Consider the following 287273-nt stretch of genomic DNA (forward strand, 5'->3'; position numbering starts at 1 on the left):
TCCCAGACTTTCGAACCAAGAAGACCCAGAGGGGGAGCCATCCAGTCCTGCTCTCTGCCTCCAGCCTGGACATCTGGCAGCCTGGGCCACAGGGATCCCTGTGTTGGGAATATTTGCAAAGAATATGCGGGAGGAAGAGGGGAAGGAGGGGAACCTTGATGACATGATGACTGTGACAGCAGCAGGTTTTGCGCACCTACTGGGTGCCAGGCCCTGAGCTCAGAGCTCTCCATGCACCATCCCATTGAATGTGGACACTCCCATGCAGTTGGTACCACTCCTGTGCTCACTTTATAGGTGAGGAGACTCAGGCACTGTTGAAATAACATCCAGGTAGAAAGCGGTGAAACTGAAATTCACATCCAGATCAGCCCAATTCCAAAGCCCTCGTTCTTGACCGCCGAGGAAGGAGAAAGAAAACTGGGTGGAGAGGAAGAGAAAGAGCACAACCCTGCCTTTTTAATCAATAAGGATGCCCGCCCAGGAAGGACAAAGAACCTTCCTGGGGTCTCGAAGCTGGTGGTACAGACTTGAAGGGAAGGTGGTCAGTAGGGAGCCTGGGTGCAGGGTCCTCTCCCGAAGGCTGCAGAGCTGGACCAGGGGCCAAACAGGAAAAGATGCAGGAGGGAAGGAGGGCCCCAGGCCTGGCTGGTCTCCACCCCCCAGCAAGTGTGTGTCCTCAGGTTCCAGAGAAGGGCTCTTGCTAAAACCTCCCACCTGACAGCCCTGGCATGGTACCTGCTGCGTGCTGCTTCTCTTGGACTTCTCCTTGAAGTTCAACCACCCCAGGGAAGCATGGCACACGGAAGTCCAGCTCAGACGCCTTCACTAGGGTGCGTCTACCTGGTAATTTGTAACAAACATCTCTGGTACCTGGAGGCGAAAAAAACTTAGCCCAACTTCAAGCTACTCCTTGAGCATAGGTTTAGGCATAAGTCTGAAGACAACCCACAGAGAGGGCAGCCTGGGGAGAAGGGGAAGGAGGAGGAAGGGGCTGCTACAGGCACAGGGAGGTACCCCCCAGGCTCCTCAGATGAGCACTTCCTAAACTGAAGGCCGTCTTCCTTCCCCAGATTCTCATCCTCCTCCACCTTGACCCATGCGCTGCGATTCGGGCAGTCACCCCGGACTCGCTCTTTCGCTCACCCATCCCGTCGCAACTGTGTCCTGTCAATTCTGCTTCCTAGACAGATCTTGCATCCTCCTACTCGTCCCTCCACCCCTACCACCTGGTCCAAGCCATTACTTCTCACCTGGGCTAACGTGACCACCTCCTACCTGGTCCCCCTGCTTCCCCGGTTGCCTCGCAACCATCCATTTTCACTCAGCAGCCCAAGTCATCCCTTTTCAACAAAGATCGGGTCAGGTCCATGCCTCCGAAAACCCTTACCGGGGCGTTGCACTGCCTGCAAAAGGAAGCCCAGACTGCTCAGCAGCACATCCTAGGTCCTCTAAAGCTGAGAGCTACCTGCTTCCCAGATCTACCTCTCCCCACTGTCCGGGACTCCCTCCACTCCAGCCTTCTGGAGGTTCTAAGCTCCTTCAGGCTCCCTCTCCTGAGAACTGCTCCCCCACATGGGTTGTTCGAGCACCCTAAATGTCTCCCTCTTTCCCGCCCCCCGTGCCCTTTTGTGGAGCCCATCCTTTGAGAGGGAAGCCAGGTAAGCCAAGATCGCTTTCTGGGACATCTTCCCGGATCTCCCCCCTCCCCCGCCCCAGGCAGATGGCCCAGCCTCTCAGCATTCAGGGCAGCCTGCACCCTCCTCCACCCTGTGTTTTAATTATGCATTGACTTGTCTGTCTCAGCTAGACTGCGAGCAAGTGAGCTCTTTAAGTAACACAGGGATGTATCTTCCTCATCACCAGTGACTCGCTCTGGGTCTGCCACGTAATTAGAGCTCAGCGAACATCTTCAGAAAGAAAGCAGGTGTATAAGCAGCCTGAATGCCTGGTAGAAGGTGGTAAGAGATGAGGTTGGGATGATGGGTCTAAGGGAGAAAGAGGGGATGGATGCTAAGTCCTTCTGGAAGTGAGGGCGTTGGACAGGGGTCCCAAAGCCTGGGCAGGGTTTCAACAGAGATGGGATGACAAGTGGCAGCTGGGGCCTTGCCAACCATTTGTATAAACACACTGCAGATGCTGGCATTGCTGGCTCAGAGGCGGGACTGGGACCCGACCTTAGCATCCAGCCCACTGGGGTCTCTGACCTTGCCCTTCCAACCATGATACTAGGGGACCCAGATCCCAAGGGCAGGCTGCTTTTCCTTGGGGCCACTGGAAGAAGCAAGAAATTTGGAGCTTTAAACACGTTGGCCAGATTCTCCATTGTCCTGATTAGCCTCTATGCACCATGCCGCTTGCTTCCACGATGCCACTCTTTCCTATTTCTCATTTTATCCTCTGTGAGCTCAAGGCCTGTAAGTAGCTGGAAGGAACCCAGAGTCTTGGGGGAGTCGGGGCTCAGGAGGACCCAGGGGCTGAGTGGTTCCTGTTGCTTCTTGAGACCCTCTGCTCTTCGGGACTATGCAGAGACGGGTGCTAAATTTCTGTGTCAAGAGGAATATTTGGATGTCTTGACAAGGTTTCTATATTAGCCAGGAAATTGAATGAGTGTTGCCAGAAACCCACAAACACGAAGGCATATTTTCTCCCAATTTGGTTGTTTGTATTCAGGAAGCTGGCCATAGGCTGGGGGTTGAGCACGCATGCGTGCAATCAGAAACCAGACAATTGCACCCCTTGGCTGACTGGCAGTGGGAGCTTAGCTGAGCGCAGAGGCTCACCTGGTGCCCAGGAGCACAGGATCAAGAGATTTGCTTTGCTGGCAATTCAGCTGTGCTTTTGATTAAGGAACCAAAAAAAATGTAAAAAGCAAAACCAATAGCAAAACAGAAAAAAATGATTCAAGGTGAAATGGTCAGGTCAGTTGGATTTCTGGTGTCTGAGAAACCACAGTGCACTGCTTCTGGAACCCACTCACTCCTGGGAGCATGAAGAGGGAGGTGAGGAAGAAAGGAAAAGGAGAGGGAGGGAGGGGTGGGCCTTTCTGGAGCAACTATGTGCTAAGTCCTGGGCTTTGCCTCAACTGAAAGGCCAAGGGGCAGAGTCGTTAATTGTGCGGATGCCAGAGCTGGTCTACCTGGGCTCCAAATCTGGCACTGTCCTCTCCTTGGGATCTGCTTAACCAGTTGGCATCTTTTTTTCTCAGCAGTGAAATACAAGATGCTATGAAGATGAAGTGAACAAATACATAGCAAGAGTTGAGAACCCAACCTGGCCCATAGTACCTGTTCCCTACTTACTGGCTGTTATCATTATTATATTAATTTTTTCAATCTTCATAATTACCTATGAGGTATGTCCTTTTATTTTCCTTGGTTCTCAGATCTGAAACCAGGCTCAGAGAGAGCAGTTCCCTGCCCAGCTCATACTGCTGGTAAGAGGCAGAGATGGGATTGACTCTGAGATGAACAATTTCCTTACACCTTGATGCTTGTGGGTGGAGCCTGCTCCACTTCTGACTCTGGTTGATGACAGGACAGGTCTTGGCTCCTGAGAGCTCCTCCCACAATGGAGGCCCCATTGACCCCCAACATATGACCCCCACATGATGGGGCTCATGCCCCAGGGTGGGTCTCCCTTGGTGAACCCCTCCCTCTCTTCTGCTCACAATCATGGACCAGAAGGGATCAAGACAGCCACCCACAGAACTTCCTTCTCACCTAGGATGACAGAGCAGTGCACTGGGAGTCAGCAGATATGGGTTCCAGCCCCAGCTCTGTCACTAACCCAATGGGTGACCTTGAGTAAGCCATTTTCCCCATCTCTAAAACGAAGCAGTTGGATTCAACCATCCTGAGCCCTCTGAGGCTCTATGTTTACAATTCTGAGGATCAATGTCACATCTCACATAGTAAGATGAAAAAGTGAGTGTTTCAGCCAATTGACCACAATGAGAAATAATAACCCATCCGTTAAGTGTCCCCTTGGAAGCATATCCATTTAGCACATAGCATAAATGCAATGGACTTTGAAAAGGGTTGGGAGAGCTAGGAGAGAACCACTATTTACACCCCCACACACACCTTGATGCTTCCTCACAGAAGAATTCATTTAAAACCCACCTCCGGCCCACACCCAGCCCTGTGACCTGGGGGCTTTTGGTTTTACAAAGGAGGCAACTAAGACTCAGAGTCATCAGGTCAAACCAGAAAAGATGACATTTGAACCCAGAGATTTCTGGCTCCGAATCTATGCTCCTGTGACCTGGAGATGGGCACTTGCCACCCGCCTCTACGCGGACTGAATCATGAGCCACTGCAGCGACTGACCCTCAGCACCCGGGGAAGGCGCTCAGGGTGGAGCGAGGAGCGAGGCACTCTGTGCTCTGGGAAAACCGGAAGAACAGGTCCGCAGAGAGTTAGATATTTTCAGGAGAAGATTTTATGAGCCCAATTCGTGCATCTCCTCCTAGCTAGAAAAGCCCTAGAATCCTTCCTGGTGACGTCTGCTCCTCGTGACCAGCACTAACCTTCACGAGATGAGCAGCAGCCTTCTGGAAAATGTGTGCTTGACGCAGGCACCTGCCCGTTCACCGCGATCGCATGTGTACTGACCTCTGCCCCGCCTCTTTGGAGTTGTATTTCAGAGCTCTCTGAAATGCTGCCTCCCGGGCTATAGTCCTCATTTCGCCCCAAATAAAACTGGACTCCCAACTTTTAAGTTGTGCATATTTTTTGGTGGACACTCCTTACAAGGTTCTAAGTGAATAAAAAATACCAAGCAAATAAACGACTCCCTTTTTGGTTCTTTTTAAAGCATCTTGCTCTTCTTCCACAATCTCCCCTCCATTTGCAAAGGAGGAACCAAGATCCAGTTCATATTTTACAGCCCCAAACCCTGGCTGCCCTGGAACAGAACAATCTGATGCAAGCCTGAAAAGCTTGAGTCTGAATGTCTAGCATATGGCCAGTGGTGTCTGGTGAAGTCAGCCAAGCTGGAGCCTGCCCGGGGGCCGGAATGATCATTTTCCTGGCGGCACAGAACCCACTCCCCATGTGTTTGCCATCTTCCACAGCTCTCCTGTCCTGTCTGGTTTCCTTCTTTGAAGGCAATTTACCAGAGAACCAGCATCAATCCCATTCTGTGTATCTGGCCTGGTCCTCCATCCAGCAGGGGGAGCTACAGCCCACTTCTGGCCCCTTAGGAAGCAGAGCACCTACTGCTTTTCATGCAGAGTTGAGGGTCTTGGAGTCAGGCATGCCTGGGCCCACAGACTGGCTCTCAGCCTTTTATTCATCAAGTGATCCTGGCAAATCACCTCACTTCTCTGGGCTTCAGCTTTTATATTTGAAAACCAGGATGACTATGTCCTCTTAAAAGTTATATACAGATTCATGAGCCAAGTGCTTTAGATCCAGCTTTGGTAGAAGCACCAGAGGGGCCACGGAGAGGGAGAGAAGGAGGGAGGGGTTGGGGAGGGGAGGGCAGGGCCTTTGGTCCCCAGACCTGTCCCACTGGAGCAGCTCCCCTGGTGTCTGGTTTAAGTGGCAGATTCAGCCAGTGATTTTGATTGGAGGAAAGGGTGATGCAGCTGAAAGAAAGGGTAAAACTGGTGGCTCTGGTTATCGTGTGGAGGTGCTGGGCACCCAGCAGGCACTTCATAAATGCTAGCACTGTCCTCTTGCCTTCTTCTTGCCCCCATCACCCGCTCCCCCCCAGATTCACTATTCGGTGGCCTAGCTAAAAACCCAACCCAGATGAATGGAGAGAAGGCAGCAGTGGGAAGAGTCTGGAGTGCTTTCAAAATATCATCACCCAGGTGGCGTCCACTGTGGGTGGTCAGGGTGGGGGGTCACAGAGACTGTGACCTAAACACAACAGATCATGACACAGACCCCACAGCAGCTCCACACAGAGGATCCCATGCCTGCGATGAGCACCAGAAAATATCAGCCAAACCCCTGCTCCACCCACATGCCACTAACAGGCTTTCCTCCTCCTCTTCCAAAGTGAGGGCCCATAGGGAAACAGAGAGCTTTGTAGAAGGGGCCCAGGAGGTGGGGGAGAGGGGGTAGGAGCCCAGAATGGGCTGGCCTGGCTGCTTCTTGCAAATGAAGAGGGTCTGCTGGCCTGTGAAGGCCCCGAGAAAGAAGAGAACCTGCCACCATCAAAGCTGCCCAGTTTCCACCGATGCTCTGAAAACACAGATCTGCTGCAGAGAGCAGCTCCGCAACTGGAGCCACAGCGCCACCTTCAGGCTTACATTCACCTTGCAGTTTCCCTGCCAAACTGCTTCTGGGCTGCTGGGAATACGCTGGGGGCTCAAATCAAATCCATTAATCCTGCAAGATGTTGTGCTGCTGATGTGCTGAGACAGATGAGCTTGGAGTGGGGAGATAGGTCATTGCTAACAAGTGTATTGTAGCCAGGGTGTTGGGGCCGTGCTCCCGGCAGAAACTGGCAGAGCAGGAAGCCAATCTTCCATCTTAGTGATGGGGAAACTGAGGGCGAGACCTGCCCACAATTACCTAGTGAGTTGCGGGCAGAGCTAGGACCTGAACATGGGCTCTTAAGCATCCTGCACCTCTCAACTCTGTTACCTGTTAATTCCACAATAACTTTGCTATGTAAGAGAGCCCCCAAGAGCCTGCAATACACACTACAGAGTGCTTTCTTTTCATAAGGACCAGAAGATGAGACCGAGAATGTGGCTGCAGATGTACATCAGATCATAGGCTCCATGGAGCCAAAGAGAAGCCTCTGCTGTCACCATGGATCTGACAAGGTTTCATTCACAGGACTCGCCCACCTTCCTACACACCCTCACTCCCAGACTCTCCATCCAGCAAGTACCTACTCCCTTTAGAGTCTACTCATGAATCGTCATCTTAGGATGCCTTCTTTGACCCTTTCTCCATTCCAGTGGAGTCCATCATTCCTACCTGGGCCACCCCTGTTCCTCATTGAGACATCACTCATTGGCTGCGTCACCCTATTCTGGATGCCTTGTGTCTGTTTATCTAGATAAGGAATTTGGCCAGGAACCCGATTTTATTCTTCCCTGTGTTCCCAAAGCCCAGTCAGAGCAGGTAGGTACTCAGGAAATGATGGATGAATGGATGGATGGATGATGGATGGATGGGTAGGTGGAGAGATGGATGGAATGGAAATGGGCTAAGTCTAAGGGATGGAGTATCACTCTTTTATATCCTGGAACAGCGATGGCATCTGTTCTAAGGAGACATACATCGAAGAACATCTGTTTCTAAGCCAATGTCAAAAAAAGCATAACTGCAGATGTACGTGGGAAGAAGCATGTGTGTTGACATCACTCATTAGCCCCTCCTTCTAACTACTTTTTTTTTTTTTTTTTTTTTTTTAGGGCCACACTCTTGGTGTATGGAGGTTCCCAGGCTAGGGGTTGAATTGGAGCTACAGCTGCCGGCCTACGCCACAGCCACAGCAATGCCAGATCCGAGCCGCGTCTGCGACCTACACCACAGCTGATGGCAACACCAGATCCTTAACCCACTGAGCAAAGCCAGGGATCGAATCCACAACTTCATGGTGCCTAGTTGAACTCATTTCTGCTGTGCCACAACGGGAACTCCTAACCACTTCTTTCTCTTGGTTCTCCAGGGAACGTGTTGGAATTCGGACAGTGATTCGGACAGAGGTTTCCTGGAATACCTGTACCAGACTCACCTGGAGAGTTCACTCAAATGCAGGTTCCTGGGTGCTGCCCCCAGAGATTCTGACTCCATGAGTCAGGGGCAGGGCCCAGCTATCTGAATGTTTAATTAGCCCCACCCAGGGGATGCTGATGCCTAGGTTAAGTCTGACGACCACTCACTAAAGAGGAATGGCTTACAGGGACAGGCCAGGAATTGTCTTTGCTGACCGGCCCGTGCAGAAAGGTTGAAAAACCAAGCTGAAATCCCACCCATATTACATGGCAGGAAGTGCCTGGAAAGTCCTCAAACACTTAGAGGCCAAGAGACAAGGAAGGGCCCCAACTCCCTCCGTGTCCCCAGCACCCCACCCCCACCCCCCGCAACCCTGGCCCCAGCCAGAGGAGGCCGGCACACTTGCTAAAAAGATGGCCTGCCCCTACCCCCAGAAGCCACAGCGAGCAGAGCTGGCCTTGTGCTCGCTGTCCCCTCGCAGAGCCCAAAGTGGCAGGGTTTCCTCTGCGTTCACAAAGGCAGAGAAGCCAGCAGATGTCTTCAGTGTCTGTTTCTACCTAAACAGAGCTGTCGCTCCCAAACACAAACTCTGCCAGCAAACATTACCAGACCTGGAACACTAGCCCCAGTTGTGCTCAGGCTGGAAAGAACTCAAGGCTGATGACAGAGCCAGAAGATCATTCTGGACCCAGGCATGGCCAAACATCCTGGCAACGATGCGTGGGCAAGCAGCCCTCCCAGGCCAGCTGGTGAGCTCCTGGAAGGAGGGGGAGAGAGCCCATTGGAAGGCAAAAGAAAACATACGGCATCACCCAAACCCCTGCTTGTCCCTGGGTTCCGACGGGACCCATGCTCCGGCCATCCTGGGCCTTTTGTTGAGCACCTACTATGTGCCAGGCCCTATGTTTGGTGCCCTCCTCGCCGTAATACTCAGGAGACAGATAATATCATTATGCCTGCTTCACAAAAGAAATCTAAGATCTGGAAAGATAAAGTGACTGGGCCAGATCCCGAGCGGGTCAGACGAGTTGTAGAGTCAGAACCTGAATTCAGGGTCCTCTGCTTTTTCCCGACTCCCTCACGGCCAGCTGGGCTGTTCCCCAAGTGCCTCCCAGGCTGCCTGGCCTCCCTACCTCTGCTCCTTCCGTCCAGAAACCTGACATCTTCCGTCTGGTTCTTCAGACCCACGTTACAGGTCAGTTCTCCCCCAAAGCCCTCCTGGATCCCTCTCCCATCAGAGTAGAGATATCAGTTGTTACGTTCCCATAACACATTGCCGAGACGGCTATTTGGCCCCATTTTCATCTGCCCTATAGTCTCTGATTTCTCTGATGATCTCCCTAAATCTCAGTGTCCACCCCTTCTCCCTCACCCATCTCAGTCCTGCCCCAGTGCCTAACTCAGTCTTGCCCCCCTCACCAGGCCGTCCCTCTGGTGAGCCACACAGGTCCAAGTGCAGGTGAGTACAGTGCCCCATCCCATCCCCACCGCCCTGGCTGGTGGCCGCTGGTCACTATTGAGGGCGATACCGTAATTGGTCTAATGGAGGAGCACTGAATTCGAAGCTAAAAGACCTTAGCTCTGGAATCGATTCACTGTGTGACCTTGACTAGGTCACTGAGCTTCTCTGGGCCTCAAGTTCCATCTGTAGAATGGGTGGGTGAGTGGAATAGATGCTCTCTCTGTGCCATGGCTCTGTCCAGCACTGACTGTGCACTGAATGGCAGCTCCTCTCAGGGTGTTTGCATCCTTATCAAGGATCTAATCTGCTGAGCCCTCAGAGGGACCGTGGGGTGCCTGCCTGATGGAGGGAGTTCTGATGGTGAGTGAGAAGAGACGGATTTGGGTGGGTCAGCTGAAGGGCCTTGAATGCCAGGAAAGGGAGGTGGTACTGACGCAGTGGCTGCCGATCCCTCCCGGGGAAGGTCAGAAAAGTGGGAGTTGGGACCCTCACCTGGCTTCACCATGGGGAGTGGGGGAAAGAGAGCTTTGACCTCCCTCGGACACCACTCAGGAGCCCCGCTGTCATGAGATGAGGTTCTGGGCCGGCATGAGTGGCAGCAGGATTAAGAAGGGAGAAGTTCTAAAGACAACGCAAAAGAAGACCCTTGAGGATTCAGTGAGGCTGCTACTTGGCAGGAAGGAGAAAGGGGAGCAAGATGGCCCAGAGGTTTGATCCCACGATGGTGAGGTCTGGAGAGTGATGGGCGCACGGAGCCACTGAGGGACAGGCTGAGGACCTGTGAGCCTGGTGTGAGGGGAGAGGGACGAGAGGGAGGGACCCAGGACAGGAGACTTGGCTTCCGGGCCCCTCTACGACCCTTCACCTCAAGCAGGTGTCACTGCGCCACTGAACCTGTTTGGTCATCAGCGAAAAGCGGGGTTGGGGGGGAGGATGCTTCTTCCCCGATAGGGATGTCGTGAGGCTTTCAGGCACTAAGGTATGTATGGTGCCAGTGCTGATAAGCCTCATAACCGTTGATTATTATAACAGCAATGTGTTTGCCATCCATTTTTATTCCACCCTGTAATAATAATAGCTACCATTTATTGATTACCTGCCACATGCCAGGCGGGCGATGTGAGAAGTCATTTGTTTATACTCGTGATTCGAACCCTTCTTCCCCCAAATTCTATAAGACCCCCTGCATTTTGTGCAGGGTGAGGATGAAAGTCAGAGAAATGAGACAATTTCCCCCAAATCTCAAAGCTGAAAAGGGGCAGCCACCTCCACCAAACATTCATGGGCACCTGAACGGTCCCCGGCACTGGCTGGAACCCAGAGGGGTAAAACCTGGCTTCGGTCTTCCAGGCACCATGGCAGCCACCAGCCTACAGCGGAACAGGTCTCTCCGAGATGTTTGTTCTGGAATTCTGTTGTCTCTGCTGTGAATGTTGATAGGCAGGAGACGAATAGCTCCTGGCTCGAGTCTCTGTGAGCTGGGCATCCAGAAAGGATGTCAAGCCCTGAGACCATTGTTCGTGATCCGAGGCTGCACCCGCCCGCCTGCCTTTTATCCAACTTCGCTGGGTGCTATTATTCAGCTCTGAGCCATCACCAGGGGCTGCAAATCAGTTAATTACAGAAGTATAATCCCCTTCTTCACAAGAAGCTGATCTTCCAGGGTTGCAAGAAGATAAGATTTATGCCTCTTTCAATTCCTTTATTCTCTCATCAACATAGATTCATATTTCAGTTTCCGCGCATCGGAAACAAAAAGGAAACCCAGCTCAGCCCACTGCTGCTGGAGATAAATTAGGCTCCACAAAGAGCCAGTCCTATAAACTCAATCTCTTTCCCTTCCTTTCATGTTTGTGATTATAAACAGAGTCAAGGGCAGTTGAAATATATCCTTCTGCCTGCCTGCCTGCCGTGTCCTACTCAGAGACAGGAGACAAGCACGCAGTCACAATCCAAGCGGGACCAGGAATCGAATACAGCCCCTGCCCCGCCCCCGCCCCCCCCATCCAATGCTGGCCTGGTGAGCAGATCAGATGGAAAGACCTTTGCCTCCTGCCATTCCCTGGTCATAAAATTCTTTCCAAAGGCCACAGAGAGAAGCCGGACGCTGTGCCACCGTGAAGGCTTTCATCTTCTTCATGGAAACGTGTGCGCTGCTATTTGCTCCAAAGAAAGGGCCTTGCGATTTGGCGGCCCACGCGGCGCGATAGTGCCAGGGCCCTGGGCCAGTTTTAGTAATGCGGACATAGGTTGTCAGCAGATCAGACCACGGAACAAGGCCAGTTTTAGCAGCCTGGAGGAACAGATTCCAGGCTCTTCAGAGGAAAAAAGACCCACTTACTGAGAGCGGTTCCCAGTGAAATGATATTACGCTTCTACAGAGGCTTCGGGGTGGGTTATTTTGATCACTGGCGTTGCTGTTCCCCGGCTGGTGTTGCTTTTTTGGGCTTCACTGGAGTTGTTAACTGCGGAGAGCTCCCCTGGCATAGGAGGAACAAGGGGACCCCAGAAATGGACTCATCTGCCCAAGGAAACAGAGCAAGTTCGGTTCTGAGGACAGCAATCGACCAGGCACTTACTGCAGAGTGCCAGCCGGTGCTAAGCATCACCTTACGTCTCCATAACAACCAAGGAGAAAACATCCTGGCTTTACCAGGGAGGAGACCAGGGCTTAGAGGAGGTGAGATACTTGCCAGAGGTCGCACAGTTAGTGGCCAACTCCCAGGGTCCCCGCACTGGACTGCCACTCAGTGCCCACCCCCTCCCCCACCAGTCGTTCCTTTCAGGCATCCCTGAAGGCTTAAAAAAAAAAAGAAAAAAAAAAAAAAAAACCTTCTGGGAGTTCCCATGGTGGCTCAGCGCGTTAAGAACCCAGCTATTATCCATGAGGAGGGGGGTTTGATCCCTGGCCTGGTTCCGTGGGTTAAGGATCCAGCATTGCTGTGAGCTGCAGTGTAGGTTGCAGATGCAGCTCGGATCCCCCGTTGCTGTGGCTGTGGTGTAGGCTGGCCGCTGCAGCTCCGAATAGACCCCTAGCCTGGGAACCTCCATAGGGCGCAGGTGCCACCCAAACAAGAAAAGCAAATACATCAATAAAATTAAAAAAAAAAAAAACACTTCTGATTGGGAGGAGGGCAAATCTAATCTTTGAACGATAAAGAGAGAAAGGGAAGACAGGAAACGGAATACAAGAGCCAAGCTGGCCTCAGTAATACAATGTCATCCCACAAGATGTAAGACAATAGGCTTTAATAGACTCGGAGATTCAATTATCCCGGTATATTTCCGGCAGACTCATCATCTCCTAAATCATTCTTTCACAGTAAACACACCCTAATTCACAAATAGAATATAAAACAAATCGTGTTTGAAAGTCATGTCGCTTCTGAGCCATCACTCTTCAAAGACACACACCTCGGTGTTTGCTCCTGAGGGAAGGAGGTTAATAAAACCCCGGGGCCGTCTCGCAGACGGCTGAGAAGATGCTCCATGTGGAGGCCGCCTCAGTCTTTTCCATCCTGGAGTCTTTAAAGGCTGTTCTCTCCACTCCCGGCCACTTTCGTCCAGCCCTTGGAGGAAGAATAGCAACTCCTGTCTCTGTCTGGATCGTCCCAATTCTTTTTTTCCCAGAAGCCTTTCCAAGTGTGAGACTGCAGGTGAATGCCAACGCACTGGGTTTCCCGACCCACTGCTGGGGGAAGGACACGCCGGCCCAGCCCCACTCTCCTGGGAAGTGGGGCGGGCGGGGGCTCCCTGTGGAAGATGCACCTGCCTCGCCAACCTAAGAGGGGACCCCAACCCAGCACAGGGCCTACCTGTCAACTCGATCCCAAACATTCCTCTCATTCCATTCTTCGCCAGTTCTTTTTTTCCTTTTTTTTTTTTTTTTTAGGTTTCATCATATTTTTTAAGTTACAAAAGTAATACCTGCTTCTTGTAATGCTATTCAACTGAGTTCTTTTATAAAGCAGAGGTTTCCTCATTCTCCTGTGACTCAATTCCACCCTTCTGAGTAGCCAGTTACCAACAATCTGATGTGTGTCCCTCCCTGCCAATGGGCCAATACCTTCTTTTGGCTCATGAAGGCATTGAAGAGCTCCCTGAACTCAAATGATGCCTTTTTTTTTTTTCTTTTATAAATATGGGGTCAAACCACACATGTTTCTCTACAACTTGCTGTTTGGAATTAGCAAAAGAGCATGGACATCTTTTCAGGTCAATACAGAGATGCTGGGTTCATTCTGTTTGAGCAAGTTGCGTACATGAAATTATGCAACGTGGCTGTAGCACAGCCTTCCAAACCATCCTATAACCCTTGGCTCTTCCGGGTGTGACATCTCCTGGATATCATATTATATCATGCCCAACCCATTGTATCCACAAAAACCATGGTTTTCCTCTGTTTATAAACTCTTTTTGGCAAGGCCCTTTTCAAGCGAGCCCAGGCTTAAAGACACAACTGCTTATTCATAGGATGGTTCCCCAAAGCAGTCCCTGCCAAGCGAGTCCTGGCTTTTCAGGCTGGACTCAGACAGCTTTTTAAAAGCAGGTTTCACTGCCATGAAATCTGGACTTCCTTTTGGTGATGAGAAAAACAGAAAGCATGACTAAATCCTTAAGACGCCATAAGCAGGCATGCAAAAATACTACATGTTAATTCTAGGCATAAGCCCCATACCTACCAGAAGGCCTTCAGCAAACAATCCTTGAGAACACAAAAAGAGGCTGTTTACCAAAGCATGATTTTTATAATGCTGTCGCTGCATTTTATTAGAGTGGGAAGAGGCCTAAAGTGGAGACAGGCTACAGAAGCTTTCAGTGCTCATTTAAACTGAATGCTAAAACAGCCTGGGTCTGAAACATTTCAAAACTGGAAGTAAATTCTTGGAGGCAATTTGCTTTTCTAGAGCTTTTTTATGGAAGCCACATTTGAACAGTTTTAGAAATCAAATGAAATCTCACAAAATGTATTCAGAGTTTGTATCTCTTAGAACTAGTTATTCCTTTTCTGTGACTCTCTCCTAAAGAAATAATTGGCAATGCCAGCAAAGATACGCATTAAAGGAGGGATCCTTATAATTCTGAAGAATAGAAACAAGCTAAATGGCCTACACCCGGGAAATGTAATATTGCACAGCTACTGAAGAAGATATGCACGAAGGGTTGAAGATTAAGGATAAATGCTTAAAATAAATGCTTATGTTATGATGCTAAGTAAAAAAAGATAAATTGTAGATTAAAACAATGCAAAAATATACACAGAAAGCACTGGAGGGAAATACATCAACATATTAACAGCGGTTATCCCTAGATGGCAAAATGATGTTATTATCTTTTTCTTTCTCTTCTCTTTCATTTTTCTGATATTTATAAATTTTCTAAAACGAGCCTGCATTATTTTTATAACGAAGTAAATTAAATAGTTCTAAATCACACACAAAAAATAGAACTGACCACGATTGGGAGATCCCAGGTGGTATGTATGCGAAGGGATGGGCATGGATAAGGTTAAGGGTTTTCGGGGATGGGGGGCAGGGATGGAGAAGGTCCCCCCACTTTTTGGCATCTTTAAGAATGTGCATCATAAAATGCAATACCTTCTTCAGACCAATTGGCACATCAGGAAACATCAAAGGGACGACTCTGTCAACTCACTCAACACACAGCATGCACCTAAGATGTGCCAAGCACTTGGGGAAATGACAAAAGTTGCCTTCTAGTTTATTAAAAGACAAGACTACACTTTGTCCCCACCCTCATACAGGATGTGCGGTGCATTGATTATCTTGATTTTCCCTCGGGTTCAGAAAGGCAAACAGAAAGAAAAAATGAACAAGTTGTGATTTGCAATGGATTCAAGAAGGAACATACTGGGGAGTTCCCGTCGTGGCTCAGTGGTTAACGAATCCGACTAGGAACCATGAGGTTGTGGGTTCAATCCCTGGACATGCTCAGTGGATTAAGGATCCGGTGTTGCTGTGAGCTGTGGTGTAGATTGCAGATGCGGCTGGGATCTGGCGTTGCTGTGACTGTGGTGTAGGCCGGCAGCTACAGCTCCGATTGGACCCCTAACCTGGGAATCTCCATATGCCATGGGAGCGGCCCTAGAAAAGGGAAAAAGACAAAAAAAAAAAAGAAGGAACATATTGAAAGTAGCCCCAGGACCTTCAACTGGTTCTGCTAAAGAGTGTGTGTTTTTCATTAGAGCCAGCTCAGGGGAAACTTTCAGGCTGACAATTTTCACACTAAGGTTTGCAATTTCTGCTGTCTGTTCTGAAAGTTCTTGACTGATGAGTGATCTCAGCAGGACCAGTAAACAGTTATTAATCCATTCACTCAGCAAATATTTCTTGAATACCTACCATGTGTGGATGCTATTCCGGGAGCTGGGGTTGTGTCGCAAGTCAGACTCCCTCACTGATAGCACTTACATTCTAGTTCAGGAATAGGCAATAAATAAAAACATAAACTAAAGTCAGCCAGGTCATGATAATGGCTAAGGAAAAATAAATGAATAAAACCAAGTTACGAAGATAGAGTGACAAAAAGATATTTTCTAGATAGAGTATTTAAAAAAAAAAAAAAAAAGGATCCTCCCTACAGAGGTGGCTTGTGAGCAGCAACATGAATAAAGTGACTGAGTGACATGAACATCCAGAGGAGTATCCTACGTTGAAAGAACCAGTGCAAATGCCCTGAGGTAGGAATGCAGCCAGAAAACCATCCGGCTGGAGCATTGAGTGAGGAGGAGAGTAGGTAGGAAGTGAAGGCAGGGATGGACTCGGGAGCCAGATCTTGCAGAAGAGGTATGGACTTCAGATTTTACTCTGAGCAAAAAGGTTTGGGGATGGGGAGTAAAATGATCTGATTTAGGTTTAAAAAGATTACTCTGGCTACTCCCATGTAGGGGATGCTAATTAAATAAAAATTCAGACTAGGCAGCTATGGCAGAAATCTAGTGAAAGATGATGATGGAGATGGTGAGAAGTAGAATTCAAGATGTATTTTGAAGATGGAATTTGCAGGACGTGGGGATAGACCGAATGTGTGGTAAGAGCAAACAAACAAAAAACACGTCAAGGAAAATGGTAAGGTCTTTGGCATGAGGAACTGAGCAAATGGCAGTACATTTAAGGATATGGGGACACTGGGGGAAGACTGGCTATTTTGTTTCAAGAGAACATAGTGGATTTTGCTGGTACCCAGCCCATCCCTAAACTTTTTCGCTTCAGTGCATAGCGGTTGACTTCCAACTGCAGCATTTGCATCTCTGCCCGAGCGCTTTCTCCCAAGCTGCAGAATCTGCTCTGTGTGCCCAGCACACCTCATGGGAGCAGCCCTCAATCACTGACACTCAGAAACTGGTGAATAAATATCCCTGCTTCCTCTCCTGGGTGGGATAGGGGAACACTGAATAATTCTGACACATGTGCTATGGCCACTGCTTCCAGGGGGTTCACCAGCAAGATTAAGGGTGGTCCCCACATTATCAGCAATGCTTGATAATGTATCCCTTTATTGGTCTCTTCTTCCCCCTTCCAGCTCATTCCTCCCAATTCTCTATCAATGGTTCCTGCGCCTTCCAAATAAATTACTTACACTTGAATCCTTGACTCTGGTTCTGGTCTCAGGGGCAGGAGCGGGAGGTGGGGGGGTCCAACCTAAGACGGGAAACGACAAGAACGTCAGAGTTCCCGTTGTGGCTCAGAGGGTTAGAAACCTGACTAGTATCCACGAAGAGGCGGGTTCGATCCCTAACCTTGCTCAGTGGTTGTGTGGGCTGTGGGGGTAGATCACAGACCCGGCTTGGATCCTGCGGTCCTGTGGCATAGGCCAGCAGCTATAACCTGGGAACTTCCATATGCTGCAGATGAGGCCCTAAAAAATTTAAAAAAATTTTAAAAACCCAAACAAGACCATCTTCCAATTCCTTGCCCCTGTTCTTCTTTCCAGCCACTGACCATCTCATCATGCGGTCATCATTTCTCACCACCTCTATCAGGACAGAAGAAGTAGCAGAGTCAAGATAATCTATGAACCGTATGTGGCAGAGACCACGTGGTGTAACGGTAATAAACCAGGCTGCCAGCTCCTTTCCCCATCCTGATCCCTGGCCCTGCAAATATTCAGTTCTCCTTTCCTCTTCCCACCACCACGTGTAGCTACTCCACCTTGCTTTTTCATGGTCAAAATCAGTAAGAAATAGAAAGACCAACACTTCTGAGAGCTTCTAGGGAGATGTCAAAATGGAAGAGGCTTAGGCAGCATTAATATAAGAAGAATGTACAAAGGGGTAATGGTAGTCAAATTTATTTCTTCTAAACCTCAGGAGACTGGAATGAATGTATGCTGGGTTGGCATACCATGCCTGGAGCATTATAGTTTATTCTAGAAGTATACTCCACCTTGACACCAAAGAGCCTGACTAGAGGCACATGGTCAGTATAGTGAGGGACTTGTAATTACATGTACTGGATCTAGAAAAGAAGGCCGATAAAGCTACTAATTTACTGGAGATGCAAAACAAAATGAATGTAGGGCATCCGAATACTGAATGAATAAACTTTTGGCAACACACACACACACACACACACACAAAAAAAAAAAAAAAAAAAAAAAAAAAAAAAAAAAAAAACGGAAGAGGCAGGAGAGCGACAGACCTTTTCTGTCCCCTCCTTCACTGGACAAATGCCACACGAAGGCCACAAATCATTAGCGGTAGCAGCAAATGCTATTTATTAAGCACTGACGCTGTGAGGAGCTAAACTCTCATCCACAGCCAGGGGGGCAGGGAGACCTGACTTGCCACGGGCCATACCTCTTGAGCAAGCATGCCTGTTGGCACAGGAGCATTTTTTATGTCGTGAATGTTTCAGATTCATCACTTTCCATTTTCCCTTCTGCTGACAGAGATCGACTGTGGGAGGAGGTGGTTAAAAAAAGCAAAAGCTATACAAAGCTCCTTTAGCTTGAGCAAAAAAATGCTTGTTACAAATGCACTGCTGGCAGCGGCCATCAGTGACAGTTCACGATCCAAGGTGAACACAACGGTCCTTTACAAACAAGAAGACAATGGCGCATGGCCCCATCAGCAGGGACCATGCTGGAAGTCCGGACCCCCTGGTGGATCAAGGGGTCCTGAAAACCTTGGAATCAGGCAGATCTAGGATCAAAATTAAGTTTGGCCACTTACTAGCTGATGACTTTGGGAATGTTATTTAGCCCCTTTGAGCCTCAGTTTCTTCATGAGCTAAGCGGAAAATATACGCACGTCATAGGGCGGCTGAGATAAGTAACAGCCAGCAACAAGCCGAGCAAGCCCGCCATCGATGTTAACTCCTTTCTCTGGTTAACACTTTGTGCTGAAGGCCGCCTGGCAATGCTACCCCGCCTCAGTGAAGACCTGAGAAAAACCAGCTCAGTGAGTTTCAGAGAAAAAGAGGACACCCATGAGCAACTGCTCTTCCCCGGGCCTTCTGTGCTTCTTCCAAAGGCCTCTGGCACTGTGGCATGAGCCCTTCTGGGACATGTGTCTTATGCTTTAGTATTCTCAGCACTGATCAGAGTGCTTGGCACAGAGGAGGGCACCACGCTTATTATCATAGAAATAGCGCACTTTTGAATTAGACAGGCCTGGGTTCAAGTCTCAGTTCTGCCACATGCCTTTGAGCAACTTAACTTCCTTAAACTCAGGATCCTCATCTATAAAGTGGGTATAGGGTCTTATAGGGCTGAGCAATTAGCGTGAGAAGACAATAGGTGGTTCTAGATAGAGGCATTATAGACTCTAAGACATGATTTAAACAAATATTACTGGCTGTTTTGCAGAGAATGGACTGGGAGCCGGGTAGTGTTGGAGGAAATGACATGAGATTAGAAGCCGGGAGACCAGATCAGGAGGGGTTGCCGTTAACCGAATAAAGGATGATGGTGCTGGGATTCGGATGGTGAGATGTGAACACTGGGTGGATTTTGCACGTTTTGGAAGAAAAGCTGACAGATCTTGTTGATGGACAAGCTGTGGAGAATGAAAGGGGGATTCAAGACTACTCCTGAGTTTTTGCCTTGAGCACACTGATGTGTGTGTGGTATTACCCCTGGTTAAAATAAAGAACCCTTGGAAGGGAAGAGGTTGGGAAATGGAAATGGAGAGTTTTATGGTAAACATATTAAGTTTTAGATATGTATTAATGAAATAACTGAGGCTCCCACCTCATACTTTATATGATTCACCAGACAAAGCACTACGAGATCCCGGACACTGCTTTCCTTTTCAATTCCATGTTAAGCAGGAATAAAGAGAAAGATAAGTGAATAAAATATGCAGTCTTTTGTAAAACACTTTTATGTTCAGAGGTTGGGTAGTAGAGCCACATCCTTCCTGGGCAGGCGTAAGTAGCCAATCAATCACCGTGTCACACCAAGCAATTGTTCAGGGGGCAAACTAATTAAAAATTTAATCCCATGATTTTCATCTTAATCTCTTTTTCCCATTAGCTTTGATCAATGCCCACAAATACAATTTAGCAGAACTTTTCATTTAGATAAATGACTGAGTGGGGTACCTAATTAGTCTGTTTGTTATGAACCAACTGATAACTAAAATTATATGCTAATTACTAAAAATCACACACTAATTTTTAAAGCACTTTATTCGCACAAAAGCTATGTTTCTTGTTATCAGATGAAACGTCCTTTCTATGTGAAACTCACCAATTGTTCAAACATATTTCTCTTGACTTTCTGAAATCAAGTCACAATGTGCTGGGTATGTGAACAGTGTGCTTGAGAAATGCCTGGTCACTTTTACCCCACACTATAATACAAGCAGTAGTGAAAGTTGTATCAATAAGAAAATTCCATGAACTTCTCAGCTACTTGGGAGTTTCTGCTGCACCCTGACAAAAAAACAATCAGGCCAGGAACCACAGAAAACAACTTAGCAAAACTGAATGCGGGAATGTGAGAGTGACTGAGAAACGGTGAATTGTGCAGTCTGTTCCAGTGCCAAGGTCATTGCTGAGGACGGGTCATGGCTGTGCTCACTGGTCTCCAATTCAGGAGACAGTCATTTGGTGATCATCTTTCTTAGTATCCACAGCAAAAATGTCTACTGCTTTCAAGTCCCATGGCACTTCTTGGGATGCTAAAATTGATATGTTTCTCAGAGGAACAGAGATTATTTTAAAAATAAAAGCCAATGGCTCTGGTCTCCTGCAGTCTTTTCAGCCCTCTTTGCAGAGCATTCTTGCCTTGGGTTTTCACTGTCTTTTCAACAAAGGGTGAGAAGAGTAAAGACAATGCCTGTCATTAATGAAAACCAATACAGACCTCCCCCCCCCAACTGCTGGATGTGACCCCACTAACAGAAACAAAGGGTACTAGCAGTTGTGAGTGGTGGCTGGGCCCATTTCATGAAAATAATCTTCAAGAAGAAAAAGGTTTTCAGGCTGCCAAGCCTTGCGTGCACACACATTTTATGGAGATGAGTCCTGGCTACTAAGCATTATAGTTTCTGCCACATATTGCATTTGCCACTTTCAACAGCTCCATTATAACTCCTTCTGGGGTCAGTTTTCAACTTGAACTCACTTGACCTGCCTCCCGGTCACCTCCCCGGCCCGTACCTCCCCTCTAGGCCCCGCCCCCTCACCCCCCCCACCCCCCTCCACCTCACCAACAGGCCACTGGCCGCTGCAATAGTCTGAGCTGGGGCGGAGACTGGAAGAGAAAAGGAGCAGAGACTTCTCAAATTATTAGCTTCCAAGGGGCTTCCAAGGGACCCTCGTGAAACCGGGGAGGAAGTAGTACAGGCTCAATACCGGAAACGGTAGTCGAAAGCGGGGGTGGGGTCGCTGCCATGTTGTGTGTGGCAGATGGGCTTGCTCCCTGAGATCTCACCCCCTGCTGCCACGCAGAGAGAGTGAATGCTGCCTCTGTCTCTTATTCTCTCTTTCAGATGAGTATTTACTGACCTCACTGGGTGCTAGGCACTGTGTTGTTTGCCAGCTCTCAGTAAACAGGACCCACAGGACTCTGGTGCTCCTGATGGTCAAATCTCCTAAAACCAACATGCAGGTCCTAACCACTAGGAGCCCTGGGAGAGTTTGAAGTAGGAGGCTCAGAGGCCCACAGGCTGCATGGTGCCAAATGTCCAGGGACATCTTTGGAGGCTCTTTGGACTTTGGTTACTTGAGCTAGAGCCTTGGCATGGTGAATAAAGAGAGGAAGTTTGAGAGAGGTTGTTGGGGTGTGTGCAGTGGTGGATTGGATGTATGGAATGTGTACAGCTGGGTGACTGCCAGGCCTCTGGGCTGAAAGCTGAGTGAATATTGGGGTCTACTTAATGGAAAGGAACACAGACGGGGAAGCAGTTTTGTGGGAATAGCTTGAACTTAGACATGTTGAGTCTGTGGGACCCTCTAGTGCAGAAGCTTAGTAGTTGTGGGATGTGCCTGTTTGGATCTTCTAGACAAGAGGCTTGAGCTGGAAATCTCTGTCTTAGATTCGTACATGGGGATAGGGCTGGAGCAGGAGTGTTGCCAAAACTCAGCCTCTGTCCACCATTGCTGAATAGAAATGCAGAGTTTTGGGTAAAGGAGAAAAAGATGGCTTTGTTGCTTTGCCAGGCAAAGGGGGCCACAACAGGTTAATGCCTTAAAGACTGTGCCCCCTTTGGAAGGGATTAGGAGGTGGTTTCCTACTTTGGAGAGTGGAAAATAGGGCCACAGATAAGGATCAGGGTAGAGGCAAGCTAGCATTGTCTTCCAAAGCTGGTGTTTAGTGGCCCCAAGACTGGTTCTCAGGGTCCTCCTTCCAGGGAATGAAGAATGCTGCTTCAAGTAGTTCTTCCATTTGTCGTGGGTTTTAGTTCTGCAGAAAGCTTCAGAGATATTGTTATGTATATTCCTTGAGGAGGAACCAGGACCCAGCCCTAAGGCTGCAATATTGTCTCTTGATTGCTCCTCCTTGGTCTCTGCATCCCCTCCCTTCCCTGATTAGCAACTGCCTTTTGGAACTCAGGGAAGGTCATGGAGGCTGAGGTTTATTCCCTAAAAACAAGAAATGGAGGACACAGAAAGGCTTGTGTTCTTAGGAGCCCTACAGGGCACTAGCTTAGTTATAGGAGTGATGCTGGAAAGATGTTACTAGAATCCAGGTTCTTGTTCACACAGTTGAAGAACAAACTCTGCAAACAAACAGGAAGCAAGAAAGCAAAGTCTTTATTACAGGAAAGCAAATAGCTCCCAGGGCTGCTGGGAGGGGGGAGAATAGTGCCCCCCCCCCCCCGCATTGTCCTATAGGGGTTTTTAATCCCTTAAAGGTGGGAGGTTACCAATGTGGGGTCCAGAAAAGATATGGTTTTCTCCCATTGGCCTTAACCAGTTACCTATATCAGTCCTTGTCCAATAGAGGTCTCAGGGGTGGAAATGTCCCATAAGTTTTATGATTTCTTTGTCCTCTTCCCTTAGACTAAGTCACCATTCCTCTCATTCCTTTTCTATCAATTGAGTGGATTAGAGATTAAGGTCCATGTAAGGGAAGGCACACTTCCTATAGTAAAGAAAGCTTGTGGGGAATTACTCTCTGGAGCCCTTAAACCACAAATGTTCATCAATACCCATAACAAAGAATGCATCAAAGCCCAGGCTCCTACACTGACTACCTGAGTTAGTATTCTGCCTCGGGAGCATGAAAGAGATTGCCTGGTGGCACAAATACTATTTGGGAAAGAAGCCCAGCACTTGCCCCCCACCCCCAAGGAGCTTTTCTATGGAAGGGAAAAGTGGAGAAGGATTAGGTGGCTTTAGGAGAAAAACCAGGAGAATATGGCTTTGCCACAGGCAAGAGAAGAGCACTTCAAAGAAGTGTAGTAGACTGAGTCGGTTTTCTTGAGAAATTAGTGAGATGAAGCTTGAGAGCTGTGATGACTAAATAGGCATTGCCATTGCCTAGCAAGTTCATCTGAATGATGGGAGCGAGTGGAGGAGTACATGAGTATGATGGTGAGAAAATGCAGATGAATTGCATAGATAGGCCATCCAAGAAGTTGCCTGCGAAGAAGTGAGAGGAAAGCTGGAAAGAGGATGTTCATGGTTTCCTTCTCGCTCTCCCCCCTCCCTTCTCCTCTCTTCATGGTTAGGGAGACATAAGTGTGTTTAAATATTGATGATTATGAAATAAAATTCATATTTTAGGGTGAGACAAGAAAAATGTGATTTTTTTTCCTGCCCTCTTGGGTCTCCTTCCTCCCTGCTAGTGTACATTGCGCATCTGCATTATGCATTAACCAACCCTCCCCAATGGCAGGGATGCTTGCCCAGCAATAAAGATCCATTTTTCTTCTAGGGCCAGCCATGGACCTCCTTTAAGGATAACATCACTTACTTATGACTTTATTAATGTCACTAGGTATAGTACTTGTATTCAACCTGTTTTACAAGGTTAGTATTTCATGCCCTGCTAAATAAGTGACTGATACAAATTATGATGACTAGGCTACTTGAAACAATTGGCCAAATATATAGTCCTACAAAGTCAATTTTTGTAATGTGTAACTAGATATAGGAAGAAGCAACAGGAGGGACCCATTTCCTGAACCATGACAAACTAGTAAGACAGGTGGTCTAGAGGCTTGTCCAGTCACAGCACAGTGAATGGCCTATCAATGAAATCCTTTCCTGACCTGGGAGTAAGCAGTCCTAGTGCTATGGGACAAATTGGTCATGAAACGCCTCCCAAACCTTGGTTGAAATTAAGACTAGAAGGACGGGGTAGTAAAATAGAGTGTTGCCCACAACCAAGTTCTGTAAGAATCAAGGCATTAGCCTCTGCAGTCTCTGCACTACACTGTGAAAGGAATTCAGGGCTAAGATCAGAAGGAAGCATTCTGTGCTCTGGGAAAACTGGCAGAATTGGCCTCAGGCAATTTTTTTCTTATTTCTTTTTCTTTTTTTAATGGCCTCACCTGCAGCATACAGAATTTCCCAGGACTGGGGTTGAGTCAGAACTGCCCCTGAGGCCCATCCAAGCCACACCTGCAACCTACGCTGCAGCTTGTGGCAATGCCAGATCCTTAACCCACTGAGCAAAGCCAGGAATCGAATCCACATCCTCACAGAGACTACGTTGTGTCCTTAACCGGCTGAGCCACAACAGGAACTCCCTCAGATAGATATTTTCACAAGAAAATTTTATGAACACAGCTACTTGTATCTTCCTATACTGAGAAAGCACCAAAACCATTAACTATGATACCTGTTCCTTACAAATAGCAGTAACTTTCTACTCAGCTGTGTGCTTGATCGCTTGAACTCCTTCTCCAAAATCACATGTATATACTGCCTGCCCACTTACCTCTTTGGAACAGTCCTCAGAGCTTTCTGAGAGGCTGTCTTCTGGGGCTGTACTCCTCAGGTTGGCTCAAATAGATGTTTCCATTTCTTCCTTAGATGGACTATTAATTAAATTCTCTGCTGATAAAGAGAAGAAGCCAATGACTTTTGGTGTTGATTATCCCATGACTAAGTTGACTCATTCCCAAGAATAGTTTAATGAGGGTGATTCTTGATAAGGCAGGAAGGGCATAAGTGCAGGGGCCGACCTCAAGTGATACCGCTGGGAAAGAAAGATGGAAGGGGGGCAGACACAGGTAGATTTGTGGGATCTGTGCTGTTGAGCAGGTTATGCATTTCACAAATCCAGAGGATACTGTAGACTGCAAGGTCTTCCTAATTGTGAATGGTAACTATGATTATTAAGGAAAGAGTGCTTTTTCTCTAATTTGTACAAAGGGGCCATAGCAGCCATGGGTAGTGGAAGTTTGGTGCTGAAAGCTGAGGTACTTCTGGTCTCATGGTCTGTACTCCACCTGAGAAAAGGAGGTGAGATCACTGGAGGAAGAGAATGGAGACTTTGAGAGGTTTGAGGACAGTGGAGAAGGTATGCATATTATTGGAGTCGGGGGAAGGCAGAGAAAAACAAAAATATTTTAGTCATACAGATGTCAGATAAGTGAGGCCTGGGCAGGCAATGGATGAAAGCACGGATGTTCACATTATCTCATTTTCTCGAGGCATTTCTAGCAGAGGTAGCTTTTTGCTACAGTGTAATGCCTTGGCAGGCTGATTGGGATGGGCTCAACTTTTCTAATCATCTTGTCTCCGACTGCAAGCTCACTTTCAATTTCTTTTGAAGGACACTGGGATGCTGCCCCTGTTTCACAGGGAAACGTTTTTTTGTGAAAGTGGAACCATAGGCCAGCTTTTTAAGACGGCATCGGGACTTCTGCTTCAAGGAAGATGGGGTAGATATACTTTCCCCTCTCTGTCGCCCAAAGTGCAACTAATAACCCTGGACATTATATATAAAACAAATAGAAGACTCTGAAAAGTGGAGGGAAGATACCATGGCTAGGAAAACCTTGAAAACCAAGGAGCAGCATGGTGACAAATTACCTGGGCTTTCTTTTTGCATCCCATATCCTAGAATTGGAGCTGAAGAAGCCAGTGGCCCAGAAATGCTGAGAGGTACAGATCTAGCAGGGCAGTCCAACAAAAGTCTACATAAAGGACCAAAAAAGGGACAGCCTGGCAAGACAGAAAAATTTTTGACAGTGACTACTCTACTCCAACCAAACACCACACGTAAAACAAACACACAAAAAACAATGCCCCCTCACTCATGCCTGCTTACCCAGGCATACTTTTGTGATAGTGCCAGTTTCATTCCAGATTATCATAATAAAGTTCGTATTGCAATAAAACAAGTGACACAAATTTTTTCGCTTCCCAGTGCATAGAAACGTTATGTTTACACTGTAGTCTATTGTGTTCGATAGACGTCTTAAAAAAACAATGTACATACCTTAATTTAAAAATTCTTTATTAAAAAAAATTCTTTATTGCTAAAAATTGCTAACCATCATCTGACAACACAGAGTTGCTATAAACTTTCAACTTTAAAAAAAAATGCAGTATGTGTGAAGTGCAATAAAACAAGTTATGCCTGTATCTAAATGTGTGAATAGGAAATACATACGACAATTATATTATAAACGAGACAAGTTAAAGGAAAGCAAAGAATGATAAGGTTTCTCCTCTTAAACAGATAAAACCAGTTGACACTATGTATCTATAAAATTTCATACCTAAAGCAACCATTTAAAAGGCTACACAAAAATACTATAGGTAAATCGAAATGAAATTATTCTTAAAAGTTCAGGTAACTCACTGAAAAGCACGAAAAAGAAAATGGAGAAATTAAAAACAGAGAACAATGCATTGTGAAAATTGAGGTAATGAAACGTTCATTGCTAATCTGCAAGATTTTGGTTTTTGGTATTTATACAAAGCCTTCTGTTTGTTTAAGGTATAATATTCTTTGTACAGTTCAAATACAATTTTTTCTTAATAAAAAAAAACAGAAAAAAACAAAAACCAGCAAATAAAATGATATGGCAAACCCTATCATATCAATAATTACACTGAATGTAAATGGTCTAAATTTACATTTAAATTTACCAACTAAAACATAGATTGCAGTGTGTATTAAAACCCATGACCTAACTATATGCTGTCTGTAAGAAAATTAATTTAGATATAACAATATAGGCAGATTGAAGTATAATGACAGAAAAATATATATCATGCAAACAATCAAAAGGAGGCAGGGGAGGCTATATTAACATTAGATAAAGTAGATTGCAGAGCAAAAACAAAATTACCAGAGATAGAGAGGAATAAATATGTCAACAGTTCAATCCTCAAAGAAAACACTGCAATCCTAAATGTGTATGCACCAAACAACAGAACTGCAAAATATGTTACACAAAAGCTGAAATGAGAAATAGACAAACACCAGAAAGAAAAATAGACAAATCCATAATTAAAGACTTCAGCTTCTCTCTCAACAATTAATCGGACAGCTAGACTCTTCTCAGCATTTATAGAACACTCCACCTAACACTAGCAGAATGTACTTTTTTTTTTTCTCAAATGCCCATTGGAAACATATCAAAATAGACAATATCATTGCGGTAAAACACACCTCAACCATTTTTCTTTAAATTAAAAGGCACACAGAGTATGTTCTCTGACCACAGAGGAATTAAACTAGAGATCAGTAACTAAAAGATGACAGCAAAAATCTCTGAACACTTCAAAACTAAGCAATACACGTCTGAATAATCCATGGGTCAAAGAGGAAGTCTCAAGGGAAACAAGAGGGTACATTTAATTAAGCGAAATTAAAGTACATGTTTCAAAATATGTGGGACACAGTTAAGCACTGTTGAAAGAAATCTATGGCACTAAATGCAGACATTAGAAAGGAGAAGAACCTACCAATCAGTATTCTAAGCTCTCCCCTCAAGGACCTAGAAAAGAGAAAAATAAGCCAATCATAAGCAGAAGGAAGGAAATAATAAAGAGCAAAAATCAATGAAATCGAAACTAGAAAAACAATAGAGAAAAATAACCTGTTCTTTGAGAAGATTTTTTAAATGAACAACCTCTGGTAAGACTTATGTGGGAAAGGGGAGAGGAGATACAGATTACCAATATCATAAACAAGCCAGGATAGTACTATAGCTTCTGCAGACATAAAAAATATAATAAGGGAATAGCACAAACAACTTTACACACAAAAATTTGACAACTTAAATGAAATGGACCAATTTCTAGAAAAAAAAAAAACCCAACAAATCACAACTCATGCAATATGAAATAGATCATTCGAATGCCCTATAACTATTAAGGAAATTGAATCTGTAATTTTAAATCTCCCAAAAATGAAATCTCCAGGCCCAAGTGATTTCATTGGAGAGCTCTATCAGATACTTAAATAACAATTCTATACAACCTTTTCTAGAAAATGGAAGAGGAGGGAATACTTCTCACTTCATTTTATGAATCTATTATTATTCAAAATGCAAAAATTATAGAAATAAAAAAGAAACCACAGACCAGGAGTTCCCACTGTGGCTCAGTAGGTTAAAAATATGACTAGTATCCATGAGGATGAGGGTTTGATCCCTGGCCCTGCTCAGTGGGTTAAGGATCTGGCATTGCCGTGAGCTGTGGTGTACGTCACAGAGGAGGCTTGGATCCCATGTTGCTATGGCTGTGGTGTAGGCCAGCACCTGTGGCTCCAATTTGACCTCTAGCCCGAAACTTCCATATGCCATGGGTGCAGCCCTAAAAAGACAAAAAAAAAAAAAAAAAAATTTAACCTTTATCGTGTGTATTTATTTCAAATCCCCCCTCCACCATAAATCTGTATGCTTTCCAAGCGGATTTCCCACCACTCCCCAGACATAACCACTAGGAAATGGACTTGGGTGTTTCTCATTCTCACACTAGATTTTCTACTTTACGGCAGAAGCCTTTGTCTAGAAACATCTATAGCATTGCTTTGCCTCACTTAACATTTTTCATAAACAGAGTATCGTTCTGTAATTTTCTTTTTTCATGAAAAAAAGAAACCTTTGCTTTTGTTCGGAAAATTCCAGTCGAATGAATTTGGCACTATTAATCAGAGGAACAAATTTCACGATTAAAGAATTTTCAGCGTCTGTAGTTCTTTGCAGCTTCAGGTTTGAATGTCTTAATTGGTCCGAGGTGCCGAGAGAATGCGGCGTGGAAGCTTTAGCGAGGCACGTCACAGGATCCCGTAATCAGATTCCTCTCACTACCTGCCTCCGTTCTTGCAAGCGTTCCAAGTCTTCTCTGCTTAAGGCCACCTGCACCTCCGTGATGGCATCCATCTCTCTCCTTTTTGCATCGAAGGCAAGAGGACACTGGTTTTCTTTGTTCAACATTTTATTTATGAATAAAGTGTTTAACGAGCAACATGTTGGGGTGAGTGTTATTCTTACCATTTTACAGATGGAGAAACTGAGGCTTGCCCGGATGAGGCAGGTTGGCCAAGGTGGGCAATGAAGGCAGGATTGGACCAGGTCTGACCCAAGTCAAAGTCAACCACAGGTCCTCTGCTGAAGGGCGGGGGACTTTCCCTCTGAGCTCCCTTGGTTGTGCTTCCTGGCGCTGCCAAGAGCACCGCTTTTCCTGGACTCTGTCTGGCACCTGGATTGGATCAGATCTCTCCTTGCCATATCCAACTCTGCCTGTACCAGGGCCGAAGCCCAGCTCCTGCGCCCTGCCTTGCTCCTTTGACTTGGTGCTCCCTGCCCTAACTAATCTCGTCTCATCTTGTCCTGATGGGGGTTCTTAACCTCTGTCCTGCCAGCAAACACTCTGGTTGTCTCAAGAAGCCCATTGGCACTGCAGAAGCACACTTTTAAATGCTTTTGATAACTAAGATTACAGCTATACCAAAATACTATTACCCAAATCTTTTTTGAGGAGTTCCCACTGCGGCTCAGTAGGTTAAGAACTTGACATCATGTCCATGAGGATGCCGGTTCAATCCCTGGCCTTGCTCAGTGGGTTAAGGATCCCGCATTGCTGCAAGCTGCGACGTAGGTCACAGATTCGGCTCGGATCTGGTGTTTTTGTGGCTTTGGTGGAGGCTGGCAGCTGCAGCTCCAATTTGACCTCTAGCCTGGGAACTTCCATTTGCCATGGGTGGGGCCGAAATCTTTTTTAAAATTTGTGATCCCGTCAAATGTATGCTGCTTTATTAATATCTCACATGAGTTTTAGCAATAGGTTCTCTAACCAGTTTTAAAGTGCTGAGAAGCATAGACTTCATTTTAACATTTCTGCAACAACTATAACATGATATGAAAATATCTGTGACTTCTAGGGATGACAATGGGGACGGGTCATATAACTAGGATTTGTTGCCTACTTTGCAAATGAAAGTGCCAAATTTCAGTTGGAAATCAGTGAAGAGAACTATATATCCAAGTTTGCAGGCCCCTTGAGTTCCCCCCCGCCAACCAGGGTAAGAGTCCCTGAGAGCAGAACCGTGGGCCAGGGGCTCGGAAGCAGGAAGTTTTGCAGGCAGTCAGAAAGCTGATCCCAGAGCCCCAGTTTCAAGTTCATGAGCATCATCCCTCTCTTTCCCTGATCAAGAGCTCCAGCGGGGCCTCACGCACTGCCTCACATTCCGAGGAACTTCAAAAACAGCTGCCTGGCAAGAATAACTCTTAACTTTCAGATTTAGGGCAGAGCATGATATCAAAGCCCAGAGCAAAGCTTTGCAAATTTCCAATTTTCAGAGCTCTGGTCTAATTCTGTGGGGTATTTGTTACAGACACATTTTTTTCCAAAGAAAATTATTTTACGGCTTAATGGGAAAGCAACCGCCCAGCCCACTCCCCCCTGCTTCCACCAAAGCCCCTGGGAGGGCCCCTCTCTTTCCTGGCCTCAAAGAACGCCCTGCAGTTTGCGGGGAACCCACAGGGTCTGCTTTAAACAGATCAGGCACCCGTGTGGCTCAATTAACTACTGACAATTTTTTCCAGCGCACCAGGGCCCAAGGCTCTCTTCTCTCTGCCTCATTATTTTATATATTTTGAAATGCTGTCTTTTTAAGTTAAAGATCAATTTTATGGCTTTTTTGGTGGGGTCAGGGGCAGCATACTTGCTCTTGGTAGGAAAATTGGAAAACACAGATTAAAGGGGGAAAAAAAATCCTCCAACACAGTTATATCCATTTAGAGCCCATCAGCAGCAGGTGAGAATTTTAGTTTCACATTTTTGTCATTATTTGGTGTCTTCTGTCACTTTCATTTTAGCCATTATGCTGACATTTGCATTTCAGGTGTTAATTGGTCATTTGGCATCCTCTTTTTAAATGCCTGTTCAAATCTCTCACACATTTTTCTCTTAGTAATTTACAGGAATTGGTTATAAATCCTGGATTTATAACAATATGATAATTGTCCACCACCAAGTATATGAATTGCAAATATCTTCCAAATGTTTGCCTTTTCGTTCCATTAAGGGTGTCTCTCTCTCTCTCTCTTTTTTTTTTTGGTCATGCCCATGGCATGTAGAAGTTCCCAGGCCAGGGATGGAACCCAAACCATAGCAGCAACCAGAGCCATAGTAGTGATGACGCTGGATCCTTAACCCGCTGAGCCACCAGAGAACTCCCTTTAATAGTGTCTTTTAATGAACAAATGAACTTAATTGAAATAAAGTCCAGGGTTTTTTTTCCTTTGTGGTTTTTGCTGCTGTTGCAAATTTTAAAGAAAGACTTTGAGCAGGCTCACTGAAATTAAGACGCATTGGTGCAGTGTTTGGTCTGCTTAGCTCGTTCTTTGTAGGACGGAGATACACAGGAGAGGCTTTCATTGCTAGGAAAGCATGATCTTTAGAAGAGCATTGCCCAATAAAATTATACTGCAAGCCACATGGGGTCATTTAAAATTTTCCAATAGTCACATTAAAGAAAGGTGAAAAAGCAAATAAAATTACCTTTGTGTTGGTGGACTATTCTATTTAATCCAATATATTCCGGAACCCAGGTCATTTCAACTTTTAAGAGCATTCCCTGGTTTAGTTCTTCAGTTTAAATGTTAGTCCCACCAGCCACATTATACACTAGCTACGTTATAAGGGTTTGGCAACCACATCGGTCTGGTGGCCGTCACAGCAGACCACACAGGTTGAGAGCTTGACCATGAGCTCTGGAAGCAAATGACCGAGGTTCCGATATGGCTCTATCACTTCATAACAGCAGTTGACATCTATGAACTTCCTGCATGGCCAGGCTCTGTCCTTAAGAACCAAAGACCCTGCGGCCTTAGAGTATGCTGGTGCTAGACAGGCATTAGCTCATGTGATGCCTCCAAACTTGGTGAGGGAGGTAGTATCCTTATCATCGGGGGTGGTTAATTTGATGTAGGAGTTTAGCTAGACTCTAATGCCTAGTTCCTTGGTCCAACACCAGTCTAGATGCTGCTGCGAAGGTATTTTTTAGACCTGATTAATATTTAAAGCAGCAGAATAATTAGAACAGATTATCCTCCTTCAGGTGGGTGGAGTCCCCCAAAGGGGAAGGAATTCTGCCTCCAGAAGGGCTTTTTTTTTTTGGCCGCAGCAGCATGTGGACGTTTCCCGGGCAGGGAGCCAACTCACACCGCAGCCATGACCTGAGCCACTGCAGGGACAGTGTTAGATCCTTAACCTGGTAGGCCGTCAGGGAACTCCAAGAATGCCTTTTGACTTGAGACTGAAACATCAACCCCTGATGGTATTTCCAGCCTGCCAGCCAGGCTGCAAATTTTGCATTTTTCAGCCCCCACAGTCACATGAGGCAATTCCTTAAAATAAAATCTCTCTCCATATATAGACACACATGTATGCACATATATGTATATATACACACACACGTATACAATTTATATTTAGGATGTATATCTTATTGGTTTTGTCTCTTTGGAGAACCCCGATGAACCCAACTCTCTAATTCCCCTTATTAGGAAAACTGAAGCAGCCTGGCTCTGGATCCCGTACTCTTAATACTTCTGCTTCTTCCAGTCATTTGGAAAACTGCTAAACTTCTGTAAATCTCATTTTTTTTTTCCATTGGCATACATAGTACCTGTATGTAGGGTCTAATGAAGATTATTCAAGATAATATAAAGCACCTAGCATGTGGTAATTGTTCAATAAATATTATTATTATTTGTTGATGTCTTCCATCTTAAAGCACTCTGAGCAAACTTTCTTACTGGTTGCACTGGAGACACTGAAGAAGTAAAAGCAATTTTAGAAAAGCATATTAGATCTATTGATTTTTTTTTTCTTTTTTTGCAGCTGCACCTGCCACATATGGCAGTTCCCTGTCCAGGGGTTGAATTGGAGTGGCAACTGTGACCTATGCCACAGCCACTGCAACACCAGACTGAACAGCATCTGTGAACTACAGCTTATGGCAATGCCGGATCCTTAACCCACTGAGCGAGGCCATTGGATGGAACCTGCATCCTCACAGAGACAATGTCAGGTTCTTAACCCAGTGAGCCACAATGGGAACTCCTATTGAGTCTCTTTCTTACTGGCACTTTGAAAATAAATTTTTGCTAGGCTCATGTCAATAAAAATCAGCATTTTTCCAGGAGTGCCCACTGTGGGCCTAGCCCTTGCATTTTATCATCTATTGAAATCCTCTCATTAACCCTACCAGGGCGACTGCTTGGTCATTGCCCAGTTTACAGATGAGAAGCAGAGGCTCTGAGTGACTGTGAAGCTCACCCAGCTTCTCAGCGACAATCCCTTAGGGAAATAACTTCCCTCTACCTTCCTATCATCAAACCACAGGGTTATTTGTTTTCTTTAATAATCGTTTACAAAGCGGCACAAAAGTGAATTGAAATTAACATTAAATCCTTGTAGGGAAATTGAAAACAACGTAATCATTCCCTCCTTCTTCCTTGTTTATATCCGCTGCGAGGGGCACACATTTGTCATTCAGTTTTGAAACTGTCGTATGATCTTATAATTTTTTTCTCTGCAATTTTGTGCAGGTAATCCTAAAGAGGATTTTTCGTATTATTGTGGATGATCAAAATTGAATGCAGCTTGTAAAAAGAGATGAATAGTTAATAACGGAGGGAGCCTTGTGTTCTTTGAAAATATTTATTGTGAAATGAAAAGAGACTTCGAAATGTCAATACCCTTCATTTTGTTTGCTTCCCCCCTCTTTTCAGCCTTGTCTTCGTTCCATGCATTTCAAATTGCTGTGATCCACAGATTAATTTTAAGATATTTCTGTGAGTTATGTTCATACATGTCAGGTTTTATAGAAAGATTATTTTTGCATGTTTTAATACATTCTTCTCCTTCATTCTCCTCCCTTTGATGTCAGGGTTTGTAGAAATCCAGTTTAATATGACTTTCATTTGTGAGGCTTAACATAGAAACCATTGTAAGGCTGAACCCAAACCCCCTCCTGTTTTTCAATGATTATCTTTTTCTGTCAAAATGAACCAAGCCCTCTCATCAGGGGATTTGTTAAAAAAAAAAAATAAGTCTAAAAAATAGAAATCAAAGCTTCAAGGGTAAGCTCAGATTGTGTCTAAGTGGTCCTTTATCTTTGCACCCAGTCTTCTGTGAAGTGCTTTCCGCAGGCTGGTTATGTTGGCAAATGAAAGGAGAGTGTATTCTCGAGTAGAAATTCTATGATGTTTATTCCAAGGTTGGGTATTGCCAGAGATCTTTAACCTCTGAGTCCGGTACTTTTGTGTACCTGATTTTTGCCTGGCATCGTTACATTAGGCAGTTTTAAATAACTTAGACCCTAATTGATGGTGGAGCAGATACGTTCCTAACTGGACCACTGACATCCGTATTTCAATGAAAGTGCTGTGTAATGACCTAGGGCGTCACTAAACGGCATACTCTCCTGTGATATTGTCCATCTTTCTCCTCATGACCTCTTCTTTTTCTCTCATTTTTATGAGCAGATCTTTGCTCCGTCTCTGGGAGCTAACAGAATATAGCAGCAGAACCGCAGGGAGGTGCTCAGAAGAGTCTGAATTGATTATGCTCAAATTACAATCCATGCATATTTATTAAGCTCCCGCTATGTGCAAAGCTTTGTTTTAGATCCTGCGTATGAAGATCTGCTTGGCCCCCTTAAAAATCCCTCCCTGAGGCATAATTTACCACTACTTTTCTTGGGGTTAGTTAAGCACTGTACATCAAAGCCCTAAAAACATGCATATCCTTTGAGTAACTCCATCTTTAGAAACGGAACTTGGGTAAATAAATGAGAATGTCTGTAAATACTTCGCCAAAAGGATGTTCATAGCATTTGTTGAGAACAACGAAAAGTGGGAAACAACCTAAATATTCACTAGTAAGGGATTAATAATTAAGGTAACCATAGGCGCTGTTGAAAGAAAACACACAGAGAGACCATACTTGACAACTCCCTGGGCAGACAAAAGCAGTTTAGTCGTACAAGCAAAGCTGAATTTAGCTTATTTTGCAAGACAAATGAGACTCACTTGACCTGGGTCATTTCTTGCTTATGCCTCTGAAAATCCTAAGTGAAACGGAAATTGTTCCCCCAAATTGAAATGAGGCAACCACTAACCAATTCTCTTTCACTCAAGAAAACTCTAATATGGTAACCCGTCACTGTGAAGAGGGCACAGTCTCTGCCTCCACTCTCTGAAAGCCTCATTTCACATTTTGGTTTGAGTGCTCCCCGTTTGCACACTGTCTGAGAGGAGTGGGCACACTGAACTTTTACCAAGAACTACTTCAGCGAGTCACTGGTTTTCCTTCTGTTTTAGCTAGACTTTTGACCATCCATGAAATGGAATATTATATAGCCATTAAGAATGAGACTGTAGGAGTTCCTGTTGTGACACAGCGGAAACGATGATCTGACTAGTATCCATGAGGACGTAGGTTTGATCCCTGGCCTCATTCAGTGGATGTAAAGAGGTAATGTGACTTGGTTGGACAAAACATCATAAACTTTTAGGTGGGACTCCACTGAGAAAGATTATTTTACTGAAAGATATTGCATTTGATGAACATTTTGGTGGCTCATGGGGAAAATGCAACCAAATTTTGAAGCTGGTATAGCCACCAATTATCCACAAGGCTTTTAATGGTAGACTCTGGATAATGGTAGACCAATTATCCAGAAGTCTTTTTAATGGATTATCTGTACTCCAAGAGATCCTAAGGATTATACAGTCAAATACTATTCCATAAGAAGAGTAGATAATGTGTGACTTCTCCGGATCACACAGAAGTCACTGTCAGATCCAGGATGACCAGAACGATTCCTAGGAGAGGTCCACTCCACCCACAGGCTTTCCACCCGAGATCTTCGACTGCTACTAGAGGACAGAACACAGGTGGCCCAGAAGACAGTTACAAAAGTAAAGGGTTTTCTGTGTCTGAAATTCTTACTGAGATTTATTTATGTGAAATAGATCTGATGGCTATGCCAAGGGCCACCTTTGTGGGAAAGTCACCTCTGCCCCTGCGCAGATCCCCACATCAAAAAGGACCTTGTACTTGGTTTATTGCTCTCCTATTGTCATCTTTTTTTTTTAAACCTTTTTATGAATTTTACTATCTTTATAGTTGTACACTGATCATCACAATCCAATTTTATAGCATTTCTGAATAGCTTTTATTTTTTACCTATTTATTTTTTTGTCTTTTCTAGGGCTGCACCCGTGGCATCTGGAGGTTCCCAGGCCAGGGGTCTAATTGGAGCTGTAGCCACAGGCCTACACCAGAGCCACCGCAACGAGGAGGGATCCGAGCCACGTCTTCGGCCTACACCACAGCTTACAGCAAAGCCAAATCCTTAACCCACTGAGCGAGGTCAGGAATCGAACCCTCAACCTCTTGACTCCTAGTCGGATTCATTAACCACTGAGCCACGACGGGAACTCTGGCTTTATTTATTTATTTATTTTACCAGTGCTAAATTTATAGAAAAATTGAGCCGTTTCCACACACCCCCCCTTACCACCACCATTCCAGTTTCTCTTCTTATGATCGCCTTGGATTAGTGGAACACATTTGTTACAGTGGCTCAGCCAATATTGATACGTTATAATGAGCTAAAAGGCATATTTTACATTAGCATTGACTCCTGGCCATGTACATTGCATGGATTTTGGCAAATACATAATGACATGTATCCATCATTACGGGGTCATGCAGCATACGGCATGTCACTGCCTTACAAATCATCTGCACGTGTGCACAGCCTCCACTTACTCGCCCTCCCCCCTTCCCCCCAGATCCCTGGCATCCACTGATCTTCTGTCTCCATAATTTTGTTTTTGCCTTTTCTGGAAAGGGATGTAGTTGGAATTATGCAGTATGTCGCCTTTTCAGATGGGTGTCTTTCACTTAGGAATATGCATTTGGAGTTCCTTTGTGTATTTTCATGGCTTATTAGCCCATCTCTTTTTCTTGCTCAGTGATGTTCTATGGTCTGGAGAGACCACGGCTTGTTTATCCATTCACCTACTGAAAGACATCTTGGTCATTTCCAAGTTTGGGCAAATATAAATAAGGTTGTTATAACCATTCCTGTGCAAGTTTTGTGTGGACATAAATTCAACCCATTTCAATAAACACCAAGGCGTCTGATTGCTGGATTGTACGGTAATTGGATAGTTGATTTCATTAGAAACTTCCAAAGTGGCTGTATCATTTTGCATTCCCACTAGCAATGTAGGAGAGTTCCTGTGGCTCCACATCTTCACCAGAATTTGGTGTTATTGCTGTTCTTTTTGTTTGTTTGTTTGTTTTCTGTTTGTTTTTTTTGTTTTGTTTTGTTTTGTTTGTCTTTTTTAGGGCCACTTCCCTTGGCATATGGAGGTTCCCAGGCTAGGGGTCCATTCGGAGCTGTAGCGACCAGCCTACGCCAGAGCCACAGCAATGCCAGATCTGAGCCGCATCTGCGACCTACACCACAGCTCACGGCAACGCCAGATCCCTAACCCACTGAGCAAAGCCAGGGATCGAACCCACAACCTCGTGGTTCCTAGTCGGATTTGTTAACCACGGCACCATGACAGGAACTCCGTCGCCGTTTTGGATTTTGGACTTTCTACTAGATGTATAGTGGGACCTCATTGTTTTAATTTGCATTCTCTAATGACCTAGTGTTGAGCATCTCTTCATATGCTTTCCTGCCATCTGCATATCTTCTTTGGGAAGGTATCTGTCTAGATCTTTTGCTCATTTTCATTTTTTAAATTTTTAAATTTTTTTGGCCACCCCGAGGCATTTGGCGATCCTGGGCCGGGGATCAGATCCAAGCCATGCTCATTTTTAATTGTGTTGTTTCTTTTCTTATTATTGAGTTTTAAGAGCTCTTTGTACATCTTGGGTATCAGCCGCTCCACCCGATGTATTTTGCAAATATTTTTCTCCCAGGCTGTGGCTTGTCTTTTCATTCTCTTTGACAGTGAATCCAAATTTCAGTGTCCATAAAAAATGTATTGGAACACAGACGTGTCATCCATTTCCTCGTGGTCTATGGCTAATCTCACGCTCTATCTGTGCCGCTGTGACAGAGCCCAGTGTCCCACAAAGCCTAAACTATTTACCAGCTGTCCCTTGACAGAAAAGTTTGTTGACCTCTGATTTACGGCATCGTCTCCATTTCCTCCTTAATGAGCTCGTCTTTCCCAGAAAAGCAATTCTCCTGGGCAACCGGTGCTGACCACAAACTCCCTTCTGGGATGGCTGAGCTGGAGTGGGTGGCTCCCTTCTGCCCAACTGGCCACTTTCTTTTGCTTCTGTACAGTTATTCTTTCGTCGTTTGGTTTTAATTCCAGAAGGCCTTGCTCAATTCCCTTCTGAATGGGGGAGAGCACTGCTGGGACAGCCGGAGCTCTCCTGCCTTTCGGGTGACTGATCTGTTCTCTCTCCGGTGTGGGACCGACCAGTGTCTCCGACTTTCCCAAGCCTGCCCCGGTAGACAGAGCTTTCCCTGCAGGGAGTTGATCGCCCCCCGGAGGCGAATCCGTGTTACTACAGGGACATCGACCCTAAAGGCAGGCGCTCTGGTCAGCTCACTTCCCAAGAGGATTCCCACATTTTCCACCTCCCAGCCCAACTCACAGGCTCACTTTTATGTTTTGGGTTGAATTTCCTTCCAATGTTTTGAGGAGCTCACTTGCAAAATTCTCTCGTCCCATTTTGTCCTCCCAACAGCAGTAATCAATTCCAGCACGGGGGTGTCAGATGATTGAAACAAGCTCCATGTCATTTGCATTTTTCAATTTCCACTTAGCCGCCAGTCAGATTTTTTTCCCCCTTTATATTTCTTGCCTTTTGATTTTTTTCATGCCTTTAACATTTGGTCTTATTTTTTTTTCTTTTCCAATAAGTGAAAAGGATGTAAATCTAGACAAATGTGGGCAGATGTATGCTCTTTTTCTTGCTAAATTTCCTCTTTCTATAATAGTGTGATAACAAATAAAGAGAAACAGAGAGACGTATACATTCTGTCTGATCTCTCCTCTCCTGCCAGTTATCTTTGACAGCCTGGCATCTGATGTAAATCCATTTCCCCCTGCCCCAGTTTGCGTCTTCTGCCTCTTACAGAACATGGGAGATCAGGAGGACCAGGGTCTGCTTAGTTGCTGGATGTTAATAACAATAACAATTATTATATGTTATTGAGCACTTACTATGTGCCAGCACTTTGCTAAGTGCCTTTACTTTTAGAGACACTGAAAGGAAGACGAGCTACTCAGCTCTCTGCCCTGTCCTGCTTTTCCTTATCATGGCAGGAAGGGGTGCTTGATAAAACTAGACTCTCAAGACCCATGGCCTGAGTTCAAATCCTGGCTTTGCCCCCCACCAGTTGTGTTACCTTGGGTATGTCACCTCACTTTTCTGAGCCGCAGATTTCCCCATCTGTAAAATGAGGATGGATAATGGCACTGATCTCACAGGGCTTTGCACTGTGTGTGGCTTGTGGCGAGCACGCTGTGAGGGCTGGTTTTAGCAAGCGCTGCAGTGGGCAAGCCTGTGCCAACCCCCTGGTGCTGAGCACTACCCAACCCCTCTGCTCCCTGCCTACCCTGCTGGGGACGGGAGAGGAGGAGGTCTGCCAGCTAAAACACACACACACACACACACACACACACACCCCCCTCATATAAGCACTGAATTAGTTCCTAAGTGTTACCTTTTCTATAAAACTTGTCCATGAGCTACCCAGGGGTTTAGGCCAAGTATGTGGGCACCACCCTTGGTTCCCCCTTTCTCTGCATTCCTCCCCCACCCAATCAGCCCAGCAGCAACTCCCCAGAGTGTATCCAGAATTTGTACACATCTCGCCATCTTCATCTTCTGAGTTCAAGCCACACCCATCACTCACTTGGGCTCTTGCTGTTACTGCCTCTCTGTTCCTTCCTCCCACGCTCTCACCCTCTTATAATCAAACTGTAGGGCCTCTGGGAATTTCTTTTTCTGGAATAAAAGTGCCATGGCAGGAGAAAGTCTTTTCTCCCTGCTCCTTGCTTCCTGTCTTGAATAGACTGGGATTCATGGAACTGAGTCTGCCACCTTGTGCCTGGGGGGAAAGGCGAGAGAACTATGGGCCTGTGACCCGGAGCTCTGTCATGTTGAACTTCTTGTGTTAGATAATTAAATAGCTTTCTTGGTTAAGCCTGGGAGCTGGCAAACTTTTTGTTGATGACCAGATATTTTCAGCTTTCTGAGCCACTAGCAGGAAAGGAGCCCCAGGCAGTATATAGAAGGAGCATGGCTGGTCTCCAGTACAACCCCATCCACAGACACCGGTATTTGAATTTCATGTATGTTTCACATGGATTTCTTCTTTTGATCTGTTTTGGTCATTTACACTGTAAACATCATTTTTAGCTAATGGGTGGCAGGAAAACAAGCAACAAGCCAGATTTGGCCACTGGGTGAAATCACTGTCTGTAGGTTTTCAGTTACTGGAAGCTGAGTGCCTTCTAGATGATTCTATAATCCAATCTTCCATCTCACAAGTGACAAAGCCGAGTCCTGGAGAAATGATATAGAGCTAATGTGTGTCAGAGCTGATACATTTAAGTCCCCAAGCTCTTGGAAAGTCCAGGACTTTCCCCAGGATACAGCCCTGCTTTCTGCTCATTCACACACCATTTATGGTTCACACACCATTTATGGCTCTCTTTCCTCTAGACTACGTAGGTGATGGCATTTCATTCACACAAAATACATGCTGTATCAACCTTTGGTAAGGACCTACCACACGCCAGGCACTTCACATTATTTAACCTTAGAATTTCACAGATGAGGAATTGAAGGCTCTGAGAGCGCTGCAGCATGCCTAGGTTCACCCAGGAATAGAGGAAGCACCTGTCCTGCCCAGCCCTTCCTGCCACATCTTACTTCCTCTCATGCTTTGGGGCTCAGTGCTGGGTGTGCTCTACTGAAGTAGATAGGACTCCTCTTCCTCAGTCAGTGAATATGTACAAGGGAACCCTGGAAGAGCATACAAAGACTTTTTTTTTTTTTTATCTTTTCGAGGGCTGCACCTGTAGCATGTGGAGATTCCCAGGCAAGGGGTCTAATCGGAGCTGCAGCCGCAAGCCTACTCCACAGCCACAGCAACAGCAACGTGGGATTCGAGCCGCGTCTTCGACCCACACCACAGCTCAAGGCAACGCAGGATCCTCAACCCAGTAAGTGAGGCCAGGGGATTGAACCTACAACCTCATGATTCCTAGTCAGATTGGCTAACCACTAACCACTGAGCCACGATGGGAACTCCCAACCTTTTTTTTTTTTTTTTTTTTTTTTTTTTTTTTGCCTTTTCTAGGGCCGCTTCTGTGGCATATGGAGGTTCCCAGGTTAGGGGTCTAATCTGAGCTGTAGCCGCCAGCCTGCGCCAGAGCCACAGCAATGTGGGATCCGAGTCGCATGTACCACAGCTCAGGGCAAAGCCGGATCCTCAACCTAATGAGCGAGGCCAGGGATCGAACCCGCAACCTCATGGTTCCTAGTCGGATTCGCTAACCATTGAGCCACGGTGGGAACTCCCGACATTTCTTTTCTGAAGTTTTATTCTGCTAAACTGGGCTGACTTTTACTGGTTCTAGGTGGAGCTATTACCAACAGGAGAACCAGGGGAAGTGATACAGTGGCATTCCTCACCTTGGCCATTAGAGGGCAGCAAGAAGCCACGTTGCTGCAGATTTTTTTCCCAGGTTCCACGGAATTCACTACAAATTCAGAGGCAACTTAGGGGAGGAAAGTGTTTCAGCCTTTTATTCCAACACCTTCATTTTTCTGATGGAAAGAAAGGAATCCCACTGGGGTCAGGTTGCTTCCCTGGGATCAGACATTGGTAATCATGACGTCAACAAATAATGGCATATTCATTCATCCAGTGGCACATGTTATACACAATTACTACCTGAGCAGTGGAGACACACAGTGGGCAGGAAAGGAGCTTGCAGTCTCGTGGAACATGTGGACAATGAGAAGTAATCAATCAACTACATTATCAGAGATTGTGCGGGAGGGGCCGAGAAAGAGAGGGTTGGGATGAGGTGTCCTGCGGAAGTGGCACGTTCCCCAGCTTTCAAGGTGCATAGTAGTCAAGCCAAAGGACAAGTATTCTAGGAATAAGGAACCAAAGAGGAAGAGGACTTGTACTGGAACCTGGTAGAGCAGCCACGTGGCTGGGTCTAGTCCGGGAAGTAAGGAGAGGAGGAGAGTCAATGGTGTATAATGACCTTGGACTGAACATTCACTAGGTACCAAGCACTGGGCTGGGCGCGCATCTCACTGCATCACCACCACAAATCTATGGCTTGCATATAATTATTATCTCCCTTTTACCTCCTCTGAGGGATTAAGCCACGTGGCCAAGGCCACATAGCCTGGAAAGGACATAGATGGGCTTTGAACCGGACTCCAGCACAAAACTCACCCTCACTATCCCAGAGAGAGGCAGAACAAAGACTAGAACCCTGAAATCCTGTGTCCTGGCCAGGGCTCCCCCTATGCCCTCTTTCTCCCGTTGCATCCTTTCACTGTCAGTTCCTGGGTGTCGGGGACAGGGATTGTAGGCAGAAGGTAAACAATAGAAAGGAAAAGCCTTTCTGGAAAGAAAGAGAGAGATTATCAAAAGGCAGGAAGAGGATTCCCCATCAAAAATTGTGCCCTTTGAAAAACAGTGCTCGTAAGAACCCAGCTCTCTGACTATAAAAACAGATTCACCAGAACCAGAGGAAGTGGCCTTAGGCTCCTGAACAGGGCCTCGAAGACTAGAAAAGTCACGTGGCCAGGTTTTGCAACTGAGCTGACATTCCCAGGCTCCTGGGAAATATACAAAACTGGACTCACCTGACCCACCGCTTCTGACTTTAGATGAATAAAGGTGGTCCTGAAACTGTCTCTGATGGCTCAAGCCTGTGGTGCTGTCAATGGGGAGGGGGGTGAAGGGGGGTGGAGGTGGGGGGCTTCAGGAGGAGGGGGGCTGTCAAGCAGATCTGGGTCTCCTTGCTGCCCTCCCCACTCCCGCCGCCCTTGCAGCATCACTCAGAGTTGGGGGGGGGGGTAGAGTTCATCTCTCTTGCCTTGTCCCCACCTGTCTAAACACATCCAGTCCTTAAGGCACAGTGTCATCATCCCAAAGCTGCCAACACCCATCCAGAGCTCACAGTGTCTCCCTGCCGTCTGCTCATTCCCTCTCAATCTGCCCAAGAGAGTTTAGCTTTGTTTAGCCAGACAAAAGCAGCCCTTAAAGTTAAAAAACCTAGACTTGGAGTTCCCGTTGTGGCTCAGTGGTTAATCCATCTGACTAGCATCCATGAGGATGCAGGTTCGATCCCTGGCCTTGTTCAGTGGGTTAAGGATCCAGTGTTGCCATGAGTTCTGGTGTAGGTCACAGATGTGGCTCGGATCCTGTGTTGCTGTGGCTATGGTGTAAGCCAGCAGCTACAGCTGAGATTCAACCCCTAATCTGGGAACCTCCATATGCTGTGGGTGTGGCCCTGAAAAGCAAAACAAAAACAAAAACAAAACAGAACAAAAAAACCTAGGCTTGAGTCCCTGGCCTGACACTGGAAGGCTGTGACCTTGGGCATGTCACTATACCTCCTTCAGTGGCTCTCAGCCAGGCCCGGGGGAGCTCAGGACAGCAATGGTAAACAGTCACTCCGCTCCAGTGTCTGCATCTGGAAAATGCGCAACATAACAGCTGGCTGGTGAGTGTGCCGCAAAATAACATACGCGCTTGTGCATTTGAATGTATCATCCAAGTTCCCCCCAAGGCCCAACAATTCCTCTGTGGTAGCCTCCTTTTCCCCATCTGCAAAATGGGGGTATGAATGCCTTCTTTTTCAGGCATCTTCTAGCAGTCTGGCAGAGCAGGAGGCTGGGCAGACAGTGGCCAGAAGCCTGGTCTGTGGGGTCATTCTGTCTCATTTGCATTTTGCTGCTGTCTTTTTCCTCTTTGGGGACCCTGGGCAAGTTATCCAAGCTCTGCGTCTCTGTTTCCTCATGTCTAAAATGGGACAGGGTACCAGCGCCCGTTTCCCAGGGCTGTTGAGGGGGTCATTCTTTTCCCAGACCTGCCCTAACGAACCCCCCGAAGTAAGGTAGCTTACAAGAGAAATGTACTCTTTCTCTGACAGTTCTGGAAGCCAGAAGTCCAAAATCAAAGCATCCGCAGGGCCTCGCTCCTTCCAGAAAATCTAGAAGAGAATCCTTCCTTGCCTCTTCTGGCTCCCGTTTGGTCCAGGCATCTCTGGCTTGTGGCTGCCTCACTCCAACCTCTGCTCCATTTTCACAGGGGCCTCCTCGTGTGTCTGTCTAAGTGCCTTAATTTATAAGGACCTTGGCGTTGGCTTCAGGGCCCACCTGGATAGTCCAGGATGCTCTTGAGATCTCCTGCTTTATTATGTCTAGAAAGGCCTTTTCCCCAAATACTGTCATATTCCCAGGCTCCGGGGGGTCAGGATGGGGACTCATCTCTTGGGGGCGGCACCCTTCACCCCACCACAACCAAACCACCGCTGCTTGTTACAAACTCAACGCAGAGTCAGGAACCTTGGAAGGCAGCACGCAGCTGCCAGGAATGATGACTGCTGCGCCTCCAGAGATTGTGCCTGAGGTTTAAACTGTGCTAATGTGTCCAGCCTCAGAACAGAAACCCAAGTATAGAAAGAGCCGTCACCCTCTCCCTCAGGCCTCAAGGGCTGGAGGCCGACTTGCCACGCTGCATTTCCCAACGTGACCAAACTTGTTTCAGCTTTTCGAATTTCCCCAGGTCTCTCTGTTATAAACAGGCTCTCTGCAGAAGCCACCAAGGATTGCAGAGTCGGCACTTGGCTTCATTAATCAGGCTTGAGGTGAAGGCCGCCGGTCAGATCAGAAAACAGCCCACCTGCTGGAAGCGGAGAAACAGCCACATAGGCCGTTTGGATGTTGCCTCATCTGGTTTGGTTTCAGGCCCAAGCAAGTCTGGTCTCGTTAGGTAGTGCCAGGCGTCAGGCTGAAGGTAGTTTTTCACTGAAAAGACAGGAGACTGGTGTCACCCTGAGAATCAGTTCAATGGCTGAGCCAGGTGGGGTGTGTACAAGTGTCAGGGGTACGTCTGATTGAAGGAAAAATAGAGCAGAAAAAAAAGGGGGGGGGGGCCTGGCCTGAGGAAGGCGGCGAGATCCTTGAAGATGGAAAGAGAAAGGAGAGCTGCACTGGTTCCAACCCTGATGGGCCCTGTGACTGCTAGAGCCTCAGTGTTCCCAGCTGACAAATGGGGGTCACAGCAGGACACACCCCTTCGGGACTCGGTGTTGTGCAGACACACAGCTAGTGCTAAATGGTACCGATTGTTATTCCCACCACTCCTGGAACAAAGAATTAGGGATGACAGGGCACTTTGGGGGTGCTTGGAAGTTCCAGGACAGTAAAAGGACCTGAGCTCTGAGCTAGACAGACCTGGGCCTGGGCTGGAAAGGAAGCAGGAGGGGGACCCTTGCAGTATGTGGAAAGCTCGAGGGAGGCCTCTGTGCGAGCGGAGAGGGTTAATTCCTGAGCCCACAAAGCACCTTCTGGTGGTAACATTACAATAATAATATTCATAACTGTGGCCTGACCCCTCACTCTAGGAGTGAGGCCCCCCAGGATAACCAGTGGTTGAGGTCTCTGTAGGCAGCACTGTTCAGGTAGGGATGGGGTCACTCCGTGTTGACTCCCTCATCCCTACCTGATAATGACCTCATGGTCATTATCCCTGGGATGATGGAACATGTCTACCCAGTGTCCCCAGCCCCGCACAAAACTGAACAACCAACAGGAAAGTCCCCACCGCCCCCCTGACCACACCAGCTTCTGGGACCCTCGCCCCCAGAGGCCAACCTCGGGTGATGTGGGCTTTACTCATTTTTATTTTTTTAATGTTTTACTAATTTTGTTTGTCTTTTTTGGGGGGAGGAGCACACTCATGGCATATGGAAGTTCCCAGACTACGGGTTGGATCAGAGTTGTAACTGCCTGGCTACACCAGAGCCACAGCAACACAGGATCCAAGTGGCATCTTTGACCTACACCCCAGCTCATGGCAACGCCGGATCCTTAACCCACTGATCGAGGCCAGGGATCCAACCCACATCCTCATGGATACTAATCAGGTTCATTACTGCTGAGCCACTATAGGAATTCTGTGTGGCCTTTATTTTAGAAGAAATTGTTTGCTCACCTGGGTGAAGGGAGAATCTTGAATTCAGAGGCAAATATAATGTAAGCAAATTTTTCTTGTGTCCATGGGTTCCAAATGACTGTGAGTTTCTCTTTTCTGGAAAACCGCCCTCCTGCCCCCATGTAATTATTTTCTTTTAAGGTTGAGAAGCACAGATCACCCTCACAGCCACCGCTTAGATCTAGGGCAGTGAACTGCAGGACACTAAACACTGAGAGAGCATCTTAAAGCAACCAGGGAGAAGAGATTGTTACACAGGAAAAACAATTATACCCACAAGGGACCTCGCTACAACCCTAACGGAAGCCAGAAGAAAGAAGGATATTGTCTGCAAAATGCTGAAACTGTCAACCTAGGGCTGTACAACCAGTGAGATGATCTTTGCATCACAAAAGCAACACACAAAACAGAGCACTTGCTACTAACAGACCTCCCTCCAAAGAATACCAAATGCTTTTAGTAACGCTCCCCTTCCAATTTGGGTGCCTTTTATTTATTTTTCTTGCCCAATTGCTCTGGCTAGAGTTTCCAGTACTGTATTGACTAACGGTGATGAAAGAGGGCATCCTTGTCTTGTACCTGATCTTGGGGGAAAAGTTTCAGTCTTTCATTATTGAAGATGAGGTCGGATGTGGATTTTTCATAAATGACTTTAATTAGGTGAGGAGTTCCATTTCTCCTTGTTGGGTATTTTATTATGAAATATGTCGGATTGTGTCAAATGCTTTTTGGCATTAATTCATGTAGTTTTTCTTCATTCTATTAACATGATGTATTATATTGATTTTAATATGCTAATCATCCTTGCAATGCTGGGATAAATCTCATTTGGTCATGGTGTGTGGTCCTTTTTATATGCTATTGGATTTGGTTTGCTATTTTGTTGAGAATTTTACATCTATATTCATAAGAGATATTGATCTGTAGTTTCTTGTGATGTCTTTGACTGGCTTTGATATCAGGCTAATGTTGGCCTCATGTTAAAAGGATCCCTCCTATTTTTCAGGAAGACTCCTACACAAACATGAAAAATGCTGAAAGACATTAAAGGAGATCTAAATAAATGGAAAGACAGTCTGTATTCACGGACTGGAAGACTCAATATTGTTGAAATGGCAATAATCCCAAGTGATCTACAGATTCAGTAAAAGTTCCTATCAAAATCCTAGGTGCATTTTTGGCAGAAATGGAAAAGTTTATCCTAAAATTCATATGGAATTACAAGATCTCCCAAATAGTCAAAAAAATATCTTTAAGAACACAGAGGGGAGTTCCCGTCGTGGCGCAGTGGTTAACGAATCCGACTAGGAACCATGAGGTTGCGGGTTCGGTCCCTGCCCTTGCTCAGTGGGTTAACGATCCGGCGTTGCCGTGAGCTGTGGTGTAGGTTGCAGACACGGCTCGGATCCTGCGTTGCTGTGGCTCTGGTGTAGGCCAGTGGCTACAGCTCCAATTCGACCCCTAGCCTGGGAACCTCCATATGCCGCGGGAGCGGCCCAAAGAAATAGCAAAAAGACAAAAAAAAACAAAAAACAAAAAACAAAAAACAAAAAACCACAGAGGATTCATACATACTTCCTGGTTTTAAAAATTACTGCATGGGAGTTCCAATCATGGCCCAGCAGAAACAAATTCGACTAGTATCCATGAGGATGCTGGTTTAATCCCTCGCCTTGCTTGGTAGGTTGGGGATCCAGCATTGCTGTGAGCTGTGGTGTAGGTTGCAGATGCCACTGGGATCCTGCATTGCTATGGCTGTGGCGTAGGCCAGCAGCTGTAGCTCTGATTCAACCCCTAGCCTCAGAACTTCCACATGCCACAGGTGTGGCCTTAAAAAGAAAAGAAAAAAGAAAAAAAAAAGGAAAAAAATTGCTACAGAGCTACCAATAATAAAAGCAGCATGGGGGAGTTCTCTGGTGGTCAAGTGGTTATGATTTGGCACTTTCACTGCTACAGCCCCCCATTCAATCCCTGGTCTGGGAGCTGAGATCCCTCATTAAGCTGCTGCACACTGTGGCAAAAAAAAAAAAAAAAAAAGATAACGTGGAACTTATATAAGAATAGATATATAGATTAATGGGATAGGATTGAAAGTCGAGAATGAAACAAATATATATGTGGTAAATTGATTTTCCGCAAGAATAGCAAGACTATTCAATGGGAAATAGTTCAAACAAAAATGTGTATACAAATTCCATAGGGGCACAATTCACAATAGGAAATAGGTGGAAACAACCAAAATATCCACTAAATGATGAATGAGTCAAAAGGTAGGCTATCCAAATAATGGAAAATTATTCACCCATAAAAAGGAATGAAGCACCGATACAGGCTACCATGTAGATCAACATTGAGAGCATCATGCTGGAGTTCTCGCTGTGGTGCAGTGGGTTAAGAACCTGACTACAGTGTTCCAGTCACCATGGAGGCATGGATTGGATCCTTGTCCCAGGGCAATGGGTTAAAAGATCTGGCATTGCTGCAGTTGTGGTGCAGGTCGCAGCTGTGGCTGGAATTCAGTCCCTGGCCCAGGAACTTCTGTATGCCGTTGGGTGCCACCTTAAGAAAAAACAAAACAAAACAAACAAACAAACAAAAAGGCATCATGATAAGTGAAAGAAGCCAAACACAAAAGATCACATAATTTATAATTCCATTTATGTGAAATATCCAGAACAGGGAAATCCATAGAGCCAGGAAGCAGATGAGTACGTGTCAGACGCCAGGTTGCAGGGAAGGGAGGGATGGAATTGCTTAATGGGTATGAGGTTTCCTTCGTTATGAGGGAAAATAAAAATTTCTGGAACTGGGCAGACACGAAGGCTGTACAACATTGTGAATGAACTTAATGCGAAGGAACTGTATACTTTCTAAATGGTTAAAATGGTCAATTTTGTTACATTTATTTCACCACCAAATTTTTTTTTTCAATAACTAAAACTAGTACTTAATTTTCCTTTATTATATGCATCCATGTTGACACAACTGGTTTATGTTTTTTAGAGGAATGATATATGGCTTTGAAACAAAAGCATATCGGTTTCAAAACCATGGCCAAGTTAAGTAAGTTTGCTAACTCTTGGGTCAACGTGATATTATTAACACTGAATTCCAAGAAGTATTGCATACTCTAAATTTCTCACTATCAACAAACTGTTCTTCATATTTTTCTTGTGCAACCCTACCCAGCCCTTCAGCTGTACAAAGTTTCCGAGAGGACGAATTGGGTAAGCCAGTCTTGGGGTTGAGTCTACTGGATCCTCTCACTTTGACAAGCCCGTGAGTGTTTTTAAATTAGTTTTCTCTCTTGTCTTCTTTTTCAATGACTCTATTGTTGGAAAGTAGCCGCAGTGGAAGAGGAAGCCCAGTAGTAGCAGGTGGAAGAGGAAGCCCAGCCCTTATACAGGAAGGAAGAACCAGCCCACATGTCCCCAGTTCCTTTCCTGGGATCCTGGCCCTCAGCAATGTCCTCTTAGCAGGCGGGAGTCTGGACAAGGTAATGAGAGAAAGAGCTGCCTTTGTTTCTGCCCCTTGCCCCAAACCGTCCCCTCTTTCCTTGTTCATGAGATTGTTGTTATAAAAGCCCCTCCTTTATTTCAAAGATGATTTTACAGAACTGATCTCAGTTGGCTGTGTTCCTAATTGGGCTTCGTTTTCCAATTGAGAGAATTGTTGGACATTGATGTAAAAGAGACCCCTGCTGGGAGTTCCCATCGTGGCTCGGTGGACACGAATCTGACTAGGAACCATGAGGTTGTGGGTTTGATCCCTGGCCTCGCTCAGTGGGTTAAGGATCCAGCATTGCTGTGAGCTGTGGTGTAGGTCGCAGATGCAGGTCGGATCTGGCGTTGCTGTGGCTCTGGCGTAGGCCGGCGGCTACAGCTCCAATTCAACCCCTAGCCTGGGACCCTCCGTAGGCCATGGTTACGGCCCTTAAAAAAAATTTAATTAATTAACTAAATAAATAAAATACCCCTTTCAGCATGCTCCCCACTCTCAGGAGCTTCTACACCCTTCTCTGAGTGTGCTTTTTGCTTCTAAACTGCTTCTCTGTGTGGGCTGTCCCACATGTGCTGTGCTTATAATAATAAACTCTGTGTCTGTTTTATAAAAAAGAAAAACAAAAAAATTTAAAAAAAACTAAAAAGAGAAGGGCATGGAAGGAAAAATGCTTCCCAAATTAACGTAAAATATAATAATATAATTCTTTGGAACAGGAAAAATAATTGAAAAGTTCAGCTGGAAGAATAAATAATCAAGAATTGCCAAGAAAAATTGTGAAAAGTAATAGTGAGAAGGAAATGGCCCTGGGAGATATTAAAACCTAGATCTAAAAATGCTATAGGGAGTTCTCCTTGTGGCTCAGTGGTAATGAACCTGCCTAGTGTCCATGAGGACATGGACGGGTTTGATCCCTGGCCCCACTCAGTGGATTAAGGATCTGGCATTGCCATGAGCTTGATGTAGGTTGCCGACGCGGGTGGGATCCCAGCGTTGCTGTGGCTGTGGTGCAGGCCGGCAGCTGCAGCTCTGATTCGACCCCCAGGCCAGAAACTTCCATATGCCACAGGAATTGGCTGTAAAAAGAAAAAAAAATAAATAAAAATGAAAACTAGAACTAGCCTACGAATTAGCAATCCCACCTCTGGGTATAAATCCATCAGAATTGAAGTCAGCATCTCAAAGACACACTTTCATGTTCACTGCAGCATCGCCAAGGCATGGAAGCAACCTGAACATCCATCGACAGATGGATGCAGAAAATGTGGTGTGTACATAGAATGGAATACTATTCAGCCGTAAAAAAGAGGGAAACCCTGCCATTTCTGACGACATGGATAAACCTGGAGGAAGGACATTATACTAAGTGAAATAAGACAGAGAAGGTCAAAAATGATATGATACCACTTAGGCAGACAGTCTAAGAGTCAAACTCATGGAAACAGAGAGTAGAATGGTGGTTGCCAGGGGCTGGGGTGGGTTGGGGACAGGAGGTGGTCAAGGGGTACAAAGTTTCAGTTATGCAAGATGAGTGAGCCCTAGACATCTATTATACCTCAAAATGCCTAAAGACAACAATGCTGTACTGGATACTTAAAAGGTTGCACACCTCATGTTATGTTCTGATCACAAAGAAATAATAATAATAATTGAGAGGGTGGCAGGGAACTTTCGGAGGTGATGGATATGTTTATGGCATCCATCGTGGTGCTGGTTTCACAGATGTATACTTATTTCCAAATTCATCAAGTTGTATATACGAAATCAGTGCAGCTTTTCAAATGTCAATTATACCTCAATTAAGTGATTTTAAAATAAAATCAACTTCTTGGGAGTTCCCATCACGGCATGGCAGAAGTGAATCCGACTAGAAACCATGAGATGTGGGTTCAATCCCTGGCCTCGCTTGGTAGGTTAAGGATCTGGCATTGCCCTGAGCTGTAGGGTATGTTGCAGATGGGCCTCGAATCCTGCATTGCTGTGGCCGTGGCATAGACCAGGCAGCTGTAGCTCTGATTTGACCCCTAGCGGGAAACTCCATGTGCCACAAGCATGGCCCTAAAATGCAAAAATAACAATAAATAAATAAATAAATAAAATTTCTTAAAATACATCTTTCTTTTCCTGATGACTAAAGTCTGATTTTAACAGACCAGGAGGTGCCAAGAACAGGACACAGAACCTGGGACCTAAGCAGAAAGGAAGACACATACAGACCCCCCCTCATATGAAGGAAAAATTCCGAAAGACAGTGTGTGAATTAGAAGATATTTTAAACATAAAGGACAAAGGTTTTTTTGTTTTGTTTTATTTTTTGTCTTTTTTTAGGGCTGCAGGCATATGGATTTAACCCCCCCGCCCCCGGGGTTAAATCTGAGCTTTAGCTGCTGGCCTATGCCACAGCCACAGCAGCAGTGGATCCAAGCCGCGTCTCCAAACCACACCACAGCTCACAGCAACAACTGGATCCTTAACCCACTGACTGAGGCCAAGGATGGAACATGCATCCTCTTGGATGCTAGTCAGATTCGCTTCCGCTGAGCTGCAATGGGAACTCCAAAAGAGACAAAGTTGAATTGAAAAGAATGGAAAATTACACAATATGAACATTTGAACCAGATAAAAACTGATGCAAGTACTTCAAATACTGTATGTCAAAGAAAGTAACTTTACAACAAGAAGCATTTCCAGAAAGAGGGACACTCTGTAAGGATGAGGATAAATATACCAGGAAGTTATTACAGCCTAAATCTGTGTGTCCTCAATAGCTTCACTCTAAATGTAGAAACAATAAATTGATAGAACTTTAAAGATAACAGGAAGAAACAAATGCACTATCATAGCAGGAGACTTTTTGGCAGTGCCTGCAACATGAAGAAATTCCTCCAGGGCCAGGAATTGAACCCATGCCACAACATTGACTGGAGCCAGAGCAGTAACAGTGTCAGATTTCTAACTCACTGAGGCACCAGGGAACTCCTCATAGCAGAAGATTTTGGTGTACCTTGCTCAGTTCCTGCTAAAAACTAGACCAAAAAAGAAAAAATTAGGAATATAAAAAATCTGAAAAATACACTTAACGAACTTGACCCAGTTACTAATTTATAGAACACTGCAACTGACAGTGGCCAAATCTGCATATTTTTCAAATGTACATGGTATATTTATCAAAATTTACCATATGCTGGGCCATTTTAAAAAGCCTTATTTTTTTCAAGGGATTGGTAGCATTCAAGGTATATACTCTGATAACTGTAGAATTGAGCTAGCAATCAATAACAAAAAGATAACTGGAAATTTGCCAACTGCATGGTAATTAAACCATGTTTAATTTAAAAATAAATCATTTTTTATAATCCACAGGTCAAAAAAGAAATTGCAAAAGAAATTAGAACATATTTCAAATGAATGATGTGATGGTTAACTTTATGTGTCGGCTTGGCTGGGCCATAGTGCCCAGATATTTGGTCAAACATTATTCTGGCTGTTTCTGTGAGGGTTTTGGGGGATGAGATTCCCATTTAACTTGGTGGATTCTGAGTAAAGCAGATTATTCTCCACACTGGGGTGGGCCTCCATCAATCCGTTGAAGGCCTGCATAGAACAAAAGCTAACCTCCCTCAAGCAAGAGAAAGTTCTGCTATCAAACAGCCCTTGGACTTGAACTGCAGCATCAGCTCTCTCCTAGGTCTTCATGATCACGTGAAGCAATTCTTTAAAATAAATCTCTTTATGTACAGACACATATCCTGCTGGTTCTGTTTCTACAAAGAACTCTGACTAAAATGATAATGATAAGGCATATAAAATATGTAAGATAAAGTCAAAGAAAAGCTCATATTAAACCTAAGCGTGAAATCAAAGGTCTAAACTCCTATCTCAATAAGATGGAAAAAAAAAAAACCCAGCTAATTAAACCTAGTGATAGTAGGAAGGAAATAATAAACACAAAATCAGAAACCAATGCATACACAAAATAGAGACGAAGCAGTTAAGACTAAACTTGTTTCTTTGCAACTATACATAAAATGTATAAACCTCTAGCAAAATTGAGCAAAAACAAAGAGAAAACACATAGTCACTGATGCAGTCGACTCTTGAACAACATGGGTTTGAACTTATATGTGGATTTTTTTTTCAATAAATATGTACTATAGGACTACGTCATCCTGGGTTGGTTGAATCTGAACCTCAGACACAGGGCCAACTGTAAGGCTGTAAGTAGATTTTCAACTATGCCGGGGATTGGTGCCCCCAAACTCCTCGTTGTTCAAGGGTCAGCTGTATAAGACAGAAAAAGGAGGACATCATTGCAGATTTTACAAACCTTAAAACTATATAAAGGATATATTATATACAATTTTATTTGAGTCCATTTTTAAAATTTTGGTGAAATAGACAAATGTCCTTTTTGGGGGCAAGGCCTACAGCATGAGGAAATTCCCCGGGCAGGAACTGAACCTGAGCCACAGCAGTGACAACACCAAGTGCTCAACCACTAAATCACCAGGGAACTCCTAGACAAATGTCTTTATTAAAAAACAAAACAAAACAAAACAAAAAACTCGCTAAAAGAGCAAAAGAAAAAATAATTTGAATTTTTCTGTATTTAAGTTATTTGAATCTGTTCATAAAAATCTTGCCAGAAAGAAAACCTTAGGCCAGAGTGGCTTGATGGGAGAATTATTTCATATGTTTAAGGCAGAAATAACACCAATCTCACATAAATTCTTCTAGAGAATAGAAAAATAGAAAACTCATTTTATAAAGTCATCAGAACTTAGACACCCAAACCTGAAAAGGATGTTAAAAAAACTATAGATAATACTTAGTATAAACATACATAAAAAAATCTTAAAATAGTAAATCAAATACAGGAGTATATAAAAAGGACAACACATCATAGACAAGAGAGGTTGATCCCATGTATGCAAGGTTGCTTTAAAATCTAAAAATTGATCAATGTAATTCACCACATTGATAGATGAAGGAGAAAAAGAAATATGACCACCTTGATAGATACATCAAAAATCATTTGAGTCACATGATGAAGTAGGATAATGTGAGAAAAAAAGAATGTATACATGTATGTGTTACTAGGTCACCATGCTGTACAGTAGAAAATTGACAGAACACTGTAAACCGGCTACAATAGAAAAAAATAAAAATCATTTGAGGAGTTTCCCTTGTGGTACAGTAAAAATGAATCCGACTAGTATCCATGAAGATGCAGGTTCGATCCCTGGCCTCACTCAGTGGTTCAGGTAGCCATTGCTGCAATGAACTGTGGTGTAGGTGGCGGATGTGGCCAGGACGCCCCATTGCTGTGGCTGTGCTGTAGGCTGGCAGCTATAGCTCCGATTCGATCCCTCGTCTGGGAACTTCCATATGCCAGTGTGTGGCCCTAAAAAGCAAAAATAAATGAATAAATAATCATTTGATAACTACCCAATCATTATTAAAAAACAAAACTCCTAGCAATCTAGGAATAGAAAGGAACTTCTAATTTGATAAAGGGTAGCTACAAAAAATCTACAGAGAATATAGTACTTAATGGTGAATGAAGGAGCATGGAGGGAATAAAAAGTGCCCACTGAACTGAGAAGGCATCTTGAGACAGAGGACCGAGGTAGGCAGCTCCATCCAGGCAATGCATCAGTGGATTATGAGTAACTTACAAGCAGGGTAGGATCTAGATCAGACCAACGATGATCTGGAAGCACTGGCAGCTGCACTCCATACCACTGAGGGGCCACCAGGGCAATTTTATAGTTAATCTAGGGTATGGGGTAGGTGCCTGGAAACGGGATGTGCATTCCTAAGTCAAGATTTACAAATGGGTAACTAGTCTTATGATTTACAAATGGGTAACTAGTCTTGTGTGTGCTGGGAATACATCGGGAAAAGTTTTCATCATTGTCTGGGGACTAACAGAGCATAGAGGCCACCTGGTCCTAATGATTATTAAGCAAAATCTATTAACGACAAAGCCCTTGACTATAGACAAAGAAGCGATTCACTGCACAGTACAGTCCTGGGCAGCGTCAGTGGAAGGACAGGAGGAACTGTAAGGGCCCAAGATGGCATCGGTTATGCCAACAGTGAACTATTGAAATCTTTCCATCTGAATCAAATGGAAGTGAAGGATGCAAGCTATAATCACTTTTATTCAACACTGTATTGTATTCAAAACAAGGCTAATGATGTAAGGCAAGTAAATGAAACAAATGATGTAAATACTGGAAAAGAAGAAATCAAACTCATTATTTGTAGAGGATATGATGGCATATGCAGATAATCTAAATCTATAGATAAACTATTTAAATGAATTAGTTTAGCAAGGTTACTGGATTCAAAATCAATATGAAAACTCAATTTTATATCTACATACCATCAACAAGACTCAGAAAACAAAAAGTGAAATCTTTTACAGTAAATCACAGAACATTAAATATCTGAGGATAAACTTAATAAAATGCATGCAAGAGCTTTTCACTGAAAACCATGAAAAATTATTGAAATAAATTAAAGACATAAATGTTGCAATGACATCAATTTTTCCCAAATTGATCCACAGACATGTGAAAAAGTGCTCTACTCTGTTATGCAAAATAAAACCCAATCGGAAACTATATCTCACCTACAACCAAAATTAAGAAGATAGACAGTACCGATTGGAGTGAACAGAACATTTATCCATTGCTAGCTGGAGAATAAATTGGTGGAACTACTTTGGAAAACTGTTTGGCAGTATCAGCTGAAGTTGGACACACGCCCATCCAAAGACCCCCAATCCCTTCCTGGGCAGAGGTGCATGCTCACCAAGAGACATGTACACACAGATTGTCAGCAATACCATTAACAGGCGCAAAATACTGGGAACTACTCAAATGACCACCGTTTAAATAGGTAAATACATCGTGGAGGATTCACCCACCACGGAATATCACACGGCAATAAGACGAAATGAACTCTGGCTACGTGCAGTAGCATGGATGAAATTCACAGCAGGATGATCGTTGAGACAAGTCAAATCAGGAGTTCCTAGTGGAAGCGAATCCAACTAGGAACCATGAGGTTGCAGGTTCGATCCCTGGCCTTGCTTAGTGGGTTAAGGATTCGGCATTGCTGTGAACTGTGGCGTAGGTTGCAGACTCGGCTGGGATCCCGCATTGCTGTGACTCTGGCGAAGGCCGGCAGCAACAGCCCTGATTCGACTCCTAGCCTGGGAGCCTCCATATGCCATGGGAGTGGCCCTAAAAAAAGAAAAAAGACAAAAAGACAAAAAAAAAAAAAAAGAGAGAGAGAGAAGTCAAATTGGAACAAAGGAAGACAGGAAAACAGTTCTAGATTTGGGGAGACTAGAGAGACATAATAGCCAAATGCAATGGGTATAATTTGATTGTAATTCCAGATTTTTTTTTAAAAGCTATCTTAATACACTTTGAGGATAACTGGAGAAATTTAAATATAGACTACATGTTGGATGAAGTTATTGATACAATACTGATGTTCTTAGGTGTGCTAACAGTGAGGAAGTCACTTAGGATGATATCCTATTCTTGGAAGATGCACTCTGAAGTGTTGGGGTGAATACCATGATGTTTGCAGCTCACTTTTGAATGGCTTGCTAAAAGGGAAAATTTTGTGTGTGTGTGTGTGTGTGTATTTACACACAGAGAGATGGAGCCCAGCGTGGCAAAGTGTTAACAGGTGGTGAATCTCGGTGAGAGGTATGTAGGTACCCTTCGAATGATTCTTCTAACTTTTCTAGAAGCTGGGATTTTTTTCAAAAGAAAATGAAAGGAAAATGAGTGTAATGCCTACCAATTATAGAAAATGTGTAGATGAAAACACAAAGATGGAAAAAAAAACACAAAGATGGAATAGAAAATCCAAATAGACTTTTTTACGGTTATAACCTGAAAAGAAATTGCATCAGTAGAGCAGAATATCTGCTACTCTTGTCTATATTTAATACTGAATTGGAGGTTCTAGTCACAAAGTAATAAAACAAAAAAGAAATGAAATAAAGATAGAAGGGAAGAAACAAAATTATCTACATAGAAAACCCAAGAGACTCCGCAGACAAATTATTCGAACTAAAGGAGTTTGGTTATGACTGCTGCGAAGAAGATCGATCCGCAAAAAGAAAATGCATTTCTATATCTTAGCACCATGGAGCTACAGAAAGTAATTTAAAAAAGATTCCATTTATAATGGGAACAAAAATAAGTAAGCGAAAAATAAATCCAGCAAAGGATTTACAGGTTGTTTTATGTAACAACCAGTGAGACTTTATTAAAAAACAAATAGAAGCATTAAAAAAGACCACAATAATGGAGAGAGATGCTGTGTTCAGAGACGGTACGAGTCAACATTATAAATATGTCAATTGCCTCCAAATTAACTTCTAAATTCAATTCAATACGCATCAAAGTCTCCCAAAGGTTTTTCATGGTGTTGGAAAAATGGTTTCTAAAAATAGACACGGACGAGCAAAAATAGCCAAGACGATTTTGAAGTTAGTGGAGTTCGTCCTGGCAGGTGTTACGAAAATATAAAGCCAGTGTCATTAAGACAGTGTGGACTCCATACAAGGATGGACACGGGAACCAGGGAAACTGAGTAGTGAACCTAGAAACATATGCGGCAACATCACATTTCCACATGAGTGGAAATGGCAGAGGTGGCATTACAAATCCATATGAAAAGAATGGAGTAGTCAATGAATCAATTATCTTCATGGAAAGAGTAAAATTAGATCCGCCTCCAACCAAGCACATAAGTAAACCTGGTGAATTAATGATTTAAATGTTGGGAGAGGTTAAAACTTCTAGAACAAAAAATAAGAGAATATATTGCTTCGGAATAGGAAAGTTTGTCTTAAACAGTAACCAATACATAAGCCATAAAATAAAAAAAAAAAAATTGACCCTCTTTCCATTAAAAATGTTTGTGTACCTTAAGTCACCACAAAGTGAAAAAAGGACCACTGTTTGGGAGAGGGAATCTGCAGCATAAAAGACAGACACAGAATGAGGATCAGGGACACATGAGAAACTTCTGCGAAGCAGAAAAAAAAAAAAAAAACAAAAAGATAAACCACTCAACAGTCAAATGGGTAAAATCCACAAAAAGTCGTTTCATTTTCAAGCTCATCCCAGCTGTCAGGGAATCTCACCAGTCATTGATTCGTAATTATGACAAATATTTATAGACGACTCAGTATGTGACCAAGAAAGTGAGAAGCAGTGGACACAGTTCCTGCCATCAAGATGACAGGCTAGAGGCCAAGATGGGCCTTCATCTTATGATCATAGAAATCAACATGTGTTTCCAGATCGTGACAAGTGCTGTGATGGAGAAATCTCAAGATACTATAAGAAAGCCTGTGAGGTCACCCACATATAGTTTGGGAGTCAGGAGTTTGTGAGAGGAGGACGTTGGAGCTGGGATGTGAAGGTTGAGGAGGCATTAACCCAACAAAAAGCAGGGTAAAGGAACTGAGGCCGAGGGGTCTAGGCAGGCGGAAGCACCTGGAGATGCTGGGGGAAGGGCAGTGGGCTCAAGGCCCCAGACACAGAGGGGCAAAGGCCAGAGGAACCAGGAGAGGAGACAGAGCAAGGCCATGCAAGGTCTCCTGGACACATAAGGGTCTTTAGCCTAAAACCAATAAAAAGACACAAACTCACGTAATCAGATTTACATCTTGAGATGTTTACTCTGTTGACAGTACCAAGTGCTGGCCTGGATCCTGAGCATCTGGAACCTTCCTCCATAGATGGCAGGAATGCAAAATGGTACAGCCACCCTGGAAAACAGCTTAGCAGTTTCTCATACAGCTCAGCATACATTTGCCGTATGACCCAAGAGAAATGAAAGCTTATGTTCACACACACACACAAATCTGTACGTGGAGGTTTTGTTCTGCCTGGCTAAATACTGGAAACCGTTCAAGGGTCCTTCAACAGGGGAATGGATGAACAGTCAAACAATGTGTGGGACAGATGTACAGTAAATAAAATTGAAGGAACAAATTACTGCTACACAACAACATAGACACATTGCAAATGGATTTTGCTAAGTGAAAGAAGCTACATGCAAAAGGCTTCATTCTGTATGATTCTATTCATAGGATATCCTGGGAAAGCCAATCTGTAGGGAAAGAAAATAGACCAGCAGCTCTCTTATGTTGGGGTTGGCTGGGAGGTTGTTGATTACAAAGGGGCGGGGGAGCTGGAATATTTGGGGCGAAGGAGATATTCTCTAGCTTGCCTATGAGACGGTCTATACAATTGGGTGCCTTTATCTGAGTGTATAGAACTGGACACTAAAAGGAGGGTGGATCCTACTGCATATAAATTATGCTTCAATGAAAAGAAGGAAGGAGGAAAGAAGGAAGGGAGGAAGCAAGGGGAAAAACCCCACCTGCCTGCCTCTGGGGAAGGCATTATAGAGACTTCCGGTCAATATGGCACCTGAACTTCCATTGGAGGTCCCCTCTCCCATCCGAACACAATGCTGGATGCCCACCTCCAGGGGACGCAGAGCTCGACTCGAGAGCAAGAGAGAAAGTGCCAGGTGCCAGAGTCGAAGGAAGTCCCAGAAATGTGGGAAGTTAGCCAGAGCTAAGGCTGAGGATCCTACAGGACACTCACCACCACCCAGCCCTTCTCACGTCCTGCTCCCAGCTGTGCTCTTCGTGCTGTCTGAGGCCACTGGAGGGGCAGAGATTTAGAATCTGGGACCTACACTTGAGGAAAGAGCATGTGCGGGGAAAAAAAAAATTCTGCCCAACCAGTTTACTATCCTGCTGGGAGAAAGCTGTACCAGCTCCTTGGTGAGGTGCCATGAGGTACCCTCCACCCCCATCACAACCAACTGAAAAGGGCAGTCACGTGTCAGTTCCCAGGACTCACAGATGCAGCTTAGCGATTTGGACGCATGACATGGTCTTTTTGATGAAGACAGAGGAATGCGTCCTGGGATGAGCCCTGCCTGTCTGTATATGTTAACTGCCCAGCTACCCACATCAACCTCATAAAAACTCATCCACTTGCCAGCATACAGGAGGGAGGGCCAGAAAAAGAGTTCATTTAATTTGTTATTGTTGGCTTTCGACTACAAGGAGGACTGGCAGGGCCCCACAGGAGTCACCTTGGGTGGCCTTGAGAATGAAACCAAAAGGCTGGGGCGCTACTGAACAGGGCTGATGCGGAGAGGGGCGCAGGCTCTGAATCTGAACACCTCAAGGTGGGTGGTGTCCTGCATCCATAGGCATTTCTGCTTCTGCAAAGTGACTATCAGAGTCCAAGGTCGCTGCTCCTTGGGACTGGGTGGGTCACCAAGGCAGGGACACACCTCTGAGGACCTCTCCAGACTTACTGCTGTGAAAACTCTTGAGAATTTCACAGGGAAGAGCATTCTGATCATCTATCCACGAGCATAACCCAGTCCCCGCGTTGCCTTCACAGTCTATGGAGTCACCGAGAGGAGGACAGCGTGCCTAAGGGCAGAGCATGAAACGTGGCATCCTTAGAGTGACTTACACTAGGGGCTCACAGTATGTGAAGGCCAATTTGCCCCAGCAGAGATTCCCTCTCAGCATCCTCCAGAAGTACTTAGAGCACTTGCCTAGGGCTGTGCCCCTCTTGTCTTGCAAGGGCATGCAGACTTTCCTTTGAGCCAGGCTCTGTCACCACTCAGTGTGTTTCTCAAAAGGAGACTGACTCCTACACCCTCCTTCTCTCAGGCCCTGTGACTGGTCCAAGGGGCGGGAGCACCACCTAAGCTGGGCCAATCAGGCATCTTCCCTAGGATTTTACATACGGTTGTTGGGAAAGAGAAGGAAGTTCTCCCCCGTTAAAACACAAGCTTCAGGACGGGCCTCCAGACCTCCTGGAGGATTTTGAAGGAATGGAGGTCAGTATGAAATGCAGAAAAAGAAAACAAAGGATCTTGATCCTACCTATATCCTTGGATCCCACAGATCCTGGGGGGCTGTCCCTTATCCCTTACAATGACAGGGGACTCATTGCTCGCAAGGCAGACTCACCTATTGGATGGTGTTCAGATCGTGGGAAGTTTATCCTTGGCTGGAATGATCCAGAATCAGCCTCTCCATCACTTCCTCCCAAACTTTCTGGAGGAAATTGGAGCAAATATTCGTACTCTCAGCAGAGCTCTAAAGACATCTGCATGGAGCCGTCCTGGTAGATGGTGCCCTGGAAGGTGCCTCTGGCTCTCGCCGTCTGGACCTCTAGCCCACCCCAGCCATCCCTCCTCGGGTCCTCACAGACTGTGGCTTCCACTGCCCACCTGCGCATCACTGTCAGAACACTGCCTGGTGTCACATATGCAAAAAGACATCGCTGGCAGGTCTCTGAGGGCCTGCAGGGAAGTCAGAGACTCTTCACTCCTCTCAGTTGCCCCCTTTAAAAGGATTCACAGGATAATCACACATCTCCTGCCCCACTCCAACGCCACCGCTGTCACGTCTGGTTACCGCCACTAGTAGTATTGCTGGCTACCGTTTTTTGACTCCTAACCAGGTTGCCAGGTGATGCACTAAGAACTTGTCATACACTGTCTCCTTTGAGCCTGAAAACACATTGGCGAAGTCAGTATTGTTAATCCATTCTACAGATGGGAAAATGGAGGCTCAGAGACAAGCCTGTCCTGGGGGGTGGGGGTGGCGAGGCTGCCATTCCAGCCACTGATCAGTGGGAAAACCAGGCCTGTTGAGGCCACAACTGGGGAGCAAGTCAGAGGCGTCAGCAAGGGAGAACGGAGGGGCGGAAGAGCTGTCAGCCGGCCTTTGCAGGATGTTTGTTAACCAGCCCCACAGGCGCCAGAATTGGGGCCTGCTGACCACGGGGTGTTTACAGGCTGCTGTAAACTGTTATTTTATGGCTGGGGTGCAGGCAGGAAATTGAGTTTTATGGCTCACTAGGCATCAATAACAAACGCCACTCCATAGGCTCAGAGCACTAAACAAACATTAAGTGAGAAAGCCATCCGGTTCCAGTGCCCTCCTGGAGAAGGGTCTCTGCCAAATACTCCAGCCCAAGCCTCCTTCCCTACAGTGGGAGTGGGAAGGCCAAAGTCACTTAGTTGGGTTTCGTTTGTTTTAGTTTCCCAAAGAAACAAAGATTTAGCAATTCTTTTGGCTAGGAAAAAAAGAAAAAGAAAAGCCTGCCCCACCAAAGGGACTAAGTAAAAAGATAAATCACTGATATCAACTGCTTGCCTTTCATAGCGTTTTTTAGAGTTCTTAAAGGGCGATCCCGCGCAACCACTCACTCGGCCCTCGTGGAGGGAGGCAGGAATCCTCACCCTCATTTTACACATGAGGAAATTGCGTTTTAAAAGGGGGAAGGACTTGCCAAAAGTCAGTAGGTAACTGGTTAGATATATCATTTGGGACTCTTTTGGTTGCAAGTAATAGATTTTTTTCTCAACCTGGATAAGACAAGGAAAAGGAAATGTAGCTACTCATGTACCCAAAGGCTGGGCTGACTTCAGGCATAGCTGAATCCAGGAATTCCTGTTTCTCCTCACCTCTGTTCTTCCTCCTCCTTCTCCACCACATTCTCAACATTTAGAAGTTCCTGGGCCAGCACCCAAACTTGCGCCACAACTGAAAACTGAGACACAGCTGCAGCAATGCCAGGTCCTTACTCTTGGCCACAAGGGAAATTTCCTCCTCCTCTCCTTCTTCTTTTTTTACTTAGAAATGTTATTGGAGTCCAGTTGACTTTAAAAATAAAAATTATTTTCAGGTTTCCTTTGTGGGCTTGTGTCTAAAGCAGACCCACATCTAGGTGGCATCTAGCAAGGATAGATTTGCATTATTCTTACAGCCACAAATCTCAGTAGAAAGAGCTTGTTTTTTTCCTTTGGTCCCAATAGAAGTCCCAAAATTGAGTCTCATTGGACCAAGTGCCTACTTTGAACCCATCCCTGTGGCTATGGGGATGGGATATGCTGGCTTCCCAGGTCTGTGCTGTGGCCACTTAAGAAGAAGTCATTGGGCTCTGCAATGTGGCATTTTGGAGTCTCCCAGGAAAAGGACTACCTCCTTGCCCCTTGACACTGAGACCAAGTTCACCAGTCAGTGAGTTAGGTAAACAACTTCCCCATCAGCTTCTTACTGCTTCATCCTAAAACTGAGCGATCCCCTAGGGGGGAAAGACAAAAAAACTCACAACATGAAAGAAAAAGCATTGCCAAATGGAGGGGAAAGAAGTACCCACCAAACTGAGAAGGCATTTGAGACTGAAAACTGAGGCAGGCAGTTCCATATAATCAATGAGTCAGTTTATTACAGGGTAACTTACTCACAGGAGGCTATGAGAATCAGGCAGACAATGACCTGGAAACGTCTGCAGCTGCACTCACATAGCTGAGGGGCCCCTGGGACAATTCTATAGTTAGTCTAGGGTATGTGGTAGGTGCTTGGAAACAAGACATGCAGTTCTAGGTTAAGGTTTATGAATGGGTAACCAGTCGTGTGGGTGCCCAGAATACATTAGGGAAGGTTTTCATCATTGTTTGGGGACTAATGGAGCATAGAGGTCGCCTGTTTCTAATGACGATTAAACAATATTTATTGACTACAAAGCCTTTTGCTGACAGTGAAGTGATTCAGTGCACAGTACAATGCTGGGTAGGGTCAGTGGAAGGATAGGAGAAAGTATAAGGGCCCAAGATGGAGTCAGTTATGCTAACAGCCATACAGAAATCATAAGATAAATAAATAGTAAAACTGACTCGAAAGGAAATTGAGCTAGTGTGGGTAATAGGCAGTCATTCTCAAAATGTCTGCAGGGAGCTTGGAGAAGCTGTTGCCACCAAGAAAATCACGAGTGGCTGTAAAGATAAAACAACAAAGAGCTCTTGAAAAGTGAGAAGATGACCACCAAAATTAAAAGTTAATTAAAAGGTTGATTTATAAAATCTCACCGACAGTAGACGAAATAAACAAGGGGATAGAAGATATAAGAAAAATGAGACACATGAGAGACTTATCCAGAAAGCATAACATCTGACAGACTGGATTACTAGAAAAAGAACTGGGAAAATGAAGAGAACAAAAGCATTCTCAAGGGCTAAGCATCATATGTTTATTTATTTATTTTTATTTATTTCTATATTTTTGTCTTTTTTGCCATTTCTTGGGCCGCTCCCATGGCATATGAAGGTTCCCAGGCTAGGGGTGGAATCAGAGCTGTAGCCACCCAGCCTACTCCACAGCCACAGCAACGTGGGATCCGAGTCACATCTGCAACGTACACCACAGCTCAGGGCAACGCCAGATCCTTAACCCATTGAGTGAGGCCAGGGGTCGAACCCACAACCTCATGGTTCCTAGTCGGATTCTTTAACCCCTGAGACACGATGGGAACTCTTAGAGATTTCTAAGAAAATGCACATTACTGCTATCCTTTCAGGCCCTTCTGGGTTTTACCAGGGACCATGGGAAAGTTAGAGAAGCTCTGATAAATAATAATGGCAATAATAAGTAACAGCTAATATTCCCGAGCCCCTTCATGTGCAATGATTGCTGTTCCAAGCCCTTTGCTTGTGTTAAGTCATTCAATCCTCACAAATGCCTGTTAAATATGTGCAGTTTTAAAATACCAATTATACCCTAAAAAAGCTATTTTGGAAAAAAAAGAAATAAAATGAAGATTAAGAAATTGGGCAGTGTGAACAGAAGCACATTTCTCGTTACTGAGTAATTGTAGTTACTTAAGTATAAAATGAATATTATTTTTCTTTTTAAAAAAGCCCTATGAGGTTGATTAAGGCCATCAGGGACCAGGAGAGGGAAATGACTTTGCCCAAGGTCCTGCAGTGAGACCCACAGAGATGGTGACGGCTCAGACCCATGCTGGGTACCCCTCGGCCTCTGAGGTCAACAGATGGAACCCCTGAGGAGCAGGTGCCTGTGGATGGAGGGCATGGTGAGATCCCCAGAACAGAGCCGAGGGCAATAGGGCAGAGGAGGGCAGGTGAAACTTTCTGGACAAAGTGTGCTGTGGGGCCTCCTGGATAGCAGAGAGGATCTGTTATTGATTCTCTCCTGAATCCAGGTGACTTTCCTTAGGGGCAGATAGCAAAAGGCTAGAGACAGATGCAGGCAGGTATAGGAGTGGTATGCAAAGATGGAGCTAGAAGGTTGGTGGGGTGTAAGGAGACAACGACATCCAAGAACCCAGGCCCCTGCTCTGCCCTCCAGGCACAACCAATGTACTGATGCTTCTCAAATTATGGTCCATGGGCCACCCCCATCATCGCCACTCAAGGAGTTCATTGTAAATTGTGTATCTCCCATGTTAACTTAAATGACAAAGACTATTTATTTATTAAATAAGAAATCTAAGAGAATCATGGGCTTGAATTTTTTTCCCATTACATAAATGGCAGAAGAAGAAAGTCCAACAGTTCTGTCCTGATTCAATGGAGCATCTTACAAGTATTTATGCTCTTTACAAATATAGAAATGTCCTTTGCAACAGTATCATCAGGGAAATGGTCCAAGTTGTGGGTTTCTCTTTATTTTCACAGGACACAGTAAAATCTCAGAAGTTTTACAAGATCTTTTTGTTCAAATTCTTCTTCTGCAGGAAGATTTATATCAACGGGAAACAGAATAACCTGGCAATAGGTTCACAAATATTGGTATGTTCTCGTTATCTATTTCATGTAACAAACAGCCCCAAATCTCATTGGCTTAAAATGATACTTTGTAATGATCTCCCCTGTCTTTGTAGCTTGATTGGACTCAGTCAGGCAGATCTCCCATGGAGTCTCTCAGACAGTTGCATTCAGATAGTGGCAGGTGCTGGTGTTATCTGAAGGCTTGACCGAGCTGAACGTCCCACATGGCTTACTCACAAAGCAGTCTGTGTGGGCTGTTGGCTGGGAGCTCAGCTGGGCTGTTGACTAGAGCTTCTGTGCATGGCCTCTCCTTGTACTTGGCCTTTCCAGAAATTGGAAGCTGGGCTCCTAGAGGGGGCCTCTCCAGTGAGCATTGCAAGAGGTCCAGGCAGAAGCTGGGAGGTTTCCTACAGCTTAGTCTTGGAAGTCTTAGAACATCACGTCTATGTATTCTGTTGTCCAGCAGATCACCAAGGCCAGCCCACACCAAAGGCGGCGGAAACAGAATCCACCTCTCCATGGAGGGGGGTGGGCAGCATGCAATTACAGGGAGGGAGGGAATTGATGGTCATCTGGAGATTATCAGTCACATCCACTCGTCTCCATGATGCCTGGAAACCAAGGCTGATATTCTCATGAATGATCTCAATTTTAATTTGTATCAAGTCAGATTATTTGCAAAAGAAAGACCTCACTTCCACTGCAGTTACAGAAGAGGGAGGATATCATCCTCACTCATGTCTTAGGTCCTTTTGTTAATTATGATCACTTGGCATTTTGAAAGTAAGACCTAGAATGTAATTAGTGTTATAAGCAGTCAGTAAATAACTCTCATTCTGTGACAGAACTGGAGCAAAATATCATGAGGAATTTCCCTGAGGAGCAGTGGTTTAAGGCACGGATCTCATTAATCTTCAACACTGGGCCCACCAGTGACCCCAAATCAGCTTCTCTAGAGGTGGGGCCCAGACATTGACATCTTTGTCATTTTTATTCATGGTGTTTCGTTCGTAGCATTAATTCTTCTCCTAATTGGAATCCCTTCCAGGCTTGTTGATTAACACAAAGTATTGAGATGACACTGATGACAATAAACATCTTGTCATTTGTTTAGCACTTAGCCACCTTCAAAGTACCTTTCACTGATTATTCACAAGAATTACCCAAACTTCCTCTAGCGTCTTTGTTCTGTGACATCCAGATTGACCCTGGCTTTGCCTACAGAGCGCCTCAAATCCACCAACTTGATTTTCCCTCTGAGATCTCTTCTCTAATATGGCATGACGTCTCCTCCAAAACACCTCCCCAATTCTTCCTGTTCCACCTCCCACTGGAAGCCCACTGTGATTCGAATGAGGGGAAACGAGATCACTCCTCATGAGGGATCCCTTAGGTCTTTCGCTGATCCGCCAGGAAATAAACCTGTGAAAGGTTTGGGGAGCAGCATAGAGCTTGGGGGAAGCCTGGATGTGGAGGCACAAGGTCTGGAAGCTCAGCCTGGCTCAGCTACATTGTCTCAACAAGGCCCTTTTCCTCTCTGGACCTTGGTATCCCCAGCGGTGAAATGAGGGTGTCGACCATCATCAGTGGCTTCACGAGTGCTTAGGAGAGTCTGGGGAGCTCCTTAGAGGTGCTGCTATGTAATGTGGGGAGGGGGACCCCACGCCCCCCCTCACCCGTCCACCAGAACAGGTTATCTTTTGTCTACAGGAGGAATTTCCGCATAAAACCATGGGGGGGATTGTTTTTCAATAACAGCAATAAATGATGCTTCTCCTGGACCATGCGACCTCTAGTTTTCCTTTCAGCCCTAACAGTTCAACGTAAGGGTAATAATTCCCAACAGTCCAGGGCTAACCATGGGCCAGCCATCGGGCCAAGCACTTCCCACCCAGTACATGACTTAATTCTCTCCATTGATACGTGCCAAAACCTGAGCCTCCCTAAGATAAAGCACTTTGCCAGGGGCCACCCAGCTGGTTCCCTGGTGGGGCCGGATTCACTCTGGGGTAGCTGGTGCCACCTTCTGGTTGACCACTACATGGTACTACTTTCCAGCCTGACCACTGGCCTAGACTGACATGGACCAGGTGTCCAGGGTCTCCAGCCCTGCTCCTCCTGCTTTCCTTGGCCCCCTGGAGCAGTTTAAACAGTGGCAGGGGTTCCAGGGCCTCCCATGGGTGGGAAGAGGGCCAGGAGTTGAATAGTGGAGGGACCATGGAAAGGGCTATACCTGAGGGGGTAACAAAGCCTCAGGGCTGGGTGAAAACCCACAAGGCAGGGCTGTAGAGCAGGATCAAAGCTCTTCTCTGTCCACTCGCCATCCTTACTGAGGTGCTATTGTGTGCCAGGCACTGCTATAGGGCTGGGGATACTTCAGCGGATAACACGGCCACATGCCCCTGCTTTCCTAGGCCTATATTCCAAAAGGGAGTCTCAGGCCATCAAGACAAATGACAGAGTTCACGCTGTGGTGCGCGGGGATGGGCTGTGTCTTGGGAGCGCTGGGACGCAGGTTCCATCCCTGGCCCAGCAGAGTGTATTAAGGATCTGGTGTTGCCACAGCTGTGGCTTAGGTAGTATCTGTGGCTCAGATCTGATCCCTGGCCCAAGAATTCCATAACTGCAGGAAAGCCAGATTAGAAAAAAAATTAATAAGTAAGACAGGTGAGGACAATTATATGAGCTATTAAATAATGTTAAAAAGGAAGGCATAAAAGGTGAACAGGGAATGGTGGGGCAAAGGGCAAAGGGCAAAGGGCTGGTAGTTTTCGATAAGGTGGAAAAAAAGGCCTGGGAGGGAAAGAAGATTGATGCAGGGAGCCACCTGGAGGGGCGTGTCAATGCCCCATGTATCCTCTAGGTGGCAGCATTCCCCCATCTGTCCACGCAGGCGGGGCTTCTCCCAGCCCCAGGCAGTATCCTTAGGGAAGCTTAAGTCTGACACTGCAGGAAAGAGGGCTGCCGGCCCCTTTTAGAAATGCCAGCTGAAATAGGGAACCTTGGAAAACAACGCATGAAGAAATCCTGGGGTGTATTATGTTTCTTGATCTGGGTGCTACATAGAACAGGTGTGTTCATTTTGTAAAAAAATCCACTAAGTCAAGTCATACTTATGATCTGTGTACTTATTGCCCATAGGTGATACTTCAATAAAAAGTTAAAAATGGGAGTTCCCGTCGTGGCGCAGTGGTTAACGAATCCGACTAGGAACCATGAGGTCGCGGGTTCGGTCCCTGCCCTTGCTCAGTGGGTTAACGATCCGGCGTTGCTGTGAGCTGTGGTGTAGGTTGCAGACGCGGCTCAGATCCCGCGTTGCTGTGGCTCTGGCCTAGGCCGGTGGCTACAGCTCCGATTCAACCCCTAGCCTGGGTACCTCCACATGCCGCAGGAGCGGCCCAAGGAATAGCAACAACAACAAAGACAAAAGACAAAAAAAAAAAAAAAAAAAAAAAAAAAAAGTTAAAAATGTCACATACGTCTTAAGGATTTTATTTGAATGTAAATCACAGTTATTATCTTTCCTATCTTTTGATGATTAGAGCTCTGTGCCATCTTTCTTCAAGTTTATTAAGTGCATATTAGCACAGATAAAATGCTCAGAGCCTCTCCTGACACGTAGGAAGCATTCCATAAATGCTAACACCGTTTCCTTTTGTACACAACACACTGCGTCACCTGTAATATCCAGTCTCACTTTCTTTGCAGTGGAGGAAGAGCTTAGATATATCTACCTTGCAATCTGATGGCAGAATCCTAGAATTTTATAATTTCCCCCAACCATTTGCAGCTATCTCGCTCTTTTTTTTTTTTTTTTTTTTTGCTTTTTAGGGCCGCATTTGTGGCACATGGAAGTTCCCAGATGAGGAGTTGAATCGGAGCTGCAGCTGCCGGCCTATGCCACAGCCACAGCAATGCCAGGTCTGAGCCACGTCTGCAACACCACAGCTCACAGCGATGCCAGATCCTTAACCCACCAAGCGAGGCCAGGGATCGAACCCACATCTTCATGGATACTAGTTGGGCTCATTACCGCTGAGCCACAGCAGGATCTTCCTACCTTGCTATTTTAATAGACGTTCTACAAGCCACTTACCTTTATGGGTCTTTCCAAAGTATTCACCTTAGTTTTTATAGAACCAATACTCTTTCACGCTTCTGTCTCATTAGCTATCAGGCTATCAGCCAAATGAAGTCGCAAGGCCAGCCAAGGTTAAGGAGTAAAGTAGGAGACCCCAGTTTTTCCAAAGTCATAATGTTGCAAAGAATTATGGGCACAGGAAGGGGAATAGTTACAACCATCTTTGCAAATATACCGCACTTGTTGTATCAATGAAGAAACTAAAGCTTAAGCAGGTTAATCTGACTAACCTATCCAGGAACGCTCAGCTCATAAGCAAGAGATAGATAGACTAACACATACCTGTGGGACTTTCAGAGCTAAGCTGTTTTGTTGGGAAATTAAAGGGTCTGGAGCACATGGGATCATTTTAATTCTTAACATTCACTGAGTAGCCTCTATTATTTGTACAGCACGATGCCTTAGATCCTCATGTCTTTATGAAGTGGAGCTAATTGTCCTCCTTTTACAGATAAAGAAATCGTGGCTCAGAAGACTTAATTTTATCTGCTGATGGATCACACAGTCTTGTGTCCACAAGGACAAAGAAATTGAACCTCTTTCTTCCAATTTATTTTTGGCTGCATCCACAACATGCGGAAGTTCCCAGGCCAAGGATTGAGCTCTTGCCACAGCGGCAACTGGAACCCCAATGTATGCTATTCTTTCGGTCATGCTAAAGATTCCTCTGGGGTTCTTGGGTCCATGAGCTTCGAGAAGGTGGCACATGGTCCTTGAGCAACTGAGAGTTCCATGTGAAATTTCATATATATTGCCTTCGAGCATCATTCTGAAGAATGAAATAGGTTTTGGTAGATGCTGAAAAGGATCTACGTCCCCCTGCCAGGTAAAGCACCATATTTCAGCACACGTGCTGATCTTCCTTCCAACCAGGCAGGAGAAACCCTCCACACAAAGCCCCATAATCTTCACATATTGGAGAAATCTAGAGAGAAGGGGAGCTTTTAGGGAAGCTCCGTGAAAAAATGGATGGATGGAGTTCATAGTGCAGCAGAGAGGAGTCCAACTGGGAACCATGAGGTTGCGGGTCCCATTCCTGGCCTTGTTCAGTGGGTTGATGATCTGGCATTGCCATGAGCTGTGGTGTAGGCTGCAGACGCGGCTTGGATCTGGCGTGGCAGTGGCTGCGGTGCGGACTGGCAGCTGTGGCTCCGACTGGACCCCTGGCCTGGGAATCTCCACATGGAGTCAAGGAGCTCTACCTCTGAGAGCTGGAATGTGTTGCTTTTGTATTGTGCTGAGATGGAATGGGGGAGGGGGTTGAAAGAACAACCCGGGTTGTTGAAGGTGACCTGCCAGGGCACCTGGCATCAGCAGTGGTCAACAGGTGATGCTGTGATTTACTCAACTCCAGAACATTCATCCACCTTTTGCCAACTTGGATTTCTGTATCAGAGGCCCCCCCTTTCTTCTCTCTACACTATGATGTGGCCCAAGAATTGCTCAGAGCCAGGGGCAGGAGTCCTGAGAGTGGGCCTCATTCTTGGGCTTCTTTATTTATTTTTGGCTGCATCCATGTGGAAATTCCTGAGCCAGGATTGAACTCTTGCCAGAGCAGCAACTGGAACCCCAGCAGTGACCACACCCAATCTTTAATCCACTGCACCCCAAGGGAACACCCAGTCACTCCCGGGCTTTGATGGAACTCCCTACCTCCTTGCCCCTCTGTTCAAAGGTCTCAGCCCTCCAAGGTCTGCACCACCCTGCTGGGGACCCAGGATCTCCCTTCATCCCAGGCAGCTTCCTTCTGTACATCCTGCCTTCAGCAGAGCCCAGGGCTTGGGAAACTTCTGTTAGCAGTTGTCCCACTTGGAGAAGCACAAAGTCACCAAATGGATGGATAACAACGTGCCAAGCTGAAGAGTGGGGGCCAGCAGGCAGGGAAAAATGACCAATGGCCAACCCCTCCTCATGCTGTTGATAATGCCAGCCCATCATAAGACTATGCTGGTCTTTTTTTTTTTTTTTGGCTTCTCAGGGCCACACCCATGGCATATGGAGGTTCCCAGGCTAGGGGTTGAATTGGAGCTACAGCTGCTGGCCTATGCCATAGTCACAGCAACTTAGGATCTGAGTCACATCTGTGACCTATACCATAGCTCATGGCAACGCCCGATCCTTCACCCACTGAGTGAGGTCAGGGATCGAACCTGCATCCTCATGGATCCTATTCAGGTTCGTTAACTGCTAAGCCACCTGTCTTGACGGGAGCTTGACAGCCGTCTCCTGGATGCCTGCTGTGACCTCCTCTCTAGCCCAACAGTGTCCGCTTTGTCCATCTCCAATCTATTCTCCATGCTGCAGCCATAGGCGTCTTCTCAAAACACAGATCTGATCGCATCCTGCTCCCCTGCCTAAAAGCACTGAGTGCCCTTTCATCACGGCCCACAAGGCCTGTCATCCGGCCCCCACCTCTCCCTTCAAGCTCATCTCACACGAAGCATCTCCCAGTTGCATGCTGGAGCTGCTCCTACCAGCTCACAGAGCCGACTGGCAAATACTCAGGAATTTGTTAGCAGCTGGAAATTGACCATAGTGGGAGTATTTACACCAGAGAAATCAACAAATACTAAAAATCTGAAGTTTTCATTGTGGCTCAGCAGGTTAAGAACCCAACAAGTATCCATGAGGATGAGGCCTCGCTCAGTGGATTAAGGAGCCGCTGTTGCCACAAGAGTGGCATAAATTGCAGATGCGGCTCAGATCCCATGTTGCCGTGGCTGTGGCATAATTTGGCAGCTGCAGCTCCGATTCGACCCCTGGCCTGGGAACTTCCATAAGCTGCAGGTGCAGCCCTTACCTAAAAAGACAAAACAAAACAAACAAATAAAAAGAAATGCTGGAGTTCCCGTCGTGGCGCAGTGGTTAACGAATCCAACTAGGAACCATGAGGTTGCGGGTTCGGTCCCTGCCCTTGCTCAGTGGGTTAACGATCCGGCGTTGCCGTGAGCTGTGGTGTAGGTTGCAGACGCGGCTCGGATCCCGCATTGCTGCGGCTCTGGCGTAGGCTGGTGGCTACAGCTCCGATTCAACCCCTAGCCTGGGAACCTCCATATGCCGCGGGAGCGGCCCAAGAAATAGCAACAATAACAACAAAAAATAAACTTGGTTCAGATTAAAAAAAAAAAAAAAAAAAAGAAATGCTAAAATCCCCCCCCCCCAATCCCCACCTACTGTGTGATCCCACCACAGGGTCTTTGCACATACTGCTTCTCTTGCCTGGAACACTCCTCCTTTTTTGATGGAGTAACTTTACTCCTTTAGACCTCAGCCCAAGTCCTGCTTCCTCTGGGAAGCCTTCATCAGTGTCTTGGAATAAGTCAAATATCAAATATCTCCTTAGTTTGTACCATGTTTGGAATTTCACGTGTATTCGTGTGATGAATGCTTACTGCCCGTCTTCCTTGTGGGAGCATAAACCCGTGGTGAGAGGGACCACACCCTCTTGCACATGAGCTGTGCTCCGTCACTGAGCGCACTGCCTGGCACCTGGTGGGAACTCAAACAAACCTGTCGAGTGAATGAATGAGTGAGAGCAATAGGCACTAGACAAGAAGTCGTAAGCTCTGGCTTCTGTGGCCAAGACTACTTTTGCTTATGCTTCTCCTCCGTATTTCGCAGGCTCCCTGGTTGCTATGTTTTGCGATGTCATGCTCTCAGATTCTGACCAATCAGTGGGGTGAAAGCCATGCACAGTTTCCATCCCTGGCCTCTGAAATGTCACAAGTGGACTTCAGTTCTTTCTCTGTTCTTCATCTGCATGGATGGAAGCGAAGGGGTCAAAGGACAGAAAAACCCAGTTTTTCCAAGTCACTGAATGGGGATGAGCTTCCCACACGGGGGTCCCCTGACCCCCTTGAATGTGATAAGAAAAAGATATATTTTCTCCCTCTCTCTCCTTTTTTTTTTTTTTTTTTTTTTTGCTTTTTAGGGCCACACCGGCAGCATTTGGAGGTTCCTGGGCTAGGGGTCAAATCAGAGCTGTAGCTGCCGGACTACACCACAGCCACAGCAATGAAGGATCTGAGCTGTGTCTGTGACCTACATCACAGCTCACTGCAATGCCAGATCCTTAACCCACTGAGCGAGGCCAGGGATCGAACCTGCGTCCTCATGGATGCTAGTCAGATTCATCAACCACTGAGCCACAATTGGAATTCCAAGAAAGATATACTTTTTTTTTTTTTTTTGTCTCTTTGCCATTTTCTTGGGCTGCTCTCGCGGCATATGGAGGTTCCCAGGCTAGGGGTTGAATCGGAGCTGCAGCCACCAGCCTATGCCAGAGCCACAGCAACGCTGGATCCGAGTCGCATCTGCAATCTACACCACAGCTCACGGCAACGCCGGATCGTTAACCCACTGAGCAAGGCCAGGGATCGAACCCGCCACCTCATGGTTCCTAGTCGGGTTCGTTAACCACTGTGCCACGACGGGAACTCCGAAAGATATACTTTTATTGTGGCACAGAGGGTTAAGGATCTGGCATTGTTACTGCAGGGGCCCAGATCACTGCTGTGGGCACGAGTTTCATCCCTGGCCTGGGAATTTCCACAAGCTGCAAAGAACGGAAAAAAAATATGGACACACATGTTATACACACACACACACACACACACAAATAGATATATACACACTTACATGTATATGTAATACATTATATATACTTTATTATTATTATTATTATTATTAAGTTAACCCATGAGGTTTGAAGTTATTTGTTTCTGCAGCAGAACCTAATCTACCCTCACCGAAAATATCCTGCCAGATCTGCCATTAACTCCTTCTACCCTTGGGCCAACCACAATCCTCCTGGGCCCCAAGTTCCCTCTCGGTAAAATGAAAGGATTCTGCATTCTGATCTTCGAGAATCTTCTGATGTCAAAATTCGGTTGTTCTGCTTGTGTCCTCCCTCCTTCCTGGCGCTATGGGCAGACACCATAAAGGTTGGCAAACGAACCCTGTCTCCTATAGTTGAAATCCTTCCCCCCAGATAAAAGCATTTTAATGCCTTAGAAATTCAAAGGGGTTACTCAGAATATTTAAACAACTTCCAGCATCTAACAAGTAATATAGCCATCCAAATGACAATGGTGGCTTTTCATCAAGAGGCTGGGGAACCTTCAGAGATCTGTTCCCCAGCCTTCCAGAAGCTCCCCCAAGCATCCCACTCCATCTCCCCTTGGCAGCATTCCAATTATTTGCAAGTCTCATCCTCAGACTGTCTCAATGTTCCACTCAGCCGACTCTGTCAACTGCCTTTCTCAATAGAGGTGGTCTCATTTTTCAAAAGATTCCACTAATGCCTTTTCTTAGAGAGTTGACACTAAAGGCTGCTGCCTGGATATCAGTATCCAAGAAGCAAAAGCCACAGCTTTTTTGCGTTGTAGTCAAGGTGACCCAGAGTCTTAATGACTTAACTGGGTTTCACATCTCCCGAGGTCTATTCTAGCTCTGCCATGGGTTCACTGGATATAAAAGAGGCGAAAGGCAAGCTCTTCTTCTTGGGCTGGAGTCCCTCTTCCTGCTAAAAATGAAGGTCACTGCAGCTGCTAACATCTCAGTAACCATAGTAACAGTGGACCACATGACAGATGTCTGATCGCCATCAGAAAATGCCTGATATCAAGTGTTCTTCATCCTTCCCCTCACCCCCCACCCCAGATCTTGTTAGCTGGCGTTGAGGGTCTCCCAAGGGAGAAGCTCAGGCAGGGGAAATCTGGAGTGACAGCCTTAATTAAATCTCTTATTCCCCCAGAACATTTTGCAATGCCAGGCCCGGGCGCCAAGAAACCTGCCAGGGAAGCTCCTAGGAGAGAGAATGCTAAGTCTACCATTGGGAATGAGGCCCTTGGGCTCCACAGTTGGCAGCAAATGACATTCAGTAGGAAAGTGTGCCTGGCATACAGCAGGCACAAAATTAGTACTTGCAGAAGAGTCAGTTTAATCAAATGGAGCACATTTAGCAAACGGGACTCATCTCCAGGAACTGGAAGTCCTGCATGAGATGATGATGTGAACCATTCATCTTTTCAGCAATTATTAAGAGACTGCTGTATGCACCCATGGGTGATAGGATGGAGGATCTAAAGATATTCATTTGCTGAATGAATCCCATGTCCCTGGGAGTATCTGGGGCTCAAGGGCATTTTGGGAAGTGTGTTGGGGGCAGGGATTGCATCATAAAGGACTTTGGATTCAACTGAAGATCTCCTGGGTTTACTTATTTTATTTATTTTTTATTACCCAATGAATCTATTACATTTATAGTTGTGCAATGATCATCACAATCCAATTTTATAGCATTTCCATCCCACAACCCCAGCTCATCCCCCTACTCCCCGAACTGTCTCCTTTGGAAACCGTAAGTTTTTCAAAGTCTGTGAGTCAGTATCTGTTCCTGCAAAGAAGTTCATTGTCATTTTTTTCAGATTCCACATGTAAGTGATAGCATTTGATGCTGGTGCCTCATTGTCTGACTGACTTCACTTAGTGTGATAATTTCTAGGTCCATCCATGTTGCTAAAAATGCTGGTATTTTGTTCCTTTTAATGACTGAGTAATATTCCACTGTGTATATGTACCACATCTTCTTGATCCAGTCCTCTGTCAATGGACATTTAGGTTGTTTCCATGTCTTGGCTATTGCAAATAGCGCTGCAATGAACATCAGAGTACATGTGTCCTTGCGAGTCGTGGTTTTCTCTGGATAGATGCCCAGGAGTGGAATCTCTGGATCAAATGGTAGTTCTACTTTTAGTTTTTTGAGGAATTTCCATACTGTTTTCCACAGTGGCTGCACCAAATTACAATCCCGCCAACAGTGTAATAGGGTTCCTTTTTCTCCACACCCTCTCCAGCACTTACTGTTTGTAGATTTTTTTGATGATGGCCATTCTGGCTGGTATAAGGTGGTACCTCATAGTGGTTTTGGTTTGCATTTCTGAAGTGTCCTGGGTTTACGGCTGGGTTTGAAAGCTTTTATACACATGAGTGATAGGATCAGCTTTGCATTTCAGAAACATCCTTTTGGATGCCCTGTAGGGAAAGGATTAGAGGGGGGCTCTTGCTTTAGCCAAAGAAAAGATGTTCTAAGATGCTGAAGCCAGGCCTTAAGAGAACTGGTAGCTTCTGCTTCCTTCTTCTTGGGAACTGGCTGCCATACTGTGAGATGCTCCAGCCACATGGAGGAACCCAGGTGCTCAGTACACACAGCCCAGTCGTGGTCTGAGCAGTGGCCAGTACCCACCGCTTGCCATGGGGTATGCCATCTTGGATGTTCCAGCCCAGCTGACTATAGTCCCAGAAGATACCATGTTGAGCAGGAAAAACCTCCCAGCCGAGCCCAGTCCACTCACAAACCAAATGCAAAGCCACAAAGGAATTTTTCTAAGCTATGAAGTCACAGGTAGTTTATTACGTATGAGTAGGTAACAAACACTGGGAGGCAGCAGGGGATGATCATGTCTGGAGCTCAGCAGGAAAGGTCTGGCTGGAATAATCATACATTTGGGAGTCATCAGCTTCACGGGATGGCGAAAGCCCCGTTTTGAAGGGAATCACCTCCGCTCCTTCTCACACATGACCAGCATGCCTAGACTACAGCCAACTCACAGCAAATGCTTGCTGAATTAAATTAAACACCCTGCGTAATGGAAGACACTGGAAATCCCTATTTGGGGATCTAAGACATCCTCTTCATGCCTGCAATTCGAATTTCCCTTCACTCTAAGCACACTTCTTTTACTTCCTCCCTCTCTGAATCAAAGTGCTAGGGAGTTCCCATCGCGGCTCAGCGGTAACAAACCCAACTAGTGTCCCTGAGGACTGGTTCAATCCTTGGCCTTGCTCAGTGGGTTAAGGATCCAGCGTTGCAATGAGCTGTGGTGTAGGTCGCAGATGGGGCTTGGATCCCACACTGCCGTGGCTGTGGCGTAGGCCAGCAGCTTCAGCTTTGATTCAGCCCCTCGCTTGGGAATTTCATATGCCTTGGGTACAGCTCTAAAAAGCCAAAAAAATAAAAATAAAGTGCAGACTCCTAGCTGCTGCACTGGACACTCTTTATCCTCCTAAGATAAGTCTTTTCCTTAAGGGTAGCATGCAGACTTGGAGTCTTGCAAACCTGAGTTTGGGTTCAGGATGACTGGATTTTTCTGGCTGCCCCACATCCCTTCTGAACTTTGGAGCTTCCTCAGCTGTAAATGGAGCTGAGAACACCTGCCAATCTGATTAGGTAGTAAAGGCAGACTACCGAGTCAAGGCTGAAGGAGGTGCAGATGGGAATAGCATCACGACTGCTCCTCCTCTGCCAGGACGCTGCACAGTCTCAACCCCAGCCTCCATCCGCATCAGTTCCCTCTCCCTGGTCGCCTGCCCCTCTCCCTGGTAGCAAATACCGGGCAAGATGGGGAGATGGTTAAGCTCCAGCTCTGTGTGTTTGAAAGGACTCCTGGAGGAAGGTGTTTTCCAGCCCGCTTGGCCAGAGAGAGTGAACAAAGGGTTAGCTATCCGGTAGAATGAACCCTACACGATCAGAGCAGAGCGACAGGCCTGGGTTTGAGCCCGGGTTTGCCCTCTAACGCACAGTGTGACCTCAGCGAGATCCTGCCCTCCCGGGACCCAAATGTCCTCCTACGTAAAGCGCGACGAATGGCCCGAGGCGACCCTCAGGTTCCTTCCACCTGAACAGCTCCGTCTCCGGGGTGGGGGTGGGGGTGGGGGGGGTGTCTGGTCACGTGGCTGGCGGGGAGGGATGCTGCTTGACGCGGTGCCCAGTGCGGACCTACCAGCCGGCTCCGGGTCCAGCCTCCTGCTCTGACGTCCTCGAGCCGTCTTCCATCCCCGCCTCTCCGGCGGCGGGAGAGCGGCTGGCTCGCCCGGATCCCAGGCCGGGGAGGTGCACAGCGGCGGGACCGAGCCCCGCGCGCGGAGCGGCCACCATGGTGCTGTCGGTGCCGGTGATCGCGCTGGGCGCCACGCTGGGGACGGCCACCAGCATCCTCGCGCTGTGCGGGGTCACCTGCCTGTGCCGGCACATGCACCCCAAGAAGGGGGTGCTGCAGCGGGACCAGGACCCCGATCCGGAGAAGGCGAGGCCCGGCGTGCTCGGGTCCGCCCAACAGGTGAGCGCGGGCGGCGCCTCGGCCTCCCCCCGGCCGGGCCGGGCCGAGTCGGGCCAGGTGGGTCTCCCGGGCGGCGGCGGGGAAGTGGGTGGGAGGGAACGGAACGGTCCGTCGGCCTTCTTCCTTGCGCGACAGGCACGGCGGGGAGTGGGGACGGCAAACGTGCTCCCTGACGGCTGAGGGGTCCTGAAGGCCTGGGGGTGGGGGAGGGGGAGGGGAAATAACGAAGGTTGGGGAGGTGGGGGGGCGGGGGGGAGCGGGAAAGGAATGCGGACGGTGAGCGCTAGAGGGGCGGGCATGGGAGGGAACGGGAAAGGGGATCTGGTTGGGAATGGGGCTGGGAGGGGGGTTGAGGGGGGCTGGGAGGAGGAATGAGGCAGGAAGGCTCCGAAGGGGCTGGGAGAGGGCTGGTGAGGTTGAGGGGAGATGAGAGGAATGATGGAGAATTGGGGAGAAGACGAAGGGGGCTCTGGGAGGGAAGAAAGGGGGCCATTGTGGGCTGGTGCAGGGAGCGCACTGACAGAGCTGAGGGGAAAAGCCACCCACACCCAGAGAGGAGGTTGGCCGCTGTCGGGGCTGGGGAGGGGGCAGTGGGGCTGCGCATGCCTGGGGGCTGGAGAGGCAGGTGCAGACGGAGGGGCCTGCAGGACCCCCCACCCCCCACCCCTTCCAGCAGCCAGCAGCTCCAGCCAGCCTGAGGGGGTTGCTGTCTGGAGATGCCCCTGGAGACAGGAAGGTTTTTTATTCCGTGCATTAGTTTGTCCCCATTGTAAGCGCCGTAGAAGGGGTCTGGGAGAGGTTTGGAAGGACCGTCCTCCATAGACTGTGAACTCCAGGACACGTCCCCAAGGTGGCCAGTGCCAAACGACCTCTGGAGACCTGGGAGGAAGAGCCTGGAGAGACTGATGGAGGAAGGCTGGCCCCGGGGGCAGAGGGTGACTTAATGACTTCCCAAGGCCCTCTGGGTTCCTTACAGAGCTCCTGATTCCAGGAGAAGCAGCAGGGCGCAGTGATCCCACCTTCTGTTTGCCAATTCATCATTCAAAAGCTCCGAGACCCAGTTGCTTGGGGCCTGTGTCAGTCACTGAACAGTGCGAGTGAAAGGAGATGGTTGCTGCCCTTGAGACATTACAATCCGAGAAGAGTGACATTGACACTGGCAGGAACCCTGGGAGCTAGCTGGGCAGCAGGATGTGGGACCCAGAACCATCTGGAATGGGAGTAGTGGGCTCCCCACGGGTGGGCATGGGTGGGGGAGGAGGGACGTTGGATGAGCCATTTTCCAGAATTTGGGGCCTGCTGCCCGCTCAACCTCCTCTTCCACCCGGCATACTTAAGGGACAGTCATTCTTCCGCCTTTCACGGCAGTGGCTCTTCAGGCACAGTCCCCTCCTCTTCCCGAGGAAAACCACTGGGGAAGATGTTTGGGTAAATGACCTCCAGGATCTCTTCCAACTCTTTGTCTTATTGATGACCGGTCACCCAACACAGGGGCCAATAATCTGTTAAAGACAAACTAGATCTGGCCTCTCCCTGACTTAAAATCCTCCCCAGCTTCTTTGGAATAAATCACAGCAAACCTTAGCGCGCCGCATACTCTGTGCTTTGCGCAGAATGTGTTTAGCAACTCAGTTGAAGAACATATATGATGAGCCCAACTGAAAGATGAAGAAGCTCAAGCTCAGAGAGGGTGAGTGACCTGGCCAAGGCCACACAGCTCGAGAAGTTTTAGAGCCGGATTCTAGCTGAGTAGGTCTGGTGTTAGAGTCCATGCTGTAGGCTAGCTACTCTACTCCACTCTCACTTTCCTTATGTGGCAGGTGTTTACCTCTGCCGCCCAGCTCGTGCCAGTTGCCGGTTTCATGGGCTGTCTCAGCTTCCCTGGATTTTTGATGCCGCTTAAAGACATCAGTGCCTCCCATTTCCTCTGGCTTTTCACAGATGATCCCCTCTCATTCTTTGGGCTTTTTCCTGCTTGAATTTCACCTCCTTGGGGAGGATTTTGTCTCAGGCCACATATAACAAAGCCTCCCTCCCCCACTGCCTTCTCTAAACCATTCCTCCCCAATTCTTTCTGTAGCACTTATGACAGTTGGATGTGATTTTTATATCTGCTTACTTGCAAAATATTTATTCCCAGGACCTACTCAGTGTCTGGAACCTAGCAGGTGCCCAATAGGAAATAGGTGACAAATAAAGGCATCCCAGTGTCCAGCTGTTGGCAATTATTGTCTGAGGTATTCCTTCAAGTGCAGGTGCATATACCATGCCTTTGCAACCCAGGGCTGGCACAGTAGGGGCACAGTAGGCGTTTGTTGATAAGGGAGACCCATTTACATCCCTCACTTGAGTCCCTCAGTGACAAGGATTTGGGCACCTGGGGTGGAATCTATAGGCGTGAAGGTGACAAAGCCGAGATCTCACAATGTTGGCGTGACTGCTGTTGTGCTCAGACTGCTTCAGCCACTGACCCAGATAAAGTCCACAGAGAGAAGACAATACCATCGACGTTTCAAATCAAGTAAAGGAGGCGGTGTTGGTGGTGGCAGGTGGCCACAGGGTGATGGGCGTGGCACGTGTTGACAAAGAGGAGGAGAGTCCTGAACGGAAGGCTCTCTGAAGATGTTCCTTCAACAGAGAGGGCATGGGGGCTGGGCAAGAGGGTTCTAGATTCCTGTAGCTGCTGAGAACCGGCATGTCTGTGGGACACAGAATGACTGTCCATGACTCTGGAAGTCGCTGGTTGTGGTTGCTGGAAAGACTCCTGGATGTGCAGGCCATGCCTGGGAATCTGATTTCTGGCCATGAGTGGTTGGCTGACGTTGAAGCTTGTAGTGATTTTGAAAAGGGCTTTGGAGTTTTTCCCTGGAGGTTCTTAACCCGAGGCCCACAGACCCCAAGGGGTCTGTAGGTAATATTTAAGGGATTTGTGGTCTTAGAGAGGAAAGAAAGGCTATCTTTATTTTCACGACCCTCTACCCAAAACTTAGCATTTCTCTGTAGGTGGGGATATAAACTACACCCTGCAGGAATATTAACAGTATCGATGACTTCGGCCCCAAGGGAAATCACAGGCAGTTTCAGAGCATTGCACGGCTGTTACAGATGCCTCACGATAGCATCTATGCTCGCCTCTAATTCTAAATTATGGTACTTATTAAATCTCCCGCTAGATCCTATTATTTAATGAATGAATGAAGAAGCACAAGTATAGCCATTCTCCCAACTGATTTTATTAGATGTGCTGCTGTCATCCTCTGTTTTCTTTCTGCTGCTTTTTCAAACATTCTGAGGACGTACCCACAGGCATCTCTGCTGAGTGGGAGGTGGGAAAAGGTGCAAGTCCTCACTCATCCATCGCCCCTGATCCCTCCAGCTGTCATCGGTTCATAATCCTTCTTGGCTTTTCCGAACTGCACACTGTGGACCCTTCATCCTGCCGTCCTCTGCAGAGCCGCCCCCCGCCCCGGCTCCCCCGTGCACGCGGTCCTTTGGGGGAAGCGAGACATTCAGTCTCACCACGCTGCCCTTGTGACCTGGCAGCATCATCTGGGACCTCCCTCCCTGTTGTCAGCCCAGCTTTGAAGCTTGGTTCTTATGCAGGGACAATTGGGCCCTTGAGTAAACAGACAGCGCAGAGGCAGAATAGGGTGTGTGTGTGTGTGTGTGTGTGTGTGTGGTCATCTTCGCTTCACCACTGCTGCTGAATCTATTAATGAGAGGCAGCCAGACCCACTGGTTCCTTCCCCCAAATTATCCTTTTCATGCTTTCTGCACAGGCTGCCACTCACCACAGTTCTGGGTCCTTTCAGAGGAAGCCCTCCTTTTGGCTAACCTAAAGGACAAGGGGATACAGCAGTAAAAGGCAGGCGTCTGCTCTTCTTTGGAAGTGGGAAGGCGGACAATGAAGTCAGCTGTTGCCACGAAGCATGTTGCCGTGCTTCCATGGCAGGGGAGGTACGGGGAGGGGGGAGGCCCTGGGAAACCCTTAGAAGGGTCTCCCCGCCTTCAGCTCAGAGTAGAACTTTCTCCAGGTCTCACCGGCTGCTCTGCTGCTGTCTCCTCTGTACTTTCGTGATCACAGGAAGTCATCAGCTGCCATTCCTGGAGCTGATCTGACTCTGGGCTGCTCTAAGGTCTGACCTCCTTGGATGCTCAGTCCTCTTAAAGAATTGATTTCTCAGCTGATCTCCTGGCTGATAAACTCTCCTCTTCATATAAACAAAGAATAGATCCATTTCCACAGAGTAATAAATAACAGAGATAGTATAGCTAACGTTTATTGAGTTCTTTATGTGTGCCAGGCGCTATTAAGCTCTTTAACCATATTAATTGTATCCTCACAATGGCCCTATGAAATATGCATGATTATTATTTCTGCCTTACACATGGGAAAAGTAAAACAGAACGCTGAAATAATTTACCCAGTGGCAGAGCTGGGAATCACATTTTGGAAATCTGGCTCCAGAGCCCACACTTTTGTCCATTAGGCTGGAGATTAGCAGAAAAACTCATCAAAATTTTACTTGAGCCACTGTGTTTCCCCGGATAGGGCATGAAATTGTCTATAATATATGCATCTTTGCAGGTCAGCTTCAGAAAACTTGTCCAAAGCTTCGGATGTTTTCAGCGCCTCTTGCATCCATCACATTTCAAGCATTGGGTGCAGACATGGACCCTCCAGAGAAATTTACACAGTAAACATGTTTGGGTTGGTCGCTTAGCAACAGGAGGACAGTATGAATTTTGCATCAAGAAATTAGCATATATTATTTCAGGGAGATGAGCGCATACCCACTGGAGATACTAGGTCCTTTGAAACATAATGGGGACCTTTGGTCTGTGCGCACCCATCCCTTCCCAGTGGCAGATCCTAGATCTGTCACATCTTCTTCCCTTTCTAGTTTCTCCTCCGGTACCACATGTAGATAATTCAGGTGCAAGGCTCTTCTCAGGCGATGGGTGGTTCACCCGCACCTTTTGTTAATTCCAGCAGAAAATGGTCCTACATCTTTGACCTTTTTAGATTTTCAGATACTGGCCCAAGTCTCCGCCAAGTACGTGGGGTGCAGAGGAGGAATAGAGAGGCCATCAGATCACAATGGAAGGAGCACCTGAATGAGAAATCAAAAGGGCTTGGATTTCCCTTGTGGTGCAGCAGGTTAAGGATCTGGTGTTGTCACTGCAGCCGCTTGGGTCGCTGCTGTGGTGTGGCTTCGATCCCAGGCCTGGGAAATTTCATATGCCATGAGCACAGCACCCGCTCCCCCCCAAAAAAAAAGAGAGAGAGAAAGAAATCAGAGGGGCTTAAAGTGAAGGCAGAAGGAAGGGGAGAGTCCAGCAGGATGGGGGTGCAGCAGACCTAGAAGACAAAGAAGAGGAGACAAGCTCTAGAGTGATTGACCCCCAAGTCGGAGACAAGTGGGAGAAATCAAAATGTGGTGTAGACAATCCCTGTGCTGTCCATGCTGTTTGACCTACAATCCTGCCCAAACCAGTAAGAGTTCATCTCTCACTTTGTCTGTGGTGTCATTGCATTCAGTGCCTCTGGAGCTTATTTCTGCTAACAAATACTGGGAAACCCTGCTTCATAAGAGACTAACTTCACAGAGACAGGCTTTAAGAAAGAAGGGATTTTGTGTGTGCGCATGTCTGAATCAGCACACCTGCACACAAAGGACCCCCATAACCAACTGGTTAAGAAATGACGAGTTGATGGTTTTCTAAAGGAGATCAGAGGAGAAAGAAAGACCTGTTGCTTCTCCCACCTCTCTCCCTCCCCCAGTTGTTTGTTGAGCACAGAGCTGCGCCAGGTTCTATGTTGGGGATGGGGAGGCAGGAACCACCCCGTCAATGACACAGTGACCCTTTTTCAGCCCTCGTGAAATGTACATTATAATGGAGGAGACCAGAGGTGGCAGAAGAGCACAAAGACGTAGAAATGTGTGATGATGGCAAGTGACCTAAAGAGAAAGTTCTGGTGCTCTGAGAGTGCAAGCTGGAAGGGACTCAGGTGACCCAGGTAATTCAGGTGATAGGCTTTCCTGGAGAGATTGATGGCCAAGCTGAGTTGAGGGAAAGTGAGCCAGGGCCATGGTTTGAGGGGCTTCAGACGGGAAAGAGGCCATGCAAAGGTCCTGGGACAGGAGGCAGCCCAGCACTCAGGGGGGCCCAGGGAAACTTTGGTATGTCTGGGGCACAGAGAGAAGGGGCGCCTGGGGAGGTGGGGAGGAGCCTGGGCAAGCAGGGCACCGAGGACCAGGGGCAGGTTCATCTGTTCATTTGTTCATTCGTGTATCAAACATTCCTTAACACCTACACGAGGGCCACTGATCTGTGCACTGACAATATGAAGGTTATGATTTTTTTTTCAAAGCTTTTTTAAAAAATAGAGGTGAAACTCACATAAAATTAAGTACTTTAAAGTGTAAAAACCACTGGCTTTTTGTACATTCACAATGGTGGACAATCACTACCTCCGTCTAGTTCTCGTTCGAGTTTTTAATCCCCCTTGAAGAAAACTCTGTCCACACTGGGCAGACTCTCAGTTCCTCTCTCCACCTCCAGTCCTTGGGAACCACAATCTGTTTTCTATCTTTATGGATTCACCTATTCTGGACATTTCATATATTTAGAATTTCAAAATATGTGACCTTTTGAGTCTGGGTTCTTTCACTTAACACAGTGTTTTCAAGGTTCATCTATGTTGCAGCATGTATCTGTACTTTATTTCTTTTTGTGGATGAATAATAGCCCATTATATGTATATGCCTCACTTTGTTTTTCCATTCATGGGTTGATGGACATTTGGGTTGAGTCTACCTTTCCGTTGTTGGAATAGTGCTGCGACGTACATTCCTGTACAGGTATTTGTTTGCGTACCAGTTTTCAGTGCTTTCAAGTGTATCTTTAGGAATGGAATTGCTGGGTCCTATGCTAATTCTGTTTTACTTTTTGAGGAGCCTCCAAATGGCTTCCCACAAAGGCGGCACCATTTTTGTTCCCACCAGCAAGGTCTGAGCATTCCAATTTCCTCACATCCTTGCCAGCAGTTGTTCTTTTACTTTTCTGTTGTTGTTTTAGTGTTTTATTCTAGATATCCAAAAGGGTCTGAAGTGTTATCTATCTAGTGGTATTTTCTAGACTTTTCATTAAAAAAAGCAAACTCTCATTTAGAAAATATTCATTAGGAGTTTCCATTGTGGCTCAGTGGGTTACAAACCGACTAGTATCCACGAAGATATGGCCTCGTTCAGTGGGTTAAGGATCTGCCATTTCCATGAGCTGTGGTGTAGGTCACAGATGAGGCTTGGATCCTGAGTTGCTATGGGGTGGTAACTGCAGCTCCGATTCAACCCCTCACCCATATGCTGCAGGTGCGGCCCTAAAAAGAAAACAAAAAATATTCATCAGTATCTGGCAGGTTTTTAACAAACATTTTCTCCTTGTATTGAATGCCCATTACAGGGAATCCATACGGGCACACCCATAAAAACATTTCATAGCTCCTGGGTCTCTCAAGAGGAGTGGCGTGTGTGGCAGTCCTGGCTCTTCTCTTCCGCCAGCAAATTTGCACCTGCTGCTATGTCCTTTAAGTATGTTTCATGTTATCACTGTCACCTTCCTCACACTTTTGCCCCCAGCTTTATCCCCTCCTGGGTGACAATCTGCTTCACCCAGTTTCCTGGGGGCTTTAAAAACCCAGGTCCAGTCGAAGTGGTGTTTCCTACATTTCAACTTCACTCTCCCTTGTTGGCATCTCTAGGCCAGTGCGATGCCAAGAGGAGGAGCTTTGAACCCTCACGGTGTCAGTTCGTTGCACACACCCAAACCTTCCCACTGAGGATTCCTTAAGTGCTAATTAACCAAGGGGTGTTTTAATTGATTCATATTATAAAACATTCCTGGGAGAGTTTTGCATGGTGTTTAAAAGTGCTACAGTGACATACAGGGATATTTTGGGAACTGATTGAGACTTGGGATGGTCTGGGACTGCATTATAATTTTTCTCATTTAAAATAATAGAAGACAAGTGACTACTCTCTGAAATGCACTAGCCCGTGTGTTTTCATGAACAGATTCGAGTCAAATAAGAGGGGTGGTTGCATAGGTGAATATATGGCTGTGAATCTATACATATGCATATATGAATAAGAGAAAAGAGGAAGAGCATCTGGGCGGGGGGGGGGCGGAAATTCTGTGAAATTGAGTCTTAGTCCATTTGACAGAGACCCTGGGGTACTTTGATGTAATCCATGGACTCCTCCCCGCCCTCCACTCATTAAGTCAAGACGGACTTTTCCTTCATAGAAAAACCGAGCAGGTTTGGCAGAGAGCAAGAGAAGTGAGAAGAAATGTTGAATGACTGCATGAGTCATTGGATGGATGGGTAGATGAATGGGGAGGAGGAGAGTCATGGGGCTGCCGCCTCTGCTTGCAGCCAAAATAAAAACCACAAGCGTAGGATGGAGGGCAAGGTGCTGAGCTTGCGGATGAACCTCTGGGCTCATCTTTGGGGAGGCAGCAAGGAATCAGAACAGGCCTAGAGGCCATGGTGGCTTCACTTCTTTTTGATTTCCCTCCCTTCAAGCCTCCTTTCATTTGGCTGATATTGGAGAGAGTTTAAAAAACCTCCTGCTGCAAAGGCCAATGAGGAAGGACCCTGGGAGACCACGTTTTACTTGGAAAATCATCAACTACACAGTTTTGGACTTGCTGCTAAGAGTGGCCTGAGGAGAGGGATGCAAGTTACTGATGCAGGACAGTGAAGACTTTGCTTCTCAAGGAGATGCTTTGGAGAGGACCGTGTCTGAAGATGGAAGGAATTTGGGGAAGTGCAGTTTAGTTGGGCAGTTAGAAGACTCATTGGAAACAGTTGCAGAAGGAAGCCTAGAATAACTTCAGTGAGCTCTAAGCTCATTCCATGGTTCAGATACCCCCAACCCCCAAGCATCTTAGAATGTGTTTTTATTTCCAGCTCAGTCTCTTCACAAAGAAGGGGCTGGGAGTTCCCACTGTGGCTCAGCAAGTTAAGAACCTGATGTAAAGTCCATGAGGATGCAGGTTCGATCCCTAGCCTTGCTCAGTGAGTTAAGGATCCGGCTTTGCCATGAGCTGTGGCGTAGGTTGCAGACACAGCTCAGATCCGGTGATGCTGTGGCTGTGGTGTAGGCTGGCAGCTGAAGCTTTGATTTCACTCCTAGCCTGGGAACTTCCATATGCCAAAGTGGGGTCCTAAAGAAAGAAAGGAAGGAAGGAAGAAGGAGAGAAAGAAAGAAAGAAAGAAAGAAAGAAAGAAAGAAAGAAAGAAAGAAAGAAAGAAAGAAAGAAAGAAAGAAAGAAAGAAAGGAAGGAAGGAAGGAAGGAAGGAAGAAAGGAAGAAAGAAAAAGAAAGGAAGGAAGAAAGAAAGAAGAGAGCTAGGGAAGGAGGGAAGGAAGGACGGAAGAAAGAAAGAAAGAAAAGAAAAGGCAAGGCTACTAGAGAGACACACAGTGGAGGCAGTGATGATCCAGTGAGAGATGAAAGTCCAGAGGAAAATATTGTCATGGTCTCAGGGCTTTTTGGCACTTTCCCTTCAAATGTGTCACTTAATAGCCCATCTCTTACCACGCAAGTGGGATACATCCTTTAAGTAGCAATGAGACTGTCATTCTTTGTGCAACAGCCTCATTGCAAAACTCTCAGAGACAATGGACAGAAAGGAATGAACTAGAGCTTAGATATGGGGCTGGTAACCACTACACGAGAGACTTGCTTTGATTTTGGATTTTTTTTTTTTCCCTGTGCACATGGCATGTGGACGTTCCCAGGCTAGGGATCAAACCCAAGCTATAGTTTTAGGTAAGAACAGTCTAGTTTTTGGAGACCACTCAAAAGAGGAAATTGCCTCTTTGAATGAAATATTCACTTCCTGATCAAACTGCTAAGATATAACAGGAAGCAAACTAGACTCAGACCCCAAAATTGAATTTGAATTCAGCTTCCACGATTTTCCAGCTAAATGATCTTGACCTTTCTGAGTCCTACTTTCCTCATCAACATGACGGAGATGATAATAACAAGATTCTCCATGGTAATAGTAAAGACTAAATGAGATAACACCTTTGAAAGCACCCAGAAATTTCACAATTAGAATGTGTGTGTGTATGCATATATATTTACATATATATACATATATGCATATACATGTGTGTGTATATATATATATATATATTTTTTTTTTTTTTCCCTGTGCACACGGCATGTGGACGTTCCCAGGCTAGGGATCAAACCCAAGCTATAGCAGTGACAATGCCGAATCTTTAACCTCTAGGCCACCAGGAAACTTCTGAGTTTATTTTATGTATCTCTGAATCTTTTTCTTTCTTTTTTTTTAAGGTTTTAATCTTATTTATTTATTTTTTGTCTTTTGTCTTTTCAGGGCCACACCGGTGGCACATGGAGGTTCCCAGGCTAGGGGTCCAATCGGAGCTGTAGCCGCTGGCCTACACCAGAGCCACAGCGACACCAGATCCGAGCCACATCTGCGACCTATGCCACAGCTCACGGTAACACCGGATCCTTAACCCACTGAGCGAGGCCAGAGATCGAACCCTCAACCTCATGGTTCCTAGTCGAATTCATTTCCGCTGCACCACGACGGGAACTCCTGAATCTTTTTCCTATTTATCCTTTACCAAAGCAATGACTTGTCCATATGTTCATTGCGGAGGAAAGAGAGAGTTCATTCAATGTATTCCAAATGGGAAAAATGAAAGCCTTCTCTTAGGATGGGAAGGGGGCGTGAACAGTACACTTCTAGGATATCCATTCCCTCAAAAAACATGTCTTGATCGCCTGTTATGTGCACGACACTGAGTTCGCACTAGGGACACCGAAGTGACTGGGCAGACGACACCCCTGACCTCTTGCAGTCCGTGTTCTAGGGGTATAGAGATCATTTCACAGTCCTACTGATGAATATAAATCTAATCGTATTAGGTGCGGTGAGCGAGGGGAGAGTTCTCACGGGAAGTGGTAACTCAAGCTCGTGCTCTGACTTTCTCGGAGACTCCTTTTGGGAAAAACATTTTGTACCCCTCCTACATATATATTTAATTCTTTGCAAAGTATATGTATAGTTATGTTATATATATGGATTGCTCTACTAATACATCGTGTCCATACTTTTTAAAATGCACAAAAATGGACCGTTTCAAACCATAATGTAAACATTATTATGAAACGAAGTTCCCATTGTGGTTCAGTGGGTTAAGAACCTGACTAGTCCCATGAGGATTCGGATGCGATCTCTGGCCTCGCTCAGTGGGTTAAGGATCCAAGGATGCAGCTCGGATCTGGCATTGCTGTGGCTGTGGTGTAGGCCAGCAGGTGCAGCCTGGACTCAACCCCTAGCCTGGGAACTTCCACATGCTGAAGGTGCAGCCCTGAAGAGAAAAAAAAAATTCTGAAATGAAATTATTTCATTTTCTTCCCATAGTCCAAATGGACTGCCTTGCACACCCCTGTGGCATACAGGTACTGCCATTTACTAGGTAATGGTCTTGGGGATGAGGGATTGAAGTCTTCCAGGCATAGGGCATGTGCAAAGGCCCTGTGGAAAGAAAAAAATATCACTTAGGAGGGACTGAAAGAGGGTCAAATTGGGTAGAGGCAGAAGGCACAGAGAGAAGTGATGTGTATTGGTGAGTTGAAACCACAGCAATGAGCATGGCTGAGACCTCCTGGGAAGAAAGCAGAAGGAGAGGGAAGGGGGCCTAAGAGCGAGTCCTGAGGGACACTCGCATTTCATGAGACAAGGAGGGGCGGCCAGAGAGGAAGGAGGAGAAACCTGGAGAATGTGATATCAAAGTAATAATAATAAGAGAAAAACATTTTAAGAAGAAGGGAGTCACTGAAAATTCAACTAAGATGAGACTGAAAAAACCCATAGGACATGAGGATCAGGAGTTCCTGTTGCAGGTCCAAAAGTTAAGAATGCTACATAGTATCCATGGGGATGTGGGTTCAATCCCTGGCCCTGCTCAGTGGGTTAAGGGTCCGGCATTGTTGCAAGCTGCAGCATAGGTCACAGATGCGGCTTGAATCTGGCTTTGCTGTGGATGTGGTGTCGGCTGGCAGCTGCAGCTCTGATTGGACCTTTAGCCCAGGAGCTTTCATATACCGCAAGAGCGATTTAAAAAAAAAAAAAAAAAAGGAATCGAAGGTTCATCAGTGACCTTGGAGACCAACACTGGGCTGAGGGGGCCTTTGGAAAAGGGTTGCAAGATGGGGAGAAAGTGAGAGATGACGGCAGCACCAAGAACAGGCAGTTCTTTTGAGATGCATGGCTGCATAGGGAAGGAGGGGGCCAGGGCCATAAGCAGGGGACAAGAAGTCAAAGGAATACTGAACACAGTTAAAAGCCAATGAGAGGAAGCCAGTTGAAAGAGAAGGATGGACATTCCAAAAAGAGGGGGAGAGATCAAAAATAGTAGGGAGAGGCTCCCGCATGTGGGCATGGGACACAGGCTTAGATGGAGGGGCTGGTCCTGGAGGAAGGGAGAGAGGGAGATGCGTCTTGCAGGGTCACCAGACAGGGACTGGCCACATCATCTGTCCAGAGAAGAAGGGCAGATGGACGTGTCTGTTAGCAGGACGTTAAGGGCTTCCATTCTCTTGGATTCCTTTTTTTTCTATGAAGGAAATCAGAGGATATAGAGAAATTCCAACATGTGGGCTTGAGGGGGGGAGTTGGGGAAACAGTAGGATTTCTGGGCAGGACTGAGGTTGAGGTTGGCGACCATGAATTTATCATGGAACCACCCTCCCTGTCGAACGACTCTCCCATGGTATAGGCCTGGTGGATGCAGGCATCACAGTGTGGCAGGGCTCATCCAATGCTGGGGTTTCCTCACGTGGCATCAGGACCAGGGTGGGGAGGCGAGGGAGGTCTTTAGACTTTAAAAGGGCGTTGTTGAAATAATAGACTATGGAACTGAATTGGGAACGTAGCCAAGTGAGGATAGGGGACAGAGAGTAGAGGGCTCCACGGGTCTGAAGGTTCCTTGGGGTTGAAAGAGCAGCTGTGGAGGGCTCAGTCCACAGCTGGAAGAAAGGGGTGCAGCCGTGGATGCCCTGAGGGCAATACGCTCACCAGGGTCAAAGGTGCCAGAAGCATCCTTTCCCTCCCTCACGAGGCAGGTAGGGGATGGGACAAGGGCACAGAGTTAGAGTGAATAATGAATGGATTTAAAGTGATTTCCTCGGCTGTCCACATCCATGGATCTGGAAGCCCCTCTTCTAGGAAGACCAGGTGAGTCAGCAGCTGGTTAAGTCAGCAGTCACATGCCATGTGTTGTTTCTGGAATTCTTTATTTTAGGAAAACACGAGACTCTAAATAAAGAAGGAGCACCTTGAATCTGTAACGTCTGAAGGCCACAGGAGGATCAGGCAGGACACTTGCTCCCATGAGCTGCAAGCCTAGCTGTCCCAGTGGCTTAGAGTCTGGAAAGTAGGGTCGACACCAGTGGTGTGTTTCCAGTTGTCTGGGCCTGAGAGCCAGGCAACGTCCTATGTGACAGTGGGCTAGTAGCAACTTAACTTGTCTGTGCCTCAGTGTGTGCATCGGTTAACTGAGTCATTGTCCCTGGATTTTTGTGAGGAGTCCATCAGGTAATCCGGGTAGGAGGGCGCCCAGACTATGAGTTCTGAACTGGAAATCGTTCCTTTGCATCCAGAACCACTCTCCACATCCTCCTCCCCTCCTCCTCCCCCCTCCCACCCAAACCCCACCCCATTTCCATCCCCCATGCCCTGGCCCCAGAAGGCCAGGTCTAGGAGTGTGAACAGTGCTCAGCTACTCCTGGCCCCAGGGTAGTTCCCATTATATGTTCGTTTCCTTAACCCTCCACACGGTTGTAAACATCTGCTTTATGAAACTCCTGTCAATGATCCACTTTGAAGGTGCCATCTGCTCCTGCCACAACCGTTAGTTATGATTATAAACCCTAATAATCAATAATAATAAAGGGAGAGCCAGCCAGTCAGAGAGTGTGTTTAGAAACTGGCAAAGGTCAGGCCATGTGATAAAGCCTTCTGTTTGCACAAGGCTTGATTGTTTAGAAACCACTTTCGTTTTCTCGTTTGATCCAGCATCTAGTACGCTGTTTTTAATACATGCTTGCCAAACAGACACACCTGTGGGTCAGAAGGTTTGAGGCAGCTATTCTCATTTTGAAAAGTTTGAAGTGAGCTGAGGGAAATTTTTAACATTTTTAGTAACTTGGAGCCAAATATTTTGATATTTCTAGACCTTCCATGGTCAAATCATGTTTTGTGACAACATGGTGTAGATGGGTTGAATGTTGGCCCATGTGATGCAGAGGGAAATCCAATAGATTTGGATCCCATTTAAAAGAAGGAACAGCTGCATCTATGGATGCTCCTCACTAGTTCGAGTCTGCCAAAGTGACAGCTAGGAGGAGAATATTAGCAGAGGCCCCTTAGTGGCGGTCCCTTGAAATCTCCTTGCTGACAACGCATGGAAGTCACATGGAAGAACCAATCTGTTGCCCAAACCTTGCTGTGGCTATAGATGTGCACTGATGCTCAGGGCTTATGTTCTCTGGAAAAGAAGACCTGAGGGGTGAGAGTGGACAGGAGTACTTTTCCCTGATGCAGTTCCCTTGGATGCCTCCCTCTCCCTACACATCACTCCACCCCAAACACTGTCAATTCCACTTCCTGGGAGAAGTCTCAGGCACTCTAGGACGTTCACAGCCTGGCCTCACCATTCCTTGGTTGGGTTGAAGCCCCTCCTCCAGGAAGCCTTCTCTGATCTCACTGATTTTAAGGACGTTCTCGTTGGGTCTTCCAGAGCATGTAAGTTGAGACCTTCAGCCTTTTAATTCTACCTTCTTAGTTATCTTTTTATAAATATGCATCAAGAAGAGTCAATGGCTTTCATTTTGCCTATCAGTTCTTACTAATTGGAGTGGCTCCCTGGACCTCTGAGCTGAGCGGACTGTGTCTGATCCTGGCAGGCAAGAATGCTTGGATTGATTAGTCATGTCTGCCATCAGCAGCCGGTAGGAAAGTTGTAGCATCATACTTCATGTTTCCCATTTATGGCGTAGCTCACCTCCACCATTGGATGGTAAACTTGCTGAGGGCGCAGAATTATTCATCTGTCTTCCACAGTACGTGGGGTGGGTGACTGCATAGTTAGCAGGCAACAAGTGTGTACTGATTTCTGTTTGGGCAGAAATCTGAGGATTGATTAATTGGGGGGTTTTGGCTTAAAAGCTAAATATAAGGATAATCTAGTAAACAATTACCATCCTGTTTTGAAGCCTCACTGAACAACTTGGCTGTTTCTTACACCCACTGGGTTAGAAATGGATGTGCTTTCCAAGTGTCTGCCTACAAGTGGAAGTCTTCAATTAGTGGTTCTCCGCACTTCTTTTCTGAGCTGCATCACCTTTGATGGGTGCTATTCACAGACTCGACAGATTCTGCAGAATTCACCTCCTTCCTCTCCCACTCAGAAAATCTTATCAGAATGCAAATGTATGAAAGAGGTATTGTTATAAGAAAAACCTTGCTCTAATCAATTTTTTAAATGGATAAAAAATTATCAAATTTCAGTACTCTAGTTATCATTTGTAATACACTGGTATAATAACAAGGTTGGAAATTGTTGCCTTCGACAATGGTTTCATCAACTATTCGAGCATCATAGAATCAAAAAATTCTCTAACACTTCTGGAGCAAGATCTTGAATTCATTGTCAAGGAAAAGGGTACATACCCAGACATTTCAATGTTTAATACCAAAATGACTGTCTTTCATGAAGAACATAGCTTCCACAAGTCAGAAACAGAGAAAAAAATCTAAAGTATCCAAATGGACGTTGTTGCATAAGGCCACCAAGACCAACGTTCCCATGTTATCAAAGTTAATGGTGATGCTGGGCTGAGATCCTGCTCCTACACATGGGCTCAGTTGAAAGAAGGACTTTAAAGTCTCCAGTCGGCCAATACAGTGGAGGGAGCAGTAGAATTTTAAAAGTTGAAGACTGGCTGAGGGACTTGGCTCAGAGACAAAACACATTGCCATCAGCCACACTGTGGTGGCTGAAGATGGGAGGATAAGGAAGGATGGGTGGGTGGATGGAGGGGGAAGGCTGTGTTTAAATCCCAGTTTACCTGCCGGGGAGTTTTCATGACCTTTTCAAAACAGCCTACCTTTGAAACTGTACCTCTGAGGTGTGTTGATGAGGTTGTTACATAGTCTTGGCATGGTCTTGGCTCAGGTCACAAGGGAAACATTTTTTCCACTCAAGGAATATCAAACCCAGATTCAGAGCTGAGAGCCGTAAGAAAGCTGATGCCCAGATACCCAAGCAGGTCATTTTAAGAGCCACACAACCGGGTGGGGGAGGGGCATGGAGTCATCAACTTAATGATGCGGCATCTGCCAGCAAATCAAAAGCAATGATCTGGACATTTCCATTTTTACCTCTTTATGGTTGGTGTCCAGAGACCTAGTCCCCAAGGAACCGTGTCACACAGTGTCATTTAGCAGCACCAGCTTTGGGGTGGATGCATGGTCCAAGCCTGGAGCTATCATGCATTACCTGTGGGATCCTGGACAGGTTTCTATGTCTCTGAGCCTCAGTTTCCTCCTTTGCAGAGCAGAGAAAAGAATGAAATTATTTTTATTAATTAATATTACAGAATGGAAAAGAGAAAGCCATAGGCACTATCTATAGGGTTATGTGAGGATTAGATAGATACACACGGTCAAGTCTGCTGCGCTTTGCAGGGCGTCTGGTACAGAGGAAGTGGTTGAGAGATGGCGGCCATGGTGCCCTTTCAGGCATTGTGGTGGGCCTGACCGAGTCAACGCAGGCACCACCTACGAGGCTCTCTAGGCAGGATCTTGCCATTGTGTGGCTGTCAGCCTCATGGAATTGTTATTCTGAAAATTTGTTTTTGAATTCTGTGTCCTCCAGAAGAGTTGGGATAATGGTAACTCTCATTGTCCCGCCTCTTCTCACAGGGCTTTCAGCTTTGGTGGTACCCACTGTTCTCTGAACGCACTGCAGACTTTCATGCTGCCGCCTTGGCCCAGCAAGCCCTTCTCCCACTTCTCCGCCTGTTACACTGCTGCCAGGGCTTCAGGGCAGGGAACACCAACCAAAAGTCAGAATCTCTGAATCTTCATGAAATTCTCCTCCCACTCTCCCACATCCCACCCTGCGCCCTCCTCAGGGGAAGGAAGTTTCATGTGCTCCTACATACTCTGTCCCATATTTTGCTGTTCACCATCATTACACCAGTATTATTATACTAATGTATTATTAGTATACTGATCCCTCCACTGCCCACTCCTCCCCGCACACAGTGTGTATGAGGGCAGGGACCAGTGTCTGCCATGGCCTCCATCACATAAAAGGTTCTCAGTGTCAAGCAATGATTGATGGAATCTATTCATGGATGGCTAGGGTAGGAGGGAGGAAGTGGGACATCTTCTCCCAGCCCTGCAGGCTTCTGAGAACTATCCATCCAAGACCTCAGAAGGATAACAGACCATTGCGTCTCTCCCACGCAGGGAAACTCATGGCCAAGCTGTAAAGCCTGCAGGCTCCACAGTCACCAGCATCTAATTAACTATGTGACTTTAGACTTAAATCCTCTGTGCCTCAGTGATCCCATGTAAAAGAGGGTAACAGTAACGCCTCCATCATGAGTCCATGAGGTTGAAATACAGCCTTGTGTGTAAATTGCTCATGTCTGTATCTGACACATGATTAATGCTAGCTATGATTTTTCCCTTCCCCCAAATTTTAGCTCAAGAAACCTTTCCTGACCCTCAAATCCTCAGTGGACACAGCTTTCCCTTCCACTCATCTCATTACTACATGTCCCTATCTTGATAGGATCTGTTCCTGAGTTTGCTTTTTTGCCTCTGTTGGTTTCTTGCTCCCTACCCCACTGGAAATGCCCACTCCACGAGAGAAATGATAGGATAGTGTTGTTCCTGAAGCTGATAAGCATCTGGAGATTTAATACATGTTAAACAAATGATTGAATGGATCACCACCAGCAGAGAAAGGGTTTGCATTGGAGCTAGCTATTTTCAGCTGTGGCGCTTTCCTGCTGGTATGGGTGAAGTGCACTTACCTGGCTGACAGGTAGCCTAGCTGGCAAAGCTAACCTACTAATAAACCTCCTAGTCTGTTGCATTAGATGCCAGCTAGGGGGCAGGGAGTGTGCTGGGTCAACCACAAACTGGTCTTTTAGAATTTAAAATAACTATGGAGGGGAGAGAGACTAGCAGGAGATGCATCTCAAGGGAAGGGGATTGGAAAAGGGATTAGGGGCACAGACAAGTAATAAACAGAAGAGGAGGTATTGGAAGGGATAACAAAAGATGTGCAGTGGCTGGGTTACCATGGAAACACTGCGTGGTGCCTGGACCGGAAGACAAGCTGCTTCTTCAAAGTGAATTTCAACTTTGTAGCTTGAAATACGCCCTCCCCCCATGACCTGACCTTGTAGATTTGCCCATAAGCAGCGAGAAGTAGAGCTCCTGGTACCAGCATCTCCCCAGGAGCTGGACATTAATCAGACAAATAACTGTTTGTGGGGAGCCAAGGGGACTTGACTGAGAGGGAGGTCGTTGCTGTGAGCAGCTCACCACACCAGAGGACATTTCTCCACCTGCCCTGCCTGGAGTTCTGGGACCTCCCCCAAACCTTGGCATTTCCATGTGAGCCTCAGGGACCACCTGCATCAGTTACCCTGGGGAGTTTCTTAGACATGCAGATTCTCTAGGATCCACCTAAGACAGACCTCTGAGTCAAGGTAGGGGAGGCATTTGGAAATCTGAATTTTACATTTCCCCAGGTGAAATTTCTACACATCAAAGTGTGACAACCAGTGCCTCAACCCTGTTCCTCTGACTAAAGGGCATGGAAGGGCAGAATAATTGGGGAGGTGGGCAGGCAGTGGCTCAGGCATCAGTCTAAGTGGAACAAAAATAAAGGATGCTAGGAATATGAAGAGGTGGTAAAGGGCTGGAAGCCCAGCAGAGCCAATAAACAGAAGGCTCTGGAGGGAGCTAGCCTGGGTTTGAATCTTTCTTCTACCACTTATTAGCTGACTATGCATCCTCATCTGTAAACTGGGATCGACCATAGCAGGTCTTCCTGATAGGGTTATTATGAGGATTCAGTGAGCTCATATCTAAACAGTGCAAGTCACATGTGGACAGAACCAGAAAATCAAAGAGGCTGGGAGGACTCTGTGTTTGGAGAAGAGCCAGAAGATTCTTTAAGACTAGAGAAATCAGTGTGTTTAAATTTATTGTGTTCAACCACTGAGGTTGGGGATTGTTTGTTACATAGCAAATAGCCTTCCCTGACTAATACAAGGCCCTTAACAGGTGGCCTGCTAGCCATGAAGGTTCAACCAGCTGTCGGTATGAGTGAGGATGCTCTATAGAGGGAGTGAACAGAGGACAACAAACCTTTGAGTTGGTTAAGAGCTTCTACAACTACACCCCAAATTCTCTTTAGGGGAGTTGTCTGTGTGTTTGGAAGGAAAACTTGGACAGAGAGCCATTCACACAGACTAAGCTCTAGGAGCTGGTCCTTCCCTGGAGGCAAAATGACTGTTTTTTTCACTTAACTTCTAGCTTGACTCATTGCATGTTGTCCAACAATAGGGAGAAAGAGTCCTGCTTCTCCACGAGGGTGTGTGTGTGTGTGTGTGTGTGTGTGTATCACTATCTAAATTTTTATTGAGGTATAGTTGATATACAATGAAGTATATCCTAAATCAATAGTTTGGTCAATTTTGACAAATATCTATCCTCTATACTGTAACCCATACTTCCATCTTGCCTCTTAACACTGAGTTCTCCCAGAAGCGACTACTATTCTGATTTCTATCACCATTGGTAAGCTTCACCTGTTCTAGAACTTCACTGATGTAGACGAAGACGACCCTGAGAAACAGCCCTGGCACTATTTACATTTGGGGTTGAATAATTCATTATTGTAGGGAATTGCCCTTTGTAGGATGATGGCTGGCAGCATTCTGGCCTCTACTTGGTAACAGCCTCCCCTCCAAGTTGTGACAACCAACAATGTCTCCAGACATTGCAAATGTCCCCTGAGTTGAGAACAACGGATATAAATGGAATCACCCAGTATAGATGCTTTCATATTATGCCTTCTTTTGCTCACCATGTTTTTTTGTGATTTTTCCCCTATTTTGAGTGTACTCCTAATTCATTTCTTACTGTTGAGGAGTACTCCATTGTAAGAATATGCCATAAGTTACCTCCCCGTTCTCCTGTTGCTGGACACTTGGGGTGCTTTCTGTTTTTGGCAAGTATGAGTAAAGTTACTTCAGTATTCAGGTATAAATCTTTTGTCAGCATATATTTTCATCTTCTTTGGAAAAATACCTAGGAGTGGAATTACTGGTTTATAGGGTAGTTACATGTTTAACTTTGAAGAAACTACCAGTTGTTATTTACAATAGCCAAGACATGGAAGCAACCTAAATGAGTGGATATATATATATACATACACAGTGGAATATTACTCAGCCATAAAAGGAATAAAATGTCATTTGCAGCAATATGGATGGACCTAGAGATCATTATACTAAGTGATGTAACTTAGAAAGAGAAAGAGAAATACTATATAATATCATTTATTAACAAGGTCTAAAATATGATGCAAATGAACTTATTTACAAAACAGAAACAGACTCACGGGCATAGAAAATAAACTTATGCTTAGAAAAGAGGACAGGCAGTGAGTTTGGGATCAGCAGAGGCAAACAATTATATAGCGGATGACAAATGACAAGGCCTACTGTATAGCACAGGGAACTATATTCAATATCCTGTAATAAACCATGATGGAAAAGAATATGAAAAAGAATACATATCGATATGTCTATATCTCTAGATATAAATAACTGAATCCCTTTGCTGTACACCAGAAACTAAGACATTGTAAATCGACTAGACTTCAATTGTGGAGTTCCCGTCATGGTGCAGCAGAAATGAATCCGACTAGGAACCATGAGTTTACAGGTTTGATCCCTGGCCTCGCTTAGTAGGTTAAGGATCTGGCACTGCTGTGAGCTGTGGTGTAGGTCGAAGATGTGTCTTGGATCTGGCATGGCTGTGGCATAGGCTGGCAGCAACATCTCTGATTAGACCCCTAGCCTGGGAACCTCCGTGTGCCGCGGATGTGGCCCTAAAAAGACAAAAGACAAAAAACAAAAAACAAAACCCTATACTTCAATTTTTAAAAAAAGAGGGAGTTCCCACTGTGTTATAGTGGGTTAGTGATCCAGCTTGTGTTTGTGGAGGTGCTGGTTTGATCCCTGGCCTGCCACAGTGGGTTAAGGATCTGGCATTGCTGCAGCTGTGGTGTAGGTTGCAGCTCCAGCTCAGATTCGATCCCTGGGCTGGGAATTTCCTTACGCCATGGCTGAGGACCAAAAAGGAAAAAAAAAGGAATTGCCAGTTGTCCAAAGTGGCTGACGATTTTCCCTTCCTCCCGCAATGTGTGAGCATTCCTATTGTTTCCTATCCTCGCCAACACTTAGCGTTGTCATTCTTTTTCATTTTAGCCATCCAAAGGGAGGTGCGGCTATGTCCGTAATTCTTACACTTTCTTGGATAATTCTCATGAATAGATAGATGTATTAGTTATCCAGTGCTGCATAACAAATGATCTCAAAACTTTGTGGTTTTAAATAGCAACACTCACTAGCTCAGTTTCTGAGGGTTGAGACTCTGGTCATGGCAGAGCTGGTCCTCTGGCTCAGGGTCTCCCACAGGCTGCCATCCTGGTGCAGGATGTAGCTCCCCAGGCATCCCTTGGTTCTTTGCCACCCAGGCCTCCCTATAGGGTAGCAATGAGCATTTTTGTTTCACCAGCAAGCTCAGGTGAGATGGAATCAGACTTTTTGTAACCGAATATCAGAAAAGACAGCCATCCTGTTGGCAAAATTTACTCATCATAAACACTCACAAGGTCCAGCCCTCAGGGGCACAGGAAGACACAAAGTTGTGAACACCACCAGGTGAGGCACCTGGGTGCCATTGTAGAAACACCTGTCCCAGCAGCTCTGGTGTGAGAAGCTTCACCTAGACCAGAGCTTCTGAAACCATCTATCAGGAATGGGACCTGTCTTGCTTCGTTGTAAGACCTACTTGGCTCATCACTAATGAATAAAAAAAGAGTTGATGGACTGGCCACAATGCATGAATCCACTTTGCATAGATGCTGGGGTCAAACAAGTATTGCCAGCATTTGCCAAGGACCGGCCGCGTCAGCTCTGTGCTAAGAGCGCTACACCCAGTAGTCTTTTCTCCTCCTCAGTCTAACCTCGGGAGGGAGGTGCTATTGTTCTCATCCCCATTTTACAGATGAAGCCACAGAAGGGGCACAGAGAGGTTAATTAATCAGACCTGAGATCACACAGCAAGTAATTGGCTAAGTCTGGACTCCAACCAAGTGGTCTGTTTTAGATCTTGAACTCTGACCACCAAGCTATATTTCAAACTCTTATACACATGTTAGTATGCAGAATTACCAGGATTAGAGCCCAGAGTGACAGAAGCAGGCAGCCCGTGGCCTCTGACCCAGCTTCTCTCTGAGAGGGGCTCGCTGTGCCGAGCTGCAGACTCTAGCCTTTTTGGCCCCTGTTTGGCCTCATCTGAATAATCCATGTTCAACTCTCTCCTCTCTGCCATCTCTTTTTTTTAAGTTCAAGTACGAAGGGCAAAGCCATCTGTTTCCATTTCCAGCTGCCTCTGTCTCCCCTACCCCCTCCACCTCCTGGATGCTGTGATGCTTTAAGATGGATGTCCCAGTGTGAAAACCCAAATTAATAAACAGTGTCTAGGTGAAAAAGTGAATCATGTCACAAAAGAGGTCACCTAACATCTCTAGTGAGGTTCGATGTTTGTTTACAGATCATTAACTACGTAATTAATTTCTTTTTCCAGTGCAAGCCCCGTAGGAAAGGACAGCATCTGTCTTGTTCACTTCTGTGTGTTCCTAACACTTAGCACAGGACCTGGCCTGTCGTCAGGGATCAATAAATATTTGTTCATGAAATGAAGCTTCCCTCCTTCCCTCCGCCCCGGCCCTGTACCATCTGTCTTAGCCTGGATGACGGGAAAGCTGAGCCTGCCAGGGGCCTCTGTGCAGCTCTTCATCAGGTTGTGCCATCCAGGGATGCAGGAGGTTGAGCGTGCCCAGAGAGCGTTACTGAGCCAGTCTCCAGTTGTTGCCAAGGGCAACTGCTGGATCTCCAGGCATCATCTTCCAAGAGGCCACTGAACTCTGTTGGGACGGGTGGTAAGGAGAAACACGCAGGGGTCAAGATCATGCCACATGGAGTTTTAGCTCTTGACACATCTGGGTTGCCCTTGAGTGGACCGAGAGTGTCTCGGGGTGTCTCCTGCCTCAGCAGCCATGGAGAAGCCAAGGGCATGTGGCAAGGGGGTTGTGGAGGAGGCATGGGCATGACAGAGGGCATTTTAGGGCTGTGCCCATGTGCAACTGACCAGAGTTCAGACAGAGCTGGCCATTCGCAGAGGAGCCAGTGGCCCACCGCCCCGGAGACAGGTGAGGCAGGGAGAAGCCAAGGATACACATCAAAAGGGGCTGATGCACCAGTGAGGGTGTTTCTTCCATCTTTACCTGCAATGCTGAGCACAGCTGGACATCTCCTAAGAATTTAACCCCTGCCTCCACTGGAAACCTGATTCGTCCTTCAGCCTTATTTCCAGACCCTCTTCCATGAGTTCAGGGGAGCATTTAGAGAGGGGATCCCACTTCCAAATTTCCCCCTCCTGCATCCATGGTGTGAGGCTTGAGCTCAGGTCCTTCTCCGAGGGCTTCTCGCCGGAGCACCTCCTTCCTCCCAAGCATTCTCACGATCCGCCAATCATCCTTTCCTCCCTCAACTTCCAAATCTCTTTTTGCTTTGTCTGGACACTGAAGTTTAAGCTATTTAAGTGGAGACCTGCATGCATTTGAAAGATGTGGTGGAACCGGGCTTTTGAAATGCAATTAAAGATTGTACGAAGCGAATGAGAAAGCAGCTGCTGCTTCTGATTCTTGGAGAGGCTTATGTAGTGGTCACCTGACACTGCTCTCCACCGGGTCGAGGGCTAGAAATGATTCTCCGCTAAAGGCAGCCACTAGCGCACAGAACCTTACCAAGGCAGGGCAGGATGTAACTGTGGATGCCATTGGCTGGATGCAGAGGGGCTGGGGTGGGGGCGTGTCTTAGCCTAGGCAGAGTTTCTCTACAACAGGCCATATCTCTTGTGATACGCAATAAAAATGCATTGTGTCAGTTCAGGGTGCTCTTGGCTGCAACTCACCAAGACCCCAATCCACACAGGCTTGACAATAAAAACAACATTGAGAGTTCCCGCTGTGGTACAGCGGGTTAAGGATCTGGATGTCTCTGTGGCGGCTTGGGTTGCTGTGAGATGTGGGTTCCATCCTTGGCCCAGTGCAGTGAGTTAAGGATCCAGTATTCCCACAGCTGTGATGTAGGTCGCACTGTGGCTGGGATTCAATTTCTAGCCCAGGAATTTCCATATGTCCCCCCCCCCAAAAAAAAAAAAAACCAGAACAGCATTGCTTGTGTAACCGAAGTGCAGAGGTGGGAGAACATTCAGCCTTGGCTGAGTCAATAGCTTAATGACACTGTCATCAGAGACACAGCTTTCTTCTGTCTCTCCATTCTGCAGTCCCCCTTGTGGGCTCTGTCCTAAGACTGACTCACCTTGCAGAAGTGAGACAGGGCCACGTCCTCCCTGTCCAGCAGTGGGGAGGGTCTCTTCTTAGTGCCTTGGAAAGCAAGTCCTTTCATTCTATCTGGAGTGGCTTCCCCAGGGCAGAAACAGTTCCCAAGATGATGCCAAGAATGGATAGAATCAGACCAAACAGAACGCCCCCCTTCCCACTCCCTCCCCAGAGCTGAGGTGAAACCCAAAAGCCTGGGACCTGGAGGGTGGGGAGGGGCTGGACGTTGACAGACACCAAGCAAAGCCCCGCCCACTGCGGGCTTTCTAGGTTCTCAGGACTCCGGAGGACTGTGGCTCCAGGCTGTGCGGAGACTCAAGGTGACCCAAATTGAACCTCACTCAGAATGGAGCCCAGTGATTTTTTTCCCCATTAAAAATGCAAAGTCGATGAAATTTCATCAAACTAGGAATTAATCAACAGAGCCCTTTTCTAAACTGATTGAACTGGGAGGAGGCCAAATGTAAAGTCCAAAGTGCTACCCAGCCCAGCCCAACAGCCTCAGTTCTGCCCCAAGTGACAGAACAGGATGACTCTGAGAAGAGGAGGTGGCCCAGCGGCCCGTGGGAAGCTGAGGGCTTCTATGCTATTGAAGAGGAGGGAGTCTCAGCCACCCGAACCTCAGGCTGCTGCAATTGCCACTTAGAATCCAGCATCCAAAACAAAGAGGGATTTTTTTCTTTTCTTTTTTCTTTTCTTTTCTTTCTTTTTTAGAAGCGGCTGCAGGGCAGTGGAGATAATAGAGATTTGAAGTGAAAATATCTAGATGCTTGATAACATACACCCTGTCAGTTGTATAGCCTTGAACTTCCTCCATTCCCTATGTCCTTGGTGTGAAATAGTGTAACTGGCCTATTTCAGACTTAGATGAAATATTGGAGGTGGACACCACTTTGTGGAGGACAAAAGGGCATAAGGACATCAGGCACTGCTGTGTGTGTCACCTTCCCAGGGCCCAGATCTTCCTCCCTGCCTCCTCATTCCTGCATCCTCATCCCTGCATCCTCCCTCCGCTTTCCAGACCCCCTTTCCTTCTAGGTCCTGCTCAAGCCCTGGCTCCTCCCTGGCCTTGGGACGCCTCTGTTGCCCCCTCGCATGTGTCATCTGCTTCCCCCCCCATCTGTAATTTTCGCAGGCCGTCTGCTGCCTACGGCTGAAATGTGGTCCCCAGCTGCCAAATACACTGCTATTCACCTCCTGTTTGTGATGGTTTCCCCAACTCACCTGGCCCTGCAAACGAAGAACTGTGTCTCCCACCTCCCATCACTGTGTGGGGTGAAGCAAGCCTTGAAATCACCTGTGGCTTGAAGTGACAACTCAGAGAAGTGAAATGACCTGCCCAAAGTTACTCAGCTTGGACAGCTGGGTCAGTTCCAGAAGCCAAGCCCCCGGATGGCCAGTGACACTTTCGATGGGGTGGAGGTGCAAAGGGGACCTGACCTGGCACATCATACAACTCTGCCAGGGTGCTAGGCGAACGAAATGCATAATCATGACAAGCATCTCTGATGGGTGGGTGCTGCCTGGCAAAGGCTTAAAGGCAGAAAGAAGGTTGGGAGCCACTGGGGCAGTGGGCTTTGGGGCCAGGCTGGTCTAGCTCGATCCTGTCACCGCCCTCACTGTCTGGTCCCTGGTAACCTCAGTCCGTTGAAGTCAGAAGTGTCTTTTGAGCTCATTCATGCCAGATGCACTCAGCAAAGGTCAGGATAGAGGCGTCCCTTCTTGGCTGTGTGATAGCCTAGGGGGCAGTGTTTCGAGGGAGCTGTGAAATGTTTTACCCCTGCTAAGCCCCTTAGGGGCATCTGAAGGACACAGGAGTCAATGCAGGGGCAGCAGCCCTCAGGGTACCCACAGGAAGGGGGTGTTCAGGTGAGGCTGGCTCCTGCTTCTCACTTCTTTTTAACCCCTTCTTGTGGAATCTCCCCCTGTTGTCCAGTCAAGGGGGACAATTAGGAAGGTCCCTGTCATCAAGTTCCAGGCTCCCTCGGGAAGAGCTGGGGGCAAACTCTCAACAAAGACAGAATATCCAGGAGATGTCCTGGGGTTGTGAAATGTACAGATGCAAACACTAAACATGAACTTCAAAGCAGTGCAATCACTGCCCTCCCACAGGACAGCACCCACCCCCAACGCCACACTTCCCAGGCCCCGGGTCACTCCTGACCCTGGGTAGAGCAGCCTTGACCCCTGGCCAGCCCCTCAGGCAGCCACAGAGAGGGGAGGGGCAAGAGGAGAGCATGGAGGGCAGACAACTTTTGGGGGGCTCTGCTGCGGGCTGGTACCTGCCTCAATGTGAGGGCCATCTGGGGGGCTGCCCACCCAGGGTGCCAGCCCCTCAAGCTCTAGATCTGGTCATCCATCCTGATTTCCTGGGGACTGCGCAGTAGTGCTGACTGTTATACAACTTTGAGTCCCTCACATAGGAGAAATCTCGGTCCCCAAGGAAGGCAGAGGTAAAAGATTTCACTCTTGTGTGGGGCAGCCTTGCTTACTTTTTTTTTTAAGGGCTGTGCCTGTGACACATGAAAGTTCCCAGGCTAGGGGTCCAGTCGGAGCTACAGCTGCCAGCCTACGCCACAGCCACAGCAATGTGGGATCTGAGCCATGTCTTCGACCTACACCACGGCTCACTGGCAACGCTGGATCTTGAACCCACTGAGTGAGCCCAGGGATGGAACCCGCATCCTCATGGATACTAGTTTGATTTGTTTCTACTGAGCCATGATGGGAGCTTCCCAGCCTTGCTTATCTTAAGGCTTGCCAAGCAGGTGGATCTGTGTAAAAAAGATGCCCTTTCCTCTAAGTGGACTAAGCCCTACCCCAGGACACAGAGCTGGGCAAGTGGTGTGCAAATTATATTTCAGCCCCCACTTACCCTTCATCTTTCTGCAGTGCACAAACCCCACAACTGAACATGGTGGCCCTAGCCGCGAGTATGCACTATATGCTCCCTGTGAACAGATGCTGGGCTAGGCACCAAGGCTACAGCAGGAGCAAGATAAGACAAAACTCCAGTACTTACAGAGCTCACACACTAGTGGAAGAGACTGACCACAAACAGGCCAAACTATGATGAAAACCATAGAGGATGAGAGCAATGCCATCAGACACAATAGAGCCTGGTGACAGGAAGGGGCGGGAGAAGGGACCTAACTCAGAGTAGGTGGAGGTGGGATGGGTGGTGTGCGGGGAGGGGTGGAGGCTAGAAGCCAACTCAGAAAGCTTTCAGCCTGTTTGAGAAGAAGCAGGGAGCTTGGTGCTAGAGAGGGGTTTGGGTCCAGGTCAGAAAGGTGGGCAGGGCCAGTGATGCCTGAAGGTCATGGCAAGGAGTTTGGATTTTGTTCTATATGCAGTGGGATCAAGGGCATGTATGAGCCTTTGGGTGGAGAAGGGACGTGGGAGAAGGAATAAGAGAAGAAGACAATGAGAGAAAACAAAGAAGCAGATGGCACAGATGAGAGTGGGTGTGTGTGTTGGGGGGTGGATGATGGCGACAGGCCCAGGGAACCCCTGTAGGCACCGCGGCAGGGTGCTTGGGGGATGGATGGACGGGGCTGACATCTCAGGGGACCCAGCATGACTCGTGATGTTGTACATTCTGTGGGGCTTGGAGAGGACATTTGGCCTCCCCAGGTCGTGTTCCCCAGAGCAGAAAGGACCCGTAGCCCTCCCTCTGTCTCCATGAAAGCTCGGTCATCTATTCTTGCTTCTGTAGGTGGAAATAGGCAAGAAGTCCTCTCGTGGCCTAATTGGAGTGATTTGTGTTTGCAGTTCAATGTCAAAAAGTCCACGGAGCCCGTCCAGCCCCGAGCACTCCTCAAGTTCCCAGACATCTACGGACCCAGGCCGGCTGTGACGGCCCCGGAGGTCATCAACTACGCAGACTATACGCTGAGGACCACGGCGGAGCCCGCTGCACCTGCCAGCCCCCAGGCCCCAAATGACAGCCGCCTCAAGAGGCAGGTCACAGAGGAGCTGTTCGTCCTTCCTCAGAATGGTAGGGTTCTCCTGCCCGCACTTCTGTGGGCAACACTCAGCAGGATTTGAAAGCAGCTCTGCACACAGTGGGCGCGGCCAGCCCCAGTTTCCCTGGCATGTGACCCTGGGCGAGCCGAGGGCTCAGGGCCTTGGAATGACAGTCCTCTCTTCCCTCCGTGTTTCAAATTCCTTCTCCCCAAGGCCTCCAGCTTTTCCCTGGGAAATGGAGAGTCCCTTTCAAGCCAGGTAGCAACCTATAGAAAGGGGATAAAAAGTCGTGGTTAAACTATGGGCTTCAGAGTCATGGTTAAATTCTCTCCTCCCACCCACATCTTTTTTTTTTTTTTTTTTTTGCCTTTTTTATTTATTTATTTTTTATTTTTTATTTTTGCCTTTTAGGGCTGCACCTGTGGCATATGGAAGTTCCCAGGCTAGGGGTCAAATAGGAGCTACAGCTGCCAGCCACAGCCACAGCAGAGCCAGATCCTTAACCCACTGAGCGAGGCTAGGGATCGAACCCACATCGATCGTGGATCCCAGTTGGGTTCATACTGCCGAGCCATGATGGGCTCTCCCTTTTTTTTTTTTGTCTTTTTTAAGGCTGCATCCATGGCATATGAATTTCCCAGGCTTAGGTTCGAATCAGATCTTGAGCTGCTGGCCTACATCACAGCAACACAGGATCTGAGCCACACCTTCAACCTACACCACAGCTCATGGCAATACTGGATCCTTAACCCACCGAGGGAGGCCAGGGATTGAACTCTGGTCCTCATGGACGCTAGTTGGGTTCGTTGCCCCTGAGCTGCAACAGGAACTCCTAATTCTCTCCCCTTTGATATACCCACTGTATGACGTCAGTTATGTGGCTCATCTTTTGGGTCGTCAGTTTCCTCATATATAAAATGGGATCACCTGTCCCGTAGGGTCGTTGTAAAGTGTGAATACAATAATGCATATGAAGTGCTTAACTCAGGGCCTGGTCCGAGGATGTCATTGAAACCTTGTTACTGTCATTGTTGTTTCTATTCTCCTCCTCAGCAGCATCAACATCAAGAGTGTAATACCTTTCGGTGTATAACACCCATGCTGGGCACTGGGGCAGATATGGAAGCAAAGACAGTCCTACGGAGACAAAAAATACAGCCAGGAGAACAGATTGTGACATGGTTTGGGGTGTTGTTTGGTGTGGTTGGAAAGGAAGTGGAAGCAGAAGCAGCATAACCAGTTCCGACGCTGACCCCACTCCTAAGGCATCTCCTGGCCTGGGTCCAGTACCCACGTTGGCCAATGCATAAATGCCCCGCCTTGCCCCCAACCCAGCTCCAAACCACAGTGATTACACTGGCATTTCTTCAACACAAACTCATGCAGCGCCTGTGTCAGGAACGAATCCTGGTTGGCTTCTAGCCTCCAGGTTTGCCAGCCTACATTTTAAATTGGAAAATATTTGCAAATGAGACAACCGACAAGGGATTAATCTCCAAAATATACAAACAGCTCATGCAGCTCAATATATATATATATATATAAACAACCCAATCAAAAAATTGGCAGAAGATCTAAATAGACATTTCTCCAAGGAAAATACACAGGTGGCCAAAAATCACATGAAAAGATGCTCAACAGCACTCATTATCAGAAAAATGCCAATCAAAACTACAATGAGGTATCCCCTCACGCTGGTCAGAATGGCCGTCATCAAAAAGTCTACAAACAATAAATGTGGGAGAGGGCGTGGAGAAAAGAGAAGCCTCTACATTGTTGGTGGGAATGTCATTGGTACAACGACGGTGGAAAACAGTTTCAGAAGTTCCTTAAAAAACTAAAACTGGAACTACCATATGATGCAGCACTCCTGGGCACATATCTGGAGAAAACCATAATTCAGAAAGATACATGCACCCCCAACGTTCATTGCAGCATTGTCTACAGTAGCCAAGATGTGGAAGCACCTAAGTGTTTATCACAGATGAATGGATAAAGATGTGGTACATATATGCAAGAGGATATTACTCAGCCATAAAAAGAAATGAAATATTGCCTTTTGCAACAACATGGATGGACCTAGAGATATCATACTGAGTGAAGTGAGTCAGGCAGAGAAAGATAAATAACTTTGATATCACTTATATGTGGAATCTAACAAAGATACAAATAATGTATTTACAAAATGGAAACAGACCCACAAACTCTGCAAACAAACTTACAGCCTCCAAATAGGAATGTGGAGGGAAGGAATAAATTAGGAGTTTGGAATTAACATATACACACAACTGTATATAAACTAGATAAGCAACAAGGACCTACTGTATAGCACAGGGAACTCTATCTTCTGTAATAACATATATGGGGAAAGAATCTGAAAAAGAGTGGATAAATATATATGAATAACTGAATCACTTTGCTGAACACATGAAACTAACACAACATTGTAAATCAACTATATTCCAAGAGAAAATAAAAATTAAATAAAATATAAATTAAATTAAAATAGACCTATTGATAACTTTTTTGGGGGAGAGGAGCTGCACCCAATTTGGCACGTGGTAGTTCGTGGGCCAGGGATTGAACCCACACCATGGCAGTGACCCAAGCTGCTGCAGTGACAACGCCAGATCCTTAACCTACTGTGCCGCGAGAGAACTCCCTATTGAGGACTTCAGAGCTTAAGCTTGGAGGATGCAGAACCACTTAAATGAGGACCTGGGAGGGGCCCTCGTAATCATCACCAGTCTGGGAGCCCGGATTCCCCAAAGCTGAGACGAAGCCGGACCCGCTCCACCAAGGACCACAGCAGAGCCCTTCAGAGTCTGAAACTGTGAAGAATTCAGAACACATTCATTTAGAGTTCCCGTCGTGGCGCAGTGGTTAACAAATCCGACTAGGAACCATGAGGTTGCAGGTTCGATCCCTGCCCTTGCTCAGTGGGTTAAGATCCGGCGTTGCCGTGAGCTGTGGTGTAGGTTGCAGATGCGGCTCAGATCCCACGTTGCTATGGCTCTGGCGTAGGCCGGCCGCTGCAGCTCCTCCAATTAGACCCCTAGCCTGGGAACCTCCATATGCTGCGGGATTTCTTTTCCTCTGTTCTTCATTCCTTTCCCCACTACGGAAGGTAACCAAGTTCTCATGCCACTGAAATCTAGCAGGAGCTGACTGGTTCAGGAGATATTGACCACAGGTGAGGGAGCGAGGGGGAGGAGGCTGCCAGATTTGTCAGATACTGTGCCCGCTGTGGGTCCACCTTGGTCCACCTCCACCGGCAAAGATCCTCACCAGCCCCTTGTAGAACTTGGAGTCCCGATTCTTGAAGCTGAATCTGCTGCTGCATTTCCCAGTGGTGCTGGTTTGGTTTGGCTTTGATTTTGAAGGTGGAGGCAGTCTGAGAGCTGAAGGCTCCCTCTGGCACTGACCCTGCTGGAGCCATCCATAGGGTGCCCTTGGAAGCCACCTGCATCGTGGGTGCAGGCATGTCACGCTTTACACATTGCGGCTCACATCCTGGTCAGTCCGTTCCCCACCTAGTTGCACCAGGGAGAGTCTTCAACTACCTGCAGGAACCCAATGATGAATCTTTTTAGACATGAGATTCTCTTTTGTGTTCCTGCTCTTTAAATTCATTCTGAAAATCAAAAAATTTAATTCCAATTTGTTTCAAGTGGAGTCTGTTGCAGCTGCTGAATCCTTTAACTCTCATATTAGGTTTGACTAATGGGAATCTTCCGGATGTTTGGCTCCTGTCCAAGTGAGGGGAAACGTGAGCAATATGTGTGGTTTTAGGAGCTTCTGAATTGAAGATAAGGTCATTCATTCATTCAGCAAGTATTTATTGAACATGCTCTAAAGTCAAGCCCACTATCCTGACCTTGCCCGCCAGCATCTATTCCTGACAGTCTTTGACCTTTATCTCCAACCTTGAACTCCTGGGCATCAGGAGTTCAAGGCTCCTGGGCATCTGTGGGAGAGGCAGAGCTGGAGAAGGGCTGGGGCTTGATTTGCCTAAAACAGGGTGACCAGAACCACACAGGCTCTGATGGTTTCCCTTCCTGAAAGCTCACCCAAGGCCAGGCCCTGGGCTAAGTACTTTTCTCACTTCATTTCCTTTAATACTCACAGTTACTCTAGCAAGAAGGAGTTGTTATCATTTTCATGGTAAAGATGGGGAAACTCAGCTTCAAAGAAGTCGAGTAATTTGTGCAAGGTCACATCATAACCCTTATGCAACAGCCCACGTCTGACACCCAAGCCCATGCCTCACCCACTGGGCTGTGATGCTCCCTTGAGAGGGAATACCCAGGACCACAGGTGTTGCCCAGGTGCAGCCATCATGATTTCGCATCCAGTTAGGAAACTGTGGCTTCGAATTTGCAGCGCAGGTGGCAGAGATTGCCAAGGGTGGCAGCCGGGATCCTGGTGTGGGTGGTAGTAATGGCTTTACCTCCTTGACAGGTGTAGTGGAGGATGTTTGTGTCATGGAAACCTGGAACCCAGAGAAGGCTGCCAGTTGGAACCAAGCCCCCAAACTTCACTACTGTCTGGACTATGACCGGCAAAAGGCTGAACTGTTTGTGACTCGCCTGGAAGGTATGCTCGTAGCTGACTTTCACTGACTTCTGTGGGTGTTCCTGTCTCCCCTGTGGCTAGAGCGAGCACTGGGTGGCAGATTAACGCTCTGTAGCAAACAAGACCCGGAGGCATGTGATACTCAGACACACGGGGTTTTTCTGTCCCTCATATACCAGCCCAAAGTGGAGACTCCTGGTTGGCAGATATCTTTCCTCCAAACAGTGATTCAGGGACCAGGCTCCTTCCATCTGAGATCTTTTTTTTGGGGGGGGGTCATTTCAAGGCCCCACCTGTGACATATGGAGGTTCTCAGGCTAGGGGTCAAATTGGAGCTTTAGCTGCCAGCCACAACCACAGCAAAATGGGATCTGAGCCACGTCTGCGACCTATAGCACAGCTCATGGCAACCGGATCCTAAACCCACTAAGCAAGGCCAGGGATCAAATCCATGTCCCCGTGAATACTAGTCGGATTCATTACCCCTGAGTGACAGGTATTCCCCAATCTGAGATCTTGTGATCTATATCGGCAGGTAGAAGGATTAGAGAACAAGAAGCGGGCACAACCCTTCCGTAAAAGCTGTAACCTACAAATGGCATGCATCACTCTTGCTCACTTCCCATTGGCTGGAACTCAGTCACATGACCACTGACTTCAAAGGAGGCTGGGAAGTGTGGCCTAGTAGGTGCCCAGTTAAAACAAGGAATGAATTTTGGGAGTTCCCTTGTGGTGCAGTGGGTTAAGGATCTGATGTGGTCACTGAGTGGCTCAAGTTGCTGCTGTGGCACAGGTTCAATCCCTGGCCCTGGGAATTTCCACTTGTCGCGGGTGCAGCCAAAATTTTAAAAAGGAGTGAGTTTTGGTGAACAGCTCATCATCTTGCCACAGGGCCTTTGACCCTGGACAGAGCTTTGTGCTGGACCCAGAGGGAGTTCTGAATGTTCCGAAAAGCATCTATAGTGCTAGAACCAGGTAGTCTTTCCTGCAGGGTCAGGATGTCCCTACTCTTCCTACCCTGACAATTCACTTTATCATCAGCAAGGTAAGCTCAGATTTTGCAAAGAATTTAGGGCTAAAAATGGGCTTCTCCATGGCTCCTAGACACTAGAACCTGGGGACAGGATAAATTGGATGTCTAATTTAATTTAATTTTTTGAGGGAGTGTTTTTCCCTTTTACTTTCTTTCAAGATTTTTTTTTAACATTTTCATATACTTTCTTGGAGTTCCCATCATGGTGCAGTGGTTAACGGATCTGACTAGGAACGTGAGGTTGCAGGTTCGATCCCTGGCCTTGCTCAGTGGGCTAGGGATCCGGCATTGCCATGAGCTGTGGTGTAGGTCGCAGACGCGGCTCAGATCCCGCGTTGCTGTGGCTCTGGTGTAGGCCGGCGGCTACAGCTCTGATTAGACCCCTAGCCTGGGAACCTCCATATGCCGCAGGAGTGTCCCAAGAAATGGCAAAAAGACAAAAACAATAAAATAAAATAAAATAAAATAAAATAAAATAACATAACATAACATAACATAACATAACATAAAATAACATAACATAACATAACATAAAATAAAATAAAATAAAATAAAATACAGAACAAATTATGGAGTCAGCAGCAAGACTAATAAAAATCACCAGCAGCTTTCAGGCCCTCGTGCCCTGGGGAAATCTTAGAGTCCTGAGGAGTATCTCCTATTTCTCTTGTTGTTTTTGATAGGTGAGAAATAGATTTATTAGGATAGGACACTTGTGAGAGATGCAAGCAGACAGGCACGGAAGCTCCGCCATATCTCCTATTTCTGAATGTCTCATTGGGAGTTCCCATTGTGGCTCAGAGGGTTAAGAACCTGACATAGTGTCCACGAGGATGTGAGTTTGATCCCCGGCCTTGCTCAGTGAGTTAGGGATCCGGAGTTGCCACAAGCTGTGGCGTAGGCGGCAGATGCAGGTCAGATCTGGCATTGCTGCGGCTGTGGCATAGACTAGGGGCTGCAGCTCTGATTTGACACCTAGTCCAGGAACTTCCATCAGTCATAGGTGTGGCCCTAAAAAGGAATTGTCCCATTGAAAGGAGATTCCATGTAGCCAGAGTGGTCAGCCGTCGGGTCTTTCGGACATCCAAAGTCATGCATGACCTCTAAGCCAGCATCTGCAGCTCACAGGAGAGCCACGCTTCTCTCCTCTCCTTGTCCTTGGCACGCCCCCATCTGTGCTGCTTTCTCCCTGGCTGCAGCTGTGACCAGTGACCAGGACGGAGGCTGTGACTGCTATGTCCAGGGCAGCGTGGCCAACAGGCTGGGCTCCGTGGAGGCCCAGACGGCCCTGAAGAAGCGGCAGCTGCACACCGTGTGGGAGGAAGGCCTCGCGCTCCCCCTGGCGGAGGAGGAGCTCCGCACAGCGACCCTGACACTGACCCTGAGGACCTGTGACCGCTTCTCCCGCCACAGTGTGGCTGGGGAGCTGTGCCTGGGACTGGATGGGGTGTCGGTGCCCCTGGGGGTCGCCCAGTGGGGAGAGCTGAAGACTTCAGTTAAGGTAGGGTTGTCTCTCTTCCGTTGGTGGAGCATGAGATGGCAGGGCTTGAGCCAGTGCTCATGGAACAAGCTTCAGAGAGCCTCCCAGCCCGGGGGTGGGGGTGGTCTGGGGAGGGAGGCAGGGTGTAAGAGGAAGGTGGACTCTTGAATAGGGTGGAGGGCTGGAGTGGACCTCTATCCCAGGATCTGGGATCCCTAGTGTCTAGTTTTGCTTCTAGCCTGCCGTGCAAAGACACCCCAACCAACCCCCTGCCTGGCTGTCACGAAAAACATCACCTAATGAGTTTGTTTGCTCTGGTGCTGATGACATTATCCCCATTTAATGTACCCCCCTGTGCATCCACTGTGTGCCGGACCCCACAGGGAGATGAGCCCCAGGCGGAGCCTCTCTACTCATAGACAGTACAGGCCAGAGGGAGCAGTCGGAACAAGTGACAATGACAGTGATGGTGGCTGTGATGAAGGTGGTATCTGACATAAGACATCCAACCAGGACCTAACCAAAGTGATCTGACAGAAAGTTCTAGAAGGCCTGGAGTGTTGTGGTGTTTGTGCTGGGCTTGGAAGGAGTGACTGGGCCTCGGGGCTGGCTCTAGCCAGGGCTGGTGCTCCCCACCCCTCTGGTGCTGCAGAAGCCATGCGTAGGAAGGAAGTATCTGCTGAGATGCCACACTGTTGGGAGAGGGGTTCCTTGGAGAGCAAACCATTATTCCCCAGGGCCAGGGCAGGGAGGGGGTCAAGGGAGATCAGGGCTGCAGGACACTGTGTGGCTATTTAGGCCCTAGGGTCAAGGCCTCATCCAAGGCCTGCTGGGATGGTGCCTAGAGGGAAACTTCTGGATGACCAGTCTCTCAACCAGCTGGTCAGTGGCTCATCTGGAGACCATATCACCTACAAAGCCTAAAAGAGTTATACTATCTGGCTCTTTACAGAAAATTTTGCCCCCCCCATGCTAGAGTAATAAAAACACTACATGGGGGCTCATTTTTGAGCATCTCTCAGTTACTGTGCTAAGCCCTGTCCCGAGTCAAGCAAGCGGGAGAGATGCCGGGACTATGGCATTTATAGGCAAGAGAACTGAGGCTTAGTGCAGCTGAGTAACCTGCGCAGGGTCGCCCAGCTGGGACCTGGACGTTCGGCCCGAGGCCAGGTTGGTCTGGTTGTAAATCCTGCCTTGTCCTCCTGCCCCCGTGAGAGGTAAGTGCCCGACAGGGTATGAGGCGCCGTCAGCAGGTGCCTTTCCTGCCGCCGTGGGACTGGGGGACAGGGTGGGGGGAGAGTGCAATTTTACTTCCCACCTGCTCCGCTTTTCACCGTGATCTCTTCTTCGCCTTATTTTCCTTTCTTTCCCAGGCTCAGAAAATTGCTAAACATTGACAGCCCCTCACAGCTGGAACCAGGCTGTTCCGCAGCACGCTGTCTAATTAGCGTGTGACCTGGGACTTGCGTGGAATCACAGCCAGGGCCCCTGGGAAGAGGAGCCTATCACTTCAGTTTATTCAGCTGGCAAACCAGCTTTCTCCAGAGATGGAGGGGCTCCCCGCAGGGCCTGGGGGAGTTTGGTGCTGCCCCCGCAGGGTGGAAATCCAGCATATCTAGGCCGAAGGCTCAGGCACCTCGCCTGCTTCTATTCTCTTCCCTAGAACAAACATTGTTCCTTCATTCTGCAAATACCTTACCCGGTTTCCACCCTGTGCCAGGAGCTGGGTTCACCACAATAATTAAGACAAAGCCCTTGGAGTTCCCGTTGTGGCTCAGCGGGTTAAGAACCCGTCGTAGTGTCCGTGAGGATGTGGGTTTGATCCCTGGCCCCACGCAGTGGGTTAAGCATCCAGCCTTGCTGTGAGCTGTGGTGTAGGTTGCAGACGCGGCTTGGATCTGGCTGTGGTGTAGGTCAGCAGCTGCAGCTCCGAATCCATCCCTTGCCTGGGAACCTCCCTATGCCTCAGGGGTGGCTCTAAAAAGGCAATAGATAAATAGAGAAATAAATAAATTTTTAAAGATTGGACAATCAAAGCCCTGCCCTCACGGCTCATCCATCCTAATAATCATCCCGCTCGTGGCCGTCACCGTCCCGCAAATACACCTTCACAGCCTCTTAGACCACGGACCTGCTTTCCATGAAGGTGACTAATCTCAGGCAGGAGCGTGGAGTCGGAAGTCGGAGATGGCACTCTGTGTGATGGGACAGGAGGGAGCTCCGGGGCCAGGCAAGGGAGCCCCTCGCCCCAGCTGGAGGGAGCAGGTGGTTTTGAGCGAAGTGGTGGGGCCAGTGGTCCCTACGGCCCACCTGATTTTCTTCTGTTGGTCAGAACAGGTTAAAGCAGGTGCCAGCAATGTCCCCGTTCTCCCCGGAAGACACTCAGCCAAAAGTGGCATGTGCGTCACCAGGAACCACAGAGTGACCCACACCAAGGGCGGCTTGAATGATTCATTGAGAGCTCAAGAGAAAAACTGGGGGCGGGGAAAAAAAAAAAAAACAGGAAAAGGATGGAGAAAGAAAAAGCATTATTTCTATCAGCAGGTACATTAAACAGCAGAACCGATGGGGCAGATGCTGTTAACATCCTCTGGCTGTGGTGCAGCCCGCTGGGCTTTGGGGGGCTCTTGGCACCCTCCATGGAGGAACTGAGCCCTTTATGTGGTCGGGTCGGGGGCAGAGGGCTCAAGCCTTGCCTCCCTGTGGCCACGACCCAGTTCGGCCGTGGGCCTCCAATAAGTGTCCTTAAATCAGGAGGCTGGCGTCTGTCCCAGCTCAGCTGGCACCCCTCCGGGGCCCTGGACACAGGGCCTCAGCTCACTCCCTGTCTGAAACGAGAGGGCTGTCCACCTTGGATGCTGGAGGACCACGGGTTTAGGACATGGGCTTTGTCATCAGACCAGACCCCCCATTCAAGGCTTCGTTTTGCTACTGACTGGCTATGTGACCACAGGCAATGCAGCACCCTCTCTAAGCATCTGGGTCCTACACTTAAAATGGGAGTGAGGTCAGCATCCTTCTTATTCTTGGGGTCACGTTGAAACGAGATATCTCACCCTGCCTTCATAAGTATTTCTCGCGGGTCACCTGTGTGCTGGGTGCCAGGGATGGCTCTGTGGAGATGACAGCCTTGAAGGATGGGTAATGTCCTCACACATAGCGCAGAGCGTGTCATGCTACCTGCCACCCTGCACACCATGGCCAAAGTTCCTGGTAACTCCCAGAATCGTTCCACCACCCGAGTGGCCACTGAGGGCTAGTTGAATTGCTGTGGTCAGATTGTAGACCCTGCCTGGTGGGAGCCGGGCAGAGGGCTGGCCAGCGTCACTCCCCAAACCCAGACTGGACTAGCGGTCCCACTTAATGATCTCAAGAAGTGGTGATTGTCTTTTCTGAATAACGAAGGGCAATAATCAAACCGAGGAGGCAGAGGCTGTAGTGTGTGCCAGGGACGGTCCTGAGCCATTAAATAATGCCTCATTTCATTTGCGCACTCCCGTTGGGTGGAGATAATATTGTTTCCATTTTCCGGAAGAGGAAAGGGAGGTCTGGGCAAGTGAAATAACTTGCCCGAGGTCACACAGCTAGTAAACGGTGAGATCGGAACCGAGACCCCGATAGTCAAGTTCTAGGGTCTGTGCTCTTGAAACCACCCTTGGACTGTGACCGCCTCCTGCGGGGACTCTTGGTCATTTTTTGTCCCTCAGTGGATTTGGTGAAATTCTAAACAAAGTCTTGTAGCAGTCTCCGTGACACTCTGTGAAGCTGCAGGTGGGGGACAGACATGCTGGATGCTTCTCAGAGGCATCAGCATCTCCTGCAAAGCGCAGCGACTGCCAGCATCTCTCATCATGTACCTGGCCTTGTAAAGGAGGTTCCCCCTGTATCCCCTCTTCTGTTCCAGGAGCCGTCCGCAGGGACTGGGGAGGTCCTTCTATCCATCAGCTACCTCCCGGCTGCCAACCGCCTCCTCGTAGTACTGATTAAAGCCAAGAACCTCCACTCTAACCAGTCCAAGGAGCTCCTGGGGAAGGGTGAGTGAGGTGTGAGAGGCGAGCCAGGGGGCCTCCCGCCTCGAGGACTGGGCTGTGGGAGGCAGTGCAGACTGGTGAGCAGGGCGGAGCATGAGTACATGTGTGGAGTCAGCCTCAGCTGTGTCCACCTCAAACTCATCATCCAATTTCGAAGGATATGCTCACTTCTCTAAATCCACATTCATTGACTCCTGGGCCAATCCCATCCGTTAGGGCCCAGATTTTTGAGCTACCTGGGGGTCCCTATCTTGCAGATCCACCATGAAAAACGTTATCCAGGGGTCATAGGAAGCCAAAGATCAGACAGTAGCCATGAAATGGAGTATCTGGGCTGTAGGGGAAACTTGACCCAGCCCTTGTGCCTTAAACCTGGCTGGGCCCCCCTTACGGTCAGGTGTGTCCGGGAGCTGGGCTTCTCCTTCTCTGGTCTCGTCTAGCCACCACCCTGCTCCCTGCACCCAGTCTAGGCTGCTCTCCCTTCCCAGCCTCTGCCAACCTGCCCTCCCCATACAAGCCTGAGCGTGGGTTGCGGCAGACGGTGTGTGGGTGCGTGGGCTGAAGCAGCGCCTGTGCCCCATCTACCCAAATAAACATGCCTGCAACATTCTGGAAGCCTCAGTTTTTCTTTCTGGATACCCCTGCACAGGCCCCAAGTCTTAGGGACCAAATAGGCTCTCTTGTCAGGGCAACGTGGGTCACCTCTATGATGCCTGGATCCAGAGCCAAGTGCTCCTAGCAAGATATAAATAAATAGCTATTTACAGCAGGAGACAAAGAATTGCTCTGCATTCAGAACCTTCGAGCAAGAGATTTGGGGCGAATGAAATCAGGAGGGTTAGTCTGGCTGACAGATTCCTGAACCGAAGGTCAGAATTGAATGCTTTTTTCCTCACCCCCTATAGCTAATTCTTTGCCTCCTGCTTTATTTTATTTTATTTTGCTTTATTTTATTTTATTTTTTGTCTTTTTAGGGCCGCACCTGTGGCATAAGGAAGTTCCCAGGCTCGGCGTCGAATGGGAGCTGCAGCTGCTGGTCTACACCACAGCCACAGCAATGCCAGATCTGAGCCATGTCTACAAGCTACGCCACTGCTCACGACAAGGACGATCCTTAACCCACGAGTGGGGCCAAGGATCGAACCCACGTCCTCATGGATACTAGTTGGCTTCGTTTCCACTGAACCGCAAGGGGAACTCTTCTTTTTTAAAAAATTTTTATAGCTCCTATCAAGACAATTACAGCTCAGCACTTTTTCTCTCAAATATCTCTGCTGAAATAACAAACTAACCACCTGGGGGTGATAATTATAGCAATAAATTCAGAGTAACAATTATTCTCGCATTAGCTTCGGAAGCCTTGACTAATGAAAATACAATCTGGGTCCTGAACCTCATGATATGACATGAAGAGGTTTGTCTGACCTGTTGGCCAGTTTCCTGGGGTGGGGGGGTGGGGGGGCAGCTGTATTAGGGGTCAAGCCAGGCTGCCCTCACCCTCTGCATGAGGCCAGGATCCTCAAGTAAAAGCTAAAAAAGAACAGATGAAAACTCAACCAACCAACAGGAGACCTGCCATCTTAGTAAGAGACAAAAATGCTTGGATGCAGAATCAAGGGGATGAAGGCATAGGGACGGCTTCATTTTCTGGTCTGAGTTTAAAATCAAGCTGCAGGGAGTTTCTGTTGTGGCTCAGCAATAACGAACCTGACTAGTATCCATGAAGATGCGGGTTCGATCCCTGGCCCTGCTCAGTGGGTTAAGGATCTGGTGTTGCTGTGGCTGAGGTATAGGCCGGCAGCTGCAGCTCCTATTTGACCTCTAGCCTGGGAATTTCCATGTGCCTCGGGTGCAGCCCCCCCCCCCAAAAAAAAGACAAGTTGTAGGGCATCTAACTCACCATCCTAGATCTGATTTGATGTGGGACATGAAGCACACAGAAGGACTCATGACAATGATTTCTTGGTCATATGGCAGCATGACCCTTCTCTTGGGAGCTACCCACTGACCAGCCATATATATTGTGCTATGGTCTGTTTTCCACACTTGAGGTCGGAGCTTTTGCTGAATGCCCATGTCTAGACCAGTGTCTGCCATATGGAGGGCATTTCATAACTGCCGAATGAATACATGGCCCATGAGGCTGGGGGAGGGCGGGGGAATGTGGTAAGAGGGAGCCTCAGTGCAGATCTTGAGCCAGAGACCCTGTCCCTCCATCCCCAAGAGGGTGCATCATCTGAGCCCCCCCCTCCCCCTGCCCCGGCCCAGAGCCTCACTCTTGATCCTCCGCTCTGTCTCTTTCTGCTCTGTCCCTCCCCAGATGTCTCGGTCAAGGTGACCTTAAAGCACCAGGCTCGGAAGCTGAAGAAGAAGCAGACGAAACGAGCCAAGCACAAGATCAACCCCGTGTGGAACGAGATGATCATGTTTGAGCTGCCGGATGACCTGCTGCGGGCCTCCAGCGTGGAGCTGGACGTGCTGGGCCAGAGCGCTGACGGGCAGAGCTGTGCGCTTGGGCACTGCAGCCTGGGCCTGCACGCCTCGGGCTCCGAGCGCAGCCACTGGGAGGAGATGCTTAAGAACCCGCGCCGGCAGATCGCCATGTGGCACCAGCTGCACCTGTAGCCCAGGCCACCGCCCTCCTCCGGCACAGCCCGCCACTCCCTCCACCCCCGTCAGCCCCAGCTGTCCTCTGCACCCTCCTCTTGTGCCCCATCCACGGTCTGACACCCGAAGACAGACTTATGTGCAAAGACCAGGACCCTCCTCTTCCTCTCCCATCACGCTCCCGTTTCTTAAAAACGAGCAGGGCAGGGCAGGATGGAGAGGGGACATTTGGGTCACTGAAGAATATATTTGTCTCATCTGGTTGTCGAAGAGACTCATCAAATACAGCCTGTGACATGTTTTGGCAGTGGGCATCAGGCTGGATGCAGAGAAAGCCAAATGTAGGGAATTAATGGATGCAAAGATGGTGGCTTTGTAAAAATAAGCAGCTCAAATGATGACGGGAGTTGCCGTTGTGGCTCAGTGGAAGTGAATCTGACTAGTATCCACGAGGACACAGGCACTCCCTGGCCTCACTCAGTGGGTTAAGGATCCGGTGAGCTGCGGTGCAGGTCGGCAGCTACAGCCTGGAACCTCCATATGCTGCAGGGGCGGCCCTAAAAACAACAACAATGGTGACAGAAATAAAGTATCCTGGATCCTAAGAATTAGAGATTGTCAGGGCAGGATGGAGTCTCCACCAGCATCAAATCATGCTGCTGATCCAAGGCACGAACCCAGCAGTTCTTAAACCTTAGTGTGTGAAGAATCACCAGCAGATTCCTAGGCCCTGCTTGAGAGGTTCCAAATCCATCTTCCTGGTTGAACCCCAGGAGCCTGATTTTTAATAAGCACTGAGTGGCTTGGATGCTGAGGTTGAAGTACTGCGCTTGGAGAAATCCCTTTTCCAACATTCCAGGCAGGGTCCCTCGTCCTCCTCGGGCCAAACACCCTGGGGTGGCCAGTGGCCACGCTGGACATCTCAGCCGTCAGTGTGAAATACGGGAGCCTGTGTTCGTTATTTAATGATTTGAATTCCTAACATCTTTCTTTGCGCTTCTCAGATCCTGCTCTTGGACTGAACGTTGTGCTTCCTATTGAATAATTGTACTGTTTCATCTCAAAATCCGTTTTTGCCATTTGAAGGCCCTCCTTCACCAGGGAGAGGTAGGCTCCACCGTGAACTAATTGAGCGCTAGTTGTCACACCCACCAGCATCACCAAAGTGACCCTCTGAGTCAGACCCATCCCTTCTCAGCACACCAGCCACTTGAGGTGGAATTTGATTTGGAGCACATATGAATTTAGTCTGGCCCCGTGGAGGTGGAGAAGGAAACGAAGTCTTTTGCAAATGTGCCCTCTCTTTTTAGGGCCTATCACTTTCATCAGTAAATAACCAGCTGCTAGGTTTCAGAACACGACCTTATCATTCCAAGAGCTGGTCATATCACGAATAATATCATGAGCCTTGCTGAGTGGCTGTAATATCTGCCTGGGAACCGGGGTTCCTGGGTTCTCTTGTTGACCATCCGTAAAATAGGACTAATGACACTAATGCAGGTGGCACCTTCTCTGAACGATTCTGCAGATGAACTCGTACTCAAGAGCTGTAGATGCCCCCTGGCTAGGAACAAACTCCGAGGCCACCAGCTTGATCTTTAAGCTTCATACTGGCAGTTGACCATGCCTGGAAGTGCCAGAACGATCCCAGGCATTTCCAGAACCATCGGTTCGGCATTTGGACCCTTCATGACCGACATCTAAACTCTGGGCCTTCAGGTGTCCCCCCCGCCCCTGGACCTAAAAAAAGAATTTCTTTCCTTCAGTCAAGTCATTCTTGGCCTCGCCCTGAGAATCTGAGCAAGGACGTATCACCTCTTGTCATTATTTTCCCATTCTGGACAAAAGTAGAAAAGCATTTAGAGATAACTTCCACTCATCCCCTGAAGAAACAGAAAAAAAATAGTGACTCCCTCTTAAATGGGAAAATCATTCAGATAATTGGAAATCTCACCCGTTAAGGCTGCCCACTTCCTGCCAAGTTTTATTTTTTAGGCAAGGCCTTCATTAGTGGTTTCCTACAAGAGGTTTTGGCATTTCCCCCTTTAGCACTCTGGCCCCCCTGTTTTGGGGGTCGGCGTGCTCAAACAGAGCAAAACTCTCCCTATGGAAGCTGACTGCTACTCGTGCTTGCTGACATCTCACACTCCAATCTAGAAAAGTCTGGATTCCAGATTTAAAGTCAGGAAACGTGGGTTCCGCTTCCTTCTAAGTCCATGTACCTGCCTTACTGTCCACCAAAGGATGCTTGAGGTGAGCTGATTGCACCCCTGGTTCCAGAATATCAACTCTACCCACGGTCATTCTATCTGAGGCATTCATTTCTTTGGATCTCAAAGGTTTCCTTTTCCAGAATCCAAACTAAAGGTGGCCCCTAAAGGTATCGCCGCTTAACATCCTAGGTGCCTGCCATCACCTCGGCAAGCTTGTACTGAAATGAAACAGGTTTTGCAAGGGGTCTGCCTGTTGTGTTACTGGTATATTCGAGTGCCTAGAACAAAGCTGGTTCATGGGCCCTCTGTATATATTTGTTGGATGAATTAAAATGAAGGACAGACAGGAGAGCAGGCAGAAGAAGACCTATTTTTATGTAAGTGGCATAAGAACCAGAGTCCTAGCTGAGTTCTCAATGGTCAAGTCATCAGACATCTCAGCAGTCAGTCTAGAAATTCATGAGACTGTGTGTGACCATTCACCTGATGGCAATTTATAGCTCGCTGTTAAGTGTAATTAATGATAGACAGGAACATAAAAGCTGTGCTTTTCCACCAAAACTCCATCTCAGTGAATTTTAAATCACCCAGAGGTATCAGACTGCCAGATGAAAAACCTTCAGTCATCTTTGCATCAGCTTACTTTGTACCAGATGCATTTGCAAATTACTGCCAAATTAGAGTAATTGAGTCTATGTGAATGCATCAGTTTTTTTTTTTTTTTTGAAAGGAACACTTTGTCCTTTGCCAGGGGGCATTTTCTAAGAAGGGCATGAAGCAGAGGTGAAAATAAAATGGGAAACGATCTCAGACTGGGCTGTTGCCCACAGCGTTGACCTGGCTCTGTCTCGCGATATGATGATGGGAGAGAGTCTGATCTCATTTATCTGTGACTCACTTCTTGTGTCAAACTAATAAATCATCGTTGAGCGCCTATTGGTGAAGATCTTGCACACGTCTGTCCATTTCAACCTGAGCTATGACTCTTATCCAGACTGAGTGGCAAATCGCCCTAAAGGATGCTGTGTAGAGAGAGCAAGATGGGAGAGCAGCTCTTTCAGGGCAATTCCTTCAGGCTTTAAAGGAGTCTTGGACAGCTGGGGGCTGCAGCTTACGTCGAATGGAGGTGAGGACCACCCAGAAGAGAGAGTTAGTCCTTGTGATTTGTTTTTGCTGCCCGTGTTTCCTGTTGTCCATGCCAAGTGTGTGTCTGTTTTACAATCATGAACCGAAGCACAAAAAGACGCATGAGACATTGTAGTCATATGTCTGGTGTCACACTCTGGAAATCTTGCAGTGGTAAATAAATAATTTCCAACAGGGTCACCTGCCTGGTGTTTTTTGTTGTTTTTTTTCCCCCTTTTTACTTAATATTTTACACATATAAAATGCAGAAAAAAATCATTTGAAAATACTCATGAACACCTTCCAAGTTTTATAAAACTCAGCAAATAGAAATCTCCTCATCCTTCATGCAGGAGATAACCACCCTGAATTTGGGGTTTCTCACCCCCAGCCTTTATCTTCTTACTCCATGTATATGTAAACCCCGGTGCTGTGGAATAGTTCATGTTTTAATTTTAAATGGTATCACACTGTTTGCTCCACATTAAAATATTGAGCTTTATCCATGCAGATGTATGTAGTTCTCGTACATTCATTTTCACTGCTGTATTATATTCCATCGCATGACTATACCACATCCCTTTCTCCTGTCACTGTATGTTTAAATATTTCTTATTTTTCTCTTAGAGGAAATGCTGCTGTGCATGTTCTTGGGCAAGGCCTTTTGGGGCTTTAACATCAATAAGATCAAAACTAAAGACATCTCTTTCTCTAACATCCCCCAAAGAAGTACACTCATCACCGCAAGAGCCAGCGCAGTGGCCCAGGGTTCACCTGTGTTCCAGGTGGCAGGCAGGGGACTTCCAACGTTCTGTCATCTCAGGCCTTCCTGGTGGCTGTTGCAGCCCTGGCTTCTGGAGGAAGAGGCTCAGGCATAAGTAGGGGCAGGGCCTAAATGCTCAGGTCAGTAGGAAATCACGTGGTCATGTGGCATTAAAACCAGAGGCTCTCAAAAAGGCTGAATGAGCCACAAGGATAAACTTCGCTTTCCAAGTCTGTGCTTGTAATTCCTTATTTTATATTATATGTATATTTGCTATACTGACTGCTAGGATCTTTTTTTTACTTTTTTAAAAGTTTTTATTTTATTTTTTAAAGTTTTTTATTTCTTCTATTATAGTTGATTTACATTGTTTTGTCGATTTCTGCTGTGCAGCGAAGTGACCAGTTTTATATATATATTATAAAATATTATATATATATATATATATTCCAGGATTTTTATTTCCCTAATAAAATAGGAAAAGTGGGTCTTGTCCCACATAGCCAAATATTGAGTACACTGTGTCTCACAGGTAACTATGAAGGTGGCCCCTGGAGCCCCAAACTAATATTTGAGAGTCTAGATTTATATAAAAGAGAAATAGAAGAGGCAAGAAGGTTTGCTGATCACTCTATTCTGGGTTTTCCACTGAATCGCTCTAAATAGCAAATTCTGCTCTCTACCCATAAAGAACTCAATCTAGAGCATTGCATTTAGGAGCTGAGAACCTGCAACCCAGCTAGGCTTTGTCACTGCCACCTCCATGGCCCTGGCCCTGCTCTCTACCCATAAAGAACTCAAGTCTAGAGCATTGCATTTAGGAGCTGAGAACCTGCAACCCAGCTAAGCTTTGTCACTGCCACCTCCTTGCCTCTGGGCTTGTTCCCACATCTGTAAAATAAATTTGGACCAAATTTAGCTTTAACATTTTGTGATTCTGAAGTCCAAACTTTTCACACATATCTTGCACAATGTCATGGACAAAACAAATTAAACCCAATACATGTGTACCTGCCCTCCTGCCCCAAGCCTGGTAATGCCCCCCTGGCATCTTCTGACAGTCCCTTCTGACAGCCACCTGCTCTTCCAAACAGCATGTGATGTTACCTGAGGCTCTGAGTCAGCCTCTTCTCATTTCCTTAATTTCTAATGGAGCCGGTGGCAATTTTCCACCCAGGAGTTTCTATTTTTTTAGAGCCAGCTGGAAGCACCGCCATTTCAAGGGCTCAGAATTCAAGCATCTGTTCTGTCTCCCTCCCTGGGCAGATGCTGGACAAGGATAGAGCCATGGGCTGTGGCTGCGGATGGATTTAGGGGGTTGGGCCTTTTCTCGGAATCAGCCTTGGAGAACTGCCCCCGCTCCCCTCCCTCATCTCCTGCAGGTGATCCAGCACAGACGGCCCTGGCAGGAACCCCAGCAGCTTCCCCAAGCCAGAGATGGAGGCAGACACCTACCTGGGAGGAGGTGGGAGGAAGCCAGTCTTAGGACTGGAAGCCAGACGTTGCCATAGAAACCGGTCTGGTGGTAGCTTGTCCTTAACTGGCTGAGGTCTCTTTTCAAGGTGGACTTGGCTAGAGCCTGGTTTCACATCTCAATTCCTGACACTCTTTCTTGGTGGCTCCGGGCAGCGGTTGGCAAGTTCATGATGGCAGAAATCCTGTTTCAGAAACTCGGGGATTCAAATCAGGGACCAGCAAGGAGAAACCTGTTTCTTCAGCACCAGACAAACCAAAACTTGTTCCAGTCTTTTCTCCCCAGAGCCAGGTAAGATGAGCCATTGAGCAGAGGAAGATGCCCTGAGTCTGTCTCTCCAGGCTGAGAAGGAAGAGGGGATTGAGGCAGAGGTTCCACACCAGCTTTGGCATAGGTGTTGGTGGCTCCGTATTAAAAGGCAAACCCTCTGGGAGCTCCCATTGTGGCTCAGTGGAAACAAATCCGACTAGTATCCATGAGGATGCAGGTTCTATCCCTGACCTTGCTCCGTGGGTCAGGGATCCAGTGTTGCCGCGAGCTGTGGTGTAGGTTGCAGACATGGTTTGGATCCGGCGTTGCTGTGGCTGTGGCGTAGGCTGGCAGCTGTAGCCTGGATTTGATCCCTAACCTGGGAACTTCCATATGCCGCAGGTGCGGCCCTAAAAAGCAAAAAATAAAAAAGGTAAAGGGCAACCCCTCACCCAGGGTAGGTCCAGGAATTCCAGGTGAAAGAAGGGAATCCCATACTTCCTAGCATCTACTAGGCGTAGTATGTTACATCCTAGCATCCTGATGTAAGAGATTAACAAGAATGATGATAATGACAGTTGCCATGCTGTAAGTCACTGCTCTGTTCTGACCCCTGAAGACATAGACTCACATAAGTGACTCATCAAGGGCTCACAGCTTGTAAGAGGCAGAGGGGGATTTGAATCTGGTATAGCTCTACCCTGAAAGTCCAGGCTCTGATGTATAGCCAGTGGCCAAGCGTCTTTATTGGAAAGGAAACAGATGCAAAGACAGCAGTTTCAAAATGCAACCTGGACCCATGGACTCTGAAAAGCACCACGCTGGAAAATTCACTTCCCTGGGGGAAATTGAGGTGCACCTTCCTGGATAGGGTGGGACATTGTCCAAAGGACAAGAGCAAGCTGGAGTGAAGGGGAGCTCAAGTAAGCACCTCAGGGGCCACCTCCCAGCTTGGTAGAGAAGGGGCTGGGTCAAGGCTGGATGTAGCCAGGGGTCAGATGCAGGGGTATCATAGTGGAACAAGGAACCTGAGACAGAGATGGGCAAGGTGGAAGAATCTGGGCTTTCCACGGTGACCAGCACAGCGTGGCTGGGACTGCACTTGCATCACGTGCCGCTTCAATTTGCTCATTCACTCATTCTTTCAATGAGCATTGATTAGATTCCGATTATGTGATAAGAACTGTACACAGTGGTATTAAAGAGCCTCTACTTTTCCCTTGTGGGCATTACGATCTAGAGGAGGAAGACCAGACACGGAACACACACACACACACACACACACACACACACACACACATCATATAATTGCAAACTGAGATAAGTGTTATGAAGGAAAAAATCAGGAGGAACTGTGTCTCAAGGGGAGCTATTTCGGCCGTGTGGTCAGGAAAGACCTCTCTGAGAAGGAGGCGTTTTCGCTGATAGGTAAAAATGAGAAGAGCTCAGCCAGGCAGCCCTCCTGGGGAAAACCACCCCAGGCAGAGGGCACAGCGTGCTGGGACGTCCTGCAGTGGAAAAGAGCTGCGTGAGCTGAGGAACAGAGCAGAGGCCAAGGAGCTTGGGCCAAGGAAGACACAGGAGGCCGAGTGGTAGCAGAGGCTGGGTCATGCAAGGCTGATGGATCATGATCAAGACTTTGGATTGAACTCTAAAACCAATGGGAAACCTTTAGAGGGTTTTAAGCAGAGAGGCTACCCCGACTGGAGCTTTTCAAAAGAGCACTGAAAAATTGTCAAAGAGCAGCCATTTGGGTCTTTAGGCAGCTGGCCGGTCTCCTGAGTCTTCTCTCTGGGATGAACTCAGCTTGTCTTTGAACCCTGGAGAGGAAAGCTGGGGGCAGCTGGGGAGAAGACTAGACCTCCTCCCTTACCACATCCTCCAAGCCCTGCTTTGGGGAGACCGAACTCATGGCCAAGTGCAGATGGGAGATATTCTTTTACTTGCTTCCCAGCGATGAATTCATCAGCAAGTTCCCGATGTGGTTGCAAATGTTCCGATGGCCAGCAGAAGGCGGGGCTGACCCTGGTTCACCTGGCTGGTGAGACACGGACAGCTATGCCCCTTTGCTCTTTCTCCCCACACCACCTCCGCTGGGGAAAGAAAAGAACCAGAACATTCCGTGGGGACTGCGTTGCAGCAGGAAGCCTCCAAGTGACCGAGGGGCCTAGAGGGACACAGGCTGGGAGGAAGATGGTGGACCCTGAGTGGCAGAGGTTCAGAAAAGGAGAGAGGGAAGGCCGGGGCTGAAGCTGGGCTGAGGTGAGCAGGAGCTGAGAGGAGAGGCTAGCATCCTGAGAGGAAACCACACAACCGTGTCTTTGTGTTTACTGAATGTATGCCTATCTGCTTTCTAAAACAAATTGGGCAAAACATCACTTATCACCCACCCCACACCAGTACCATTAGCAAACTACGGCTAAGGTCTCCTCCCGGGGCCCTGGCCGGCCAGTGGAGAATCATGTGAGGCCATAGGAGGGCGAATGCAAAGAACAGGTACCCGCAGTAGCTCTGCGTTTCCTCAAAGATTTTTGTGGGATAAACGCATGCGGGGCAAAGAGATTCATTTTAAGTGATCTCAGATCTCTTTTGGCCTGAAGGGTGGATGAGGCGTGTGGGTTACCTCCCGGAAGGGGACTTGAACGGGGCGGGGGACCTCGACCAGCAAGAAGGGACTCTTCCAGTTCCTTCAGACCCAGCAGCAGACAGGCATCTAACCGTGACCCCCAAGCATGGGCCTCATTCTGAATCAACCCTGAGCACAGGCTGGGCTAGAGGGCAGAGAAGAAGGCAGAGACTCCACCTCGGTGAGGAAATTTAAATGCTTTTATTAACAATCTCCTTACATTACAAGGATAATATGACAAAAGGAAAGTTTCTGCGTACATATTATGATAAACCAACATAGCTCTATTTGTATCCAGTGTTCTAGGTCCCATCACACAGGTACTATAAAGCGTAGTCTGCAAAATAATAACATCAAGAGTTTTTTTTTTAAGAAAGAAAGTATTAACATATTAATATGTATGTGATAATAGACTCCTAGGTATTTCCCCCACCCCCACTTTATTTTTCCTTTGTGATCGAAATGAAACGGTTCAGCAGCGTGGGGGTGGAGAGAAGGAGAGAGACGGGGCTGAAAAAGACGGAATCAGACTGCTGGCTCTTCCGGAGAGACAAAAGTGAAGACTGAGGGTGCCCCGAGGGCAGCCTGGCCCTTGTCTTTTGCGAGCAGTGTGGTGAGCGGCCGGCCTCCTGGCACGGAGGGCGGCGCCCGTGCTGCCCCGTGGGAAGCGCTCTCTCTGAGGTACAGTGCATTGTGGGATTGCTACCCGGGGGTGCCCAGCCTCTGGCCACGGGTCTGGTCCACCGCGGCAAGAGGAAGCTCGGACCGGGCCTGGTCTCTCTTGAGCCAGGCACTGGAGGGTGTTTGGAGACCCGGTTGGCAGCTAGCTGTGGCTCAAGGAGACCCAGGTGGACGTGGACGGGGTAGGAGGTGGGCATTGGCAGAACAGACCCGCCCCGGACTGTAGGTATGGGGGGGTCTGCTGGAGACTGAGGTACGTTGGTAAAATGGTAGGAGAGAGTACGACAGAGGTCAGAGGAGGCTCGGAGATGGGCGATGGGCGCCTCTGGAGAGCCACGAGGCAGAGGCGGGTCTAGAGAGCAGGAGAGGCAGCTGCCCTCTCTCTCCCTCCCTTCCGCTGTGGCCCCATCGGCCCCTCCTCCCCTAACTTCCGGGGAAAGAAACAATCGAGAGAAACCTGGAAGTGAAACGGATTTCTGATTCTGTCAGGGCTGCACGAGCCCTTCGTCATGCTGCCAGTGGCACTGGTGCCCCCCTGGCCCCCAGACATTCCCACCATCTGGGGGTGGGAGCAGGGACAAGCGGAGGAAGGTGCCCTCCCCAGCGGAAGTGGATGAGCTTGGGGCATGCGGCTCAGCCTCTGCCTCGAGTCACAGAATCAGAACAGTGTACGTGAACTAAACTTGCCTGCTATGGTGCCGGTGGGGTGACGGGGTCACTGGGCCTCCGTGCAGGAGAGGGAAGAACGTTATCCTGAGTTCAGCCAGCAGCAGCAGCTGTGCAAAGTGGGCTGGGCCAAAGCCCTGCTTCTGAACTGGAGTTGCTACTGAATGTATGAGTGTGCGGATATGTCTCTCTCACCCCTCCCCATTAGCTGATGCCCCCTGCCCTGGCCAGAAAGCCTCTGGATGGTGGGCAGCCCTGGCTGGCCATGCTGTCCTGGTAGACAGTGATGGAGTCGGCGAGGGAGGCCAGGACGGCGGTACCGCAAAGGTTTGGCCTCTAGGGGGCAGCAGAAAGTATCTAAAGGGGAGGGGGTGGCATCTTTCCTAGACCTCGCTGGGTCCCATCTGCATCTTTCCTATTGCCACCAACGCTGCTCATTCCTGTGGAGGGGAGGTTATTGGGGGGAAATTGTGCGGTGGTCCCTTCACCATGGGTCAGAGACCACATCCCACTGCCAAGCAGTGACCACCCAAGCGTATAGGCTGGGGGCGGGGACGAGAGGGGCACTTGAGGGGGAGCTCAAAGGGTGAGCATCTCCTCCGGACCTCAGACCAAGCCTGTGGGGAAGGAGAGAAAGTGCACGGAGAGGGCCGGGACTGGCTGCTCTCCTCTCCAACCCTCTGGGTAGGAGGCCCCGTTCCCAGCAAACCCTGCCTGCTCAGCTCCCCGGCTCCTCCACAAAGGCTCTGCCTCCTCCCTCTTCTCACAACACAGCGACAGGCTTTCCCGCTGCTCTCCCAGCTCTCTATAGACTCTATTTTTATATCTATTTAAAACATAGAAATGTATAAATATATAGGATATTATTTATAGATATATAGACGTGATTTAATCTCTTACTCTGTGTGTATACGTACTGCATATGTCCATATATACAATATATATGCTGTAGCATCTGTTTTATATACTGCACATACCCCTGCTTCCATGCACTCTCCTGGGGAGACTGGATTGCATAGGTATTTCCAGGGCGATACCACTTGAAGGGATGGGGGGGAGCCAGATGGAAGAGGAGGGACGTACCATTTTCCTCCCCAAAGGGCACTTTTTCTCCCTCTGGCTAACACAGAAGATCACCTCAAAGGCTTCTTAAAATATCACAGCTCCATCCACTCAGCTAAAGCACCTTGTCAACGGAGAGCAGAGAGACACCTTCCTCCGAGCAGGAGAAGAGCCCTGTGTGTCTCTGGACATATCCTTTCCTCCTGGAGATTGGAGCAGAAAGCTAGCCTAAGACCCAGGACCCAGCACCACCTCCCCAGGAGGCCAGCATCCGGAATGGGACTGTCTCCGGATCACCTGCCCTCCAAACATGCCTTTCTTGCCTAAGGAGGCCTGGCCTCCCCGCTTTGGCTGTGCCAGGCTGGCCTGGCTGGGCCTGCTGCTTGCAGAGGCGAGGGGGTACGAGGTCCGGAGCCTTCTGGCCATGCTTGGTGTAGGGACCAAGAAAGAACACGAATTCTACTTGGAAATCCACCTAGACCGGAAGCCAAAACCAGATCTAGATACAGAATTCCTCTTCCTACAGGGGGGTGGGGGAAAAAACAAAGGGGGTGGGAGCTACAAGTTCTATTTCCACCCCCAAGCCACTTCTGGACCCCACGAGGCTCCAGGTGAACAGCTAAAAAGAGGCCCAGCCCACAGCCCAGGCTGGGCCACATCTAGTCCATTTCAGTGTCTCCGCGGTCCTTTTCAGCATTCTACATGCTTGCACTGGTTTTCTCCTTCTTGGTATCACTTCCAAACAAATGGCAAATACTTAAACACCACCTTACATCATGACAAAGTCCTTCCTCTGAATTGAAGGGTCAACCCAAGCAAGTCAAGGAGAGAGGGGCTCAGCTAGACCATTCGACATAGAAACACGTCACTTGGACAGGGGTGGAGACCCCCTACTGCCCTAGATTCGTGGCCCAGCGCCAAATGCTGCCATCCAGAGATCCAGGAGTTGAAGCCTGGTCTCCTCCTCAAAGGAGGGTGAGGAAATGAGGGTCTGCCTGGAACTAGAGGATGTCACCCCCAGCCATCCAAAAAAAAAAAAAAAAAATCTGGTGTCGTAAATGCCCAGACGCTCATGTTTGATATGGCAAGAGTTGCAGACACGGCTAAGCTGTCCTCAGGCTTCGCAAATGGATACGAGATGGCAGTGGGTCTTTTTTTCCCTTCCATTGAAGAAAAGCAGACCATTTTAATCATAAGGCCTTACGGCGCCCTAGCTCTGCCTTATCTTTGCTTAGCACCATGGACCACAAGCCCGATATCACTTCCCACCCCTTCCGTGAACCAAAGAAAGTCACTCATCAGCCAACCCAGTGATAACAAGTCTCGACGCCAGAGACATAATCCTTTCATTCGAAGCCAGTTGGATGTCCCTTCTAAGCCAGGGGCTGAGTTTAAAAGCTCTGTCTTGTCCGAAGGAACCATATTCGCGATGCAAGGACTGCCTGGCCACAGCTTTTTATACCTGGCAAAGGGGGGAGGGGACTACCCAGGCGTGTGGTTTCCTGGGCCAGATCCTGAGGATCCCCTCAACCCAAGAATCCTTTTCAAGGAGGCAGGAGAGGAGAGGCGCCTGGGCTGGAAATCATGGGTAATGGCAGGCAGCATTCACAGGATAGACGCACTGGAGCCTCCGTAAAGACTCTGTGTAAATTGCAGTGGTGTGTCACCCCAATTGCTCCCTGTCAAGGCCAAGTGGCCTTCAGAGTGTCATGAGCGCCTGGAGTTTTAGAGGTGCCTTCTCAAACTTCAGGACCTACCAGAGAGCTCACCCTCTCCGAGGTCTGGAGCCTGGCTGGCAGGCGATGGCCTGCAGCCCCGTGCTGCTAGCCGCCACTCATGCTTCTGGTTCAGAGGCAGGTGGCTAGCTCCCAGCTTTTTCCAGAATGACAGAGTAGATGCTGGCACCAGCCCAAAGGATTCCCCACCCCCCGCCCCCCCGGCTCTGGATAAAAATTTGAGCTAATTTTGGCCATGGCCAACTGAGAGGCAACAGTTGCTGCCCTGATACAGTGCTCAGCCAGCCATCAGTGACCCTCTCCTGCTGGTTTTCAAATGAGTGGTCTAGGGGATGACTGCCTATCTCCTGGCGGGCTGGGTGGGGAGGTGCTGGGGGGGGGTGGGGCTGGAGAAGGCGTAAGGCAATTGTTGGCTAGAAGAAAAGATCCCAAGCTCACCTACTGTTTCTGGCCCACCTTGCCAGCCGTCTCTGCCTTCAACCCATCTTAGTCTGTGCAATGGTCAAGGAAAGGTCCTGCAGACGTGGTGGTTTGGGTGTGCGATGGACAGGAAGTCAAGGAGGGAAAAGTGGGCCCTTGTGCTTTGCACTTGACCAGTCACTGACCCTGATGGGAGGAGGAGCGGGAGGAGAAGACAGAGGCTTCAAGTGGAAAGATGGACGAGGCTGGGCATTTCCTAGCATAAGAAAGGGTTTGGGGTCTTTCCTTGCTACTTCTTGCTAACTCCTTGTTCAGAGGATGGTGGGGAAAATATGTGCAACTGGGGGGGGGGGGTGGAGTGAAGGTCACCAGGCAAGGGGTGCATTGATTTGTTGAAAAAGGCAGCATATGAGGCCTGGCAGTGGGACAGTCGGAGAAAACCAGTTGGTTTTATGTTGTTGTTGTTGTTTTTAACATGCTACATCACTGTCGAAAACAAACAGAAAAGTTTCAAAAATAATATATAATATATATAATATATTTATATAATGAAAAGCTATTGACTAGCAGCAATGATTCTAAAGTTATCTTAGCACCAAGACCATGGGGGTAGGGGGAAGGGACCTGTGGGGGTGGGGGGTGAAGGTCTGGCAGGACAAGGAAGGGGGAGGTGACATGTTCAGTGTTGATGACAGTTCCACTACGGTTCTCAACGGTGGCATGAGGCCTCGGGGACAAGATACACCAAGAAGGAAGGAAGCCACCACAGTTTTCTAATGTCTGAGCCGAGCAGGTTGGGGACACTGGGGCCATGCCTGTGGCCAGATCACACCATCCTTCGCCCACTGAGAGGGGTGGTACCCGACGGACCACAGGAAATGCAGATCTTCCTCCCTCCCCCCAGATAAACCTGCATCCAGGATGCAGGATCTCTGCATATCAAATATGCATCCATCACATGTGAAAACACAAACAGAAGATTTTAACAGCTCACGCACATCTAAAAAAAAAAAAAAAAAAAAAAAACTCCCTTGCGAGGTATACTGGTAATTAAATGAACAAAAGAGCATTGATCAAGACTCCTCTAGCTTAGACCACTATTTGCCTCAGGGAGCAGGCAAGTGGCTATTTCTAAAGCTTATATCGCGGTTGTGTGTGTATGTGTGTGTGTCTGAGTGTCTGTGTGTGTGTCTGTGTGTAGGCTGATGCCTTGAGAGTCCTGTCTTAGCTCCTGTTTATTCCTTTCTTTTAGGACGTCTCTACCCTGTTCAACAAAAGGAAGCGTCTGCAGACATAGATGCATTATCCACTTTCCCACGACCTTCCCGCCAGGCGGCAGGCCTTGTCATCAGCCTTATTGCAAAAGACGGACCCCATCTCTAGCGACTCTCATCGGAGTTATGCATAACCCAGGGCACAACTTGCATTGACATCTCCTGCCACTGGACTCTAGCAGGAATTTTCTGATTATTAAAGGGAAAAAAATAGCCCCCAATACATTATATGATTATAAAGACAGAATATAAATAATTCATGTAAATGGAATACATACTTTTCATTTGACCTGTTTTTAGCCAAAAATCGCTGCCCTACTGGGGTCTGGACTTCTTGGCTCTTCATTTCTCCACAGCCCTGGATCGGAACGGAATTAGATCATGTTATCCCACACCAGGTAAAAACAGGAATGGCAAGTGCTCACGCCCCGCTCTTCCCCTAGATTTCAAGCGCAGTGAGAAGGCGCTTTTGCCTTCAGTATAACAGGTAACATGTTCAGGATCCCAGGGGCTGGAAGGAGGGGGTCAACCGCCCAGGGACAGGAGGGGCGACAGAGGTGGGGAGCGGGCTGGTATCACCGTCTGACCGACCCGTTTGTTTCTCAGACCGTGGAAGGAACACTTGTCAGGAAATGAAGAAAAATCTCTCCAGCTGAAGTCGGGTGGGAGGGGGGAAAAAGTCAAACTTCCCGACCCCGATCCACAGCGCACCGTATCCCAAAATCAGAGCTCTTGATTCGGCGGGACCAGCGTGGCAATGAAGAGGCCAAGCGACTCCCCTCGTGAGACCGAACGAGAAAAGAAAAGGCGAGAACACACACCCAAACCCAAACCCCTCCACCCCCGAACGAGAACGTCAACGGGACAAGCTACCCAAAGGTGGTGACAGACCTGTCATCATAGCTTATGCGGTTGGTTGACTGTTAGGTGGGAACACGCGTGGCCCCAGCACATGCTTCTGTGAGTGAAAAGGAGTTTCCACGTGTGTTGCAGCTGCCAAGTTTTGTAGACGAGAGTCAGTTTCCGACGTTATTCCTTTCTGAAAGCTCCCAGTAGCTTCTGGTGGACGTGTCACCTTAGTTTTTAAAATTTTTCAGTGTGGGTTTATATATATATATATATAATATAATATAATATATATTTATATAATATATCAAAGCTTATGAGTATAGATTAAAAAAATATTCAACAGCTTAGTGAACTCTGTGACGCCAGCTCCCTAAATATCCGGATAAAACTCTGACCCGTGGTCCACGGTCTGCAGCACCGGCTTCTGCTCCAGCGCAGACATCCTGCTGAGGACCTCGGCCGACAGTGTGTAACTGTTGCCAGACTTCTCCTCGAACCAGCTGTCCAGGGCTCGCTTGGCATCAAAGTTGGCAATGGGAGGGCCGTTGACAGCGATGGTCAACAGGTCGCTGAGCTGCTCCAGAGTCAGCCGGGAGCGGTGGTTTTTGCGGACTCGCTGCAGGGCGTTGCGGCCTTTCTCGCAGCAAGCGGTGGACGTGGGGAGGACTTTGAGGACCTGGATGATCTTGTTCAAGAGCGGAAACCTCTGCTTGTACTTGCAAATGTGGCCGATCAGGTCTTTGAAGCCATTTTTGGTATAGTAATCGGCCTTGAGTTCCCGCCACTCCATCAGCAGGCTCCCCCGGGGGTCCAGCCCCTCCCGACAGACATCGCGGGAGAAGGTGGGGATGGCTTCCAGGTGATCAAAGATCTGAACCATGTCCTCCTTGCCATAGCTCATGAGCTCCTCGCTGTTCCGGGGCCAGGCGGTCAGGTCGAACACCTGGCAGGCCTTCACGAAGATCCGGCTGCGGGAATCGAACCTCTGAGCGAGGATCACTTGGGTCTTCTGGCAGATCTTCTCCCGGATGGACTGGAACTTGGCCTCGGCCACCCTGAGGTTCTTCATGGCGATCCCGTTGAAGCTCTCCCGGAAGTTCTCTTCGAACTCCTGCAGGTACTCCCCCGGGGAGTCGGCCAGCCGGCTGATCTCCTGGATGGCCTCCTCGATCTTGTCATCCACCTGGGACACCAGGAGGTACTCGCCCTGGAAGACATAGGCCAGGCGTGAGAGCACGGCGATCACGTCCAGGAGGAAGTAGATGAGCTTGATGGACTGGTAGTCCATGAGGAACTGCAGCAGGGCCAGCGCGATGGCCGAGGCGTCCGCCCGCTGGGTCTGGCTGCTGACGTCCTTGAGGTGGGCCACCACCTCCAGGTAGTCCTTGATGAGCGCATTGAGGACGTTCTGCTCCCCGATGATCCACCTCACGGCCCGGATGTCCCCCAGGAACTCCGTCTCCTCGCAGAGGGTGGAGGCCGTGGACCGCAACTCGCACATGAGGCGTGGCGAGTAACGGTAGAAACTCAGCAGCTGCTTCAGGTTGTTCTCCAGCTCCTCCAGGCAGGGCAGCTCCTTCCCACTGATGGCATCCAGGATCTCCAGGTGGGGCCGGTGCACCATGAAGGGCAGGCACAGCAGCCAGGGCAGCGTCTTGCGGATGGTCATGAACATGCTGGCCCGCAGGCTGGCCGTGACGTTGGCCCCGTCGATGCCCAAGCCGACGGTGGGCTTCTCATCCTGCAGCCGGATGCCCAGGCCCGAAAAGGCCCGGTCAAGCGCCTGGAGATAGCTCTCTGTGCTGGAGAACCCCAGTTCCTGCAGGGACAGGAACTCCGTGGCCGGGGGCCCGTCGCTGCTGGTGTATTGGACGTAGACGGCCACCGTGTCGGCCAGCAGGTCGTCGCTCTGCCCGTCCAGGATGATGCTGAGGCACGGCGACTGGCGGATGCGCTCCACCAGGTCCTCGCGCAGCGCCCGGGCGATGTGATGGATGAGGATCTGGCAGTCTCCCTCGTTCATGTACTGGTCCACCACCTTGAGCTCACACTTCCGCAGCAGCTCGGCCAGGGGCCGGAAGTCCAGGTAGGGCCTGCCCTCCAGGGCCAGGTGGTAGGCGGTGTTGAAGAGCAGCGTCATGTTGCGACACATCTCCTCCGTCTTCTCGGGGTGCATGCGGAGCTTGTAGAGCTGCAGGCACTTCTTGTGCAGGTTGCTCTGGCTGTGCAGTTTGATGGTGTGGATCTTGAACTGCTTGGAGCCGATGATGAAGGCCGAGGTCCGGGAGGACTGCACCGTGTACTGGCGGCAGACGTGGCACCACATCTCATTGAGGGTCGGGGAGTACCGCAGGAACCAGAACTTCTTCAGCCACTCCTGCTTGAAGCGCCGGATTCGGCGCCCGGTGGCCGACGACATCTTGGAAGGCTCGTCGGTGGCCGTCATCATGTCGTTGGAGACGGATTCGTCTGCCGAATCGACTTCCTGGTCATCGTCCTCCATGATGGCGGGGCCGGAGACCAGGCTCTCGGAGGCTGGAAGACAAACGGGAAAGAAACAGTTACACCCACCCGGGGGGCAGGGCGGGGGTGGGGAAGCACAGAGGTTCCCAAACTGAAAGCAAGACTGTCCCAAAGGGAGGGGTCACATTCCGTGAAACAGATGCCGATTCCTACCACAAACTGAATCCCAGCCTGGAATTCCTCAATAAGCCCTCGTGTTATCCACGCGTGTCTCACCCTCTTCGTGGACGCGCCACGGTGGCCCCCGTGCACCAGGCTGCCTGCCCTCACCCTCCACACGGAGGCGCTCAAGAGACTTAAAGTTCTGTGTCAACTGAGCCGCGCAGGCAGGAGAGCAGAGCTGATGGAGGAACGAGGGTCTCGTCCACCCCACCACGGACGTGGTCAGTGGAAGCTAGCTGCCCCTCCTGCGAAGGCAGCTTGGGCCCCAGGGATTTCAGGATCAGAATGCACTTTAGCTAAGAGATGTGCTTGGAATATCCGAAAGAGCTCATTCTGAGCTAAGGGATGCGGTTAAGATAGGAAGTGCTGTGTACATCTCGAGCTCAGCTGCAGATGTGGACTGAACAGGCTTCCTCAAGGATGACCCACTCCAAAAGGTCCAGGCAGCCCACAGGGAAGGCAGCTGAATGCCCTGTATCCCCATCGGGAAGGCCGAGGCTCTCCCCCACGGGACAGCCTCTTGGGACTGGGGAGAGAGAGAGAGAGAGATGGGGTTTAGAAGCTGGGCTTTGGGGAAAGACACAGAGAAAGGTAAGGGGTCAAGAACACAGCACACACCCCTCCTGCAGCGGAAGTTCCTTTATTGAGGAGGAGGATACAAGAGCGAGTCGCAGAGCCCCCACCGGCGCTGTAAGGCGGACCATCGGAGGCCCCCCGAGGCCGTGGCCGGTGCCCGCCTCCCAGGTACAGGTCCCAGGTGTCCCCAGAGGTGGCCCCACCGGGAGCACCAGGCCCCCCCTCTGCACTGCCCACCGCGAGCTCTTCCCTCCGACAACCGTCTCATCCACACCAACTTACCTGCGGGGTCTGAGAACTCTGGGAGCTCCAGTACCTGTGCGGGCAAGGTGGGGGGCTCAGGAAGTGTGCCAGACTTAAGCATGTCTAGTTCGGCCTGCAGTTCCCGGACCTTCTTCTTTAGGCGAATACAGTTAGGACAAAAAGAGGTGGTGGGAAGCTCGTGAGGGTCGGAGGCAAGGGAGGCCTCGGCGGGACTGTCGGCCTTGAACGACGACGGCTCCTCTTCTTCATCCTCCAAGGGGCCTGCCTCCTTGGGAGCCCCCTGGGGGATCTTCCAGTCCCCCTCCCCCTGGGTCCGGCTGACATTCTGCACGCCATGCGACACGGTCATTGCACACTGACTGTAGCCGTCGTCCTGGTACTTGGGGACCTTCCTGATGACCAGCGAGGTGCTCAGAGCCAGCTGGTGGGCTTCTACCTTTGCAGATTCCAGGGAGGCCTCCAACACGTCCTTGAAAATGAGGTCAATTTTCTTCTTCTTGGCCTGAGGGTGCACGTCCCCCTCATCAAAGCCACGCTTGTAGGGACTTTTGCCCTGTCTCAACACAGGGAGCGGAAGGGGGCCCCTCAGGTCTTCTGGGTTATCCAGAGCCTGCTCAGACTTCTCCCTCTGCAACCTCTTCTCTCCTAGGAAGGAAAACCAGGGTGTGAGGAAGTGGGGAAAAGCCCCAAAGAGCAGAAAGCAACAGAAAACAAAGCGCTCCTGTTAGGAAGTCCATTGACACGTCCCCCTGGGGCTGGCCTTGTGCGGCAGGTGTGGCAAAAGGGAGGCAGGTGACTCCATGGCTCGCGGGGTCTTGAGTCCAAAGACCCGGAAAAAAGTGGGAAGAACTCTTTTTAAAGAAACCATTTCAATGGAGCCCTATGTATAGAAGCTCTATGTTTATAAATTGAGCAGATGCTAGGGAGGAGGGGAGCTGGAAGTTAAGGAACTTGCCATCCCATCATCCTAGAAGATGCCCTCCCACCTGATTGGGCAGGGTGGGTGGTAGCAATCTCAGCTAAGTGCGATGGCTTCCCCATCGGTCTAGGCTTCTCCTCCGGTCCCAGCAATTGGAAGAAAGATTGGCTGCTTCGACTTGGTAAAAGGTACACATGAAACACGGAGTCCCATTCCTTCCTCCTCCCTGACTCTTGGGAGACGGCTGCTGCGGGCAAAGTCTGCCCTAGAGCAACGGTCCTTTCTGATTCTCCCAGTAATCAGAAGCCTGGGAGCAATGTGAGGAAGCACGGCCTGAACCTCTGTGGTTCTCACGGAGGCCCGAGGCAGGAAGAAAAGGGAACGTGGGGACACTGACAGCTGCCGTGGGCTCCAAGCTGGCAGCCTCCAACAAGATAAAACACAGCGCGCCCACACTGACCCAACGCATTCTCAAAATGCAGTAGCTGTGTGTCCTTATCTGACAATTCTAAGGACGCTTCCTTTTCTAGTTTTTTTCTATCATGTAAATGACGTCAAAGACTTGGTGAGCTCCCCAGCAGTAAATTATGTTAGCCTGATTCTTCAAAATGGCCAAGAGAGTTTCAAAAATTACTACAGATATGCCAATGCTGCCTGGAGGGACGGATGTTAAGAGGGGCCCTCAGAAGATTCTGGCAGCTGCCTCTGGAGCTGGGAAGCTTCAGAGGCTTCCTGGGATCTGGGACGGGGCTCTGGGAGATGTGACTCTGACCAACGACCTGACCTGAATGTACGTTGTATTTCTGCTTCCAAGAGCGGCATTTGCTAAAGGCCTCTGAGTGAAGACCAAGGGCTCTCCATGTGCAATCCAGATGTTCCAGGCTGTGACCAAGCCTTGGCATCCCATGGCCGCCATGGGGTGCTGTGCCCCAGCCTTTGTGTGACTCCAGGTTTCCCACACGTAACAGCACAGAAGGGAGCAACCTATTCAGGAGGCCCCTTTCTGTCCTCCCAGGAACGCTTAAGGAACCACCTTATCTCCACTGCTCTTGAAACTCAGGTGGCTCCCTGCAGCCTAATTTCTATAACAGCTGAGGGGCGGCAAGGGTGGAGATGAAGAGAATTGTTAAAATAGTCAACACTATGAATGCAACATTCGTGTTACGGAGTAGACACTTGCCCATCAGAATCTGGGAAAGTCAAGGGTCACTCTTTCACTTTCTCATGGACCCATCAGGCAGCAAACAGCTGAGGCTGTTGGGAGGTCAAGGCTACCCATCCCTGGGGATTCGTCATCCTCCAGGACAATGTTATTCAAATTTTCTAGGATGAGCAGGAGAACTCTTTGGGCTCAAGGTTCCCAGAAAAATCCATGGCTCAAAAAAAAAGACCTTTAAGCATTACAGACTTGATTCTAAAGCCTCCATAAAACATGAGGGAAACCCCACAAAGTAAATCAATAACTGAAAGTAGATAAAGAACATAAATTATTTGAATATATGCATTAGATACAGCCTATTCTCAACAGAAAACCACAAAGGAATCATTTATACTCTTCAGGAAGCCGTTTGGGGCTCTAACTAATGTCCCTACTTAATGAGGACTAGTCGATCTTGCTCTGGCCTTTATCCGGGCTCCAGCCTCCAGTTACAAAGAAGCCTCCTTCCAGGTAAGACCTTATGTGATTGAGCATGTGGAGGGCGGGGTCCCTCCTCCACAGCAGGACTGGCACGCAAATCTAAGACATCACTAAGCACATCCAGAGTCTGCCAAAGCTACACGTCTAAAGGCCGGTGAGCTCCATGGCTGCTCCCAAGGGCTTTAGGGCCAAGCCCACCTTCTCCTCTGGCCCTGCCCCATGGTGGCTTTCGGTTTCCCTTCTGTTTCCTACTTCTCAGCCTGGCCAGGAACAGACACTCCTTCCTCCTGTGTCTTCAGCTGTCTTGGTTTATCTCAGGTCACGTCTGTCTGCCACGATCCTTTGAACCACTCCTGAAAGCTCATGCCCTTCTCTGAGCATTCCCCTTGGGTCTTGGGGCTCTCTGAGGATGACGCAGCTTGAGGTGCTTTGGCGAAGACAAGGGGGAAAAACGACATTAGAGGTCCAGAAGAATTCAAGAAGATCATGGCCAGGGGATGGAAAGCATGTCTTCAGATATGACGTGTGGTTGTCTCTTCTTCTCGTGATATGATTTCTTTTTTGAGACCTCCTGGTGGTCTTCATTCATTTCTTCTTTTATCCATTCAACAGAGATTTACTGAGCACCTACTATGTATCAGGCACTTTTCTACAAGGCATTTCCAGAGGTCAAATGTCAACCATTGCAATCACGTCGGGTAAACATGCCTTCCTGAGTGTAATCGGCATGTGTGTGCCCAGCTCCCAGCTCCAAAGAAGACAAAGAGATGAATGTATCTATTGGGTCTCCTCTCATTGCCCATCCAATCACCAGATACCTTTTACCAAGTCAGGCAGCATCTGTGCACTCAAAGTCCACAGTTTGCTTTGTTCCATTTGGGTTTCAAAGATAGCTTAATTTCAATGGGTCATTCTCATCCCTCTTTTCATCTTTCCCCCTCATATTCCAACGGAAGCTTTATCTCCAGCAATTAGGTTGGTCAGGAACATGATACGGTAGGGTTTGGGGATGGCCTTGGTTCCCGAGACCAGATGGACTCTGGTTTTAGTGCAAGATCCCACTGGAAAAAGGACCTGGACTCACCTGTTTGCCCTGGCACAGCTGAGGATGGAGTAAAGGGGCAAAGGGCTAGGAGCTGGGGAGTATTTTAAACCACTTTCAAATGACTCATTTAAATGGAGCCTGTGTGGACACTCACCCACCAGGCCACGACCCACATGGCAAGTCACCTTCCCTCCTCCCTCTAACCTTCTTCTATAGTGATTGTTCTTTCATAGCATGGCAATAGGAATGCCAGGAATGAGACCAGGAGGAAGCCAGGAAGAAACTCGTTTTGTCTGGGAGGCCCCGTAACACTGTAGGTAAAAAGCTTAGACCTCGGACTCAGACAGATGTGAGTTAGGAGGCTAGCTCTGCCCCTGCCGTATCCCAGGGCTTCTGGGTGAGTCACTGTATTTACTGATGCTCAGTTTCTACATTTGTAAGATGGGGTTAATAATCCACATGATATCATCAGTATTGAAAGTTTAGAACTGAGGGCTTTCAAGGGTGAAGCAGACATTGTTCGAAATCTTCTCACCGGTGGGGCAGGGGCTACTGTGATGACGACATGGGACCCGGTAGAAAACCTTCGTGGTACATATTAAGTACTCAGTAAATGCTACCTCGTATCGCTGCAGTTACTGAGGCAATGGCAATGGATGACATCCTTCCATCAATTCGAGTTGGAGAAACAGTCAATTCTGATTAAGCTTATATGCTTGGCTTTGGGGACGTGCCTCTCTCCCTGATACTCTGAAATGTCTATAGTAGGGCTTCTGACTGTTTTTGAGCAGGGAGAACACACAGGGTGGCCACAGCCCAGCCTCCAGCGGCTTCTCAGATCCAGCCCATCAGTTCCCCCAAGTCCCTCGGGGTCTCCCCACATCTGGGGTACTGCATGGCCCATCAGTTTGCCTGGAGAGCTCCTAGAGAAGCATTTCTGGCCTCCCCAGGGCTAGGTGGTGGGCGTGGCCCTCCCCTGGGGCGCGGGCACTCACCTCTGGCCAGGTTGCGGTGGATGGTTTCCTGGGACATGCTGTGCAGGCGCTTCATGTAGTCCTCGCTGTACCAGACCCGCAGCCACTCCCCGGGCCGGATGTCCCGGCAGGCCCGGAAGTAGATACGCTCGCTGTGCTGGAATGCCAGCAGGTTCTGCTCCCTCTCCTCCCGGGAGATGACCACGTACCTGGGGGCGAGGGGGACAGGTGAGAATGCATGGACCATTCTAGGGTGAGTGCCTGCCAGTGCCAGGCACGGTGCCCGTGTGGCTGGACAGCCACCAGCCTGTGGGCATCTGCAGAATCCACAGAGCAGCTGCCCTGCTGAGGAAAGGAACACCAGCTGGAGTCGGTCCCTTGTCTCACTGTTTTGTGTGACTTCAAGCAAACCTCTGAACCTCTCAGGATCTCTGTTTCCTGAAACTGGAAATGACACCTGCCCTGCCTACCTCCTAGGTCCTGGTAAGTACAAGATTCAACAGCAGGTATACAGGTGACAGAAAACTGAAAGAGCATCTGGCCCACTCTTCATTAACTTTTAACCGTAGGGGTTCCCAGATACCCACAGGCCTCTGACACTGGTAAGGGTGAGATCCTTGAACTGTTTCAGTATGTCACAAAATCTAGCAGAAACAAGCCATGTGACAAGCGTGCCCACGAGATCAATTAAATGCTCGAGATCAAAAATCTTTAAAAATAGGGGATCTGATGGGAACGGGGAGAGGGGTAAATAAGAGGCCAGGAAAGGTTAGCAACCACTGGTTAATCTAAGTCATTTTAGGGTAAGGAAACTGAGGCTCAGAGAGGCTAAGTGACTTGCCTAAGGTCACACAGCTAGTAAACAAGACATGGAGCACTGAGGAATGTTCCCACTAGAACATTCAAATCTTATGTGGGCATGTCAAGCACCAACTTAGCAATGCCCAAATAACCTTAAAAGTTCTGTCAAACCCTCACAATCTATGGCCCTCACTCATTCTCCCTGAAACAACATTTCCAACATCCAACCTGCCACCTCACTCACCTCCAAAAGGTGAGAAGATGCAACATCTGAAAAGTGGAGATGTACAAATCAAATGGGCAAGAGGACATTATTTAGAGTTTTAGGGTTCTGTGCCATGCCTAGGAAATTCGTAGTCAAAAAAACTTTTTGGGAGTTCCCTTCATGGTTCTGCAGTTAACAAACCCGACTATCATCCATGAGGATGCAAGTTCGATCCCTGGCCTCGCTCAGTGGGTTAAGGATCTGGCGTTGCAGTGAGTTGTGGTGTAGGTCGCAGACGCAGCTCGAATCTGGCGTGGCTGTGGCTGTGGTGCAGACCAGCAGCTACAGCTCTGATTAGACCCCTAGCCTGGGAACCTCCATATGCCATGGGAGTGGCCCTAAAAAGACAAACAATAACCAAAAAAACCAAACTTCTTTTCCTTATGCTATGATTTGTCTCAAAAGCCAGGGAAGAAATCAAAGTCTGCCTGACTGGTACAGTCCAAAGAATTGCACTTGGAGCAGACCAGGGGAAATTAGTTCACAGAAAAAAATTCAAATGGACAAAGAACAAATCAAAGTGTTCAGCATCACTAGTAACAAAGGAGCGCAAAGTAGCACATTGTCTCATTGGCAGAGATCAATTTTTTAAATGATGAGCTCTGTATTGGTAGAAGTGTCAAGACTAGTGTCTCCCATACTGGTGGTGGAGAAGAAACTGGTACAGCCCTTTGGGAAACAAATCGGCAACACAGACTTGAATGAGGATTTCATGTTCACAGAAGCACTACTCACAATGGTCAAAAGCAGGAAGCAACCCAAGTGTTCATTGATGGATGAAGGGATAAACAAGATGTGGTATATCCACCCAATGGAATATTAGTCAGCCATAAAAAAGGAAGGGACTTCTTGCAGGACATTACACCCAAAAAAATCAGAATATACATTCTTCTCAAGTGCATGTGGAACATTCTCAAAGACTGATCACATCCTGGGGCACAAACCTAACCTCAACAAATTTAAGAGTACAGAAATTATTTCAAGTGTCTTCTCTGACCACAATGGCGTGAAACTAGAAATCAACCACAGGAAAAGAAATGAGAAAAAACTAGCTACATGGAGACTAAACAACATGCTACTAAAAAACCAATGGGTCAACGAGAAAATCAAAAAGGAAATTAAAAGGAAGGGAATTCTGACCCAGGCTACTACATGGAGTATCCTTGAAGACATGTACTAAGTGAAATAAGCCAGTCACCAAACAAATACTATACAAGTCCACTCATACAAAGTAGTCAAATTCACAGAGACAGAATGCAGAATTGTGACGGCCACGGGTTAGGGGAGGGGTAAATAGGGAGTTAGTGTTTAATGAGTACTGAGTCACGGCTGGGGAAAATGTGAAGCGTTCAGGAGAGGGAGGGCAGTGATGGTGGCCCAACAATGTGAATGTACTTAATACCACTGAACTTTACACTTTAAAAATGGTTAAAATGGCAACTTTTATGTTATGTGGATTTTTTCAAAACTTTTGAAAAAGTTTGAAAAAATTAGAATGTTAAGATGCAGACCAAAAACACAAACCCCGTGTGCTACCAGGCTGACTGTTCCACTGTTTGAAATAGTGCAGAAGCAAAACCATCTAAACGTCCAATACTAGATAAATGATTTAATAAACCATGCTATCTTGGTACAATGGAATGTTACTCATCTACAGAAAAATGTTTTCACAGAATATTTCATGACATGGAAAAACGGTCCTGATGGAATGCAAAGTGGGCACAAGAGGACTGAAAGCTATTATATTAGGATTCTAATCATGCTTTCAACACAAGCCTGGGTCAACCACTTGAAGGAAATAGACCAGTGTTTTCGCAGTGATTATCCATTATAGAAGGGTCTGCCTTGTAATTTTCTGTACTTTCCAAGTCTTCCTTAATAAGAAATTAATACAGTTACTACTCCCTCTTTCCCATACCCCCAAAGAAAGAAAAGACATATCCAAACACCCACTCTGCTGCAGGATGGCAGTGGCGACAGTCATGGCAGCCAGGAGCTTTGGGAATCTACTTCTGTGGTACCCCACGCAGAGAGCCCCTCGCATACAATCTGAACTCTCCCACCGCAGGAGTCTGCCTTTCCTTCACACGTGTGATTTCTTCTGACTGTGCAAACTATTTTCCCATCCCCAACTTAGCAAGAGCCCGGGACGTGACATCCACAATTGATCAGCCCAGTGGTTAGCAGAGAACAGAACCGAGGTAGCTCCAAACCCTCCTACTCCCAGACACAGAAGGCAAACCCATCCATTCACGTTTTGTTTTGTTTCTTTCTCACAAGAATCACTTGAATCAGAAAGCACAAGGAAAGAATACAGTCCTCTCTGTTTTTTTCGTTTCTAAACAGCTGTCAGGCTCTAAAAGCTAGAATTACTTTCTCTGGCACTCAACGTTAAGAGAAAAAGATAGACGAGGAACACATAACTCCCAGGGAGGTATTCCAAAGAGAGTACGTCAGAAGGTTTAGAAAGATTCAAGTCAATTTCCCTTTCCACCTCCTGGTGTTTTCCTACAAGAATCAATATTTAGGACGAGCACTCCAAATCTTTGCATGGATCACAGAGTATCTTCAAAGATCAAAATTTGTTCAGCATCTGGTTGTATGCAGTGGTTCTACAAGTTGGCATTTGAAATAGGCAAGTCTCAGTGCATTCTAACAACCCATTTCCCTGAGAAACTGTTTACGCTATATAATGGGGGGGGTGGTTAAAATGAAATGGAGCCAGCTAAGTCCCACACTCGTCCCTTCTAAGCAGGTCTCCCCCTTGTAAGTATTTTGCGGTAAGGCCCAATGACTTGATCCACTCCCAGAATCCTTCTGTCCCCACGCAACAATCCCTGGATGAAGAACCAGGCTTGACCCAGTACATGACTACAGGTGAGCAAGAGCCCTTTCTGGAACAGAAGGCTTTCAGGGATTGAAAGCCTTTCTATCTGTTGAGTTTCCGTGTCGCTGCCTCATTGGAGGGCAAGCACAGAGTAGGTGAGAAGGACGGTGGAAAAGGCCTAGCGCCGGCAGCTCTGCAAACATTAGCGCTCATCTGATAGCGTTTCAAATCAAACTCACTGAGTTGATGCCCTTGGAAGCAATCAAGACGGTGGGTGGTGGGGGCGGAGCGGGGGGGACTGAAACTTTCACGATGATAATGGATTGTTTTTCTTCCAGACTCTTCGCTGACTTGGGGTATGGGCTCGATAGCACTGAGACAACACTCTCCAGGCCTCACCCACTGTGTCTTATCAAGCGCACCACGTTTTCTAGCTGGGTCAGGAAATGACCATCAGTTTCAACTCAAGAGAGAAAAGAGCGCACGGAGCATCTGTTTCGCTGGAGGGGCAAGACAAAAGCTAGATCAGACACTCCTGCTCAGTGGCTTTGTCTCTGGTGGAAAGGAAGCTGCCCCGGGCACAGAGGCAGAGATGGGAAAAGCGTGATCAAGAAGAGGCTGGGCTCTGTATTCTCACATGCACTGAGGTCTCTGGGCTGGGCCGGGGGTAGGATGGGTCTTTGGGCCATGCTTCCACCCACTAGATGGTCCCCTGGATTCTAACAAACCACCCAGGTGGCCCTTGGTGTGGCTCAGACTCTTAGGAGGGGCATCCTTATCTTAGGCCGCCTGTTCATTTCCACCCACTGGCCCCCGTCTCGCCTTCCTGCTTGATGTGCTAGCCCCACAATCCCCACGGAAGCCAAGAAAAAGAAACTGAAATCTTTTCTCTCTTAAGTCGACAAGTCTCTTCATCTCTCTGTCCCCTTTGCTTCCAACTCAGCCCCTTCCCTTCCCGGGACCAGAGGGTGATGCCAGCCCGTCAACACTTAGTATCTTGACCTTAGTGGGAAAGACCCCAGGGCCGGTTTCACAGCATCTTTGTATCTCCTGGAGATCGGATAATCTTGATTTCCATGACAATGCTTTTTGGCCAAGAATGGCAGAGGATGACCTGGATTCCAAGAGGTCAAAGGCAGGCTGGAATGTTCCAGAAAGTGGGTGGATCCCCGGTCAGGACCGGAAGTAAGCGAGGGCAATGGACAGGTCAGGGGGTCCCTCTCCTGCTGAGGAGACTCCCAGAGAGGAGTCAGAGAAGCCACGTCAGTTACTCTGAAAGGTCTCAGATCTAGGTGGGCAGGGCCTTACCTGTGACAGATACTCAGATCAGTGGGGAAATGACCCAAAAAAGTGAGGGCCTCAGGGTGGTCCCTGGGGTACACTGGCAGACTGATCCTTCTGGAGAGCCTCCTGCCAGAAATGGTGAATTTCTTTCCAGGACGCCTCACATACTTTCAGGGAACAAAAGGTAAAACTCATTGAGCAACATCGCACTTTCGATGTGCAGAGAAATTCAATAGAGCCTAACGATTTCCTCTCCGGATGCTCTGTCTCCCTCAGGCCATCGGGTCCTCTCCTTCCCTCTAAGGGCTGGCATGGTGCTGAACACAGGGCATCTGAGAGCCGATGAGGCCTGGGAACTGCCAGAGGCACCTGAGCCCCTCTCTTGCCCATGCACTTTTCCTCAGTCATCTAACCCCTGCTTTGGGGGCCTTGAGGTTTTCACGGGAAGCGAAGAAAGAGAATATACACCAAAGAAAGATGCTGGAGACTGGGTGTGTTCCAAGTGTGAGATCAATGTCTTTTTATTGCCATCTTAACAAAAATACTTGGGAGGCAATCTTTGATTCCAGCATCAGAGGGCAGGGGGGGGGGGCAATGCCAGACAATAGTCAAGCCATCGGGCTGTCGGACAGGGGAGTGTTCAGTTTGGGGGAACAGGAACCCCCAAAGAACACAGAATGGGGAGAAGGAGCCCAGGACACAGGGACACTGAGGTTGCCCTCCATTCTCCCTACACGGGGCAAAGCCTGAGCTGGGTCTAGAAGCAGCACTCCAGGAAGGGCTGCGACAGACACCAGCCACAGCAATGCTCCCTGCCCCCACCGTGGCTCTAGGGGGCGGGTGTGGGAGGGCGGAGGGTCGGGGAAGGAGAGTTCCTGCCAGGGTCAGCCTCAGGCCAGGGAGCAAAGAGGACACAGAGCTGAGCTGCACCCACATCAGAGCTAAGCTTGCACCCGCCACCCCCCCACCTCCCTCCCTCACTCTAAGAACCTGGCTCTCTGCCCACACTCCAAAACCAAACGTGAAGCTTCAACACGTGTGTAGCTAATGCAGACGCAGCCCAAGCAAGCAGAGGCAAGGCATGCTGGAACCTGGAATGGGACTGGAGCCCCGCTGGGCTCTGGGTTCTTTTAGAAGCCAGAGGAGGGGTTGCCTTCTGGATCCTGAGACTTGGGCCCTGCTTCTCCCCAGCCACTGGCTGTCAGCCTTCGGGCTGGGGGGGTGGGAGGTTGGACTCACGCCCTAAATGCTGCTGTCGCCTCCCATTCACACCCCAAAGAGCTTGGCAAGGGCAGGCAAGGAGCAACATGCCTTCTAAGCCCAGACATGGCCTCTACAGGGGAGCTGGAAAAATCCACAGACCTGGCTTCCAGTCCTGGCCCCCTGGGACCGTGGCTTCATTTGTCATCTATGCGATGCAGATGGTGATGGTAATAATGACGACCAAATACCCGACCTGGCTGCCTCTCCGATCGCCACGAGGACCCACTGCAAGACACATCTGCGAGTGCAGGGAGAAGCATCACAAGCCCTAAGAACTTCAGATCGTCTTCTGCTTCCTCCGACGTCACCCCATTCTTCTCCCCGCTCCACAAAAGGCAAGCATGGCAGCTGAGCACACGCGCGCACGCGCAAGGGCAAGCGGAAGGCCAAGGCAGGGGAGCCCCCACCCTGGGGCTCAGAGCCCTGGGAGAGGGGGAGACAGACCCCTTCCAGGAAGGGCTGAGCTCTGCTTGCCCAACCTCAGGCCTGGCCCCCTTTGAAAGCCCCCGGATCAGGGCCAGGGAGGCTGATGCAGCAGCCCTGAGGATGGAAAGCAGGAGTCCATTCGGCTGCTCCCCACACTTGCTCCCCCCTTCCCGGCAAAGGCCTGCTGCCATGGGGTGCAGACCAAGAGGAGGCTGACCCTCCAGGCCAAGTGAGCATCAAGCAGGTAGCTTTTCCTGCATCTTGAGCACATCTGCCAAAGATGAGGGAGTAGGGCTGAATACTTGCCCCGTTAGAGACCAGGGCGGCCGACCTGAACTCGGTGAGGAGACGCGGTCCCCCCAACACCCTACAAAGGTCATCGATCTCGGACACGAGAGACTGGCCTCTGTCTCAAGGCCAGACACCCCTCCTGCAGCTCTCTTCCTCCCAGCGCAGACTGGCCGGCTTAGAAATTGTGCTTTCTCTTCCGAGACCTGGTAGTCCGTGTGGGGGCTGGTGCCGGGGGTGCCTCTGGGGGCTCCGCTGGGGGAGCCTCGGCCTGGGGGGTAGAGCCCGTGGGGGCTGCCCCTTCAGGCCCCCGCTGAGATGCCTGAACCCCATCCCGGATCTCTGTCAGCGTCTGGCACATCTGGCTGACGCGGCTGGTCAGCTCGGCCATGGCCTGGCCGATGACATGCATGCTGTTGGCCATGTCCCGGTGCACTGTCACCAGCTCCTGGCAGAACTGCCGAAAGACCTCAGTCTGCTGGGCGTGGGCGTGGAGGAGCTGCCAGTCAAGGCCCGCGCTGGGTGGGCTGGGGTGCGGCCGAGGGGTCCGGCAGGCGGTCTGGGCCGGGGGCGAGGGTCGGGGCAGGGCCTCAGGCTTGGGGCCCACTGTCTCGGATTGGTCGGAGGAAGAGGAGGAGCGGAGCAAGGTGGGCCTGGCCAGGCAGGCCTCTTCCTCTGGCGACGGCTGCAGGGGCACCCGCAGGGGCTGCCTCGAGGGCCCGGGTGTCTCCTCATCTTCATCATCTTGCAGAATAAAAAACAAAGAAGGGTAGATGATTACAACGAGGAGAGAGAAGGCAGCCCTGGGTTCAGACCACCCTGCAGGGTTACCCAGCATCCCCCACCCTGCTACCCCTCAGCCTAGTTCAGTGCGTGCCCTCTCCACCACCCACCCAGGGAGGGAGAAGCACCTGCTCCCTACATCCCCAAGGTGCTCGGGCCAGGCACCGCCGGGGAGACATGCGAGCATGAGCAGAGGCCACCTCCCCAGACCGCCTTCCTTTCCCAGGAATAGCAACATTCCAGCGGGACCCCAGTCCCGTGACAGTGTGTCAACCAGGGGCTCACTTCCACTCTCTGTGACTCAGTTTCTGCAAAGCAAGGGTAACAACTCTCTAAATACCGCTCAAGAAGCCAACACAAGAGCAAAGACAGGAAGGCACTCGGCAGAGCACAAAGAGCGACACCTGCCAAACGGGGCCAGCTGCTTTTGGCCGCCCTGAGTGCCAGCCATTTCTGAGTTGCTGGGGGCCACCTTGTGGCCTTGCTGGAATCTGCAGCTTTCGGTCACAGATGGGGGAAGCGGACAGGCTGGAGAAGGGAGGAAAGGGATGGCGCTGGCGCAGACAAGCCCAGCCGGTGCAGAGCAGATCTACCTGGCCACCAGCCCTGATGTCCCCTCAGCGCCCCAAGGGGGGCTACCCAGGCAGACACATTCCTTTTACCTGGGAGCACCTGACGGCGCACAGAGACCATTAGACAGACTGCTAGTCAGGGCCAGTCACGGGGAGGGGCCCAGCCCTGCACACATGGGTCTCGGCGGCTCTCGTGACCAAGCGGATTCCCACGGCAGGAGTCAAAAAGATACAGGCTGACTCTCCCAACACGCACACCTCCCTGCCTGTACCTGGGGGGGCTGAATTCAGAACCACCCCGGGCGGAGGTGACAGGATGACATTCATCTTGCCCTGGGCCATGTGCCTCCCAAGGGTCCTGGGACATCAGCCCAGTAAGAGAGCCTAGTGCCTTGTGCCCCCACTTGGTGGACACCCGTTCTGGAGCGGCAGGGTTGGAGGGAGTGGTGCGGGCTGATGTGGCGGGGCTCCCTCCCTTCCAGGGCCTCACTCCACAGAGCCCCTGAGCCTCTGGCCAAGCGCCGCGTAACAGCTGGGAAAAGGAGGGTTGGCCCAGCCTCAGTGGAGGGGTCCCGGGCCCCCTGCCCAGCTCAAGTCCCGTTTGCTAACCTCATTACCTTTGGGCTCAGGGAGACAGAGGGATGAGCAAGACACAACGTAGAGAACAGACTTCACCAGGGGCTGGCCCCTTTCTTGTTCTTATAAACGGGTAGCATCACCCAGAAACTTGGGAAAACACTGATTTAGAGGGAGCTGGCAGGTCCAGGTTCAAGTCTTTGTTCTGAATCTAGCTCTGAGACCACCTCTGTTCCTGGAGCTTAGCTGCCTCATCTGGACAACATGGAAGTCAGACTGGCCGGCCTCCTCTTTCCTTCCCAGTTCTTAATATCTGACTCCGAATGGCCACCTGTCAGGAGCCCCAGCCAGACAGGAAATTAGCAAGATCCCTGCAGCAAGGGGCCTGGGAAGGGAAGGCTGGGGCTTCGTGAACCATCTTTCCCAGGGCTGGAGGGGCTGGCTGGCTTCTCTGAAGCCCCCATGCCCTGTTGTTCTGACAGCCTGCGGCGAGGACAGTGGGCTGCGGGTGGGGGGCAGATGTGCACAGAAGCCGAGCTGAAGCGGGTGCAGCCTGGGCAGGGAAGGGCCTCGTGCCCCCGCTTCTGGGAGCCCCAATAAGAACTAAAGCCCCAAAGGACAGACAGCCGTCTCGGCCAGGAGATTCCACACCCGCAGCCCCTGGCATCAAAGTTCATCCTGAGACACAGGAAGCAGAGAGGAAAAGAGAGAGACCAGCGGTGGGAAAAGAGGGCCAGAGTGGGCCATGGGCAGTGGACCCAGAGCACAGAGAGGGGGATGTTAGATGGAGCCTTGGGGTGGGCAGAAAGAGGTCGAGGGCAGAGGGAAGGCAGAATGGCACCGAAGAGGGCAGCGTGGAAATGAGACAAATAAAGACACTCGGAATAGACACACAGAAAGGGCTGAGCTTTCGGGCCGGGACTTGGCCAGCTTCCTCTGACGCCCCTCCCCCTCGCCGGCTGCACGGGGCTTCCCTGGCTCCTCTCTGTTCCTGGAACGTGCCAAGCGCCTTCCTGATGCGGGGCCTCGTACATGCTGTTCTGGCCTGTGAGGCCCTCCCCTCCCCTGCACTGCGCCCCACGCGCACCGGCCCGCTTAACTCTTCCTCAGCCTCCGTCTCGGTTCCACTGTGGCTCCGGGGAGCCTTCCCCCGCCCCGGTGGTCAGCGAGTCTACCGCTCCTGCTCCCAGCCAGGCTGCTACATAATCTGCGGAGCCGAACGCCATAGGAAAACGCAGGCGCCTCGTTCCAGCGCTGGCCTGCGTTGCAGGAGGGCAAGAGCAGAGCAGCTACAGCCCAGCTCTGAGCCCCTGGCAGCCGCAGGTCGCAGGCCCACGAGGTCAGCCCTGCCCTCAGGACCTCCTGTAGTTGTCCTTGGTGCCTTCTTTACAAATTTCCTGGGGCAGTTATTTAATGAAAGTGTGTTTATTCTCACGAGTCTAGGAGCCTCCCAAGAGCATGCAGGGGGTAGGGCTTCTATCCAACGCTGCCTTCCCAGCTCCCAACACAATTCCTGGCACAGCGTTCAGGAAATATTCTAGAGTGGATGACGGAATAGGGGTAGTACAGTGGATAGACGTGGGAGAAGGAGGGAAGGATGGAAAGACTGGGCGAGGCAGAGAGAACAGGAGACAGAGAGGACAGGTGTGGGGGACACCACAGAGGAGTGGGCGGGGAATAGGCGGGGGGCGGAGCTTGGGGAGGGGAGGTGGGCGGTACTCACAGCTAGTCGAAGGGCTGTCGGTGGCATCCAGTTCTGCCCTGGGGAAGCAGTGCCCGGCCCGGGCCGTGAGCAGCGCTGACTCGATGGCCCTCTCGTGGGCAGTGAGCACGATGGTGGGGGCTCGGCCCCCAGACCCCGGGCCCGACAGGGACTGCTGCATGAAGGCCAGCTTGTCCTTGGTCCTCCGTTTCATGTCATCCCATCTGTGCTTAATGTCCTTGACGGAGCGGGGGACCTGGCTGACGGAGGTGATTTTTCGAGCTATGCCTTCCCAAATCTTGTCCCTGTCGGCATGGGACAGCCGCATGGTCTCCCTCCCAAAGAGAACCGCTTCGTGGTGGGTCACCTCCGTGACCAGAATGTCCAGCTCCTCCTTGGAGAACTTGGGCTTCCTCTTACGCTCGGCCAGGGGTGCCACGTTCCTTGGGTTGAATATCCCACAAAGCACAATTGGGTAAATGACCGTCAATGCGGTGGGCCTCCTCCTTCCTAATCGCCGGCCCCCAGCTGGGGAGCCAGGAGGCACCTGGGCGCCCTCGCCCGCTCACCACCACCACACCCTCCTCCTAGCGACAGGCCCCTTCCGCCACTCCTTGGAGGGCAGGAGGAGACGTGGCGGACGCGATGGGAGCGCTGGCTGGAGCTGGACGCCTTCGATTTCAGGCCCTGCCTCGCCTCTGTCCACCTGTGAGAGCCGGGGCAGCTCAGCAGCCACTCCCGACTCCACGCTCCCCATCCGGGAACCCGAGTAACAACCGCCCCCACCTCGGGGGTTGTTACCAAGGGGGGAAAAAGCACAGCGATGAAAAGAGCTTTAAAGCCCTAAACGGGAATAAAGGATCCTTATGGGGTTAGGATGAGGCCACTGCCTCTACAAAACGATATTTACATAAGGCCATAGCGCCCAAGGCTCTAAACAGGGTGACTATTTACAGTGGGCTTCCGTGGTGTGTGGTCTCGAGGGTGACGCCCACAATGAGGGCGTGGTCACAGAAACCTTGTTCCGCCCGGTGGCTCTCTTCCCCTTCCCCGTTTCCTGGTCCCGCCTCTGGGTGTGTGCCGGCTCCCCTCCCATCACAGTGCTGGCTGGCAGCAGCTCCTTTAGGGGTGGGCTGCTCTGGTTTTTTGGTAGCTCGTGGGTAGAATGTGAGGAACCCATGAGCAACCCTCCGGAGACAAGTTCCACTTTGATGGACACCAGCAAGGTCCTTGGCTTCCATCTGCACAGAGCAGCCAGGGGCCCTGGGCATGGGTACAGGGCAACCCTTACCCCTCTGGCCGGGCACCTACTCTGGCTCTAAAGCTCAGTATCTCCGCAGTGGGGTCCTGTCCACCTTAACTCATGCTCAGGGTCACAACCATCCACCCAGGAGAGGCACCTGGGGGACAGAGGGAAACCTGGAGCCTGATTCACTCCTCTGGGTGCTACTGAAGCCCCGGCCAGAGGCAGGGGCACAAGATCCGTCAGCCCTCACCTCTCCACTCCCACCCCCCCCGGAATAGCACCCAAGAGGCAGGAGAGGAAGACCCAGGCCTGGGCCTTGTGCTCAGACAGACTTTGGATTAGAGGCTGAGTCTCCTGGGCAAACCTCGGATACCCCTCTGTAAATAAGGGTATGTGCCCCCTTCCAGGGCTGCCAAGAGGACTTCATACGGGGCTTCTTAATCTCACCACTATTGGCATTTGGGATCCAAATATTCTTTGTTGGTGAGGCAGGGGGCCTCCTGGACAATGTAGGATATTTATTAGTATCCTTGACTGCCACTTGATAGAAACCAGTAGCATCCATCCGCGGAACTGTGACAACCCCAAATGTCTCAAGGCACTGCCAAATGCCTCCAGGGGACAGAAGAGCCCCTGGTTAGAGGCCACTGACTTCATGAAGGCAGAGCACCTCGCATGGCACTGCCATCGGGTCAACGCTCATCGAGTGGGTGCCCATTCTCTTCCCAGCCTACCATGTATGGTTTGAAGACATGAACCAACTCCCTTCCATCATCTGCAAGACCCTAAGCTGTGCCAGTGCAAATGTAAGTGTCTGCAAATTGGAAAGAGCTATACAAAGGGAAGCTGCATATTAAAGAGGAAGGAAGGTCCCCAGCATGAACTGGCTTTCCACTCACTCCAGCTGCCACCAGAGGGCCATCTCCCTGGTAACGAACCATACACCCAACCCCAACCTACTCCTTGAATCTCTAATGAAATGAGGGCCTCCCAGCCCTGGCACCATCTTGGGTCAAAATGGGGCTTGGAGGAGGAACAGGAGAGACCTCAAGCCAGCAGGGTAGCAGTAGTAGAACCCCCCTCACACACAAGGTCCAGAAAGCCATGCTTTGCCTGCTCTCTAGTGCACAAGCAGAAAGAACACTGGCCAAGACGTCCAGAATGGGCTCCAGCCCTATTCTGCCACTGACTGCATGATCTTGAGACCGTGCCCGGCTCTGGGCCTCAGTTTCCCACTGTAGCATGAAGACCGGAACAGAGCAGAGGCTCTCAACACCAGCGGCGCATCAGTATCACATGGAGAGCTTTTAAAAACTACCAGTGCCCTGGGCTCAGTCCCAGACAGATTAAGTCAGAATCTACTGGGTGCCAGACGACCACTCAGTTAAGATGACGAACCTCTTTCTTTGGGATTGTGGTAAAGCCTTGTCCCCAAGCTGAAAGATCAGACAGGGGTGGAAGAGCGGAACAGAATCGGCTCTAATGGCCAGAGCTCCTGAAGCCTCGAAAGCAACCGTGCAGAAAGGCCTGACCCACACTGCACTCAAACACACTCTCCCTTGCTGGCCTGGAGCCAGAGTAGAGCTGGGGGGTCTGGGCCATGGAGCCCACTTGCCGGCCTGCCAGATACCGGTCTCCACTTCCCACTTTTGAGTCTTGGCTCACGAGGCCCTCAGATGAAATGTTGGCCCCTTTGAAGGGGCTCAAGGCCCCCTCCCCGTTTTCACCCGGCCCCTCGAAGCACATGGCCCAAGTCTACATCAAACAGCTGTTTTAGGAAAGCAAGTTCTGGGGTGAAAGGTGTGAGTCCTGGGAGGGCAGGAGGGCAGGGCCGGGCCCATCCATCTTGAGTGCCCGGTACTGGCTCTGACTCGCCGCAGGTGCTCAGGAATGGGTGCTGAGTTGCACGGGTTAAGCTGACCTGCACCCAGTGACTGGGGAGAGGACAAGGGCAGCCAGAAGTGTCCATCCACCTTCTTGGAGCCACTTTCAGGGCACGGCTGACCTGTGTATGTGAAAGGGGGCTGGGGAGTGGATGCCTGTCCCCACAGCACAAGGCGGGGGCTCACCTGTCCCCCGGCGCCTCTGCTTCTGCACCTGCTAAATGGCAATGAGGACAGCCACCCTGACAAATAAGAGGATAAATCCTTCAGTGTTCTGGAGCGTGTAAGCTGCAGCCCACCCATCGGCGGGTCTCAGGAGGGAACACATGTGGACAGTGAAGCCCCAAGACAGGGGACCTCCCCACGCCAAACCCATCTCTCCCTATGTGCTTGCAAAGCCTTGATGTTTAAATCCAGCAAACTCCCTCCTAGGAAGTTCCTAGCTACCCTCCCTCCAAGCACTACCTCTCCTCCACCCCCAGCCCCCACCCCCATAGGGCATAGAACTGCACAAACGCCAGCAGAGGGACGAATCCATGACATGGCTGTGCCCCTGCGTCCAGCCATCCGAGTCTTCCTTCCCCTCCCAACACAGATCCTAAACCCCGTCACGGCGCCTGAGTCCCAGAGAGAGGCTACCGAGGAGGCAACGAGGCAAGCTGACCTCCCGCACTGCCCACTGACCCCACTGGGCAGGGCCCTGGCACACGGCACAGGCCCACAGCACAGAGCCAAAAGGAGCACCCTTGGTCCCCAACTCCATTCAGCCACCTCTGGGTGACCCCGGGCCAGGCTCCTGCTCTCTCTGGCTGGCTGTGAAGGATCCTTCTAGCACAAACTTCTGTCCCAAACAAGAAAACCACTCTAAGAATCGAAAACTGAGCTGGAGACTGTGCCTTTTTCCATGCTGGCCTTTTAAACAATGGCTGGGGGTTGCACTGGGGTGATCCCTGCACCAGTCCAGCCAGTCTGCCTGTGAGAGGTGTCACAGTCCCCCAAGTGGGAATGCTGCCAGGAGCCTGGGGTCTGGGGCCTCCAGAAATACTGATAAGTGCACTGATGAGTGTGTCTCCATAACCAACTGGTCTGGCCAGAGGTCTCCTCTAGAGCCTCCTGATGGAAGCCTAAGGGAGCTAGAGGCTTGGTCCCCCAAACTAGACATGTGCAAAACCCTGCAAAGAACAGTCCAGACGGCCTTCAGGGACCTCCACCACTGGAGGCCCTAAAGGCCTACCACGCTCCTTTGGCCTCCTTTCCAGAGTTTGGGCGAGGCTCCTGGGAAATCAGCAGAGAGCAGGACTCACCTCATCCAGTTGGCTTTAGTCTCATCTGACCCATCTATTGACTTGTAGCGGTTGTTCTTGTCCACAATCTGGAAGACAGAGAGAGAGTCTAGAATGGGCCATCCTAGAGGGGGCTCTCATGTCCCTGGACCAGGGACCAGACCAGAGCCCAGGGCTACCACACAGAACCTTCCCTGTGCCCTCCCACTACAAAGCCCCCACTTCTGCAGGACTGAGCCCTGAGCTGGGACAGGAATCCCATCTCTCTCCTCTATCTTGATGGAATATCCAATATGGCCAGCAAGCAGTATTTCCAATAGTAACACAATGCAGCAACAACAGTTAAACCCAGCCCTTCCTTCCTCTTTATGCTTTCTGTGGGAGACTGAGGCTGGCCCTGGTTGACTTGGCACTGGGATGTGATTTCATAGGGCGCCTCATCTCCCCAGTCTCAAAATGTTCAAGAGCCTCAAGGTTTGGGCTGAGCCCCTTCATCTTCTGTGAAACTGTCTTTATCTCATCATCACTCTTGATTCAGAGTTCAGCTGGATATGGAACTCCAAGCAGATGAAGTTTATTTTCTTTCAGCATTTTGAAGATTGCCAAAAAGACAGCCATAGGCTCTTAAGCAAGCTACTGTTAGTCTAATGTTGTTCTTTTGTGGATAATCTGACTATAGAAATTTTAAGACTTCCCATTTATTCTTGATTTTTTGCGGTTTCACTGTGTGGTTTTGAAGTGGAGATTTACTTTTAAAAATTCTCCTCACTTGATGAGCACATTACTTGATGACTTCTATATCTTTTACAATTCTGGAAACTTCTATGTTATTATGCTTTTGAGTACAGCTTCTTAGTCATTTTTACCAGTTTCTTCTTGCAGCATTCCTATTAAACATATATGGGAAATCTATTCTCCATGTCTTTTAGTTACTCTTTATATTCTTCCCTCTTTATCTTTCTGGGTGATGCTCCTGGTAAATTTCTCAGAACTCTCTTCCAATTCACTAATTCTCTCTTCGACTATGTCTAATTCTGAGTTTATCCACCTAGTGAGGTTTTTCCTTTCTTTCCTTCCTTTTTTAATGCAATGGATATTTTCCATTCCCAAAATTTTCAATTGGGTCTTCTTCACACACATCTTTTCTTATTCTGCCTCTTTTTGTTTCATAGTGTTGAAAAGCCTCTTCTTCCCTTTCCTAACAGCTTTATATAATACCATTTGATAAGTTTTGACCAAAGGATACACTCATTACCACAATCAAGATAACAAACACATCCATCACTTCTAAGAACTTCTTTCTGCCCCCTGTAATCCTTCCCTTCTGCCTCTCTCCATATCCCCCAACCCCAGTCCACAGGCGACCAGTGAGCTTTCTGTCACTTTGCATTTTCCAGAATTTTGTATAAATGGAATCAAATGGGAGGCATGTCTGTCTTCTTTCACTCAGCACATTTTGAGATTTGATCCTTTTGATGTGTGTATTAGAGTTCATTTCTTTATATTGGTGAGGAGTATTCCATTGTTTGGATGTGTCACTATTTGTTTTTTATCTAATTATTGATGATCATCTGGGTTTTGTCTAGTTTTTGGCTTTTACAAGTAAAGCTGCTAAGAGATATCAAATCTTTGTATAGACACATGAGCTTTAATTTCTCTTGGGCAAATACCTAGTAGTGGAATTGCTGGGACACCTAGTAAGTATACGTTTAAATTTTAAGAAACTGCTAAACTGTTTTCCAAAGCAGCTGCATCATTTTTACATTCCTGCTAACCACATGTGGGATTTCCAACTGGTCCACATCCTTGTTAATACTTGGTATGAACAGGTTTTTTTCATTTTAGCCATTTTAATAGGTATGAAGCAGTATCTCATTGTGGTTTTAATTTGCATTTCTCTGATGACTAATGATATTGAGTATCTTTTTGTGCATTTGTCGCCTGCATATCTTCTTTAGTGAACTGTCTATTTAAATCCTTTGCCTATTTTTAAAAAGTGCACAATTCAGTGCTTTCTAATTGGGTTAGTTGTCTTTTTTTTTTTTTTGAGTTGTAAGAGTTTTTTAAAATATATATTCTGAATATTAACCCTTGTCAGGTATGGAATTTGCCAATATTTTCTCTCATTTCATGGGCTGTCCATTCACTTTCTTGATAATGGACTTTGGTGCACAAAAGGTTTTAATGTTGATGAAGTCCATTGTGTTTTTTTTGCTCTTTTGTTGCTGTCAATTTTTTTTAAATTTAAAAAAAAATTTTTTTCCTATTGTTGACTTTTAAGAGTTTTTTTAAAAAAATATTTTGGATACAAGTCCTTTATCAGACATACGACTAACAGATATCTTCCCCTAGTCTGTGGCTTGTTTATTCACTCTCTTAATGGTGTCTTTCTAAGAGCAGAGGTTTTTAATTCAAACAAACAAAAGCCCACTGTCTTATTCTTCTTAATGGACATTATCCTTACTTTCTTTGAAGATTCTAAGGCTGTGAGTGTTAATTATCTATTATCCCTTTCGTCCATAGTAACAGAACCCCTGGATTATAACTGCGTACCTGGCTACCTGTAATAATAGGATACATTTCTTGCGCCTTCTCCTCTGGCTAAGTTCTAGCCAAAAGGATGTAAGTGGAAGTGCCATCTTTCTGGAAACTTCTTTAAAAGACAGCTGATATATGTCCTCCCACCATCTTGCTGCCTGGACTACAGATGTGATGGCTAGAGCTCTAGCTATCAACATGGACTATGAGGCTATAATCCAAGCACTGAGATAGTGATTAGGTATATCGAGCTTTGTTCCTGAGGACTTAGTGGAGCAAAGCCATCTCACCAGACCTAGAATGTATTCATAGAAGAAACCTTAACTCCTGTTTTGCTTGAGCCACTGTTACTTTGAATCTAGTTACTCACCGTCAAACTTACTCTTGAGACAGACCCTAAACAGTTATTTTAAATTCATTTCTTTTCTTTTTTTCTTTCTTTTTTTTTTTTTTTTTTTTTTTTTTTTTTTTTTTTTTTGTCTTTTTAGAACCACATCTGTGGCATATGGAAGTTCCCAGGGTAAGGGTCAAATCAGAGCCACAAGTTCCAGCCTACACCACAGCCACAACAATGCCAGATCTGAGCTGCATCTTCCCCTAAAACACAGCTTGTGGCTAACCCACTGGGCGAGGCCAGGGCTTGAACCCTTATCTTCATGGATACCAGTCAGGTTCTTAACCCGCTGAGCCACAGTGGGAACTCCAACTCTATTTGGTTTAGTTAGAATGAATACATTTGTCATTGTTTTTGAAGGCTGTCTTTATAATATTAATGTTCTTCATTCGTTTTTGAGATGTCCTCCAGGGGCTGATCTTGAGTAGGAGTCTTTCTATCTCTTGCTTTTTCTCACTGGAAGCAGCCAACCCAGCTCCCCTTCCCCACCTCACATGCACTTCTACTTCATGTTGCCCTACAGGAGCTAAAACTAATGGCCCTCTCGGCCTGCCCTAGTCTAAAGCGCTATGGGCCTTTGTTTTCAGTTCTGTGATCACTTTATGGTGTTCTCTCCTTTCTCTCTCTCTCTTTTTCTTTTTCTCTCTTTTTTTGGTGGGGGCTCAAAGCATGAACTCTCAGTCCATCTGAACTGGAAGCCTCGTTGTCACCTCCAGACACATCTTCTTCATCTATATTCACCTCCAACCCCACACTCTCCACGTGTTCATTACTCACAGATTCTTCTCTCCAACCCCAGGGAATATCGAATTTCCCACATGAAATTCCCTTTGGATGTCCCATGGGCAGCTCAAACGTTCCTCAGGCCCCACCCCAGGCCTGTTCCTCTCATCGTCCCCACCACAGTATTTCAAACCACCATCCACTCAGGTTTCAGTAAGAAAATCATCCCTACCAAACCCCAGTGCATTGTACACTTCAAATGAATGAAATGAACAGCAACTGAATTCTATCTCTGTACAGCTGTTTCTATTTTTATTTTATTTTTATTTTTTACTTACTTATTTTTTTTTTTTTTTGGTCTTTTGTTCTTTTAAGGCCGCACCTGCGGCATATGGAGATTCCCAGGCTAGGGGTCGAATTGGAGCTGTAGCTGCCAGCCTACATCACAGCCACAGCAACTTGGGATCCAAGCCGCGTCTACAACCTACACCACAGCTCATGGCAACACCGGATCCTTAACCCACTGAGCAAGGCCAGGGATGGAACCCGTCCCCTCATGGTTCCTAGTCGGATTCGTTTCCACTGTGCCATGATGGGAACCCCCTGTACAGTTGTTTTTAAAAAACAAAACAAGGAAAGGCATCCTTCATGCCTCCCTCTGTCGAGCCCCCTATATCTATTCCTTCAGGAAGACCCTCAAGCCAGATTTCGAAACTGCTCCTGTCTCCACTGCTTCCGCAGCTACCCTGATCTGAGCCATCGCCAGCAATTCCAGACAACTGCACCAGATCCCAACTAACCTCCCTGATGCCTTTCATAACTCTCCACTGCTTCCCCTCTGAGCTACTGGGGCACTCTGTCATTAATGCAAATCAGACCATGTCTGTCACCAGCTCAAGAAGGCAACCTCTGCATTTACAATAAAATTCATACTCAGGGGTCACACTGCCTTCAAGGCTGGTATGACCCGGTCCCCACCCACCTCCCAACTTCTCTTGGGCCTCTCTCTCCGCCTTCACTTTTCTGCAGCTGTGAGGCTGTGCGAGTGAGACTCACATTGCCTACCACTTGTTTTTCCCACTCTTAAAACGATGATTCTGAACTATTTCAAGTGTTCAGAAACGACAAAGAGTAATGCAGCTCAGCTGACCACGCTGGACCCATCGGTGAGAGCCCACAAAACTGACCACCAGCCACATCTGTCCAGGACCTCTCTCTCCAGGCTTCAGAAATATCCCTAGATGTCAGGGAGGACCATCTCTGCCTCCAATTTATTCTCCTTCCTGCCCTCCTTCAAGGGTTACCATCATCCTGAAGCTGGAAGGGAGCCTTCTCAATTTCACTATGCAAGGATTTCCCCCCCCCCCCAAAGTACAGAACCAGTTTGCATGTTTCCAAAGTTTACAGAAATGGGACCCAAGCGGACTCACCCTTTTGGGGCTTTTTCTCCCTAACTGTTGCTTGGCTGGTCCCTTGTTATCTTTTGGGTCTCAGTTCCTATCACCTCCTCAGTAGGAGTTTTTCTTGACCTGAACCTGAAGTGGGTTCCCCGCTTCCACACCTGACCTCCGCACACCTGCCCCTCTCGGCGGCATTATCACTATGTCATCATCCCATTGCTTCCTTTTAGAGACCTAATTGCAGGATTCGTCTGCTTGTCAAGGTGGTAATTGACTGCCTCCCCCATTAGACCATAAGCTAATGAAGGCCAAGCGCACGGCTATCTGCTCTCGACGGTGGCCTGAACCCAGACAGCTAGCAGATATTCCACCGTGGGCACAGCACATGGTAGAATACTGGTTGGATGACTGAATGTTGGATGAAGAGCCTTCTGCATAACAAGCAAGTTAAAGAAAAAAAAATTATATATGTTAATACGTGAATAAAAAGGAAATGAGTGGTGTGCTGGAGCTGGCTGGTACTGGCTAATGAGAGCCGATTGCAATTCTCTGGACCCTTAGGAACCGATTGTTAAACACAGCCATTATTAAAAATTAAATTATACAAACTTACAATTCAATAAATTACATTTTAAAAAAGTAATACAGACCCAAAGCTCACCACTCCCTGATTACTTTCCTATATTGATGTTCTTGAGGGAATTGCATCTACTGTGCAGTAGAAATACTACCGAATAACTGTCATGATATATCTCTTGCCATCTACTTGCTTAGTGCCTTCATGTTGGCAGCCTGAAACCAGCCACGGTGAGAGCATTTACACCAAAAACATTGACCCACATATCCCCCCCTCACTGTAACCATCACCAGCAGGTTGTTGAATATTTATGAGCACATCGCTATGTTATGTGAATGTTTTTAGGTGCCTAGAAATCTGGGAGATGCATTTCAAACTCTCAACGCGGGTTACCTTTAAAAGGGAGGAAAGAGAAAAGGAGGATGAAGCTTTTGCCTTATGTGTCCATTTAGGATACTACTCTGTCCCCGGGGTTTCAAACGTTCAGACAGAAAGAGAAAACTTGCAGCTCAGGCTCCCCCTTCCCCAAGCCATCTCTCCAGATGATGCCCCTGTCTTCAAGGACCTTGCCCTGGAATCTCACGAAACCCTGTACGTTATTATAATACCAAGCACCTTTCATGATCATTTTCTGATTGCGCCTCTACTCTCCTGGGGGAAAAGAGAAGCATCCGTAGGTCCCACCGCCAACATCAAGAGCCTCTAGTGGGTACTAAGAGCCATGGAGCCCAAGGAATCGGCTAGAATCTCAGCATCACCACCGACAACCTGAGTGGCCAGGCTTCAGTTTCCTCCCCTGCAAAACGGGGTAGGAACCAGCCTTGCAGCTACCGTAATGACTGCTGTGGAAGGATCTCCATAAACGGCCGCTACTAGCACTGTGATCGAGATTGTGATGATTAACAAATGGACCAAATCCTAGTTATGGTTAATCCCAGGAGGCGGGAGGTCCTGAGTCAATTCATAGGAAATGTGTGGGGCACCTGGAGTTCAGACCCTGCAGGTGCAGCCCATGCTCTTAAGCACTTGCAGAGTGATGGATGTCACCCCAGGCTCCCCTTAATGACCTCATCAGAATCAACCCGAATGAGCTTGGAGGCCTCTCCGAACTTCCAGCTCAGCTGCTGGTTTGAGCAAATTTGCTGCGCAAAGATTGGCACTGTCCCAGAGAGGAGCATTCTGCTTGGCAGCAGAATGTCCACCACCAACAACTCCCCATTAGGCTCCTCTAAACGGGGCCATAACCAGATGCTGCTGAGATTGGATGTGTGTGTGTGTGTGTGTGTGTTTAGGGCTACACCCGAGGTACATGGAGGTGTCCAGGCTAGGGGCTGATCAGAGCTACAGCTGCCAGCCTAGGCCACAGCTACAGCCACCCCAGATCTCAGCTGCGTCTGCAACCTACACCAACAGCAACGGCAACGCCGGATCCTTAACCCACTGAGCGAGGCCAGGGATGGAACTTGCGTCCTTGTGGATGCTAGTCAAATTCATTTCTGCTGAGCCACGCTGGGAACTCCAGAGATTGGATTTTTAAAAACCTGATTTTCCTACAACCTTCCGGGAACTGAGCGAATCCATAAAACATTCTGATGTTCAGCTCTGCAGCTTCTCTTAGAGCAAAGCGGTGACACAAATGATTTGTGAGGCCAGCGACAATGGACAAGGCTCTTTCACATGTCGCAGATGCTCCTCCCAGAAGCTTAGGAGGTGGACAGCATCACCTCTGTTCCCAGCCACTTCCCAGGCTAGCAAACTGAAATGCAGAGAGAGAAAAGTCCAGCCTAATCTCAAATTTGAACTCTGGCCTCTCTTATGCCCAGAAACATGGGATGAAGAATACTTAAGTTGGAAGGGGGCCTCTGAGATTATTCAGGCCCTGGGTTCCCCGCTTGATGTCCATCGATGGCCTTCCTCCAGGAGAAGGAGAGGCCCCTTAATATGTGCACAGCACTTGATGAATATTGGTATATGAGTATAACTCCCTGGGTGACTCAAGAAGCCTCAAGAACCAGGATCTAACCCATGCCCACACCTTCCCCAACCACTTAACCAATCAGTACCGTTGGCCCTTATGTATCTGCAGGTTCAACATCCACGGATTCAACCAACCAAGGATCAAAAATATTAAAAAAAAGAAAATTTTCCAGAAGTTCCAAAAAGCAAAACCTAAATTTGCCACACACTGGAAACTACGGCACACTTACATGGCATTTACAACTCTTTACATAGCACGGACACTGTATTAGGTATTTATAGGTAGTCTAGAGATGGTTTAAAGGATAGAGGAGGATATGTGTAGGTTATACGCAGACACTGCACCATTTTACACAAGGGGCTTGAGCATCTGTGGACTTGGGTATCCACGGAGGTCCCTGGAACCAACCTCACCAATTCCAAGGGACAGCTGTACATAGTTCCTTTTATTACTCTATTTATCACATTTCAAAAAGGCCCCTTGACCCGGTAAATGACGCATGGTTACATACAATCCCAATTTCTGCACCCAGGTTTTACGTCCTGTAATTTTACTCAGTGACCCGCAGCCAGTCCTAAAACCCACGCGAAGCTAACTGGAGATAATAAAACTGCAATGTGCCCACTAACCACCAGGCGTGCCACAAGCATGAATACCCACAACTCATGGGGTACGTGCCATTAGACTGTGCACCCCCATTTTATGGATGAGAAAACTGGAGCCTGGAGAGAACAGGCTTCCCTCAAGCAGGAAGAATATGAGTCCAGGGCCCTGTCCCCCAGGCAGACAGTTCTTTCCTCCCCTCTGCACTGCCTGGAAAAGGCGCCCAGCCTTGCAACCAGCCCCAGAAATGACCAGCCCTTCCCTGAGCACACTCAGCCTCACTCTTCCTGGTCCTAAGACTGGCTGTTGGTGAAACTGGCGAAATGAGCCCTTGGGCCAGGACTCGAGGAGCAGCATCTGGAGCATGGCCTGAATCCCATTTCTCCATTACATCTGACATGAAGGGTCTTGGGGCAAGGCTGGGAGATAGACCCTGGAGAATCTGCCCATCTGGGAGGCAGCAAAAATGCAAATTAGAATGGGCATATAGCCAGGGAGAAAGTACAGGAAAACAAACTTGATACATCATGCTACAGACCTGAAAGGTCTTCCAGGTTGACAAGGGAGGAGAAAGCAGGTGACAGGGCGGATGTGAAATGCACCCCATGGAGTGATTCAGAATTCAACCTGCACACCCAGCATGGGCAGCTCCCCTCAGTAACCCAGGAACAGGGCAAGAGACAGTCAGAAAAAAGGAGAGAGAAACCAAAAGCCCCACAGTGAGATCCCACTTCACACCTACTAGGGTGGTTAGAATCAAAAAGTCAGGTAGCAATAAATGTTGGCCAGGATGTGGAGAAATGAGAGGCCTCATATACTGTTGGTAGGCATGAGAATTGCCCAGCTGCTCTGGAAAACAGTCTGGCCGCTTCCTCAAACATTTCAACATAGAGTTACCATCGGATTCAACAGTTCCACGCCTAAGTATAGACATAAGATGCGTCTGCCTAGAAACTTCTCCACAAGTGTTTATAGTAGTGTTATTCATGCAGTGGCCAAAAGGTGGAACGAGACCAGCTGTCTGTGAGAGAATGCACAGATAAGCAAAGTGTGGTATATCCATGCAATGGAATATTATTAAGCCATCAAAAAGGAATGATGCCTGCCACAAGGTGGGATGCACCTTGAAACCATTAAGCAACGTGAAAGAAGCTGGTAACAAAAGACCACATACTCTATGATTTTGCTCATATGAAAGTCCAGAATATGGACATCTATAGGGACTGAGAGTGGAGGAGTGGATGCCTAGCACTGGAAGGAGGAGAGACGAGGGGAAGAGTGGGATATCAGCTAAAGGATAAAGTTTCTTCTCGAGGTGATGAAAATGTTCCAAAACTGACTGTGGTGATGGCTACACATACCTGCGAATATACTAAAGACAGGGAATTACACACTTCTAATGAGTGGACTGTGTGGTACATAACTTCTATCTCAATAAAGTGGTTTAGAACGATCTGCCAAATATTTATTAGCAGTCATCAGACAAGGAAAAGGAAACATCCTTACACCACTGGCTTGAAAAGTCTTCCCTAGAGAAAGGGGAGTTTCCCTGTGTGTGTGAAGATGAAGGGATGTCACGCGGGCATATAGATATTCATATCTGTGTTGGAGACTAGGAGCTCAAGCTCTGGTTGGAAGTCCTGGCCCCACGATCTGCTGTGTGGCCTTGGACAAGTAACCTGGCCCTTTAAGCCTCAGTTTCCCAATCTGTAAAAGGGGAATGATCGTGCCTAACCCATGCAATGGTTGCGAGGATAGAAGAGTTACGGAGTACCAGTTATTCACTGCCCAATGGACAACAGCTATTGTCACTGCTATTACTATGTGGGTTGCCCACCAACACTAACTAGCATTTGCTGAGGACCTGCTGGGGTTTAAGGTGCTGAATTTGGCTCTGGGTTTGTCCTCTAGGAGAGAAGACCTCTCCTAGAGGAATTCTCAAACACCAGGAAATCCTCAAACCGCTATTATTAAGGCCAGAAAGTTTACTAGAAATTAGTGTTTCCCTTGATATCTTTGGTATGTTCTAAAGATCTGAAAGTTCTAAGAACTTTTAATTCAGTGCTTTCATTAAAAAAAAAAAATCAATCTATGGGAGTTCCCGCTGTGGCACAGTGGGTTAATGATCGGCTCCTCTCTCTGACGTTGCCCATTTGATCTCCAGCTCAGTGCAGTGGGTTAAGGATCTGGCATTGGCTGCAGCTGCAGCATAGGTCACAAATGTAGCTCGGATTTGATCCCTGGCCCAGGAACTTCCATATGCCACGGGCGTGGCCAAAAAAAAGGGAAGAAAAAAAAAATCAATCCGTGGAAATCCCCATGAGATTTCCACCCCACAAGACTACTGTGCTTGTGACTGAGTTGGCACCCGTGGCAGGCTGAATTCCTGGCCCAGCTTGCCCCTCCCTATCACCCTAGCCATGTGACACTGCACTAGACTTTATCTTTTTTTTTTTTTTTCTGGCCATGTCCATGGCATGTGGAAGCTCCCCAGCCAGGCATCGAACCTGCGCCAAAGCAACAACCCAAGCCTCTGCGGTGAAAATGCCAGACTCTTACTTAACCTGCTGCTCCACAAGCAAACTCCCTAGATTCTGTCTTACAGGTGGCCTGTACTTCTTTACTCCTTAACCTCGGGTTTAGCCATGTGACTCGTTTGGCCAATGGGATGTTCCCATGCATGACACAAGCGTAGGCCTGAAATGTGATTGTGAGGGTGGGCTTGCCTCTTGGGCATCTGCCTCCACGTGAAAAGAGCTTCTCCGGGGAGCCCCTGCCTCTTCAGTCTGGGCCCAAAACAGACACACTTGGAACAGACCCGGCCCTTGGTAAGGAGCCGAGCTTGGCCCATAGCTGAAGGCTGAGCAGCCCAGCGGAGCCCAGCTTAAATCTGCCCGACGGTAGGCAACCAGCACACACACCAGAATCAATGAAGATCTGCAGGCAACCAGCAGATACTCGAGCAAGGATAAATGATGGTTGTTCTACGCCAGCGCTCAGCAAACCAGGGCCTGCTAAATCCAGCCCCACACCTGTTTTGAACAGCCCGCCAGCTAAGAATGGTTTGTACATTTCTAAACGGTTGAAAATAAATCAAGAGAAGCCTATTTCCTCATGTGAAAATTACATGGAATTCAAATTTCAGTCTCCATAAATAAAATCTTACTAGAACACACGCACCCAGCAACTCTCACACCACGATGGCAGAATCGATGACAGTGTATGGGCCACAAAGCCTAAAATACTTGCCATCTGGCCCTTTACACAAAAAGTTTCCTGACCCCCGTTCTACTCCACAAATTTGGAGATAGCTCATTACATCTTGGTGGCTCATATGCCACCAATTATTACTATTTGCCATGAGCTAATGAAAAAAGAACAGTTGCAAACTTAATATGTAAATGATGCATTCTGGCAAAGATTAAGAAACATCTTGGCAACTGCGTTAACAAAAGATCTCCCAGTGTTTCAAACAGAGACAAACAAATAAAAGAGTTACAGGGCACCACAACACACAAAAGCACAGGCATGCCAAATGCAAAAGAATCTGTGCTTGAGTAGTTACTACCCCTCACCCTATAAAGAGCAAACTGGTTGCAATAAAACATCATCTAACACGGGACAGTGATTTTGTTCATGTGAATTACACTGGTTTCTGTGGTTCTGTTCATTTTATATGCGTAAGTCCGTCTTGGTTTTACAGTTGTTTAAAAGCCATAAGAAATGTTGTGTTTACCTAGCTTTGATGTTTAAACCTTTCAAAGTTAACTTGAGAAGGAAACGAATGTAACACTGGGACCCCCATAAACATTCAAAGTCAGACACCTGACCAACAAGCACGTTAAAAGATGCTCAAGATCACTGCTCACCAGGGAAATACGAATCAGAATCACCGTGAGATATTACTTCCCACCGGTCAGAATGGCTTTCATCAAAAAGACAAGAAATAACAAGTGGTGATGAGGATTTGGAGAAAAGGGAACCTTTGGTCAGTTTTGGGAACGTAAATCGGTGCAGCCACTATGGAAATCAACACGGAGGCTCCTTAAAACATTACAAATAGAACTTTCAAATGATCCACTAATTCCTCTCTGGGTATTCAACCAAAGGAAACGTAACACAAAAGTTATACACGTCCCCATGTTCACTTCACGTATTTAGATTCACCAAGAAATGGAAACGACCTTGTGTCTATCAGTAGATGAATGGAGGAGTTCCTGCTGGGGCTCAGTGGAAACGAATCTGTCTAGCATCCGTGAGGATGCAGGTTCAATTCCTGGCCTCGCTCAGTGGGTTAAGGATCCAGCATTGTCGTGAGCTGTGGTGTAGGTCGCAGATGCAGCTCAGATCTGGTGTTGCTGTGGCTGTGGCATAGGCCGGTGGCTACAGGTCCGATTCGACCCCTAGCCGGGAACCCCCATAGGCCTCAAGGGTGGCCCTAAAAAGCCAAAAAAAAAAAAAAGATGAATGGATAAAGAAAATGCAGATACATATATAAGGGAATTCTTTTCAGCCATTAAAAAAATGGCTATCCTGCTATTTGCAATAGCACGGATAGGCCTTGAGGGTATTGTGCTCAGGCAAATAAACAAGATATCTAAAAGAAAGACAACAAACAAAGTCTGAACTCACAGATATAGAGAATAGCTCGATGGCTGCCAAAAGCAGGGGTGGGGGTTGTCAAAACGAGTGATGGTGGTCAAAAATAAATAAATAAATTCCGCCCTGGGTATGTAACGTACAGCATGGTAACTATAGTAACATGTATACATACATTTTTAAAAGTCATCTCAATATAACACAAGTGAGAAACAACTGCAGCAGAAGTGCTAAGGAGACGAGGAATGCTGAAGGTCAAGTTAAAAGCTGGCTTATACTGAAAATGCAGAATAGCTCAGAATACTTCTTCATGCTTTTGCTTTCGTTCCACAATAGATTTTTGAGAATTTACAGACCCGGTTCCAGCCAAAACTGGTTCACCGGCATAATACATTTCTGGGGTGGGGGTGGGGGATAACTTTGGTTTGGTTCATGATTCAATAACCAAACCACCAGCATTTACAAAATAATTCTACAAGCCAAGTCATTTAAATGCTTCTGATATTAAGAGGAGCCTTTGGCTTGAGATCCAATTTTACTTGGAGGAGCTAAGAATGAATTAATAGTGTTTTAAGATCCATAACACCTCAGAACATGAGAAAAAGAACTTTTTTTTTCTAGCATCCTCTTCCACTTTTCCTTGTCAGCACACCCTGTGCTCCTGCTATACCCTATTACCAATTTTCACCTCCACACGAGCCCCTGCACCTGTGTACGTGCTACACCCACTGCTTGTAACTCTGTGTTCCTTCAGTTGCTGACTCTATTAGCCACTCGATTCAACTCCTCCCTCAAAACCTAGCTCAGGCTTAGAAGCAAGGACACCCCAGGAGCAATGTGCACACCTAGTGCCCAGAGATTTGATTTCTAAATACCATTTCTCATTAAAACAAATGAGAGCTCGCAGGAGAGGTGGCTAGAACATCTTTTTTTTTTTTTTTTTTTTTGGTCTTCTTGCCTTTTCTAGGGTTGCTCCCACGGCACATGGAGGTTCCCAGGCTAGGGGTCCAATTGGAGCTGTAGACACCAGCCTACACCAGAGCCACAGCAATGCAGGATCGAGCCTCATGTGCGACCTACACCACAGCTCACGGCAACGCCAGATCCTCAACCCACTGAGTGAGGCCAGGGATCGAACCCGAAACCTCATGGTTCCTAGTTGGATTCGTTAACCACTGCGCCACGACAGGAACTCCTAGAATATCATTTTTGCACCAGAAAGTAAGGACGTACTAAAAGAAGGACAAGAAGCCAGTCTGCATGGGCTCCTGCTGGCCAAATCTAAGGCAATTTCAAGCTCAAAATGAATAATGACAGGAATGGACTAGAATACATTGAAGAAAAGAAAAAAAAAAGAATCCATGAGTCCATACTGACACTAAAAATAATTTTAAGGGATGAAGTAGGGAAGAAAGTTGAGCACTTTTTTCTTTTAGCAGAAGAATGTCAAGTTATAAATGCAGAAGAAATGGTTAAAAATGGTAAAAGCCATGAGAAATAATTGACACAGACAAGAACCATCAATAGTTCCACTGGGCGAGTGAGAAGAGCATCGAAGATCACGTGCTGCTGCTATCTTCAGTGAGAAAGACACAACATCCTCTGTGCCAAAAATCCATAATCTGCATCTATCGTGAGGAAAGAACCAGACAAAGCTTAACTGTGGACCATTTAGCAAACAGCCGTTCTGAACTTTTCCAAAGCGCCAATATCGTAAAAGAGAAAAATCAGTGCAGGGAAACTGTCCTAGAAAAGTGGAGACTAATGAGATATGACAAGCAAATGTGTGGTGCTTGAGTGGGTCCTGAATTGGGGGGGAAACTATCAAGGTCATTAGGCTGGGCAATTGGGGAAAATCTGAATCTGGACTGTCACTGAGACAGAGCCGTATCCATGGGTAAATTTCCTGAATGTAATAATTATAATGTGATTATATAGGACAGGGGTCAGTAAACCCCTGCCGGCGGGTCAAGTCTGTTTTTATATAGCTTGTAAGCCAAGCATGGTTTTGCTTTTTTTCCCTCTTTCTTTCTTCTTTTTTTTTTTTTTGTCTTTTTGCCTTTTCTAGGGCTGCTCCTGCGGCATATGGAGGTTCCCAGGCTTGGGGTCTCATCGGAGCTGTAGCTGCCGGCCTACGCCACAGCCATAGCAATGCAGGATCTGAGCAGAGTTTGAGACCTATACCATAGCTCACAGCAATGCTGGAACCTTACCCACTGAGCAAGGCCAGGGATCGAACCCGCATCCTCATGGATGCTAATCGGGTTTGTTAACCGCTGAGCCACATGGGAACCCCTGCAGTCAGATTCTTAACCCACACGCCACAGCAGGAACTCCATTTTGCTTGGTTCTTTAACGTTTGGAAAAAAAAAAAAAAAAACTGTATAATTCTCTGTTTGAGTTTCAGAATTTATGTGGAATTCAAATTTCATTTGAACTTACATGAAGTTCACGTCAGTGTTTATAAATAAAGTTTTATTGGAACCCAACCACGCTCATTCATTCATGAGCTATCTATGGCTGCTTTTGACCTACAATGGCAGAGCTGGGTAGCAGTGACAGGGACTGTGGAGCCCGATGTCTGAAACTATGTCTCAATTAGGGAAAAAAAAAAAAAAAAAAAAAGACCAGAATGTGTGTGCGTGGGGGGGGGTGTCATGTGTGTGCACACATATGCCTATAGGTAGATAGAGAGACTGAAGCAGTTGTCACAAAATGTTAGCAACAGGTGAATCTAGAAGACACAGGCTGTGTGGCTACGGACCATACTATTCTTGTACTTTTGCAGAGCTTGAAAATAGTAATTTTTGCAGCGTTTGTTAATAGACTACAAACTCTGTTCTGGGAGTTCGCTAATGGTTTGTAGAATACAAACTTTGGTAGAGTTTCTTAGTAGAAATTAACAAATGAGCATGAAATGTCTTCGCTCAAACTTTCATACACACAAAAGCCCAACCTGCCTCCAACGTGCCTTCTTGCCTTCCTGGGCCAGCCTGTTGGTCTTCGCTCCTCCGAGCTCCCCCAGCTTGGGCAGACCTGCCTGCTCCCACTGACGTCTCAAGCCCTGGCAACGGTCTGCCTACACTTCATCTCTCCCAGCTACTCGGGGTTTTTCAGACTCTGTTCTGGGAGGGCGTGGCACGAGCTTTTGCACATTCAGTTTCAAGAAAATAAATCTCCATTTTACGATGGAAGCTGAAATGGAAAACACTGAAACACTGTTTCACGTCTGCCTCTCCCTCTCCGTGGAACAGTAGGAGTCTGGCGGGCGGAGAGGCTGGCGGATGGGAGGTGAGCAGTCCCAACACACAGTCGTCTTTATAAGGAGCCTTGGGAAATCTCCCATCCAGGATCTACCCGGCAAAAGAGACCTCCTCGGGAACTACCTGGGACTGCACACACCCATGGCCAGAAAGCACTAGCAGCTGAGCAGGCTCGCCTTTTCCCAGTGGCTGCCAGATTTGGAGCCTCTAGAGCTAAAAATGCTCATCCAGGTCATTACGGTATGCATTTTTAGCCTCACTCCTGGCTCCATTTAGGGTCTCCGCCCTTGTTTTTCTTTCTTCTCTCTCTCTCTCTCTCTCCCAGTTTTAATACGCTATCATGTTATATTTTATATATCCTGCTAGGCTGCCCTAAATCCCTTCTGGAACCAGATGGGATCTAAGAGAAAAGTTTAAATAGAAACCCTGTGCTGGCCTCCTCTTTCTGTCTTCTGCCTCTTTACCAAACCATATGGCTGCCTGGCCCTCCCTCCCTAAGCACCTTGTGCCGGCAGCATCGCCTACAGTGTCTGAGGGCAGCCTGGTAGCCTTGGCAATGGTTTAGGGAGTTCATCACTTCCAGTAGGATGAATAAGCAGAGGAAGGGGCGTTTCTTTGCTCCACAGTCAGAAGCGAGTGCAAAACCCTTTCTGCGGAGGCCGGGTTGTAAAGGAGAGACACAAAGTGGAAGTGGCCATTGGGTTCAGTGACCCTGCACCACACTGTACATGGTGAGACCAGCTTCCTTCTGGGTTGAGGGGAGACAGAGAGGGACCCTGTAATGGGCAGGAAGGATGAGTGGCACAGAGGCAACCGAGGCCAGGAAGCAGGAACAGGCGAGACCAGAAAGAGACGTAGAGAGGACCAGGGAGGCAAACGAGAGGGTGGGTTCTGGAGTCAGACTGCCCAGGTTTGAATCCCAGCTTAGCTACTCACTAGCTCCTTTGCTTTGTGCAGAAGGACTCATCCTCTCCAGCCTCAGTTTTCTCAGCCGTGCAATGGATAGAATAGTACCTACTTCACGAGGCATGGATAGGATCCAATGAGATTATGCGGTGAAGTGCCGAGTAAAGACCCAGACACATAGTAGGCACTCAACAAACATTAAGGGCTATGCTTATCTTTACAGCATCACCATCGGTTCCACTGGAGGAGACTCCACAGACTGAGTTATGGAAGGAAATGTGTGGTGTTGGATGGGGGCCAGAGCCTTGGATGGCAGGCGGAAGGTCAAGAATGGACAAGAGCAAGTATGGCTTTGAAACGGAATCTGACAAATGAATGCAGTTTATTTAGGATACGGGGCTTCCGGTTCTCCGTTCAAAATCGGGGCCGTAGTTCAGCCCACCTTTCCCCCTTCCCACCATTCAGCCAACCCATGGCCGGAGCAGGCAGAGTTGCTTCTCATTCCTGCTTTTCCCCAACTGAGGCCCCAGTCGAGGATGGGGACACACATGCGCGCACGCGCCTGTGCACATTGCTCAAGCCATTTCACACATCTTTTCTCTCCAGATTTTCAAAGCTTGTCACTTCTCTGAATCACAAAGGTCAAAGCCGCCACAGGGTCCTAAAATCTCCAGCCACACCTCCCTGCACCCATCTGCACGCCCAGCTCAGAGACCCTGGGAAGGAATCTCGGAGGGTGCAACACTGCTGTCTCTGGCCCCACTCCTGAACTGCAGACCGTATCCACTCTTGACCAGAAGAGCTGGTCCAGGACCAGGCTGCAAACCCCAAGGCTTCCTATCTCCCTTTTGTCCAGACCCCAGCCGCATGCCAGGCCATGAACCTGGGGAAGCTGCCTACTTTAGAGTCCCCAGGCTTGCCCGTCTAGGCTGTCCTAGGGGGTAAATCTTGGTTGGGGGAGGAGGGGACCCTACCAGCCCTTTCCTGGGCATGACATGAGATTTTTCCCCCTTGAGACTTTCCTACCAGCTATGAAGGCATCAGCCTCCTCCTCTGCTGAACTCCTACCCATCCTTCAAAACCCATCCCAAATCTACCCAGCCAAAACCAACTCCCCTTCTCTCTGCCCCCACGACCCTCTGCAGTGCTACAGTCACAAGCAACAATCTGCCTCTATATTATTAGGTTGGAAATAGGTCTTCTTCCCTGCCATCCACCTCAGCCTTTGCTTCTGCAGTTGGACCACAGGCTCTGTAAGAACAGAGAACAAACATCATGCATTCCTGTCACCTCCAGAACTTCCTGCTCAGGACCCAGTACATAGGAGTTGCTCTGTGTCTATGAAGCTGGATTTAATCTGGGCACATAACTACATTCACTGCTTCCCTTCCTTGGGCATGTCTCCCCACAAAGGAACTCCTTAAAGCCCTGGCATCACCGAGGGGCGCTCTCTGAAGAAATCCAAGGTCTGCCAGGTACCAGCTATGGGAGATGGTGCCGCTCACAGAACCACTTCTGTCCTTGGTCCCCTCATCTGAGCAAGGAGCAGCCACCTCCACCTGCGGGACTGTTTGGAGGAAGAAGTGGTATACACTTGGCATGTAATAATTGCTCCATAGGCAGCCGGACTTGTAAAACAAGCCAGTCACCTTGGCTGGCTCCCTGTACTCACCTCCCGCTCGTACCTCAATCCACAGCAGCGTGGCTTCTGCCCATGAAACTGGCCCTGCCAAGGACACCAAGACCTGTGTGCCGCCTAAGCCAATGGGCTCTCGATCCTCAAGCCTCTCGCCCTCTGTGGCACTGACCTCACTGCCCATCCCCTCCCAGGGCTGCAGCTACCTACATTTACAGGCTTGGCTCCCACGCCATGCCACACCATGCCACCCCCGCCCCCGGCCCCATACCCAGGTATCTGCCTTCGGCTGCTGACCCCCACACACTGATGTGCCTCGGGATGGCTCCATGCGGGCATCTCCTGGGCACCTCCAGCTCTACTCACCCCAACCTGAACTCACCATCTCTGTTCTCAATCTCACCTCTCTCCACTCAGATACCCTCCACCCCAAACACATAAGCCCACTGGATTAGTGTCCCATTGTTGCCCTAACAAAAGGCCACAAACACAGTGGCTTAAAACAATACACATTGGCGTTCCCATCATAGCTCAGTGGTTAACAAATCCAACTAGGAACCATGGGGTTGAGGGTTCGATCCCTGGCCTCGCTCAGTGGGTTAAGGATCCAGTGTTGCCGTGAGCTGTGGTGTAGGTCACAGACGCAGCTCAGATCCCGAGTTGCTGTGGCTGTGGCGTAGGCCGGCAGCTACAGCTCCAATTAGACCCCTAGCCTGGGAACTCCATGTGCAGCAGGTATGGCCCTAAAAAGACAGAAACAAAAACAAAAAAACACACACACACATTTATTGTCTTACTTTGCTGGAAGAGTTCGAAACCCTAAAATCAAGGTGTCAGGAGGGCTGAGTTTTTCCAGAGGGCTTGAGGGAAGCATCTGTTTCTTGGCCTTTTCTAGCTTCTGGAGGCTGCCTGCGTGCCTTGGCTCCTGGCTCCTTCTGTAGCTTCAAGGCCAGCAGCATAGCGTTTTCCAATCTTTTCTTTCTGAATCTGGCTCTCTCCGCTCCCTCTTATAAAGATGCTTATAACTGTCTTGGACCCACCCCGCTCATCCAAGATCATTTTTTCATCTCAAGATCCTTAGCTTAATCACACGTGTAAAGTCCCTTTTACCATATAAGATAATATACTCACGGGTTCCAAGGATTAGAACAGAACCTTCTTCGGAGAGACATTCTTTAATCTATTACATTTACGTCCCTTCATCTGCTCCACATCTCCAGGACATTCCTCCAGGGACAGAAAAAACTTTGGACCTATCTCCTTTCCACACCCGATGGCTCTATGAGCACCTTCCCAGATAACATAAAAGCGTATCCATCACGCCTCATCTCTATTACGTATTCAATCATTTCTTCAGCATGTCTCCCTCCATTGGGTGTTTTTTTTTTTTTTTTTTTTTAAGGAAGTTCATGTCTTATTAACAAACTCCCTTGACCCCAGTCTTCCTTCAGTCATCACCTTTCCTGTCTTTCTCCTCCACTTCTTATCTCTAATCAAACCTCTGAGAAGCGACTATACCAGTCACCTCATTCTAAGCCCATCTCATTACTCTTCTGCAGGACTTCTCAACCCCGGTACCATTGACAAGGGAGGCAAGATCATTTTTTGTTGTAGGAGGCTGTCCTGTGCCTTATTAATGGTTTAGCGGCATCCCTGGCCTCTACTTTCTAGATGCCCGTAGCAGATCCCCATCTGAAGTTGTGATGGCCAAAAATGTCTCCAGACATTTCCAAATACCCAGAAATGGGTCGGAGGTAATAACGTGCCCCAGGTTGGCAACCACTGTCTTAGAGGAACAGCTCTCGCTGAAGTCACCAGTGACTTCCCTGGCACTCAACCCAGGGGACGTTCTTGAGCCCTTCTCTCTCTCTCTCTCTTTTTTTTTTTTTTTTTTTTTTTTTTTTTTTTTTTTTTTTGGTCTTTTTGCCTTTTCTAGGGCCGCTCCTGCGGCATATGGAGGTTCCCAGGCTAGGGGTCGAATCGGAGCTGTAGCCACCAGTCTACGCCAGAGCCACAGCAACGCAGGATCCGAGCTGCGTCTGCAACCTACACCACAACTCACTGCAATGCCGGATCCTTAACCCACTGAGCAAGGCCAGGGATCGAACCCGCAATCTCTTGGTTCCTAGTCGGATTCGTTAACCACTGCACCACAACGGGAACTCCTTGAGCCCTTCTCTTGCTTGGCTTCTCATCGGAGTTGGACACTGTTGGACATCCTGGCTGTCCCACCTCTCAGGCTGCTCTTGCTGTCTCTGTGCAGGATGGAGAACCCCTTCTGGACTGCTAACTATTGAAGTGCCTCAAAGCTTAGACCTTAAGTCCTCAACGCCTCTCGCTCAGCTTGTTCTCCCCGAGGGCTGCCCTCCCACCCGCCTATGCACGTGACTGCCTGTGCACGAGTGACTAAGTGACATCTCCAGACATCCTTTCCAAACTCTGAACCCATGTATGTAACTGCCTAGTTGATATCGCCCACTTGGAGATCTTGACATAATTTCAAACCCCAAATTCCACAACCAAAATAGGATCTCTCCTTCCCCGGCAGCCCCCTTCCAGCAGTCCCCCCTTCTCCTCCCAGAAAGACACCAGTCCTGACCGGTAGGGGAGGAACACTGCGGGAGTTTTCTTGACACTTCCCTCTCCCATAAGTAGGCTCGTTTAGTCTCTCCTGCAGTCAAATCTCTCTCCTCTCTGAAATAGTTCAGAACCCAGTTCACTTGATGTCTCTGCCCCACCCTAGCCCAAGCCTCCGCCATCGCCAACTTAGAGAATGACCACAGCCCTCTGACTGGGGTGTGGATATCGTTTTTTTTTTCTTTTGCTTGAGTGACAGCTGCCAGCCTACATCACAGCCACAGCAACTTGGGATCCAAGCCACGTCTGCGACCTACACCACAGCTCATGGCCATGCCAGATCCCTAACCCATTGAGCGAGGCCAGGGATCGAACCTGCAACCTCATGGATCCTAGTCAGGTTCGTTAACCACTGAGCCATGAAGGTAACTCCTCCGATGTCCATTCTTGACCGATGCCTCTACCCTATCAGTTCTGCAGCCTGCGGCCAGTCCCCCTTTCAAAACACAAATGAAAGCTTCTCATTGCTCCTAAAATAGAGAATGAAGAATAGAGTTCCCATCATGGCGCAGTGGAAATGAATCCGACTAGGAACCATAAGGTTGCAGGTTCAATCCCTGGCCTCGCTCAATGGGTTAAGGATCTGAAGTTGCTGTGCGCTGTGGTGTAGGCCATAGATGTGGCTCAGATCCCGAGTTGCTGTGGCTGTGGTGTAGGCCAGCAGCAACATCTCCGATTAGACCGCTAGCCTGGGAACCTCCATGTGTTGCATCCACAGCCCTAAAAAGACAAAAGACAAAAAAAAAAAAAAGAGAGAGAGAGAGAATGAAGGTATCACGTTGGCCCACTGGGCCCTGTATGACCAGGCCCCTGTCTCTTCAAGGTCCCTGTGTTGCTGATCTGTAGGCACACTGACCTTGCACTTGCTCAAACGGACTGTGCTCTCTCCTGCCAAAGCAACTTTGCTCATGCGGTTCCATCCATCCGTCTCAATGACCTTCACCAGTCCTCACCTGGTGGGCATCATTCTCTTCCTTCCATCACAGCTCAGCATTCAGGAAGCTTTCCTTGACTTCTGGCCACATCAAATCCCCTGGTTGTCCACTTTCCTCCTAGTCTCACTGTCTCTCCATGACCTTTCAGAGTCATAATTTTACATTTTATAAAATAATTTTGCATTTATTTATCTTTAATTTTGTTCTTATTTTTTACTTCATTCTGTCTTCCCCAGAGTCAACTCTATGAAGGCAGGATGGATATCCAATCTGGTTCACTATCTTGTCCCCAGAGCCAGCCCACTGCTTGGCACAAAGGAGACTCAAGCAGCATCTATTTAATGATTAATGAATGATCTTCCTACCCCTTAGCCTGCCTTTCTCTATGGTCCCATGTCCCCCATCTCTGCTCAAATTTGATACCAGGAAGTCATCTTTTTTTTGCTTTTTTTTTTTTTAAAAAGGGCCGCACCCATATTAGGCTAGGGGTCTAATCGGAGCTATAGCTGCCGGCCGTCGCCATAGCCACAGCCACTTGGGATCTGAGCCATGTCTGGGACCGACACCAAAGCTCTCAACAACGCTGGATCCTTAACCCACTGAGCGAGGCCAGGGACCGAACCCGCATCCTCATGGATCCTAGTCATGTTGGTTAACCACCAAGCCACGAAGGGAACTCCCAGGAAGTCATCTTTGGTAATCCTTCTCAGATCTTTGAGAACTCCTCTTTCTCACGTTCACATCCTGTCCATCAACAAATTTGGGGGATTCTCCCCCCTAAATCTCTCTCAAATACGCCCACCTCAAGCACCAGAGTTTAAGCCACCATCTTGCCGTATGTGAACCTTTTACCAGTATCCCAGTTCTCCATTCTGCAACCTACCAAGTCCACCTCTTCTTGAAGTGCTCTGATGGTGTCCCCTGGCCCATGGGATGAAGGAGGCACTTGTCATGGTCTATGAAACAGCACGATCTGGCCCCTGCCTTCCTCTCCTGCCCTTTCTTGCCGCTGTGCCTCTCAGGCTCACTGCTTCAGCCTCGCTGGATTTCTTGAGGTTCCTCTCTCTCAGCTGTTCTGTCTACATGGAGCATCTTCTCGTCTCCCTCCCACTACCTGCTACTCATTCTTCAAGTCTCAGGCCAGAGAACACCTTGCCCAAACCCAAGTAGGCCAAGAACAACAATGACAGCTGATATTACTAAGGGCAAGCTCGATTCTAAGAACGCCGCGGTTATCGACTCATTTCATCTTTCCCATCAGCTATGATAATCCTGGCACAGCAAGGTTAAATGACTCGCCCGAGGTCACACTAGCAAACCCGGCTGACATGATGAACTTGGGCTCCAGGTCCCAAATTCGGGAGTACTGTGAATGCTGCCCCTTCCCTGTGTTCTCAGAGCATCCTGCATTTCCCCTCCAGGAGCAACGATCACGTGTGCACGTACCGCCTGCTCTCCCCACCAGACTGTCCACTCCCTGAGGGCAGGGACCAGGTCTGTCTCATTAGAGGCTTCATCTCCAGCACCAGAAACTACTGAATATCACCGTGTGCATCCCCACAGCCCCCAGCTCCAGGCCACCCACTCCATAGGAGGGCTTGGGTAAACCCTTCATGAATATCATAGCACGGCCGGCCAGACACACACGTGAGGATTCACGGGAAAATCGCCCCACCCCGGATTCTGCTGACCACTGCAGGACAGGGCTCCTCTGCATGGCCGTCGGCCACTGAGGGTCGCAGGGTCAAGGAGACAGCAAGATCCACCAATCCACACATCCAGGAGTGATGGCGGGACAGCTCTGGGGCCAGGCTGGGCCGGCGTATGGCTCCCCCTGCTGGTTTTCTTCCGTGTTGGTGGCCACCCTCTTCCGTGGCACAGCCCAGGAGACACTCACCAGCCAGGAGAAGAAGCCAGCTGATTTGTCCTGGGTGGAGATCTGCCCTTCATAGGGGCCGAAGATGTGACCCTTGGGGATGACCTCATTTAGGCACCGCACGTCGTTCTCGCCACTGGCTTCCTTGACCACCTCCATGCCCTGAGGGATGGTGAGGGCAGCCCGGTCTGGGATGCCCACGGGCACTGGCGTGTCAGACACAAACACTGGGGGGCCATGGTTCGGGCACTCATCCACAAAGTACTCCTGGCAGGACTCACAGACTGGAGGGATGGAAAGAGGGAAGAGAGCCTCAGCTGTGGCGGGGAGAGGGGACCCCCATGGAGGTGGCTGAGGGGTTAATGGGAAGCCCATCCTGGGGACAGAGTAGGCCAGGGGGAAGCACATAGTATGGGACTCAGGAGTCTCAGCCCTGGCTCCACCCCGGTCAGCCACAGTCCCCTGAGTCTTCAGTAGCGACAACCCACTACCTTCCCTGGGGGCTCAAGGGACACACCTGCCAACGCTAAGAAAGCCAGTAGCAGCTCCCTTTGTTTCAAGTTTGAAAAAACGGAAGAAAGATCCCGACTGCAGTCACATGGGTTCGGGTTTGAACTTACAACGGTACATCTGGGGGCTATGGGACCTGAGGCGGAGGGTAGTGAAACCTCACCACGTCTCGGGGTCCTCCCCTGGAAAATGCGACCAGATAACAGGCATCTCAGTGGCTAATGGTGAGGATTAACTGAAGCCTGGACCTGCGTCTGGTACATAATAGGTGGGTGCCTCTCATCAGTTATCACTGCAAACTCTCTAAGCAGAGATGGGGTGGGGGATGGGGGCCAAGGGCGGAGTAGCCAGGAATAGCCCCAGGCGCCACTTACACCAGAAGTCCACTTGCTGGAAGCTTTTGGGCATGATGAGGTCACGCTTCCCCTTCAGTTTCTTGGGCTCCACTTCCATGGCCGAGGGGTCTGGTCTCCTAGAGCTGGCCAGGACAGGGGCCAATAGAGAAAGCAAAACGCCATCAGATCGAGAGGCTCGTGGGCAGAGAAGCCAAGGGCTTGGCCAGGAGGCCTCTGGGATGGAAGGCAGGTGGAGGAGCCGCAGCTGGCCTGCTCATTCGGGGCAGGGGGAGTAGAAAGACCTGGGCTCACACTTTCTTGGGTCCCAGCTTGGATGTTTCTAGATCCTGTGTTCACCTCTGGTCCCTGGCGCTGCCCAGAGCAGGGTAAGGGAGATGCGCAAAGAGTGGGCTCTCTCCCCAGGGTCTCCAACCACGCCAGCCCAGGGATGCCCCGCTTCTCCCTCGCCTGTCCCCACACTGGGGCCTCACCAGGGCTGGCCATACTCCTGGTCGCGGAGTGGTGAGCAGACTTCTGTCTTCACCACCGTCACCATCTCCCCCACGGCCGCCTTGGTCTGCGCCAAGCACTCCTTCATGTTCTCGGTCATTCTGTCCTGGGGGACGCGAAGGCGGGACCAGCACAGGAAGAGGATCAAAGAGACAGGGGAAGAGGGGTGAGTGGCGCGAGGGCAAGCGGGGGTCCCTTGGAGTCTGGTTACCCTCCCTGCCATCCCCAGAGGAAGCGCTTGAGAACACAGACAACAAAAACAGCTGTAGCCCGGCCAAGAGGAAATGCCATTTCTGTCCCGGGCTGGTCTTGGGGACGACTGGAGCCACCAGCCCCATGGGGTCAGGGTCCGGGAGGAGCTCAGGCCAGGAGGCAGGGCTGGGAAGCACAGCCTGGACCCCAGGACCAACGGGCAAAGGGTATGAGGGACCCACAGAAGCCTAGGCCCCAAACCCTGCAGTGGGGAGCAGGGGAGAGGCCGACTCAAGTCCAGCTCGGGCAAAGGGGGCAGGCAGATGAAATGGGCCCTGAGTGCCTGTCTGCACAGCCCCTCACCCAGGGGCTGCCAGGGAATGCAGCCAGGCTTGCTCTGCCAGCTCAGATCAGGTACAGGCGGAGCCTGGGGGTCCCCATGTGGGCCGGCCCTGACTCCAAGCCCCACCCAGGTCTCTCTAGGGGAGTCTCCCTAGTCCGCAGCTTACCGCCCGCCTCCACCAGTAAGCTGGGCTTCAGCCCCTCCCTTGGCACCCCAGGGTCCTCATGCCAAGCCCGCGGACACTCTTCGGGCCAGGACAGAGCTCAGCTCGGGCTGGAAGCGCGCTCGGCCCCGGGACTGGGCGAGCAGCGTGTGTGACTCACTACCCGGGGCCCCGCTGGCCACACCCCTGCTCCTCGGCTAATCAGCCCCCTGCTCCCCACCGGGGCCCCAAAGCCGCCGGCAGCGGGGAGGGGTGTGGGGAAACGTGACGGCCTGCCCCCTTCTCCGAGCCGGCGGGGACAGGGGGCGCGCGGAGGGGGCCGAGCAGCCCCGCCCCGGCCCTCCCGGGCACCCCCAGCCCCCGGAGCCCGAGGGTCGTCCCGGCCGGGCGTCCGGCGAGGAAAGTGTGAGATGGCGCGATCGGGCCCGTGCGGCGCACCCGCCGGGCGCAGGGGCGGCGCGGGGAGCCAGGGAGGGTGCGGGCTGGCTGACTCCCTCTCACCCACCTTCCCGGCGGGGCGCTCCCTGCCCTGCCCGGCCCGGCCCTGCCCAGCGCCCGCCCCCCGCCCGCCAGGCCCGGCATTCCTTGCGGGGGCATGTGGCTTCTTGCCGGCCCCGGGGGCACGCAGTTGGCTGGCGGCCGGGAGGGGGGCGCGCGGGGAGCGGGAGGAAGCGGGCGCCCGGGAGGGGCGGCGGGAGGGGGCCCCCGCCTGGGAGGAATTCCAGCCCCTCCCGCGGGGCTCGGCCCCCGTGCGGACCCGGGGGGCGCGGGGCCGGCGTCTGGCGCAGATGATAGCGCCTGGGCGGCTGGGCCCCGCGGCCCACCGCACGCCCTTCCAGCCTCCGCGGCCCACTGGGCTCCGCGGTAGCGCGGCCTGCAGCGCCGCCAGAGCGACAGGGACACCCAAGTCTCCAGCCACGCACCGCAAGCCCGCCCCTTCCCCACCTGCGCGGCCTAGGGTGGGGACTGCCTCTGCGAGGGACGCCACGCTTGGGGTTCGCCTGACCGCACAGTCCACGGAACAGCCCCCAGCCACTCGGGAGCGGGGGCAAGGGTTGGGGGGAGCACCCGAGGCAGGAACCTAGGACTGGAAGATGTCAAGTGTCATGCCCAAGGTCACCCAGTCCATTCCTGGTGAAGTCTGCACTGGAGCCTGGGGTCTCCTCTGGGCACAGCAGGACCACCCCCCCCTCCCGCCCCGCAACTGAGAGCGTTTTTGTTTCCAGACCGATTCACTTTCATGCCATACCCTCAACCCAGTCTTCTTCCGGAAGGATCACGGAAGAAGGTGGGTTCAAGCCAGAGCCCACAGGTCCAGGCGCCAGCTGGGAGCAAGACCCACTGCATTGGAAAAGGATCACTGAACACCCCTGCCCTGAGGCGCACTTTGCCACTGGATGGACAACATTCACACACACCCCATCCTGAGGCCCTTACCCCAGAGCTTAGGTACCCGGCCCCCAGGGACCACTGCCTGTGTTCAGACCTCACAGGCTGTGCGACCCTGGGCAGGTGTTAAGGGCTGAATGTTTGCGTGTGCCCCCTCCAAAAGAAAACAAAAAATTCCTATGTTCATGCCCTACCCCCCACCCTCAGGGTGCCTGGTATTTGGAAACAGGGCTTGTGAGAAAGTGATAAAGGTTAAACAAGGTCATAAGGATGGGGCCCTAATCCAATAGGGGTGGTGCCCTTTAAGAACAAGACATCCGGGCTCTGTCTCTCTCTCCACCCGGTGAGAACGGTAAGAAGGTAAGAGAATGCAAGCCAAGCATAGAGCCTTCACCAGGAATCAAATTAGCCAGCACCTTGATCTTGGACTTCGCAGCCTACTAAACTGTGAGAACTATCTGCTGTTTAAGCCACCCAGTTTACGGCATTTTGTTATGACAGCCCAAGCGGACCAAGACAGCAGCTTATCTAACTTCTCTGTGCTCCCGTATCTTCATCGGGAAAATGTGGCAAGTGTTAGATTCGATCACAGACATTGCTGTATTCAAGACGCAGAGATAAGTTTGGAGGGAAAGAGGCACAATCTCTGCACATCCACTGAAGAAAGTGCATCAGGGAGTTCCCGTCTTGGTGCAGTGGAAAGGAATCCGACTAGGAACCATGAGGTTGAGGGTTCCATCCCTGGCCTCGCTCAGTGGGTTAAGGATCCGGCGTTGCTGTGAGCTGTGGTGTAAGTTGCAGATGCGGCTCTGATCTGGTGTTGCTGTGGCTGGGGTGTAGGCTGGCAGCTGTAGCTCCGATTCGACCCCAAGCCTGGGAACCTCCATAGGCCACAGGTACAGCCCTCAAAAAACAAAAACAAAAAAAAAGTGCATCAGGAAGGTGGGTATGAGTGACTTCAATCAGGGGTGCCTTTGAATTCCCTCCAATGGGTTGGATTTATTTTAAGTCAATCAATTGTAGACTCTGGCACTGTGCTAGGAATTGACGGCTTAGGAACCATCCTGCACGGATTTCTCCTGCTCTGGCCCCTCTGGCCTCCCCCCGCCCCATGTGTATGCCATGCTCCACCCTGCCAGGGGACCTGTGAGCCTGCAGCACACCTGGAAAACTCCTACGTATCCTTCAGCTCTCACTGCACCCCTCCCCACCCCCCATAACGGCCTCGTGTCCCTCTCCTCATGCACGAGTCACCCTCAGAACAGTCTTTCATTAGCATGATTATGTGGTTATCTGTTATCTATTTCCCATATGAGCTCCCCAAGGGCAAAGTACAGGCCATTTTGCTCACCACTGAATGGCCAGCACTTGTAACAGTGCCTGGCATTAGGGCAGAACTAGTGAGAGACAAGCAAGATGCTAAGGCATCAACTTTAAGGAGGCACCCATTCTCAGGGCCACACACTTGCAGGATTGGCATCTGAGAGTGAGCGCCTCCTTAAATTTGGCACCCTAGGTGCCGTGCTTGCCTTACCCAGCCTTGCCTAGCACATGGCATATTGTCAGTAAATATTTGACAGGTGAATTCATGACCCAATGACCCATGTCCTAACTCTCTGAGCGCTCCCCCCACCCCCCAGGAATATGTCCTTCTGACTCCACCGAGAACCTCAACTCTGTAAGAGACCTTGGAGGGAGAGACAGAGACAGGATGGGTGGGTTTTTCTTTGGGGTCCTCTTCGTGAGGTGCCCTGGTGAGCTCTGGCAGGCAAGGTGACTGAGGCTGGCATCAAGGAGCAGTGAGGGACAATGAGAGCATGACAGAATGAGACTCATGAGGCCTGGAGGCTGAATTTGATAAACGTGTAAAGCATAAGCCGTGTGCTCATGGGCACATGACTCAAACTCTCTAGGTCGTAGTGTCTTCTTTGGTCAAGTGGACATCATCAAAATTGCCCCAGAGAGAGCCATGAAACAAAGGCTGGGTGAAGGCCTTGGAAAGAGCCAAGAGCTACGGGTTTAGAAGGGATACTAAGAGTCAACTGGACGCCAGAGGCGAGGGGACGAGCAGGAAGGGAGAGGAGAGGGGGATGGAGGGAAGAGAGACTAAGGGGGAAAGGAAAGGAGGGAGAAGCGGGCGATGGGAGCAGAATAAAGGTTGGAGGCGAAGAGGGAGAGAGAGGTGATCAGAGAAAAAAGAAGGTGGGAAGGGAGCAGGAGACTGAGAGAGAAAGAGGTGGAGGGAACAGGCACGCAGGCATTCTAAGGGGAAAAGTAGCCCCTTATGAGAAAAGCATTCGTTAGAATCTTAAAAGCAGCAATGTCTATGGGCCACATCTTTTCATGACTTACTTTTCATGTACATCCTATTAAAAAAATGATGCTGATTAATAACATCAACCCATACTCAATAGGACAGGTGAACAACCGGAGACCTCATGGAGGAAGAGCGATGCCAGTTGTCCCTAGAACCTGTTGTAGGAGAATTAGTGATCTAGCCTTCCATTCAGTGCTGAGCCTCCTGGCAGCCAAGGCAAAAAGGGAAATGCGACAGGTTACCAGAGTACTCATTAATTGATACCTATTTATTGACTGGCACGATTAAGTTCTTTTCATTCTTGGAGGGGTCCAGCTGCCTGGAGAACCAGAACCAAGCCTCACTTACATGACGGATCTCTATTCCAACTGCTTTCTGCGTCTGTAATGAAGGCCATAGGGGCAGGGAGGGAGAAGATGGGATACGGCAGGACCAAATGAACTTCCACTTGGAAGAGAGAGAGAACATGGGCTTGCATCCTTCACTGGGTCCCTCTCAGTGGGCACCATAAGGCCTGAGCCAGGTGAAGCTCCAGCCACCGTTTCTGCAGGTTGCTCTGGGCCTGCTTGCCCAGAGAGGGGCTTGGGGGAGCGCTGGTCGGCAGGCCACATGGAGGACTCCAGGCTGCTGGCAACGCTCCCTCTCAGCTGGCTCCTCTGAGTCTGCACACGCAGAGATTAGGCATGTTGCAAACCCAGCAATGAGATGCAGACCCAAGAGGAGGCGGCAGAATGCAGCTCAGGAGGCTGCCGCTCTGTTTTCATCCTTGGCAGGGTGCCAGGGTCCTGGAATGCCCGGCAGCCAGTGAGGCCAGAGGCCTGGGAGTCTGTACTCACTTGGGTACCCTAGAGGCTGGCACCATGAGAGTCTGGCAGGTCTGCTCTTGTATTCCCAGAGCATCCCCTATTGTCCCCTCTGATGACAAAGGGACACACACTGACCTGGGCTGGGTATCCCAAGCCCTGAGCCGCAATCCTGGCTGTGCCATAAACTTTTTAGGTGACCCTGAGCAAGTTCCTGCCCGGCCCTGTGCCTCAGTTTCCCCTTCTTGAAAAATAAAAGCTCCAACATGGTTCCCTTGCTGTGCAGCAGAGGAAGGATCTGGTGTTGTCACTGCAGCGGCTTAGGTCACTGTCATGGCACAGGTTCAATCCCTGGTCCAGGAATTTCTGCATGTTGCGGGCACAGCCCAAAAAAAAAAGTCCAACATGGTTCTTAGCAGTAAACCATGGTGATAATCAGGGGAAAGCACAGAATTATTACAGGGAGTTACTGCATTTATATGTCCAGCAAGCAGTGCCTTTAGAAGGAATAAATTCTATGCCTTGAACTTATCTATAAAATAGATTTGCAGGAGTTCTCATCGTGGCTCAGCAGAAACGAATCTGACTAGTATCCATGAGGACACAGGTTTGATCCCTGGCCTTGCTCAGTGGGTTAAGGATCTGGCGTTTCATGAGCCGTGGTGTAGGTCACAGATGGGGCTAGGATCTGGTGCTTCTGTGGCTGTGGTGCAGGCCGGCAGCTATAGCTCCAATTCGGCCCCTAGCTTGGGAAGCTCCACATGCCATGGGTGCAGCCCTAAAAAGGCAAAAATAAACCAATAAATCAATAAAATAAAATAAAATAAAATAGATTTGCAAATGTATGTAGATACTTCTGTGATGAACAAAAGGTAAATTTATTAAAAAAAATATATTATTGAGGGGTTCCCATTGTGGCTTAGCGGTAACAAATTCAACTAGTATCCACGAGGAGGCAGGTTCAGTCCCCGGCCTGGAGCAGTGGGTTAAGGATCCAGTATTGTGTGAGCTGTGGTGTAGGTCGCAGGCACAGCTGGGCTCTGGCGTTGCTGTGGCTGTGGTGTAGGCTGGCAGCTGTAGCTCCAACTTGACGCCTAGCCTGGGAACTTCCATATGTCGTGGGTGAGGCTCTAAAAAAAGACCCCCCCCAAAAAAAAGCATTATTGATTCATAGAAGCCCAATGTCACCATGTGTTTTGTTAATCAAATGATATCAGTGCAGCCACTCACAAGCTGTGTAACCTTGAGAACATTCATTCCCTGCTCCTACCTCGGTTTTCCCATCTGTCCAATGGGACTGGTATCAGGACCTATCCTTTAGAACCGTTTTACCCAGCAAAGTGCCTGGCATATAATAAGCAGTCTCCAGATATTAGTGCTTTTTCTCATCCATTTTATTTTGTATTTTAAAAGTGTAGCACATACCAGTTGCGCATGTTGGTGAAATGTTTTTGACATTAAAAGAGGGCCTGCTCAAGTAGTTAATATCCTTAATACAGAAACACTTTTAATAAATCTATACTATAAAGATGCTTACCCCGGTAGGAAAAAAAATGGAAAAGAATATGAAACAGCAATTTGCAAAAGAAAAAAGACAAGCGCTCAATATACTTTACAGAAAACCACAAACTGGAGTTCCTACTGTGGCTCAGCGAGTTAAGAGCCCAACTAGCCTCCATGAGGATGCGAGTTCCATCCCTGGCCTCTCGCAGTGGTTTAAGGATCCGGCGTTGCCACCAGCTGTGGCATGGGCGGGCAGCTGCGGCTCCGATTTGCCCCCGTAGCCTGGGAACTCCCATATGCCGCAGGTGTGGTCTTAAAAACAAACACCCCTCCCCCACAAAACCTTAATACTCAAATAAATAAATATCATTTCTCTGCTATTAAATTGACAAAGATTAAAAGTCCCGATAACTAGTCAGAGTTGGGAAGAGTGTGGAGGAAAATACCCTACATACCCTGCCGGATGGACTAGAAAGCGATTTCACCTTTCTGCAGGGCAACTTGGCAACACATAGCAAAAGGCTTGAAATGAGCAAGACCGTTGGAGGAGCAATCCCAGGTCTAGGAATTTATCCTCAGGACGTCATCAAGTTGCGTGCAAAGATTTACCCACAACCTACTGTTGGCACAAAAAAAAAACAGGCAACAGCTTAAACCTCCAAAACAGGAGAAAAGCCAATATATAACATATAATGAAATGTTAGACAGCAATTCACAATGCTTTAGAAGAATATTTATTGACATAGAAACACATGCTCAACGTAAGTGTTAAAGAAAAATGCAAGTTACTCACTGAAAGAAGCCCATCTGAAAAGGCTACATCCTGTAAGATTCCAACTCTATGACATTCTGGAAAAGGCAAAACTATGCAGAGAGTGAAAAGGCCAGTGGTTGCCAAGGATGAAGGGTGGAAGAGGAGACAGGCAGAGCACAGAGGATGTTATGAAGGCAAAGAAGGAGTTCCCGTTGTGGCGCAGCGGAAACGAATCCAACTAGTATCTATGAGGATGTGGGTTCGATCCCTGGCCCCGCTCAGTGTGTTGGGAATCTGGTGTTGCCGTGAGCTGTGGTGCAGGTCACAGATGTGGCTCTGATCTGGCGTTGCTGTGGCTGTGGTGTCGGCCAGCAGCTACAGCTCCGATTCCACCCCTAGCCTGGGAACCTCCATATGCCGAGGGTGCAGCCCTAAAAAGCAGCAACAAACAAACAAACAAAGGCAAAGAAACTATTCCGTATGATGCTATAATGGTGGATACACGTCATTATGGTTTCTCAAACCCACAGAATGTACAGCCCCAGTGAGCCTTAAGGTAAACCACAGACTTTGGGTGATGATGACTTGGGGTGATTAGGTTCAGCAATGGTAACGAGCGTACATGCCTCTGGTGTTAACCGTATAACCAACAGATGAATGCCCGCTGGGGTGGCCACTGGACCGGCCACAAAGCTGACAAGGATGGGTCCAAGCACACCTCCAGCTCTATAGTCTGGGCTAGTCCGGAGACTGAAGCGGCTGTCCATAGTGGGGGAGGCCGTGCATGGGGTGGAGGGGAAGCAGGGAGCATAGGGGAACTCTAGACTATCTGCTCGATTTTCCTATGAACCTTAAAAAACTGCTCTAAAACATAGACTATTTTTATTTATTTATTTATTTATTTATTTTGTCTTTTTAGAGCCACACCTACGGCATATGGAGGTTCCCAGGCTAGGGATCAAATCAGAGCTACAGCCGCCAGCCTATACCACAGCCACAGCAACACCAGATCCGAGTCGTGTCTGCGACCTACACCGCAGCTCATGGCAATGCCGGATTCTTAACCCACTGAGCAAGGCCAGGGATCAAACCCGCGACCTCATGGTTCCTAGTGGGATTCGTTTCCGCTGCACCACCTCAGGAACTCCAAGACTATTTTTCAATGAAAGTCGCAAAAAGATGGACACAAAATAATTCCACATATAAATGTATTATTTAAGCAATATGGATGGGCACACACAAGTCTGGGAGGAGACATCGGAGGCTCTCACTCGTGGCTAGTCATTGGGCTTATGTTAACGAGCGTTTCTGTTTTCTTCTTTTTGCCTTATGAGAAAAATAAAAGTCACTTAAGATTTTCGTAAAGGAACTCTTCATGCTCATTTAGTTGAGAAACTGCCAGAGAAGATAATAACTAAGATTCCTCCGTCTTTACCCAATTTCCATTAGATCCTGAGAGCCAACCAATTATTTCAGAGGAAGGAGGAACCCATATGAATAACTGAATACCAGGCAGTGCTCGCTGCTGGATGAACGAATGAATCAATCCATTGACCAACTGAGCAATAAGGACCACATGAAGCACTTGTTTTAATTTTTATGATTCCCATTTTGAAAGATTTTGTCTCCTACACATACTGCACATATTGTACGATAATTCATTCATTTTCCTGGTTTTTCTAATGCACAAAGGTTATGTGATATCCAGGGCGAACACCTTGGGTCGTTGCTATCGTTCAAAGCAAAGGCAAAGAGACCTGGCACGCTCATCGCAGGTCCTGCTGACTACAGGGAGCTATAGGATTTTCATTACGCTTCTCTATGTTCAAAAAATAGCTCGGTGGAGAGGATGCTATGGAGAAATAAGACTGAAGCACAACTGCACACTGTAGAAGAGATGAGTCCACAGGATGAGAAATGAAATAAAACCCCCAAAGAGTACATGCTATATAGTTCAATTCACATAAAGTAAAAAAAAAAAAAAAAAAAAAAAAAAACTAAACTCAGGCAAAACTATGGTGGTCAGAGGGGTTACTGGTTATCCCTGCAAATAACTAGAAAGGGACAGGAAAGGGGGTTCAAGGGTGCTGGTCGTGCTCTATTTCTAGATTGTGGTACTGGTCCCATGGGTGTGCTAAGCTTGTGGAAATATATTGAGCTGTGCTTTTATAATCAGTGCGTTTTTCTGTATGTATCTATAGGTTAATAAAAACAAAGAAAACGTCTGCAGGGGCCCTCAGAGGAAGGAACTCCCATGGGGGAACCTCGGATCACATCCAGCCCCTGATTTTGCAGCTGGGGGGAACTGGGGTCCAGCCAGTTGAGGCTCCTGCCTCAGTCACGGCAGATCGGGTTTCAGGTCTTTATCTGCAACAGCAGTTTCCACTGAGCATCAGCGGGGCAGTCGGAACACACTCTCCCCAAAGTAGTTCCTCTCACAGAAGCTTTTAGAGGTGACATGTTAACTCCATCGTGGTAAAATTTCGCTAAGGAGTTGGAAGACCCAGTGTATAGGTTCTCGAATCCCGTGGAGCAGAAGGTGAAGGAAGACACCTTTTTTCTGAGTTTGCTTCCCACAGTGGAGACTGCTGGTGGCTCACCTGGATCCCATTCTCCCTTTCCTCCCACTAATGGACCTGGACTTTGTTCAGATGCCACACCTTCCTCGCCAGACCTACTGTCCTACCCTTGGGAGAAAGCACACAGCCAGGCACGGTGCGCATGGCAGCCACGTCCTGCAGAAGGAATCACACTGAGGATGAAGCTACCCCAGCAGAGCCGGAGAAAGGGGTGGTGGAGTCATAAATAAATGGGGTCTTTGCCCCCAGTTCCTGGAGCGGAGCTCCGAAAACCCTTGGAATTTCCCAATAAGAGCATCTTTTGTTATTCACAAGGAGGACCCTCGCGATCACACCTGCATTGATGCTAAAGAGGTGACTTAGGATGCCCCCCTTCCCCATAGACTTAAAATGGGGCTGGTCACCAGAAAAACCAAGAGATTGAAGTGGGAACTTTCAGCTCCATCTGCTGGCCCGGGTATGGGGGTTAGGAGGAGGAAGCTCGAACTCTAAAAAGATTCTTAATCAAGATTCGGAGAGCTTCCTGGTTGGTGACTGGGAGAGTGGCACACCTGGAAAGAGGACAGGGATGCGCACGCCCTACCCTACCCTGCCCTCTGCATCTCTTCCATCTGTCTGTTCCTGAGCTGCAGCCTTTATAATAGGCCAAAAATAGGAAGTAAAGCACTTTCCTGAGTTCTGTGACGTGTTCTGGCGAATTATAGAATCTGGAGAGGGGGGTTGTGAAAACCCCTGATTTATGTTGGTCAGAAGTATGAGTGGCCCACGACTGAAAAGCAGGTTTTGTTTTGTTGTCTTTTTAGGACTGTACCCAAGGCATATGGAGGTTCTCAGGCTAGGGGTTGAATTGGAGCTGTAGCTGCCGGCCTACACCACAGCTCATGGCAATGCCAGATCCTTAACCCACTAAGCAAGGCCAGGGATCGAACCTGTGTCCTCATGGATGCTAGTCAGATTCATTTCCGCTGAGCCACGACAGGAACTCCAAAAGCGGCATTTTTGAAGTGAGGACAATCTTGAGGGAGAGGGCCCCCAATCTGTGCTATCTCTCCTAATTCTGGATAGTTAGTTTCAGTTGGTATCGAAGAGTCAGAGCATGGTCTGGTATTGGAAAACATCTCTGAGCTGGGCACTTGAATTGACATGGAAGACATTTAATCAACAGGTCCTGAAATCTGCCCTACTTCAGCACCTCCTGCTACTTTTTTTTCTTTTTTTTTTTGGTCTTTTTAGGGCCACACCCATGGTATATGGAAGTTTCCAGGCTAGGGGTTGAGTTAGAGCTACAGCTGCTGGCCTATACCACAGCCACTGGAATACCAGATCTGAACCGTGTCTGTGACACTACAACTCATGGCAACTCCAGATCCTTAACCCACTGGGCAAGGCCAGGGATCAAACCCAGTCTCATGGAGACTAGTCAGGTTCATTACCGCTGAGCCACAGTGGAAACTTCCCCTTTTACTTCTTTATATTCAAGCCTGACTAGGATGGGGTCTCTGTTACTTGCAGCCATAGCCATCCTCACCTGCCAAACGTGCAGGCTCCACCTGCCTGCAGGTCCATTCGGGCTGGGATCAGAACTCTGGCAGTGCCTCTGTGAAGTATCCACCTCCATGGTGCCTTGGGCTACAAAGGGGCAAATGAGGGGACAGCATTATAGCCCCAGCCACCGCCCTCCTGTACGTCCAAGATCTCACCTGAAGCTATAGCCTGAGCTGTCTCTCTTGGGCATGGATGGTATAAACTGGTACCTCTCAGGAGAGCAATCTGGCACCTGAGAACCTCTCAAAAATGCACATAACCTTTGATCCTGCAATTCCACTTCTAAGAATTTCTTTGAAACACATGCGTTAGAGTATTCGCTGCAGCACTGTCTGGAATAGCAAACCTAGGAACAGCCAATGTGTCCATCTGGAGGTTTGTTCAATAAATGACACCATAGCCATGCAACAGGCAGCTGCTTCAAAGACTGAAGCAATGGAACAACCCCCCTGCTGCCACTCTGCCCGGACTGTCCGTTCTCCACCGCGCAGTCAGAGGGACCCTGTGACAGCCTAAGTCAGGTCAAATGGTCCCCAGCTCAAAACGCTCCTCAAAGCCTCTTCTCATGCAGAGCCAACTGCAAAGCTCTTCAGTGACGTGCCGAGGGTCCCAGTCCGCCCCCACCCCCTCTGGACCTCATCTCTTATCCCTCTCCCTCCCTCCCACCACAGCCCCAAAGGCCGGCTTGCTCAGCCTGCAACAAGGCATACTTAGTCTTAGGCCTTCGCCATGGCTGTTGCCTCTGCCTGGAAAGCTCTTCCCCCAGAGACCTGCAGGGCGCACTCGCTGGTGCCCGTCAGCCCTTCTTTGCTCAATATCACATTTCCTGGCCACCTATATAAAACTTCATCCCCCCATGCTTTCTACCCTCCTTCCTTGCTTATTTTCCTCAAAAGCACTGTTCACCACCAAACACATGTAGCACTTTTTTATATTCCCGGCTGGCTAGCTCCCCAACTAGAATGTCAGCTCCAGGAAGGCAGAGATGCGTATCTGTTTTGTTCACTGCTGCATCCTCTGCCACTAGAACAGGGCCTGGTGCAAAGTTAAGCTCATTGGTTGCACAGAGTACATAATTTGTGGTGAAAACAAAATTAAGAGGCTAAAGAAGAGTACGGATCAGGAGTTCCCATCGTGGCACAATGGAAACGAATCTGACTAGGAACCATGAGGTGGTGGGTTCGATCCCTGGCCTTGCTCAGTGGGTTAAGGATCTGGCATTGCTGTGAGCTGTGGTGTAGGTCACAGACACAGCTCGGATCTGACGTTGCTATGGCTCTGGTGTAGGCTGGCGGCTACAGCTCCAATTCGACCCCCTAGCCTGGGAACCTCCATATGCCGCAGGTGCGGCCCTAAAAAGACAGAAAAAAAAAAAAAAAGAAGAAGAGTATGGATCATTTGAGAGGCAGCAGAAAATGGGACTCGAGAGCATGGATTCCAGCCCTGAGCTGCCTGGGTTCAACTCCCAACTTCATCAAACGCTGTGTGATGTTGGGAGGGTTCCTTAACCTTGCTGTGCCTGGGGATATTAATAGCATCTACCTGGTAGGTAAGGCTGTTGTGAAGATTAGGTGTGTCAATATTTGCTATATACCTAGAATAGTGTCTGATACAAAATGAGAAAGCTATCTAAGCGTGTGTTATGTAAAATGAGCATGCCCTGTTCTAATAAAATGAGAAGGCCACACACATTTATGCATGCTTAAGTAGGCACAGAATAGCTCTAGGCTATGACAGCTGCTGTTCCTGGGATTGAGGGCTAAGGGAGGAAAGGGATTTATTTCTCACTGAATTTTACACCAGAGGCATGCATTTCTAATTTTAAAAATAGACTAGTAAGGCCTAGGAGTTATTAATTGTTGCAGCTGGGTGATAGGTACGAGCAAGTTTATTAAACTCTTCCATCTATCTTTTTTGTATAATAAAAAAAATTTAAAGTCACACATCAGTATTAATAGTTTAAAAATAAGCCCCAGGCTACCCTGCCACCTCCCCTCCCAGCACACCCGTGAATAGAGCAGAAGAGGATACGGCATCGCTGATGGAGGGGCGGCGGGGGGGGCAGGGGGGCTCCATCCCACCACCTGCTGTCCCCATGGAAGGGGACCCTGAAGTCCAAACAAATTCCCCAAGGCCCACCTGGCTCCAGGATTCCAAGCACTAAGTCAACCACAGCCGAATAAGGCTCGGGGAGACGGGGCTGTGCCTGCGGAGGGCCAGGGTCAAGCTGCAGGCAGCATAGGGTCACTGGGCCGAGCTACCAGGGACTCAGGGAGGCCACACTTGCAGATGCCAAAGCGGGAGGATGGGAAGGGTTTGTTTTTTGTTTTTTTGTTTTTTGTTTTCTGTCTTTTAGGATCGTACCTGGGGCATACAGAGGTTGCCAGGCTAGCAGTTGAATTGGAGCTGTAGCTGCTGGCCTACGCCACGGCCACAGTAACTCGGGATCCAAGCCATGTCTGCGACCTACACCACAGCTCACGGCCACACCAGATCCTTAACCCACTGAGCAAGGCCAGGGATCAAACCTGCGTCCTCATGGATGCTAGTCAGGTTCGTTTCCGCTAAGCCATGCTGGGAACTCCCAGGATGGGAAGATCTTGAATGAATGAGACACGTACATTCATTAGGGATGATCAGAGGCGTTCTGTATGGATTGCTTGCCAGGCACCGGGTGGATGCTGGAGACCCCACAAGTCCTCTGGTATCCCCAGCTCCCAGTCTGATGATCCTAATGCAGAAGGTAGAGAGACTTTAAGCCATCTGCCCCACATCTGTGGCTCTATAGGGGCAGGGCTGGGGAAGGGGTACTCTCACTTCTTACTGCCTCCTCCAGGCTGTTAGGGCGGAAAGGATGCATCTAGAGCTCTTGGCCCAAGCCCCCCTCTCTGGACGAGGACAGGGAGGCCCAGAGGGGAAGTGACTTGCTCAAGGCCTTCCAGAAGAAGATGCTGGGCAGCCCCTCCCCCAGCTCTGTTCTCCCGGCCTCTCACCAAGGGTTTTGCATTCTTGCCTCTACACTCTTCCTGACGCACCCATGGAGCTGGAGCCTTTACTTAGTGAGGTTGGACTCTGTTGAAAGACCGCGTGGTGTTCTGGCCACAGGCAAACAGATCTCACTGTCTACACCACGAGACCAGGAGGAGGGACTGCAAGACCATCGGGGCCCAGTGGGCCAGGCGCCAGCATTTGATTCTCCTCCCTTCCTTCCCCTTCCATCCCGCCCTTGCCATTCTCACTGGCTGTCTACTCCCCTACTTCTGCCCGGAAACTCAGAATTTTTTTGAAGAACATCTCAAAAGTCACCTAAACCCTTGCTTTTCCAGGTATGGTCCACAGACCAGCAGTAGGGCCATCCCGTCTCTCAGAAATGCAGAGCCTGGAGCTCCACCCCAGACCTCCCGAATCAGATTTGGCTTTAACACAGGAGCTTGCCCAGGTGACCTGTATGCAGAGTAGAGTTTGAGACGCACTAGTCTAAACCACAGGGGGCTCGAAGCCACGGGGTATATCATCACTAAGCATGCGTGAACACCTCTAACCGGGCAGCCAGAATCACCATCCCGTCTTTGGACAAGTAAGGCACTGGGGGTGGGGCAGGGATGGAAGAGGCGGGAGGTGGTCCACCAGTGGTCCTGAGTGCCCCCTGCTGAGTCTGTCAGACTGTAAGCCCTCCCCATCCTCCCTCGACCCAAGCCATTTCCCTAGCTAGTCACTTAGGTAACTAAGTGGGTCGTGGACCACCGCATGGATACAGCACAAGTGCCAGCTCCCCAGAGAAGGGGAACTGGCTTGCATACTGCTTGATGCAAAAGGTGCTGAGCCCTCAGCCCTGAGTTCTTCCAGTGCAGTGTAACCTACAGACACCATCTGGGTCCCTCACATCCCCCCGCCTCCCATGGGTGCTACCATGCTGATGATCGGGCTGTTTCCTTGCTGGGGTCATAAACTCTCTAGCTGATCCATAGAGTCTTGGCCATGTCGTGGCACCTATGCTATGAGATTGGGTTCTTCCCTGACTACCTGTGTCTGGCGGGGGGGGGGTCAGGGATGCATCTGTTTGTCTGTGTTTGTGCCATTAGTGGCCATTTCTGAAAAATTAAGTATCTTCCCATGGACTCAGAGAAAGGCTTACACCTGGGGGCTCACACTAGGATGCTGATTTGAACTGATTCAAAGGGCACCCGGCCTTTCTTGAGCACCTACGTGGGGCCAGGCCTTGGGCCAGATGCTCCACTTTCTTATTATCTCACTGACTCCTCTCCGCAACCCTGCAGGGTGGCATATGCCCTTTTTACATTTGAGGCAGGTGAAGCGCTACCCCAGTAACGAGCATCAGTTATCTGGACGCAGGCAATAAAGAAGTAAACGACAAGTGAGGTGATTTCGGCAAAGGAGACCTATGAATGCAAGGCAGTGTGACAACAACTAATTAATATATAATGACTGTAGGTCAAGCTGGCCCCAACAGACAGGGTCCTGGGGCTCCTCGAGCTGGGCTGACAAGCTCCACTCTGAGGAGGCACTGTGGAGCCATGCCACAGGGAGGTGAAACTGGCAAGGACAGAAGACCTTCATCCTGGTTCTCCAGGAAGGAGGCAGGAGGGGCGTGGATGTAGCTGATGCCAGGCTCTGTGCCAGGTGTTCCACACGCACGGTGGAAGATCACCATTCACTCACTCTGGACTTGCACATCGTGAAGTGCCAGGGCCTGTCCTGGATGCTGGGAGCCATGTAGCCTGGGTAGAGTGTCTGTAAGTTTCCCCTCTGGCATCTATTCCCGCTTCCGGCACCAGGCCCCCTAATGTCCTTGCAGAGTCCCCTTTTCGAAATGCTTCACTCTGATTGGCTGGCCCAAGGACCAACCAATCAGCCCTTGCATCTGCCCCACGTAGTGAATGGTGCAGGAAAGGGTACAGGGCCCAGCCAATCACAAGCTGCGGTCTGGGGGCTTGGGAGGAATCTGCTGGGAAGAGGAACTGCTGAAAGAATAGAATAGAAGTATGGATCTGCTGGCAGCCAGCCATTGTGCCAGCACATGGGGGAGCCTGCCTATGGATGGAGCTGGTATAGAAGAAAGCAGAGCAGGATAGACAGGCCAAGTCCTGATGACACTGTAGGAGCCCTGGATCCAACCGTGCCTGAAGCTATAGATGCCCTTGGACTTCTCACTTTGCCAAACCCATATTCCGCTGTTGCCTCATCCTGCTTGATTTGAGTTTCTGTCTGAGTGTATTTAGTCCTTGCAACAATCTTCTGAGGGCAGTTTTGCTTTGCCTGTTTTTTTTTTTTCAGTTAGGAAATAGAGGCTCAGAGAGGTTAAGTGGCTTGAACAAGGCTGCACAACAGCTGTCTGAAGACTCTCCAAGTCAAAACCTATGCCCTTTCCACTACTTCGGGGTAGCACTCTAGTGTTGAGGGTGACAAACAGCAGCCTAGGGCAGGTAGGGTCTTCCATGGCAGGGAGTAAAGGGACCCCCTAGGAGAGGTGCCCCTGGGGGATAGTAAATCAGAACAAGAACTTGCTCTAGGAGTTCCCGTTGTGGTGCAGCAGAAACGAATCCAACTGGTATTTGTGAGGATGTGAGTTCAATCCCTGGCCTTGCTCAGGGGCTAAGGATCCAGTGTTGCCATAAGCTGGGGTGTAGGTTGCAGACATGGCTGGGATCTGGCATTGGTGTGGCTGTGGTATAGACCTGCAGTTGTAGCTCCAATGCAACCCCTAGCCTAGGAACGTCCATATGCCACAAGCCTAGCCCTAAAAAGGCAAAAAAAAAAAAAAAAAGAACTCGCTCTAACCAGAGACAGGCCTGCAGAGAGGCAGCAGAAGAAAGGATGACAGCTTGGAAACTGGTGGCTGGTTTTTTCCCAAGTCTTACTTTTGTTTTAGTTGCCAATGTGAACAAAACAGATTTCATGTAAAAATGTGGATGTTGAGCTTTTCTGGAAAATCAGAAGCTCCAGCAACACTAGGCTAGGCGGTCCCGTGGCAGCGATTTGACAGAGCTAGGCAGTGTTGGCCAGACAGGCAGGGCACTTGCCTTCAGACCTCCAGCCTCCGGTGTCATGCAGGGACATCTTCCGCTGAGGCTGGGCTGCTGTGTAGACGCTGACCTCTGAGAGCCCAGCCTCAGGGAGATGGGGGTGCTGCGAGGGACCTCCCCAGCCCTCTAGCCGCTGTCCACTCTGGCTGTTCCCAAGTCCCTGGGGCTCAGGATGTTTCCCAGCAGGGGCTCAGTCCACACTTGGTGAGGGAGTTCCCATCATAGCTCAGCAGTCATGAACCCGACTAGTATCCATGAGGTTGTTAGTTCGATCCCTGGCCTCGCTCGGTGGGTTAAGGACCCAGCGTTGCCGTGAGCTGTGGTGTAGGTCATAGATGCAGCTCAGATCCTGCGTTACTGGGCTGTGGCTGTGGCGTAGGCCAGCAGCTGTAGCTCCAGATTCCACCCCTAGCCTGGAAACTTCCATATGCTGCAGGTGTGGCTCTAAAAAGCAAAAGAAAAAAGAAAAGAGCACACTTGGTGGGTGTTGGAAGAAAATGAGAGGATGAATTGGGGGCTTCCAAGACTACCTCACAGCAACCTTACAAACCCACTCCAAGAGGCAGCTTGGTGTTGAAGTCGGGAACTTTGTGGGCTTGGGTACAAATTGTGGCTCCACCACAGACAACTGTGGAAGTTATTTCATCTTCTGGGCCTTCAGTTACCCCTCCATAAAATGGGCACAAGCATAGTCAAAGAGCGTTGTTGCGAGCAAAATGGTAAGCAGTCAGTAAATAACTTCTTCGCCTGACCTCTTCCTTGGATTCACCGCCCTTAGATAAATCCCTTCCCCTCTCTGAGCCTCAGTTTACAGAAGGTAGTTAGGTTTGATTTTCTGCGAGGACCCACCAGCCCCTGTATTCCATGTCAGGAAAATTCAGCATCTGTGCAAATTCCCAGCACTGGCCACAGAGAAGCCCCCCAGCAGGCCACAGGGGTCTCTCTGCTGAACCACTCCCCGACTGCGGTCAAAACAGACCCAAACGTCCAGCATGGTAAAACCATTGGATTCCAGATTTCTTTAGATTTAGCCCAAGTTCCAGCCCTGGGACCCGCTGTGGCTCATTTACTCCAAGTCATAACTCAAAGGCCCACGGACAGAGCTGGAAGGAGCTGGCCCTGGGGGGCCCTTTCGGGGATCCCTGAGTGTCCGGTCCTGGCTTCTGAGAGCCTGCAAGCAGGGCTCGGCACAGGCGTTTCACTGCGGCTGGCGCCCGGGCATCCAGCTGGCAGGGCTGTTTCCATTTCCCTCACACGCCCCCGGATGGGAAATGATTCATGAAAACCAAGAAGGTAAAATTAGCCCAAAGGCTGCCGAGTAATTTATGCAGCCAACAGCCCCAGGAGGGAGGGAAGGCCCCCCACTGCCAGCTCCTTGCGGCCTCCTGGGGGCTGGCGGAGGCCAGTCTGGCCATTAGGAGCCTCTGCCTCTGGGGGCTTCTATTTCTGGACTCCGCCTCCAGGGCGGTTGGCAAGACTTCCAGAGCTTTCTCTGACCCCCTCCCCAAAACACTCAACAGATCCACACATGCCACTGGGGACCTGCTAAGGTCAGTGGGTCACTGGGGAGACGCATGTCACCAAAGTTTCCCCTCCTGTGTTTTACAGGTGAGGACACTGAGGCTCAGAGAGGCCCAGTGGGTGGCCAAAGTGAGGGTCAAGGTCCAAATTCAAACCCAGGTCTTGTGACCTCCAGAAGCAGACTTCCCCCGATGTGGGGTGCTGTCTGCCAAACCCCCATTTCTCAGGGTGGGGCGAGGGGAGCAGTCACCTCGGCAGCCCCCACCCCCTCTCTCGGCACCCTGCCACCTGCTTCTCTCAGTCTCAGGACTATTTAGGACGGGAACCTGGTCCTTGATGTCAAGTTCAGTTGTCCCAACGGGCAAGGCGGAGAGTCCCCAATATCCCACTCCCTTCAAATGAGGTTGAGAAAATGCCAGTTTGGAGTTCCCGTGGTGGCGCAGTGGTTAACGAATCCGACTAGGAACCATGAGGTTGCGGGTTCGGTCCCTGCCCTCGCTCAGTGGGTTAATGATCCGGCGTTGCCGTGAGCTATGGTGTAGGTTGCAGACGCGGCTCGGATCCTGCGTTGCTGTGGCTCTGGTGTAGGCTGGTGGCCGCAGCTCCGATTCGACCCCTAGCCTGGGAACCTCCATATGCCGCGGGAGCGGCCCAAGAAATAGCAAAAAGACAAAAAAAAAAAAAAAAAGAAAAAAAAGAAAATGCCAGTCTGAGCCCTGATGCCTAACTCGCACCCCTAAAACGGAGGGACAGAACAGCGGGTACAAGTGAGCCCCATGCTCCTACTTCGAGGGGCCATAGACCAAGGCCCAGAGAGGGGTGGGAACTTACTCAAGGCCACACAGCAGATCTATGCCAGAGCCTGGGGTGGAACTGCATCTCCTGCATCCCACTGCAGAGAGCCTACTGTCGGGGATGTTCACGAAGAGAGCAAAGCTGAGTGGGGGGTCTCCCTACAGGCAGGGACAGCCAAGGTGGGTATCACCTGGGACCTCCAGGGGCCCTTGACCCGGTTCTGCCCCAGGCACACCTGCTCCCACTTTTGGAACCCACAGGGGCCCTGTGAGCAATTGCAGGAGGCCCCTCAGAAGGCAGTAGGGGAGGCCTGGAACCCTGCTCACACCTGTGGGCGAGTCACCTCATCTCCCTGAGCCTGCGTGAAAGATGGGTGCGGGCAACTGGCAAGAGAAATGTGTGTGAGAACCACCTGGCAGGCAGGAATGCAGAGGTCCCGTGCCAGCGTGGTCACAGTGCTCCCCCTCAGCCCCTCCGGCCCCTGGCTGTGCCCAGAGGAAGCCCAAGGCCAGCCACGGGTGACACCCCACAGCCAGCCATGCAGAGGGAACTTGCCTCTGTCCCCAGGGCACGCAGCTGTGCGCCAGTGAGACAGCTCGGGGCCACACCGCCCACTCCCAGGATGGTGCAGGGGCACCGTCTCCCCTGGCGCTGAGCTCAGCACTTTCAAACATCCCCACGTTGGACCTTCTCATCAACGCTGGAGAAAACATGGCTGGGACTCACCTTACTGACTTCAGAGCGGCTGAATCCCTTGCCCAAAGCCTCACATCCATTCACACAATTATTCACTCAAGAAATGTACACCTGGGAGTTCCCATCATGGCGCAGTGGTTAACGAATCCGACTAGGAACCATGAGGTTGCAGGTTCGGTCCCTGCCCTTGCTCAGTGGGTTAATGATCTGGCATCGCCGTGAGCTGTGGTGTAGGTTGCAGACACGGCTCGGACCCTGCGTTGCTGTGGCTCTGGCGTAGGCCGGTGGCTACAGCTCCGATTGGACCCCTAGCCTGGGAACCTCCATATGCCGCGGGAGCGGCCCAAGAAATAGCAAAAAGACAAAAAATAAAATAAATTAAAAGAAATGTACACCGAGGCCCTCCACGCATCAGGGCCTGTGCCAGGACGAGACAGGTGTGTGTGGCCCTCCTGACCGTGACAGGCCTTGTTGTGGTTCATGGTCCATCTGGAGCCACTCCGCAGGGATTCCAAGCCCAGCTTCACCCCCCATATGACCTTGGAAACTCACCTCTCTGTGCCTCAGTTTCCTTAGTCAGTGGAGAATAATAATGGTATCTGCCGCATGAGGTTATTCCGAGGAGGATGGGAAATATGGGTCAAGACCTAGAACTGCACCTGGCACACACTAAGTGCTCAGGAAACACGAACAGCTATTGCTGAGCCAGGACCCAAGCCCACATCCCTTTGACACCAACAGCCATGCTCTGAACTCCAAGCTAGGCCAGCTCAACGTCTTTGGTGTGAGCCAGCAGCAGGACTAGGGAGGGACTAGGTTGAGAATCAGGAGGTGGGTTCAAGGTCCCCCTCTGCCAGCCACCAGCTCAGACCAGGCCCTAGGCCTTTCTGAGCCTCGTGTCCTCCAGTCTGGAAAGGCGCCCTAGGAGGGCTGCTTCTCCGCCTCCCTGGAGAAGCAGCCGGAGTTCCCAGGGTCTCTGCAGGCCCCTGCCCACACCACAACACAGGCCCAGAGAGCAAGCCCTCTCCCCAGCAGGGCAGGTGGCTTCAGCTGAAGCAGCCTCACTCCGTCCCCTGCCACCTCTGGCTACTGAGAGGGTTTGCGGCGGGTGCCGGGGAAGGGCTGGGCCCCAGGCCAGCCCCAGTACTTCTCGCCTCTCAGGAAATAATCCCAACTCTCTGTGCTCCCTGACCACACATGCCACTGAGCAGAGGGCAAGAGGGCAAGCAGAGCTGCCCCGCCGGGCAGCTTCTGCCGAGACTGTCTCGTTGAGTGGCCTCACACAAAAGAACTGAATGAAGGCCCATATGGCCTTGGTAGACTCTGAACCCTGCCCATGGCTGTGTGACTTTGAGAAAGCCACTTGACGTCTCTGGGCCTCAGTGTCCACATCTGTGAAATCGCCTTGACCAGGCTGCCCACTTCACAGGGTGGCTATGCAGAGCTGGTTAGAGGGTGTCATAAAGATGGTTTAGCACCTGAGAGGGCGTGGGGAGATGGAGCAAAGGGACCAACCTCTCCCGCCACCACCTGCAGAGATTTGCCCCAGGGGCTGAAAGGTAAACCCAGGCCTGGACCAGCCAGTGTGGCCCTGAGGGGCCCCAGGGCTCTCAGGGGAGAAGTTGGCCCCAAGCTGCTTTCTCCTCCTGCCCACCCTGCGAGCCAAGGCAGATCAAATCCCCAACCACAACAGGCCCCATTGAGAGGTAGTAAATCTGCCCGAGGTGTGGGGTTATTTACCAGGTTCCTGGCCACCACCGCCAAGCAAAGGGTCAGGCTGACCTCCTTCCCTCCCCGTAGGCCCCGGTCCAGAACCTACAGGGCCGAGCCGGGCAGAAATCTGATCGCCCCCTGCACACCCAGGCAGCCAGCCTCCTCTGGGAAACCGGGAGACAACGGGCTAAAGCCCTTGCAAAGGCTGGAGCCATCCCGAGCTGCCCACAGGGAACACAGAAGCCCTGCCCACACCTAATGCAGACGAGAGACCCCAGGATAATATTATCAGGATTTTATAAGCATTTTGCACTCTTCATCCCTGTTGGCTTGCTTGGTCTTCACAGAAGCACCATGGTACAGATGCTATGGTCATCTCTACTGGGTTTTTTTCATTTTCGTTTTTGTTTTTGTCGTTTTAGGGCCACACCTGTGGCATATGGAAGTTCCCAGGCTAGGGTCAAATGCTGGCCAACAACACAGCCACAGCCACACAGATCCAAGCCACATCCACAACCTATGCTGCAACTTGTGGCAATGCCAGATCCTTAACCCACCGAGTGAGGCCGGGAATCGAACCCACATCTTCATGGATACCAGTCAGGTTCTTAACCTGCTGAGCCATAACGGAACTCTTTTTCTTTTTTTTTTTTTTTTAATAATAAACACGTATTTATTTATTTATTTATTTATTTAGGGCCACACCTGCCGTATATGGAAGTTCCCAGAGCTGCAGCTGCCGGCTGACACCACAGCCACAGCAACACCAGATCCGAGCTCTGTCAATGACCTTTGCCCCAGCTTGCAGCAATGCCGGATCCTTAACCCACTGAACAAGGCCAGGGATCAAACCCAAATCCTCATGGATACTATCGGATTCTTAACTGGCTTAGTAACAACCAGAACTCTTGTAATCTCTATCTTGCAAAGGATGAGACTGGGCACAGAGAGGTTAAGTAGCTCTCCCAGAAACACCAGGATTTGAACCAAAGCATTCAGACTCCTTTTGAGTAAGGGTAGACAAACCCAAGTGTGAAAGAGAAAAGGCTCCAGGGGCCATGGCCACTGTTTCCAGCTCTATGGGGACTGGCAGGGGACAGGGGAGCAGACTTTCTCTCTGGCTAAAGAAGAGATTCAGGAAGAGTGGGGGACCCACAGGGAGACATCTGATTCTCTGCAAAGTCTCAGTGGACAAATTTTAAAACCTGCACAATAACTTGTTTAAAAATGCAACTGGGAGTTCCCATGGTGACTCAGTGGTAACGAACCCAACTAGTATCCACAAGAACGTGGGTTCAATCCCTGGCCCCACTCAGTGGATTAAGGATCTGGCACTGCTGTGAGCTGTGGTGTAGGTTGCAGATGTGGCTCGGATCTGGTCTGGCTACGGCTGTGGTGTAGGCCAGCAGCTACAAATTAGACCCCTAGCCTGGGAACTACCATATGCCATGGGTGCAGCCCTAAAAAGACCAAAAAAAAAAAAAAAAACAAAAAAAAACACGCAATTAGCTCCCAGCAGTAGCTGCTCTAGATATGACCAAAGAGACACAAGAATAAAATGAGGATTAACCTAAATGCTCAGCAGGAGGAGAGGCTAAATAAATGGAACCTCCTCCATTGATACACTACTGTGTTGGTTCTTTAAAAAAAGAGAAGAAAAACATTACAGTAAGCTCGCTATGTAAAACTATGACTGGATTTCCTAGCTCCAATGTTAAACGAGAAAAGCAATTTGCAAAATGAACCATTTGAACACACATGTGCACACACACACACATGCATGCATGCTATAATTTCCTATAGGTTCTGTGTGCAATGCACAGACAAGGACTTAGAAGGATATACACCAAAGTAATAAGTGATGATGCAGAGGAGGCTGGAACACGGTGGATACTGAGGAAGCTACTATTTCCCTTTTTTCAATAATATTTGATTTTTTTTTACAGCAAAAATGGAAGCTCAAGCCTCATCAGGGGAGTAGGAGCAAAGCCCTTACTGTCCCTGCATCACAAGTGGCTTTCAGGAGCACAGAGTACCAGACGCTGGAGGAGGGAGAGGCCGGGAGCTGCGGACCCTCACTGTGATTCAGTCAGGGGCCCGCAGGGCAGTGAGTCCATCTCCTGCTGTCCGGCTCCCTCTCCCCCTCCCCCAGCCATGCCCAGCCCCAGGCCCTCTGTCCCAGCAGCCCCCAGCCCCTGGCCAGCACGTGCGGCAGTAGCCTCAGACTCCTGGGGATGGGGGGTGGGTCAGCATGTCTTTGGGAAGATCTCACATTAAGAACAAGAATTCAGGAAGGAAGGAGGAAGTAGATATAAAATGCTCAGAGGGCTGACCGCCTCTGCCTGTGACACTGACTGCAGACAACACCCAAGCTGCATGATGAGCCCTCCTCCCCAGCAGACTGAGCCCCAGCCCTGGCCAGAGTCCTGGCCCTAGTCAGGCACCGGCTCCTGACAATATAACAAGCAAAGATCAATGGGGTCAAGAAAGAGCCAAGAGATATACATCTGAGTCCCAGGTCTCCCTCTGACTTCCTACAAGACCTTGACAAAGTCACTGAACCCCGTGGAGCCTCAACTCTCTCATCTGCAAAATGGGCTTACAGGCGCCACCTCGCAAGCCTGCTGTGTAGATGAAATGGGGGTATCGTCCACGGAGCCCCTTTAGGTACCATACAGATTCCGACAAAACACAAGAATCCATGCCATGGACACTAGGCACTGAGAAAAGGAGGCGGCAACATCTGGGCTCCCAAAGCAGCCACACATGCTGCAGGACAGGATTGAGCCCGAAAGGGCAGTGGAGCCATTCTTGGCCACTGTCCTGGGCTGAGGGCCAGGGTGCTCGAGGAGGGCAGGGAGCCACTGGCAGGTGCCAGCCAGGGGTCTGGTTTCTACCTGAAACTGAGGGCGGGGGTCCCTGGGAGTCGAACCAGCGAGTCCTCGCCTCATCGCTAGCCCCGGGAGCCAGGGCAGGGGTGGGCGACAGAGCTATGAGGGGAGGAAGGGCAAAGCTCAGTCACCGCCAGAAGCAGAGACGGGCGGTGGCAAGCAAAAGGCTGGCCTTGGAGGCTTCCGCCTGCGAGGCAAAGCAGTGTGGGCCCCGCAGAACAGGCTCGGGCCCTGGGAGCAGGGGACAGGGGCCGCCGAGAAGCAAGGACACGCGCCTGGCACTCACAGTGAAGGGCACCAGCTCTGGACCCAGTGGGGCGGCAAGATGAAGCCTGAGGTGGTCTGGCTGCCCCAGTGCTGCCCCATATCCTGCCTCAGGGAGACCCAGGGCTCTGGGGACACTGCGTCCAGGGTGGGACCAGCCCACAGCGCAGAGAGCGGGGGAGCTCTGAGGACTGGGGCCTCCCAGCACGTCCAAGGTCACAGTCAAAACCAACGCACCCTGATGACTCCTGCAAACGCCTGCCCGGCCCCATCTCACAGGATCTCAGGCAGCCGGGCTCCCTGCTGAATGGCAGCCAGACAGCCCGGCCTGCTGCGTGGGGCCCAGCGGACAGGGAGCTGCAGAGAGGGAGCCAGAGGCCGGGCCACCCTCAACAGGGCCCCGAGGAGGAAGGTGGAGGTGGGGCTGACGCTCCCCACAGCTCCCTCCTAGGCAGGCAGCCGTACCCTCCGTGGACTTGGGGCCACATGCAGGCCCAGGCTCCCCATGGTCTGTTCCCAGGGGCCCTGGGACAGGGCAGGTCACCTCCTCTCGGGGACAGGAGGCTGCACCTGGACATGGCAGCAAATCCGCTGCCCCAACCCTGCGCCGTCCGCTCCCTTGAGCTGGCCCAGGTTGGGACATGGACCCTGCCTCGCCCCCTCAACCAAGCATTTGCTGCTCAAGACACCAGGGCAGGTCTCAGCCCTGGCTATTCAGAGGGTTCATGCAGGAAGCCACTGCAGGCCACTGTCCACGGCTCACCTCCTAACCAGACCCCACGCCATCCCACACCAGGCTCCGGGTGCCTCGCCAAGCCCCCCAAACTCAGTCTCAGCGCCCAGCCCTTTCTCCTCCCACCCACACCTCCCAGCCTGGCTCTGGACTCCAAGGGGGCGCTCACACACCTCCTGCGAGCTCTGGACACAGGTAGCTTAGGGCAGTGGGGACATGAGGGTTCCGCCACGGCCCTTCAACCACGCCAGAGGCCAAGCCACTGACCAGGACAGCCTGGGAAGGCTTGCTGCTCACACTGGAGAACTGTCTGCCCGCCCGGCCAGGACTGACTCCGGGAGCAGCCAAGCTCCATCGGAACTATGGGGCTGGCTGCCCCCAAGGGACAAAAAGAGGTCCTTTGGGCTCCAAGAAGCAGCCTTCCTCAAGGCTAAAGACCAAAAGGAAACACCGGGATGGCTCCTGCAGTCCTTTCAAGCGCCTACTCGGCCACGGTCTTATCTCCCACCGCAGGACCTCTGCCTCCAGGAGGGTCTCAACGTCTTAGCCTGGCAATCTAGGCCCTCCCAGGCTGGCCCTCAGCTGCCCGTCCAGGGGCCACTCCGCCACCTCTTCTCCCGCCACCCTCGGATCCTCGCGTTGCCTCCCTTTGCACGTTCCGTTCCCAGTGCCTACAACGACCTTCCCTCTTCCGCCACCTGCACACTCCTACTCCTCCTTCAGATTCCAGCTCAATATCGCTTCCGGGAAGCCAGACGATGCTCCCCCTCGCCCACCGCCAAGGCAGAATATTTGCTCCCTTCCCCACCGTGTCCCTAAGCAGCAGGGCAGGCACTTCCTACCTTCGGTCCCAGCGAGAATCCCGGCCAGAGCTGCTCGAACTATGTGTGGGAGAGAGGCTTTTTTTTTTTTTTTAAGTTTTCCAATCTGCTGCCAACTGATGCTTTTGTAAATCACAATAAAAAACGACATGGCAGTGTCAAGGGGCGATAGGAGTGTCTCGACACTCCCTCTCGATGTCTGTGCGTGTCTCCCTGCAGACCAATCACACAGAGCTCACGGCGGGCAGTGGTCTGCAGACCAACCTCTCTCCGTGGCACTGGCGGCGCCCTGCTCCTGCTGTTTCCAGTGCAGGGCCCGTCAAATTATGCGTCTACGCTGGGACCTCCCGAGCCCCAGGGGGCGCTCCATGAACACCTGCTGACCCCATTACTGGATGGGAAGGTCCCAGCCACCCTGTAAAAAGCACAGTACCTGTGCTAGGTATCCCTGCTTCTCAGCTGAGCTTGTAGAAGCACAGAGAGGGTGACTGGCCTGATGTCGGAGCTGGCCTGGGCTGTACTTTCTCCATACTGCCCGGCATCACAGGGGCGGGCCTTTGGAACCTGAAAAGCCCTCCGGCCCACCCTCCCACCCAGCAAGGGTCCCTGACAGCATTCCCCAGTGCAGTCACAGTGAGGTGCACTCAGACTCTGGACTCAGACCAGACCTGCATTCAAATCCTGGCTCAGCCTTCCTTAGCTGTGTGACCTTGGGTAAGTTACCTGACTTCTCTGGGCCTCAATTAACTGCAGCTAATAATATGAGTCAGGGAGCACCCAGCTTCAGGCAGAGACCAACACACCTATAAGCCTCCTTCCGGTTTGGCTGCTACTGCTGTTTATAAAAGACCGGGGATCACCCAGTCCGAAACTCTGACCTGGATCTTCCCTTTCTGCTCATCCTCCAACGGCTGCTCTTTGGAGTAAATTCTTCCCTGGCTGCTGAGTTTGCGGATCTCCTTTGAAGAGTCCACCCCCCTGCTCCCCCTTCCCCCAGACTAAGGGGCTTCTCCCTTCTCACCATCCCCGTCCCCCCGCTGCCCTGGGACGCCTTGAGCCTCTGGTTCTCTTCGCCTCCTTTCCAAACACCAGCCTCTTCTGGATGGTGTGGCTTTCCTCCTGGAACACAGCTTGTCTGAGGAGGGACCTCGCACCACCCAGGGGAAAGGTCCCCTGTTTGGCTGGGTTGGGGCAGTGGAGAGCCGGGCAGTGAGGTGGGTTCAAGCCCCAGCCTGCAACTCCACTCCCACCCCCCCCAGAGCCCCCCCACCCTGTACCTTGGGCCATGACAAGGCGGAGTCCACCCGAGCTGGGTCCCAGGTAGCTGCCCCTAAAAGCGGTCCACTCCCTGCCGGAGCCGAGGATCCAGTGGGCTGCTCCCCACGCCCCTCAGCCATCCTGGAGCCTCTCAAGCCGGCCTTCTCCATCCCCTGGGCATCGGACAGCAGGATCTTTTCCTGGCCCTCAGCACTTTTCCTTGGGGAAAGTACGAGATAGTGGGAGAAGCCACTCTGGGAAAGCTGACATTGTGGGGGTGGTTCCATATTTACTTGCTCGGTGACGTCCATACCAGCCTAGCCCATGACAAGTTGATATCCTGCCTGCTGGTCCCTCTCGCCCCCAAGCTTGCCCAGGAGAAGGAACCGGCCCCTCCCACCCCAAGTTCCTTCGTACACATCACCCAGGATCTGCTGCCTCTGTCCCTTCAGGACAGGGCGAGCTCCCTCTGCCGCCACTGCAAATATTCAAGCAGTGGCTGGACAGCCTGTCCTTTTGGAGGGCAGAGCTCAGAGATGCTCTCAGAGGTCCCCCTTCTGCTCTGATTCCAGGAAGTGGAGGAAGGGGAGGCCCTGGGCGAAAAGGAAGAGATGCTGGATTTGGGGATCGAATTTTAGCTTGGTCACTCCCTAAATTGTCTGACCTCCAGCAAGTCACTTCCCATCTCTGAGCCTCAGTTTTTTCAGCTACCAAATGGGGCCGTGAGAGCTGACCTATCTGCCTCCGAGGCTAATGATAAAGGATTTAGGGGAAGAATGACATTGGGAATAGAGCCCTGAGTTGCCTTTTGGATCAGGGGCAGTGGGAAGAGAGAGGGTGAAAGGGGAAGCCCTGGAAGGCACTGAAGGCCCCCAAGGCCTGGGTGTGCCTCACTTTCCAAACAGGGTCCCCACCCTTCAGCACCCACCCCTGACCTGAGGCTGGGGCTGGGAGGCAGGATGGCCAGCTTCCAGCTCTCCCCATCTCCCCCAGAGTCATTTTCTTGGAGGCTCTTAGTCTCTCCAGATGTGCGTACAGGATCCCATCCATGAGGTTCCCCAGGTCAGAGAGGGCCCTGAAACCGGCTGCGTCAACCAAGAGCTTACAAATCAAATCCTGGATTGAAAGCACCCAGGGACCTGCTGGGAATTGTTCCGTAACACGAGGAGGCAACCCCTAAAGCTCCCTTTGTCAATGTGGGGTTCACCTGGTGATTGGAGAGATTCGCTTAAGGCTGTGTGATCTGAAGCTGGTCACTTACCCTCTCTGAACCCAAGTTTCCTCATCCAGGAATGGATGAGGATGAGGCCTCATGGGGCTGTTGGTAGGTGCCCCAGTGCTCCCTGCACGTTCCTCTCAAAACATGGTTCTATGGAAAAAAGCTTTTCCTTCCACAGAAGGTAGAGCAGGACTGGTGTCACCCTCCCCATTTACAGAAAGGAAGACTGAGGCCCTGACAGGTTTGCCCTTGACCACAAGCCTGGGGGTGGGGATGGGGGTGGAAGTGTCTGAAGGTGTGATCGGGTCACCTTCAAGGAGACAGCGCCCCCCGTGACACATCCACTCCTGCGTATCCAGATACTACTGTCCTCAGCAAGAGGCACAAGGTTACTTTTGGGCCATGGGCATACCTCCCCTGGGGTCATGACCTCACAGGGGTCATGGCCTCAGAGCTGTCCCTATGCCACATCCTGGTGCTCAGAGCTGCTTCTTCTGGAGCCTCCACGAAGCCAGCACCCTTATCATCCCCGCTGTGCAGATGAAGAGAGAGGCCACCCCAAGAGGGGCAGCCTCTAGTCATGTTTCCCAGCTGCCAAGGGCAGGAGCCTTAGGACTGAACCTGAGGCCACACCCCCCTCCAGCACTGTCCCCGCCCACACGCTCCCCTGACTCCCTCTCAGTTCCTCTCCTCTGCCAAGAGGCCAGCCCCAGGCACTTCCCCGCATCTTATCTGGGGTGCCATGGCTACTCAGCAATAAAGCCAGACACACTCCAGGAGGCCTGCGATCCCAGAACTGTGCCTAAGCCACCCGGGCTGAGCGTCAGTGTAGGGAGCCAGGTCCTCCCAGCTCCTCCGTTTGTCCTTGTGGAATGGCCATCGCCACGCCCTCATTCTCATCCTCATCCTCGCCCTCTCCTCCCTTGATGGCAGCTTCCTAATCGGCCTCCCTGCCTCCAGCCTGGCACCCAAGCTGCTACTGCTGATGATCTCTGGGGCCCCGATCTGCTCCCCACCTCAGCTTTCTCCTCATAAAGGCCTCGGCGGCTCCCAGGGGCCCCCCACACAGAGTGTAAACGCCTCAGCACAGACGTCACCCCGGCTTATAATCTGGCTGGGATAGAGCATCAGGGTTAGGTGGGAGGGCTCGGGAGTCAGGAGGCCTGGGTTCAAATTCCCGCTGTGCTGCTTACTAGCTGGGAAACCCTGGGCAAGTTACTCCGCCTCTCTGAGCCTCGGTTTCCCAAAGGGAGATGACGGTACGGAAAGAAGGGGGAAACCATAGGACCAACCTCAGGACACCGGTGGGAAGATTAAATAGAAAATGCACGTGAAGCACTTTGCACGTAGTGAGTGCTCAATTCACTCACTCATTCCACAAATATGATGCCCTACTATGTGCTCTGTGCTGTTCACGCAGCACTGACCAAAGCTTACAGCACTCCCTGCTCTTTGGGAACTTAACAGAATAATTAGGGGGGGCAGCCAAAAACAGCGTAAATAAGTAAAACACAGGGTGTGTTATATGCGCTATGTACTAAAAAGAAAAAAAGCAAGGGAGCAGGGGGATAAGGGGACAGGGGTTGCAATTTGAAATAAGAAAGGGCCCACGAGAAGGTGACATTTGAGCAAATCCTGATGGAGGTGAGGGAGTTTGCCACGGAGATAATGGGTAAGAGTATTCTAGCAGCAGGAACAACCAATGCAAAGGCCCTGAGGCAGGATCAGGACTGGTGTGTTGGTCACATACTATCATCACTATCCTTCTCTTGTCAGCCTCATCCCCCCCCCACCTCCTTCCTCCCTTACCCACACTCTCCAGCCAAATGAACCACCCCAGCCTCTCCAAGCCCTTCTGTGTGCCCATGCCTCTGTACAAGCCACATCCCATGCCAGAATACCTCTCCTCTTTCTCCCCAACTCCTATTCATCCTTCAAAACCCAGCTGAAAAGCCTCAGAGAAGCAAAGCTGTCCTTGACTGAGAGTTGATGGCCAAGTCCCTTGCATCCTTCTGCTATGGCCTGTAACTGCCAGGCTAACTGCCCATCCCACTCCCAGCTGTTCGGTGATTTCTGGAGGGACAAGAACCAGTCCCCACACAGCACCCCCAAGGCCAGCAGAGTGCCTGGCTGTGTGCGCTGACCGCCTGATAAATGAAAGAACTGAAGGATGCCCCAGGCCTCCCCTCTTGCAGAGCCTTAGCCCCAGGGACGCCACCATGAGTGCCTGCCTCTGTGAATGCTGGCCTTTCCAACGCAGATACAAATCTGCAATAGGAAACAGGCTTTTTAAAAATAACAGCACATTTTTCTTTTTTCTTCATTTTTTTTTTTTTTTTCCTTTCTGCATGGCTTCTTTTTCCGGTGCAGCCCTTGGGCCAGCTGCAGGAAAGTCCCTCCCAGGCTCCACTTTAAGAACACGGGGCCCTGGGCCCCTAAGGACTCCCAGGCCCCAAGAGGGGTGGAGAAGCACCAGATGGTTCCAGACCAGCCCTGGCACCAAGGCCACCAGGCACCTCTGGGCCAGGAACCCTTTTGCTCAAACCCCAATGTTAGGTGGGTGTGACCTCCTGGAAACTCTATAACCCCGTGTGGCATTTCCAAAGGGGCTTCTCCTTGGGAGGTCTGGGGTCCCCTGCCCTCACTCCAAGAGGGCATCCCTAGGGAGAGGACATCCGACTGCCAAGGTTCCAATCCCGGCCACACCACTGTGTAAACCGGATCCTTCACTTCACCGCTTGGGGCCTCGGTTTCCCCATCTGTGAAATGGACATAATAAGACCTACCTTGTTGGAGCTGTTTTCTGCAGAGGGTACGTGACATGCTTAGGACCACACCTGGCACACGATAAACATTAGCTGCCTTCAACAGCAGCATCTTCACCTTCATCAGCCCTGAATCTCCTACTATGTGGCCCCTTCACTGACTCATACACCCTCCAGATCAGAGACCTCAAGGGTTTGTTAAATCTCACCCTCTTCGCCCTCTTAGAATTTTCTCTTGTACATCCCAGAATCATGGCCCAGAAACATGGCGCACGGATTCCTAGTAAGAGTTTAGCATCTGTCTTCTATGGACCAGTGGCTTTTGCCTGCCATGCCCGACAGCTCCTCCTAACTGGGCCCTTCTGCCCACACCCCAGGGAAGCAGCATCCATCAGTCCTGCCTTTGGCCCCTGCACACTGGGAGCCCAGAGCCAAAGCTTAGGGACTCATCAGAAGGTATTCACTGAGCAGCTCTCCTGCACAGACGTGGAGACAGTGGCACACACACACGCCAAGCCAGGCACCGCCCTCGCAGAGCCTATGGTCTGATGAAAGAGTGAGACTGCAGTTGATAATTACACCAGTAAATGTAAAATTGCCACTAAGGCAACTGCTAAAAACACGAGGTTGGTGGGGCCGTGAGAGGCCTTAATGGGGGGGGGGGTTCCATCTAGTCACAGAGGGCTTCCCTGAGGTGATGCTGAAGCTGAAAGATAAAGGATGAGGAGGCCTAAAGGAAGAGTGGAATGCAGTCAGAGCAGAGGGGAGAACATGAGGACAGCACCACGTTAGGCTAAACGTGGCAAAAACGGGGATGTAAGATGGTTTTCCCATCGTGTCTAGAGGGTAACTGAAGGTTTTCTCTCTTTTCCCCTAAATACAATGGGAACCCCTGAAGAGTTTTCAGCCAGGGGCTGACAGACTCAGATTTATTTGTCTAAAAGGTCACCATGGCTGCTCAGAGTGAGCCTTCCCAAGTCGGTGTGTATGTACTTGCTCTGCCTGGATCACTCCTCTAGTCTCTGTATCAGTCAGCACACGCTAGGTTATGCTGCAGTAACAAACAACCCCCAAATCTCAGGGTTTAAAACAAGAAAGGCTTAGTTATCACTCATGCTGGATGTCCATTATGGGGCAGCAAGGGGCTCCACTCCAGTAGTGATGCAAGGACCCAGGCTAGCAGAAGCAGCCATTCCACCTCCTGCCAGTTGCCAGGACACAGGAAAAGAGCACCCGGGAGGGTCTCCCACCAGCAACTAGATGCTTTGGCCTTGAAATGACATATGTCCCTGGAGTTCACAATTCACCAGCCAGTCCCATGGCCCCACCCAACACAAGGGGACCTAGATTCAATGCTACATGTGCCTGGATGAAATGGAAATATTTAAGGGGTAACAGTAAGGACCACCAGACCCTCTCCCACTCCATCTTACCTTCCCCAACCTTAACCCATTCATTAGATGACAACTGTTTGAGTATTCCAGAAGGAGGGACCAGCACATGCAAGAGAGGACACCAAGTGCAGAATCTAGGGGAGGGTAGGAGATGAGGCCAAAGAAAGAGCAGGGGCCAGATCACTCAGACACTTCTAGGTCATGGTCACAATTTTATCCTAAAAGCACCAGGAAGATGGTTCAGTGTTTCAACCAGAAAATGGGGGGGCCTGCTGTTGTCTTCTTTGGAACTGATCACTCTGACTATCATCCCGAGACAGGGGTGGAGGGGAGGTCACTGGTAGATCGGAGACTGGTGCTGTCGTCCTGGGGACACATAGTGGTGGCTTGACTGAGATGTTGGGGAAGAGAAGATGGAGAAAAGTGCGCAGATTCCATTTATAGGTTAAATTTCCCTAGACCTGGAGATATGGTGGATTGCAGTGCAGAAACGGAGACACCAAAGTTTCTGCCTTAAGGACGAGAAGGATGGCGGGAGCTTTGGCCAAGATGAGAGCCCTGGAGGAGGTTTAGGGAGGCAGAGGATGGGACAGTCTTGCACCCTGTGTGTTGATCATAACTATGAGATAGTCAAGCGGGTAGGCCAAGGAGGCAGGTGAATAAACAGGAATGACTCCTGACTCCTGGTCCAGTGGCCTTTACTTCCTATACACTCGCCAATAACCTAGAAGCATGGAAGCCCCCCCCCCGCCCCCCATTTAAGACCAGGTGATGAAAGAGTCAGATGATAGAAGTCTTACTTGACACCAAGAATGAATTTATGAAACACATCAAAGGCTCTAGGGGACAGAACTGTAACTCCAGTCAGAATCACATGTAAGTGATGGCTGAACGAGGGCTCCCGGGGACAAGTGAGGGGAGCCACTCATCTTCGAGAAGGTCACTAGGGAAGGGAGCATTGAGCCAGCCCCAGGTGCTCCTTGGAGGCCCCATCAACTGGGGCTGAATGGTCCTGGGTGAGGCTTGTCAGGTCATTCTGATGTGTTCAGGAGAGTATATTCTGCAATAATCCCAGGGAGAGAGAACACCACCTCTTAAATCATGCATCAGGCTCTGGGCTAGACATTTTCTGTTTCTCATTTCATCTCACAACTGCCTGGCCAGGCAGGTTTTGCTGGCCCCACTGTAAGGATGGAGAAGCAAGGTCCACAGAGGTCAAAGGTAACTGTGCCAAGTCCAAAGTCACATATTAATGTGAAGAGGGGGAAGGACTCCATAAAGAAACCGGCTTGGGATCTATTCCCAGAAGGGAAGGTTTACCGACACAGACACCTACCCACAAAGAACTCTGCCTGCCCACCTCTCAGAGAGTTGATGGGTGAAAATCACGCCCCACTCCCCCTGGAAGGAGACACAGCCTGTTACTTCTGCCCCGCGGACCTCACACAACCCCCTCCTTCCTCTCAAGGGGAAATGTGGGCAACGGCCAGCTTGGGTGCCATAAGCATCACTCCCTATGGAAAATTCTTTTGCCCCAGCACAGACACAATCCCCAATTTTAGGGGTTTCCAGGCATCCAGAGCAATCTCATTATTGCCTCCTGTCCCCGCGGACAAAGAACTGGGTGTGTTCCCTTGCAACCACTCTAAATTATATACCACAGCCTTTCTCCACAAAAAGCAAACGTCTAAGAAAGAAGAGAGGTTTAACATTTTGCTCCCCGAAGTCCCAACCTATCGCCAGGGTCCAAGCCCCTATCGTCCAACAAGATACAAGTCACCAGCAACTTTTCCACCAGCACCGCTCAGCGTTCAAGGCATTGGTATTCTCCTCGCAGCCACTAGCCTAGGGCGTGCTGGCCTTGACCGGAGAAAGGTCATCGGTCGCTAAGTTCTTGCAGAGGAGAGTACCTTGGGGATTGTGAGTGGGGCTGGAGGCTACACTCCGGAAAGATTTCCTGAGGAGTCTATACCGCAACTAAGATGGAAAATGTATTAAAGAAACGGCCCCCGGCGAGGGTACGTTTAGTGGGAAATCGGGAGCCCTGTTGGAAGAGGCCCCCCTGCACCCCGGCAGGACCTGAGCCCCGCCACCTTAGCCTCCAACCCGGGCACCAAGCCCACAGTGCCCCCAAGAACTAGGCCAGCGACGGCGGCGAGCCCTCCAGCATTCGGCGCCCCGCCCCGCCCGTGTCACTGCGTTCTCATTCCGAACACTCGGCCCGGGCGGCCGTTCTCATTGGTCGGCGGCCACGTCCGTCAGCGGGCGGCACGTCGGCGCAGAGAAAAGGCTACATTGTAACAAGGCGAGCAAGCGAGGAGCGAGCGGGGAGGAAGGAGGCGGAGGGGCGGCCCCCGAATCCCGCAGCGGCGGCGGCGGCGGCGGCGGCAGCTACCTGTCGAGGGTTAACCCACCTCGGGCCCGGGGCGAGCCGCCCCCCCCCCACCGCGCCCACGCCCGCGCCGCTCGAGCCCCCTGCAACACCCGCGATGGCCCCCCGACCACCCGGCACCCCCGCGGCCGCTCGCAGCCCCTGCACCCGCGGCCCCCGCGCGCGCTGGCAAACTGCCGAGCGCTTTCCGAAGCCATTTTCAATGGCCACATTGGCTACCGGGGCTGACTCACCTTCCCGGGAATGCTGCGGCAGCCGCGGGGCCCGGGCGGCGCGGGCGGCCCGGCGGGCGGCTCGGCGGAGGCGGCGCGGCCCCGGCTGGCGGCCCCCGCGGTGGGAGCGGCCGCGCTGCGGGCGCGCTGGTCCCCGGCGAGGCAAAGTTTCAGCGCCAGCCTCGGCGCGGCGGCGGCGGCGACTCGCTGCTGCTCTCCTCCCCTGCTTTGACCACCATCTTATTAGTACAGGAAATGACATGGAAAACGGAAGAAAGCGGCGTTTGGGGCAGACGCGGACCCCCCAATTCAGGGGCCGGAGCCGGGACTCACCAGCCGCGTCCCAACCCGGCCCCGGAGAAAACTCCCGGGGCCCCCTCGGCCCCCGCCCTGCGCCCTGCCCGGAGGGGGGAACCTGGCTTCTCGAACCCGAAAGGAGAGGGCGACTTTTATAAACCAGCCCGCGGAGAAAAAGAGAAAAAATAATAATAATAAATGAAAAAAGAAAAGGTTAAAAGAACTTTCGAACTGGGACACTTTTTTTTTTTTTGATCAGAATTAAAAGTTCTAAAATTTTAAAGCCATTCCTTGGGGGGGTAGGGGGCGATCCCTGCTTCTCCTGGTCCTGTTGCTGCCCCTCTTAAACCAAATAGTCTAGGGGATAAATGCGTTGATATTTTTAACCCTTTCTTGGCTCCGCTGCTGGTAGCTGGGCCCCCTCCTAGTCCTGGTCCCGTTTAACCCTTTGAATGCCCAGCTGTTTAGAGATACAAACTAAAGTTGTAAAACGGAGGCATCCCGCTGAAAGCTGCCAGGAAGGGTCTTGGGGGGGTTCCTTTAAAATGTCAACTATTTACGTGGGGCTGCGGTTTTAAAGTCTCGAACCGCACATGCTCCACAAATCGAAATTTGTTACAGGGGTTGAGATTCTGAGAACCGGATGGACTGGTCCTGGGCTGTCTTGGAAAAGGTATTTAAGCCGCGCTTGCCTGCCTGGTTCCTCAGTTTCTCCATCTGTGAAATGGGATTCAACATCGCCGAATAACAAGGTAGTGAGGAAAAGATGGGACAGAATTTTCATAAAGACAAAGTGCTTAAAAGCTTGAAAGGCTCCCTTCCGCGCCTAGGAAACCGAGGGGCTGTGATGGAGCAGGGGACACCGCGGGATGGCGTAACCAAGACAACCATTCCCAAAATAACCGTTTTCTGCTCGCGGTGTCTGGAGGGCACGTAGTCAAATTGCGAGATAGCTCCTGTCAGGGGAGGCTGTGCTGTGCTGGCTCTAAAACGGGGGTCATACGCCGTAGTAGGAAGTCGCTGGGAGGGAATTGATCCCAGGACCGCGCCTGGGTGGAGCGCTGCCCAGTGAAGGGCAGTTCACCCCACAAACGTCCACGGAAGAACTGAAAGATCTGGTGCAGGAGGTCTCCACTGGGTACCACCCTGGGGAGACCTCATCCCAAGGGGATGGGGTTTCCTGTCAATTTCACTGCTGGCTGAGTCCCCGGGCCCCAGATGGCAGCCGTGATCAGACCCCAGGACACGCTCCTAGTTCTTGGAGTCCGGATGATGGGGGTTGGAGGGAGAAGCACCGTATGTCCTATATCATTTGTTTACCTTGACTTTTTGACGTCAAAACACAGCTTCTTGAAATCCCACGTCTGTTACTTGTTGTATGATGCTGAGCAAGTGACTTCTCTGAGTCTCAGTTTCCTTGACTGCAAAGTGGGGCTCTCTGATAAGCCACGTTGCTGGCTCTGTGTGAGAGCCCTGAGAGCATTTAAAGAGCCTGGTACCAGACTGCTCACAGTAGATGCTCAAGTAACAGTAATTAACACCATAATTCATGACTTGCGATACAACTATAAAAGTTTCCTGAGTGTCTTATCTGCTCCGTGCCAGGCAGAGTATTGGGTCCTGGGAAGTACCAAGATTAGTTAGACACAGTCCTTTCAGGAGGTCTTGGTCTGGCCAGGAGATGGAGGCACTTGCAGCTAATTCAAAGTAATTCAATAGTTGATGCAGGAGCTCCCATCGTGGCTCAGTGGTTAACGAATCCGACTAGGAACCATGAGGTTGCAGGTTCGATCCCTGGCCTTGCTCAGTGGGTTAAGGATCCGGCGTTGCCGTGAGCTGTGGTGTAGGTCACAGACGCGGCTCGCATCCTGTGTTGCTCTGGCTGTGGTGTAGGCCGGCAGCTACAGCTCTGATTGAACCCCTAGCCTAGAAACTTCCATATGCCACGGGTGCAGCCCTAAAAAAGACACACACACAAAAAAAGACCAAAAAAAAAAAGTTGATGCACACCCAGCCCTGGAGGTCAGGTGCTTGGGCAGGGAGGGGAAAAGACATGGAGGAAGGAGCCTTTTGTTCCTTTCGAGGAGTAGAATTCATCAAGGAAATGATATTAGAGGTGGGCCCTGAGACGGTGTTTGAAATTTCCACCAGTGGAGATCTCAAAGTGCCCAGGACATGTAACATGTGGCCAGCTGGGCCTGGAGTAGAGAGTGGGTGGGGCAGAGGAACCAGAGATGAGGCCAGAAGGCCAAGTGGATAAAGAGAAACCTTGGTCACAGCCTCCAGAAAGCAAAAAGTTCCTCAAGAAAATGAGCGGTTGGAGTTCCTATTGTGGTGCAGCGGAAACAAATCCTACTAGTATCTATGAGGAGGCAGGTTCGATCCCCGGCCCTGCTCAGTGGGTTAAGGATCTGGTGTTGCTGCAAACTGTGATGTAGATTGCAGATGCAGCTCGGATCCTGCGTGGCGGAGGCCAGCTGCTGTAGCTCCAATTTGACCACTAGCCTAGGAACTTCCATATGCTTCAGGTGCAGCCCTAAAAAGCAAAAAAGCAAAAGAAGAAAAAAAGAAAATGAGCTGGTGATCGAGGCAAGGAGGAAATTTTTCCACGGGGTGCTGCCTTTCCATTTAAACCTCTTCATCCATTTGGCCTAGTCTAGCTTCTCTTTGCCAGGAACGATTGGTCTTCAGGCTGCAGCTATGGCGTGGGGTTGGGTCCTTTGGCATTGCAGGCCAGAAGCCTTCAGGCCCCACACTTGGGGAGCCCAGAGAGGCAGCACGATGCAGAGATCCGGGTCTGAGGTCCGGCTGCCGCCCCAGGTTGTGGAACCTGGGGCATGTGACTCTTCCCATCTGGGCTCCAGTTTCTTCCTGCATGACACAGAGTTTGGACCAGGGGTCCTATATTCTTCCCTCAAGAAGCTGCCCTGTAGCCACATAATCAAGACCAAGGTACAGGAAGGACTCTGGAATGAGGCTGGGAGAGTCGCTGGGGGCCCAAGGCAGCCCCAGGGCTGGCACAGGTGCTCTGGGTCAGGGGGCAGAAAGTGGCCCCAGAATCTGAAGGAAATTATCCCAGACACGTGGACTGGACAAGCCAGTCTTGGGAGGCTGTGCCTCATCTTCCCTCTGTGAGCTGAGCTGGGCCTGAAATAGACAAAAGGGTGGGAGCTCCATTCAAATCCCCTAAGAACTGAGTGGGGATGTGGAGATTGAAAGGAAGAAGGCACGTGACACACAGTTTCAGGGACCTGACCATTTGACTCAATAATCCAAGGCAGACATCATCATCATTATTTTTACAGACTGGGAAACCACACTCAGAGAGGTTAAGAAACTTGCCCGAGGCCACACAGCTAGTTAGTGGTAGGATAAGTTTCAAACCCAGATCTGTCTGATTCCACTGCTCAATGCCTTCTCCTCTTGGATGTTTCTTATTTATTGTCCTTCTGCGTAATGCAACTTTTCAACCTAATGTTGGTGAAATATTTCCCTGGATTCTCCCTTCGGCATATCACACAGTAGGAGCTGACCAGTATCTCTCAGGTACTTCATGATCTCCCTCTGCAAAAAATGTACCAACCATCCCAGTCATTTCTATCTCCCTGTGAGGATGCTGAGATGCTCTAAGAGAAAGAACCCCCACTCTTTGGAAGGAAGAGGCAATCTGAGGCCTTTCTCATCCACTACTACTAATAATACCCAAGCAAAACATACACACAATGAGCTGCAAGTTAAATGTCCCCCATCATTGCAGATTTATTTCCACATCTGCTATAAAAGAAGGACAGTGTTTACTGCATTAATTAATGACACTTCCTAAAGGCTTGAGGGAGAAATTTCATTCAGGATTTAGTGCCTGAAAGAAAAAAAAAAACTAAACTAAAAACCAACTGCATTTCCCCCGAGGACCTGGCAAACATCTCCCTTTGCTAATAAGAAGAGCTCCATAACTGATCAAGTTTCCCTTTTTACACAGGCTGCCAGGGAGCTCAGAGCCAAATTCTACCCCCATTCCCAAAAAGTTTGGCAATTGCTTCCTCCTCATTCCTCCTTTCCCACTTCTAATCCTGCCGACTCAACTTTGTCTTCTCTGCCTTTTATTAAAGATGCACCCCCTTTTTAACAGCAAGAAATAAATATTCAAAATAAATCCACATTTGGAAGAGTTGCTGAAGGGAGCTGGATTCCATGGACCTTCTGTTAAGCCAGGCTGTTCTGGGTCTTGTCCGCTCACCCAACAGCTGAGGGATTCCTCTCTTGGAGGGAAGGAGGGTCTGGCTTAAGACCAAGGGATTCCTCACCCAGCTGCCGCAGCCGCCGCCGATGGCTAAGTTCAAATGCGCCGATTCAGATCCTCGTGGCTATTTTTTGGTTCTACTGCCAAACAGCTTGCCTCTCTCCTGCCAGCTCCTCAGAAAGCACAAACCACTATCCCCTACCCATTCCCACCTACCCGCCCCAACATCCCCCATTAGTCCCTGCTGTTGAGGCTTAGGGGGCTAGGCTCCTTTTTTCTACAGAACCCTCCGCCACTTGTGGGCTGCTTACCACGTGCCGGGCAAGGTGAGGTGATTAGGGTGGAGGTTGGGGGTAATAGGGTGGGGGGTGAAGGAGCAACTTTAGAACCTAGGACAGGGAAGGCCTGTCTGAGGAGGTGGCGTTGCCTGGGAGTCTTGATGGATGTGAAGGACCCAGCCCCACCCACGGTGAGTAGTTGAGTCCCCTTAGGAGGGAACACAGCAGTGCACAGGCCCCGAGGCAGGAGCTGGCCAGGCTGGTGATGTCAGGTGGCCCAAGGCCAGTGTGCAGAGTGTGGTGTGCAGAGGGAGACAGGGAAGCAGATGAGCAAGAGAAGGGGGTGGATCTGGGCGGTGCTTTCTTATGGTTTGGATGTGTTTGAACATCCGTGGGAGCCCCTGATGCTTTACAACTGGGGAGACACAGGATCTGATTTATGTTTTCCCGCAGACACCTTGGCTGCCTTGTGACTGTTAACATTGACCAAGTGCCAGGTGAGTGGGTAGGTGTGTTCACAAACCTTTTTTTTTTTTTTTTTTGTCTTTTTGTCTTTTCTAGGGCCCCTCCTGTGGCATATGGAGGTTCCCAGGCTAGGGGTCTAATCAGAGCTGTAGCCACTGGCCTACACCACAGCCACAGCAACGTGGGATCTGAGCCACGTCTGCGACCTACACCACAGCTCGTGGCAACGCTGGATCCTTAACCCACTGAGCAAGGCCAGGGATCGAACCTGCAACCTCTGAATTCCTGGTCAGATTCATTAACCACTGCGCCACGACGGGAACTCCCACAAACCATCTTATTTAGGACTTCCCTTGTGGCTCACAACAAAACTGCAAACCATTTTATTTAACTATGCCCCACCCCCTTGGAGATGAGGTTGGGGGGGGATCTTTTTTCTGGCTGCCCAGCATCTGATTTCCCTTCCAGTGACTGGAGAAATTCTCATCTCCTGAGTCTTGGGAAGAAGCAGGTGTGCCCTCCCCCATGCCCAGTGGAGAATCTGAAAACATCAAAAGCTCCCTTTCCCAGCACTCGAGACTGAATGTTTGTGTCCGCCCACCCCCTAAATTCACGTGTTGAAATCTAATCTTCAGCATGATAATATTTGGATGAGGCCTTTGGGAGGTGCCTAGGTCATGAAGGGGGGGCCCTCGCGAATGAGATTAGCGCCCTTACAAGAGAGACTCCAGGGGGCTCCCTTGGCCCTCCCATGATAGGGAGGACACAGAGAGAGAAGACGGCCATCCATGAACCAGGAAGCCAGTTCCCACAACCTGCTGGCACCTTGATCTTGGACGTCCAGCCCCTAGAACTGTGAGAAATAATTTTCTGTGATTTATAAGCCACCAGTCTGTGGCATTTTATTATATAGTCACTCAAGGTAAGGCACAAATATGTGATGGATGCTCAGCCAGGTGGATGCACTTACCCACCTTCAAACTGGGAGCTTATGACATATGGATCGTGGGCAATTCTTTCTGAAGTACAGTCAGTTCTCAGGGGCAGGAGTGCCTGTAGCTGCATCCAGCAGAGCTAGTGGGGCTGCTGGTACAAGCTATAGTACCTGTTGCTCAGTACTGAGCAGCATCTTCATTGCACTGGTTCTGTGACATGATCTTGGCTGTGGTTCTGCCTCTGTGCACCCCATGCTTGGTTCTCCCACCTTCCAGAGGGTCACTGAACTCCTTTCAACATGTTCTCCATCTGCTTAAATCAATGTATGAGTTATAAATTGCTGCATAACAAACTACCCCCAAACTTAGCAGCTAAAGACAATAAACATGTATTATCTCACAGTTTCTGAAAACCAGGATTCTTTGGAGTAGATTAGCTGGTTGGTTCTGGTTCAGAATCTCCCATGAGGTTAGAGTCAAGTTGTCAGCTGGGGCTGCAGTCATCTGAAGGCTTCCCCCGGGGCTGGAGAATCCACTTCCAGACTCCCTCACATGTGGGATAACCAGCCAGCCAAGTTCACCTGGAACTGAGAGGGGATTCTCAGGATGTGGGACTTTTGGCTTTAAAACCAGGTTGGCTCCAGGCAAACTGGGGTAGGTTGGTCACCCTATTCCTGTGGTTGTTGAAAAGAGGGCTTAGAGGAGTTCCCACTATGGTGCAATGGGATCAATGGCATCTCTGCAGCACCAGGATGCAGGTCCAATCCCCAGCCCAGCACAGTGGGTTAAAGGATCTGGCGTTGGTGCAGCTGCAGCATAGGTCACAACAGTAGCTTGGATCTGATCCCTGGTCCAGGAAACCCATATGCCGAGGGGTGGCCAAAAAAGAAAAGGAGGGAGAAAGAACAAGGGAGAGATGTGTGTTCTGGGGCTCCGCCTGCTCTTTGGCTGCTGGGGGCATCCACAGTCAGGTCCTGGAAATTGAGGAACCAATTTCCACGTGCTGGTGCCCCACACCACCCCTGGTGGAGAACTCTCCCTTTGTTCCTGAGAAGATGAAAACCATTTTGTTTTCACAGAGCTAAACCATTCAATGCGAAGGACTCTCTTTTATTCTGAGTGTTGATATGTTCTCCCTTTTCTTGATGTTTAAATGTTCTTTCTTTTATGCGCGGATGTTAACAGCAGGTGTAAAAGACGGATGTCGTTTTGGGGGGGGGGTTGCCCCGGTGACCTTACGGGGCAAAATAAAAAGTTGACAAAGGTATTCCCTCTATTAATTTAGAATGTATATTCGTACATGAAATTAAGAAATGTGGGAGGAGTTCCCGTCGTGGCACAGTGGTTAACGAATCCGACTAGGAACCATGAGGTTGTGGGTTCGGTCCCTGCCCTTGCTCAGTGGGTTAAGGATCCGGCGTTGCCGTGAGCTGTGGTGTAGGTTGCAGATGCAGCTCGGATCCTTCGTTGCTGTGGCTCTGGCGTAGACTGGCAGCTACAGCTCCGATTAGACTCCTAGCCTGGGAACCTCCACATGCCGCAGGAGGGGCCCTAGATAAGGCAAAAAGACAAAAAAAAAAAAAAAAAGACAAAAAAAAAAAGAAATGTGGGGATCACTAGACTAGGCGGTTCCCAATAGCCTCCAACATTGTTTCTGCCTCTTTCCCTCCCTTCCTTCTTCAGCTCACTCAGCCATCCATCCATCTCTCAAACTCTTTGAAGGCCTCCCACAAACCAGAGAGAGCACGTTCTGCATGGAGCTCTTAGGGAAGATGAATGAAAAGACATGGAAACCAGCAGACGTTTGGGTTAGTTTGTATTTTTCCATTGTAAAGATACGGAAGTCAATGTCCTTAGATGTATATTGTGTGTGCTTCGTTCATTATTCCCTTGGGATAAGTTCCAAAAGTGGAATTTCAGAGTCTAAGCGTGTGCCCAGCTTCTCGTCCTGAAACCTTTTGCTAAATCACCCTCCAGAAAAGTTGTACCAATGTCAGTTCTCATTGGCTTTGTACGAGCCTGCTTGTTTCTCTAAACACTTATGCTAAACATCATCCATCTACCTAATTTGTAGTAATTTAATGTGCTAGTGATCTGTCTCATCGCTATTTTAAATTACATGATATTGTTAGCAAGATGAGTGTGTTTTCGTGTATTTATTCATCTTCGTGCTTCTTTTGTGAATCGCCTCATCACATCCTTTGTCCACTTTAAATTTTGGATCTTGTGTCTTTTTATTGATTTATAAATGTAATTTACATATTAAGGATAACAAAAGTCTTTGAAATCTATAACGTGATTTATTTTTCTCAATTCAGAAATTTTTTGTAAATGTGGTTTTTTTGCTGTATAAAAATGTAAATGTTTTGTTTTTCCTTTATGGTTTCATGGGTATAGTTAGAAAGACCATCTCCTTCAGAAAATTATAAATACATCCTCTTAAAGTTTCTTCTAATTTTTTGCTTAACATTTAAAAAAATATTTGGTCCACCTGGAATTTATTTTGGTACAGAATGTAACATAAGGATCTGACTTTTTTTTTTTCCTTAATGGATAGCTAGTTGTCTTAACACCCCTATAGAATAATTCATCCATTTCTCATTGTTTTGCAGTGTCATCTGTGTCCTATGCTAAATTCCCTTATCATTATATGCCTATTTCTTATTTCTCTATTATGTATCAGCTATCACTTGTCTATTTGGAGAGTATCAAACTGTTCAAATTTCTATAGCTTTATAGTATATTGTAACGTGAGGACATAACCCCCACTTTATCTTTTTTTTTTTAAATGGCTGAACCCAGAGCATATAGAAGTTCCCTGGGCTGGGCCAGGGATAAAGTCACAGCTGCAACCTCTGCACAGCTATGGCAATACCTGATCCTTTAACCCACTGCACTGGGCCAGGGATTGAACCCGAGCCTCCACGGCAATGCAAGCTGCTTCAGTCAGCTTCTTAACCCATTGCACCACAGCAGGAACTCCCTCTTTACCTTATCTTTTCATTTGAATTAACTTGGCCTAATTCCTAGAGGCAAAAATTTAAACTCTTAGATGGTATTTTCCTTCATATTCCTAATTTTATGTTACACTGCTAGCTTTTTTTCTCCTGCACCCACAGCATGTGGAAGTTCCTGAGCCGGGGATCGAATCTGAGCCCCAGCAGTGACCCAAGCTGCAGCAGTGACAATGCCAGATCCTTAACCCACTACACCACAAGGGGACTCTTACATTGCTGGCTTTTGATTAATCAGTTTCAGACGTTATCTGTTGATTTTCTGACATGAAAGACTTACACTGCCTCTTCCCTGATGGCCACCACCTACCACCTTGGGCTCAATCTGGTCACATCTCAATGTTGGGCTGGCTCTCTACTCAGTGCATTCATTATAATGACCATGTGAATATTGTGAACTGCCAGCCAAAGACACACTGTAATTACATTTCCCTTGATTTTACAGCTTTTTGTTTTTCCTAGCATTCATAATAGACCCATCATTTCTCATTTGCTTGGTTTGTTTTTTTTTCTTTTGTCTTTTTAAGGCCGCACCCGAGGCATATGGAGGTTCCCAGGATTGGGGTCCAATTGGAGCAATAGCCGCTGGCTTACGCCACAGCCACAGCAATGCAGGATCCGAGCCACGTCTTTGATCTACACCACAGCTCATGGCAACGCTGGATCCTTGGCCCACTGAATGAGGCCAGGGATTGAACCCGCATCCTTACAGCTTCTAGTCTGGTTCATTAACCACTGAGCCACAATGGGAACTCCTTGTTTGCTTAGCTTTTCTTTAACATCTAAGATTTCACTCTAAACTGTACAGTCCCTTTCACTACGATTGTCAGCATCTTCAAACCCATTAGATTATATATCAGGACGTTATATTTTTTCCTAGAGCCTTTCCGCCTTATATCAGGTATCAGAAAACTTTCTGAAAAGAGTCAGACAGTGAATACTGGCTTTGTGGGCTCCCTAGAGTCTCTGTTACATATTCTTCTTATTTTTTTATAGCCCTTTGTTCAACATGTTTTCAGATTTGTTCACGTTGTTGCTTGAACCAGTAGTTTGTCCATTTTTAGCGATGGGGAGCATTTCATCCCACCAATATACCACAATTTTTAATTGTACTTTCTGGGAGACTTCCATGATCTTATCCTTCAACATTTAAATTCTTTTCTAAAAAAAATTTCAGCTCTCCTATTTTAAATTCCCATCAAGAAACAAGATTTCTGGAGTTCCCGTCGTGGCGCAGTGGTTAACCAATCTGACTAGGAACCATGAGGTTGCAGGTTCGATCCCTGGCCTTGCTCAGTGGGTTAAGGATCCGGCGTTGCCATGAGTTGTGGTGTAGGCTGCAGACACGGCTCGGATCCCGCGTTGCTGTGGCTCTGCCGTGGACCAGCGGCTACAGCTCGGATTCGACCCCTAGCCTGGGAACCTCCATATGCCAAGGGAGCAGCCCAAGAAATGGCAAAAAGACAAAAAAAAAAAAAAAAAAAAAAGAAAGAAAGAAACAAGATTTCTTATTCTTTGTTCCTTACAGTTTCTTTTGTTTTTAATGGGTGCAATGTTTTATCACCCTAGGGATATTTTCTTCCCTCTATTCTGTGTATTATCTGCTTCCTTCAGTTTCCTCCTCTCCTATTTATTGTATTCTCTTTCGTGTTGGAGTTTCCTTCAAATGTCCAGTGATCCTTGGCTGCCTTTTCGTATTTGAGAGTGAGACACTGAGTAGGCTCTGCGTGCTTGGATGATGGGATTTGTGGGCAGGGCTTACTGGCGGCTGAAGCCGGCAGATGCCCCTGAGTGATGTGGGTCTTCCTTTGTTTACAAAGAGTGACCCTCCACCCTCCTACCAGTGGGTGTGTGCGCAGGGGACAGGGGTGAGGGTTGGCGGTAATAAGTCAACTCCTGGGCTGATCTCAAAGTGATGCCAGATCAGAGGGACCTCTGGTTTTAGATCTGAGTAGGAAGAAAGCTGGAGGTCTCAGATGTCTTCTTACTCATCTGTTTTCTTCCTTTTATTTTCTTTTTTAAGGGCTGAACCTGTGGCATGTGGAAATTCCCAGGCTAGGGGTGGAGTCGTAACTGCAGCTGCCGGCCACAGCCACAGCAACACCAGATCCAAGCCACATCTGCAACCTACACTGCACATCACAGCAACGCCAGATTTTTAACCCGCTGAGAGAGTCCAGATATCAAACCCTCATCCTCATGGATACTAGTCAGGTTCATTACCACTGAGCTATGATGGAAACTCCTACTCATCTGTTTTCATTTTGGCACTTTCCCACCTTCTTCAGTGCCTGGTGAAACCAAGTTAGAAGGCTTTCTGTGTCCATTTTCCTAGAAAAGGAATCTCCGCTGGTGTGCAGAGACAGGACGAGGAGAGGCCCTTGGCTGCCGTGGGGGGGTTGGGATTGGCAATTTTGGCATCTCACTGTATCTTGCCTAAGGTTTTGAAAAAAGATCCTTGTATTTTCAGCCACAAGCTTCACCTCAACCTTCTTAGGGACCCGGGCCTTCCTATTTCCGAGCATTTCCAGTGGGGAGCAAATTGGCTTCCTCCTTTCCCACGGCCCCCGCTGGGCACTCAGATTTGACCCTGGCTTCTCTGCTTCGGCATCTTTCTCCAGCTGCCTCCCATCTACTCACATCATGATCTTAGGTTTCTTTCTTTCTTTTTTTTTTTTTTCCAGATTTAAGTCCATGTCTTTTTAAAATCTGATTAGAGGGAGTTCCCGTCGTGGCGCAGTGGTTAACTAATCCGACTAGGAACCATGAGGTTGCGGGTTCGATCCCTGGCCTCGCTCAGTGGGTTAAGGATCTGGCCTTGCTGTGAGCTGTGGTGTAGGTTGCAGACACGGCTCGGATCCAGTGTTGCCGTGGCTCTGGTGTAGGCCAGCGGCTGCAGTTCCGATTGGACCCCTAGCCTGGGAATCTCCATATGCCACGGCTGTGGCCCTAAAAGACAAAAAGACCAATAATAATAATGATGATGATGAGAGTATAGTTGATTTGCAGTGTTGTGTCCATTTCTGCTGTACAGCATAGTGACCCAGTCATGCATCTCATAGACATTCTTTTTCTCGTATTATCTCCCATCACAGTCTATCCCAAGACCCTGGATCGAGTTCCCTGTGCTGTATAGCACAACTTCATGATCTTAGCTTTCTGATGCTTCCTCCCTTCATCTGAAACGGATGGTGTGTTGCATTTTCTCTTCTCCTTCTTGTTTGAGGCTGGTCTTCAAGAAGAGAGAAGATGGAAACCTCTTCACTTCACCTTAACTTGGTAGGCATCCATTAATCTTAAATGGGAGGATGTGTTCTGTTTTCATTCCAGGTACAAATTATAATAAAATCTAAAATTTCCCCTTCTTTCCATCCCCCGCCCCCTCAGAAATATCCCATTGGGATTTTTTTTTTTTTTTTTTTTTTTTTTAGAAAATGGACTTTTTTTTTTTTTTTTAATAGTTTTAGATTTACAGAAAAATTGCACAGCTATCACGGAGAGTCCCGTCTACCCCTCACCCAGTTTCTCCTATTATTAACATCTTATATTAGTATCATGCAATGGTTACAGTTCATGAACCAATATAGTTTTTTTTGTTTTGTTTTTTGGTGTTTTTTTTGGCCACCCTGCTGCATAAGTAGTTCCTGGGCCAGGGATCAGATCCGAGCCACAGCTGTGACCTAGGCCACAGCTGTGGCAACACCGGCTCTTTTAACCCTTTAACCCACTGCCGTGTCAGGGATGGAACCTGCATCCTGGTGCTGCAGAGATGCCGCCAATCCTGTTGCACCACAATAGGAACTCCTGATACATTATTATTAACTCACATCCACCCTTAATTCACATTTCCTTGGTTTTTACCTAAAGTGGTTTCTCTGTTGCAGGATTCCATCCAGGAAACCACCTTATGTTTAGTTGGAACAGCTCCTTGGGCTGCTCTCGGCTGTGACAATTTCTCAGATTTTCCTTCTTTTTGATGACCTCAATTTTGAGGAGTATTGGTCAGGTATTTTGTAGAAGGCCCTTCTATCGTGGTTTATCTAATGTGTTTGCCAAGGTTAGCGTGGGGTTATGAGCTTGGGGGAGAAAGCCATCAGGATTTTGATGGAATGCTATTAAATTTATAGGATACTTTGAGAAGAATTGACATTTCCACAATATTGAATTTCCTTCAGGGATGTGGTACATTTTCCCATTGTATTCAAGTCTTCTTACAATCTTCAGGGAAGTTTTATAGTTTGCTTCTTATGGACCTAACATATTTCCTGTTATTTCAAGGCATTTTTATAGCTTTTGCTGCTATTGTGAAGAGGATCCTTTCAATTACTTTTATTTTCTGTATTCTCCTCGCTCTTGTATTGGGAAGCTACTGATCTTTATAAATTTATATCCTGACTAGCTATCACCTATTGTGTATAATAGTTCTGATTTGATGCTCTTGAATTTTTGATAGACAAGAGTATTTCATGAAAATAACTATTTTGCCTCTTCCTTTTAAAATATTTGTGGATCTTAGTTAATTTTCCTATATTATCCTTTTAATCATAGGCTCCAAACCAATGGTGATTAGACTGCAGGCATCTTTGTTTTGTTACTGATGCCAGGTTTTCACTTGTTTTTATGATGTTTCCTATGGGTTTCTGACAATCTCATTCTTATATTTTGGAAAGGTCCTTCTATTCCTATTTTAGTAAGAGTTTATATTAGAAATGAAAATTGAATTTTGTCAGTGCCTTTTCTTGGGTATCTGTCAGAATTTGCGTCTATTTTTCTGCACTATCCTTTCATGTAATTATATGGCCATAATTATTGCTCTGTTTTGTTTCCTTTCGTGGTGCCAATCTGCTTCCTGGCCCAGGCTCTCGGGAGAGAAACTTCTCTGCCAGCCTTTGTCCCCTACAGCTTGGGTAAATCTCACTTAAGTCTTCTTGTACCTCTGGCCACCTTCAGAGAGCAAAGCACATGAGTGGAAATCAAATGATGACACCTACACAGTTGCTAAGTGAGCTCACATCAGCTACAGATAGTGATTAGTCTAGTCCTTTGTTTAGAAATAGGAACAGTCAGTGACAACTCCTTTGATGTATGAGGAGAGTCAGTAGCCTGAACTGAATGATCCAACCAAGTGACCCACGCTAAAGTAGAGTTAATGCGGGAAACAGAAGAAAACTTTAGGCAATGTACTCCTATGTCCTTTGAGATTCATGAGCATATTGCCTTGATAAAATAATCTCAGGCTATTATAAAAAAGAAGCAAGAGGAAAAAAAGTTTTTGAGATTAATATAAACCCAATTCCAAAACTAAGAAAACCTACCTTCATGGCCCAGTGGTTAACAAACTAGGATCCTTGAGATTGTGGGCCCAATCCTGGGCCTCACTCAGCGGGTTAAGGATCCAGCATTGCTGTGAACTGCAGTGTAGGTTGCAGACATGGCTCGGATCTGGCATAGGCTGGCAGCTGCAGCTCCAACTTGACTCCTAGTCTGGGAACTTCCATGAGCAGTTTGAATGCAGCAGTATAGTAAAGGAATTACTTACCTTGACATATTTTACTCTAGAAATTCAAAGACGATCTAACAATTATCAAAGCCAATAACGTATTGAATTTTTCCAAATTGTTGCAGAGATGGGACACCCCTCAACTTAGTGTCAGTGGTTATGGGGGGTGCCCAGGTGTCAGAGACCCATTTAACTTAACATGCTCCCTACACCAAATAAGACATTAGAACTGAGATGTGTGCTGAGGCCAACTGTAATTCTAGCCAAAGCAATGTGTGTTTGGGGAATCTGTATTTAGTTAGCAAGAAGAAGGGAAGGAGTTTTCAAGGGAGGAGATTTCACTGTTGTGTTGAACTTCATTGGCCAGCCTCATAAGCCCAACTAAAGCAAGCTTGAACAAAAAGAAATATATGTTGGCTCATTTAACTAAAAAAAATCCAGGGTGGGCTTCAGGCATGGCTGAATCCAGGTGTTCAAATTATGTTGCTACAAATAAATCTTTATCTATCTCCCCACCCATTGAAGAAAAATGCACAGAAAGTTCTGAGGACCAGGGATAGCAAGATATCCCAAGAACCAAGAGAGCAGAGCATTCAGAAAAAGAAAGCGATCCATGGGGTTAAATGCAAGAGGTGTATCCAGTAAAATAAGAATTTAAAGAGGTCCTCAGATTTGGTGATAGAAGGTCACCAATGTCCTTAGCAAGAGAAATTTCAGTGTTGTTCCAGGGAGGAGAGCAGATCAGAATTGAATTGAAAAGAAAATGGTATGTGAGGAAATAGTAAAAGAGAAGTGTAGATTAATCTTTTGAGTTATTTGAATGAAAAGAAGTGGAGAGAAAGGACAAGGTTAAAAGTTTTTGTTTTTTTAAAGGATGGGAGAAATGTAGGTATTTTCCAGCTCACAGGAATGGAGCAGTGGAGAAGGCAAGGTCAAAGGTATAGCAGAGAAGTGATATTACAGAGAGAGCTTTCCTTGGTTGGGGAGTATGCAACCCATTCCTAAAGAGGCTGTTACTCCTTTCTCCCCAGCAAGACGGCTGAGTCCTTAGTGTCAATCTGACTCCTGCTCATTCTTTGCTGCTTCCTGGATGACCTCAGGAATTGGAGAAGTGTATCCATCAGGGAATTTCTAAAGCATCCATTGCTGTATTTAGATCCTTCCCCATAGTTAGCTGGATAACCTTGAGTAAATCACTCTCTTTCTGGGTTTCCTGTAAGAGGGTGACCTCAATGTTCTTAGAGGCCCTTCCGTTCCAACATCACTTTGAAGTTAGGTTTTGAGTAGCCTAGGGGCAGATTGTGAGAGGACTGTGGAGTAGAACTAAAATAGAAATAGAAAGGAAATGACAGGAGCTTCGTAAACAATAACGCTACCTTTTAGGAATATGTCTTTCTAATCTACAAAGTTCTAGGGAAGTACTTAATGACTCTCAAGGTCACTTTCATTTTTAAATAATTGTTTGAAAAATAATGTTTAGGAGTTCCCCTCGTGACTCGGTGGTTAATGAATCCAACTAGAAACCATGAGGTTGCGGGTTCGATCCCTGGCCTTGCTCAGTGGGTTAAGGATCCAGCGTTGCCATGAGGTGTGGTGTAGGTCACAGACATGGCTTGGATCTGGCCTTGCTGTGGCTCTGGTGTAGGCTGGCAGCTACAGCTCAGATTAGACCCCTAGCCTTGGAACCCCCATATGCCGCAGCTGCGGCCCTGGAAAAAGACAAGAAAGAAAGGAAGGAAGGAAGGAAGGAAGGAAGGAAGGAAGGAAGGAGGGAAGGAAGGAAGGAAGGAAGGAAGAAAATGTTTACAACTTTCTTCTTTAATCGCAAAAATAATACCTATTCAGTGAAGAAAACCAAGGGCAGAACATTAAAACAACCACAGTCTTACTGCCAGAGGTAAGGTCCATGCTCAATTCCAGAACTTGGTATATGCCCATCGGGTGTGGGTGATGTGGGGAGGGACACTAGGGATGGGTTGCCTTTTCTACGCAACCTCTCCCGCTGCCATTCACTCCTCCTTGGATGGCAAAGCCCTGGTTTGATTGGGGTTCAACCTCCTTGTGGCCACTGGCCCAGGGGAAGCACTCCCTCTACCTCACAGCTCCAAGGAATCCAACCATGATTGGTCAAAGATGGCAGCAGTCTCCTATCTCTCTCCTGTGATTGGTTTAGGCATGGACATGTGATACAGTTTTGGCCAATGAGGTACAGGGGGGAAAACTTGGCTGGAATGTTTCTCTTGCTCTAAAAGATCCACAGGAGGTGGTGGTCCTCTTTCTGCCTTGAACTGGCTCTGGGAGAGGGAGATTCTGGAAACTACTGCAACCATCTAGCAAGCAGGAAGGAACTAGGTCCTGTTCCAAGTTCAGCAGGAACCAACAGCCAGGAAGAAACCCAGATCCTGGAAACATTATTGAGCAACTTAATTAGCCAGCTCTTATCTTTGGACTCCTGGAATGTGAGCTAATGAATTGCCCTTATTGTTAGAACTTTTATTATTATTATTATTATTATTATTATTATTATTATTATTATTATTATTATGGGCTGCACCAGGGCATATGGAAGTTCCCCTGCCAGGGATTAAATCCAAGCCACATGTGCGGCAACACCAGATCTTTAATCCGCTGAGCAGGGAGGAGGATTGAACCCAAGCCCCAGCAGCTACCCTGCCGCAGAGATGTTGCTAGATCTTAACCCACTGTGCCACAGTGGGAACTCCTGGAAGGACTTGTAGACAGGTGTTTTTTATTTGCAGCTGAAAGCATTCAAACTGTTGTAAATAGGATTATATTGCATTATTATTTCCAACATGCTCTTTTCATTTAGTAATAAACCATGAACTTTTTCACAAGTCAGTAACTTCTTGTTTGTAATAGGATTTTTAATAGCTGCATTGTATTCAATATATTATGAGGTATGTAGGTGTTATTATTTTTTTTTACCATGGTAAATAATGATGTGATGACATCCTGTGCACACATCTTTGAATATTTATCTGGTTTAGGGACAGTTTTCTCAGAGTAAAATTACTGGGTAAATAGTATATATAATATTAAGATTTTTCCCCTTAAATTTCCCTCCAAAACTTTACATTGATTTAGAATTATACCAACCAAGTATGAATATGCCCATTTCCATCTTCCCATTGTAACTGACTTTTCTTATTAGCATTCCACTTTTTTCACCGACTATAATATACATACAGAAAATCGCACAAATCATATTTAAGGCTTTCGAATTGTACTCTCCATACAATCAACACCCAAATCAAGAAATAGTTCATTTTGGAGTACCCATTGTGGCTCAGTGGTTAACAAACCCGACTGGTATCCATGAGGATGCAGGTTCAATCCCTGGCCTTGCTCAGTGGGTTAAGGATCTGGTGCTGCTGTGGGATAGGCTGGCAGCTACAGCTCCGATTTGACCCTTAGCCTGGGAATCTCCATGTACCATGGGTGGAGCCGTAAAAAGACCAAAAAAAAAAAAAAAAAAAAAGGAAAAGAAAAGAAAAGAAAAAGAAAAAGATATAGGTCATTTCCGGCCCTAGAAGGCCCCTTGGTGCCTCCACTCAGCCAATACTCCCCCGAGGCAACCATTACTCAGATTCTATCACAAGTTAGTTTCGCCAATTCTCGCCAACTCTAAAACGGAATTACCTGGGATGTAGGTTTTTATGTCTACTCCTTTTGATCATCATTGTATCGGAGATGCTCTGTATTATTGAGAATACAGAGGTTTGCTGCTTTCAATTCCATGTAGTGGTCCCTTGTGTGAATACACCCGTGATCCATTTTACTGTTGATTGACATTTAACTTTTGTCCAGCTCCTGGCTCTTTGGAACGAAGCTACTAAAAGCATGTTTTTCTTTTTCTTTCTTTCTTTTTTTTTTTTTTTTTTTTTTTTTTTTTTTTTTTTGCTTTTTAGGGCCGCACCTGTGACATATGGAAGTTCCCAGGCGAGGGGTTGAATCCAGGCTGCAGCTGCGGCAGCCTCAGCAGCAGGTGATCCAAGCCATGTCTGCAACCTACACCACAGCCCAGGGCAACGCCGGATCCCTTACCCACTGAGCGAGGCTAGGGTTCGAACCCACATCCTCATGGATACTAGTCAGGTTCATTTCTGCTGTGCCACAAAGAGCGCTACTCAAAGCACTTTCGTACATTTTTGGATGGACACATGTATAGCAATATCTCTTGGGTAGTTACCTAGGATTCAAACTGCTTGATGATGGGGTAGGTGTATGTTTAACTTTATACAAAATTTTCAGAGTTCTCCAAAGTAATCGTATCTGTTTACTTTCCCCAAAACAATATATGAGAGAGTGCCAGGGGTTCCACGTAACTGACAAGACTTAGTATTGCCAAGCTTTATTTTTATCCATTTTAGAGGATGTGTAGTAATGTCTCATTGTGGTTTTAATTGGCCTTTTCCTGATGAATAGTGATGGGGGCACCTTCTCATGTGTTTATTGGCCGTTTGGAGATCCTGTCTTATGGAGAGCTGAAGTTTCGTGCCCAGCGTTTAGTTGCGGTGGGTTTTTGGCCTTATTTTATTTATTTTTCAGGTATGTGTATTGTGAATATCTTCTCCCAGCATATGATGATTTGCTTTTTCACTCTCCTGATGTCTTTTAATGAACAGAGATTCTCCATTTTAATGAAGTCTCTGTGATAATTCAGGTTTTTTGCATTTTATTTAAGATGTTTTTTGCCTATCCCAAGGTCATAAAGACATTATTCCATGTTTTCCTCTAAAAGCCTTATTGTTGGAGTTCCCGTCACGGCTCAGTGGTTAACAAACCTGTCTAGTATCCGTGAGGATGCAGGTTTGATCCCTGGCCTCGCTCAGTGAGTTAAGGATCCAGCGTTGCCCTGAGCTGTGGTGCAGGTCGCAGACATGGCTTAGATCCAGCGTTGCTGTGGCTCTGGCATAGGCCAGCAGCTACAGCTCCTAGCCTGGGAACCTCCAGATGCTACAGGTGCGGCCCTAAAAGGACAAAAATAAAAAATTTTTAAAAAGTAAAATAAAAGCCTTATCGTTTTGTTTTTTATATTTAGATCTATGAGCCATTTCAAATTAATTGTGTAAAGTATGAGGTAGGGATCAAGTTTGTTTTTACCCATATGGAGAGCCAATTGATGTAAGAGTATTAGAACATTTACGGTTTTTGGTGTTTTTTTTTGGTCTTTTTGCCTTTTCTAGGGCCGCTCCTACGGCACATGGAGTTCCCAGGCTAGGGGTCTAATTGGAGCTGTAGCCACTGGTTTACACCAGAGCCACAGCAACGTGGGATCCGAGCCGAGTCTGCAGCCTACACTACAGCTCACAGCAACACTGGATCCTTAACCCACTGAGCAAGGCCAGGGATCGAACCCAAAACCTCATGGTTCCTAGTCGGATTCGTTAACCACTGAGCCAGGACGAGAACTCCTAGAACATTTATGTTTAAAGCATCCATTACCCCCTGAAATGCAGTGGCCCGTTGTCAAAAGTCAATTGACCCTATAAATTGGTCTGTTGCTGACTCTGTCTCACTTTATTCTCGATTGGTTCATCCTTGTGCCAAAACCACGTGGTCTTCTTCATCCCCGTAGCTTTACGTTTGAAGTATTAATACACAGTGGTGTCACTGCTCAGGCTTTGTTCTTCTTCGGGACCCTTTTGGCTATTCTGGTTTCTCTGCATTCCCTTGCATATTTTAGAATCAGATTTTCCCTTTCCTTCTAGGATTTTGATTGAACTGGTACTGAATTGATAAATCAGTTAGGAGAGATATTGGTACTTGGAGACAAGCAGTATTGAGTCTTCCTATCAATAAATACAGAATGTCTATTTTTATGTCTTATTTACCTTCTTTCAACAATGATTTATAGTTTTCAGTGTGGGTATCTTACAGTTTTTCATTATTTTTATGCTTAAGCATTGGATTTTTAAAGTCCACTTTGACTGATAGTTTTTAAAGTTCTAGTCCCAATGTTTTACTATTATATAGAAATACAATTAATTTACAAAAGTCACCTCGTTTAAACAACTTCTCCAAATTTGCTTATTAATTCCTCTGAATGGTTCCTAGATCCTCTTGAATTTTTAATGTGCACCATCCCTGTCATATGTGAAAAATGCTAGTTTTACATTTTATTTTCCAATCATATTCCTTTTGTTTCTTTTTCTAGTCTTATTTCACCGACTAGGATCTTCAGCGCAATACTGAACAGAGGTGGTGATTACGCCCTTCTTTGTCCTATTCCTAATATCAGGGGAAAGGATTCACTATTTCACCATTAAAAGATGTGTGTTTTTGTAGATACCAGTTTAGAGTAAGAAGTGCCTTTCTATTCCTATTTTTCTGGTAGTTTATTGCATAAGTATTACATTTTGTCAAATAATATTTCTCTATCGAGATGATTATGTAATTTCCCTTTCTTATTCTGATAACAAAGTAAATTGCATTTGTAGAATTTTAAAGCAACCATGCCTTCTTGGAATAACCAGCACTTAGTCATGATATGTTGCATTTTTTTATATGTCACTGGATTTAATTTGCAAGTATTTTACTTGAGATTTTTGCATTTATATTTAAAAGAGATATTGACTTGTGATTCTCTTTTTCTTTCTTGTAATATATAGCTCTTCCCCAGCTTACGATGGGGTTACATCTCACTGAAGCCATCATTAATTGAAAATATCCATGAGTTAAAAATGCAGTTAATAGACCTAAACTATTGAGCATCATAGCTTAGCCTAGCTTACTTTAAATGTCCACAGAACACTTACATTAGCCTATAGTTGGGCAAAATCATCTAAGCAAGGTCTATTTTATAATAAAATGTTGAATATGTCCTGTAATTAAATACTGTACTGAAAGCAAAAAACCGAATTGTTGTCTCGGCACAGAACGGCCCTAAGTGTGTTGGTTGTTCCCCTTGGTGCTCACGTCTTTGGCCGCGAGCTGCATCTTCCTGCCACCACCCGGCACCACAGGCCTTCATGGACCACGTGTCCCCAGCCCAGGGAAAGATCAAAATTCAAAATACAGGAGTTCCTGTCGTGGCGCAGTGGTTAACGAATCCGACTAGGAACCATGAGGTTGCGGGTTCGGTCCCTGCCCTTGCTCAGTGGGTTAACGATCCGGCGTTGCCGTGAGCTGTGGTGTAGGTTGCAGATGCGGCTCGGATCCGGCGTTGCTGTGGCTCTGGTGTAGGCTGGTGGCTACAGCTCCGATTCAACCCCTAGCCTGGGAGCCTCCATATGCCGCAGGAGCGGCCCAAGAAGTAGCAACAACAACAACAACAACAACAACAACAACAAAAAAAAAGACAAAAGACAAAAAAAAAAAATTCAAAATACAGTTTCTATGAATGCCTATTGCTTTTGCACCATCATAAAGTCAAAAAAATCATAAGTCAGGAACTATCTATATAATAAAATGTTAAATTTCGTTATCACAGTTATGTTGGCTTTATAAAACAAGCTTGGACGTGTTTTCTCTTTATTTGCTGAAAGAATTTGTATAATATTGGCATTATTTCTTCCTTAAATATTTGGGAGAATTCACTGGGAAAATACCTGGTCCCAGAGGTTTCTTGGTAGGAAATTCTTTTTTTTTTTTTTGTCTTTTTTGTCTTTTTGCCTTTTCCTAGGGCCGCTTCCGCCGCATAATGAGGTTCCCAGGCTAGGGGTCTAATAAGAGCTGTAGCCCCCAGCCTACACCAGAGCCACAGCAACGTGGAATCCGAGCCGCGTCTGCAATCTACACCACAGCTCACGACAATGCCTGATCGGTAACCCACTAAGCAAGGCCAGGGACCGAACCCGCAACCTCATGGTTCCTAGTCAGATTCGTTAACCACTGCGCCACGACAGGAACTCCTGTTCTTCTTTTCTAATGTAAGCAGTTAATGGCACAAATTTCTTTTTCAGCCCTGCTTTAGCTACAGTCCACACATTTTGAAACAGATTTTATTATTCGGCCAAAGAGTTTTAAATTTTTTTCTATAATTTCTTCTTGGGCCAATGAATTCTTTAAAGTTGTATTATTTGATTTCCAATTATGTAGGAATTTTTAAAGATATCTCATTGTCGCTAATATCCGATTTAATTCCGTTGTTGACAGAGACTACACTTTCTAAGATTTCAATCTTCTGAAATTTTACGAGGCTTTTTTCCTCAGGCCCAGCATATAATGGATCTTAGTAAGTCTTCTACATGCACTTGCAAAGGACATGTATTGTAGTTGTTTGGTATAGTATTCTATAAATGACAATTAGAGAAAATTATTTTGTCATCTTATTCATATCTTCTACATCTTAACTGATTTTTAGTCTATTTGATCCCTCAGTTTCAATGAAAGGAGTATAATGTTTCCAAATCAGATTGTAGGTTTTGCTATTTCTCTCTTTAGTTTGTCAGGATTTTCTTTTTCCTCGTGTGTATTGCAGCTGTGTAATGAAGAATGCATATGTCTGTAATTTGGTGCTTTTAACTTTGTGACATACGCTGCCCCAGCTGATATTGTTTGTTTTAAAATATGTTTGATCAGATGTTAATATTCCTGCCTCCAGCTTTCCAGCGCTTGCATGGTTTCTCTTTTCTCCATCCTTTTACTTTCAGCCTTGCTGTATCTCTGTATTGAAAACGTACCTCTCACTTACAGCATATAGTTGGGACCTGCTCTTTTACCCAGTCTGATAATCTCTGCTTCTTAATGGGAGTATTTAATCCATTTGCATTTAATGTAATTATTGATATAGTTGAATGCAGATTTATCCATTTTGCTATTTATTTCCCATTTGTCCCATGCATCTTTTACTCCTGTTTCTCCTTTCTTGTCTTCTTTTGAGTTAAACATTGAAAAAAATAACCTTTTTTTGGAGTTCCCGCTGTGCCTTAGTGGAAACTAATATGACTAGTATCTGTGAGGATGCCGGTTCAATCCCTTGGCTCAATCGGTGGGTTAGGGATACAGCATTGCCATGGTGTAGGTCGCAGACACAGCTCAGATCCCGAGTTGCTGTGGCTGTGCTGTAGGCCAGCAGCTGTAGCTCCGATTTGACCCCTACCCTGGGAGCCTCCATATGCCATGGGTGCAGCCCTAAAAAGCAAAATAATAATAATAAGAAGACACCCCCCCCCTTTTTTTTTCTGTTTATAGCTGCACCTGCAGCCATGGCAACACTGAATCCCAGCCACAGCTACAACTTACGCCATAGCTTACTGCAACATTGGTTCCTTAGCTCACTGAACAGGGCCAGGGATCCAACCCTCATCCTCACAGAGACAACACCAAGTCCTTAACCCACTGAACCACAATGGGAACTCCTAAAAAATAATCTTTTAATTTCTCAATTGACCCATTATTTTGTAGTATGTGCTCTGGGGATTTTAGTATGTGGCCTGAGGTTATCAGCGACATTGTATCACTTCACATCAAAGGTAAGAACTTTGCAAAAATCTCCTGGTTGTGTTGCTTTTATCATATATATTACAACGATATACATTATAAACTCCATAATACAATGGTATGACTTTTAAATAAAGAGAATAAAATATGTCTTTCTTTAATAACTACTTACATGTTCGCATGTTGGGAGTTCATCCCTTGCTGTAAATCTAAGTTTCCTTCAGGTGTAATTTCCCTTCAGCTTGAAGGACTTGCTTTCCTATTTCTAGTTGAACAAGCAGCACTGCTGGCAGTGATTCTCTGAGTTTTCATTTATTTCAAAGATCTATTACTCATGTTTAAAGGATTATTTTTCTGGATATGCAATTCTGGATTCATTATTTTTCACTCTTTAGTAAAATCATATTTAAAATAGTTTTAAAAAATATTTTGTTCAGTGTGTATAATTATTACCCGAAGGAATGTTTAATTCGATGAAAGCCATTTCACCATTACTTGAGATAGAATCAAACCACTCCATTTTAATTACTGATCTTTTGTAACACATTTTAATAACTGTCATGCATATTTCACTCTTTTTCAATGTTTTATTGAGAACTGATGATTTATTTATTCCTCCAGGTAAACTTTACGCTTACTTTGTTGTGCTTCCGAAAAAACAAAAGCCCAGACCTCTTTGGAGGGTTGCTGCCTGCTGAGTGGTGACACCTCTGGAACTCAAAGGAGAGTCTCAGCACAGCTGTCACTTAGACTTCTGGGAAGATGGTGCTGGTTGGCTGCTGGTGGCACCTCATATGGGGCTGGGACTCTGACCCCTAAGGAAATGGGTTCCTTCCCTCTTTGTTTCTCCCTTGAGAACAAAGATTTCTAAAGCAGCACAGTTCAAAGTCATGGGGGCAAGAAGCAAAAATTCTGCCAGTGGTTAACAAGTAGACAAGTGAAAGAAGCTACTCCCACTTGGCGTTTCCTGCCCAGGTTCTATGGATGGGGAGGAATGCTTTATATTGGCTGCTGAGTAAAAGCACAGTCTACATCCCAGGAAGACAGAACCTTTAGGATGCGGTCTCTCAAGTAGCATTAACTTGAGTCTTCTGAAGGCCATTCCACCTTTCAGTTAGGCTCCAGTTGGTAGAAGCTTCCAGATGATAGAATATACCATGAGTCTAGTGACTCCCACAGGCCCAAGTCCACTGTCGCTCTTTTGCCATGAAATGAGTATCTTGGTTGGAAGCAGTGTTGAGTGAAAAATCATGATGGCACATAAAACATTCCAGCTGTTTAGAGATGGAGGACATATTGTAGGCAAAGAAGGGAAATAAATATCCAGAATATTGATTTAACAAAAAATAGTGAGACAGTTACGCTGGAAAAAGTGGAGAAAGTGCGTGTGTGCATGTGTGCATGTGTGTGTGTGTGTGTGTGTGTGTGTGTGTGTGTGTTTGGGAGAGGGGAGAACTTAGGGTGGGTTATAAGAAAGCTTCATTCCTCATCATAGTAAGTCAAAGAAGATGTTTAAAATTAAGAAATTGAGAACTAGAACAATAAGCAGATTATTTAGAAATCTGGAGATTGAGCATCAGAGGAAACACCTGAAACAGTCGCAAGGGGGGAGCGGATGAGATGAGAGGAAGCTGCTGAGAACCATTTGACATTTTTAAAACATGGTGTATTACTTTGATTAAAAATTAATGTAAAAGAAAGGAACAAAGAAAGAAACAAAGAAAGAGTAAAAGGAGTTCCCTGGTGGCCTAGCAGTTAAGGATTCTGCTTTGTCTCTGCTGTGGCTTGGGTTCCATCCTTGGCCCGGGAACTTCCGCATGCCACCAGCATGGCCAGAGAAACTAAAGTTATATAAATAGAAAAAAGAATATAACTTGGGTTTGAGTCTAGAGGGTTGTCATTTCCAAGATTCTTGCTGCCTAAGAAACGATGGTTGTCTGCGCTAATCAGCAAAAGACTGCGTCCTCCTTGGAGCACTTTACTGCCCTCTGCTGGAGAACTGAAGTAATACCTCCGTGAACCTGCCAGCGGCTCAGACCCTGAAGGGCAGCCGCTGGGGCTGGGTATGCGGGGCGCTGGGTTAGGAAGCGCCGCCCCGCCCTGGAACGCCACGGATCTGGGGCGCTTTGACCAGGGCTTTGCCTGCAAACCAGTGAGGCTGTTGTGGCCCTGAATCCAGAGCACTGTGGTCTCTCCATCTGGGGGCTGCCACTCACAGATCAGGGGAGAGCCCTTTGGCAGAAATGGCCCCCAGATGCTTGGAGTCAGGTGGTGCCCGGTTCTCAGGGGCATTCTCCGACCTGGCCTCAACTGTGATACATAGAAATTCCTCAAAATCCAGAGCACGGACCTCTTTTTCTTATTCTAATGCTCTTGCCATCCTCATGTCTTTCCCCCCCCCACACACACACCTGCATGGTTTCTGGGTGATTCCAGTCCGGGCTGGGCAGCCCCGGTACCTGTGTCCTACTCCGGCCTGTGCTTTTCTAGCTCCAGCGCTTGGCCTCTGCTTCTGGGCTCTGGGCTCAGAAATGCCCACCCTCCCTGAGGGAGAAGCCGCCCCCTCCCCCAGAAAAGGGAGTGGGCCATTCTTCATGCTGACCTCCGCTTCGCCAGGGCTGCGTGTCCTACCTGCCAGGAATGTATGCGGGCAAAGGGCACAGAGCACAAGCAGGAATGGAGAGATGCCGACGAGGGCCAGCGCTTTGTGTCGCTGAGTTTTCCTGTTCCAGAATCCTGACCGGTGGATGGCCAGTTATCACAGCGGTGCTGAGAACAGGCTCACAGGGGGGCCAGGCACCCACCCGCCCATCTCCTCAATGCTTCCTGCGGAGAGGTGACTTCAGGGAGGTCTGGTCACTGGAACAGGGAGGTGACATCCTTGGGCAGGGAGGCAGCATCCTTGGGCGGAGCTTAGAGAGTAGCGTGGAGTCCGAGACGCAGAAAAAGAAGTCTCTGGAAGGATCCGGGTCAGAAGTACTTCCCCCTCCTTAATCTGCCCCTTTCCATCTTCCATGTCTCCGTCTGGGTTCTGGCCCAGGTCCCCTTCCCCCCTCGATGGCCTCCAAGTATTTGAGGAGAGAAACACGTCCCCTCCCCATCCTTGCGTGACCTCCTCTCTAGGGAAGGTTGATTCATTCGGACTCTTTCAGCTGCAGGCGAGAGAGCTCAGCTCTCACAAGCTTCGATAAAACAAGAGGACTGTATGGGGGCCACCCTGGGATGACCAAGGTGCCACCAGGTCGGGGAGGACAGATGCCCTGTCTCTGAGCTTCCCATTCCCCTGGCTGCACTGCTTTCTCTCCCAGGCAGGGTGGGGACCATGGTCCCTGGCACTGCCCAGCCTCTGTCCTACCTGAAGCAGAGAGAGACCATTGGTCCTGAGGGCTTTAAGGCACTGGTCAGGGTTGACTACAGTTTCAGAGAGATCAAAATTAAAGGCAGCTCAAAAAATATCCCTGTGCACAGATCAGAGGTGAAAGATCAGAGGTCCAGGCTCCCTGGTGGTGGTGGGGACACAGCCTTTTCAAATTCCCAGCCTTGAGTACCCAGAGGTCTATGGCAGTGAACCCGGGTGCCTGCGAAGCCACAGGATGCGCCTGTCTTCTTCCTGGAGAGTCAATTTTGTTCCTTGGAAATAATTTAAAGCACTATTTTTAGATTTACACAAAAACGGAAACATCATGGAGCAGAATGCAGAATCTGTAATTTTGAAACAAAACCCGAGACTTCGAGGAAATTTCACACTGTGTCAGCTGCTTTGGGCTGCCTGCCTGGCCTGCCAGGTAAATGTGTTGATTCTTGCCTGAGCAGGCATTTCCGGGGGCTGCGGGGCAGTGAGAAAGTGCTGGAGCCGAGGCCCTAGGACCCAGTCTGAAGAGCCTGGGTCTCTACCCGGCTGCAGGGCAGGCCTGTGAGGAGATGGGCTCAAGGCCATCAGAGATGGCTGCCCTGGTGGCCCTGGCTGTGCCCAGCCCTGAGCCCCACCCGCCACCGGCTCAACCTCATGCCCAGTGCCCCGGATGTTTAGGGTCACCAGCAGGGCACGACTGCCTATGGAGCCCCGCTCAAAGGCCAGAGCTACAGCCCAGACCCAGCGAGGGGTCCTCGGCCCCAGCAGGACATGTCAGCTGAGACACCGGAAGCAGTTCTGACTCCTCCTGACCCCTCTTCTGGGGCAGCGGGCATGGGGACTGGGTGATCCCTGAAAGAGTTAATCCTAGAAGCCCATGGGCCCAGCCAATTGAAACGGACTCCAGACTTGAACCTGAGCAGGTCCTGGAGACCATCCAGGACCATGGTCACCCCCTCAAGGTGCTGGATGGCGGTGGGGGGGGATGGGGGATCCCAGGTAAGGGGCCAGGGCAAAGGGTGCACAGGGCGCACGGGGGGGAACTGGGACAGCAGCTATTTATCAACTGGTAGGGACATAGGCTGATGTCCTAACAACCTGGTCTGCTGTCCTCGCTGCAGAAGAGCCTTGAACTTGAGTCTGATCCAGGAAGATTAAGGCTCAAATCCAGCCCACGTTTATTGAGCCCCTATTATGTGCTGAGAACTGTGCGGCGAGCCTTCACGTTCTTACCTAGTCTCGTGTGGACGAGAGCACACAAGTCCACTAACATATTAAGATTACAGAGGATGAGGGCATTCCCATCGTGGCTCAGCCGGTTACAAACCTGACTAGCATCCATGAGGATGTGGGTTCGATCCCTGGCCTCACTTGTTGGGTTAAGGATCCGGCATTGCTGTGAGCTGTGGTGTAGGTCGCAGACATGGCTCGGATCTGGCGTTGCTGCTGTGGCTGTGGTGTAGGCTGGTGGCTACAGCTCCGATTTGATTCCTAGCCTGGGAATCTCCATATGCCACAGGTGCAGCCCTAAAAAGCAAAAAAAAAAAAAAAAAAAAAAAATTAATGTGAAAACAGGAGAAGCCAGTCAAAGAACCTGACAGGTAGATTCCCATTCCCCCCCACCGCCGAGTCCCCAATCAGCTAGAGGGTGGGTATTTTCTTAAAGGCAGATGGTGTGACAGCCGAGCCATCTGCTCCTGGCTTCCCCTTTGCCCCTCTCTGTTCTGGCTCGTCAATTCTCCAAAGACGGTTTTCTTTAGAATCACACCACGTGGTTGTACACGCAAAACCACGCGCATGCATGTTGGGCGGGGTAGGGGAGGGGGATTCAGGGGCTTTCAGGAGTGGTTTTGTCTCAGTTTTTGCCTCACTGATTTAGAACATGCCCTAAAATAGCCTATGGCTCTACGACTAGAATCACCCCCGTTTTGCAGATGAGCAAGTCATTCATCCAAGCTCACACAGCTGGTGGAGACCAGCGTCACGCCAGGGCCGTCAGACCCCGTGACCTTGGGCTTGCCATCCCCGCAGTGCCCGGCCTTTGCGTCCCATCATTTGCTGAGCCACTCGTCTGTGCCCTGACACACCCGGACCCGGTGGCCCCCAGGCAGACCTGACAGAGCACTGTGCTTCTGAGCGTGTAGGTGTGGGCGTTTATGTGTCACTGCCCAGCTGAGGCTCCCAGGCCCCTAACCCCAGGCAGGTGCCCATGACAGCTACCTTCAGCCAATTGGCCTTACCCAACCGCCAAGCCCAGCACACTCCGCCAGTCTGCTCTCCTGCTCTGGGACAAGAAACGGTTCTGGCTTTAGCTTTACCCAACCTGCTCCATCTCTCTGCCCTGGAGCCTCATTCTCAGCACCTGCACTCTGCTCTGGATGGGCTTCCCTGCTTGCGGTCACCCGGTCAGAGCTCCATCTCAGGTCCCCTTCCGTAGGATCAGCAGGGAGCCCAGCACCTGAGTGGAGCTGCGTTGCTTCTGGCGGTGTAATTAGCGTTGCATCCTGGAAGCTCAGGCTGCTGGCTTTTCTATAAAAGCGTTGTCTCTGGGCGAGGTGGTGTGGCAGATGGACTTTCTAAAGACGGTCACGGCAAAATCTCCCACCCACATGTTCTTCTTACAGTGTGACCCTGGCACCACTGCCATCGAGTGGGGGAGGCGATGACCTGGGGAGACCTTGGCGACTGCTTCATCCAGTAAAATGTGCTAGAAGGAGTTGCCGTTGCAGCTCAGCAGTGAAACGAACCAGACTAGTATCCATGAGGACGCGGGTTGGATCCCTGGCCTCGCTCAGTGGGTTAAGGATCTGGCGTTGCCATGAGCTGTGATGTAGGTCACAGATGCGGCTCGCATCCCGTGTTGCTGGGGCTGTGGTGTAGACCCGCAGCTGTAGCTCCGATTTCACCCCTAGCCTGGGAACTTCCATATGCTGCAGGTGTGGCCCTAAAAAGACAAAATAAAATAAAATAAAATCACAATATGTGCTGGAAGATGCCGTGTGACTTCAGAGGCTCGATCTGAGTAATGCCATGTACACTCGCCTCGCTCCCTTGGGACGCTCCCTCTTTGAATCCAGCTGTCATGCCGTAGGGCAGCCCAAACGTACCTGTGCAGAAAGACCTCATAGAGAGGACGCCCCAGCATTCTAGCCACAGCCAGGGATGACCTGAGAGGGACCTGTGAGTGAAGATCCCTGTACTTCCCACTCTGCCATCAAGTCAGCCCCAGCCTTCAACGCCAGGCCGAAGCCCCAGGCGTCATGAAGCAGAGACGGCTCTTTCCCCTGTGCCCTGTGCAGATGTCTAAGCCACAGAAGCCCCAATCCTAATGAGAAGGCTGTCTGAGGCACTCCGTCTGGCGATGGGTTGTAACACAGCGATGCTAATCGCAACAGAAGGGTAGTGAAAGAAGCAACAAAGAAAAGCATCCGCTTGCCTCAGGCTGCTAAGGGGTCCAAGGAGGCAGGAGCAGAGAGGAGCTGGGAGCCAATCCCTGCACCCGAGGGCACCCCCCAAGAGATGCCAGAGCCTCCAAGGGGAAGGCTGTCACGGCACACCAAGCGAGGATGGACCCCAAGCTGGGGCGGTTAACCTGGGCAGAAACTCCTGGGCCTGGGCATGCCCAGGACATGGGACCACCTGCCTCCATGGCCCATGTGCACTTGAGCCTGTGATGACCCCTGGAGGCCCTTTCCTCATCTTTGGGGCTGCAGAAACCTCTGTTCTGTGTGATCCTCGGAAGGGAAGATTCCATCATGGGTAAGCCCAGGAGGAGGAGGAGCTCAGAAGACATTTTGGAAGAAAATTTGAAATGGGTGATTTCTTGCACACCTGAGTTTGAGGAGTAAGCGTCTGCCCAGGGCCGCGGGCTCTGTGTTGCCCGAAGGAACTCACGTTCTGCCCCAAGCCAACCTGGCAGATGCTCGTGGTCTGAGATGTTTGACCCTGATCCAAGAAGAGCCCTTTGTCCTGTTTACTCTGTAACCCTCGCCTTTGGCAACAAGCACTTTGTAAGGGGTTCAGACATGCTGCCCACCAGAGGGGAGGGGCATCTGGGGAGAGCCAAGGGCTGCCTGATTCCCTTCCCGCGGGGCTGGCACAGTGCTGAGCAAGAGGGAGGCGGGGCCAGAGACTGAGGCCTCATTCTGGCAGTTCTCACTGTGACCACCAGATGGCAGCCCAGAGCCACATGGAGCTGCTGGGACAGGCACGCCTAGAGGTAACCTGGGTCTGGAAGCCCAGTTTCCTCCACTGGCTCTGGCATCACCACACCTGGGAGGGGAACCAGCAGGGCCAACTGCGGCTGGGGAGGCCAAGGCTGTTTCCCTGACCTGAATTAACCAAAGGGCTATCACATATTCCTGGATGCCCCACCCACAAACCTCCTCCTAGTTACTCTGCAGCCCGAGGTTTCTGGACTGGTCTTAGAACCCCACACGCCCACATCTTCTCTCCTCTTTCTCTGGCTGTGTTTATGCCACACCTCATCTTGGGGCTGAGGTCTAAGGCGGGAGCTGGGTAGGGTCTGTAGCATCTAAGTCTTAGCCTCCTCATCTGTCAAATGGAAACACTTTTGCCAGTCTGCAAGGTCAACGGGAGGACCGGAGGACTGGGGTGTCTTCACCCCACAGTGTCACTCAGCTTTCACGGTAACCCCAAGCTGCAGGAAGGGCCCATATTCTCATCCCCATTTTGCAGATGAGGAAACCGATCCCTGTGGATGAGAAGCAATGCATCTCCCATCACGGCGCAGCAGAGCCTGGATTTCGACCCATATCTGCCCTGGTTCTCTCCCCTCCCCCACACCCCCATATGCTGCCCTCCTGCCCCTCCCTTCATTGGACCCCTCAGCCCGTTCTCATCCTCTCACCTTGTGAGGGGCCCCTGGTGCCTTGTGACCGGGAAGATCCAGGTCTTCTGAGAACCTGCAATCACTACCCTTGACCTGGCGCTTTGTAGTGCCCGGTGACCCCTGCGCCTGTCCAGACAGCTTCGATGACCTGAGCCCTGTGCAGCCCAGGCTGGCCTGAGGGCAAGTCCCAGGAGAAAAAGTCTAGGATATGGAATTAGATGATCTAGAGCACTTTTTCACCAAGCCTCAATTCTCAGCCATAAAATGTAAGTCAGCTCAAAGGGTTGTTTTAAAACTGGAAGCACAGCTATATTTGAAAGCGCTCAGTGACAAAAGTGGTAACTGTCACCCCTCCTGCATCCTTACCATGTGCCAGACTCCGAGCTAAGCCCCTTTCCTACACGGTCTCACTTAGCTCTCACCAAAACCCTGTAAAGTTGATGGTATTATTGTTTTTATTGTGTGTTTATTGAAATACAACTTACGTAACACACACAAGCCTTACGTGTACAGCTCAGTGACTTTGTACCCACTGTGTCACCACCATCATTATAGAGGCCATTTCCAGCACTGTTGAAGGCCCTCTCGAGCCCTTCAGTCAATGGTAACACTGTAAGTGTTATTTATGCCCATTTTACAGATGAATGAACTGAGGTTCAGGGAGGGATTTGTGCAGAGCTGATATGTGTTGGGACCCAGAGTAGTCTGCCTCCCACCAAAGAGCATGATGGTCCATACTGACTGTAAAACAGTTACTTCCTCCTATTCTCTCCCCTGCTCTCCATTCCCTCGTCTTCCTCTGCCTCCAGTGTTTCCTTCTCCACCCACCACTTACCCCGTAGCCTCTTCTTAAGGGCCGCCTGTTGTAATTTGACAGATTTACCACCAGATGGAGCCAAAGGACGAACTGCGGTATCCGGTCTCGCCTCTAAGGACCTGGAGGCGCTGGGCCTGAAGCGTCGTCAAGGTTTGTGAGCTTTGAGGGTGGGACTGGGGAGCAGAGAAGTCCCTGGTGGTTGTCTTGGGATGACCCCATCATCATGGCAGAGGTGACCCCAACCCAGGCCTCAGTCCACTGATACCCAGACAGACAAGAGGCTAGAAGTGCCAGCTGGGGCTCAGATGGTGATGAGAGACCTGGCTGGGAACAAAGAAACCTAGACTGAAGAGTTACCCCTGTCACATGCTCTCTGAGTCACCTGCCTGCCCGACCCCAGGGCGTGGTTTTCTCCACGGACAAGATAAACTCTTGTCTCTGCATTTGGTATTCCCTGCACCTGGCATGCTCTCCCCTCCACCATCTGTCCATCCAAACAGCTAGTGTAAGAACCCAGTCCAATTGCCGCTTCCCCCAGGAAGGCTTCCCTGACTGCCTTGTTATTGACTTGGTTATCTCTGTTGACCCCTGTGCCATGGCTCAGTGGGAGGGGGACTCACCCGAGGGTCTTGGTGGCCTTCTATCCCTCTTTCTGGGAGTGGCTGGATTGTAAAAGGCAAGAAGGTGGCTTTGCCTTGTGCCAGGTAAGGGGGGAATGTTGAGAGGCCAGCTTGTGTCTTCCCTCATCTGTGTCCTGCTGGCATCTGCCATCTGCAGCCCCTGGAAAGTCAACCTCGCAGAAGAGAAGTCAGGAAGAGTGCTCAGGGCTCATTGACCACACAACAGCCCAGGTCACCCAGCACCTTGGCAATAAGACCTTGGCTCAGGGCTCCCCAGAAGATCCCCCCAGGTCTAAGGACCTGGCCGCACTACTGCCTCTGCTGGAAGTTCCTCTCCATTTCCCTCTGCTGATGGAGCAGACTCAGCAGGGCCTTCTCTCAGTCAGCGAGAGGCTGGGGGCTGTGGGGGAGGGATCTGGAGAAGCTTCCTTCCCAGCTGAAGTCCTTGTGGGGCCCCCACCCAAGCCCTAGCTCATGTCCACTTGTGCCCCTTGTCTTCTGGTGGAAGATACTAGAGCTATAAAACCCCAGCATTTAGGGAGTTCCCTCCTGGCTTAATGGGTTAAGGACCTGGTGTTGTCATTGCTATGGCTCCGGTTATAGCTGTGCTGGTGCAGGTTTGATCCCTGACCTGGAAACTTCTGCATGCCATGGGCATGGCCAAAAAAAAAAAAAAAAAAAAAAAGGCCCAGTATTTGAAGTCAGACTGTCTTGGGTTCAAATTCCTTCTCTGCCACTTATCAACCACTTGACCTTGGCCACATTCTTAAACTTGGAAGTTTCTTAATCTGAAAAATAGAAACAAAAACAGTTTCTACCTCAGGCAGTTGTGTACATTCAGTGGGGGAACACATCCAAACCCACACTGCAGGCCTGGCCCTGTGTTGGGTTGAAGACCGTTCTGTCACAGTTGTGTGAACTTAGTCCCAGTGATAGGGCTTGGCCCATAGGGAGATGGACTGCCTGCTGGAAGGGCTGCACGATGATTGGCTGACGGGCATGCAAATGTGTCTGTGATGTCACTACACACAGACCTATGGAGGAGAGGGCTGCTGCTCAGGGCCCTCTCACCAGCCAGTAGGCGGCAGCAGGTGCTGAGCACCTGTGGGAGGTGTGGCCTTCCTGGAAGGGGAGGGAGTCGGGGCACTGAAAGCTCTAGGCTTCTAGTCAGGAGACCTGGGCTCCAAGTTCCAAAGATGGTGCTGTTTGGACAGGTTGTGAAAAGATGAGTTTTTTTTTTTTTTTTTTTTTTTTTTTGTCTTTGTCTTTTTGTTTTGTTGTTATTGTTCTTTTTGGCGCTCCGCGATATGGAGGTTCCAGCTAGGGTCGAATCGGAGTGTAGCACTGCTACGCAAGCACAGCAACGCGGATCCGAGCCGCGCCACACACAGCTCACGCAACGGATCGTTAAACTGAAGGCAGGACGAACGCACTCATGTAGTCGATTCGTACACTGGCAACGGAATGAATGAGTTTCTTCATCTGTGGCATGGAGGTGGCCCCTCTGTCTGCTTGCTTGAAGGAGTGGGTGTGTGGATCAGGTGAGCTGATGGATAGGACAGGGTTCTGAAAGATGCTCTGAGTATTCAGGCACAGGAAGGACTCAGTCCCCTGGATCTTAGGTGCAAGTGGTCAAGCTGTACAGCTGAGGGTGTGCTCTTTAATTACCCAAACTTTCAAATTTCATTTTAGCCTTTGGTGAAAATGTTTTAAAATATATAATCTATTTCCCTTCTTTATTAAATAAAGTATGTTTCATGTAAGTTGTATTGATACTTTTGAAATCTACTAAATCAGGCCACTTTATTGTGCCTTTTGAAAAAAAAAAAATTAGTCTCATATTGTCAGCTGTCATTGCTCACTGCTATCAGTGTCTCTGCCTCTTAACAGTTCTCCCTTCCCGGCAAACTTCCCACTTCTAATCTGCTGTAGATTTAGGAATCAGACCCTCGACTCTGTCAGCATTGTATGTAAAGTAAGAGTAAATGAGCCTTGAGCAAGAGGGGCTCATGGGTATAGTGTGCAGCTTGAAGGTAGGCCTCTTAGCTGCTTCCTCACACCTGGTCTTGGTTATGAACCCGGGAGTCAGGGTAGAGCCTGTGATCTTAACTAACCATGAGTCATGCCCTCCTCAAGGGCTCTCGTGGTCATATCATCCACTCCACTGCCCCACCCCACCTTTTCTGTGCCCTCCCTCACCAGGTGATCTGCAGCAGCCCCATGGCTGGACACCCTGCCTACCAATGGTTTCTGTCCAGCACCCCAACCCCGCCACTGCACTGCCAGCCATTTTTCAGAGGACAAATCTAATCAGCTGCTTCAATGCTTGAAACCTTTTGCTGTCTCTGCAGAGCTTCAGGATAAAGCTGAACTCCCTAGCTCAGTGCAAGACTCCCCAAGGTCCCACCTTTGGGGATCCTTCTAACCTCTGCTTCCAGCACCCTTTGCAGTAGCCACAGGAACCAATTAGGATGCCATGTTTCTCTGGCTTCATGTGGGTTATTCTCTCTTCCTTTTCTTTACTTCCCTTCAGCTGGGAAAATTCAGCTCAGTGTCACCTTCTCCAGGAATTCTCCTTTGCCTTCTTCTAGGCATGTCCAAATGCTTCCCCAGTCATCACCTCAGAGACTCTGGTCATGGTTTCAATCAAAAATTTTGGAGCCTGACTACCTGTGCGTAAATTCCAGCTCTGCCTCTCATCACCATGTGACCTTGAGCAAGTCCCCTGACCTGGCTTCCCCACCTGCACAATGGGACTAAGAACTGTAGTTTGCTCGTTTACATCATCAGGTGCTAAGCTCCTAAGTGCCATGCCTGGCGCATCAAAAGCATCCACTTAGTGTGAGCTCTTTGCAGGCATTTTCCTTATCTGTCTTGTAATCACTGGTTTCCAGTCTCCCCGGCTAGCCCCAAGCTTTTCAAGGGCAGACGCAGTCTTTATTCATCTGTAATCTTCTCCCTCGTATCTGGTGTAGAACCAGGCGCACAGCAGCTGCTCAGTAACAGCCAAAGGCATGAATGGAAGTCAAGTGCAACATTGACAGGGAGGGTCCTTTTGCAGCACAAGCGAACACCTGGCGCTGTGTGAGTGAGTTTCCCCTGCACGTCAGTCTTCTCCCTGGAACCAGATGGTAGGCTCCCGAGGATGTGGCAGCAAGACTGTCCCTTCCATTGGCCACGGTGCCAATCACGACGCTGGCACACTGAGGCCTGGGTGGGTACCCAGAAGATGCATCTCAGGGACTGTCCGTGGTGCTGAAGAGAACTGCCAAGTGACTAATTCCTCCGCCTGAGATGGATGTTGGGAAGTGGAGGGATTTGCTTCAGGGAAGCCAGGAATGGATTTTTCATCCCCAGATCTCAGCCAGCACATTTTGTTCTGACATTTCCCTGGCACCTTTGCAAATGACACGATGTTGCCTGTGTAGCTCTTCTCCCTGCTTTCAGAATTCCTTGGGGAACTGTCGTATACCCCTATCCATCCCCTGCCACCACTGCCAGAACCTCTAAACTTGGATGTGTCACCCAGGGACCCAGACTAAAGAGGCAGGAACACACGCTGTGGCCCCCACTTGCCAGCCAGCCAGCTCTGTACTTTCTGCCACCTACTGTCCTCAAAGGCAAACAAAACAGGAAAACGCTGGCCATGACATGGGAATGAAAATAAATTCAAATTTTGTGCACACAGTGGAGTTAAACGGTCCAAGCTTTTGAACAGACACCTGAGCTGGAATCCCACCACCTTGGGGACCTGGTGTGATTGCTCTCTTCCCTGAGCCTCCGTGTCCTTAGCTGTTAAATGGGAGTGATAATACCTTCCTCAAGGGTTATTGTGAGGACAAAATTTGGCAGTGTCGGTGAGAGGGCTGACAGTTGTGCCTGACGTAATAAATGCTCACTAAATAGTAGCTCTTATCCCTCAGACTTTGATAAAGAAGCCTTCACATTTCAGAGCTGCAAGAGAACTTGCACACTAGGAAAGTGAGGCTCAGCTATAGCTGAATGCTGGTTAAGGTCATAGTCGGGAAGAGAGAGGACTCAGGACAGAAGGCGATCTGTACATGTGTGAGGTCTTGATGAGGCTGACAACACCCGATGCCATCGTCAGAGGTATGGGGGTTGCCCACGGGATGGAGGGCAATTGCTTTTCTCTAGCTGCAGGAAAGGCCCTTGATTTCAACCTCAGCACCAAATCCTTTTGCCCCCTTTTCATCCCATTTACCCCTCCCCCACAAGGCCAGCTCGATGTCCTCATTATCCCCATTTTCCGGATGAGAAAACTGAGGCTCGAAGGATGGAGGAGACCCAGGCAAGGCCACACAGCCACCTCCCTGCCAGGGCTGGCAATGCAGATCTCATGAGGCGAGCAGGCAGGAGTTCCTGAAGGAGAGCTGGCAGAGGATGCACTCTTTTCCCTCCTGAAGGAACCCGTCCTCGCGTGTCACAGTGGGAAGAAGCATCTCTGCAGAAGCCAGTGGCTCTATGATGCCACAGCCTGAGAGCACAGTCTCCTTGGCAGGTAATGGAATAGATGCTGAAAGTCAAAGCCAGTGAAGTGGACTAGGGAGGTGACAGGGAGCCGCTTTGTGAGTGGGGTGAGGGGATGGGGGGCAGGGGATGCATTAGGAACATCTGAGGATGCTTTTTGTCTCCCAGAACTTATGGCTGGGCTGAGCCAGAATCCTGAAACACCCTTGGGCTCCTACCAAGGATCCTGCACTCAAATCCCAGCCCTAGGGCTTAGAGCTCTGGGCCCCAAGATTGAGTCACCATCATCACAGACCCTCAGTTTCCAGATCTGAAAAAGGAGAATAAGTCCCACCCGAGACTCAGTATTAAGGGGAGTGAATGAGATGATTCCCATGGAGCATCCAGCACAATGCCTGGCACACAGGAGATTCTCAATAACTGTCAGGTCCCTTCTTCTCCTTCCAGTGTTACCCACATGTTTTCACCAAGTGTTTATTGAGCACTTACTATATGCCAGATCCTATTCCAAGTCCAGCAGTTAGCCTGGCAGGTGCTGGGTCTCATGAGTTTACAGTTTGCTGGAGAAAGTCACCAAAACAGGAAGCAAATAATGAACAAGAAAATTTTAGCCATCAGTAGGTGCTCCAAGGAACTTTGTGCTTTGATGTACTAGGGAGTGGAAGGTGGCAACATTAGGTAGGGGGATTGGGTTAGACTTTTCTGAGAGGTGACAATGAGCAGAGGCCCAAATAAAGATCTGGAAGAAGAGCATTCTGGACAGTGGGTCATGGATGTGCAAAGGTCCTGAGGTGGGTGCAAGCTTGGTGCTCTTGAAAGGAGGCCAGCATGGCTGAGGTGTAGACAGTAAGAGGGGGTCACAGGAGATGAGATGGGAGAGATGAGCAGGCCTGAGCAGGTAAGGCCTTGTAGGTCCTGGTGAAGCACTTACTTATTTTACCTGCTCCAGTCTTTGTTCTTGTGTTTTTTGCTTTGTTTTGTAAGGCCGGACCTGCGCATATGGAGGTTCCCAGGCTAGGCATCCAATCAGAGCTACAGCTGCCAGCCTATGCCACAGCCACAGCAATGTCAGATCTGAGCTGTATCTGCGACCTACACCCCAGCTCATGGCAATGCTGGATCCTTAACCCACTGAGCGAGGCCAGGGATCGAACCCACAACCTCATGGTTCCTAGTTGAATTCGTTTCCACTGCGCCACAACGGGAACTCATACCTTCTCCAGTCTTGATGGTCCTTCAGCTCTTGGTGACTTTTCTACTTTTCCAGGTCTCTTATGAGTCTGTAAAATCAGCTCCCTAGGCAGGGCCTTTAACCCCAGCAATGAACCTTAAAATATCACAACAAAAATGAGTCCTTGGAAACACTCTATGAGTCCAAACTCTGATTGTTCAAATAGATCAACTGAGACCCAGAGGCAGAAAGTGACTTGCCCAAGGTTATATCCCAAGTCAGAGACTCTCCGTTAGGGTGGCATACATCTATAAGTGACAGCCGGTCCCAAATCAGTGGCTTAAACAAGTTCATTTCTCTCTTGAGTAAACTAACAGAGCTAAGCATCCAGGGCTGGTACAGCAGCTCCCTGATTATCAGGGACCCAGATATCTCCTAATTTGCTCTGTCATCCTCAACATGTGACTTTCACCTCATGACCCTATATGCTGTCCTATGCACAGCCATCACATCTACGTTCCAGGGCAGAAAACCAGAGCGTTGAAAAAGGCTTGGTAATATGGCCAGAACGCAGTCATGCAGCCACATCTGACTGCAAAGGAGCCTGGGAAATGTAGTCTTTACTCAGGACAGCCCTGTGCCGTGTCTCAAATTAGGGGTGGCAATTCATCAGGAAGAAGGGGGGAACAGATAATGAGGGACAGCTGGCCGTCTCTGCCACAGTGACAATGCTGAGACTGAAACCTACACACCCCGACCCCCTAGTGCTCTCTGTACTGCCCCACTCCTGCCCGCCCCCCTCCCCTGTCATGAGCAAATTGCCAACAAATGTAGGGGACCCCTTGGGAGAGAAGCCTGGAGGACACAGCGGGAGGATGAGGGGCACCACCTGGGAGGACCTGGGACAGAGGGAGGCCCAGCTGCTGCCCCTGACCGGGAGACATTGCTGTCACCTCCTTTGGGGGAGGCAGCTGGTGACACAGCTCCCCATTGTTCCCAGCAGACACAAGGGTAGGTTGAGAGGATCCCACTGGGGCAGCAGGTGGAGGGAGGGGGTTGTTAGGCAGCTGGCAAGGCCAGCCTGCCGGCCCCACCCTGGCCTCCCCTCCCCTCTCCCATGCCTGGGTTGGGGGCTGGACCTGGCAGCCTGGGGGCCCTGCTGAGACTCTGGCTCCTCCTGCCTCCTGTGCCTTTTTCTCCGCCCTCCCTCCTCCGGTCTCTCCCTCCCCCGCCCCTGTGTCATTTCGCTTCATCCCCCTGACTTTCCCTCCTCCCCTTCATCTCTCTTTCCCTCCCTCCTCCCTGTACTTTCTGGCCCTTTCCCCTCTTCCCCATCAGGACTCCTCCCTCTGGGGGCCTCCCCCCGCTGCCCATGTCCCCCTCTCTGAGGGTCCCTTCGCTTTCAGCACAGCACAGGCTCAGAGGACATTGAGGAGCAGCCTGGCTGGAAGCCTCAGCCGTTCTGGGTTTTCCTGGAGGCTTCTGTGCTCTGTCCACTATCACGGGTTGGGAGAGAGTGCGGCTACCTGCCGCAGTTTGAGACATCGGACTCAAGTTCATTGAGCTCCAGTTACGTGCTAGCCTCTTTACCCTTCACCACAGTCCATGGAGGCTGGTTACTATTATTCCCATTTTATTGTGAAATCTGTAAATGTCCTTTGCAGTAGATTTTATTCCCATTTTATAGACGAGGAAACTGAGGCTCACTGAGGCAGTTATTAGAAGCCACACAGTAAAATGCTGGGAGCCAGAATGAGAGGGACCAGAGTCCCACTGCTGGGCCTCTGCCAGTCCCAGCCCCTATCTGACTCTCAGTCCCCATGGCTGTGTGGCGGCCCAGGCCCTCGTTCTTCATAGAGATTGAAAGATGAGGAGAGGGACTTCCGCTGTGGCTGAGTGGTTAATAAACCCGAGTAGTATCCACGAGGACGCAGGTTCGATCTCTGGCCTCGCTCAGTGGGCTAAGGATCCAGCATTGCCATGAGCCATGGTGTAGGTCAAAGACGCGGCTCAGATCCCGGGTTGCTGTGGTTGTGGTATAGGCCGACAGCTGCAGCCCCGCCGGGTGTAGCCCTAAAAAGTGGGGGGAAAAAAAAAGGGATGAGGAGAGGAACACAGTAGGTGCTCAGCGAGGAGGGTCCAGGTGTTTGTAGCCAGCTTCTTGACTGTCAGGGCTTTTTAGCCTCAAACTCTTTCAATAGCCTCCCCCCACCCCCAACAACCATCCCGCCATACAACACACATCCCCACACACATGCGACATCCAGAACAGATGTGACCTCCCACTCAGGCTGCCTGTGTGGGGGGAGGGCTTTTGCATAGCGGTGGCGGTGGCGGTGGCGGTGGCGACGGAGGCGGTGATGGTGGTGATGATGGAGGCGGAGGTGGCGATGGTGTTGGTGGTGGGGACAAACACCCTGTGTAGGAGTTCCCGTTGTGGCTCAGTGGGCTAAGAACCTGACGAATTGTCTGTGAGGATGCAGGTTCGATCCCTGGCCTTGCTCAGCGTGTTAAGGATCCGGCGTGGCTGCATGCTGTGGTGTAGGTCACAGAGGTAGCTCGAATCCAATGTTGCCGTGGCTGTGCTGTGGGCCGGCAGCTGCAGCTCCCATTTGACCCCTAGGTTGGGAACCTCCCTATGCTGCAGGTGTGGCTGCAAAAAGAAAAAAAAAAATCCTGTTTAGCTATACATAAATATATAACATATTATACATGCATGATTATACTTACCCACTACAAAGACAAACGAGAGCATGAGTAACACTAATTAATGAGAAACTGTGCTGACAAGTGGACGATGTTTCCAAAAAACTATCAGCTGTGCTCAGTGTAAGACATGGCGGGGCCATCGTGCCACCCAGCAAATGACACAAAACCCTCTTTGTTACCCTGCCTTTCCGAGTGAGTGCAGCGCCCTCACCAGTGACAAGTCCAGCCCTGCCCTGGCCGCCCGGCCCCCTAGACCAAGATGACCGAGTGCCAGGTTTTGGGGAGTACTCCGTGCAGACTGGACTCGCCTCTGCAGTCCTTGGGCTCATGCAGCGCAAGCCCAGATGTGAAGGGGCTTTTCCAGACCCTTCTCACCAAGACGCCCCCTGTGCTCCCTTCTCGCTTGCAAAGACAAGCTTATGAAGCCTAGCATTACCCTACCGCAAGTGTGTTCCTGTGTTTCTGGGTCTTCAATAATCCAACAGTCAGCCCAGCGGAAACTAGGACAAGTGGGTCAGGGTGGGGGTGTGTACAGGGGTGGGCACACAGGGGGCTCAGAAAGCACTGGCAAAGGTTTCTTAGACTAGGGGTGACTATCAGGTCTTTATTAAAAATAAGCAAACACTTTTTTTTTTAATTTTATATGTATATATTTTTTGTCTTTTTTGCCTTTTCTAGGGCTGCTCCTGCGGCATATGGAGGTTCCCAGGCTAGGGGTCTAATCGGAGCTGTAGCCACCGGCCTACACCAGAGCCACAGCAATGCAGGATCCGAGCTGCATCTGCGACCTACACCACAGCTCACGGCAATGCTGGATCCTTAACCCACTGAGCAAGGCCAGGAATCGAACCCGCAACCTCATGGTTCCTAGTTGGATTTGTTAGCCACTGCGCCACGACGGGAACTCCAAGCGAACACAATTTAAAACATGAGGATGTTCGCCTTCCCGCGCGCCCGCTGCCCAGAGTGCACCTGTGCTCTGCTCCCCTTGGTTGTAGCCACAGGGGCTCCAGTGGCGGTTCTGGGCAGCAGGCATGGTCACCCACGGGGAGGGCGGTGGGGAGGGGTGTCTCAGACACTGCGGGAGCATGATTTTTTTAATGCATTGGTTATATAAATTACTTTACTTGTATGTAATGCTTCACACACACGCAAATAATATAAAAAGAAAACAGAAGCCACATCCCTGCTGAAGGCCCAGGAGATGGCTAGATTTACTCAAAGCACCCCTTGGCTCAGAGACCAGTGGAACAGCCTTAAGGCTGGTTCTCAGGGCCTGGGGCAAGACCCCCTGGAGGGAGGGAGTCTGAACTAGCAAGCTACCCCTCATTCAGACCCTCCCACCCACCCACTTCCTGGACCCAGGCCCCGGTGTAACCTCCCCTGGGGAGAAGAAAGCCATCGAGTGTTTGTTTAAAGACTTGATGTCCTTAAATGGCTGGGTTTTGGCTTTGCTTTTTTTTTTTTTAAATCTATGTGCCTGCTTCTCCGCAACCTCAATAGCTGGGGGCAGAGGGCAGGCGGGAGAGGAGGTGGGAGAGGATGGCTGGGCCAGCTCCCCTCCCTCACTGAGGAAGGATGATTCTGGGCACAAAGGGAAGGGGAGGAGCCCATGGGGAGCCCAGGAGGAGCAGGTGTGTCCCCAGCTCGACGGTGACCTTGTGGGGATTCTAACCTGCTTGCCTGTGTGGATTTCCACTCCATCTCTCCCTGCCTCTGGGCCCTGGCACCTCCATTCCTTTGGCGGGCAGGCATCTGCTCTTTGGCGCTTCTAAAGACAAGCACCTTTTCCTTCTTGGGGTTGTTGCCCACGGCTGCCTAAAGGAGGCAGCACCTGACCTGGTCCTGCGGTACCACGCTCTCCAGAGCTAGAAGGGTGTCGGTTTCCTTGGGACAGGCATCTACGACGTCTTTGCCCTGCGATTTCTGTTTTCTGTTTACTTTTGCAGCTACGTCTGAAAAACCTCAAATGGTGCTTTGACAACTGTATTTATCTCAGCTATTTGAAGCAGTCATTTATTTAGCATGTGAACTCTACGCCTCTCCCGATAGGTTAATCATAGCTATTGTGAACAGTTGAGAACTGAAATGCATCCAAGCCAGAAAATGTATTCTTTAACCAAAAGAATACACTTCAGCGTTCTGGTTATTTTTCTTCAATGAAGCTTGGTATGATTTTCACAGGCATGAACTTTGATGTCTGAACCTTTCACCTTTTGGGCTAGAAATATGAAAGGGAGGGGGAGTCTGTCATTTTTAGATACAACTGAAACAGAGCCATCTCAGCTTGGTCAAAGAGAAACAGATTTAGGGGTAAGAGGGGAATTCTGTTTTCATTTTTCTTGTTTTTCCATACCAAGAAAAGCAGTACAAAATTTCCTGCTTTTTAATTTCCCAGATGATTTATAGCTTTAGCACAACGTTGTTTACGGGAAAAACCTCAGAAGAAAAATGATCTTTCTTCAACAGAAGAAATTTCGAGCGACATTATTCAATTAATAGTCTTCTGAGTCCCTAGCGAGGCCTCTCCCTGCCAGGGGATCTTTTTCGGGGGATCCCATAGTCTTAGGATGGAGCCTGAACGCCTTAGGAGCCCACAGCCCTGAAAGACCTGGTTCCCACCCCCCTTCTTGGCTCATCTGCCGCCCCGGGGCTCTATGCTTCAGTCTGATTGCGCTTCTCTAGTTTCCCAAACAAAATCTGCCTTCACTCTCTCCCTCCTGGCCCTTTGCACACACTGTTCTTTGTGCCAGCTCATTCGTCCTCCTTACCCCCATTCATCAGTCTTTCCTTGCTGGCTTAGATGTCACTTCTTCCAGGAAGCCTTCCCTGATACTCCTGAAGGAGGGAGCAATGCATGCCGTTCTCTTTGCTCAGACAGCTTCCCACACGCTCTCTATCATAAAGCTTATCCTGCTAGATCATCTTGGCAGTTCCTCTGTCTGCCTCCTCCACTAGACTCTAAGCTCTGTGAGGGCAGGCACCATGATGATTTGCTCACTACTAGAGCCCTAGGGTTTGCTGTGATATTTGACACAAAGGAAGGGCCTAATTAGTGCCAGATAAATTAATGAATACAGAGCCAGAATTTGATTGGTGTCCACCAAAGCCTGGTATGACATCCCTTAGTTAATCGTTCAGAGGTCTTCAGTGGTTTCTTCTTATTTTTATTTTTATTTATTTATTTATTTGTCTTTTTGCATTTTCTAGGGCCGCTCCCGTGGTACACGGAGGTTTCCAGGCTACTAGGGGTCTAATCGGAGCTGCAGCCGCAGCCTACACCAGAGCCACAGCAACGCGGGATCCGAGCCACGTCTGTGACCTACACCACAGCTCACGGCAATGCTGGATCCTGAACCCACTGAGCGAGGCCAGGGATCAAACCCACAGCCTCATGGTTCCTAGTCGGATTTGTTAACCACTGCGCCACGACGAACTCCAGTGATTTCTTCTTAGTCATCGATTGGGTCATTCGCGCCCTCCATCCATATATAGAGATCAGATATTATCTATACATTCATCCAGCCCCCATCCGTGTATGTCTGTGGCGAGGCGGAACCAATGGGGTTGAAGTTGTAGTAAGTCTTAGGGCAAGAGAAAAATCAGGGTCTCCGATGTTTATGTCAGCATATAGATCAGTCTCGGCAAGTCAGAACCTAGGCAGGGAGTGAAAGACAGAGCAGAGAAGCAGGTCGGCCAGCAGAAGCTAAAGCAGTGCAAGCCTCACACACATGTGGTGACCCAACAAATGTTGACTCTTCCCCCCCTTCCCCTCTCTCCTCTCCTTCCCCCCCCACTTCCTTTCTTCATTAAGCTTTTATGGAGCCCTCTCTCTGGGCCAGGTCCTGTTCTGAGGACTATTGAGTCAGACCCAGAGTTCAGCCCTAAAGACGCTCAGTTTATGGGGTGGGCACAAAGAAGGACACTGCATTGCAAAGTGGTCTGTGCCCAAAGAAAGGACCAGGTCATGTTTCCTGAGGAGGGAAGGCTGCATGGAGGAGGGGACATTTGAACTGGATTTTTTTTTTTTTAATGATTTTTATTGTTTCCATCAGAGTTGGTTTACAGTGTTCTGTGAACTGGATTTTGATGGGTGGGTAGGATTTAGATATGTGAGAATGAGGAAAGAATATTCTAGAAGGAAGCAATCATATGAGCAAAGGCCCAGGGCATACATCCCAGCAGGTCTAGGGAATCCAGCAGGCGCAGGGGGAGGCCGGAGGACAAGGAGGGGAAGCAAGGAGAAGGTGAAACAGGGGGCTTAGGGCCGAACCACAGCCCCAGCCTGGGAGGCCAGCCAAGGAACCCATTCATCCAACAAGTTTTGGGGTTTATGCATTCACGTTGTCACTTTAGGGCCTGTTGCCTCTTCCTTGGTGGTCTGCAGTAGCACCTGGCCTGGTCCACTTGCCTCACGTCTGGTCCATCCTCCTGTCCCCTGCAGGCAGCAGAATCTCTGTAAAGACCATATCTTGGTGGCCTCCCCCTGCCTCTAGCCCATCATGGCTCCCTAGTACCCTGAGCACAGATTCTACGCCTCTTGTCCTGAATTACAAGCACCCCTCCCCTGCCGCAACACACACACAGACGCCCTTACCCGTCCCCTCCTAGACCTCATGGGGTTTCATACACTTCCTTGAATGGTCCCTCTGATTTCTTCTGTCTGAGGCAGTCCCCAGCCCCCACTGCCCCACTCTGTGCTGGGGACAGATGTAGACCCATTCCTTGGGGACCCTTGCCCCCACTTAACCCCTCCGACCTGACTTCACATCCTGTGGCTTCCTGTTTATGGACCAGACTCTGGGCTCCTTGGAAGGGAGGATGATGCTCACGCTCACTCTTCTACTGCCTTTCCAACCCCAGCTCAGGAGCGCCCGTGTGGAGCAGCGCCCCCCCATACACACACATCCCCCCACCCCCCATTTCCTGGGGATGGAAGGGCAGAAGAAAGAAAGCCTTGGGAGTTCCTTTTGTGGCTCAGCGGGTTAAGAACCTGACCAGTCTCCATGAGGATGCGGGTTTGATCCCTGGCCATGCTCGGTCAGTGGGTTAAAGACGAGCTGTGGTGTCAGTCGCAGATGAGGCTCAGATCAGGTGCCGCTGTGGCTGTGGTGTAGGCCAGCAGCTGCAGCTCCCATTCGACCCCTAGTCTGGGAGCTTCCCTGTGCTGGGAAAGCCACCGCTGGGCTTCCGCCTCCCCCCTCCCAGCTCCCCGCAGCCCCACAGGCTGGAGGGGCGGCTGCCACCACAGCCGGAAAGTGTGAAGTGGGACAGTTGCTCTGGGGAGGAGGCCTTGGGAGGTCTGGCAGCTGCGAGGCCGCCTCCAGTAGGGAGGGAGGGTCTGTCAGGGCTCAGGAGAGGGAGGTGGGGGTGCCTGAGCCCAGCCCCCACCGGGGTCTGGATGGATGGAAGCCACCCTGCCCCCTGGCCGAGAAGACCGTGCAGCCCGGAGCCCTGGGACTCCACGTTCCTTTTACCCTTTCTCCCTTTCTATTTATCTTTCCAGTTAGACCCGCCTGGGGCTATTTTTGCTTCCTCCTCGTTCGGCTGCCAGAGCAGCCTTGTGGCTTTAATTGGCCCATTTTCTGCGAGCCGGCAAGACGCTTCCCTCCCGGTCCTGCTGCCCACCCCCACCTCCCATGGGGCCTGAGAGCAAATGCTAGGAGTCAGGCTAATTATGGAGAGAAAGGCAGAGACAGCGCAGGAGAAGGAACACAGGAGAGACACAGAGACCAACAGAGGCAGAGAGAGACAGAGAGAGAGAGAAGAGGTGCAGGGGGGATGGCGAGTGAGCAATACGCAGAGTGGGAGCCTGGAGAAACAGACAGAAGTGAATCATTGAGATAAGAGAGAGAGAGAGAGAAAGACAAAGGGAGACAAAGAAACAGATGGAGTTAGATTCCCATTGAGTGACAAGAGAGAGAAGAGGTGGCCAGCCACCGGGAGGAGGAAAGTGGTAGCCGGGTGGGGGCGGGGAGCCGTGTGTCCAGGGAGGCCTGGGTGCATGGAAGTCTCCAGCAAGCATCCTGCTTCGATTCCCTCTAACTGTGACGTGGGGGGATAGATCACAGGTTCCTACTATCTGCAGGAGATGGCTGGCAAGGATGTCAAAGGGTTTGGTGAAGGGCCAGGTCTTGACCAAGTCGGGGAGGGAGGGGACCATTACTCTGAGGCGTGGGCTTTGCATGGGCCCATCTTCGTGCCTCTTGCCTCTCATAGCCCTAGGGTGGGGAGGGCAGGGCTTACCACTCTAATTTGGTTTATTCCTATAACAAACCCTAGCTGATCACCCACTCTGTGGCCAGCCTCCTTTCTGGGCTCTGAAGATACTAGTGATGGGGGCAGGGCTGCGTTAGGTGATGAAGGGATGTTTCGTGTTTGTTGAAAACTTTGTAAAGAGGAGGGGCTGATGCTGAGGGCTCCACTGTCCCCTGGCATTTGCTGTAGCTGAGAGGTGTCTAGAGGTGGGAAGAGGGGCCCTACCTCCCCTTGGCTGCAGTCAGGGACTGCGTCCCCGGGGAGGCAGTGTGGGAGACGGTCTTGCAAGCTTTCCCCAGTGACAAGGCAGGGAAGACGTTCCAGGCAGAGGAATCAGCCTCTGCAAAGCACAGGCGTATGGAAGTAAGGGGAGGAGGGTACCCAGGAATTGGAGAGGAGGGCGGGGGTCAAGGTGATGAGAAGGTAGGCAGGGCTGGATTGTGGGGGCCTTGAATGCCAGACAAGGAGTTGGGGCCAGTCAGTGGCAACATCCAACAAAAGAATTGCATGATCAAATCTAAGCTTTTTCAGAGAAATTCCTTCCAGGATGGAGCAGGGGGCACTGGGGCTGGGAGAGCATGAGCACCCTGGGGCGAAGGTCCAGCAGAGAGAAGGAGGACCTGGATGGGGAAGCAAGGCCCGTGGATGAGCAGGGCTGCGCTGGGCCAGCTGGCTGGGCGGCACATCAGGCCTCTGTGTGCCACCCAGCTGCCTCTCCCTGGCCTGTCCCATGACCCACGGCCACAGAAACCTAGAGGGGACTTCACGGCAGCTTTGAGACCAGCTGGTCCATGGCTCTCAAGCTCAGTGGACTTCAGAGAAAGTAGCTGGAGTGAGACATTTGGAGTCAACAGGGCCTGGGCCAACCTGGACTACACCCCTGAGTACGATTTTTGGAAAACAAGGTGCTGGTCAAAAGAAATGGCTGGTCAAATGTGTCCCTCAGGCACCCCTAATTTTTACCTCTGACGTCACCCCTCACCCATCTTTTTTTTTTTTTTTTTTTTTTGGCTTTTTAGGGCAAATCTGCAGCATATGGAAATTAGCTAGGGGTTGACTTGGAGCCACATCTGCAACCTCCACCACAGCCCACAGCAACACTGGATCCTTAACCCACTGAGTGAAGCCAGGGATCGAACCTGCATCCTCATGGATACTAATCAGGTTCGGAATCCACTGAGCCACAGTGGGAACTCCGTCCCTCCCCACATTTCACAAGCGGGGAAACTAAGGCCGTGGTGGGCGAGAGACTTATCCAAGTGCAAGCTCCTTGTACTCATAATCCAGCCGAATGAACACCCTCTGTCAATCGGCGGGGGACCCTGAGTCTCAGAGAGGTGAAGTGGCTTACCTGAGATCACACAGCTCTGGGGGTGGCAGGGGGGGTGGAGGGGGAGCCGCATCCTCAGGCAACATTCATTTCTGGAAAGTGACTCAGCCCCTCCCACCACCCTGGACTGAGGGAAGAAGAAACCTCAGGGGAAGAGAGAACTGCTACTCACCGATGAGAAATAATTGGTGGTGGGAGAGGGAGGTCAGCTTAATGAGGGGGCAGCTGGGGTGGACGCATCACGGTAGGAAGCGACACGGGGGACTTGGGGGGGGTGAAGATCCCCACGGGAGGGGTTCCAGCTCCTGGATACAGTTGACCAGGGCCCCCAGCTGCCAACCAGCTGCCAGGCAGGGGGCCCAGGCCAGGGCTGAGGGCAGCTCAGCCTCAAAGGTCCAAATCACCCCGGCTTGGGGCCTGCTGAGCTGCTGATTATTCGAGACAGAAACCCTGCCAGGCTGGACTTTAGAGAATAATCATTGCAGCCAATAATAATGCCTCCCACCTGCTCTGAGCTTTTAACAAGTTCAGCTACTAGCAAGCAGCTCGTCTCATTGGAGCGATGGGCGGTGGGGTTTGCAGCAGGCTCTAAGAGCAGGAAAGAGGCCAGCAGAGGTCAAAGACAATTTTACCTCCTCGACCCTTGGTTTCCTCGACCATAAAATGGAGATGTTGCGATCGGCCTCAGTTTATCTTTTCATCCTCCCCAGTCCCTCTTACTCCAACCCCAAACACACATCCTCATTACAGTCCAGACCCACACAGCACTGTTGATCAACTCCTCTGAGGTCACTGCCTTTTTCTGTATTAAATGCCAACCTGCTCTAGGATTGAGGCATCACAGTGAACTCCTCTTCATCCTACAAAGCCCAATGCCACCTTCTCTGTAAAGCCCTCCCTGATTCTCTTTGGACAGAGTTAATCACTCCTTTCTGGGTTTCCACTGTTCCATGTATATTACAGTGAGATACTATACTTACACGTTTGCCCGTCTCATCCCCCCACTAGTCTGGGACTTCTTGAGGCCAGGGGACTAGATCTTCCTTCCCTCTGTGTTCCCAAAGCTCAGAACAATTCTAGCACACGTTAAATCCTCAAGCACTAGTTCCTGAATGGAATGGTCACACCAGCTTGTGTTTGTTGCTTTCTGTGTCTGTTTCCTCCACTAGGCTGGGAGCCACCTGGGGGCAGGTCTGAGACCTATCCTCTTTAAAGGTAGTACCTGGCACAGAGCAGGTCCTCAGCAGGCCCTGGCAGGTGACTAGACAAAGGATAGCACTTTGTTCATTGTTAAGCAAGGTCTATGGGAAAGGCGAGACAAAGAAACCAATCCTGGAGTTCCTGCCATGGCTCAGCGGTTAACGAACCCGACTAGCATCCATGAGGACGCAGGTTCCATCCCTGGCCTCCCTCAGTGGGTTAAGGATCCAGCATTGATGTAAGCTGTGGTGTAGGTCGCAGATGTGGCTCGGATCTGGCGTTGCTGTGGCTGTGGTGTAGGCCAGCAGTTACAGCTCCGATTTGACCCCTAGCCTGGGAACCTCCATATGCTGTGGGTGCAGCCCTAAAAAGACCAAAAAAAAAAAAAAGAAAAGAAAGGAAAAGAATCAAATCCTTAGATGGAAGAGAAGAAAGACGAGCATGTTATTCAGAATGTGTGTCCTTAAGTGGGTGGGTGTGTCTGTCTGCGTGTCTGTGAGTAGGTCTGCGTCTGCGTGTATGGGTATTATTTGTGGGGTTGTATGTGCAAGTAAGTATGTAAGGATGTGTTATGTGCTCTGTGTGTGTGCGTATTATTGTGTGTGGTGTATGGGTATTATTGTATTACTGTGTGTAAGTGTTCTCGGTGTAGAGTCTGTGGGTGAGTCTGTGGGTGTGTCACTGTACGTGCAGCTGTGGTTTGGGGGGGGGTGCCTGTGTGTGGGAGTGGGTGGAGGTGTAGAATTGCATCGGAGTTTGAAAGATGAAATAGGAGCGAGAAGAACAGACAGGCCTTGTGATTGTCATGGGCCAAGTGCCAAGAGCGAGAATGCACAGCTGTTCCCAGGAGAAACCCCCATGCCCTGCAAATCCTGTGCCCAGCGTCTATGCCATCCATTCATTCCTTCAGTCACGATGCTGACTCGGCTGGGTCCTTTGCTGGTTGCTCAGGATCTGACAAGTCCCCTCCTTCCAGGAGTGCCCTGTTTCCTGGGGGAAGGTATGCAATAAACAGTCCCAGACATGTGCAAACAGCACCATGACAGAGGGACACGGGGCATTGTGGGAGAGCCAAGGAGGGGCCTCTAATGCAGGTGGGGGGGTCAGAGCAGGCTTCCCAGAGAAGAGGTCACCCTGGCTGAGCCCTGGGACAATGGTCTTGCCTGGGATGGATGGCTTTGCTGGGTGGCCAAAGGCTGCTACCTGTGGCTTGCTGCCTGGAGAGCCCCTCCTCTCCTCCAGGGGCCAGTTCGGCCTGGTTTGCTGGCTGCCTTTGCTGTCCCCCCACCTCCCTCCCTGGGTCTCCCTGCCCAGCAAGGCCCTGCAGGAAAGAGGACTATTCTTTTGTTTTTGTTTTTGTTTTTTGTTTTTTTGTTTTTGTCTTTTTGCCTTTTCTAGGGCCGCTCCCGTGGCATATGGAGGTTCCCAGGCTAGGGGTCCAATCGGAGCTGTAGCTGCCAGCCTATGCCACAGCCACAGCAATGCCAGATCCAAGCCGTGCCTGTGACCCACACCACAGCTCACAGCAACGCCAGATCCTTAACCCACTGAGCAACCTCATGGTTCCTAGGGGGATACGTTAACCACTGCACCACGATGGAAACTCAAGAGGACTATTCTAACTAGGGAGTGACGAGAAGAAATCAGTGATGAGAAGAGGGAGCGGGCTCCCGGCGGCTCTCCTTCCGCAGGGGCTCTGGCCGCCTGCCCCTCCACCTCCAGAGCATTTGTAGATGTGAACTTGTATGTGTCCAGCCTCTCCATTAGCCTGGCAGTTCCTGGAGGGCAGAGGAATATTTTCATAGTCTCTGGCTCACCCCATGCAGAGGGCTGGGGTGGCAGGAAGTTCAGCCCCCTGTGGCCAGACTGATCTGCACATTCTGCAGCCAAGTGTGGGCAAAACACCCAAATTGATTGATAAAGGAAGCTGGTCAGCCAACCAGACTCTGGGACAGAAAAGATCAGGCTCTTGCAACTAATGTGATTTTAAATTCTCATTCGTAGGCAGACCTAGCATTGATTTTGTTTTTCTTTTTAAGAAAAAAGCTTGAGAGAATGAGAAGGCAGACATGCCAGGATTCTGAAGGCTGCCATTCCATTTTGTGCGTCTGGCTCTTATTGAGCACCTAGTAGGCACCAGGATCTGTGCTCCACGCAAAGCTGGGGAGCTGTGGCCCAGGGTGGGACACGGGACGGGGGTGTGACTCAGGCCCCCACCTGGGGCTGCATGGGATGGGCAGCGTCGGTTTGGTTGGAGGAGAAGTTGGAAGAGCTTCATGGGAGAGTTGACATTTGAGATGTGCTCTGGAGAAGGAAAGACGTTTTCAAGAGAGTGACTGGCATGTGCAAAGGCCCGGAGGTGGGACTGCTGGCTATTTTTCCTAGAAGAGTAAGCAGCATCCTTTGACTTTGAACCCAGATGCTGGTCAGTGCACTGGGGTGGTGCCTGAACGCGAATGTGAGGAGCTGGTGCCAGTCCTGGGCTCCACTCCTCCACTTGCTGTGTGGCTTTGTTCCATTCACTTCCCCTCTGTGCGGACTTTTTTAGGTGACCCCACGCAGAATGGAAATGTGGCTGCAAAGACTACGGGTGAGGCTCTCCCATCCCTGCCGAGCTGCTCCTTGTGCAGACACCACGAACTCACCGGGATGAGCTTTTGTGTTTGAGGAAGCATGATGTGGTGGGCAAGGGTGAGGCTCTAGGGCCAGACTACATAGGTTCAAATCCCAGCTCTGCCACACACACTCAATGCATCCTGGAGCAAGGCCCAACCTTTCTGTGCCTCAGTTTCTTCATCTGTAAAGTGGGGATATAAGGAAAGCTATTTCACGCTGCTGGTGTGGGGGAAACGAGTGAGTTCATAGATGTGAAATGCTTAGGACAGTCCCGGGCACACACTCAGTAAGGGTGTGATCATCTCACCTGGGCCCCACACATCCCACTGTTTCCGCAGATCCTACCCAGGGCGGCCACTGTCCAGCCATTCTAGCTTCACCTGATTTAACCCAATCTCCTTACGGCTGATGGGAAAATGAGTCCAGGTGATGAGAAACCCCTGCCCAGGGTCTCAGCGATTTAGAGCTGGAGTTCACAGAGGTTTCCTGAATCTGAGATCTGAGCCTACGGTCATGCAGTGACTTATGGAGATGGGCTGGCAGACCGAATCTCCTAAGTGCTCAAGATGGAAATTTCTGGAATCTTAGTCCCCCGTCTGTGAAGCGGCTATCTGATGTCCAGGCTATCCCAGCCCTGCTGGCTGTGACCACACCCTCAGGCCTGGCCCCACTGGAGTTGCAACGGGGCTGGGGTGGGGGAGGCCGGTACCCCCGCCTTTTCGGCACGGTCACCCCTCTCCATCTGAGATCAGCTCAGATATCTGCTCGATCTCCTGGGCCCTTTCTTTCTTTTATACCTTCTCAGAAGTTCCAGCTCAGCCTGGGGCTTGGGGACTTGCAGGGAAGAACGCATGTCCCCTCAGCGGGCCTTTGAGGAGGGGGGCCAGGCACCCAGCTCAGGCCCCAGATGGGCCCAAGCCAGCGGCCGGCATCAGCCTTCAGAGACCCTCTGGCTCTAGGTGACCTGGGTCTGAGTCCGGGAGAATGGGGACTCCAGCTTAGCAACCAGAACCTCTTCCAGATCAGCAGAGATGCTTCCAGCCCTCGGGGAGAAGACCCAAAAAGTGCTTACGAGCTGGGGTTCAAGAGTATCGCACTCGAATCGGGGGGGTGGGGGTGGCGGGACTAACAGAGGCTTGTTCAAAGGGCCAATCCCGGGCCCTTCCCCAAGACCTACAAGGTCAGGCTCTGGGGGCTGGAGCCCAGGCCACTGCCTGTTAGCCAGGGCCCCACGTGAATCCTGCCTACTTGATCTTAAGGGATAACAGAGGTGGGGAAACCTTAGTACCGGGAGTCCTTTGTACCGTCCACGCCCTGCCACCACGCTCCCGGGGGACTCCAGGGAGTCCGCTCGTACTGATGAGCAAGGCCCAGCCTTCCCTCCTTTCTCCCCAGCTGCCCACGCTGCTCACACGTTCCCCGCAGTTTCTAAATTCAAAATGGGGCCGTTTTAGCTGTGTATCAGCTCCCTTCCCTGGGCACCGTGCCTCAGGAGCGTGCCCGCCCGCTACCAGCAAGGAGCCTAGGCCCTGTCTTTCTGGGGCCTGCCGGCAGGGGACAAGGGTGACACCTGTGGCCCTGCTGCAGGCCAGAGCTGGGGACGGGGCGAGGGTGGGGGTTTTTCTTTTTCTTTTTTTCTTTTTTTTTTTGTCTTTTCAGAGCCACACCCGCGGTATATGGAGGTTCCCAGGCTAGGGGTCTAATCGGAGCTACAGCTGCCAGCCTCCACCACAGCCACAGCGACATGGGATCCAAGCTGTGTCTGTGACCTACACCATGGCTCATGGCAACACTGGATCCTTAACCCACTGAGCAAGGCCAGGGATCGAACCTGCATCCTCATGGATCCTAGTTGGGTTCATTAACCACTGAGCCACAATGGGAACTCCTGCTCCCCCTACTTTCTGGATGCAGCTGGGCCTCCTCACCCCTTCCTTCCAGAAGTCCCCCTTTTCCATCCTTCCACCGTGGTCATGTGGGGGCCACGAGACTCACCTGTGGAGGGACACCCCGGCTGGGCCTTGGAGCTGGCGCAGTGCGGGGGGCAGGGAGCCTGACACCCACTCTGGCCCCTGCAGATGGTCCCATGCCTCATTCACTCTGCAAAGCGTTCGTTGAACACCTGCTGCGTGTAGCTCGCTGTGCTGGGTGCTGCAGGGGGGAGGGTGGGGGAAGGGAGACCATTTGGGGGCGTAGAAAGAAATAGAAGACTGGGGGCGTGGAGAAGCCCACACGCGGCTTTAGAACAATCACTGAGCAGCACACCAGGCAGGGCGAGACGCACGCGTCTAAATGCAGTCTGCACACACTCGCTCAGCCGGCCCCGGGCTAACTGTCTCAGGAGAGTGGCGTGTGCGCTGGGGTGCAGGGGGGCAGGAGAGAGGCGGAGACACACAGGACTGAGTCCTAGGCCACCATGGACTCTCTGTGTGGCCTTGGGTGAGTTGATTCCCTTCTCTGAGTCCGTCTCTTCCCCCAGAGACACGACCTGGAAAATGGCAGACTTAAATTTGCCCGAGACTGAGCAAGGGATGTGGCTTCTTGGTCATCTGAGTACGCTCTCAGCTGGTGGTCTGATAACACCCCAACAGGCTGTGTAGGATAATGGTTAGAAACCCTCTATTAGGGGAGTTCCCATTGTGGCGCAGTGGTTAACGAATCTGACTAGGAATCATGAGGTTGCGGGTTCGATCCCTGGCCTTGCTCAGTGGGTTAAGGATCCCGCGTTGCTGTGGCTCTGGCGTAGGGCAGTAGCTACAGCTCTGATGAGACCCCTAGCCTGGGAACATCCATATGCTGCAGGATCTGCCCTAGAAAAGGCAAAAAGACCAAAAAAAAAAAAAAAAAAAAAAAAGGAAACCTTCTATTAGGGGTCACAGACTTCCACGGAAAGCCAACTGCATCACTTACATATCAGTGTCCCCATCCATGCATAGAATGGGCAGCTCTCCAGCGACACAGGGAGGAGGATTTGATGAGTTCAGGGAAGGATGTCTGGATGGGTTCCCAAGGATGGGGCCGGGGATGTGAAGCTCATAAAGCACTGGTTTCCTCCCTTGCTTTCATCCATGGTTAATTGCAAGATTAACTCTTTGTGTGTGTGTGTGTGTGTGTGTGAGAGAGAGAGAGAGAGAGAGAGAGAGAGAGGGAGAGAGAGAGAGTTCCAAAGAGTGCAAGGGCAGGGAGAGGCTTACTTCTGTGAAAGACCACATGAGGAATGAGGTTGAGGAACCCCAGGATGAAGGGGCCCAGCTCATTGCCTGGAAGTCTGTAAGCTTCTACGGCTTTTAGAAGACATAGCTCTTGCTCTTGATTCTCTCACACGTTCCGCTGACTCTTTTCTCACCCTTCTCCTTCTCAGCCACATCTGTTCCCTGAGGACCACCAGAGCCCTCCCTTTGTCTAGGGTCCTGCTGGGCCTCTCCTCCCGTCCCTTGGTCCTGGGCTAAGCCTGCTTCCTCCCCTCACTGGGCAGCACGGGAGTTTAGGGTTTGAAAAAGGAGACCCATGTTCTGATTCTGGTTTGCTAGTCACTGGCTGTGTGATCTGGGACAGGTGACTTAGCGTCTCTGTGCTTCAGCTAACTCCTCCATAAGAAGGACTAACAAATGGACACCATGGGGCTCTCATAAAGATGAAATGAGCAAGTGTGTGTAAAACAGCGCATATTAAACCATCAACAGGTGGACTGTTCTTCAGGTTAAGGCCTTGCAAGCTACTGGGTGTCTTTTTTTTTTCTTTTTTTCTTTTCTTCTTCTCAGGGCTGCACCTGTGGCATATGGAAGTTCCCAGGCTAGGGGGTCTTCTCTAGCCACAGCAGTGCCAGCTCCAGGTGGAATCTACAGCTTGTGCTGATGCCGGGAACTCCAGTTTTCTGAACTTTAACAGAGCCAGCTCCCTGCCTGGGCCAGTCGTGCTGGAAATTGGAGAATCAAATGAGGAGATGGCTCTGGGTGAACACGTGGTCAAGTAGAAGTTTCCCTGGAAAAGCAAGAGGTGAGGCATCCAGGAAGGTCCTGTCTGGATGTTTTCAACTGTCGCAGGCCTGTGGATTGTCAGGGAATGATGCTGGCTCAGCCGTCTTCAGGGCACAAGGACTCGGGGCTGCAAAGGCACATCCAGTGTGCAGGAGCTGGGTTCCACTGGGAAGGTTCCTCCGAAGGAGCAAGGCTTGAGCAAGGGATGCGCAGTCCAAGCTGGACTCCAGCCAGCAGAGGGAGGAGGGGCAGAAGCTGTGTGATGGCTGAGCAAACGGATCTGAGCCCCCCACCCCCAGGCTTGACATGCTTCCCCCTCCCCCCTCCTTCTCTTCCCATCCCCCCACTCCTGGAAAAGTGATTTTATCCTGACCAGGCAGAAGAGAAAATTCAACCCAGCAGCATTTTACGTCAGTGTCTTTAAGAGCTGTGACATCTTAAGAGAGCAAAAGAAAGAAGATTCCATCCACTTCAAAAATCTTGATTTCAAAATGTAAATACACAAAGATATAATCAGAACTGAAGCAAGCAAATGAAAACATGTAATCAACTCATGTAAGCATAGACGGATGAATTAAAGAGTGTGTGTGCGCATGCGTGCGTGCGTGCGTGCGTGTGTGTGTGTGTGTGTGTGTGTGTGTGTGTGTGTACACACATACATATATAAGTTTTTTGGGTTTTTTTCCTTTTTAGGGCCACAACTGTGGCACATGGAAGTTCCCAGGCTAGGGGTCGAACTGGAGCGGCAGCTGCCGGCCTGCACCACAGCCACAGCAACGCGGAATCCAAGACCCTCCATGACCTACACCACAGCTCACGGCAGTGCTGGATCCTTAAGCCAATGAATAAGGCCAGGAATGGAACCTTCATCCTCATGGATACTAGTTGGGTCTGTTACAACTAGTTGGGTCTGTTACAATGGGAACTCCCAAGGAATGCGTATGTTGTCAGAATCCAGAGATTGGGCTAGGGGGCTGGGGAGACAAGCCTTTGGTTTTTGTTTTTGTTTTTTTTTTTTAAGTCCATGACAGAACCTGGAAACAGGATTCAGGGATGCCTCTGGGGCACCAACAAGAACTTAACCAATGTCCCAGGAGAAATTTCCTACTCTAATCACTCAGCTAGTTGGGCTCATAACTGCAACCCTGTGGGTCGGGAGCCCCAGTTCACCAGAATAATGGCTACACATCTCTGAACTCCAGAAAGATTTGGGTTACATTTGGACAGCCTTATGGGAATGAAAACCATAGTATTTTATTTTTCTGTTATATTCTTACTTGTAATGCTAAGATAATTTTGCCTATTAAAATGAGAGTCTAATCATTATAATTTAAAATGTAATTGAATAATTAATTTCCATGTGTGGGTTTAAGTTGAAATCTTACTAAGTTTATGCTCAGTAATAGAATAGTTAAGAGAATTTTAGGTTCCCCACACACACACATTTAATTGACTAGATGTAAAAGAATTAGTTAGGTACCCAGGGAGTTAAAAAGGAAATCTAACAGAAGACTAAGAATTCTTTTGAGATGTACCAGAAGCTCAGAAAAGTCCCCAGAGTGAGCCTGAACCAGATCAAGAAACATAATGTGGGAGTTCCTGTTGCAGCTCAGTAGGTTAAGGACCCGACATCGTGTCCATGAGGATTCAGGTTTGATCCCTGGCCTTGCTCAGTGGGTTGAGGATCCAGCTCTGAAGCTGTGTGGGTCGAAGATGTGGCTTGAATCTGGTGTCGCCGGGGCTGTGGGGTGGGCTCAGCTGCAGCTCTGATTAGACCCCTAGCCATATGCTGCTGGTGTGGCCGTTAAAAAAAAAAAGAGAGAGAGAGAGGAAAACAAGAAATCTAATGTTACTGGGATCCCAGAAGCATCCCTCCCCTTTGACTCTGTGTCTCCTCTAGTCCCTCCCTCCCCTCCCCCACCCCTGCAAGGAAAACCACTCACTCAAACCATTAAATTTATAAATACGCCATGAATTGTTTGAGGCATGCTTAATTAATTACTTGCATTTGTAAATAGGACCAAATGTCATTCAAAGCCCTCTTAGAAGCGGTTGCTAAAATCTGCTCTGTATAAACAGAGAAAGATTTGTTAGCAGATTTCAAAGCTTAAGAGAGAACGGGGTTAAGACTTTGTCAGTTTAGTAAATTGAACCATAGTTATTTAAACTCAAAGTAAACTTCTCAGTAGTCTTTTTTTGGGCACAACCACCGCTTGTGAAATCGCCACAAGATTTAAGTGAACATTTGTCAAGTCTGGGGCAGGGTCATAGTCCAAAGTATTGAAAGAATCTTCTTTAAATTACACATCATGCCTCTGTACTTTCCTTAGGAAGAGGGCCCATCCCCAATTGCTAAAGCTTGCTTCCAAAGCCACATCTTTAACTGGCATTAAATTACTTACAGTTTACTTCAAAATGCTTCAGATAGACCATGTGACTTTTAATCTATACTCAAGGACAGTCCGTTAAAAAAGAGTACAGACTCCCAGGATGGGTGATTAGTATTCGAAAGCCCACAATTCATAGGGGCAACTACAAGCATTTCAGTTGTCTTTATTTCCTATAGGTCCTGGAGGGCTTGCTCTTTTGCATAAGGGGCATAGAATGACTTTTGATTGGTGAGTGCAGTGTGTAAGCAATGTGTTGATTGGCTGGGGATACAATCCGGGCACTGTCGCTCTTGTAGAACAAGGGCATAGAATTCAGGGGGTCCTGTAGTCTGTAGAAGGTCCTCTAGGTTCAAAATTTCCACCTGCTCTTGTGCATGACCTATCAGTGGAGACTTTTGTTGCCTACCTACCTCTAGAATCTACGCTGAATTCAGCACAGATACTGCTGCATCTGTCTTGGGTAAATCTTTCATGCAAGAAACATCTAACAGGACCAGACCTAGGACTTAATGGAGTTCCAGAGCAGAAGTTTGGGGGCCTGCTTGGCAATATCTAACGTGTACTTGCTCATAAATGTGTGCTTGTGTGGCCAAATTCAGTATGAGACATGCTTTTACACCTGGTACTCAGGTTGTTGGGCTGAAGAACATGAGCCCCCAGTCCCTCTACTTGTCAAATGTTGCTATTTACTACAGTGGATCCAATATTTGTGAATGACCCAACTGGTTTAGCAGAGAAGCCAGGCTGTGGGCCATAGGTAAATGGGTCAGGTGGGAGGCCATGGAGCAGGTTGGGAGACACATTTTTGGGTGGGGACATTCCTGGCCCATTCCCAGGCTGTCATCTGCTCCAGCTCTGGGTAGGGGTATTTGGTGCTCAGCTTCCTCAGATCCTTTGAAAACTTGCCCAAGGGGCTCTTGGCTTCATCCCACACCAGGACCAATCCCATGCCAGGACCTGGAAGTTTGAGGGTGGGGTGGATTGACTGCCTTAGAGTAGAGCCTGGGTTCCCTGTAGGATCCTTCTGTCCTCTTAAACACTTGATGTCAAAGGGTCTACGCCCACTTATGTACAGCCCAGCTACCTATTGGTGTGCATTTCAGGGGCAGCCTCCAGGTTAGTGACGTCTCTTCAAAGTCTCCTTGGTGGTCCCTTTGGAAATGGCTCTTTTGAAAAGGAGACAGCAGACACCTCCCTTCCTTTCTTTCATCCCAACTGTGGAGCTTTCCAGGTCCAAACTGAGTACAAGCCAATCAAGTGTGCATTTCGTAATTCAATTCTCTGGGACCAAAACTTAACCTTAAAGGACACTGACTTTTTTTTTCCACTTCCTGTTTCCTCCCCGGCTGTAGCGAACAAGTTCAAATGGCAGCCCTGAAGAAGAGGTTTTCTTTTGGTGGAAACCCTCAAGTTCATTCCAGGCAGCTCCCTGGCCACACCAACAGTAAACCCCTCTCTCTGCCCCCCGCTGAAACCTCCAGGCACACAGAGCCCCAAGAGCTTCCAAAACACTCCAGACTCCGCAGCAAGAGCAGCTTTTTCCTTGGTGCGCCCCCCCACAACTGCCCCCCCAGGGCTCCCTCCACTCTGACAGCCCAGGGGTCCTGGCGCCGTCCTTCCCTCAAGCTGAGCCCTGGTCCCCAGCCGGCAGGGAGGTAGGTTTGTCTTCACAGCCATCGGCTGCTCTCCTTGTCCTCCCAGCCAGCTGGCCAATCAAGGCATGGCGCCAGCCTTTGGTTACTTGGAGGAAAACAGCATAGAAGACATGGGGTGAGTGCGGAGGGAGTAGGGGAGCCTGACACGGGCCATGTTTAGGAGACAATTTTTTTCTTGTTGTTTGTTTTTTAGGACCGCACCCATGGCATGTGGAAGTTCCCAGGCTAGAGGTCAAATCGGAGCTACAGCTGCCAGGCTGCCCCACAGCCACTGCAACGCCAGATCTGAGCTGTGTCTGTGACCTACACCACAGCTCCCAGCAACACCAGATGCCCAACCCACTGAGCGAGGCCAGGGATCGACCCTGCATCCTCATGGATACTAGTCATATTTGTTTCCACGGCACCACCATGGGAACCCCAAGAGGAACAATTTTCTTTTTCGGCTTTTGAGGGCCGCACCCATGACATATGGAAGTGCCCAGGCTAGGGGTTGAATGGGAGCTACAGTTGCTGGCCTACACCACAGCCGCAGCAACACGACATGGGATCTGAGCTGCACCTGGGACCTACACCACAGGTCACTGCAACACCAGATCCCCAACCCCCTGAGCAAGGCCAGGGATTGAACCCTCATCCTCATGGGTACTAGCCAGACTCGTTGCCTCTGAGCCACGACAGGAACTCCAAGGGGGACAATTTGTAAAGGGAACATGGAACTATGCTGGTCATTAGGACCCTGTGGGAGGCAACCGGCGTCAAAGAGCCCTGCCGGCAAATGACTCTGTCGACCACTGAATCTGGGAGCTGAGGAAAGGGGGTTAAAAGACCATTTATTTGTGCTCAACACCCCTCCAGCAGAAGGGGTAGGTCCTCCCTCAGCTGGTCTGGCTCCCACCTTTGCTTCCATGCGTGCTGTCCTCTATCTCCCGGCTCTGCCTCTGGGAGGTGCCAGGGGGTGGTCCCGGGCCTGGCCTCTCACACTCGCAGTTCACCTAGTGTAGGGATGGCTTATCCCGGGAGTTACTTCTCAACAGTAAGGGTCCCTTTATCTGCAATATCCTTACACTCCCGAGTCCCCTAATTAGGAACCAGGCCATTTAGCCCATTCGGATGGGGCTCAGACTCTGTGCTTTGAATCATCGTTCACATGAGGTGCTATGAGTGTTCCTTCAGCTTTAAGGCTGTTGCAGAGTCCAGGATCCTGAAAAGAGCATGGCTTTTGTGTCTGGAAGACCTGGGTTTGAATCTGATCCCTTGAACTCCCTAGCTGTGTGACTTTGGGCAAGTCACTTAACCTCTCTGAGCCTCTAGTGCATCCTCTGGAATGTGGAGATTTGCAGAACCATCCTGAAGGGTCAGCATCCTCGTGGACCCAGTCACTTTCCCGGTGCATCCTGGCATTCAGGAAGTGCTGGTCTCCTCCTCCCGCTCCTCTACCTGGGCATGGAGGGGAGAGGGACCCCCAGGGTTGCATGATGAGTCAGCCTGGCTGGCTGGCTGGCTCTGGGACACGGGCTGCCTGGCAGAGCACAGCTGAGGGTGGACTTTGCCAGCCAGCCCGCTTCCGGCAGGGTTTCTGCAGCTGGAGAGGCCCTGGTCCCAGAAGGCAAAGGGGTCTCGGAGTCTCTATCCCACTGTGGGGAGCAGCCCAACTCGGGGAGCCCTGGGGTGGAGGTGTGGGTGGGGGTGAGCATTGCAGTGGAGGCTGCCACCCTTCTGAGCCAGCTGTCATTAGTTGTTCTGGCTCATAATTGGGCTGTAACCACCCTTTGGGACCATGATTATCTGTGATTAGCCTCTTCGTGCCTGGGAATGCTGATCCTACACTACCCGCTCCTCCGCTGCCCCGGCCCTTCGGGGGTAACCTTCCAGAAGCAATCAAACAAGAGCTTCTTGCTCAGAGAGATCCACACAGCAAGCTCCTTCCTGCACTTTGCCATGCCCATGCCAGCACGACACCAGGAAATAGAATTGCTGAATTGCTCTGTTTCTGAGCGGCGGGTGCCAGCTTCCTTCCTCTCTGGCCAGTGAGAGATGCAGGCATATAAAAAGGAAAATCCGGGGAGTTCCCATCATGGCTCAGCAGTTAATGAACACGACTAATATCCATGAGGTTGTGGGTTCGATCCTTGGCCTTTCTCAGTGGGCTAGGGATCCAGCGTTGCCATGAGCTGTGATGTAGGTCACAGACGCAGCTCAAATCCCATGTTGCTGTGGCTGTGGCTGTGGCACAGGCCAGCAGCGGCAGCTCCCATTCTACCCCTAGCCTGGGAAATTCCATATGTTGTGGGTGCGGCCCTAAAAGGACAAAAAAAAAAAAAAAAAAAAATCCAGCCCAGAGCAATGAGGCCTGGAGATGTACGATGCAGACTGAAGTCAGACCAGCCCAGGATCTGACACCCGCTCCGCCACTTATGAACCATCTGGCCTTGGGCAAGTTGGGAAGCCCTCGTGGGCTTTTCTCACCTGTCCAGTCAGGGTACCTGCCTCAGGAGTTTGCAACGAGGATTTCATAGGTTAACAGGTCAGTCGTTCAGCCCGTCAGCTGGTCACAAGGTCTTCACTGAGCATCTCCAATGTGCCAGGCAAGCCCCTGCAGGTACAGGTAAGCGGGGCGGAGATTTGGGGCTTAAAATGCTCATATTCTGGGCAGAAAAGACATGCACATTTTTGACAAAGCTCTATGTAAGAATCACTACCATAGGGTCCAGCAGGTGATGCCTTGGCCACTGTGGCAGGGAAGTGTTCTCAGAGGAGGCAGCTTTTGATGGGACCTAAAGGTGAGCGGTGGCTAGACAGGTGATGGGGGGCAGCACATCAGAGCCCTGAGAGGTGAACAAGCTTGGCTGATCTGGGGTCAGGAGAGCCCCTTGGGCCAGCAGCGTCCTGGCGGAGAGGGCAGGGGCCATCAAATGGGCCACTGTGACACATGTGGATTTTGTTCTGATCACAGAGTGTGGGAGCCTCTGGAGGGCTCACAGCAGGTGTGGTCAGGTCAGTTTTCACCTTTAGAAATAGCACTTTGGTGGTGTGCTGGGGATGAATTCTAGGGGGCCTGGGGGGAGGCAGGGAGGCCAAGAGGGTGGGAACTTGAGCTGCAGTGTGCTGTGGAGCCAGCGAAGAAAGGCAGACTTTGAGATGTATTGAGCCGGCCGGACTAGCCATGCGATTGGAGATTGACATGGAGGAAAGAGTTCATGCTTCAACCCGAGGACTGGGTGGATGGGACCATTTTTTACTGAGTGGGGAAGACCTGGGCTGATAGAGGATGTGA

At 49.3% G+C, this 287273-nt stretch overlaps 2 protein-coding genes and 2 long non-coding RNA genes across 12 annotated transcripts; 2 read left to right on the plus strand and 2 right to left on the minus strand.

The window, feature by feature from the left end:
• Positions 12383 to 13148, minus strand: LOC110259724. Its single transcript, XR_002342100.1, has 2 exons — positions 12966 to 13148; positions 12383 to 12719 (listed from the first exon to the last, which is right to left on the minus strand). It is a non-coding gene; the product is annotated as an uncharacterized LOC110259724 (long non-coding RNA).
• On the plus strand, positions 49525 to 67266 carry LOC106509364. Its single transcript, XR_001306847.2, has 2 exons — positions 49525 to 49789; positions 66370 to 67266. It is a non-coding gene; the product is annotated as an uncharacterized LOC106509364 (long non-coding RNA).
• Positions 78934 to 125804, plus strand: SYT13 (synaptotagmin 13). Of its 2 annotated transcripts, none has more exons than XM_003122846.6 (6): positions 78934 to 79722; positions 108343 to 108568; positions 112999 to 113133; positions 115345 to 115646; positions 119530 to 119659; positions 121977 to 125804. In XM_003122846.6, exons 1-6 carry the CDS (start codon positions 79540 to 79542, stop codon positions 122279 to 122281), a joined length of 1281 nt encoding a protein of 426 aa, XP_003122894.3. In that variant the 5' UTR covers positions 78934 to 79539; the 3' UTR covers positions 122282 to 125804. The 2 variants fall into 2 exon arrangements, with proteins under 2 accessions (XP_003122894.3, XP_013849834.2); XM_013994380.2 differs by having other exon boundaries at positions 79458 to 79779.
• Positions 130896 to 222896, minus strand: PRDM11 (PR/SET domain 11). Of its 8 annotated transcripts, XR_002341489.1 has the most exons (9): positions 222449 to 222896; positions 186104 to 186228; positions 185652 to 185772; positions 184789 to 185051; positions 160724 to 160791; positions 145525 to 145712; positions 140945 to 141571; positions 137444 to 139936; positions 130896 to 136910 (listed from the first exon to the last, which is right to left on the minus strand). XR_002341489.1 is itself a non-coding variant. In XM_021083147.1 (8 exons), the coding sequence occupies exons 1-8, from the start codon at positions 222687 to 222689 to the stop codon at positions 137772 to 137774; spliced, it is 3798 nt and encodes a 1265-aa protein (XP_020938806.1). In that variant the 5' UTR covers positions 222690 to 222896; the 3' UTR covers positions 130896 to 137771. The 8 variants fall into 8 exon arrangements, 7 of the variants coding, with proteins under 7 accessions (XP_020938806.1, XP_020938807.1, XP_020938809.1 ...); XM_021083147.1 differs by having other exon boundaries at positions 130896 to 139936; XM_021083148.1 differs by having other exon boundaries at positions 130896 to 139936; positions 185652 to 185755; positions 222449 to 222687.

The sequence above is a fragment of the Sus scrofa genome, chromosome 2, assembly GCF_000003025.6.
Source record: "Sus scrofa isolate TJ Tabasco breed Duroc chromosome 2, Sscrofa11.1, whole genome shotgun sequence".
In the NCBI taxonomy this organism is placed as follows: Eukaryota; Metazoa; Chordata; class Mammalia; order Artiodactyla; family Suidae; genus Sus; species Sus scrofa.

Excerpts from the sequence above, each read along its gene's own strand:
- SYT13 (XM_013994380.2), top strand. The coding sequence starts at position 79,540 with ATGGTGCTGTCGGTGCCGGTGATCGCGCTGGGCGCCACGCTGGGGACG. Across the intron at positions 108,569-112,998 it reads GTTCGTCCTTCCTCAGAATG|GTGTAGTGGAGGATGTTTGT; the intron begins GTAGGGTTCTCC and ends CCTCCTTGACAG. Across the intron at positions 113,134-115,344 it reads GTTTGTGACTCGCCTGGAAG|CTGTGACCAGTGACCAGGAC; the intron begins GTATGCTCGTAG and ends CCCTGGCTGCAG.
- PRDM11 (XM_021083147.1), bottom strand. The coding sequence starts at position 222,689 with ATGTCATTTCCTGTACTAATAAGATGGTGGTCAAAGCAGGGGAGGAGA. Across the intron at positions 145,713-160,723 it reads ACTAAAGCCAACTGGATGAG|GTACGTGGTCATCTCCCGGG; the intron begins GTGAGTCCTGCT and ends CCTCGCCCCCAG. Across the intron at positions 139,937-140,944 it reads AGAGTTCTCAGACCCCGCAG|CCTCCGAGAGCCTGGTCTCC; the intron begins GTAAGTTGGTGT and ends TTTGTCTTCCAG.